The sequence below is a fragment of the Heptranchias perlo genome, chromosome 18 (assembly GCF_035084215.1).
Source record: "Heptranchias perlo isolate sHepPer1 chromosome 18, sHepPer1.hap1, whole genome shotgun sequence".
Lineage (NCBI taxonomy): Eukaryota > Metazoa > Chordata > Chondrichthyes > Hexanchiformes > Hexanchidae > Heptranchias > Heptranchias perlo.
The window spans coordinates 163,339-451,696 of NC_090342.1; the positions used below are offsets into that span (position 1 = coordinate 163,339).

The 288,358-nt window shown below is 45.5% G+C and overlaps 2 protein-coding genes across 10 annotated transcripts in view; one reads left to right on the plus strand and one right to left on the minus strand.

Moving 5' to 3' along the window:
• Positions 1 to 9,464: 9,464 nt before the first annotated feature.
• On the plus strand, positions 9,465 to 214,484 carry cracr2aa (calcium release activated channel regulator 2Aa). Of its 5 annotated transcripts, none has more exons than XM_067999165.1 (18): positions 9,465 to 9,852; positions 43,876 to 44,182; positions 70,530 to 70,641; positions 76,010 to 76,175; positions 81,911 to 82,057; positions 100,474 to 100,564; positions 100,708 to 100,809; positions 106,361 to 106,548; positions 119,967 to 120,038; positions 120,739 to 120,793; positions 127,010 to 127,101; positions 144,659 to 144,995; positions 154,817 to 154,949; positions 161,725 to 161,806; positions 168,481 to 168,595; positions 199,352 to 199,453; positions 200,072 to 200,148; positions 212,176 to 214,484. In XM_067999165.1, exons 2-18 carry the CDS (start codon positions 43,964 to 43,966, stop codon positions 212,264 to 212,266), a joined length of 2,181 nt encoding a protein of 726 aa, XP_067855266.1. In that variant the 5' UTR covers positions 9,465 to 9,852; positions 43,876 to 43,963; the 3' UTR covers positions 212,267 to 214,484. The 5 variants fall into 5 exon arrangements, 4 of the variants coding, with proteins under 4 accessions (XP_067855266.1, XP_067855268.1, XP_067855269.1 ...); XM_067999167.1 differs by having other exon boundaries at positions 100,708 to 100,803; XM_067999166.1 differs by lacking the exon at positions 9,465 to 9,852 and adding an exon at positions 10,329 to 10,492.
• Positions 214,485 to 217,624: 3,140 nt separating this feature from the next.
• LOC137334481 (protein arginine N-methyltransferase 8-like) overlaps positions 217,625 to 288,358 on the minus strand; it is a 161,963-nt gene continuing 91,229 nt past the window's right edge. For all 5 annotated transcript variants that reach the window (XM_067999170.1, XM_067999172.1, XM_067999173.1 and 2 more), the window contains exons 2-10: positions 279,426 to 279,632; positions 261,597 to 261,752; positions 258,954 to 259,017; positions 258,375 to 258,517; positions 257,507 to 257,594; positions 248,897 to 249,012; positions 247,894 to 248,044; positions 227,419 to 227,540; positions 217,625 to 218,975 (exon numbers count right to left, since the gene is read on the minus strand). In XM_067999170.1, coding sequence (XP_067855271.1) covers positions 218,892 to 218,975; positions 227,419 to 227,540; positions 247,894 to 248,044; positions 248,897 to 249,012; positions 257,507 to 257,594; positions 258,375 to 258,517; positions 258,954 to 259,017; positions 261,597 to 261,752; positions 279,426 to 279,632 — 1,131 coding nt within the window. In that variant the 3' untranslated portion in view covers positions 217,625 to 218,891. The remainder of the gene's footprint in view (positions 218,976 to 227,418; positions 227,541 to 247,893; positions 248,045 to 248,896; positions 249,013 to 257,506; positions 257,595 to 258,374; positions 258,518 to 258,953; positions 259,018 to 261,596; positions 261,753 to 279,425; positions 279,633 to 288,358) is intronic.

Sequence of the window (288,358 nt, forward strand, 5' to 3'; positions counted from 1 at the left end):
TATTTGAGGGGTTGCGAATGCAACTGAACACTGTGCAATCATCAGCGAACATCCCCATTTCTGACCTTATGATGGTGGGAAGGTCATTGATGAAGCAGCTGAAGATGGTTGGGCCTTGGACACTGCCCTGAGGAACTCCTGCAGTAATGTCCTGGGGCTGAGATGATTGGTCTCCAACAACCACTACCATCTTCCTTTGTGCTAGTTATGACTCCAGCCACTGGAGAGTTTTCCCCCTGATTCCCATTGACTTCAATTTTATTAGGGCTCCTTGGTGCCACACTCGGTCAAATGCTGCCTTGATGTCAAGGGCAGTCACTCTCACCTCACCTCTGGAATTCAGCTCTTTTGTCCATGTTCCCGTCCTTGGTCACCCAGCAGCCATGTCTCCGTAATCGCAACTATATCATAACTGTTAATATCTATCTGCGCTGTTAATTCATCTAGCTTATTGCAAATGCTCCGCGCATTAAGACACAACGCCTTTAGACTTGTCTTTTTAAGATTGCAAGTCATCTTATATTATTTTGCACTATGGCCCTATTTGTTTTTTGCCCTTGTTTTCCCTGCCTTCCACTATTGCTTCTATGAGCTCAAGTTTATGGAAGGTGGAAGATGGGAGGCCAGCCAGGAGACCATTGGAATAGTCCAGTCTGGAGGTAACAAAGGCATAAGTAAGCATAGGGCAACATCTAGCCAATAGAGATCACAACATAATAAGGTTTAAGATAAAGATTGAGAAGGACATTAGTAAGACAAAGACCAAAGTAATAAATTGAAAAAAAGCTGATTTTCAGAGGATGAGAATGGAACTAGGAAAATAAACTGGAAAAATTTACTGATAAACAAAGAAATAGAACAACAGCGGGAAACATTTAAAATGGTGATGAATAGAATCCAGGAGAAATATGTACCACTGAAAAGAACAAACTAGCCATAAGAATGTAGGAAATAGGAGCAGGAGTAGACCATACGGCCCCTTGAGCCTGTTCTGCCATTCAATCAGATCACGGCTAATGTTCAACCTTAATTCCACTCTCCTGCCCAATCCCCATATCCCTTGATTCCCCTGGAGTCCAAAAATCTATCTATCTCAGCCTTGAATATAAGAACATATGCCTGTAATGATGCAGTATGGATGAATAAAGAAATAAGGGCAAAATTGAAACTAATGTATAGGCATACACTAAATACATAGACAACAAAGGAGAGGGTGACAAAAGGGAATATGAAAAGGTTAGGAAAGTTACTACTTACAGTAAGGTTGGTCAAGCATGACCTTCCCTTCTGAAATCCATGCTGACTGTTCTTTATTATATTTTCAATTTCTAGATGTTTTCCTGTTACATCTTTGAGTACGGATTCCATTATCTTTCCCACCACCGACGTTAAGCTAACTGGTCTATATTTCCCTGGACTTGTTCTATATATATTCATAAATATACGAATCATCTTAGCTGCCTGGCAGTCCTCTGACCTTGGGAAAGACGTTTTAAAAAAAACTAGGAAGGCAAAGAGAAACTATGAAATTACATTATCAAGGAATATAAAAGCAAATAGACAAGTATTCTACAGACACACAAATAACAAAAGAAAAATCAGGATAGGGATAGGGCCACAAGGGATACACATGATAAACTCACAGGCAATGACAGCGAACTGGCAGAAATATTAAATAATTACTTTGCCTCAGTATTTATCAGGGAGACTAACATGGTGGGCAGGACATTAGAAGAAGAGATCAAAAAAGATATAAAGATAGAAAGGGGGAGATATTGATAAACTGATAAAACTTAGAGAGGATAAAACCCCAGGTCCGGATGGATTGCATCCGCGCATATTAAAAGAAGTTAGGGAAGAGATAGCAGAGGCACTGTTACATATATGTAAAAATTCATTACAAAAGGGAATAGTGCCAGAGGACTGGCAGACAGTTAAGGTGATTCCTATATTTATGAAGGAAGATAGAACAAGTCCAGGGAACTATAGACCAATTAGCTTAATGTTGGTGGTCGGAAAGATAATGGAATCCATACTCAGAGATGTAATAGAAAAACATCTAGAAACCAAAAATATAATAAAGAATAGTCAGCATAGATTTCAGAAGGCGAGGTCATACTTGACCAACCTTACTGAATTTTTTGAAGAAGTAACAGAAAGGGTAGTCATGGGTAATGCAGTAGATGTAATCTATTTGGATTTTCAAAAGGCCTTCGATAAGGTGCCGCATAGTGACTCATGACTAAGGTCAGAGCATGTGGAGTCAGGGGACAGGTAGCAGAATGGATAGCAAGCTAGCTGCAAAACAGAAAACAGAGAGTAGGGGTTAAAGATAATTACTCTGACTGATAAAAGGTGGGAAGTGTTCCACAGGGATCGGTGCTGGGACCAATGTTGTTCACCATTTACAGCAACGATTTGGACTTGGGAATCGGAAGTACAATTTCAAAATTTACAGGTGACACCAAATTGGGGGGTGTAGTTAATATTGAGGAGAACTGTGAGAAAATACAGGAAGACATTAATAAACCTGCAGAACGGGTGTGTAATTTGCAAATGAATTTCAACATAGATAAGTTGAGAAGACTGTTAAAAAAGCATATGGGATCCTGGGCTTTATTAATAGAGACATAGGGGGTGATTTTAACCCCCAAGAACGGGCGGGTGGGAGTTGAAAATAGTTATTTTTTTCGGTCGCAACTACAAAATTTTCGGACTTTGCATTCCCAGTGGGAAGCCTGTACTTTTACGCGCCGACGTTAAACCCGGAAATAAAGCCGGGTTGCGGTCGCGACCCAAAAAACAACTATTTTCAACTCCCACCCGCCCCCCAACCCATCCGTTCTTGGGGGTTAAACTCACCCCCATAAGAGTACAAAAGCAAGGAAGTTATGCCAAACCTTTATAAAACACTGGTTAGGCCTCAGCTGGAGTATTGTGTTCAATTCTGGGCACTGCACTTTAGGAAGGATGTCAAGGACTTTGAGAGGGTGCAGAAGAGATTTACTCAAATGGTGCCAGGACTCCAGGTAGGTGAAGAGACTGGAGAAGCTGGGATTTCTCTCCTTAGAGCAGAGAAGGTTAAAGGGAGATTTGATAGAGATGTTCAAGATCATGAACGGTTTTGACATTGTAAATGAGGAGAAAGTGTTTCCAGTGGCAGAAGGGTCGGTAACCAGAGGACTCAGATTTAAGGTGATCGGCAAAAGAGCCAGAGGTGTCACGAGGAAACATTTTTTTTACACAGCGAGTTGTAATGATCTGGAAAGCACTGCCTGAAAGGGTGGTGGAAGCAGATTCAACAGTAACTTTCAAAAGGGAATTGGATAAATATTTGAAGGAAAAAAATTTGCAGGGCTATGGGGAAAGAGCAGGGGAATGGGACTAACTGGATTGGTCTTTCAAAGGGGCATGATGGGCCGAATTGCTGCTTCTTGTGCTGGACCGACTATGCTAAGTGTGAGGTATTACATTTTGGTTGGAAAAATAAGGGGGCCATATGCTACATAAGAAAAAGGAGCAGGAGAAGGCCACAGGGCCCCTTGAGCCTGCTCCACCATTCAGTACGATCATGGCTGACCTTTGACCTCAACTCCACTTTCCCACCCCATCCCCCCATCCCCCCATCTCCCTTTGATCCCTTAGAATTCAAAAATCTATCAATCCAGTCTTGAATATACTCAACGACTGAGCATCCACAGTCTCTGGGGTAGAGAATTCCAAATATTAACAATCTTTTGAGTGAAGAAATTCCTCCTTATCGCAGTCCTAAATGTCTGACCCCTTATTGGATGGGATAAACTTAGTGAGAGAGGAAGTATTAAGGGGATTAGGATCTTTGAAAGTGGATAAATCACCAGGGCTGGATGAAATGTATCCCAGGCTGTTAAAAGAAGCAAGGGAGGAAATAGCGGAGGCTCTGACCATCATTTTCCAATCCTCACTGGCTACAGGCGTGGTGCCAGAGGATTGGAGGACTGCTAACGTTGTACCATTGTTTAAAAAGGGAGCGAGGGATAGACCGAGTAATTACAGGCCAGTCAGTCTAACCTCAGGTGGGCAAATTATTGGAATCAATTCTGAGGGACAGCATAAACCGGCTCTTAGAAAGACACGGACAGTCAGCACGGATTTGTTAAGGAAAGGTCATGTCTGACGAATTTGATTGAATTTTTTGAGGAGGTAACAAGGAGGGTCGATGAGGGTAGTGCATTTGATGTAGTCTACATGGATTTTAGCAAGGCTTTTGACAAGGTCCCATATGGCAGACTGGTCAAAAAAGTACAAGCCATGGGATGCAAAGGAGAGTGGCAAGTTGGATCCAAAATTGGCTCAGTGGCAAAAAGCAAAGGGTAATGGCGGACGGGTGTTTTTGTGTCTGGAAGGCTGCTTCCAGTGGGGTTCCGCAGGGCTCAGAACTAGGTCCCTTGCTTTTTGTGAAATACACTAATGATTTGGACTTAAACGTAAGGGGCACGATTAAGAAGTTTGCAGACGATACAAAAATTGGCCGTGTGGTTGATAGTGAGGAGGAAAGCTGTAGACTGCAGGAAGATATCAATGGACTGGTCAGGTAGGCAGAAAAGTGGCAAATGGAGTTCAATCCGGAGAGGTAATGCATTTGGGGAGGGCAAACAAGGCAAGGGAGTACACAATAAATGGGAGGATACTGAAAGGTGTAGAGGAAGTGAGGGACCTTGGAGTGCATGTCCAAAGATCCCTGAAGGTAGCAGGACAGGTAGATAAGGTGGTTAAGAAGGCATATGGAATACTTTCCTTTATTAGCCGAGGCATAGAATATAAGAGCAGGGAGGTTATGCTGGAACTGTATAAAATACTGGTTAGGCCACAGCTTGAGTACTGTGTACAGTTCTGGTCACCACATTACAGGAAGGATGTAATTGCACTAGAGAGGGTACAGAGGAGATTTACGAGGATGTTGCCAGGAAATGGAGAATTTTAGCTATGAGAAAGATTGGATGGGCTGGGATTGTTCTCTTGGGAACAGAGGAAGCTGAGGAGAGATTTAATTGAGGTGCACAAAGTTATGAGGGGCCTAGACAGAGTGGATAGGAAGGATCTATTTCCCTTTAGTAGAGAGGTCAATAACCAGGGGGCATAGATTAAAAGTGATTGGTAGAAGGATTAGAGGGGAGCTGAGGGAGAATTTTTTCACTCAGAGGGTAGTAGCGGTCTGGAACTCACTGCCTGAGAGGGTGGTAGAGGCAGAAACCCTCAACTCATTTAAAAAGTACCTGGATGTGCACCTGAAATGCCGAAACCTACAGGGCTACGGACCAAGTGCTGGAAAGTGGGATTAGGCTGGGTGGATCATTTTCGGCTGGCACGGACACGATGGGCCAAATGGCCTCCTTCTGCGTCATAAATTTTCTATGATTTCTGTGATTCTTATCCTGAGATTATGTCCCTCGTTCTAGACTCTCCAGCCAAGGGAAACATCCTCTCAGCATCTACCCTGTCAAGTCCTCTTAGAATCTTATATGTTTCAATGAGATCACCTCTCATTCTTCTAAACACCAGAGCGTATCGGCCCATTCTACTCAATCTTTCCTCACAGGACAACCCTCTCATCCCAGAATCAATCTAGTGAACCTTTGTTGCACCGCCTCTAAGGCAAGTATATCCTTCCTTAGGTAAAGAGACCAAATCTGTACACAGTACTCCAGGTGAGGTCTCTCCAAAGCCCTGTACAATTGCAGCAAGACTTCCTTACTCTTCTACTCCAACCCCCTTGCAATAAAGGCCAACATACCATTTGCCTTCCTAATTGCTTGCTGCACCTGCATGTTAACTTTTTGTTTCTTGTACAAGGACACCCAAATCCCTCTGAACACCTACATTTAATAGTTTCACACCATTTAAAAAATATTCCATTTTTCTATTTTTTCTACTGTTGTGGGAAAATCACCACTCGGAGTCAGACTTAAAGATTCAACATGCAGTTTATTGGACAAAGTACTTTGGGAGAAGAACTGGACACTCCGCAGTGTACGCAGCCACCTTCTCAACTTCAAAATGGTTGTTGTGCTTTTTTATACCTTTCAAGTACAGACTTTCAGCAGCTATTACATTATTAGTCTTGATTAGTTTACACATTAGCCAATTAGGCCCCCACAGCAACAATTGACCTCCAAATCACATTAAAACAACTGTTATCACCTTCAGACAGTATGGGCTTTGTCTATTCAGTCTGGTTCTGTAGTTTTTATCAGCTCGTTGTGAAATGTCTTTTGTATTCCCAGACTGTAAGTCAGTTTTCTGAATATACAAACTCAGCATTTTAAATGTCTTTCCCACAGTCACAGAATCCATTTTGTTTAGTAGAGTCCATTTTGTTTAGTAGTCATATGTTATGTTTAAGCTTTTACTTAGGGTTAGTCTGGTCTGCACAAAGCGCATTTCAGTGTGGTCTCGGGGCAATGACCGCAGCCATGCACACAATAGTCACTTCATCTTTGCCTTTAACCCAACATCTTAAATTTTACCCTAACACCTACCAAAGTGATTATCCTCACATTTCCCCACAATATACTCCATCTGCCACCTTCTTGCCCACTCATTTAACCTGTCGCTATCCCTTTGAAGACCCTTTGCATCCTCCTCAAAGCTTACTTTTCCATCTAGCTTTGTATTGTCAGCAAACTTAGATACAATATACAATATAATAAGAGTCTAAATGGGGTAAAGGAGCAGAGGGATCTGGGCGTACAGATACACAAATCACTAAAAGTAGCCGCACAGGTTAATAGGGCCATTAAAAAAAGGCAAACCAAGCAGTGGGGTTCATTTCTAGAGGGATAGAATTAAAAAGCAGAGGAGTTATGTTAAATTTGTATAGAACCTTGGTTAGACCATACTTGGAGTACTGTGAATAGTTCTGGTCTCCAGATTATAAAAAGGATATAGGTGCACTGGAGAAGGTGCAAGAAAGATTTACAAGGATGATACCAGAACTAAGCGGTTATACCTATCAGGAAAGGCTGAACAGGCTGGGGCTCTTTTCTCTGGAAAAGAGAAGACCGAGGGCTGACCTGATAGAGGTCTTTAAGATTATGATAGGGTTCGATAGGGTAGACGTGGAGAAGATATTTCCATTTGCAGGGGAGACCTGAATTAGGGGCCATAAATATAAGATAGTCACTAATAAATCCAATAGGGAATTCAGGAGTACCTTCTTTACACAGAGTGTGGTGAGAATGTAGAACTCACTACCACAATGAGTAGTTGAGGCGACTACCATAGATGCATTTAGGGGAAAGCTAGATAAACATGAGGGAGAAAGGAATAGAAGGATATGCTGATAGGGTGAGGTGAAGTAGGGAGGGAGGAGGCTTGAGTGGAGCATAAACACGGGCATGGACCTGTTGGGCCGAATGGCCTGTTTCTGTGCTATACTTTCAATGTAATTCTATGCCAGTTGATGCACAATGTAGTATTCTGCTGCTAATCTGAAGATGTGTTTATGTGGTCTATCCGTTTTTTCATTCTTGGGTTGTGGGTGTTGTTGTCAAGGCCAGCATTTATTGCCCATCCCAAGTTGCCTTAGATGGTGGTGAGCAGCCTTCTTGAACCGCTGCAGTCCGTGTGGTGACGGTTCTCCCACAGTGTTGTTAGGGAGTTTCAGGATTTTGAGGTGATGCTGTTTTTGTTAGACAAGGGTATTAAGGATTATGGAACCAATGCGGAGAAATGGAGTTAAGATGTAGATCAGCCATGATCTAATTGAATGGCAGAACAAGTTTGAGGGGCTGAACGGCCTCCTCCTGTTCCTACATTCCTATTTTAAAATTGTTTCACAATTGTAACAAAGTGTGATGTCTGCACTATACGATAAGATTAGTGAACCTGCCCTCTGTGGCTCACAGTAAGTCTGAGGCTTTGTTATAGGCACTTTATACCAAGTAAAATAGACTGTTGGCATGTCTCCCTTTAAGGTAAGAAGGTAAACATTTACCTGAGGAAGGAGGAAGCCTCCGAAAGCTTGTGAATTTAAAATAAAATTGCTGGACTATAACTTGGTGTTGTAAAATTGTTTACAATAAGGTAAGGTGTAGTTGCTATGGAGACTAGGGGTTCATCACATGGGGAGAATAACCCAATCGGATGAAGTAGAATAAAATTTGTGAAAGTTGGAACAAATTTGACTGATGAAGTGCTACAAGAAGCAAGTTAACAGATTGTAAGATACCAGGAGACTGCGATCAGAGAATCAGAGAACATTTACAGCACAGGATGAGGCTATTCGGCCCATCGTGTCCGCGCCGGCCGAAAATAAGCCACTCAGCCTAATCCCACTTTCCAGCACTTGGTCCAATATCCGATAATGTATCCAAATATCCGAGCGGATTGTAACATTCCAACGGGTTGTAATATCCGAGCGGATTGTAACATACCAACGGGTTGTAATATCCGAGCGGATTGTAACATACCAACGGGTTGTAATATCCGAGCGGATTGTAACATACCAACGGGTTGTAATATCCGAGCGGATTGTAACATACCAACGGGTTGTAATATCCGAGCGGATTGTAACATACCAACGGGTTGTAATATCCGAGCGGATTGTAACATACCAACGGGTTGTAATATCCGAGCGGATTGTAACATACCAACGGGTTGTAATATCCGAGCGGATTGTAACATACCAACGGGTTGTAATATCCGAGCGGATTGTAACATACCAACGGGTTGTAATATCCGAGCGGATTGTAACATACCAACGGGTTGTAATATCCGAGCGGATTGTAACATACCAACGGGTTGTAATATCCGAGCGGATTGTAACATACCAACGGGTTGTAATATCCGAGCGGATTGTAACATACCAACGGGTTGTAATATCCGAGCGGATTGTAACATACCAACGGGTTGTAATATCCGAGCGGATTGTAACATACCAACGGGTTGTAATATCCGAGCGGATTGTAACATACCAACGGGTTGTAATATCCGAGCGGATTGTAACATACCAACGGGTTGTAATATCCGAGCGGATTGTAACATACCAACGGGTTGTAATATCCGAGCGGATTGTAACATACCAACGGGTTGTAATATCCGAGCGGATTGTAACATACCAACGGGTTGTAATATCCGAGCGGATTGTAACATTCCAACGGGTTGTAATATCCGAGCGGATTGTAACATACCAACGGGTTGTAATATCCGAGCGGATTGTAACATACCATTGCTGAGGGTGAGCCGAAGGTTTTATAGGAACCGGGTGTTAAGTCAGGAGCACAGGGAGGGCCCCGGACCCCCGCCCCCGGGAGCCCGGCCCAGACCCCCCCCCCCCCCCCCCCGGGAGCCCGGCCCAGACCCCCCCCCGCCCCCGGGAGCCCGGCCCAGACCCCCCCCCCCCCCCGGGAGCCCGGCCCAGACCCCCCCCCCCCCCCCCGGGAGCCCGGCCCAGACCCCCCCCCGCCCCCGGGAGCCCTCCTCAGACCCCCGGGAGCCCGGCCCAGACCCCGGGCCAACTGTTCACTGTTCCGGATTCCCGAGCGGGAACTCGGTTAATATTAAAACCTGAGACGGTGGAACATCCGGTGAACCGGCCCGTCAAACCTCAACAGCCCGCGGGAGGCCCCGAGTGAAAGGCGGGGCTGGGCACCGACTCCCGGGTCCCTCAATCCGCCTCAGCCGGCGGGGCCACGAAACAAGATCCTGAAGCTCAGCCCGCGATCGGGTCTCTGTCTCCCCGGGAGCCGGGGGCCGGGGTTCGGGAGCCGGGGGCCGGGAGTCGGGGTTCGGGTCTCTGTCTCCCCGGGAGCCGGGGTTCGGGGGCCGGGAGTCGGGTCTCTGTCTCCCCGCGGATTTCTCCGCCTTTTTGGGGTAAATGAGAATTATTTGAACATTTTGTTGGGTGATTTCCTGCGGCCGGAAGTTTCAGGGAACATCCCGCGGACGGAGAGTTTCTACACCTGAACCCGAGCAGGAAGTTCCGAGCGGCTGTGGGATCGGACTGTGCGGGGAGGCGGACCGTGGGATCGGACCGTGCGGGGAGGCGGACCGTGGGATCGGACTGTGCGGGGAGGCGGACCGTGGGATCGGACTGTGCGGGGAGGCGGACCGTGGGATCGGACCGTGCGGGGAGGCGGACCGTGGGATCGGACCGTGCGGGGAGGCGGACCGTGGGATCGGACCGTGCGGGGAGGCGGACCGTGGGATCGGACCGTGCGGGGAGGCGGACCGTGGGATCGGACTGTGCGGGGAGGCGGACCGTGGGATCGGACTGTGCGGGGAGGCGGACCGTGGGATCGGACCGTGCGGGGAGGCGGACCGTGGGATCGGACCGTGGGATCGGACTGTGCGGGGAGGCGGACCGTGGGATCGGACTGTGCGGGGAGGCGGACCGTGGGATCGGACCGTGGGATCGGACTGTGCGGGGAGGCGGACCGTGGGATCGGACTGTGCGGGTTCTAGTTTCTGGAGACTCGGAGCGAGCGGTTCGTCACTTTTTCCCGTGGTGGGGGTAAGTTTGATCGTAAAGTTTGATCGTAAGTAAGATCGATAACAGCGCGTTGCATGAGTTCGCGGGGAAAGAGTTACTTTTTCCTAAAAGTTCGTAATTAAGAAAAAAACAATGAAGGGGGCGGACACGGTCTGTGTGTAAAGGAATTAAGTTAAATTGTTGAAGTATAAAGACCGAAGCCCACACGATCTTGTCTTGGCTACAAAATTGTTCATAAACAAGTTTGTTCATATCTTTATTGGAAAGAAATTTCAGTGTTTGGCTAGTTTAATGTTGAACTGCATCAATCAAATGGAAAGTATTAACATTTGGACAAAGGTGTATCTATTAATACACTGAACATATTTATGTCCCTTGCCCTTTTTACAAAACCTTACTTTCTGTTGTCACATTTTTGTCTTTGGAGACCAGTTGGGTAAAACTGACTTAAGCCACGACTTATGAACTGACAGCTTTATTAACCAGTAAATGGATAAGTGAACAGAAGCATGGCACAAGATAGAGTTACAATTGTCATGATTTAACTATCTCTCCTCAAAAGGTAGAAACATAAACTGTTGCACTAAAAAATGTAAACTGAACTGGACACAGAATTCCCTTGATGTGGCAATTTGTTGCTGCTCATTTATGGAGTTTCTCTAACCTAATCTCTCTGATGACTTAAGATGAATGTAACATTTGAACAAGAAAGCTGAGATACTTTTCAAAAAATCACCAGGACAAACTGAATTTCAATGGTATCTCATCGTTTGTATTCCAGAATTGATGTGCAAGTTGTGCCCTACTTTGGTACGATTCATCCAAGACATCCAGAGGTTGGGTTTCTAATGTCCCTAGCACAGACTTGTTAAAGGCAAATCATCTCAGACAAACTTGATTGAAATGGCCCTTATCAAAGTCACAAATGACATCCTATGTGACTGTGACAATAGCAAACTATCCTACTTATCCTTCTCAACCTGTCCATTCTTATCTATCCAGTCCAAGCCAGAGAATCACCTGCAATGGCTTCTCTTCCCACTCCCATACTGTTAGCTCTGGAGACCCCCAAGGGTCTATCCTTGGCCCCTCCTATTTCTTATCTACATGCTGCCCCTCTGTGACATCATCCGAAAACACGTCAGATTCCACATGTACGCTGACGACACTCAGCTCGACCTCACAACCACCTCCCTCGACCCCTCCACTGTCTCTCATTTGTCACATTACTTGTCTGACATCCAGTTCTGGATGAGCAAAAATTACCTCCAACTAAATATTGGGAAGACCGAAGCCATTGTCTTCGGTCCCCGCCGCAAACTCCGTCCCCTCGCCACCGACTCCATCCCTCTCCCTGGCCACCGTCTGAGGCTGAACCAGACTGTTCGCAACCTTGGCGTCCTATTTGACCCTGAGCTGAGTTTCCGACCCCATATCCTCCCCATCACCAAGACTGTCCACTTCCACCTCCTGAACATCGCCCGTCTCCGCCCCTGCCTCAGCTCATCTGCTGCTGAAACCCTCATCCATGCCGTTTGTTACCTCCAGACATAGACTATTTCAATGCTCTCCTGGCCGGCCTCCCACCTCCTACCCTCCATAAATTTGAGCTCGTTCAAAACTCTTCTGCCTGTATCCTAACTCGCACCAAGTCTCGTTGTCCTGTCATCCCTGTGCTCGAGGCGTTGCCGGACCGGGAGCCAATGTAGGTCAGTGACCACAGGGGTGATGGGTGAACGGGACTTGGTTAGGATACGGGCAGCAGAGTAAACTAAATGGTACAATTTTAAAGGGGATGCAGGAACAGAGACACCTGGGGGTTCACGTACTCAAATCTTTGAAGGTGGCAGGACAAGTTGAAAAAAGCAGATGGGAGTCTGGGCTTTATAAACAATTACTGGTTAGGCCTCAGCTGGAGTATTGTGTCCAATTTTAGGTACCACACTTTAGGAAGGATGTTAAGGCCTTGGAGAGGATGAAGAGGAGATTCACTAGAATTGTTCCAGGGATGAGGGACTTCAGTTATGCGGCGAGACTGGAGAAGCTGGGGCTGTTCTTCTTAGAGTAGAGAAGGTTAAGAGGAGATTTGATAGAGGTGTTCAAAATCATGAAGGGTTTTGATAGAGTAAATAAGGAGAAACTGTTTCCAGTGGCAGAAGGGTCGGTAATTAGAGGACACAGATTTAAGATAATTGGCAAAAGAACCAGAGGCAGATGAGGAGAAATTTTTACGCAGTGAGTTGTTATGATCTGGAATGCACTGCCGGAAAGGGCAGTGGAAGCAGATTCAATAATAACTTTCAAAAGAAAACTGAATAAATACTTGAAGGGAAAAAATTTGCAGGGCGATGGGGAAAGAGCATGAGAATGGGACTCATTGGATAGCTCTTACAAAGAGCTGGCACAGGCACGATGAGCCGAATGACGACCTCCTGTGCTGTGATTCTAAGGTATATGAGGTATGTCCAGGCTCTGCCCAGCTTCCTGTAGTGATCTTCCCTGTTTTATGACTGGGGACGGAGTTTGCGGCGGGGACCGAAGACAATGGCTTCGGTCTTCCCAATATTTAGTTGGAGGTACTTTTTGCTCATCCAGAACTGGATGTCAGACAAGTAATGTGACAAATGAGAGACAGTGGAGGGGTCGAGGGAGGTGGTTGTGAGGTAGAGCTGAATATTGATGGAAACCTTGCTTTGCTTCCAGACTTAAATCATACCATATTTTACCTTTTCATGGTTTCATGTTATAATAACTCATTTCTGTTTGTAAATCAAACTTTTGTCTTGTTTTCTGTATGTATTTCTTTGAAAACATTTACATTTTTTTAAATGTAGTTTGATAAAATCAAACATTATAGGTAATGAAGTATGCTGTCTGGTTTGCTTCTTTGTGTAGTTTTAACGCTAATCTCTTCATCTTAACAATATTTAAATTATTGCACCCCTTACTAACAGAAAGAAAAAAAAGATTTTTCCTTTATAAAATGCTTTATCACTTCACTCAGGACATGACACAATGCTTCAAATAGAATGAATTGCTTTCGAGATCAGTCACCATTGTTATTTAGGAGAGCAGGGTAACCATTCTACCCACAGCAATGTCTTACAAACAGTGATAAGAGATAATGCAGATAAATGAAGGTGAACCCCATGACCTGTTAGCTGCACACAGTTGATTGGCTGCACGTAGCTATGGATCTCCAAAGGCCACCGCACACCTCTGCTTATAGTTGATTGTGGTTCTTTTATTCGCTTTGCTCACTTCTCTATAGTTTCCTGCACTGCGTTCCTGCTGCTGTGGTTTACAATCTGCTGTCCCCTTCAATCTTTATTCTTCTACTAGTTCTTTGTCTCTATTCCTGACAACTGCATCAGGTTTTAACAGGGACCCTCATTTAGCACCTGTGTCACTACCTCTAAAGACACTGACCCATTCAGATGCAGACCTAGATGCTGCATTCTGAGACAAATGGAACTTATTAAAGCAAAGAAATAGGAAGTATAATCAAATAGAATATAAAAAAGTTAAGGAATTGGTTAGAAAAACTAAAATAGAAAATGAAATTAAGATTGTGGAAGTATAAAGCACATTGTGAAAGGCTTTTATAAATATATTTTTGGAGCAACCGGGGTGAGGGAAACAGTAGGACCTGAAAAGTCCCATGGACGACACAGCATCAAGTGACCGATATTCTAAACTACTTCTGCGTGTGAATGTGTGTGTTCACAGAGGAAACCATGAGCCCCCTTTCCAATACAGAGATGGGAATTCTGGGGAGGGCAAGGGTGTGTTAAGAATGTTAGAAATTACAATTCAGAAGGTAACCAACAGGTTGAGAGCACTCAAAGAGGATAAAGAATGCAGCCCAGATGGACGGCATACGAGCATGCGTAAGGAAATGGCGAATGACATCAGTCACAAACTATCAGGCATTTTTAGGAATTCATTAGAAACGAAAATAGCACTGAAGAATTAGAGAAGGACAAACATTCATAAAAAGGGGTTTAAAGATAACTCTGGAAACTACATCCAGTGGATTTGACATCTGTAGTAAACGTTGGGAAGCACCTAGAGGAATAGATACATTTAAGGGGCAGTGAGATAAGTACATGAGGGAGAGAGGAATAGAAGGATGTGCAGATCGGGTTAGATGAAATAAGGTGGGAGGGGGCCCGTGTGGAGCATAAATACCAGCATAGACCAGTTGGGCCAAATGGCCTGTTTCTGTACTGTAACATTCCATATGATTCATAGAATCTTTTGCCAATTACCAGAAATCTATGTCCTCTGGTTACCAACCCTTCTGCCACTGGAAAAAGTTTCTCCTTATTTACCCTATCAAAGCCCTTCATGGTTTTGAACACCTCTATCAAATCTCTTCCTTACGCATGCTCGTATGCCGTCCATCTGGGCTGCATTCTTTATCCTCTTTTAGTGCTCTCAACCTGTTGTTTACCTTCTGAATTGTAGTTTCTAACATTCTCTGTCTTTCTCTTCCTTTCGGATGTTTCTCTCTCTCTCTCTCTCTCTCTCTGTCTTTTGTTCTGGCCGTTTGTGTATTCGGTGGTCCTGTAGGTAACATCACTCTGTCTGAACACTTTGATTGCCTTGACAACGGGCAGTTGGAAAGATTATCTGTAATCACCAGGTATTGTTCTCTGACTATAAATGCGGCAACCTTCCATGGAATCCGAATCCCACACTCACCTGACGAAGGAGAAAGCCTCTGAAAGCTTGTGATTTTCAAATAAAACAGTTGGACTATAACCTGGTGTTGTCAGATTCCTTACATTTGTCAACCCTAGTCCATCACCGGCATCTCCACATCAAATCTCTTCTTAACGTTCTTTGCTCTAAGGAGAACAACCCCAACATCACCAGTCTCTTCATGCAACTGAAGTCCCTCATCCCTGGTAAATCGAGTAAATCTCTTCTGCACCCTCTCTAAGGCCTTGACATCCTTCCGAAAGTGTGGTGCCCAGAATTGAACACAATACTCCAGCTGAGGCCTGACCAGTGTTTTAGCATAACTTCCTTGCTTTTGTACTCTGTGCCTCTATTAGTAAAGCCCAGGATCCCATATGCTTTTTTAACAGCCTTCTCAACTTGTCCTGCCACCTTCAAAGATTTGTTTACATACACCCCCTCCTCCCCACTGTCTATCTCTGTTCCTACACCCCCTTTAAAATTGTACCATTTAGTTTATATTGACTCTCCTCATTCTTTCTATCAAAATGTTTCACTTCGTACTTTTCTGTGTTAAATTTCATCTGCCATGTGTCTGCCCAGTTCACCAATCTGTCTATGTCCTCCTGAAGTCTGTTACTATCCTCCTCACTATTTACTACATTTCTGGGTTTCATGTCATCTGCAGACTTTGAAATTATGTCCTGTACATCCAAGTTCCAACTCATTAATATATATAAAAAAGAGCAGTGGTCCTAATACTGACCCCTGGGGAACACCACAGTATACTTCCCTCCCTTCTGAAAAATTACCGTTCACCACTATTCTCTCCTTTCTGTCCCTTAGCCAATTTTGTATCCATGCTGGCACTGATCCTTTAATCCCATGGGCTTCAATTTTGCAAACAAGTCTATTATGTGGTACTTCATCAATTCTTTGTAATTCTATGTAATATGGATTAATTAGGGGGAATTACCATGGCTTTTTAGAAAGGAGGCCAGATCTAGAAAATATATTTGGCTTCTTTGAGAAGATAATGAACCTAGTGGATAAAAGGAACTGAGTGGATGTTATATTTTTTGATTTTCACAAAGTGTTTGACAGTTTCATACTGGAAATTGGCCAGCAAGGTCATAAAAGGTCAGAGGCCACTGGGAGAGGGACGTTTCTGGGGTGGATCAGAAATTCGTTCAATCAGAGGAAGCAAAGAGTAGTTATACATGGAGCTGCTACAAATGGGAGGAAAATGGTTAGTGGGATGTCTTGGGTCCATGCTGGAGCCTGATGTACAATGCTTGTTTACATTGTACATCGTTTAGAAGTGGTGGCAGAAACACTGCTGTTAAAGGTTGCTAACAATACAAAACTGGTGGTACAGCTGCAAATAACTGGGAAGAAGCAAACCAAATATAGAGGGAATCAAGATTAATTGGGCTGACAAGTGGCAGATATAATTAAACGTAGACAACTTGCACTTACAGTGACTTTAATGCAATCATTGTCCTGAGACAATTTACATAGGAAAGCACGAATATTGAGAGGGAGTAGAATAGGTTAGGGGATTTGACCAAAAACACGGTCGAACAGAGAGGTTTTCAGGAGACTTTAAAGGTGGGCAATGTAAAGAGTTTTAGGGAGGGATTTCCGGAGAGTAGGGTGAGATGACTGAAGGCTCATCCTGACAGCAGAAGGAGGAGGGATGTTCAGGAAGCAGAGGACTGGAGTTTGGGCTGTAGGGTTGGGAGGCTGCAGAGGTAAGGACAGGTGAGGACACGGAGGGGTTTGTAGACAAGAATGGGGAATTTGAATTTGAATTTGAATGGGGCTAAAGGCTGACAAATCCCCAGGGCCTGATAATCTACATCCCAGAGTATTAAAGGAAGTGGCCCTGGAAATAGTGGATGCATTGGTGATCATCTTCCAAAATTCTATAGACTCTGGAACAGTTCCTACAGATTGGAGGGTGGCAAATGTAACCCCACTATTTAAAAAAGGAGAGAGAAAAAACAGGGAATTACAGACCAGTTAGCCTAACATCAGTAGTGGGGAAAATGCTAGAGTCTATTATAAAAGATGTGATAACAGAACACTTGGAGGGCATTAACGGGATTGGACAAAGTCAGCATGGGTTTATGAAAGGGAAATCATGCTTTGATAAGGTCCCACACAAGAGGTTAGTGTGCAAAATTAAAGCACATGGGATTGGGGAGAATATACTGGCATAGATTGAGAACTGGTTGACAGACAGGAAACAGAGAGTAGGAATAAACGGGTCTTTTTCCAGGTGGCAGGCAGCGACTAGTGGGGTACCGCAGGGATCAGTGCTTGGGCCCCAGCTATTCACAATATATATCAATGATTTGGATGAGGGAACTAAATGTAACATTTCCAAGTTTGCAGACGACACAAAGCTGGGGTGGAATGTGAGCTGTGAGGTGGTTGCAAAGAGGCTCCAATGTGATTTAGACAAGTTGGATGAGTGGGCAAGAACAAGGCAGATGCAGTATAATGTGGATAAATGTGAGGTTATCCACTTTGGTTGTAAAAACAGAAAGGCAGATTATTATCTGAATGGTGAGAGATTGGGAAAAGGGGAGGTGCAACGAGACCTGGGTGTCCTTGTACACCAGTTGTTGAAAGCGAGCATTCAGGTGCAGCAAGCAGTTAGGAAGGCAAATGGTATGTTGGCCTTCATTGCAAGAGGATTTGAGTACAGGAGCAGGGATGTCTTACTGCAGTTATACAGGGCCTTGGTGAGACCACATCTGGAGTATTGTGTGCAGTTTTGGTGTCCTTATCTGAGGAAGGATGTCCTTGCCATGGAGGGAGTGCAACGAAGGTTTACCAGACTGATTCCTGGGATGGCAGGACTGATGTATGAGGAGAGATTGGGTGGACTAGGCCTATATTCACTAGAGTTTAGAAGAATGAAAGGTGATCTCATCGAAACATATAAAATTCTAACAGGACTAGACAGACTAGATGCAGCGAGGATGTTCCCGATGGCTGGGGAGTCCAGAACCAGAGGTCACAGTCTCAGGATACGGGGTATGCCATTTAGAACTGAGATGAGGAGAAATTTTTTCACTGAGGGTGGTGAACCTTTTTTTTTTATTCGTTCATGGGATGTGGGCGTCGCTGGCGAGGCCGGCATTTATTGCCCATCCCTAATTGCCCTTGAGAAGATGGTGGTGAGCCGCCTTCTTGAACCGCTGCAGTCCGTATGGTGAAGGTTCTCCCACAGTGCTGTTAGGAAGGGAGTTCCAGGATTTTGACCCAGCGACGATGAAGGAACAGTGATATATTTCCAAGTCGGGATGGTGTGTGACTTGGAGGGGAACGTGCAGGTGGTGTTGTTCCCATGTGCCTGCTGCTCTTGTCCTTCTAGGTGGTAGAGGTCGCTGGTTTGGGAGGTGCTGTCGAAGAAGCCTTGGCGAGTTGCTGCAGTGCATCCTGTGGATGGTACACACTGCAGCCACAGTGCGCCGGTGGTGAAGGGAGTGAATGTTTAGGGTGGTGGATGGGGTGCCGATCAAGCGGGCTGCTTTATCTTGGATGGTGTCGAGCTTTTTGAGTGTTGTTGGAGCTGCACTCATCCAAGCAAGTGGAGAATATTCCATCACACTCCTGACTTGTGCCTTGTCGATGGTGGAAAGGCTTTGTGGAGTCAGGAGGTGAGTCACTCACTGCAGAATACCCAGCCTCTGACCTGCTCTCGTAGCCACAGTATTTATATGGCTGGTCCAGTTATGTTTCTGGTCAATGGTGACCCCCAGGATGTTGATGGTGGGGGATTCGGCGATGGTAATGCCGTTGAATGTCATGGGGAGGTGGTTAGACTCTCTCTTGTTGGAGATGGTCATTGCCTGGCACTTATCTGGCGCGAATGTTACTTGCCACTTATGAGCCCAAGCCTGGATGTTGTCCAGGTCTTGCTGCATGCGGGCTCGGACTGCTTCGTTATTTGAGGGGTTGCGAATGGAACTGAACACTGTGCAGTCATCAGCGAACATCCCCATTTGTGACCTTATGATGGAGGGAAGGTCATTGATGAAGCAGCTGAAGATGGTTGGGCCTAGGACACTGTGGAACCTGTGGAATTCTCTACCACAGAAGGCAGTGGAGGCCAAGTCATTAGATGTATTCAAGAAGGAGATAGATATATTTCTTAATGCTAAAGGGATCAAGGGACATGGGGAAAAACAGGAATAGGGTACTGAGTTAGAGGATCAGCCATGATTATTTTGAATGGTGGAGCAGGCCCGAAGGGCTGAATGGCCTACTCTTACTCCTATTTTCTATGTTTCTATATTTCAGTGCGTTGTGGGTCCTGGAGTGCTGGAGTTTCGCAGAAAGTTTTTGTAGGATGGAGCTTGGGAGGGGATTGGTGAATTTGAGTCTTAAGGTGACAAAAGCGTAGGTAAGGGTTAGTTGGTGTTCGTGGTGAGGGTGAGTGGAGGTTGGCAGTGATCTGGAGATGGGAGTAAGTGACCTGGGTAATGGAGCTCAGTTCAGGGTGAAATAGGACACCCGGGTTATGCAACCTCTAGTTCAGCCTGAGTGAGCCGCTGGGGAGGGAGATGGAGTGGAGAACAAGGGGCTTTTGGCAGGAGTCAAATAAGATGACTCTTGTATGCTTTTTTTAACTGCTTTCTCAACCTGCCCTGCCACCTTCAACAATTTGTGCACACATACCCCCAAATCTCTCTGTTCCTGCAAGCCTTTTAGAATTGTGCACTTTTGTTTATATTGCCCCTCCTCGTTCTTCCTACCAAAATGTATCATTTTGCATTTTTCTGCGTTAAATTTCATCTGCTACGTGTCCGCCCATTCTACCAGCCTGTCTATATCCTCTTGAAGTCTGTCACTATCCTCCTCACTGTTCACTACACTTTTAAGTTTTGTGTCGTCTGATTTTGAAATTTGCCTTGTATGCCCAAGTCCAAGTCGTTAATATATATCAAGAAAAGCAGTGGTCCCAGCACCGACCCCTGGGGAACAACACTATATGTGTTCCTTCAATCCGAAAAACAACCATTCACCACTACTCTCTGTTTCCTGCTACTTAGCCAGTTTTGTATCCATGCTGTCATTACCCCCTTTATTTTATGGGCTTGAACCTTGATGACAAGCCTATTATATGGCTCTTTATCAAATGCCTTTTGAAAGCTCATATACACCACATCAACCGCATTGCCCTCATCAAAAAACTCAATCAAGTTAGTTGAACACGATTTGCCTTTAACAAATCTGTGCTGGCTTTCCTTAATTAATTCTCAATTGTCCAAGTGACTGCTAATTTTGTCTTGGATTATCGTTTCTAAAAGCTTCCCCACCACCGAGGTTAAACTGACTGGCCTATAGTTGCTGAGTTTATCCTTACACCCTTTTTTGTACAAGGGTGTAACATTTGCAATTCTCCAGTCCTCTGGCACCACCCCTGTATCTAAGGATGATTGGAAGATTATGGCCAGTACCTCCGCAATTTCCACCCTTACTTTCCTCTGCAACCTTGGATGCAACTGGACCGGGTGACTTATCTACTTTAAGTACAGCCAGCCTTTCTAGTACCTCCTCTTTATCAATTTTTAGCCCATCCAGTATCTCAATTACCTCTTCCTCTACTTTGGCAGCATCTTCTTGGTAAAGACAGATGCAAAGTGCTCATTTAGTACCTCAGCCATGCCCTCTGCTTCCATGAGTAGATCTTTTTGGTCCCTAATCGGCCCCACTCATCCTCTTACTACCCGTTTACTGTTTACAGCCTATAGAAGACTTTTGGATTCCCTTTTATCTTGGCCGTCAGTCTATTCTCATACTCTCTTTTTGCCCCTCTTATTTCCTTTTTCACTTCCCCTCTGAACTTTCTGTATTTAGCCTGGTTCTCACTTGTGTTATCAACCAGACATCTGTCGTACTCCCCTTTTTTCTGCTTCATCTTACTCTCTACCTCTTTTGTCATCCAGGGAGTTCTGGCTTTAGTTGCTCTCCTTTCTCCCTCGTGTGAACGTACCTAGACTGTACCCAAACCATCTCCTCCTTAAAGGCCGCCCATTGTTCAATTACAATTTTGCCTGCTAATCTTTGATTCTATTTTACCCGGGCCAGATCTGTTCTCATCCCACTGAAATTGGTCCTCCTCCAATTGAGTATTTTTACTTTAGAGTGGTCTTTGTCCTTTTCCATAGCTTTTCTAAACCTTATGATACTATGATTGCTGTTCCCTAAATGTTCTCCCACTGAAACTTGCTTCACTTGGACTGCCTCATTCCCCAGAACCAAATCTAACAATGACTCCTTCCTCGTTTGGCCGGAAACGTACTGGTCAAGAAAGTTCTCCTGAACGGTCTTAAAAATTCCTCCCCCTCTTTGCCCCTCATATTATTACTATCCCAGTCTATATTAGGATAGTTGAAATCCCCTGTTATCACTACTCTATGGTTTTTGCACCTCTGTAATTTCCCAGTTAATTTGCTCCTCTATATCCTTCCCACTAGTTGGTGGCCTATAGAATACACCCAGTAGTGTAATGGCACCTCTATTGTTTCTTAACTATAACCAAATAGATTCTGTCCTTGAATCCTCTAGGACATCCTCTCTCTCCAGCATTGCAATATTGTCCTTAATCAATACTACCACCACCCCTCCCTTCTTTCCTTCTCTACCTTTCCTGAACACCTTGTACCCAAGAATATTTCGTACCCAATCCTGCCCTTTTTTGAGCCAGGTCTCCGTTATCGCCATGACATCATATTCCCATGTGACTAATTGCGCCTACAGCTCACCAACCTTGTTTAATACACTTCGTGCGTTTACACACATGCACTGTAAATCTACCTTAGATCTTCTCTCTTAGTCTGATCCCACCTAATACCATACTATTTCTTACTCTAGTGCTATTTTTCTCCCCCGATCCTTTGTGCACCTTGTTTCTCCTTTCCAATGGTACATCCTGGTGCCCATCCCCCTGTCAAATTAGTTTAAACTCCCCCCCCCCCCCCCCCCCCCTCCCCCTCCACCGCCCAACAGTACTAGCGAACCTTCCTGCAAGGACATTGGTCCCAGCTCAGTTGAGGTGCAACCCGTCCGGCCTGTGCAGGTTCCACCTTCCCCAGAACTGGTCCCAATTCCCCAGGAATCTAAAGCCCTCCCTCCTGCAGCATCTCTCCAGCCACGCATTCATCTGCTCTATCCTCCTATTTTTATTCTCGCTAGCGTGAGGCACCGGGAGTAATCCGGAGATTACTACCTTTTGAGGTCCTGTTTATTAATCTCTTTCCTAACTCCTTAAAATCTGCCTGCAGGACCTCATCCCTCTTTCTACCTATGTCATTGGTACTGATATGGACCACGACCTCTGGCTGTTTACCCTCCCCCTCCAGGATGTTCTGCAGCCGCTCAGTGACATCCTTCACCCTGGCACCAGGGCGCAACATATCATCCTGGAATCGCGTCTGCGGCCGCAGAAATGCCTGTCTGCTCCCCTAATTATAGAATCCCCTATCACTATTGCTCTCTTGATCTTTCTGCTCCCCCCCTGTACAGCTGAGCCACCCATCGTGATGTGGACTTGGCTCTGGATGTACTCCCCAGGGGAACCCTTTCCCTCACAGGTATTCAAATACTGGTTAGAGAGCGAGATGCCCGCAGGGGACTCCTGCACTGCCAGCCTAGTCCTCCTTGTCTGTCTGGCGGTCACCCAGTCCCCCTCTGCCTGCACTCTCTTAAACTGCGGGGTGACCACCTCTTGAAATGTGCTATCCATGTAGCTCTCAGCCTCGTGGATGCACTGCAGTGATGCCAGCTGTTGCTCAAGCTCCAAAACCCGGAGCTCGAGCTCCTCCAGCTGATGATACTTCCTGCACCAGTGGTTGTCCAGGACAAGGGAAGTGCATTCTATGGTCCATCTAGTTCGTCCTCTACTATCCTGGGAGTCACATGATACAATGTTAATAGAGTTGTTGACCAATCACAGCAATCAATCTCTATCAATTAGTCGCCAACAGACCCAGACATGAGGCGAAGAAACCTCCAGTGGTGGAGAACTTTGGGAACCCTAGGTCCAAAGTCACCTGTTCCTCACAAGCATGTTACACTTACCACACGTCAAGTCTCAAATTACTCAAATACTGGGTCCCCAACTCTTTACAATCTATATTAACGATTTGGAGGAGGGGACCGAGTGCAACATATCAAAATTTGCAGATGATACAAAGATGGGAGGGAAAGTAGAGAGTGAGGAGGACATAAAAAACCTGCAAGGGGATATAGACAGGCTGGGTGAGTGGGCGGAGATTTGGCAGATGCAATATAATATTGGAAAATGTGAGGTTATGCACTTTGGCAGGAAAAATCAGAGAGCAAGTTATTTTCTTAATGGCGAGAGACTGGAAAGTACTGCAGTACAAAGGGATCTGGGGGTCCTAGTGCAAGAAAATCAAAAAGTTGGTATGCAGGTGCAGCAGGTGATCAAGAAAGCCAACGGAATGTTGGCTTTTATTGCTAGGGGGATAGAATATAAAAACAAGGAGGTATTGCTGCAGTTATATAAGGTATTGGTGAGACCGCACCTGGAATACTGCATACAGTTTTGGTCTCCATACTTAAGAAAAGACATACTTGCTCTCGAGGCAGTACAAAGAAGGTTCACTCGGTTAATCCCGGGGATGAGGGGGCGGACATATGAGGAGAGGTTGAGTAGATTGGGACTCTACTCATTGGAGTTCAGAAGAATGAGAGGCGATCTTATTGAAACATATAAGATTGTGAAGGGTCTTGATCGGGTGGATGCAGTAAGGATGTTCCCAAAGATGGGTGAAACTAGAACTAGGGGGCATAATCTTAGAATAAGGGGCTGCTCTTTCAAAACTGAGATGAGGAGAAACTTCTTCACTCAGAGGGTGGTCGGTCTGTGGAATTTGCTGCCCCAGGAAGCTGTGGAAGCTACATCATTAGATAAATTTAAAACAGAAATAGACAGTTTCCTAGAAGTAAAGGGAATTAGGGGTTATGGGGAGCGGGCAGGAAATTGGACATGAAGCTGAGTTCGGATCGGTCAATGCCCTGTGGGTGGCGGAGAGGGCCCAGGGGCTATGTGGCCGGGTCCTGCTCCGACTTCTTGTGTTCTTTAGATTTGTGGTTGGGATCAGATCAGCCATGATCTTATTGAATGGCGGAGCAGGCTCGAGGGGCCAATTGGCCTACTCCTGCTCCAATTTCTTATGTTCTTATACCAAAATATTATTTGCTGAAAGAAATCTATCTAATTTGAATGAATTAACACTAACTGCTTCCACCGTCTCCCCGGGGAGCCTGTTCCACAGATTGACCTCTCGCTTACTGGAAATGTTGTTTACGCAGATTAGTTTTAATTTACTCTCCTTCAAGCGCAGGCCGTGTCCTCTGGTTCTACTGTTCTGGACAAGATGAAATAGCTTGTCATGATCGACATTATCTAGTTCCTATAGGATCCTAAAAGCAGCAATTATATCACCTCTCTGGACTTTAGAAGAATGAGAGGTGATTGCATTGAAACGTATAAAATTCTTAGCGGGCTTGACAGGGTGGATGCTGAGAGGCTGTTTCCTCTGGCTGGAGAGTCTAGAACTAGAAGTCATAGACTCAAGATAAGGGGTCGGCCATTTAGGACCGAGATGAGGAAAAATTTCTTCACTCACTTCAATCTTTGGAATTCTCCACCCCAGAGGGCTGTAGATGCTCAGTCATTGAGTATATTTAAGACTGAGATCGATGGATACTTGGACACCAAGGGAATCAAGGCATATGGGATAGGGGGGAAAGTGGAGTTGAGGTAGAAGATCAGCCATGATCTTATTGAATGGCAGAGCAGGCTCGAGGGGCTGTATGGCCTATTCCTGCTCCTATTTCTTACGTTCTCAGCCTCCTCTTTTCTAGTCAGAACATGGCCAATGTGTATAATCGCTCCTCATAATCCAATCCCTCCATGCCCTCAATTTGTATGGTTTCTCTTCTGTATCCTTTCAATAGCTGCAATATCCTTTTTGTACTGTGGTGACCAGAACTGTACACAGTATTCTAAGTGTGGTCGCACCAATGATATATAAAGTAGCTGAATTACCTCACTATTTTGGCTCAATATTGACCTTTAAATACATCCCAACATCTGATTTGCTTTACTTACTGCCACCGAGCATTGTTGTGGTAGTTTCAATTTGTTGTCAATCTGGACCCCCAGATCTTTTTCATTTTCCGTACACAAAATGGAAGTGGGCTAATTGTTATGTTTTTGGGTTTTTACACAAGATATGCTACTTGGTTCAGCGTCAGTCACCATTCCTGTAAGCAAGCCAAAGTGAATCTTTATATGCCCAGTATCCAGGTAAATGTAGTGAGACCCATGGATCAAACACAGAACTATTTCCACTGTATTTCAGTTTACAAGAGAATATCATGTGCTGTCATGTGATTTGTTTGTTGTCAGTTAACAGATGAATATACATTGTATCATCGTAGGGACTGCACAGGAGGAGGCCATTTGGCCCATCATGCATGTGCCGGCTCTTTGAAAGAGCTATCCAATTAGTCCCATTCCCCTGCTCTTTCCCCATATTTTCCCTTTGAGAATTTATCTAATTCCCCTTTGAAAGTTATTATTGAATCTGCTTCCACCGCCCTTTCGGGCAGTGCATTCCAGATCATATAAACTCGCTGCATAAAACAGTGTTTCCTCATGTCGCCTCTGGCTCTTTTGCTGCTCACCTTAAATCTCTGTCCTCTGGTTACAGATCCTTCTGCCACTGGAAACAGTTTCTCCTTATTTACTCTATCAGATTTTGAACGCCTCTATCAAATCTCCCCTTAACATTCTCTGTTTAAGAACAACTCCAGCTTCTTCAGTCTCTCCACATAAATGAAGTCGCTGGTACCATTCTAGTAAATCTCCTCTGCACCCTCTCTAAGGCCGTGACATCTTTCCTAAAGTGTGGGACCCAGAATTGAACACAATACTCCAGCTGAGGCCTAACCAGTATTTTATAAAGGTTTAGTATAACTTCCTTGCTTTTGTACTCTATGCCTCTATTAATAAAGCCCAGTATCCCATATGCTTTATTAACAGCCTTCTCAACTTGTCCTGCCACCTTTGAAGGTTTATGTACATACATCCCCAGGCCTCTCTGTTCCTACACCCCCTTTAAAATTGCACCATTTAGTTTATATTGCCTCGCCTCATTCTTCCTACCAAAATGTATCACTTCCTACTTCTCTGTGTTAAATTTCATCTGCCACGTGTCTGCCCATTTCACCAGTCTGTCTCTGTCCTCCTGAAGTCTGTTACTATCCTGCACATTGTTTAATACATTTCTGAGTTTCGTGTCATCTGCAAACTTTGAAATTATGCCCAGCATACCCAAGTCCAGGTCATTAATATATATCAAAAAGAGCAGTGGTCCTAATACTGACCCCTGGGGAACACCACAATATACTTCCCTCCAGTCTGAAAAACAACCATTCATCACTACTCTCTGTCTTCTGTCCCTTAGCTAATTTTGTATCCACGCTGCCACTGTCCCTTTAATCCCATGGGCTTTAATTTTGCTAACAAGTCTATTATGTGGTACTTTATCAAATGCCTTTTGAAAGTCCATATAGACAACATCAACCGCACTCCCCTCATCAACCCTCTCCGTTACTTCATCAAAGAACTCAATCAAGTTCATGAAACACGATTTTCCTTTAATAAGTCCATGCTGACTTTCATTTATTGGCCGATAATTTCCCAAGTGGCAATTAATTTTCTTCTGGATTATTGTCTCTAAAAGTTTCCCCACCACCGACGTTAGGCTGACTGGCCTGTAATTACCGGGTTTATCCCTCTTTTGTTTTTTGAACAGGGGTGTAACATTTGCAATTCTCCAGTCCTTTGGCACCGTCCCCGTATCTAAGGATGATTGGAAGATTGAGGCCAGAACCTCTGCAATTTCTACCCTCACTTCCCTCAGTAACCGAGGATGCCTCCCATCTGAATTGGGTGACTTTTCTACTTTGAGTACTGCCAATCTTTTAAGTACCTCCTCTTTATCTAATGTTATCCTATCCAATATCGCTACTACCTCCCCTTTTACTGCTACAGTGGCAGCATCCTCTTCTCTAGTGAAGACAGATCCAAAGTATTTATTTAGCACCTCAGCCATGCCCTCTGCCTCCACAAGAAGATCTTTTTTGTCCCTAACCAGTCCCACCCTTCCTTTGACTACGCTTTTACTATTTATATTCTTATAAAAGACTTTTGGGTTCCCTTTTATGTTAGCCGCTAATCTATTCTTATAATCTCTCTTTGCTCCTCTTATTCCCTTTTTTAGATCTTCTCTGTACTTTTTGTATTCAGTCTGGTTCTCTACAGTATTATGAACCTTACATTCAGCATAAGCCTCCTTGTGTTTCATTTTAAAACAATTTTAAATAACTGTTAGCTAACATGGCAGGACAGCTGGGGCCCATTGCATACACATCCTGTGCCATGTGGGAACTCCAGAACACTTTGTGTGTTCTGGAAAACCACATGTGCAGGAAGTGCCGTCAACTGCTCGAGCTCGAGCTCAAAGTTTCTGAGCTTGAGGGGGCGGCTGGCGTCATCACAGTGCATACGGGAAGCTGAGAGTTTCGTGGACAGCACCTTTCAGGAGGTGGTCACCCCGCAGCTACAGAGAGTTCAGGCGGAGAGGGAGTAGGTGACCAGACAGACTAGGAGGAACAGGCAGGCAGTGCAGGTTTCTCCTGGGAGTGTGGCACTCACAAACTGGTATTCAGTGTTGAATAACAGTGAGGGTGATGCTACCTCAGGGGAGTGCAGACAGAAGCCAATCCATGGCACCGTGGGAGACGCAGCTGCATAGAGGGGCACAAGAAAGTGTAGGAATGCAGTTGTTATAGGGGATTCGATAGTCAGGAGGATAGACAGGCGTTTGTGCAACCGCAGACGTGAGTCTCGTATGGTGTGTTGTGCCCATGTTGGAACCAATGACATAGGTAGGAAAAGGTCCTATAGGCAGAATTTCAGGAACTAGGAAAAAGATTAAAGAACAGGATCTCAAAGGTGGTAATCTCTCGATTATGCCCAGTGCCACATGCTAGTGAGTACAGAAACAAGAAGATAGTGCAGGTGAATGTGCGACTGGGAAAGTGGTGCAGGAGGGAGGGCTTCAGATTCCTGGGGCATTGGGACCAGTTCTTGGGCAGGAGGGACCAAGCTGGACGGGTTACACCGAAACGGGGCTGGGATCAATGTCCTCCTGAGGAGGTTGACTGGTGCTGTGGGGGAGGGTTTAACCTAATTTGGCAGGGAGAGAGGCACCAAGACGCAGCAGCAGAGAGGAGATACAAGGAGTATAGGAAACTAGGAGGAACAAACAACAACAGAACAAGGAGTAGTGTTGAAACTATGGGAATTAGATGGAGGAGAAAAGCAAAATAGACTAGCATGGTGTTGGAATGCATGTGTGTGAATGCGAGGAGTGTTACAAATAAGGTTGACGAGCTACAGGCACAAGTTGCCACATGGGGTTAAGATATGGTGGTTATAACAGAAACATGGCTTAAACATGGGCAGGAATGGGAACTAAATATTCCTGGCTGCAATGTATTCAGGAGGGATAGGGAAAGAAAAAAGACAGGAGGAGGGATGGGATGGCAGTATTGATCAAGGATAATATTACAGTTCTGCAGAGGGACGATATACTGGAGAGTTCAAAGACTGAATCTATTTGATTAGAGCTAAGGAACAGAAAAGGAGCTGTTTCATTGCCGGGTGTTCACTATAGACTCCCAAATAGTGAGAAGCAGATAGAGGAGCAAATCTGTAGGCAAATTTCAGAGAAATGTAAAAATAATAGAGCAGTAATAGTAGGGGACTTCAATTACCCGAATATAGATTGGGGGAAAAAACATGTAAAGGGCAAGGAGGGTGAAGAATTCCTAAAATGTGTACAGGAGAACTTTTTAATCAGTATGTTTCTAGCCCAACGAGGAAGGAAGCAATGCTGGATCTAGTTCTGGGGAATAAAGTAGGGCAAGTGGAGTGTGTTTCAGTGGGGGAGCATTTTGGTAATAGTGATCATAATATAATTAGGCTTAAATTAGTTATGGAAAGGGACAAAGAAAAATCAAAGGTGAAAACACCCAACTGGAAGAGGGCCAATTTCAGTGATATTGGCTTTGGTCTCCTTACCTAAGGAAGGATATATTTGCCTTAGAGGGGGTGCAGCAAAGGTTCATTAGATTGATTCCTGGGATAAGAAGGTTGTCCTCTGAGGAGAGATTGAATAGAATGGGCCTATATTCTCGGGAGTTTAGAAGAATGAGAGGTGATCTCATTGAAACGTATAAAACTCTTAGAGGGCTTGACAGGGTAGATGCTGAGAGGCTGCTTCCCCTGGCTGGAGAGTCTAGAACTAGGGGGCATTGTCTCAAGATAATGGGTCGGCCATTTAGGACCGAGATGAGGAAAAATGTCTTCACTCAGAGGATTGTGAATCTTTGGAATTCTCTACCCCAGAGGGCTGTGGATGCTCAGTTGTGGAGAATATTCAAGACTGAGATCGATAGATTTTTGGACATCAAGTGAATCAAGGGATATGGGGATAGGGCAGGAAAGTGGAGCTGAGGTAGAAGATCAACCATGATCTTATTGAATGGCGGAGCAGGCTCAAGGGGCCGTATGACCTACCCCTCCTATTTCTTAAGTTCTTATGATTTGAGAAGGGATCTAGCATAGGTGGAATGGAATCAAACATTGGGCAAGAAAAGAGTAAATGAGTAAAGGCAGGCCTTCAAGGTGGAGATAGTTCAGGTACAAACCATAAGGAGGAAAGATGGGGCATCCAAAATTAGAGCTCCCTGGATGACAAAGGAAATAGAGGTTAAAATAAAACAGAGAAAGGAGGTTTACGACAAATGTCAGGCACAGAATACAATTGAAAACCAGGCAGAATACAGAGAACGCAGGGAGGAATTGGCAAAGGATATAAGAAGGGCAAAGAGAGAGTATGAGAAAAGATTAGCAGGTAATATAAAAGGAAACCCAAAAATCTTTTATGAACTATAAAACGTAAACGGATAGTTAAAGGAATGGTGGGGCCGATTAGGGACAAAAAAGGTAATCTTGTGGAGGCAGAGGGCATGACTGAGGTACATGAATGCGGACTTTGCATCTGTCATCACAAAAGAAGAGGATGAAGATAATATTGCAGTAGAGTAGGAGGGAGTAGAGATATTGGATAGGATACAAATAGATAGAAAGAAGCTGCTACATAGGTTGGCATTACTCAAAGTTAATAAATCAGCGGACCTGATGGGATGCATCCTAGGTTGCTGAATGAAGCTAAACTGGAGATAGCAGAAGCTCTGACCACAATCTTTCATTCCTCCTTAGATATGGGAATGGTGCCAAAGGACTGGAGGATTGCAAATTGTACATCCCTGTTCAAAAAAGGGGAGAGGGATAAACCTGGTGGTGAATGAATGTTTTTCTGACTAGGCAGAAGTATGCAGTGGGGTCCCCCAGGAGTTGCTATTAGGACCATTGCTTTTCTTGTTGTATATAAATGACCTATACTTGGGTCTAGGGAGTACAATTTAGAAGTTTGAGAATGATACAAAACTTGGCAATGTAGTAAATAGTGAGCAGGATAGTAGCAGACTTCAGGAAGACATAGACAGACTGGTGAAATGAGCAGACACATGGCAGATGCAATTTAATGGGGGTAAGTGTGAAATGAGAGAGGCAGTATAATCATTGAAGGTGGGAGGGCAAGTTGATAAGGCAGTTAAGAAAGCATATGGGATACTGGCTTTGTAAATAGGGGCATTGAATACAAAAACAAGGAAGTTACTACACACTTAGGGTACGGTAGCATAGTGGCTTTGTTACTGGACGAGTAATCCAGTCATGAGTTCAAATCCCGCCATGGCAGCTGGGGAATTTAAATTCAATTAATTAAATAAAATCTGGAATTAAAAAATACTAGTATCAGTAATGGTGGCCATGAAACTACCGGATTGTCGTAAAAACCCATCTGGTTCACTAATGTCCTTTAGGGAAGGAAACCTGCCATCCTTACCCCGTCTGGCCTACATGTGACTCCAGACCCACAGCAATGTGGTTGATTCTTAATCGCCCTCTGAAATGGCCTAGCAAGCCACTCAGTTGTAAAATCTAGCTACGAAAAGCCATAATAAGAATAAAACTGGACAGACCACCCGGCATCGGACCACTAGGCACCAGAAACGACAAAGGCAAACCAAGCCCAGTCGACCCTGCAGAGTCCTTCTCACGAACATCTGGGGACTTGTGCCAAAATTGGGAGAGCTGTCAAGCAACAGCCTGACATAGCCATACTCACAGAATCATAACTTTCAGCCAATGTCCCAAACTCTTCCATCACCATCCCTGGGTATGTCCTGTCCCACCGGCAGGACAGACCTACAGAGGTGGCGGTACAGTGATATACAGTGAGGTGGGAGTGGCCCTGGGAATCATCAACATTGATTCCGGACCCCATGAAATCTCATGGCATCAGGTCAAACATGGACAAGGAAACCTCTTGCTGATTACCACCTACCGCCCTCCCTCAGCTGATGAATCGGTCCTCCTCCATGTTGAACACCACTTGGAGGAAGCACTGAGGGTAGCAAGGGCACAGAATGTACTCTGGGTGGGGGACTTCAAAGTCTATCACCAAGAGTGACTCGGTAGCACCACTACTGACCGAGCTGGCCGAGACCTGAAGGACATAGCTGCCAGACTGGGCCTGCGGCAGGTGGTGAGCGAACCAACATGAGGTAAAAATCTACTTGACCTCGTCTTTACCAATCCACCTGTCGCAGATGCATCTGTCCATGGCAGTATTGTTAGGAGTGACCACTCCTTGTCCCATCCTGTCTTCACACTGAGGACACCATCCAACGTGTTATGTGGCACTACCATCGTGCTAAATGGGATAGATTCAGAACAGATCTGGCAGCTCAAAACTGGGTGCTGAGGCGTTGTGGGCCATCAGCAGCAGCAGAATTGCATTCCAGCACAATCTGTAACCTCATGGCCTGGCATATTCCTCACTCTACCATTACCAACAAGCCAGGGGATCAACCCTGGTTCAATGAGGAGTGTAGAAGAGCATGCCAGGAGCAGCACCAGGCGTACCTAAACATGAGGTGCCAACCTGGTGAAGCTACAACTCAGGACTACATGCATGCTAAACAGCGGAAGGAACATGCTATAGACAAAGCTAAGCGATTCCACAACAACGGATCAGACCAAAGCTCTGCAGTCCTGCCACATCCAGTCATGAATGGTGGTGGACAATTAAACAACTAACGGGAGGAGGAGGCTCTGCAAACATCCCCATTCTCAATGATGGCAGAGTCCAGCACGTGAGTGCAAAAGACAAGGCTGAAGAGTTTGCAACCATCTTCAGCCAAAAGTGCCGAGTGGATGATCCATCTCGGCCTGCTCCCGATATCCCCACCATCACAGAAGCCAGTCTTCAGCCAATTCGATTCACTCCATGTGATACCAAGAAGTGGCTGAGTGCACTGGATACAGCAAAGGCGATGGGCCCCGACAATATCCTGGCTATAGTGCTGAAGTCTTGTGCTCCAGAACTAACCACGCCTCTATCCAAACTGTTCCAGTACAGCTACAACACTGGCATCTACCCGACAATGTGGAAAATTGCCCAGGTATGTCCTATCCTCAAAAAGCAGGACAAATCCAATCCGGCCAATTACCGCCCCATCAGTCTACTCTCCATCATCAGCAGAGTGATGGAAGGTGTCGTCGACAGTGCTATCAAGCGGCACTTATTCACCAATAACCTGCTCACCGACGCTCAGTTTGGGTTCCGCCAGGACCACTCGGCTCCAGACCTCATTACAGCCTTGGTCCAAACATGGACAAAAGAGCTGAATTCCAGAGGTGAGGTGAGAGTGACTGCCCTTGACATCATGGCAGCATTTGACCGAGTGTGGCACCAAGGAGCCCTAGTAAAATTGAAGTCAATGGTATTCAGGGGATAATTCTTCAGTGGCTGGAGTCATACCTGGCACAAAAGAAGATGGTAGTGGTTGTTGGAGGCCAATCATCTCAGCCCCAGGACATTGCTGCAGGAGTTCCTCAGGGCAGTGTCCTAGGCCCAACCATCTTCAGCTGCTTCATCAATGACCTTCCCTCCATCATAAGGTCAGAAATGGGGATGTTCGCTGATGATTGCACAGTGTTCAGTTCCATTCACAACCCCTCAGATAATGAAGCAGTCTGTGTCCACATGCAGCACGACCTGGACAATATCCAGGCTTGGGCTGATAAGTGGCAAGTAACATTCGCGCCAGACAAGTGCCAGGAAATGACCATCTCCAACAAGAGAGAGTCTATCCACCTCCCTTTGACATTCAACAGCATTACCATCGCCAAAAATCCCACCATCTTGGGGGTCACCATTGACTAGAAACTTAACTGGACCAGCCACATAAATACTGTGGCTACAAGAGCAGGTCAGAGGCTGGGTATTCTGCGGCGAGTGACTCACCTCCTGACTCCCCAAAGCCTTTCCACCATCTACAAGGCACAAGTCAGGAGTGTGATGGAATACTCTCCACTTGCCTGGATGAGTGCAGCTCCAACAACACTGAAGAAGCTTGACACCATCCAGGACAAAGCAGCCTGCTTGATTGGCACCCCATCCACCACCCTAAACAGTCACTCCCTTCACCACCGGTGCACCGTGGCTGCAGTGTGTACCATCCACAGGATGCACTGCAGCAACTCGCCAAGGCTTCTTCGACAGCACCTCCCAAACCCGCGACCTCTACCACCTAGAAGGACAAGGGCAGTAGACACATGGGAACAATACCACCTGCAAGTTCCCCTCCAAGTCACACATCATCCGGACTTGGAAATATATCGCTGTTCCTTCATTGTCACTGAATCAAAATCCTGGAACTCCCTACCTAACAGCACTGTGGGAGAACCTTCATCACATGTAATGCAGCGGTTCAAGAAGGCAGATCACCACCACCTTCTCAAGGGCAAATAGGGATGGGCAATAAATGCTGTCCTCATCAGCGACGCCCACATCCCATGAATGAATTAAAAAAAAGTTATGCTAAACCTTTATAAATCACTGGTTAGGCCTCAGCTTGAGTATTGTGTACAATTCTGGGCACCACACTTTAGGAAGGATGTGAAGGCCTTGGAGAGGGTACAGAGGTACAGCGATGAGGGACTTTAGTTATGTGGAGAGATTGGGGTAGCTGGGATTGTTCTCCTTAGAGCAGAGAGGGTTAAGCGGAGATCTAATCGAGGAATTCAAAATTTTGAGGGGTTTTGATAGAGCAAGTGAGGGGAAACTGTTTCCTCTGGCAAGTGGGTTGGTAACCGGAGGGGAGAGATTTAAAATAATTGGCAAAAGAACTAGAGAGCAAATGAGATTTTTTCACAGAAGGCTGTTAAAATCTGGAACATACTACCTGAAAGGGTGGTGGAATCAGATGCCATAGGAACTTTCAAAAGGCAATTGGACACGTACTTGAAGAGGACTAATTTGCAGTATTATGGGGAGAAAGCTGAAGTGTGGGACTAAATTGGACAGCTCTTTCAAAGAGCCGGCACAGGCACGATGGGCCGAATGGTCTCCTGTGCAGTAAGATTCTGTCATTCTATCCATATACACACCCTTATCTACCATGTTAGTGACCTCAAAAAAAAATTCAAGTAGGTTAGTTTGACATGACTTACCAGTTACAAATCCATGATGGCTCTCTCTGATCAGTTCATATTTGTCCAACTCCTTTTAGAGACCAAAATTAGGTGCTTTACAGCAAAGGCACACTTGTTTCTGTTGATCTCTCTTTTAAGCAAGAAATAATTTCACTTCAGTGGGAATGAATTTTGTTAAATTATCTGGATGTTTCTTAGTATAGGAGTTGCAGAATGGAGAACATCTGAACTTATTGTTGAGCAAAGGTCAGTGTTGACTGTTGAAATTCATGAGTGTGCTATGAAGGTGACAAGACATTGGTGTTCCAATGGAATGTGCACTTAGGCTACTTGATGTAGGTTAAACCTGCAACTCCCAATGAGCTGAATCCCAATGTTGGTAGTGCCATTTAGGAGCTGCAGAGTGTAAGGGGAAAAGCAACCTTGGACCTGGTCCTGTGTAATGAGCCAGGATTAATTAATAATGTCCTAGTTAAGGATCCCCTTGGAATGAGTGACCATAACATGGTTACATTCCATATCCAATTAGAGGGTGAGAAGGTTGGTTTTCAAACAAGCGTACTGAGCTTGAATAAAGGAGACTATGATGGTATGAGAGTGGAATTGATTAAAGTGGACTGGGAAAATAGATTAAAGGGTAAGACGGTACATGAGCAGTGGTGTTAATTCAAGGAGTTATTTTACAACTTTCAAAAAAAAAATATTCCACTGAGGGAAAAAAGGGTGTAAAAGAAATGACAGCCATCCGTGGCTAAGTAAAGAAATTAAGGACAGTATCCGACTAAAAACAAGGACATATAAGGTAGCCAAGCTTAGTGGGAGGATAGAAGATTGGGAAGTCTTCAAAAGACAGCAAAAAGTAACGAAAGGATTGATTAAGAAAGGGAAGATAGATTATGAAAATAAATTAGCAAAAAATATAAAAACAGATAGCAAGAGTTTCTACAGTTATATAAAAAGAAAAAGGGTGGCTAAGGCAAACGTAGAGGATGAGACCGGGAAATTAATGGTGGGAAACATGGAAATGGCAAAAATGCTGAACAAATATTTTGTTTCACTCTTTACGGTAGAGGACACTAAGAATATCCCAACACTGGACAAACAGGGGGCTCGAGGGGGGGAGGAGCTAAATACGATTAAAATCACTAAGGAATTGGTACTCAGTAAATTAATGGGACTCAAGGCGGATAAATCCCCTGGACCTGATGGCTTACATCCTAGGGTCTTGAGGGAAGTGGCAGTAGGGATTGTGGATGCTTTGGTAATAATTTTCCAAAATTCTCTGGACTCGGCAAAGGTCCCGGCAGATTGGAAAACTGCTAATGTAACACCGTTATTTAAAAAGGGTAGTAGGCAGAAGGCTGGAAATTATCGACCAGTTAGCCTAACATCTGTGGTGGGTAAAATTTTGGAATCTATTATCAAGGAGACAGTAGCGGAACATTTGGATAAACATAATTTAATAGGACAAAGTCAGCATGGCTTTACGAAGGGGAAGTCATGTCTGACAAATTTGCTTGAGTCCTTTGAGGACATAACGTACAGGGTGGATAAAGGGGAACCAGTGGACGTAGTGTATTTAGACTTCCAGAAGGCATTCGACAAGGTGCCACATAAAAGATTATTGCTCAAGATAAAGAATCACTGGATTGGGGGTAATATTCTGGCATGGGTGGAGGATTGGTTATCAAACAGGAAGCAGAGAGTTGGGATAAATGGTTCATTCTCGGACTGGCAACCAGTAGCCAGTGGTGTTCCGCAGGGGTCGGTGCTGGGTCCCCAACTCTTTACAATCTATATTAACGATTTGGAGGAGGGGACCGAGTGTAACATATCAAAGTTTGCAGATGATACAAAGATGGGAGGGAAAGTGGAGAGTGAGGAGGACATAAAAAACCTACAGGGGGATACAGACAGGCTGGGTGAGTGGGTGGAGATTTGGCAGATGCAATACAATATTGGAAAATGTGAGGTTATGCACTTTGGCAGGAAAAATCAGAGAGCAAGTTATTATCTTAAAGGCGAGAAACTGGAAAGTACTGCAGTACAAAGGGATCTGGGGGTCCTAGTGCAAGAAGATCAAAAAGTTAGTATGCAGGTGCAGCAGGTGATCAAGAAGGCCAACGGAATGTTGGCTTTTATTGCTCGGGGGATAGAATATAAAAACAGGGAGGTATTGCTGCAGTTATATAAGGTATTGGTGAGAATGCACCTGGAATACTGCATACAGTTTTGGTGTCCATACTTAAGAAAAGACATCCTTGCTCTCGAGGCAGTACAAAGAAGGTTCACTCGGTTAATCCCGGGGCTGAGGGGGCGGACATATGAGGAGAGGTTGAGTGGATTGGGACTCTACTCATTGGAGTTCAGAAGAATGAGAGGCGATCTTATTGAAACATATAAGATTGTGAAGGGGCTTGATCGGGTGGATGCAGTTAGGATGTTCCCAAGGATGGGTGAAACTAGAACTAAGGGGCATAACCTTAGAATAAGGGGCTGCTCTTTCAAAACTGAGATGAGGAGAAACTTCTTCACTCAGAGGGTAGTAGGTCTGTGGAATTTGCTGCCCCAGGAAGCTGTGGAAGCTACATCATTAAATAAATTTAAAACGGAAATCGACAGTTTCCTGGAAGTAAAGTGAATTAGGGGTTACGGGGAGCGGGCAGGAAATTGGACATGAATTTAGATTTGAGGTTAGGATCAGATCAGCCATGATCTTATTGAATGGCGGAGCAGGCTCGAGGGGCCGATTGGCCTACTCCTGCTCCTATTTCTTATGTTCTTATGTAATGTAGGCGCTACCTCACAGGAACAGAATGCTTTCTAGGCCATTGTTGCATGCCTCCTAGCAGCTGCTCAAGAGTTGCAAGGACAGAGGACTGACCAGGTCATTTTCCTATGCTTTCAGGTTGGTAATGATGACTTGGTACCGAATTCCCCCTTCTGTTCAAGTCAACATCAAAGAGGCATCATCTCACCCGTGCACCATCACCTCTGGAGCCCTCCAAGGATCAATCCTTGAGCCCCATCTCTACATGTTATCCCTTAATAATATGGAGATCTGGGGACAGCTTCCACATCCAGCTTGAACTCTCCACCTCCACTGTCTCCATACTGGCTGTTTGCTTGTTCAACATCAAATCTTGGATAAGCCTTAACTTCCTGCTTTAAGAATCACCTTAAAAAGCACCTTTTCGAAATCACCTTTTTGACCACCATTCCTAATCTCACCTTCTTAGACTCCATCCTTTTTCCTCATCCCCCTATCATTTTTGTACGTTAAAGGTGCTATATAAATGTAAGTTTTAAAACAGATTACAAATCTACTGTGGGAGGCTATTATGCAAATAAGCATGAATGAGGTTTTGGGGAAGAAATAGCTCATGCCAACACTGTAGTGGAAGCCATACTCTTTCAGTTTTAGTAAGGTCTAGAATATTCTACTGCTTTGCTTTAGTGATTTATTTATTGCTTTAGGAAATTTGCAGTATTGCAGGACTGAAGTAAACATCAGAAACTAGGCTCTAAGTGCAGAGAGATCTGCTAGTCAGGTTAAGAAGACAGTAAAATGTATTGCCTTGGTGACAGTGCACCCTTTACAATAATCCAATTGTAAACTATTTGTATTGTGCAAATGTTTACTGTATTAGTAAGAATTGGGTGGGATTATAATAAATTTATGAATAAACCATCAGGAGACTATTATTTCAACAGTGGAACAGCCATAATATATAGAGAACAAACAGGGTGGAGTTTCTCTTCCATGGCATTTACTAAATGTCAGACCAAAGAGAACAATAATGGAATAAAAAAATATGATCTTTCACCATAAGGGCCAAGGATGTAATTAACTTGAAAACTGACACAGGTAACGTGTGTAACCGTATCTGATTCCTATTTCCAATCTTGTGTGAATGTAAAGGGCACCATATGTGTCTAAAACTGGTGGTCTTTTCTGTTTCTTGGATTTCATAAGCATAGTAGAGTGTGTACAACATTTGTACTATATCCATAGGCTCATGAAATGTTACAGCACAGAAGGAGACCATTTGGCCCATTGCGCCTGTGCCGGCTCTCTGAAAAAGCTATCCCCTTAATCCCATTCCCAAGTCCTTTTAATTTTTTTCACCAAATATTTATCGTCTTCCCTTTTAGAAACTATTATAGATTCTATTTTCTCCACTGTAGGGCATTCCTTGTCCTAACAGCCCTCTAAATTTTCCCTAATCTCTATTGTTACTCTTTTGGTGATGATCTTTAATGTATGCCTCCAGTTACCAATGCACCAACCAGTAGAAATCATTTCTTCTGATTTACCTCTTCAAAACTTCTCAGAATGTTGAACACCTCCATCAGATCTCCTCATTCTTTTTTGTTCTAATAAAGAGGCCCAGTTTCTCTAGTCTCTCTTCATAACAAAGCCAACCTATTCCTGATATCATCTGCACCCTCTCCATGGTCTTACCATCCTTCCTAAGGTAAGGGCCCAAAACAGGTTGCAGTAATCTAACAGAGATCTAACCAATGATTTATACAGGTTTAGTATTACTTCTTTGCTTTTGTACTCCATACCTCTATTTATAAAACTTAGGATCCTATATGCTTTGTTTTTACAACTTTACCAAATTGTCTTTCTACTTTTAAGGATTTGAGTGCCTAGCTCCTAAAGTCTCTCTGCTTCTCTACTCTTTTTAAAAGTTTTACCATTTAGTGTCTGTGTTCTCTCCTTACACTTCCTCCCAAGATGTATCACCTCGCATTTCTCTGCATTAAATTTCATCTGACGTCTATCTGCCCAACCACCAACCTGAAGTCTCTTACAACCCTCTTCACACTTACCTAATGCTTCCTATTTTTGTGTTATTTGCCAAATTTTGATATTGTTTCCCTGATACATAATCAGAACCCAGTGACCTTTCCACTGTGAGTCCCATCAGTTTTTTTCAGCACTGTTTCCTTATCTATCGTTACCCGTATCTATCGTTACCCGTATCTATCGTTACCCGTATCTAATTGCTCCACCTCCCTCTTCTATCCTTTCATTCCCACTACCATGCTCTTCTGTGAAAACCAAGGCAAAGTACTCATTTAGCATCTCCATTCCTTCATTCGCTAAGATATGGTAAGTGGCAAGTAAAATTTGTGCCACACAAGTGCCAGGCACTGCCTATCTCCAACAAGAGAGAACCTAACCACCTCCCCTTGACATTCAGTGGAATTACCATCACCGAATCCCCCACCATCTAGACGTAGAGGAGATGTTTCCACTTGCGGGTGAGACCAGAACTATAGGCCATAACTATAAGATAGTCACTAATAAATCCAATAGGGAATTCAGGAGAAACTTCTTTACCCAGAGAGTGGTAAGAATATGGAACTCGCTACAACAAGGAGTAGTTGAGGCATTAGCATAGATCCATTTAAGGGAAAGCTGGATCAACACATGAGGGAGAAAGGAATAGAAGGATATGCTGATAGGGTTAGATGAAGTAGGGAGGGAGGAGGCTCGTGTGGAGCATAAACACCCGGCATGGACCTGTTGGGCTGAATGGCCTGTTTCTGTGCTGTGCATTCTATCTAATTCTATGTAACCATCAACATCCTGGGGGGCACCCTTGATCAGAAATTCAACTGCACCAGCCACTACTAGAGCAGGACAGAGACTGGGTATTCTGCGATGAGTGGTTCATCTCCTGACTCCCCAAAGCATCTGCACCAGCTACAAGGCACAAGTCAGGCGTGTGATGGAATACTCTCCACTTGTCTGGATGAGTGAAGCTACAACAACACTCGGGAAGCTCGACACTATCAAGGACAAAGCAGTCAGCTTGATCGGCAGCCCATCCACCACCTTAGACATAAGCTCCCTCCACCATGTCTAGATCCACCTGTCCATTGGACACACTGTAAGTCGCCACGGCTTCTTCGGCAGCACCTCCCAAACCCACGACCTCCACCACCTAGAAGTTCAAGAACACTAGAGGACACTAAGAATATCCCAACACTGGACAAACAGGGGGCTCTGGGGGGGAGGAGCTAAATACGATTAAAATCACTAAGGAATTGGTACTCAGTAAATTAATGGGACTCAAGGCGGATAAATCCCCTGGACCTGATGGCTTACATCCTAGGGTCTTGAAGGAAGTGGCAGTAGGGATTGTGGATGCTTTGGTAATAATTTTCCAAAATTCTCTGGACTCGGCAAAGGTCCTGGCAGATTGGAAAACTGCTAATGTAACACCGTTATTTAATAAGGGTAGTAGGCAGAAGGCTGGAAATTATAGACCAGTTAGCCTAACATCTGTGGTGGGTAAAATTTTTGAGTCTATTATTGAGGAGACAGTAGCGGAACATTTGGATAAACATAATTTAATAGGACAAAGTCAGCATGGCTTTACGAAGGGGAAGTCATGTCTGACAAATTTGCTTGAGTTCTTTGAGGACATAACGTACAGGGTGGATAAAGGGGAACCAGTGGACGTAGTGTATTTAGACTTCCAGAAGGCATTTGACAAGGTGCCACATAAAAGATTATTGCTCAAGATAAAGAATCACTGGATTGGGGGTAATATTCTGGCATGGGTGGAGGATTGGTTATCAAACAGGAAGCAGAGAGTTGGGATAAATGGTTCATTTTCGGACTGGCAACCAGTAGCCAGTGGTGTTCCGCAGGGGTCGGTGCTGGGTCCCCAACTCTTTACAATCTATATTAACGATTTGGAGGAGGGGACTGAGTGTAACATATCAAAGTTTGCAGATGATACAAAGATGGGAGGGAAAGTAGAGAGTGAGGAGGACATGAAAAACCTACAAGGGGATATAGACAGTCTGGGTGAGTGGGTGGAGATTTGGCAGATGCAATACAATATTGGAAAATGTGAGGTTATGCACTTTGGCAGGAAAAATCAGAGAGCAAGTTATTATCTTAATGGCGAGAAACTGGAAGGTACTGCAGTACAAAGGGATCTGGGGGTCCTAGTGCAAGAAGATCAAAAAGTTAGTATGCAGGTGCAGCAGGTGATCAAGAAGGCCAACGGAATGTTGGCTTTTATTGCTCGGGGGATAGAATATAAAAACAGGGAGGTATTGCTGCAGTTATATAAGGTATTGGTGAGACCGCACCTGGAATACTGCATAGTTTTGGTGTCCAAACTTAAGAAAAGACATACTTGCTCTCGAGGCAGTACAAAGAAGGTTCACTCGGTTAATCCCGGGGATGAGGGGTGGACATATGAGGAGAGGTTGAGTAGATTGGGACTCTACTCATTGGAGTTCAGAAGAATGAGAGGCGATCTTATTGAAACATATAAGATTGTGAAGGGGCTTGATCGGGTGGATGCGGTAAGGATGTTCCCAAGGATGGGTGAAACTAGAACTAAGGGGCATAATCTTAGAATAAGGGGCTGCTCTTTCAAAACTGAGATGAGGAGAAACTTCTTCACTCAGAGGGTAGTAGGTCTGTGGAATTTGCTGCCCCAGGAAGCTGTGGAAGCTACATCATTAAATAAATTTAAAACGGAAATCAACAGTTTCCTAGAAGTAAAGTGAATTAGGGGTTACGGGGAGCGGGCAGGAAATTGGACATGAATTTAGATTTGAGGTTAGGATCAGATCAGCCATGATCTTATTGAATGGCGGAGCAGGCTCAAGGGGCCGATTGGCCTACTCCTGCTCCTATTTCTTATGTTCTAACATCAGGTGCATCAGAACACCACCACCTCCAAGTCATTCACCATCCCGGCTTGGACATATATCGGCCATTCTGTTGTCATCACGGTCAAAATCCTGGAATTCCCTACCTTGCAGTATTGTGGGAGCACCTTCACCACACGGACTGCAGCGGTTCCAGAAGAAGGTCCACCACCACCTTCTCAAGGGCAGCTCGGGGCAGGCAATAATTGCCGGCCTTGCCAGCGATGCCCACATTCCAACAATGAATTTTTAAAAATGTATCCAGTGACATGCAAAAAGAAAGATAGAACTTGCATTTATATAGTGACCTCAGGATGTCCCAAAGTGCTTTATGGCCAATGAAGTACTATTGAAGTGTTGTCACTGTTGTAATGTGGAAAACGTGGCAGCCAATTTGCGCACAGCAAGATCCCACAAATAGCAATGCGATAATGACCAGATAATCTGTTTTTAATGATGTTGGTTGAGGGATAAATATTGGCCAGGACACTGGGGAGAACTCCCCTGCTCTTCTTCAAAATAGTTCAGCGGGACCTTATACTTCCACCTGAGAGGGCAGATGGGGCCTTGGTTTAAGGTTTCATCCAAAAGACAGCGCCTACGACAGCACTCCCTCAGTACTGCGCTGAAGTAGCAGCCTCGATTTTGTGCTCAAGTCTCTGGAGTGGGGCTTGAACCCATGACCTTCTGACTCTGAGGCGAGAGCGCTGCCCACTGAGCCACGGCTGACAGCAGTTATGTAAAAAGTCTCTGATCTCAACATTCATTGGTGCTTATTTTTTTCTCAATAAGAATAGCATTTGTCTTTTACAGATGAGCCACTTGGTAAAGGCCAGAACTCCAAATAACAAACACTGTTCCCGTCATATTAAATCGGAATGACTGGTCTGGTTTAGGCCTAATGGGTTTATTGGTGAAGCATCCTTTTGTCATGTTGAGTATATAAAATGTTTTTGTTGTTAAATCCCCTCCATTGTCTGTTTTTCCGCTTTTAATGAGTTAGAAAATGAAATTGTTTGTGATTAATAAGATAAGCAAATATTTCTGGAACAGTTGTTGAACTTTAGCATATTTCTATCAACTTTCAATTGTGGAGCTAAATCTTGTGCTTCTCATTGTTTGGTACTGCAATTGTTCAATTAATTTATTGATCAATTTGTATTTCAGTTTGTTGCACTAATTCAACATTTAATTTTCTATTTTAGTTTGTACAAAAGTGCAGTTTATTAATTAAATAAAGCAAGTGTTTCGAAAAAGTTTTTTCCTTTTTCAGGTACCAGAGGTGAATTAAAGAGGCTGTTACTTACAGAGAGTAACAATAGCAAGAGCCTGACCCAGCCTTAAGGTTTTGGAACTGAATCATGGCGGCTCTAGAAAAAGTGGCTTTGGCGGATACAATAAATGAAACCCAAACGGAAGATGACGATAGTTTATCAGGACTGCGGGATTTAGAGACTGTTGACTGGAAAAGGACTGAGATCCATTGTTCGGGACACCTGGCTATGATGGAAAAAGCTCAGGAATTCTTCCAGATCTGTGACCGAGAAGTTAAGGGCTTTATTAACCGAAGAGATATGCAGGTGAGATTTGAGAGTGAGAATTCACACACACTAATGGAATGTGTTTTGATCATTGCTTCTGAAAGTTAACTGATTCTTCAGCCAGCTTTAAATATTAAAAAATGGTTCAAAACAAACATCTATGTATTTCTGCTCCTTACTAATGTCATTTAAGTGGAGTGGAGTCTTTCTCTGTCAGAGGAATAGCAGACCCCTAGAGAACCAACATAAATGGCTTTTCTAGTTGCTTCTTCCCTTATACTTGCCTTAGAGGCGGTGCAACGAAGATTCACTAGATTGATTCTTGGGATGAGAGGGTTGTCCTATGAGGAGAGATTGAGTGGAATGGGCCTATACTGGCTGGAGTTTAGAAGAATGAGAGGTGATCTCACAAAATGTATAAAATTCTTAGAGAGCTTGACAGGGTAGATGCAGAGAGGCTGTTTCCCCTGGCTGTAGAGTCTAGAACTAGGGTTCATGGACTCAAGATAAGGGGCTGGACATTTAGGACCGAGATGAGGAAAAATTTCTTCATTCAGAGGGTTGTGAATATTTGGAATTTCTTCCCCAGAGGGCTGTGGATGGTCAATCGTTGAGTACATTCAAAACTGATAGCGACAGATTTTTGGACATCAAGGGATGCGGGGATTGGGTGGGAAAGTGGAGTTGAGGTAGAAGATCAGCTATGATCTTATTGAATGGTGGAGCAAGCTCAAGGGGCCATTTGGCCTACTCCTGCTCCTATTTCTTGTGTTCTTATGTTACTCTTAATATCCTTGCCTAACAAAAATCTATCAATCTCAGTTTTGAAATTTTCAATTGACCCCCAGCCTCAACAGCTTTTTGGAGGAGAGAGTTCCAGATTTCCACTAACTTTTGTGTGAAGAAGTGCATCCTGACATCACCCCTGAATGGCCTAGGTCAATAATAAGATTATGCCCTCTTGTTCTGGACTCCCCCAGCAGAGGAAATAGTTTCTCTCTATCTACCCCACCAAATCCTTCAATCATCTTAAACACCTGCTGAATTTGTCTAAGGTTAGAGTTTGTGGATTCTCGGGTCTCTGTTGTGTAGTGGGGGACTGCTGTTCAGCAAGGGCCCTTGAGTATACCTTTTAATTGAAGTGAAATTGGTGGGATTCAGTTAATTTGAATTAATTAGTTAAAGGGTAAGTCATGTCAGGACAGCCCAGCCCCGTGTTATGCTCTTCCTGCTCTATGTGGGAAATCAGGGACCCTTCCGGTGTCCCTGACGACCATGTGTGCGGGAAATGTATCCAGCTGCAGCTACTGACAAACCGCATTGCGGCACTGGAGCTGCGGATGGATTCATTAAGGAGCATTCGCGATGCTGAGAACGTCGTGGACAGCACGTTTAGTGAGATGGTCACACCGCAGGTAAAGGTTGTACAGGCAGGAAGTAATTGGGTGACCACCAGGCAGAGTAAGAGGAGCAGGCAGGCAGTGCAGGGGTCCCCTGTGGCCGTCCCCCTCTCAAACAAATATACCGCTTTGGATATTGTTGAGGGGGATGACTTATCAGGGGAAGGAAGCAGCAGCCAACTTCCTGGCACCAGGGGTAGCTCTGCTGCACAGGCTGGGAGGAAAAAGAGTGGAAGAGCTATAGTGGTAGGGGATTCTATCGTAAGGGGAACAGACAGGCGTTTCTGTGGCCGTAAACGTGACTCCAGGATGGTTTGTTGCCTCCCTGGTGCCAGGGTCATGGATGTCACTGAGCGGCTACAGGGCATTCTCAAGGGGGAGGGTGAGCAGGCAGAGGTCGTGGTCCACATTGGGACCAACGACATAGGTAGGAAGGGAGATGAGGTCCTGCATCAAGAATTTAGGGAGCTAGGTAGCAGATTAAAAAGCAGGACCTCAAAGGTTGTAATCTCTGGATTACTCCCAGTGCCACGGGCTAGTGAGTATAGAAATAGGAGGATAGAACAGATGAATGCGTGGCTAAAGAGTTGGTGCAGGAGGGAGGGTTTCAGTTTCCTGGATCACTGGGCCTGCTTCTGGGGAAGGTGGGACTTGTACAAGTCGGACGGGTTGCACCTGAACCAGAGCGGGACAAATATCCTTGCGGGGAGGTTTGCTAGCACTGTTGGTGGGGGTTTAAACTAACTTGGCAGGGGGATGGGATACAGAGTGGAGCTACAATAGGGGGTGATGTGCAGCCAAATATAGAGAAAAAAACAAGTCAGCTTGGAAGACAGGGCAAATATGTGAGGGCAAGGCTGGATGGCATCTATTTTAATGCAAGGAGTCTTGCGAATAAGGTGGATGAACTGAAGGTGTTGATAAACACATGGGAGTATGATATTGTTGCTGTCACAGAGACATGGTTGAGGGAGGGGCAAGACTGGCAGCTCAATATTCCAGGGTACAGAATCTTCAGGCGAGACAGAGTGGGAGGTATAAGAGGAGGGGGGGTCGCAATATTAATTAAAGAATCAATTCCTGCCATAAGGAGGGATGATATATTAGCAGGTTCCTCTAATGAGGCCATATGGGTGGAGCTTAAAAACAAAAAGGGGGCAAGCACTTTGATGGGAGTGTACTATAGGCCCCCAAACAGTCAGGGGGAGATAGAGGAACAGATATGTAGGCAAATCTCAGAAAATTGTGCAAATAATAGGGTAATAATAGTGGGGGATTTCAACTTCCCCAATATTAACTGGGATACTCAGAGTGTAAAAGGCTTAGAGGGTACAAAATTCTTAACGTGCATCCAGGAGAGCTTTTTGAGCCAGCATGTAGAAAGTCCTACAAGAGAGGGGGCGGTACTGGACCTAATTCTAGGGAATGTGGCCGGCCAAGTGGAAGAAGTGCTAGTAGGTGAGCACTTTGGTGACAGTGACCATAATTCGGTGAGATTTAAGGTGGTCATGGAAAAGGATAGGGAGGGGCCGGAAATAAAGGTTCCAAATTGGGGGAAGACCGATTTTAATAGGATAAGGCAGGATCTGGCCAAAATGGACTGGGATCAGCTGCTTGTAGGAAAATCCGCATCGGAGCAATGGGAGTCTTTCAGAAGGGAGATTGAGACCATACAATGGCAACATGTTCCCGTAAAGGTCAAGGGTGGTTCCAAGAACTCCAGGGAACCTTGGATGTCAGGGGATATACGAGAATGGATTAGGAAAAAAAGGAGGGCTTTTGGCAGATACAAAAGGCTAAAGATGGAGGAAGCCCTAGAGGAGTACAAAAAGTGCAGGGGGATACTTAAAAAAGAAATTAGGAGATCAAGGAGGGGCCATGAAATAACACTGGCGAGCAAAATAAAGGAAAATCCTAAGATGTTTTATAAGTATATTAAGGGTAAGAGGATGACTAGGGAAAAAATAGGGCCCATCAGGGACAAAAATGGCAATCTGTGTGTGGAGCCGGAAGATGTAGGAGGGGTTCTAAATGAATTTTTTGCATCTGTTTTCACTATGGAGAAGGACGATGTAGACATAGAAATACGGCAGGGGGACTGTGATATACTCGAACATATTAACATCGAGCGGGAGGAGGTATTGGCGGTTTTAGCAGGCCTAAAAATAGATAAATCCCCAGGCCCGGACGAAATGTATCCCAGGCTACTGTGTGAGGCAAAGGAGGAGATTGCGGGGGCTCTAACACAAATATTCAGAACCTCTCTGGCCACAGGGGATGTGCCAGAGGACTGGAGAACCGCTAATGTAGTACCATTATTCAAGAAGGGGAGTAGGGAAAAACCGGGGAACTACAGGCCAGTGAGCCTAACATCAGTGGTAGGAAAATTATTGGAAAAAATTCTGAAGGACAAAATTAGTCTCCACTTGGAGAAGCAAGGATTAATCAGGGATAGTCAACATGGCTTTGTCAAGGGAAGATCATGTCTGACTAATTTGATTGAATTTTTTGAGGGGGTGACTAGGCGTGTGGATGAGGGTAACGCAGTGGATGTGGTATACATGGATTTCAGTAAGGCCTTCGATAAAGTCCCCCACAGGAGACTGGTCAAGAAGGTACGAGCCCATGGAATCCAGGGTGCCTTGGCACTTTGGATACAAAACTGGCTTAGTGGCAGAAGGCAGAGGGTGATGGTCGAAGGTTGTTTTTGTGACTGGAAGCCTGTGGCCAGTGGGGTACCACAGGGATCGGTGCTGGGTCCCTTGCTGTTTGTGGTCTACATTAATGACTTGGATATGAATGTAAAAGGTATGATCAGTAAGTTCGCTGATGATACAAAAATTGGTAGGGTGGTAAATAGCGAGGAGGATAGCCTCAGTCTGCAGGACGATATAGATGGGTTGGTCAGATGGGCGGAACAGTGGCAAATGGAATTTAACCCGGAAAAGTGTGAGGTGATGCACTTTGGAGGGACTAACAAGGCAAGGGAATACACAATGAATGGGAGGACCCTAGGCAAGACAGAGGGTCAGAGGGATCTTGGTGTGCAAGTTCACAGATCCCTGAAGGCGGCGGAACAGGTAGATAAGGTGGTAAAGAAGGCATATGGGATACTTGCCTTTATTAGCCGAGGCATAGAATATAAGAGCAAGGAGGTTATGATGGAGCTGTATAAAACACTGGTTAGGCCACAGCTGGAGTACTGTGTGCAGTTCTGGTCGCCACACTACAGGAAGGATGTGATCGCTTTGGAGAGGGTGCAGAAGAGATTCACCAGGATGTTACCAGGGCTGGAGCGCTTCAGCTATGAAGAGAGACTGGGAAGATTGGGTTTGTTTTCCTTGGAGCAGAGGAGGCTGAGGGGGGACATGATTGAGGTGTACAAAATTATGAGGGGCACAGATAGCATGGATACTAAGGAGCTTTTTCCCTTCGTTGAGGGTTCTATAACAAGGGGACATAGATTCAAGGTAAAAGGCGGGAGGTTTAGAGGGGATTTGAGAAAGAACTTTTTCACCCAGAGGGTGGTTGGAGTCTGGAACTCACTGCCTGAAAGGGTTGTGGAGGCAGGAACCCTCACAACATTCAAGAAGCATTTGGATGAGCACTTGAAATGCCATAGCATACAAGGCTACGGACCAAATGCTGGAATATGGGATTAGAGTAGACAGGGCTTGATGGCCGGCGCGGACACGATGGGCCGAAGGGCCTCTATCCGTGCTGTATAACTCTATGACTCTCTATGACTCTATGACCTCAATTAGATCACCCCTTAATCTTCTATAATCAAGGGAATACAAGCCTAGTCCATGCAACGTCCTCATAATTTAACCTTTTTAGCCCCATTATCATTCTGGTGAATCTGTGCTGCACCCCCTCCAAGGCCAATATGTCCTTCCTGAGGTACGGTGCCCAGAACTGAACACAGTCTCCAGATGGAGTCTAACCAAAGCTTTGTACAACTGTAGCAAAACTTCCTCCCCTTTATATTCCAACCCCGTTGAGATAAAGGCCAACATTCCATTAGCCTTTTAAATTATTTGTTGTGCTTGTAAGAACATAAGAAATAGGAGTAAGAGTAGGCCATACAGCCCCTCGAGCCTGCTCTGCCATTCACTAAGATCATGGGATCATCGCTGATCTTCTACCTCAACTCCACTTTCTTGCCTTATCCCCATAACCCTTGATTCCCTTAGTGTCCAAATAGCCATCGATCTCAGTCTTGAATATACTCAATGACTGAGCATCCACAGCCCTCTTGGGTAGAGAATTCCAAAGATTCACAACCCTCCGAGTGAAGAAATGTTTCCTCATCTCTGTCCTAAATGCCCTTATCTTAAGACCATGACCCCTAGTTCTAGACTCTCCAGCCAGGGGAAACAGCCTCTCAGCATCTACCCTATAAAGCCTTCTTAGAATTTTATATGTTTCAGTGAGATCACCTCTCGTTCTTTTAAAATGTTCACTAGCTTTTAGCGATTTCTGTACATGGACCTCTAAATCTCTCTGCTCCTCCACAGTACCCAGCTTCTCACCATTTAGAAAATGTTCTGATCTATCTTTCTTAGGTCCAAAGTAGATGACCTTGCGCTTCCCCACATTGAACTCCATCTGTCACAGTTTTGCCCACTCACCTAATCTATCAATGTCCCTTTGCAACTTTTTGCTCTCATCTACACTATTTACTGTGCCACCTAACTTAGTGCCGTCAGCAAACTTAGATATAGGGCTCTCTTTTTTTTAATTCATTCTCAGGATGTAGGTGTCGCTGGCAAGGCCAGTATTTATTGCCCATCCATAATTGCCCCTGAAAAGGTGGTGGTGAGCTGCCTTCTTGAACCGCTGCAGTCTGTGTGGTGAAGGTACTCACTCCTGCTGTGCTATTAGGTAGGAAGTTCCAGGATTTTGACTCAGCGACGATGAAGGAATGGTGATATATTTCCAAGTCAGGATGGTGAGTGACTTGGAGGGGAATGTGCAGGTGGTGGTGTTTCCCATGTGCCTGCTGCCCTTGTCCTTCTAGGTGGTAGAGGTCGCGGGTTTGGAAGGTGCTGTTGAAGAAGCCTTGGTGAGTTGCTGCAGTGCATCTTGTAGATAGTACACACTGCAGCCATGGTGCGCCGGTGGTGGAGGGAGTGAATGTTTAGGTGGTGGTTGGGGTGCCAATCAAGTGGGCTGTTTTGTCCTGGATGGTGTCGAGCTTCTTGAGTGTCGTTGGAGCTGCACTTCTTTCATCTAAATTATTAATAAATGTAGTGAAAAGCTGTGGCCCCAGTACAGATCTCTGGGGGACACCACTAGTCACGTCCTTCAATTGGAGTACATACCCATTATCCCTATTCTCTGTCTCCTCCCTCCTAACCTATTCCGTACCCATATCAAAAGGTTGCCTCCAATTCCATGTACTTTCATTTTTCCTAATAGTATCCTATGTGGAATCTTATTGGATGCCTTCTGTAAGTCCATATATACATCCATAGACACTCCCTTATCTAGCATGTTAGTGATCTCCTCAAAAAATTCAGCTAGGTTCATTAGGCATGACTTACCCTTTACAAATCCATGCTGGCGCTCTCTGATCAGTTCATATCTGTGCAAGGGCTCAGTCACTCTGTCCTTAATAACAATTTCTAGTAACTTCCCCACAACAGACATTAGACTAATAGGTCTATAATTTCCTGGTTTCTCTCTCCCACCCTTCTTAAATAGTGAAGTGACATTGGCAATTTTCCAATCCAAGGGGAATCAAGAGAGTTTTGGAAGATCATGACTAGATCATCTGCAATTTCCTCACCTACTTCTTTTAATACCCTGGGGTGGAAACCAACAGATCCTGGAGATTTGTCAATCTTCAGTCCCATTGTTTTCTCCATTAGCATTTTTTAAACTTATATTAAATCTAGTAAGTTCCTCCCTTTGATTAATTTTTAGTTTTCCTCATATCTCTGGTACTTTATCCTCTTCCTCTATTGTGAGGACTGATACAGAAACAAGGTAATTATTTAGCAAGTCTGCCATTTCCTTATATTCAATTACAATATCACCTGTGTCTGTCTTCCACGGGCCCACATTACCCTTAGCCACCCTGTCTCTCTTAATATACTTGTCAAAACTTTTAGTGTTGTCCTTGATATCCCTCGCAAGTTTTTTCTCGTATTCCCTTTTTGCAACCCGTACTACTTTCTTTGTATCCCTTTGCTGTTCTATATATCGCTCCCAGTCTGTGGGATCTCCACTGTTCTTTGCATTTGTATAAGCCCTTCCCTTTAGTTTTACACTATCTCTCACCTCTTTTGTTGACCAAGGTTGTTTAATTACACAAGTAGAGCTCTTGCCCTTAAGGGGTATGTGCAGGTCTTGTATTGTACCAAATACTTCTTTGAACACCTCCCAATGTTCATCTATAGTTTTATCCGTTAATAGTTCGGCCCAGTTTACTGAGGTCAATTTCTGCCTCATCCCTTCAAAGTCAGCCTCACCTAAAATTAAAACCTTGGTTCATGACTCACCCTTCTCGCTCTCAAATCTAATATCGAATTCAGTCATGTTATGGATACGGTTAGCTAGGTGATCCCATACTGTTAGACTATTGACTAATTCTGGCTCATTACTCATCATTTATCTAGGTTCAAGAATATTTTGTTCTAGAAAACTGTCTTAAATACACTCAAAAAAAAAATCACTGCCTTTGGGACTTGAGCTGTTCTGCTTTCCCCAGTCTATGTGAAAATTAAAGTCTCCCATTATAACCACACTGCTTTCGCGACAAACTTCCCTGAGCTCCGTGTTTATTTATCCTGTTACTTTATCACTGCTATCAGGAGGTCTGTAAACAACTCCCAACAAAGTCTTGCATCCTCAATTCTACCCAGAACGTTTCCACTATCTGCTCATCCTTGCGTATAGCCCCTCTTTCTCATTGGCTATATTCAACTGCACATGTGTCAAATCACCCTTTGAAAACTAGTATAGAAAAAAAATGATTTCTTCTAAACACCAGCTGCATTTTATAGGTTTTGTGTCGGAATTAAACAAACATTGTAAAGGAGGAAACAGAAAGTTCATCACCAAGTCAGATGACAAATTGGAAGTATTTTATGGCCTGTTTTGTTTGTTTAAATACAGTGGAGTGCAATGATGCTATTAAGTCCTTTGCATCTATCAGGATAGACAGCTGTTTGAGTTCATTATATAAATTAGCTGTAAGCCATATTGTCAAATGTAGAAGCTGTGATGAATAAAGTCTCAAAATATTTAAAATGCAGCTTCATATTTGCTTAGCATCTGAATGGATGCAAGCCCACTTGTTTTTAGGCCAATAAGCCCACTACTGGGGCAAAAATGCTGTGCAGAAATTTGCATCAAGTGTGTTTTGGGCACAGTGTGTCCTCTGTGCTTATTTTATAGATTGACCAGTGAATGTTCCAGTGTCAGTGTTTACAATGCTTTGTACAGGTAGGAATATTCTGGATGTACAGTGATGTTATTGTATGGACTAGAATGTTTGATATGCTGGGGGATTGTATTTAAGTGATGTAGTGGGGATGGGTGGGAAGAAAGAAATTATTGAAATGGGCGGAACTGGTTTGAATTAAATGGGTAGTGAATGGGGGAAAAGGGGGTCAGTGTGAAATAAAGAGAGATGAAGTAACAGAAAGGGTTGAACTCTGGTTACTGATCCACTTGCCAGAGGAAACAATTTCTCCCTACTTAGAATCATAGAATAGTTACAGCACAGAAGAAGGCCATTTGGCCCATCGAGCCCGTGCTGGCTCTTTGTAAGTGCAGTCCAGTTAGTCCCATTCCCCTGCTCTTTCCTTGTAGCCCTGCAAATTTTTTCCCTTCAAGTATTTATCCAATTCCTTTTTGAAAGCCACGATTGAATTTGCTTCCACCACCCTTTCAGGCAGCACATTCCAGATCATAACTACTCGCTGCGTAAAAACGTTTTTCCTTATATTGCCTTTTGTTCTTTTGTCAATCACCTTAAATCTGTGTCATCTGGCTCTCGACCCTTCCATCAATGGGAACAGTTTCTCTTTATTTACTTTATCTAAACCTTCATGATTTTGAACACTTCTATCAAATCTCCTCTTAACCTTCTCAGCTCTAAGGAGAACAACCCCAACTTCTCCAGTCTATCCATGTAACTGAAGTTCCTCATCCCTGGAACCATTCTAGTAGATCTTTTCTGCACCCTCTCTAAGGCCTTCACATCCTTCCTAAAGTGCGGTGCCCAGAATTAGACACAATACTCCAGGACTCGCTCTATCAAAACCCCTCATAATTTTGAATACCTCTATTAGGTCTCCCCTTAACCTTCTTTGCTCTAAGGAGAACAATCCCAGCTTCTCCAGTCTCTCCACATAACTGAAGTCCCTCATCCCTGGTATCATCCTGGTAAACCTTCTCTGTACCATTTCCAAGGCCTTGACATCCTTCCTAAAGTGTGATGCCCAGAATTGTAGACAATACTCCAGCTGAGGCCTAACCAGTGATTTGTAAAGGTTTAGCATGACTTCCTTGTTATTGTATTCAATGCCCCTATTTACAAAGCAAAGTATCCCAAATGCTTTCTTAACTGCCTTATCAACTTACCCTGTCACCTTCAAAGATTTGTGAATGTGCACCCCCAGGTCCCTCTGCTCTTGCACCCCCCCCCCCTCAAAATAGTACCATTTAGTTTATACTATCTCTCCATGTTGTTCCTCCCAAAGTGCATCACTCCACACATATGCACATTAACTTGCATCTGCCATGTGTCTGTCCATTTCACCAGTCTGTCTATGTCCTCCTGAAATCTGCTACTATCCTGCTCACTATTGACTATGTTGCCAAGTTTTGTATCATCCACAAACTTCAAAATTGTACTCCTTATACCCAAGTCCAGGTCATTTATATATAACAAGAAAAGCAATGGTCCTAATGCCGACCCCTGGGGGACCCCACTGCATACTTCTCTCCAGTCAGAAAAACATCCGTTCTCCATTACTCTCTGCCTCTTATCCCACAGCCAATTACATACCCAAGTTACCACTGTCTCCTTAATCCCATGTGCTTCTATTTTCCAAATAAGTCTGTTGTGTGGTACTTTATCAAATGCCTTTTAAAAGTCCAAATATACAACGTCTACTGCACGACCTTCATCAACCCTCTCTGTTACTTCATAAAAGAACCCAATCAGTTAGACTTGATTTGCCTTTAACAAATCTATGCTGGCTGTCCCTTATTAACCCATGCTTTTAGGAACATAGGAACAGGAGTAGGCCATTCAGCCCCTCGTGCCTGCTCCGCCATTTGATAAGATCATGGCTGATCTGTGATCTAACTCCATATACCCGCCTTTGGCCCATATCCCTTAATACCTTTGGTTGCCAAAAAGCTATCTATCTCAGATCTAAATTTAGCAATTGTGCTAGTATCAATTGCCGTTTGCGGAAGAGAGTTCCAAACTCACCCCTTAACCTTCGAAACTCCAGAGAATACAGCCCCAATTTGTGTAATCTCTCCTCGTAACTTAACCCTTGAAGTCCGGGTATCATTCTAGTAAACCTACGCTGCACTCCCTCCAAGGCCAATATGTCCTTCCGAAGGTGCGGTGCCCAGAACTGCTCACAGTACTCCAGGTGCGGTCTAACCAGGGTTTTGTATAGCTGCAGCATAACTTCTGCCCCCTTGTACTCCAGTCCTCCAGATATAAAGGCCAGCATTCCATTAGCCTTATTGATGATTTTCTGCACCTGTTCAAAACACTTCAATGATTTATGTACCCGAACCCCTAGGTCCCTTTGGACATCCACTGTTTTTACCTTTTTACCATTTAGAAAGTACCCTGTTCTATCCTTTTTTGATCCAAAGTGGATGACCTCACATTTGTCTACATTGAATTCCATTTGCCACAGTTTTGCCCATTCACCTAATCAATCAATATCGCTTTGTAATTTTATGTTTTCATCTACACTGCTTACAATGCCACCAATCTTTGTGTCATCGGCAAACTTAGATATGAGACTTTCTATGCCTTCATCTAAGTCGTTAATAAATATTGTGAATAATTGAGGCCCCAAGACAGATCCCTGCGTGACTCCACTGGTCACATCCTGCCAATGTGAGAACCTACCCATTATCCCTACTCTCTGTCGCCTTTCACTCAGCCAACTTCCTAACCAAGTCCGTACTTTTCCCTCGATTCCAAGGGCTTCTATCTTAGCCAACAGTCTCTTATGTGGGACCTTATCAAATGCCTTCTGGAAGTCCATATAAATAACATCCATTGACATTCCCCTGACCACTACTTTAGTCACCTCTTCAAAAAATTCAATCAGGTTTGTCAGGCACGACCTACCTTTCACAAATCTCTCTGATTAACTGAAAATTTTCGAGGTGTTCAGTCACCCGATCCTTAATTATAGACTCCAGCATTTTCCCCACAACAGATGTTAGGCTAACTGGTCTATAATTCCCCGGTTTCCCTCTCTCTCCTTTCTTAAAAGGCGGAGTGACATGTGCAATTTTCCAATCGAGGGGGACAGTTCCTGAATCTAGAGAACTTTGAAAGATTATAGTTAGGGCATCTGCAATGTGCTCACCTACTTCCTTTAAAACCCTGGGATGGAAACCATCTGGTCCTGGGGATTTGTCACTCTTCAGTGCTATTATTTTCTTCATTACTGTTGCTTTACTTATGTTAATTTTATCGAGTCCCTGTCCCCGATTCAATATTAATTTTCTTGGGATTTCCGGCATGCTATCCTCTTTTTCGACTATAAATACTGACGCAAAGTAATTGTTCAACATGTCCGCCATTTCCCCATTGTCAATGACAATATCCCCACTTTCAGTTTTTAAGGGGCCAACACTGCTCCTGACCACCCTCTTTTTCCTAATATAACTATAAAAGTTCTTCGTATTGGTTTTGATATCCCTTGCAAGTTTCTTTTCATACTCTCTTTTTGTAGCTCTTACTATGTGTTTTGTGACCCTTTGTTGATCTTTGTGTCTTTCCCATTCGCCAGGATCTGTGCCATTTTTTGCCTTGTTGTATGCCCTTTCCTTATGTCTTATCCTGTGCCTTACCTCTTTAGTTGTCCATGGCTGTTTTTATTGGCAAGTAGAGTTCCTGCCCCTCAGGGGTATAAACCGATTCTGTATCACGTTAAATGTTTCTTTAAACATTTCCCACAGATCATCAGTCGTTTTACCCATTAACAGATTTGCCCAGTTTACTGTGGACAGTCTCTGTCTCATCCCATTGAAGTCGGCCTTGCCCAAGTCTAGAATCTTAGCAGCTGATTCACTTTTTTCCCTTTCAAACACTACATTGAACTCGATCATGTTATGATCACTATTGGACAGATCTTCACCTGCAGTTAAGCCGTTAACTAAATCTGGTTCATTACTCATTACTAAATCTAGTATGGCTTGCCCCCTTGTTGCCTCTAGGACATACTGCTGTAGAAAACTATCCCGGGCACACTCAAGAAATTCACTACCTTTCTGACAGTTGCTAGTCTGCTTTCCCCAATCTATGTGAAGGTTAAAGTCCCCCATTAAGACCACTATGCCTTTCATACATGCTTGTCTAATCTCTGCATTTATACAATCTAGCACTTCAGAGCTGCTGCCAGGGCTCCTATACACAACTCCCACTATAGTCTTAGATCCTTTCCTATTTCTCAATTCAACCCATAAGGTCTCTGTTGGCTGCTTACCTCTCGTTATATCCCCCTTTATCATTGAAGTGATTTCATCTCTAATCATTAAGGCTACTCCTCCCCCTCTTCCATTTTCCCTGTCTCTCCTGCAGACCTTATAACCTGGTATATTTAGTTCTCAATCCTGACCATCCTGCAGCCATGTCTCAGTAATAGCTATCATGTCATACCCTCCAATTTGAATTTGAACCTGTAGTTCATTTAATTTATTCCTTATACTCCGTGCATTTGTATATAGAACTCTTAGTTGGGCCACACACCCTCGCCTGACCTTCATCTTTGATGCTGGGTTAATCGCCTTACGCCTTCTAGTTTTCACTTTATCTGTGGTGTCTAAAATATACTTTCTTTCTGCTGCTCTACGCTTTTCCCTTTCACTTGTTCTTGAACAACTGTTTGTACTATTTGTATTGTAAATTTCCCCTGGGTCTTCCCCTCTCTTGCTGCTCTCAACTTTACTCCCTTCTGACTCCCCGCTCAGGTTCCCATCCCCCTGTCACTCTAGTTTAAACCTTCCCCAACAGCACTAGCCAACACCCCCGCGAGGACATTGGTCCCGGTCCTGCTCGGGTGTAACCCGTCCCGCTTGTACAGGTCCCACCTTCCCCAGAACCGGTCCCAATGTCCCAGGAATCTAAATCCCTCCCTCCTACACCATCCCTGCAGCCACGCGTTCATCCTGTCTATTCTCCTGTTCCTATACTCACTAGCACGTGGCACTGGTAGTAATCCTGAGATCACTACCTTTGAAGTCCTGCTTTTTAATTTATCTCCTAACTCCTTAAATTCACCTTGCAGGACCTCATCCCTTTTTTTACCTGTGTCGTTGGTACCGATGTGGACCACGACTACTGGCTGTTCACCCTCCCCCTCCAGAATGCCCTGCAGCCGCTCCGCAACATCCTTGACCCTAGCACCAGGGAGGCAACATACCATCCTGGAGTCACGTTTGCGACCACAGAAACACCTATCAGTTCCCCTTACAATTGAATCCCCTATCACTATAGCCCTGCCACTCTTTTTCCTCCCCTCCTGTGCAGCAGAGCCACCCGTAGTGCCATGAACTTGGCTCTTGCTGCTTTCCCCTGATAAGCCATCTCCCCCAACAGTATCCAAAGCGGTATATCTGTTTGAGAGGGAGATGGCCCCAGGAGACTCCTGCTCTACCTGCCTAGACCTTCTACTCTGCCTGGCGGTCACCCATTTCGTTTATGCCTGCGTAATCTTTACCTGCGGTGTGACCACCTCACTGAACGTTCTATCCACGATAGTCTCAGCATCGCGGATGCTCCACAGTGAATCCACCCGCAGCTCCAGCTCCAAAATGCGGTTAGCCAGTAGCTGCAGCTGGATACACTTCCTGCACACATGGTCACCAGGGACACTGGTAGTGTCCATGACTTCCCACATAGTGCAGGAGGAGCATATCACGGGTGCGAGCTCTGCTGCCATGACTTGCCCTAGATTTACACTGCGTTCACCTCTCAGACTCTCCTCCCGCTCTCGGTCTCTCCTTTTATACTGTGCTCACCTCTCGGACTCTCCTGCCTCACCTGTGACGTCGCACAGTAATTTTCTCTTGTTGCAGGTCTGCTGCTACTTTTATTCCCTACTCTCAGTCTTCTGCTGCTCAGGTCTGCCGCCACTCTGCAGAAAAAGTTAGGAAAAGCAAGGCAAAGCAGCACGTCCTTCCCCCACTTCACCGAACTCCCACACTCACCAAACTCTCAGCTGCTTCACCCTGTGCCTGCTGCACTCCGTGTTTCTAAGTGAGAATTAATTTTGTCCTTGACAATGGTAGTACATTTCCCACCATTGACATTGGACTGATTGGCCTTCAGTTACCAGGTTTTGAACAGGGGTGTAACATTTGCAATCCTCCAGTCCTCTGGCACCATTCCCATATTCAAGGAGGATTGAAAGATAATGGTCAGAGCTTCTGTTATCTCCACCCTTGCTTCCCTCAGCAACCTAGGATGCATCCCATCTGGACTTGTTAACTTTGAGTGATGCCAACCTATTTAGCAGCTCCTTTCTATCTAGTTTTATCCTATCCAATATCTCTGTTCCCTCCTCCTCTTCTGAGACATTAACTTCATCCTCATTTTTTGTGAAGACAGATGCAAAGTCCTCATTCAGTACCTCAGTCATGCCCTCTGCTTCCACAAGAAGATGTCCTTCTTTGTCCCGAATCAGCCCCACCTTTCCTTTAACTATGCTTTTACTTCTTATATGTTCATAAAAGATTTTTGGGTTTGCTTTTATGTTAACTGCTAATCCTTTCTCTTATTAGCTGTTTGCCCTTCTTATATCCTTTTTCAATTTCCCCTGCACTCTGTATTCTGCCTGGTTTTTGAATACATTCCATACTTGACATTTGTCATAAACCTCCTTTTTATGTTTTACTTTAACCTCTATTCCCTTTGTCATCCAGGGAGCTCTAACTTTGAATGTCCCATGTTTTCTCCTTATGGGAATATGTTTGGTTTGTACCTTAACCGCCTCCGCCTTGAAGGCCTGCCAGTGCTCATTTGCTGTTTTCTTGGCCAGTCTTTGTTTCCAGTCCACCTGTGCCAGATCCTTTCTCAAATCACTGAAATTGGCTCTCTTCCAGTTGGGTATTTTCATGTTTGATTTTTCTTTGTCCCTTTCCGTAACTACTTTAAACCTAATTATATTATGATCACTATTACCCAGATGTTCTCCCACTGAAACACACTCCACTTGTCCTCCTTCATTCCCCATAACTAGATCCAGCACTGCTTCCTTCCTCGTTGGTTCACAAACATACTGATTAAGAAAGTTCTCCTGTACACATTTTAGGAATTCTTCGCCTTCCTTGACCTTCACACTGTTTATTTCCAAGTCTATATTCGGGTCCCCTACTATTACTGTTCTATTATTTTTATATTTCTCTGAAATTTGCCTACAGATTTGCTCCTCTATCTGCTGCTCACTATTTGGGGGTTTATAGTAAACACCCGGCAATGTAACAGCTCCTTTTCTGTTCCTTAACTCTAATCAAATAGATTCATAGAAAGGTTACAGTACGGAAAAAGGCCATTTGGCAAATCGAGTCCACACCCTCTCTAAGCAACAGCAATCCAGCTAGTCCCATTTCCCCTCCCTATTCCCGTAGCCCTGCAAACTTTTTCCTTTCAAGTACTTATCCAGTTCCCTTTTGAAGGCCATGATTGAATCTGCCTCCACCACCCCCTCGGGCAGTGCATTCCAGATCCTAACCACTCGCTGTGTAAAAAAAAGTTTTTCCTCATGTTACCTTTGGTTCTTTTGCCAATCACCTTAAATCTATGTCCTCTGGTTCTTGACCCTTCCGCCAATGGGAACAGTTTCTCTCTATCTACTCTGTCTAGACCCTTCATGATTTTGACTACCTCTATCAAATCTCCTCTCAACCTTCTCTGTTCCAAGGAGAACAACCCCAGCTTCTCCAGTCCATCCACGTAACTAAAGTCCCTCATCCCTGGAACCATTCTAGTAAATCTCCTCTGCACCCTCTCTAAGGCCTTCACATCTTTCTTAAAGTGCGGTGCCCAGAACTGGACACAATACTCCAGTTGTGGCCAAACCAGTGTTTAATAAAGGTTCATTATGACTTCCTTGCTTTTGTACTCTATGCCTCTATTTATAAAGCCCAGGATCCCGTATGCTTTTTTAATCGCTTTCTCAACCTGCCCTACTGCCTTCAATGATTTGTGCACATATACCCCCAAATCTCTCTTGTCCTGTATCCCTTTTAGAATTATGCCCTCTAGTTTACATTGCCTCGCCTCGTTCTTCCTACTGAAATGTATCACTTCGCATTTTTCTGCGTTAAATTTTATCTTCCACTTGTCCGCCCATTCCACCAGCCTGTCTATATCCTCTTGAAGTCTATCACTATCCTCCTCACTGTTCACTACCCTTCCAAGTTTCGTGACATCTGCAAATTTTGAAATTGTGCCCTGTACACCCAAGTCCAAGTCATTAATATATATCAAGAAAAGCAGTGGTCCCAGCACTGACCCCTGGGGAACACCACTGTACATCTCCCTCCAGTCCGAAAAACAACCGTTCACCACTACTCTCAGTTTCCTGTCACTTTGCCAATTCTGTATCCATGTTGCTACTGCCCCCTTTATTCCATGGGCCGCAATCTTGATTGCAAGCCTACAATGCAGCACTTTATCAAACGCCTTTTGAAAGTCCATATACACCACATCAACTGCATTGCCCTCATCTACCTGCTCTGTTACCTGATCAAAAAACTCTATCAGGTTAGTTAAACACGATTTGCCTTTAACAAATCCGTGCTGGCTTTCCCTAATCAATCCACACTTGTCCAAGTGACTTTTAATTCTGTCCCGGATTATCGTTTCTAAAAGATTCCCCACCACCGAGGTTAAACTGACTGGCCTTTGGTTGCTGGGTTTATCCTTAAACCCTTTTTTGAACAAGGATGTAACATTTGCAATTCTCCAGTCCTCTGGTACCACCCCCCTATCTAAGGATGTTTGGAAGATTATGGCCAGTACCTCCACAATTTCCACCCTTACTTCCCTTAGCAACCTAGGATGGGTGACTTATCTACTTTAAGTACAGCTAGCCTTTCTAGTACCTCTTTATCAATTTTTAGCCCATCCAATATCTCAGCTATAACTTCCTTTACTGAGACTCTAGCAGCATCTTCTTCCTTGGTAAAGATAGATGCAAAATACTCATTTACTACCTCAGCCATGCCCTCTGCTTCCATCAGTAGATCTCCTTTATGGTCCCTAATCGGCCCCACCCCTCCTCTTACTACCCCTTTACTATTTATATGCCTGTAGAAGACTTTTGGATTCCCTTTTATGTTGGCCTCCAGTCTATTCTCATACTCTCTCTTTGCCCCTCTTATTTCCTTTTTCACTTCCCCTCTGAACTTTCTATATTCCGCCTGGTTCTCACTTGTGTTGTCAACCCAACATCTGTCATACGCCCCTTTTTTCCGCTTCATCTTCCTTTCTATCTTTTTTGTCATCCAGGGAGCTCTGGCTTTAGTTTCCCTCCCTTTCTCCCACGTGGAAATGTACCTAGACTTTACCCCAACCATCTCCTCTTTAAAGGCCGCCCACTGTTTTGCCTGCTAATCTTTGATTCCATTTTACCCGGGCCAGATCTGTTCTCATCCCACTGAAATTGGCCCTCCTCCAATTGAGTATTTTTACTTTAGAGTGGTCCCTGTTCTTTTCCATAGCTATTCTAAACCTTATGACACTATGATTGCTGCTCCCTGAATGCTTCCCCACTGACACTTACTCCACTTCGCCTGCCTCATTCCCTAGAACCAAGTCTAGCAATGCCTCCTTCCTCGTTGGGCCGGAAACGTACTGGTCAGTGTGGTCAGTCTTTGAACCCTCTAGTATATCGACCCTCTGTAGAACAGTAATATTATTCTTGATCAATACTGCCACCCTCCCTCCTTTCCTTTTTCCTTCTCTATCCATCCTGAATACATTGTAGCCAGGAATGTTTAGTTCCCATTCCTGCCCATTTTTAAGCCAGGTCTATGTTATAGCCACTATGTCATGACCCCATGTGGCAACTTGTGCCTGTAGCTCGTCAACCTTATTTGTAACACTCCTCACGTTAACACACATGCATTCCAACACCATGCTAGTCTGCTTTGCTTTTTTCCTCCATCTATTTCCTGTTCTTTCTACACTATTCTTTGTTCTGTTGCTGTTTGTCCCTCCTAGTCTTCTATGCACCTTGTCTCTCCTCTCTGTTACCACGCCCTGGTTCCCCTCCCCCTGCCAAATCGGTTTCGGGCGTGAACTCTCCAGGACGTTGTTCCTGCTCCTGATTCTGGGATGATTCTCCAGGACGTTGTTCCCGCTCCTGATTCTGGGATGATTCTCCAGGACGTTGTTCCTGCTCCTGATTCTGGGATGATTCTCCAGGACGTTGTTCCTGCTCCTGATTCTGGGATGATCTCTCCAGGACGTTGTTCCCGCTCCTGATTCTGGGATGATTCTCCAGGATGTTGTTCCTGCTCCTGATTCTGGAATGATCTCTCCAGGACGTTGTTCCCGCTCCTGATTCTGGGATGATCTCTCCAGGACGTTGTTCCCGCTCCTGATTCTGGGATGATCTCTCCAGGACGTTGTTTCTCACAACGGTCTACAACTCCAAACAATTTGGAGGTTTCCTTGACCTTTGAGGATATTTTGGAGAAGGACGGATGGTGGGAGTGAGCTGGGACCAATAACAGAAGCAGTCGATGGGAACATCTTGGGTTCATTTCAACACTGTTGGGTTCACAACTTTCTTCAGAGGCCGTCCTGGAGTGATCATTGGGAACGGACTGCTTCATTATCTGAGGGTTTGCGAATGGAACTGAACACTGCAATCATCAGCGAACAGCCCCACTTCTGACCTTATGATGGAGGGAAGGTCATTGATGAAGCAGCTGAAAATGGTTGGGCCTAGGACACTGCCCTGAGGAACTCCTGATTGGCCTCCAACAACCACATCCATCTTCCTTTGTGCTAGGTATGACTCCAGCGAATTGAGAGTTTTCTCCCTGATTCCCATTGACTTCAATTTTACTTGGGCTCCTTGATGCCACACTCGGTCAAATGCTGCCTTGATGTCAAGGGCAGTCCCTCTCACCTCACCTTGACATTCAATGGCATAACCATCGGCGAATCCCCTACCATCAACATCCTGGGGGTCACCATTGACCAGAAACTTAACTGGACCAGCAACATAAGTACTGTGGCTACAACAGCAGGTCAGAGACACTAGGCATTCTGCAGCAAGTGACTCACCTCCTGACTCCCCAAAGCCTTTCCACCATCCAAGGCACAAGTCAGGAGTGTGATGGGATACTCCCCACTTGCCTGGATGAATGCAGCTCCAACAACACTCAGGAAGCTCAACACCATCCAGGACAAAGCAGCCCACTTGATTGGCACCCCATCCACCAACTTAAACATTTATAGATAGGTTTTTGGCAATCAAAGGTATTAAGGGATATGGGCCAAAGGCGGGTATATGGAGTTCGATCACAGATCAGCCATGATCTTATCAAATGGCGGAGCAGGCACGAGATGCTGAATGGCCTACTCCTGTTCCTATGTTCCTATGTACATCCTCCACTACTGGCGTGCCGTGGCTGCAGTGTGTACAATCTACAAGATGCATTGCAGCAACTCGCTAAGGCTTCTTTGACAGCACCTCTCAAACCCGCTACCACCTGGAAGGACAAGGGCAGCAGGCGCATGGGAACAACACCACCTGCACGTTCCCCTCCAAGTCACTCACCATCCCGATTTGGAAATATATCGCCGTTCCTTCATCGTCGCTGTGTCAAAATCTTGGAACTCTCTAACCTAACAGCACTGTGGGAGAACCTTCATCACACAGACTGCAGCGGTTCAAGAAGGCGGCTCACCACCACCTTCTCAAGGGCAGTTATGGATGAGCAATAAATGCCGGCCTTGCCAGCGTTGCCCACGTCCCATGAACAAATAAAACATTTTTAAAAGTTAGAAACGTTTGTAATGAAATAAGTTGGGGCTACAGATAGCTTTTTAAAATCTCATGTATGCTGTGTGATTTAAAGGGACAGTAATCAGACCACAAACAACAACAACTTGCATTTGTCTCGTGCCTTTAATCTAAAAAAAATTCCCAACAAGATGTAACTATTTTGTGTGTGTCACACAGACTTTGTATCCTTAGCTGTCCAACTAAATGTCTGGGTAAATGTAGCCATGATGTGGAGATGCCGGTGATGGACTGGGGTTGACAATTGTAAACAATTTTACAACGCCAAGTTATAGCCCAACAATTTTATTTGAAAATCACAAGCTTTCGGAGGCTTCCTCCTTCCTCAGGTGAATGTCAAGAAATCCTCGAACCTTTCGCATTTATAAATCACAGAACAATACCTGGTGATTACAGATAATCTTTCCAACTGCCCGTTGCCAAGGCAATCAAAGTTTTCAGACAGAGAGGTATTACCTACAGTACCACCGAATATACAAACAACCAAAAAAAAAGAAACAAAAAAAAAAGAGAGAGAGAGGCAGAAACATCCGGAATGAAGAGAAAGACAGCAAATGACCCGTTATATTAAAAACAGATAACTTTTGTTCGCTGGTGGCCAACGTTGTCTACCTCATACGTTGCAGGATAGGATGTCCCAGAGCATGGTACATTGGCAAGACCATGCAGACACTGCGACAACGGATGAACGGACACCGCGCAACAATCGCCAGACAGGAGGGTTCCCTCCCAGTCGGGGAACACTTCAGCAGTCAAGGACATTCAGCCACCGACCTTCGGGTAAGCGTACTCCAAGGCGGCCTTCGAGACACACGACAACGCAAAATCGTCGAGCAGAAATTGATAGCCAAGTTCCGCACCCATGAGGACGGCCTCAACCGGGATCTTGGGTTCATGTCACGCTACACGTAACCCCACCAGCGAACAAAAGTTATCTGTTTTTAATATAACAGGTCATTTGCTGTCTTTCTCTTCCTTCCGGATGTTTCTATGTTTCTGCCTCTCTTTTTTGTTTTTTTTTGGTTGTTTGTATATTCGGTGGTACTGTAGGTAACACTTCTCTGTCTGAACACTTTGATTGCCTTGGCAACGGGCAGTTGGAAAGATTATCTGTAATCACCAGGTATTGTTCTGTGATTTATAAATGCGAAAGGTTCGAGGATTTCTTGACATTCATCTGAGGAAGGAGGAAGCCTCCGAAAGCTTGTGATTTTCAAATAAAATTGTTGGACTATAACTTGGCGTTGTAAAATTGTTTACAATGGGTAAACGTAGTGAGACTCGGGCAGAACAGAAAACCCCAACTGTCTTAGTCTAAACCAGACTGTTTGTCCCCTTGGCGTCCTATTTGACCCTGAGCTGAGCTTTCAATCCCATATCCTCTCCATCACAAAACCACCTACTTCCACCTCCTTAACATCGCCCATCTCCACCCCCGCCTCAGCCCATCTACTGCTGAAACCCTCATCCGTGCTTTTGTTTCCTCCAGACTCGACTATTCAAATGCTCTCTTGACTGGCCTCCCATCTTCCACCCTCCGTAAACTTAAACTCATCCAAAACTCTGCTGCCCATATCCTAACTTGCACCGAGTCCCATTCACCCATCACCCCTGTGCTCGCTGACCTACATTTGCACCCAGTTCCTGAATGCTTCAAATTAAAAATTCTAATCCTTGTGTTCAAATCTCTTCATTGTCCTGCCCCTCCCTATCTCTGTAACCACGTCTTTTCACCGTATTTATTAATGACTTGGATGAAGGAATAGAGAGTTATATATCCAAGTTTGCAGATGATACTAAGTCAGGAGGGACATAAACAGATTAAGTGAATGGGCAAAACTGTGGCAAAAGGAGTTCAATGTGGGCCAGTGCAAGGTCATCCACTTTGGATTCAAGAAAGATAAATTGGGAATATTTTCTAAATGGTGAGAAACTAGGAATTGTAGAGGAGCCAAGAGATTTGGGAGTATAAGCATACAAATCGTTAAAAGCCAGTAGGCAGGTACAAAAACCAATCAAGGAGGTTAATGGAATGTTGGCCTTTATCTCAAGGGGACTGGAATACAAAGGGGAGGAAGTTATTCTTCAGTTTTACAGAGCCTTGGTCAGACCCTATCTGGAGACTGCGTTCGGTTTTGGGCACCGCACCTCATGAAGGATATATCGGTTTTGGAGGGGGTGCAATGCAGATACACAAGAATGATACTGGAGCTTAGAGGGTTAAATTATGAGAACAGGTAGCATAGACTAGGTTTGTATTCCCTTGAGTATAGAAGATTAAGGGGCAATCTAATTGAGGTGTTTAGGATGATTAAAGGATTTGATAGGGTAGATAGAGAGAAACTATTTCATCTGGTGGGGGAGTCTAGAACAAGAGGACATAACTTTAAAATTAGAATCATAGAAATTTACGGCACAGAGGAGGCCATTCGCCCATCGTGTCTATGCCAGACGAAAAAGAGCTATCATTGCCTAATCCTACTTTCCAGTTGTAAACAATTTTACAACACCAAGTTATAGTCCAGCAATTTTATTTTAAATTCACAAGCTTTCGGAGACTTCCTCCTTCCTCAGGTAAGGGAGACTTCCTCCTTCCTCCTTCCTCAGGAAGGAGGAAGTCTCCGAAAGCTTGTGAATTTAAAATAAAATTGCTGGACTATAACTTGGTGTTGTAAAATTGTTTACAATTGTCAACCCCAGTCCATCACCGGCATCTCCACATCATGACTACTTTCCAGGACTTGGTCCGTAGCCCTGTAGGTGATGACACTTCATGTGCATATCCAAGTACATTTTAAATATAATGAGGGTTTCTGCCTCTCCCACCCTTTCAGGCAGTGAGTTCCAGACTCCCACCATGCTCTGGGTGAAAAAATTTCTCCTCAGCTCCCCTCTAATCCTTCTACCAATTACTTAAAATCTATGCCCCCTAATTATTGAACTCTCTGCTAAAGGAAATAGGTCCTTCCTATCCACTCTATCTAGGCCCCTCATAATTTTATACACCTCAATTAAATCTCCCCTCAGCCTCCTCTGTTCCAAAGAAAACAACCCCAGCCTGTCCAATCTTTCCTCATAGCTAAAATTCTCCAGTCCTGGCAACATCCTCGTAAATCTGCTCTGTACCTTCTCTAGTGCAATCACATCTTTCCTGTAATGTGGTGACCAGAACGGTATGCAGTACTCAAGCTGTGGCCTAACCAGTGTTTTATACAGTTTTATCATAACCTCCCTGCTCTTATAGTCTATGCCTCGGCTAATAAAAGAAAGTATCCCGTATGCCTTGGATACTGAAAGTATCCAGTATCTACCTGTCCTGCTACCTTCAAGGACATGCACTCCAAGGTCCCTCATTTCCTCTACACCTCTCAGTATCCTCCCATTTATTGTATATTCCCTTGCCTTGTTTGCCCTCCCCAAATGCATTACCTCACACTTCTCCGGATTGAATTCCATTTGCCACTTTTCTGCCCACCTGACCTGTCCATTAAAATCTTCCTGCGGTCAACAGCTTTCCTCCTCACTTAACCACACGGCCAATTTTTGTATCATCTGCAAACTTCTTAATCATGCCCCCTACATTTAAGTCTAAATCATCAATATATACCAAAGAAAGCAAGGGACCTGGTACTGAGCCCTGCGGAACCCCACTGGAAACAGCCTTCCAGTCACAAAAACACCCGTTGACCATTACCCTTTGCTTCCTGCCACTGAGCCAATTTTGGATCCACTTGCCACTTTCCCTTGGATCCCATGGACTTTTACTTATCTGACCAGTCTGCCATGTGGGACCTTGTTAAAAGCCTTGTTAAAATCCATGTAGACTACATCAAACACGCTACCCTCATCGACCCTTCTTGTTACCTCCTCAAAAAATTCAATCAAGTTAGTCGGACATGACCTTCCCTTAACAAACCTATGCTGCCTGTCCTTGATTAATCCGTGCCTTTCTAAATGACGATTAATGCTGTCCCTCAGAATTGTTTCCAATAATTTGCTCACCACTGAGGTTAGACTGACTGGCCTGTAATTACTTGGTCTATCCCTTTCTCCCTTTTTAAACAACGGTATAGCGTTAGCAGTCCTCCAGTTCTCTGCCACCATGCCTGTATGTGGAGATGCCGGTGATGGACTGGGGTGGACAAATGTAAGGAGTCTTACAACACCAGGTTATAGTCCAACAGCTTTATTTGAAATCACAAGCTTTCGGAGCTTTTCTCCTTCGTCAGGTGAGTGCATGTCACGCTACATGTAACCCCACCAGCGAAAAAAAAGTTATCTGTTTTTAATGCAACTGGTCATTCTCTCTCTCTGCCTTTCGGGTGTCTCTCTTTCTCTGTCTTTGTGTTCTGACCGCTTGTGTATTCAATAGTCTTGGATGTAATGTTTCTCTGTCTGAACACCATCCACTCCTTTAATTGCTGTGACTATCTCTCTGACTATATATGCTGTGCCTTTACGGAACCCTGCACTCACCTGACGAAGGAGGAAAGCTCCGAAAGCTTGTGATTTCAAATAAAGCTGTTGGACTATAACCATGCCTGTAGCCAGAGAGGATTGGAAAATGATGGTCAGAGCCTCCGCTATTTCCTCCCTTGCTTCTTTTAACAGTCTGGGATAATTTCATTCGGGCCTGGCGATTTATCTTCTTTCAAAGATGCTAAACCCCTTAATACTTCCTCTCTCACTGTTTATCCCATCCAATATTTCACACTCCTCCTCCTTAACTACAATCTCTGCATTGTCACCCTCTTTTGTGATGACAGACACAAAGTATTCATTAAGAACCATACCCACATCTTCCGCCTCCACACACAGGTTACCTTTTTGGTCTCTAATAGGCCCTACTCTTTCCTTCGTTATCCTCTTGTGCTTTATGTATTTATGAAACATCTTTGGGTTTTCCTTGATTTTACTTGCCAGTATTTTTTTGTGTCCTCTCTTTGCTTTCCTAATTTCCTTTTTACTCTCCTAGAACAAGGATATTCAGGAGCATAATCAGGAAACATTTGTTCACACAATGGATAGTAGAAATTTGGAACTCACTCCCCAAAAGGCTGTGGATGCTGGGGGTTAGTTGAAGCTTTCAAGACTGAGATTGATAGACTTTTGTTCGGTAAGGGTATCAAGGGATATGGAGCAAAGGCGGGTAAATGAAGTTGAGGTGCCAGGATCTAATTGAGTGGCCGAACAAGCACGAGGGGCTGAATGGCCTCCTCGAGTTCCTATGATCGCCCTTACTGAAATCCTATCTTTCCACTGCTGTCATTGTGTCTTGAATCAGTATTGCTACTCCTCCTTTCCCAATTTCCCTGTCCTTCCTCAAAATCCTGTAGCCTGGAATATTTAGCTCCCAATCATAATTAGCCTATAGCCAGGTCTCTGTAATGGCCACTACATCATACCCTTTAAGCTCAATTTGTGCTCCAAACCCATTTGTTTTATTTCTTATGCTACGTGCGTTTTTGTACAGAACTTTTTATCTGCGTAACTATCCACACCCAGCTCACATGCCCTGATGGTGTATTCCCTGCACTTTTTGACCTATTACACTTTTTGTTGCTGATCTCTGTATATTGCTGTACCGGCAATGTGCTAACAGTGTGATATAATATCTGGTGTCAATCTGTGTTTGCAGTGGTTACCAGAGCAAGTAAGTTATTATTGCAACAAAGAATTGGCTGCGATATATTTCTGAGAAAAGTTTGTTTTTTCCAGCGGCTTCAGGCTGAGCTGCCTCTCTGTTCGGACGAGCTACAGAGTGTCTTTGATTCTCTGGATACAGATGGCAATGGGTATCTTACCTTGGAGGAATTTATCACAGGATTTAGTGAGTTCACAAAATTAACTTTAACTTTCAATTTATTAAACAATTATACTGTCACTATTTAGAGGTAAGAATTAATATAAAGATGGATTTTTAAACATACAATTTTCAGCTGAATGAAGATTAAAGACAATGTAAAAGCACACGGGTTTAAAAAAAAACCACACAGGCTATTCTGGGAACCGATGGTTTTTATTTTCTATCGCAATCCAATCAGGATGTGTGCTAAGCCAATTAAAACTGAGCTACCATTGGAATTATAGACTAGATCAAACTAGGAAGTAAATGTTTCTAATGTATCATAGTATCGTAGTAGGTACAGCACAGGAGAAGGCCATTCGGCCCACCGTGCCTGTGCCGGCTCTTTGTTAGAGCTATCCAATTAGTCCCATTCCCCTGCTCATTCCCTATAGCCCTGTAAATTTTTTCCCTTCAAGTATTTATCTAATTCCTTTTTGAAAGTCACTATTGAATCTGCTTCCACCGCCCTTTCAGGAAGTGCATTCCAGATCATAAAAACTCGCTGCGTAAAAAAAAATATTTCCTCATGTTGCCTCTGGCTCTTTTGCTGCTCACTTTAAATCTGTGTCCTCTGGTTACCGACCCTTCTGCCACTAGAAACAGTTTCTCCTTATTTACTCTATCAAAGTCCTTCGTGATTTTGAGCACCTCTATAAAACCCCCCTTAACCTTCTCTGTTCTAAGGAGAACAACCCCAGCTTCTCCAGTGTCCCCACATAACTGAAGTCCCTCATCCCTGGCACCATTCGAGTAAACCTCCTCTGCACCCTCTCTAAGGCCTTGACATCCTTCGTAAAGTGTGGTGCCCAGAATTGAACACGATACTCTAGCTGAGGTCTAACCAGTGTTTTAAAAATATTTAGCATAACTTCCTTGCTTTTGTACTCTATGCCTCTATTAATAAAGCCAAGAATCCCATATGCTTATTAACAGCCTTCTCAACTTGTCCTGCCATCTTCAAAGATTTGTGTCAGTGCACCCTAAGGTCTCTCTGTTCCTGCAACCCCTTTAAAATTGTACGATTTAGTTTATATTGCCCCTCCTCGTTCTTCCTACCAAAATGTATCACTCCCCACTTCTCTGTGTTAAATTTCATCTGCTCTGTGTTTGCCCATTTCACCAGTCTGTCTATGTCCTCCTGAATTGTTTACCACATTTCTGAGTTTCATGTCATCTGTAAACTTTGAAATTATACCTTCTATATCCAAGTCCAGGTCATTAATATATATCAAAAAGAGCAGCGGTCCTAATACTGACCCCTGGGGAACACCACTGTATACTTCCCTCCGGTCTGAAAAACAACCGTTCACCACTACTCTCTGCTTTCTGTTCCCTAGCTTATTTTGTATCCACGTTACCAAAGTTCCTTTAATCCCATGGGCTTTAATTTTGCCAACAAGTCTATTATGTGGTACTTTATCAAATGCCTTTTGAAAGTCCATATACACATCAATCGCACTACCTTCATCAATCCTCTCCGTTACTTCATCAAAGAACTCAGTCAAGTTCATCAAACACGATTTTCCTTTAACAAATCCGTGCTGACTTTTATTTATTGGCCGATATTTTTTCCAAGTGGCAATTCTTTTGTCTCTAAAAGTTTCCCCACCACTGACATTAGGCTGACTGGCCTGTAATTGCCGAGTTTATCCCTCTCCCCTTTTTTGAACAGGGGTGTGACATTTGCAATCCTCCAGGCCTCTGGCACCATCCCCATATCTAAAGAGGATTGGAAGATTGGAAAGGGTGATATAGTTGAAGGGTCAAAGACAGAATCTATTTGGTTAGAATTAAGGAACAATAGAGGTACCATTACACTACTGGGTGTATTCTGTAGGCCACCAAATAGTGGAAAGGAGATAGAGGAGCAAATCTGCAGGCAAATTACAGAAAGATGCAAGAACTATAGAGTAGTGATAATGGGGGACTTCAATTATCCCAATATAGACTGGGACAGTAACAGTGTAAAGGGCAAACTTTCACCGTTATTTCCCTCAGTAACCTAGGATGCATCCCATCTGGACCAGGTGACTTTTCTACTTTGAGTACTGCCAATCTTTTAAGTACCTCCTCTTTATCTATTTTATCCTCTCCAATATTGCTCCTCCCTCCTCCTTTACTGCTACGCTGGGAGCATCCTCTTTTTTCATTTAGTACCTTACCCATTCCCTCTGCCTCCACAAGAAGATCTCCTTTTTTGTACCTAATCGGTCCCACCCTTCTTTTGACTACCCTTTTACTATTTATATGATTATACAAGACTTTTGGGTTCTCTTTTATGTTAACTGCTAATCTATTCTCATACTCTCTCTTTGCCCCTCTTATTCCCTTCTTTAGATCTCCTCTGTACTTTCTGTATTCAGCCTGGTTCTCTACTGTATTATGAATCTTACTTTTGTCATAAGCCTCCTTTTCTGTTTCATTTTAATCTCTACATCTTTAATCATCCAGGGAGCTCTAGCTTTGGGTGCCCTTCCATTCCCCCTTGTAGGAATGTGTCGACTCTGTACCTGAACCAACTCCTCCTGGAAGGCCCTCCATTGTTCAGTTATTGTTTTGCCGACCAATTTTTGATTCCAATTCACCTCGGCCAGATCCCTTTTTAACTCAATGAAATTTGCCCTCCTCCAGTTAAGTATTTTCTCATTTGATTGTTCCTTATCCTTTTTCATAACTATTCTAAACCTAATGATATTATGATCACTGTTCCCCAAATGCTCCCCCACTGAAACATGCTCCACCTGCCCCATTTCATTCCCCACAACTAGATCCAGCACTGCTTCCTTTCTCTGTAGGCTGGAAACACACTGTTCCAGAAAGTACTCTTGTACACTTTTCAGGAATTCCTCCCCCTCTTTGCGCTTTACACTGTTACTATCCCAGTCTATATTGGGATAATTGAAATTCCTCATTATCACTACTTTATAGTTCTTGCATCTTTCTGTAATTTGCCTGCAAATTTGCTCCTCTATCTCCTTCCCAGTATTTGGTGGCCTAAAATATACACCCAGTAGTGTAATAGCTCCTCTATTTTTCCTTAATTCTAACCAAATAGATTCAGTCAACTACATCATCACTTTCAAGTGCCATGATAGTTTCTTTGATCAATACTGCCACCTCCCTCCTTTCTTTCCTTCCCTATCTTTCCTGAATACCTTGTAGCCAGGAATATTGGGGGTGATTTTAAACCCCAAGAACGGGCAGGTGGGAGTTGAAAATAGTTGTTTTTTTGGGTCGCAACTGCAAAATTTTCGGACTTTGCGTTCCCAGTGGGAAGCCTGTACCTGGAAATAAAGCCGGGTTGTTGTTGCGACCCAAAAAACAACTATTTTCAACTCCCACCCGTCCCCAACTCATCCATTCTTGAGGTTTAAAATCACCCCCCCTTAATTACCCAATCCTCCCCTTCTTTGAGCCAGCTCTCTGTTATTGCCACTATATCATAGTCCCATGTGGCGACTTATGCCTTCAGCTCACCAACCTTATTTATCACGCTACGTGCATTTACACATATGCATTCCAACTCATCTTTGACTGCCTTGCATGTCTGTTCCCTCCTATTTCTGAACTACTCTTTACTCTAGTGTTATTTGTCTTTCCCAGTCCTCTGTGCACCTTGTTTCTCCACTCTAATGTTTCACCCTGGTGCCCATTCCCCAGCCAAATTAGTTTAAACTCTCCCCCACAGCACTAGTTAACATCCCACAAGGGCATTGGTCCCAGCCCTGTTGAGGTGCAACCCATCCATCTTGAACAGATCCCTCCTGCCCTAGAACTGGTCCCAATGCCCCAGGAATCTGAAGCCCTCCCTCCTGCACCATTGCTCCAGCCACACATTAACCTGTCTTATCCGACTATTCCTATACTCACTGGCATGTGGCACTGGGAGTAATTCAGAGATTACTACTTTTGAGGTCCTGCTTTTTAACTTCTTCCTGAGCTCCTGAAACTCTGACTGCAGGACCTCGTCCCTTTCCCTTCCTATGTCATTGATTCCCACATGAACCACGACTTCTGGCTGTTCACCTTCCCTCTCAAAATGTTCTGCACCCTCTCAGTGATGTCCTTCACCCTGGAACCAGGGAGGCAACACACTCTACGGGACGCATGTCTGAGGTTGCAGAAACGCCCGTCTATCCCCCGACTATTGAATCCCCTATAACAACTGCATTTCTTTTGCCCCCCGCCCCCCTCGTGCAGCCGAATCTCCCACGGTGCGGTGGATTTGCTCCTGACTACACTCCCCGTGGTGTCAACACCCTCACTGCTATTCAACACTGAATACCGGTTTGTGAGTGCCACACTCTCAGGGGACTCTTGCACTGCCTGCCTGTTCCTCCTGGTCTGTCTGGTGGTCACCCACTCTCTCTCCACCTGAAATCTCTGTAGCTGCGGGGTGACCACCTCCTGAAACTCTGAGCTCGAGCAGTCGGCGGCACTTCCTGCATGTGTGATTTTCCAGGACACACGAAATTGTCTGGAGCTCCCACGTGGCACAGGATGTTCATGGGACGGGCCGCAGCTGTCCCGCCATGTTAGCTAACAGTTATTTAAACTTTTTTTAGCTTTAAGGCAATTTATTGTTTATCTAACATTAAAACACTAACCACTAAAAAACACTAACCAACCAGTAAGAACACAAACCGTTAAGAACAATAATCACTAAAACCATTAATCACTGAACTAAATACTTACTGACTTACCCTTGGTGCTCCTCCTTGTCTTGTGACGTCACTTTTTGAATTTTTCTTGATTTTTGATTCCCGTGCGGCTCCTTTTACGCACAACCACTTCTCCCGCGCTTTACGCACAACCACTTCTCCCGCGCTTAATGCACAACCACTTCTCCCGCGCTTTACGCACAACCACTTCTCCCGCGCTTTATGCACAACCACTTCTCCCGCGCTTTACGCACAACCACTTCTCCCGCGCTTAATGCACAACCACTTCTCCCGCGCTTTACGCACAACCACTTCTCCCGCGCTTAATGCACAACCACTTCTCCCGCGCTTTACGCACAACCACTTCTCCCGCGCTTAATGCACAACCACTTCTCCCGCGCTTAATGCACAACCACTTCTCCCGCGCTTTACGCACAACCACTTCTCCCGCGCTTAATGCACAACCACTTCTCCCGCGCTTAATGCACAACCACTTCTCCCGCGCTTTACGCACAACCACTTCTCCCGCGCTTTACGCACAACCACTTCTCCCGCGCTTTATGCTCCGCTCAGCCACTTCTCCTGAGCTTTGTCAATCCCTCTGATAGGTCCCAGTGTGTTTGTCAATCTCTCTGATAGGTCCCAGAGTGTTTCCTGATTCAGAACTTCTGGACATTTTTGGTATTCAGGTCTGTTCCTGTTTGGGGAAAAGGTTATTGTAGACAAGGTAAATAAAGACCAGCATCAGAATCAATGGGACCAACGGTTGGTAACAGTTGAAGATGATGATGATGATGAGGAGCACCACTTCTGTATGCTGATGGACAACCTGGGAGCAAGGAACCTCTTTAAGGAGTAAGTGAAACATGACAGCTCAATTCAGTAGAGATGAAACTCATATTTTCATGGAACTATTCTTCACTGTATCTGATTTCCAAAATGCACAATTCAACAAAATATTTATAACCTTTTTGTATTTGTATGGCTGGAATATATTTTTAAAGAAGCATTTTTTGAGCCAGTCCGTGGTTGTGATTTCCTGAACTCAGGAAGTTTCTCTCTTATGATGAACATTTTAAATTGATGACCTCTCATCAGCGACACTCCTAAGAAATTGAAAATGATAAATAATTGTATCACCATATCTTTCAAAAGTATTTAATTTCTGTGCCAAATTACCTCAAATTCCCCAAATCCTCTGGTCTGAACAATAGAAGATTAGCAGTCAGGGCAGTAATTCTTATCGTAATGAGTATCCATTTAGTCCTCCACTGGTTCCCCTTTATTTACCCTGCTAGTTACAACCTCAAAAAACTCTAATAGATTTGTCAAACACGATTTCCCTTTCATAAAACCGTGTTGACTCTGCCTAATCATATTATGATTTTCTAAGTGTTCTGTTACTACATCCTAATAATAGATTCTAGCAATTTCCCTACTGCTTACGTCAGGCTAACTGGTCTATGGTTCTCTGTTTTCTCTCTCCCTCCTTTCTTGAATAGCAGAATTACATTTGCTATCTTCCAATCCACGGGGACCTTTCTAGAATTTAGGGAATTCTGGAAGATCGAAACCAATGCATCCACTATCTTTGCAGCCAACTCTTAAAATCCTAGGATGTAGACCATCAGGTCCAAGGGAATTGTGAGCTTTTTTAGTCCCATTTTTCTAATACTTTTTCTTTACTAATCTTAATTACTTTACATTCCTCCCTCTCATTATACCCTTGGTTCCCCACTATTTCCGGTATGTTTTTTGGGTCTTCTACTGTGAATACATATATAAAATATTTATTTAACGTCTCTGCCATTTCCTTATTCCCCATTATAATTTCTCTTGTCTCTGCCTCCAAGGGACCCATGTTTACTTTTGCTACTCGCTTCCTTTTTATATACTTGTAGAAGCTCTTAGAATCATAGAATCATAGAAAGTTACAGCACGGAAGGAGGCCATTCAGCCCATCGAGTCCTTGCCGGCTCTATGCACGAGCAATCCAGCGAGTCCCATTCCCCTGCCCTATCCCCGTAGCCCTGCACATTTATTCGTTTCAAGTACTTATCCAGTTCCCTTTTGAAGGGCATGATTGAATCTGCCTCCACCACCCCCTCGGGCAGTGCATTCCAGATCCTAACCACTCACTGTTTAAAAAAGATTTTCCTCATATCACCTTTGGTTCTTTTGCCAATCACCTTAAATCTATGTTTACAATCTGTTTTTATATTTCTTGCTAGTTTACTCTCATATTCAATTTTCTCCCTCTTTATCAATTTCTTGGCCATCCTTTGCTGATTTCTAAAACCCTCCCAATCCTCAGGCTTACTAGTCTTTTTGGCAACATTATAGGCCTCTTCTTTTAATCAAATACTTTCCTTAACTTTTTTGGTTATCCACGGAGGGATCACTTTTCCCGTGGAGTTTTTATTCCTCAATGGAATGTATATTTGATATAAATTATGTAATATTTCTTAAATGTTTGCCATTGCTTATCTACCGTCATTTCTCTTAATCTAATTTCCCAATCTACCGTAGCCAACTCGCCCCTCACACCTATGTAATTGGCTTTGTTTAAGTTTAAGACTAGTTTCCAGATTAAGTACGTCACTCTCGAACTCAGTGTGAGATTCTGTCATATTATGATCACTCTGCCCCAGAGGATCCCTTACTATGAGATTACAAATTGACCCTGTCTCATTATACAAGACAAGATCTAAAATAGCCTGTTCTCTGGCTGGTTCCACGACATATCGTTCTAGGAAACTGTCTCGAATATTCCGTGAACTTGTCCTCCAAACTGCTTTTACCAATTTGATTTTCCCAGTCTCTATGATAATTAAAGTTCCCCACGATTATTGCATTAACTTTGTTACAAGCTCTTCTTATTTCTTGATTAATACTCTGTCCAGCAGTATAACTACTATTAGGGGGCCTATAAACTACTCCCAGTGTTTCCCGCCCCTTGTTATTTCTTATCTCCACCCAGACTGATTCTACTTCCTGATCTTCTGAGCCGAGATCCTTTCTCACCCCTGTCCTTATCTCATCCTTTATTATCAGGGCTACACCCCCTCTTTTTCATTTGTCTGTCTTTTCAAAACGTCAAATACCCTGGAATATTTAGTTCCCATCCTTGGTCACCTTGCAACCATGTCTTAGTAATGGCTACTAGATCAAACTGATTTATCTCTTTTTGTGCCATTAATTCATCTATCTTGTTCCGAATGCTTTGTGCATTCAGATAAAGCGCCTTTAGTTTTAACTTTTTACTGTTTTTCCCTGATTTGACCTTATTCACTGATGCACTATTACCATAAAACTCTCTGTGCCTTCCTGACACACTCTGCTAATCTTTATCCAAATCGCTATACTGCTCTATGGCCTTGACTTTTCTCTGTAGATTTATAAATTTACCCTCACCTGAACCTTTCCCCCCCCACCTCCCTTTTTTAGTTTAAAGCCCTATCTACCACCCGAGTTATTCAATTCATCAGGACACTGGTCTCAGCCCAATTTAAGTGGAGCCCATCCCAATGGAACAGCTCCCTCTTTTCCCAGTACTGGTGCCAGTACCCTATGAATTGAAACCCCTGAACCCCTGTCTCCCACACCACTCTTTGAACCATACATTTAACTCTCTGATCTATTTGACCCTCTGGCAGTAATCCAGAGATTATTACCTTTGAGGCTCTGCTGATTAATTTGGACCCTAGTTCCTCAAACTCCCTCAGTAGAACCTCCTTGCTAGTTCTACCTATGTCGTTGGTTCCTACTTGGACCACGACAAGTAGATCTTCCCCCTCATGCTCCAAGTTCTTCTCCAGCTGCGAGGAGATATCCTTAACCCTGGCACCGGGCAGGCAACGCAGCCTTTGGAACTCCCGGTTGTAGCTGCAGAGAACAGTGTCTATCCCCCTGACTATACTATCCCCTACCACTGCCACATTCCTTTTTACTCCCCCACTTGAATAGCCTCCTGTACCACAGTGCCGTGGTCAATTTGTCCATCCTCCCTGCAGTCTTTGATCTCATCCACACAGTTAGCAAGTACCTCATACCTGTTGGACAAGGTCAAAGGCTGAGGCTCCTCCATCACTGTATGCTGGGTCCCCATACCTGCCTGACTCGCAGTCACATCCTCCTGTCCGTAACCAAATCTAAACTATTTCTTAACCTAAGGGGTCTGACTGCCTCCTGGATCAAAGTATCCAGGTAACTCTCCCCTTCCCTGATGCATCGCAATGTCTGCAGCTTGGAATCCAGCTCAACAACTCTGAGCCGCAGTTCCTCGAGTTGCAGACACTTCCTGCAGATGTGGTTGCGGGGATCTCGCTGGTCTCCACAAACTCCCACATGCTGCAGTTATGACACCACCTGCCCTGCCATCCCGATGTAACCTTGTTTTATATATTTAATCAACCAAAGTTTTATGTAATTAATTGACTTAGTTTATTTTTAGTTTTTTTTTAAAACTAATTAATTTATCTACTTTAAACTAGTTTCCCACTCTTTTTAACTGTTTAGTTTTAAGGCTTTTTAACTAACACTAACAGACTAACCAATAAAAACTCTAACCGCCACTAAAGACACTAACCACCAAACACAATAACCCCTAAAAACATTACCAATAAACTAAATACTTAAACTGACTTATCCTCGGCACTCCTCTGTGACATCACATTTTGTCTTTTTCTTGATTTTTTTGATTTTACCGCTCGGGTCCACTCTCCCCGCCCCTTTATTCACCCCCGGGTCCACTCTCCCCGCCCCTTTATTCACCCCCGGGTCCACTCTCCCCTCTCCTTTATTCACCCCCGGGTCCACTCTCCCCTCTCCTTTATTCACCCCCGGGTCCACTCTCCCCTCTCCTTTATTCACCCCCGGGTCCACTCTCCCCTCTCCTTTATTCACCCCCGGGTCCACTCTCCCCTCTCCTTTATTCACCCCCGGGTCCACTCTCCCCTCTCCTTTATTCACCCCCGGGTCCACTCTCCCCTCTCCTTTATTCACCCCCGGGTCCACTCTCCCCTCTCCTTTATTCATCCCCGGGTCCACTCTCCCCTCTCCTTTATTCACCCCCAGGTCCACTCTCCCCTCTCCTTTATTCACCCCCGGGTCCACTCTCCCCTCTCCTTTATTCACCCCCGGGTCCACTCCACCCTCTCCTTTATTCACCCCCGGGTCCACTCTCCCCTCTCCTTTATTCACCCCCGGGTCCACTCTCCCCGCCCCTTTATTCACCCCCGGGTCCACTCTCCCCTCTCCTTTATTCACCCCTCGGGTCCACTCTCCCCGCCCCTTTATTCACCCCCGGGTCCACTCTCCCCGCCCCTTTATTCACCCCCGGGTCCACTCTCCCCTCTCCTTTATTCACCCCCGGGTCCACTCTCCCCTCTCCTTTATTCACCCCCGGGTCCACTCTCCCCTCTCCTTTATTCACCCCCGGGTCCACTCTCCCCTCTCCTTTATTCACCCCCGGGTCCACTCTCCCCTCTCCTTTATTCACCCTCGGGTCCACTCTCCCCTCTCCTTTATTCACCCCCGGGTCCACTCTCCCCTCTCCTTTATTCACCCCCGGGTCCACTCTCCCCTCTCCTTTATTCACCCCCGGGTCCACTCTCCCCTCTCCTTTATTCACCCCCGGGTCCACTCTCCCCTCTCCTTTATTCACCCCCGGGTCCACTCTCCCCTCTCCTTTATTCACCCCCGGGTCCACTCTCCCCTCTCCTTTATTCACCGCTCGGGTCCACTCTCCCCTCTCCTTTATTCACCCTGTTTAGTTTGGGATTGATACAGGGATATGGGGTGAATGCGGGCCAGTGGGATTAGGTTGGGAATGATAAAGGGCTATAGGGAGAGTGCAGAGCAGTGGGATTAGTTTGGGATTGATACAGGGCTATCGGGAGAGAGCAGGGCAGTGGGATTAGTTTGGGATTGATACAGGGCTATCGGGAGAGAGCAGGGCAGTGGGATTAGTTTGGGATTGATACAGGGCTATCGGGAGAGAGCAGGGCAGTGGGATTATTTTGGGATTGATACAGGGCTATCGGGAGAGAGCTCTGTCTCAGTGGCATCCAACTTTTTCTCACCCAAATTTCTAGATACATATGGAAAATATGGCCTTTAACAAACTAATTTTGCCCTCTGTTTCATACGTGTGCTCAATTTGATGATTCTTGTTGCATATTATAATATGTTTAAAAATCTTAAATCTGCTCATTCTATTATTAATTCCTGTGTCCACGTTTATAATGGAAGCTGCTTATGTAAACTTGTCACGCTGTAATTACACTCTCCCACCAGTGGTAGTGCTGTAGCTGCTCAGTCTATGCGGCAGAGATACTCGTACACCCCAACCTGGTCTGATTCACAAATTGCTGTAAGTTTTGCTATTTAACTTTAATGATAAAAATCAATGTAGGTTATATAAAATAAGAACAGAATGTATGACTTTCAGATGGGGTCTTAATTAAACCTGTACACCTTGGTCCAAGTATTCCCTGCCCTCTAACCCCACTTCACCTGAACGCCCCTTGCGCACGGCCACAGGAGGTCAGCTAGTGTGGATGTATTGAATAAAATTGCTTCTTTTTCAGTCAAAGGGAAATCAGAAACCTTTGGGCACAACTCAGAAAAGACGAGCCACATTTACTTACTAATTTTGAAGATTTCCTGGCAAAGATTTCCTTACAGATTCAAGAGGTGAACGAGGAAAAGAAAATAATGGAGTTTGCTCTAAAAAGGTTTGTTTGAATTATAACAAACAATCTGCTGATGGCAAGTTACTTAAAGTCTGAATGAGAAAAGGATGAAAATATTATATCTGTTCATACAGTATCTGAAATTTTCATCCCTATCACCAATTAAAAATACCTCTAGCTATAAATTGCGTGATTTTATTAGTTATAAAATGATAATATTTTGATTACAGAAATATAGTGATCCAATAAGATTCACCTCAAGTGGGGTATGGTAGCATAGTGGTTATGTTACTGGGCTAGTAATCCAGAGGCCTGGACTAAAAATCCAGAGTCATGAGTTCAAATCCCGCCACGGCAGCTGGCGAATTTAAATTCAATTAATTAATTAAAAATTCAATTAATTAAATTTAAAAAATCTGGAATTAAAATACTAGTATCAGTAATGATGGCCATGAAACTACCGGATTGTCGTAAAAACCCATCTGGTTCACTAATGTCCTTTCGGGAAGAAGCCTGCCGCCCTTACCCGGTCTGGCCGATATGTGACTCCAGACCCACAGCAATGTGGTTGATTCTTAATTGCCCTCTGAAATGGCCTAGCAAGCCACTCAGTTGTAAAATCTCGCTACGAAAAGTCATAATAAGAATAAAACCGGACGGACCACCCGGCATCGGACCACGAGGCACCGGACACGACAACGGCAAAACACCAAGCCCAGTCGACCCTGCAAGGTCCTCCTTACTAACATCTGGGGACTTGCGCCAAAAATTGGGAGAGCCTGACATAGCCATACTCACAGAATCATAACTTTCAGCCAATGTCCCAAACTCTTCCATCACCATCCCTGGGTATGTCCTGTCCCACCGGCAGGACAGACCTACAGAGGTGGCGGTACAGTGATATACAGTCAGGAGGGAGTGGCCCTGGGAGTCCTCAACATTGACTCTGGACCCCATGAAATCTCATGGCATCAGGTCAAACATGGGCAAGGCAACCTCCTGCTGATTACCACCTACCGTCCTCCCTCAGCTGATGAATCAGTCCTCCTCCATGTTGAGCACCACTTGGAGGAAGCACTGAGGGTAGCAAGGGCACAAAATGTACTCTGGGTGGGGGACTTCAATGTCTATCACCAAGAGTGGCTCGGTAGCTGGCCGAGTCCTGAAGGACATAGCTGCTAGACTGGGCCTGCGGCAGGTGGTGAGCGAACCAACACGAGGGAAAAACTTACTTGACCTCGTCCTCACCAATCTACCTGTCGCAAATGCATCTGTCCATGACAGTATTGGTAGGAGTGACCACCGCACAGTCCTCGTGGAGATGAAGTCCCGTCTTCGCACTGAGGACACCATCCAACGTGTCGCGTGGCACTACCACCGTGCTAAATGGGATAGATTCAGAATGGATCTAGCAGCTCAAAACTGGGCATCCATGAGGCACTGTGGGCCATCAGCAGCAGCAGAATTGTATTCCAGCACAATCTGTAACCTCATGGCCCGGCATATTCCTCACTCTACCATTACCAACAAGCCAGGGGATCAACCCTGGTTCAATGAGGAGTGTAGAAGAGCATGCCAGGAGCAGCACCAGGCGTACCTAAAAATGAGGTGCCAACCTGGTGAAGCTACAACTCAGGACTACATGCATGCTAAACAGCGGAAGCAACATGCTATAGACAGAGCTAAGCGATTCCACAACCAACGGATCAGATCAAAGCTCTGCAGTCCTGCCACATCCAGTCATGAATGGTGGTGGACAATTAAACAACTAACGGGAGGAGGAGGCTCTGCAAACATCCCCATTCTCAATGATGGCGGAGTCCAGCACGTGAGTGCAAAAGACAAGGCTGAAGCGTTTGCAACCATCTTCAGCCAGAAGTGCCAACTCAGCCTCCTCCCGATATCCCCACCATCGCAGAAGCCAGTCTTCAGCCAATTCGATTCACTCCACGTGATATCAAGAAACGGCTGAGTGCACTGGATACAGCAAAGGCTATGGGCCCCGACAACATCCCAGCTGTAGTGCTGAAGACTTGTGCTCCAGAACTAGCTGCGCCTCTAGCCAAACTGTTCCAGTACAGCTACAACACTGGCATCCACCCGACAATGTGGAAAATTGCCCAGGTATGTACTGTCCATAAAAAGCAGGACAAATCCAATCCGGCCAATTACCGCCCCATCAGTCTACTCTCAATCATCAGCAAAGTGATGGAAGGTGTCGTCGACAGTGCTATCAAGCGGCACTTACTCACCAATAACCTGCTCACCGATGCTCAATTTGGGTTCCGCCAGGACCACTCGGCTCCAGACCTCATTACAGCCTTGGTCCAAACATGGACAAAAGAGCTGAATTCCAGAGGTGAGGTGAGAGTGACTGCCCTTGACATCAAGGCAGCATTTGACCGAGTGTGGCACCAAGGAGCCCTAGTAAAATTGAAGTCAATGGGAATCAGGGGGAAAACTCTCCAGTGGCTGGAGTCATACCTGGCACAAAGGAAGATGGTAGTGGTTGTTGGAGACCAATCATCTCAGCCCCAGGGCATTGCTGCAGGAGTTCCTCAGGGCAGTGTCCTAGGCCCAACCATCTTCAGCTGCTTCATCAATGACCTTCCCTCCATCATAAGGTCAGAAATGGGGATGTTCGCTGATGACTGCACAGTGTTCAGTTCCATTCGCAACCCCTCAGATAATGAAGCAGTCCGAGCCTGCATGCAGCAAGACCTGGACAACATCCAGGCTTGGGCTGATAAGTGGCAAGTAACATTCGTGCCAGATAAGTGCCAGGCAATGACCATCTCCAACAAGAGAGAGTCTAACCACCTCCCCTTGACATTCAACGGCATTACCATCGCCGAATCCCCCACCATCAACATCCTGGGGGTCACCATTGACCAGAAACTTAACTTAACTGGACCAGCCATATAAATACTGTGGCTACGAGAGCAGGTCAGAGGCTGGGTATTCTGCGGCGAGTGACTCACCTCCTGACTCCCCAAAGCCTTTCCACCATCTACAAGGCACAAGTCAGGAGTGTGATGGAATACTCTCCACTTGCCTGGATGAGTGCAGCTCCAACAACACTCAAGAAGCTCGACACCATCCAAGATAAAGCAGCCCGCTTGATTGGCACCCCATCCACCACCCTAAACATTCACTCCCTTCACCACCGGCGCACTGTGGCTGCAGTGTGTACCATCCACAGGATGCACTGCAGCAACTCGCCAAGGCTTCTTCGACAGCACCTCCCAAACCCGCGACCTCTACCACCTAGAAGGACAAGAGCAGCAGGCGCATGGGAACAACACCACCTGCACATTCCCCTCCAAGTCACACACCATCCCGACTTGGAAATATATCGCCGTTCCTTCATTGTCGCTGGGTCAAAATCCTGGAACTCCCTTCCTAACAGCACTGTGGGAGAACCTTCACCACACGGACTGCAACGGTTCAAGAAGGCGGCTCACCACCACCTTCTCAAGGGCAATTAGGGATGGGCAATAAATGCCGGCCTTGCCAGCGACGCCCACATCCCGTGAACGAATAAAAAAAAAAATGTGTTGAATTGGAACACAGGTCCTGATTGGCCTAGATTGGTATATGTGATGCATGGCAATGTAACAAAGATGAATTCCTCAAAGATGTCTCTTGCCCACAATAGATTCCAAGTTAAGGTGGTCTGGTTTGTAATCCAGATATTTGTGCTCAGGGCTATCGACAGCCCATCTATAAAAATACCTTGGCCTTGAAATTCGGCTGCACAGAACCCGTTTTTCAGGCGCTAACTAACCCCCCAATATGTCTGTCAGGAAGAGTGTGCACATTTCCGACCTGCCATATTGATTAAGTAGGTTGCGCTGGTTTCAGGAGCAGTCGCCGGGAATTTTTAAAATGGGGGAATAATTATTGAAATTGGTGGTTCAGTGGCAGAATTCCTGCCTGCTCCGCCGGAGACCTGGGTTGGATTACTGGCCAATGCAGGACACTTTGTGGGGAAATGGGATGAACTGGATTGCTCTTACGAAGAGCCGACATGGGCTCGATGGGCCGAATGGTGGCCTACTGTGCTGTACCATTCTATATGATTCCATGATTCTAGAGTCCTACTTTTCTTGTAGGACCCGTTTTCCATTCTCGATTGTCCCAGCATTTCACGCACCCCCTACTGAACTCGCTCAGCATAGCATGGCGCTAACCAGTAGGAAGGCCCTTCACCAGCGCTAGTTAAAGGGATCATGCAGGACTTACAGGTTAGTTGCTGGTTTCTTATTTCAGGCTCCTGGTTAATTTCTGGGTGTTTCTTAATGTGTTTTATCACTCTGGAAAGTTTACTTTGCGTATTGTACATCTCACAAACATGAACGGTCTGGTAGAAAGCAGGAATAGCTGGGCCAAGAGGGAAGAGGAGGGCACTGCACAGGAGGGCAGACCCACAGCGATGGGAACACTTCTTCTACATTAACTTCATTCAGGAGCAATGTATGAGGTGCCTTTGCTTCACCATTGAGCTATGTCACCTGCAGCAGCCACAACTCAAGCCTCACACCAGGGCCTGGGCTGCACTGCCTGTGGCTGTCAAGGTCACCGTGACCCTGAACTTTTATGCCACTGGCTCTTTCCAGGCTACAAGTGAACATCAGTGATATCTCCCAGTTCGCAGTCGACCGCTATATGAGGGAGGTGACCGAGGCTCCCTACACCAGAAGGAACACCTACGTTATCTTCCCCATGGACAGGGCGAAGAAGGACGAGAGAACACTGGGCTTCACCCACATGGCAGGCTTTGCCTGGGTGCAGGGTGCAATAGACTGCGCCCACAATGCCTTACGTGCTCCCCATCACCAGCCGGCATCTTTATGAATAGAAAGGGATTCCACACTCTGTGATTGCAACCATGGGCAGTGCATCATGCAGGCCTGTGCCCGATTTCCTGGCAGCAATCATGACTCTTTTATCCTGCGTCAGTCCTCAATGTCGCTTTTGTTCCAACCAGGCTGGCAGGTTACAGGTTGGCTACTGGGCAGCAAGGGGCAGGGTTTTCCCCTCCAGACATGGCTCACGACTGTTGTCAGGTACTCGGGCACAGCTGCAGAGCAGGCCTGCGATGAGAGCCATGCTGCCACAAAGAACATCATCGAGCAGACTATTGGCTTCCGCTGCCTGGACCACTTGGGGGCAGCTTTGCAACACATCCCGAGTGGGTATCCCGTTTTGTGGTCATCTGCTGCATGCTCCACAACTTCATCATCGTGAGGAACCAGCCTTTACTACAACCACCAGCAAGAGGAGGAGGGAGAGGGGGAGGAGAGGAAGAGCAGAAGCAGCATTGACCACCAGTGCACCCTCCTACCCGAGCTCAGAGAGTAGCTCATTGAGGAACGCTTAACCTGAACCTTCCCCCCCGCCCCCCACCACCATCTGACCGTCCCCAATACACCCACAATCCTCACCACCATCAGATTGCCTTTCTTCAGTCTGGACTTATGGATCTTGCTCTCACTTCACCACGAATATAAACACCAACACCAAATCCAGAGCATAAAGCAAATTTATCCAACAACTCAATTCCACCTGTATCTGATGGTTAACAAATAATTATGAATCACCCTTGTGCAAGCCCTTAATGCCTGTCTTCTGTGCTGCTTTCCCTGTCTGAGAGCTCCTAGGAGGTGTTTCCCGAGTGAGTACAGCTTGGGAGGTGGGAGGCTGCTGAACTTCCGTTGAGGACACTTTGTGGCCGTGGTGGGTGATCTCGAGTAGCTCTGGGCCTCGAGGGCCCGGCTGGAGATTGCAGCCTCTCGGCCCGAGTCTGGGGCGGCTGGCTGTGTGGCACTGACATGGGCACTGGCGGAGTGGGTGTGGGGGGAGAAGGCATGCTGTCATCCTGAGAAAGGTCAGCAGGTGCCTCTCCCATGGAGCCAAGGCCACTCTCCTGTGTCTGGGCCTCAGCACTGCTGGGGCTCTGCTGGAGAACAGAGTGCAGGAGTGAGGTGACGCTTTGGAAGTCCCCCGTCAACACTGGCCCCCAAAACCAAGAGGGCAACAGTATGAGCTTCCATGGCAGCAGTGTGAGCTGTCAGCAACGGCTCCATCATAGTGGGCACCACTGTCGTGCTCACAGATCTGACCACTCGCTCTGTGTTGGACAGAATGATCTCCATGCTCTGCGTGAAGCCTGGACACAAGTTGACTGGACTCCTCCATGCTCTGAGCTATTGCACACGAGCTCGCTGGCAGGCTGTCCAGTGCAGCTAGCAGTTCCTGGTAAATGTCCATCAGCCTTCTTCAGTAGCCTGGGCCAGAAGTCAGCATCTGAATCTTTTACAGCAGAACTAGTGTGTGATCTCAGTAGTATGTGGTGTACCTGGCAGTGCTGATGCAGTCATCGTTAGGGGAGTATACCTAGTAGTGTGGATTTAAACATCGTTAGTTTAGTATACCTAGTAGTGTGGATTTAAACATTGTTAGTTTAGTATACCTAGTAGTGTGGATTTAAACATCATTAGTTTAGTATACCTAGTAGTGTGGATTTAAACATCATTAGTTTAGTATACCTAGTAGTGTGGATTTAAACATCGTTAGTTTAGTATACCTAGTAGTGTGGATTTAAACATTGTTAGTTTAGTATACCTAGTAGTGTGGATTTAAACATCATTAGTTTAGTATACCTAGTAGTGTGGATTTAAACATCGTTAGTTTAGTATACCTAGTAGTGTGGATTTAAACATTGTTAGTTTAGTATACCTAGTAGTGTGGATTTAAACATCGTTAGTTTAGTATACCTAGTAGTGTGGATTTAAACATCGTTAGTTTAGTATACCTAGTAGTGTGGATTTAAACATCGTTAGTTTAGTATACCTAGTAGTGTGGATTTAAACATCATTAGTTTAGTATACCTAGGAGTAGAATCGTAGAATTATAGAAGTTTACAACATGGAAACAGGCCCTTCGGCCCAACATGTCCATGTCGCCCAGTTTATACCACTAAGCTAGTCCCAATTGCCTGCACTTGGCCCATATCCCTCTATACCCATCTTACCCATGTAACTGTCCAAATGCTTTTTAAAAGACAAAATTGTACCCGGCTCTACTACTGCCTCTGGCAGCTCGTTCCAGACACTCACCACCCTTTGAGTGAAAAAATTGCCCCTCTGGACCCTTTTGTATCTCTCCCCTCTCACCTTAAATCTATGCCCCCTCGTTATAGACTCCCCTACCTTTGGGAAAACATTTTGACTATCTACCTTATCTCTGCCCCTCATTATTTATAGACTTCTATAAGATCACCCCTTAACCTCCTACTCTCCAGGGAAAAAAGTCTCAGTCCATCCAACCTCTCCCTATAAGTCAAACCATCAAGTCCCGGTAGCATCCTAGTAAATCTTTTCTGCACTCTTTCTAGTTTAATAATATCCTTTCTATAATAGGGTGACCAGAACTGTACACAGTATTCCAAGTGTGGCCTTACTAATGTCTTGTACAACTTCAACAAGACATCCCAATTCCTGTATTCAGTGTTCTGACCAATGAAACCAAGCATGCTGAATGCCTTCTTCACCACCCTATCCACCTGTGACTCCACTTTCAAGGAGCTATGAACCTGTACTCCTAGATCTCTTTGCTATAACTCTCCCCAACGCCCTACCATTAACGGAGTAGGTCCTGGCCCGATTCGACCTATCAAAATGCATCACCTCACATTTATCTAAATTAAACTCCATCTGCCATTCATCGGCCCACTGGCCCAATTTATCAAGATCCCGTTGCAATCCTAGATAACCTTCTTCACTGTCCACAATGCCACCAATCTTGGTGTCATCTGCAAACTTACTAACCATGCCTCCTAAATTCTCATCCAAATCATTAATATAAATAACAAATAACAGCGGACCCAGCACCGATCCCTGAGGCACACCGCTGGTCACAGGCATCCAGTTTGAAAAACAACCCTCTACAACCACCCTCTGTCTTCTGTCGTCCATCCAATTTTGTATCCAATTGACTATCTCACCTTCGATCCCATGAGATTTAACCTTATGTAACAACCTACCATGCGGTCTTGTCAAAGGCTTTGCTGAAGTCCATGTAGACCACGTCTACTGCACAGCCCTCATCTATCTTCTTGGTTACCCCTTCAAAAAACTCAATCAAATTCGTGAGACATGATTTTCCACTCACAAAACCATGCTGACTGTTCCTAATCAGTCCCTGCCTCTCCAAATGCCTGTAGATCCTGTCTCTCAGAATACCCTCTAACAACTTACCCACTACAGATGTCAGGCTCACCGGTCTGTAGTTCCCAGGCTTTTCCCTGCCGCCCTTCTTAAACAAAGGCACAACATTTGCTACCCTCCAATCTTCAGGCACCTCACCTGTAGCCATGGATGATTCAAATATCTCTGCTAGGGGATCCGCAATTTCCTCCCTAACCTCCCATAACGTCCTGGGATATATTTCATCAGGTCCCGGAGATTTATCTACCTTGATGCGCGTTAAGACTTCCAGCACCTCCCTCTCTGTAATATGTACACTCCTCAAGACATCACTGTTTACTTCCCCAAGTTCCCTAACATCCATGCCTTTCTCAACCGTAAATACCGATGTGACATATTCATTTAGGATCTCACCCATCTCTTGTGGTTCCGCACATAGATGACCTTGTTGATCCTTAAGAGGCCCTACTCTCTCCCTAGTTACTCTTTTGCCCTTTATGTATTTGTAGAAGCTCTTTGGATTCTCCTTTGCCTTATCTGCCAAAGCAATCTCATGTCCCCTTTTTGCCCTCCTGATTTCTCTCTAAACTCTACTCCGGCAATCTCTATACTCTTCAAGGGATCCACTTGATCCCAGCTGCCTATGCATGTCATATGCCTCCTTCTTTTTGACTAGGGCCTCAATCTCCCGAGTCATCCAAGGTTCCCTACTTCTACCAGCCTTGCCCTTCACTTTATAAGGAATGTGCTTGCCTTGAACCCTGGTTAACACACTTTTGAAAGCCTCCCACTTACCAGACGTCCCTTTGCCTGCCAACAGACTCTCCCAATCAACTTCTGAAAGTTCCTGTCTAATACCATCAAAATTGGCCTTTTCCCAATTTGGAATTTTAACTTTTGGGCCAGACCTATCATTCTCCATAGCTATCTTAAAACTAATGGAATTATGATCACTGGTCCCAAAGTGATCCCTCACTAACACTTCTGACACCTGCCCTTCCTTATTTCCCAAGAGGAGTCAAGTTTTGGCCCCTCTCTAGTCGGGCCATCCACATATTGAATGAGAAATTCCTCCTGAATACACTCAACAAATTTCTCTCCATCCAAGCCCCTCATGCTATGGCTGTCCCAGTCAATGTTGGGAAAGTTAAAGTCCCCTACTATTACCACCCTATTTTTCTTGCAGCTGTCTGTAATCTCCTTACATATTTGCTCCTCAATTTCCCATTGACTATTTTGGGGTCTGTAGTACAATCCTATCAAAGTGATCTCTCCCTTCTTATTTTTCAGTTCTACCCATATGGACTCAGTGGGCGAACCCTCGGATATATCCCCTCTCACTCCTGCCGTGATGTTCTCCCTAATCAAGAACGCAACTCCCCCTCCTCTCTTACCTCCTGCTCTATCTTTCCTATAGCATCTGTACCCTGGAACATTGAGCTGCCAGTCCTGCCCCTCCCTTAGCCATGTTTCAGTAATAGCTATAACATCCCAGTCCCATGTACCCATCCATGCCCTGAGTTCATCTGCCTTGCCCACCAGACTTCTTGCATTGAAATAAATGCAGTTTAATCTAGACTTACCTTGGTCATTTGCCCTGCTTTCTCAGACCATCTGTCCGGTCATGTTTTGTACACTCTCCCTTACTGCCTTTTGTTTCTGTCACCACTTTACTTCCCACTGACTTCCTGCATCGGTTCCCATCCCCCTGCCACATTAGTTTAAACCCTCCCCAACAGCACTAGCAAACACTCCCCCTAAGACATTGGTTCCAGTCCTGCCCAGATGCAGACCGTCTAATTTGTACTGGTCCCACCTCCCCCAGAACCGGTTCCAATGTCCCAGGAATTTGAATCCCTCCCTCTTGCACCATCTCTCAAGCCACGTATTCATCCTAGCTATCCTGTCATTCCTACTCTGACTAGCCCGTGGCACTGGTAGCAATCCTGAGATTACTACCTTTGAGGTCCTACTTTTTAGTTTAACTCCTAACTCCCTAAATTCAGCTTGTAGGACCTCATCCCGTTTTTTATCTATATCGTTGGTACCTATATGCACCACGACAACTGGCTGTTCACCCTCCCCCTCCAGAATGTCCTGCAGCCACTCCGAGACATCCCTGACCCTTGCACCAGGGAGGCAACATACCATCCTGGAGTCTCGGTTGCGTCCGCAGAAACGCCTGTCTGTTCCCCTTACAATCGAGTCCCCTATCACTATAGCTCTGCCACTCTTTTTCCTGCCCACCTGTGCAGCAGAGCCAGCCACGGTGCCATGAACCTGGCCGCTGTCACCTTCCCCTGGTGAGCCATCTCCCCCAACAGCATCCAAAACGGTATACCTGTTTGAGAGGGGGATGGCCACAGGGGACCCCTGCACTACCTGCCTGCACCTCTTACTCTGCCTGGTGGTCACCCATTCACTTCCTGCCTGTACACCCTTTACCTGCGGTGTGACCAACTCGCTAAACGTGCTATCCACGGGTTTCTCTGCATCGCGGATGCTCCACAGTGAATCCACCCGCAGCTCCAGCTCCGAGTTACGATCGGTCAGTAGCTGCAGTTGGACACACTTCCTGCACACATGGTCGGCAGGGACACTGGTAGTGTCCATGACTTCCCACATCTTGCAGGAGGGGCATATCACGGGTGCGAGGTCTGCTGCCATGACTTGCCTTAGCTTAGTTACCCCTTTTAAATTACGTTGAAATTAGAAAATGTTAACTATACCAGGGACCTAGGTTCACTAAAAAAAACACTACCTGCCCACAGTTCTAAGAAAAAGAAATACTCACCACCAACCACCCACCTGCTTTCCCTGTGACGTCACTCTTTGATTTTTTTGATCAGAACCCGGTTGGTCCGCTCTCGCTCTGCGCTGTTTTTATCCCCGCTCTCGCTCTGCGCTGTTTTTATCCCCGCTCTCGCTCTGCGCTGTTTTTATCCCCGCTCCGCTCTCGCTGTTTCCCGCCGCTCTGGTCCGCTCTCGCTCTGCGCTGTTTTTATCCCCGCTCCGCTCTCGCTGTTTCCCGCCGCTCTCGCTCTCGCTGTTTTTATCCCCGCTCCGCTCTCGCTGTTTCCCGCCGCTCTAGTGGTGTGGATTTAAACATCGCTAGGGGAGTATACCTAGTAGTGTGGATTTAAACATTGTTAGTTTAGTATACCTGGCAGTGGTCTCACCCCCCCGGTGAGCTGGCGCCTGTGGAGTCCTATCCTCCGGCCCCAGTTCCTGTGCACTTATGCCCGGTGATTCATGACATGAAGATCCCTCCTCTAGCCGAAGCTCAAAAGTAGGCGAGGTGCCCTGCCCCTGCAAACTCCGCTCCACGCGCACCGCGCACCCCGCACCCCGCTCCCTGCTCGCCTGATTCCGGGGGGCGGTCACATCTCTAGCCCCTCGTATTACAAACTGTAACATGCAAGATGTTGTAAACAATTTTACAACACCAAGTTATAGTCCAACAAATTTATTTTAAATTCCACAAGCTTTCGGAGGCTTCCCCCTTCCTCAGGTGAATGGTGTGGAAATGAAATTTTCGAATCCTTCGCATTTGAAAATCACAGAACAATGCCTGGTGATTACTGCCCGTTGCCAAGGCAATCACAGAGAGCAGACAGAAAGGTGTCACCTAAAAGGCCACCGAATATACAAACCCCCCAAAAAAAAGGAGAGAGAGAGAGAAGGAAGACAGTCAATGACCCGTTATATTAAAAACAGATAACATTTGTTCGCTGGTGGGGTTACGTGTAGTGTGACATGAACCCAAGATCCCGGTTGAGGCCGTCCTCATGGGTGCGGAACTTGGCTATCAATTTCTGCTCGACGATTTTGCGTTGTCGTGTGTCTCGAAGGCCGCCTTGGAGTATGCTTACCCGAAGGTCGGTGGCTGAATGTCCATGACTGCTGAAGTGTTCCCCGACAGGGAGAGAACCCTCCTGTTTGGCGATTGTTGCGCGGTGTCCGTTCATCCGTTGTCGCAGCGTCTGCATGGTTTCGCCAATGTACCATGCTCCGGGGCATCCTTTCCTGCAACGTATGAGGTAGACAACGTTGGCCGAGTCACAGGAGTATGAACCGTGCACCTGGTGGGTGGTGTCCTCTCGTGTGATGGTGGTATCTGTGTCGATGATCTGGCATGTCTTGCAGAGGTTACCGTGGCAGGGTTGTGTGGTGTCGTGGACGCTGTTTTCCTGAAAACTGGGTAATTTGCTGCGAACGATGGTTTGTTTGAGGTTGGGTGGCTGTTTGAAGGCGAGTAGTGGAGGTGTGGGGATGGCCATAGCGAGGTGTTCGTCATCATTGATGACATGTTGAAGGCTGCGGAGAACATGGCGTAGACTATTGCAAAGAAGCATACCGACAACTGGACAACCAGGAACACTACAGACGGTTACCCACAGACCCGACCAAAGAACACACCCATCAGCTCAACAAACTGATCAAGACCTTCGATCTAGACCTTCAAAACATCCTACGCACTCTCATCCCACGTACTCCCCGCGTGGGAGACTTCCACTGCCTCCCAAAGATACACAAAGCCAACACACCCGGACGTCCTATCGTATCAGGCAACGGAACCCTGTGTGAGAACCTCTCTGGATACGTCGAGGGCATCCTGAAACCCATCGTACAGGGAACCCCCAGCTTCTGTCGCGACACTACAGACTTCCTACAAAAACTCAGTACCCACGGACCTGTTGAACCAGGAACACTTCTCACCACGATGGACGTCTCGGCACTCTACACCAGTATCCCCCACGATGACGGCATCGCTGCGACAGCATCAATACTCAACACCAACAACAACCAATCTCCAGACGCCATCCTACAACTCATCCGCTTCATCCTTGATCACAATGTCTTCACCTTCAATAACCAGTTCTTTACCCAAACACACGGAACAGCCATGGGGACCAAATTCGCACCCCAATACGCCAACATTTTCATGCACAAGTTCGAGCAGGACTTCTTCACTGCACAGGACCTCCAACCAACACTATACACCAGATACATCGACGACATTTTCTTTCTATGGACCCACGGTGAGGAATCACTAAAGAGACTACACGATAACATCAACAAGTTCCATCCCACCATCAAGCTCACCATGGACTACTCCTCAGAATCAGTTTCTTTCTTGGACACACGAATCTCCATCAAAGATGGGCACCTCAGCACCTCACTCTACCGCAAGCCCACGGACAACCTCACGATGCTCCACTTTTCCAGCTTCCACCCTAACCACGTCAAAGAGGCCATCCCCTATGGACAGGCCCTGCGAATACACAGGGTCTGCTCAGACGTGGAGGAACGCGATGGACACCTACAGACGCTGAAAGACGCCCTAGTAAGAACGGGATATGATGCTCGACTCATCGATCGACAGTTCCGACGGGCCACAGCGAAAAATCGCGTAGACCTCCTCAGAAGACTAACACGGGACGCAATCAACAGAGTACCCTTCGTCGTCCAGTACTTCCCCGGAGCGGAGAAACTACGCCATGTTCTCCGCAGCCTTCAACATGTCATCAATGATGACGAACACCTCGCTATGGCCATCCCCACACCTCCACTACTCGCCTTTAAACAGCCACCCAACCTCAAACAAACCATCGTTCGCACCAAATTACCCAGCTTTCAGGAGAACAACGTCCACGACACCACACAACCGTGCCACGGAAACCTCTGCAAGACATGCCAGATCATCGACACAGATACCACCATCACACGAGAGGACACCACCCACCAGGTGCACGGTTCATACTCCTGTGACTCGGCCAACGTTGTCTACCTCATACGTTGCAGGAAAGGATGCCCCAGAGCATGGTACATTGGCGAGACCATGCAGACGCTGCGACAACGGATGAACGGACACCGCGCAACAATCGCCAAACAGGAGGGTTCTCTCCCTGTCGGGGAACACTTCAGCAGTCATGGACATTCAGCCACCGACCTTCGGGTAAGCATACTCCAAGGCGGCCTTCGAGACACACGACAACGCAAAATCATCGAGCAGAAATTGATAGCCAAGTTCCGCACCCATGAGGACGGCCTCAACCGGGATCTTGGGTTCATGTCACACTACACGTAACCCCACCAGCGAACAAATGTTATCTGTTTTTAATATAACGGGTCATTGACTGTCTTCCTTCTCTCTCTCTCTCCTTTTTTTGGGGGGGTTTGTATATTCGGTGGCCTTTTAGGTGACACCTTTCTGTCTGCTCACTGTGATTGCCTTGGCAACGGGCAGTAATCACCAGGCATTGTTCTGTGATTTTCAAATGCGAAGGATTCGAAAATTTCATTTCCACACCGTTCACCTGAGGAAGGAGGAAGCCTCCGAAAGCTTGTGGAATTTAAAATAAATTTGTTGGACTATAACTTGGTGTTGTAAAATTGTTTACAATTGTCAACCCCAGTCCATCACCGGCATCTCCACATCATGCAAAATGTTGGCATTCCTCTCCTTTCTGTCAGTTTGTACCTCATTATAATCTGCTGTCACCTTGTCTCACTGTCCGCCACTTACTATTCACTGCCAGACATTATCTACAAGAACCTTTAGCAAGGTCACACTAACGTTTCTTAAAGCAATAAAGCAGCAGCGTTGGGAGGACACAGAGCTCCAGTCTCTTGTGCTGCTCGGCATTCCATTTGATCACACTGTGCAATAAGAGGTTCAAGATAATAACTGGTTGTTTGAGTTAAGAGTAGTTTAAAAGGAAATTGGATAAGTATTTGAAAAAGAATAATGGGATTTGAGAATGTTGTTCAATTTGCTTCAGCTCAATCACTGCTTGTTCTTTAATTTCTCTCATTCTTGTACTTATCCCTCAGTCACAGTGAGAGTTCAAGGTAATAACAGGCTGTTTTAGTTGATTTGTATTTAGAACATAAGAACATAAGAAATTGGAGCAGGAGTAGGCCAATCGGCCCCTCGAGCCTGCTCCGCCATTCAATAAGATCATGGCTGATCTGATCCCAACCACAAATCTAAAGAACACAAGAAGTCGGAGCAGGACCCGGCCACATAGCCCCTGGGCCCTCTCCGCCACCCACAGGGCATTGACCGATCCGAACTCAGCTTCATGTCCAATTTCCTGCCCGCTCCCCATAACCCCTAATTCCCTTTACTTCTAGGAAACTGTCTATTTCTGTTTTAAATTTATCTAATGATGTAGCTTCCACAGCTTCCTGGGGCAGCAAATTCCACAGACCGACCACCCTCTGAGTGAAGAAGTTTCTCCTCATCTCAGTTTTGAAAGAGCAGCCCCTTATTCTAAGATTATGCCCCCTAGTTCTAGTTTCACCCATCTTTGGGAACATCCTTACTGCATCCACCCGATCAAGACCCTTCACAATCTTATATGTTTCAATAAGATCGCCTCTCATTCTTCTGAACTCCAATGAGTAGAGTCCCAATCTACTCAACCTCTCCTCATATGTCCGCCCCCTCATCCCCGGGATTAACCGAGTGAACCTTCTTTGTACTGCCTCGAGAGCAAGTATGTCTTTTCTTAAGTATGGAGACCAAAACTGTATGCAGTATTCCAGGTGCGGTCTCACCAATACCTTATATAACTGCAGCAATACCTCCTTGTTTTTATATTCTATCCCCCTAGCAATAAAAGCCAACATTCCGTTGGCTTTCTTGATCACCTGCTGCACCTGCATACCAACTTTTTGATTTTCTTGCACTAGGACCCCCAGATCCCTTTGTACTGCAGTACTTTCCAGTCTCTCGCCATTAAGAAAATAACTTGCTCTCTGATTTTTCCTGCCAAAGTGCATAACCTCACATTTTCCAATATTATATTGCATCTGCCAAATCTCCGCCCACTCACCCAGCCTGTCTGTATCCCCCTGTAGGTTTTTTATGTCCTCCTCACTCTCTACTTTCCCTCCCATCTTTGTATCATCTGCAAATTTTGATATGTTGCACTCGGTCCCCTCCTCCAAATCGTTAATATAGATTGTAAAGAGTTGGGGACCCAGCACCGACCCCTGTGGAACACCACTGGTTACTGGTTGCCAGTCCGAAAATGAACCATTTATCCCAACTCTCTGCTTCCTGTTCGATAACCAATCCTCCACCCATGCCAGAATATTACCCCCAATCCCGTGATTTTTTATCTTAAGTAATAATCTTTTATGTGGCACCTTGTCGAATGCCTTCTGGAAGTCTAAATACACTATGTCCACTGGTTCCCCTTTATCCACCCTATACGTTATATCCTCGAAGAACTCAAGCAAATTTGTCAGACATGACTTCCCCTTCATAAAGCCATGCTGACTTTGTCCTATTAAATTATGCTTATCTAAATGTTCCGTTACTGTCTCCTTAATAATAGACTCCAAAATTTTACCCACCACAGATGTTAAGCTAACTGGCCTATAATTTCCAGCCTTCTGCCTACTACCCTTTTTAAATAACGGTGTTACATTAGCAGTTTTCCAATCTGCCGGGACCTCTCCTGAGTCCAGGGAATTTTGGAAAACTATCACCAAAGCATCCACAATCCCTACTGCCACTTCCCTCAAGACCCTAGGATGGAAGCCATCAGGTCCAGGGGATTTATCCGCCTTGAGTCCCATTATTTTACTGAGTACCATCTCCTGAGTGATTTTAATCGTATTTAGCTCCCCCCCCCCGAGAGTCCCCTGTTTGTCCAGTGTTGGGATATTCTTAGTGTCCTCTACTGTAAAGACTGAAACAAAATATTTGTTCAGTATTTTTGCCTTCTCCATGTTTCCCACCATTAATTTCCCGGTCTCATCCTCTAAGGGACCTATGTTTGCCTTAGCCACCCTTTTTCTTTTTATATAACTATAGAAACTCTTGCTATCTGTTTTTATATTTTTTGCTAATTTCTTTTCATAATCTAACTTCCCTTTCTTAATCAATCCTTTAGTTACTTTTTGCTGTCTTTTGAAGAATTCCCAATCTTCTATCCTCCCACTAAGTTTGGCTACCTTATATGTCCTTGTTTTTAGTCGGATACTATCCTTGATTTCTTTACTTAGCCACGGATGGCTGTCATTTCTTTTACACCCTTTTTTCCTCAGTGGAATATATTTATTTTGAAAGTTGTAAAATAACTCCCTAAATGAACACCACTGCTCATGTACCGTCTTACCCTTTAATCTATTTTCCCAGTCCACTTTAATCAATTCCGCTCTCATACCATCATAGTCTCCTTTATTCAAGCTCAGTACGCTTGTTTGAGAATCAACCTTCTCACCCTCTAATTGGATATGGAATTCAACCATGTTGTGGTCGCTCGTTCCAAGGGGATCCTTAACTAGGACATTATTAATTAATCCTGACTCATTACACAGGACCAGGTCCAAGGTTGCCTGCCCCCTTGTAGGATCAGTTACATACTGCTCAAGAAATCCATCCCTGATGCACTCAATGAACTCGTCCTCAAGGCTGCTCTGCCCAATTTGATTTGTCCAGTTAATATGATAATTAAAATCCCCCATAATTATGGCTGTTCCCTTATTACATGCCCCGACTATCTCCTGATTAATACTTCTTCCAGCAGAGTTGCAACTATTAGGAGGCCTATATACTACGCCCACTAATGTTTTTTTTCCCTTATTATTCCTTATCTCCACCCAAACTGTTTCATTATCTTGATGCTTTGTCCCAATATCATTTCTCTGTATTACAGTGATTCCTTCCTTTATTAACATAGCCACCCCACCTCCCCTTCCTTCCTGCCTGTCCTTCCTGATTGTTAAATACCCTGGCATATTTAATTCCCAGTCGTTGTCACCCTGCAGCCATGTTTCTGTAATGGCCACAAGATCATACCCATACGTAGTTATTTGTGCCGTTAACTCGTCCATTTTATTACGAATGCTACGTGCATTCAGATAAAGAACTTTCAAATCTGTTTTGTGACGCTTAGTTCCTGCTTTTTCCTTTTTTAACACTTTACCTATTACTCCATACCTTCTGTCCCTTCCTGTTACGCTTTCCTCTCTCTCCCTGCTCAGGTTCCCAACCCCCTGCCACTTTAGTTTAAACCCTCCCCAACAGCACTAGCAAACACTCCTCCTAGGACAGCAGTCCCGGCCCTGCCCAGGTGCAGACCGTCCGGTTTGTACTGGTCCCACCTCCCCCAGAACCGTTTCCAGTGTCCCAGGAATTTGAATCCCTCCCCCTTGCACCATTCCTCTAGCCACGTATTCATTTGAATTTGGAATGATGAACTCAGTAAATCTGTTGATTGTTTCCAGAAAGTCAGCAGAATATGGTGAAGAAATAAAACATCTCTACGAGGAAATGGAGCAACAGATCAAGAGGGAAACGGAGAGAGTGCTTCACAAAGTAAGCACGTGAAATAAAACACTGAAATGTGCTGAAATAAGTGAAATCTATTGATTTGTCTGTATTTATTTCTAAAATGTATTATAGATACTTAACATTAATAGATTTTATACATGTTGTTTATTTCATTTTCTTTTGGTCAGGATTCAGAAAAGTTCAACTCCCAAAGCCAAGAACTTGAAAATATGCTGAGAGTTAAAGAGCAAGAACTGGAGCAACTTACTCAGAAACAGAGAAGGGTAACGGTATTTTCAGAAATAATTAAAATCTCATGCTTCTTACGCTTCACTTCAAATTTGACACTAGTTTTCCCCAATTGTCTCTAGGTGCATCCACGTTAACCCAGATGGTGAAGGCATTTACTTTGCTTATTTCATTAGCATTGCAAGTTTTAACAAACAATTTGGTAAATAATATCAGGGAATCTATGCAAAGTTTAAAGTTTATACATCAGAGGAACAGGAACCAAAAGAAAGGTGTGAAGCTGGGGATAAAATTACCTAGAATTACATTACATAGAATGTACAGCACGAAAACAGGCCATTCGGCCTGACAAGTCTATGCCGGTGTTTATGCTCCACACGAGCCTCCTCTCTCCCTCCCTCCTTCATCTCACCCTATCCACATATCCTTTTATTCCTTTCTCCCTCATGCGTTTATTTAGCTTCCCCTTAAATGCATCTATGCGAGTCACCTCAACTACTTGTGGTATCAAGTTCCACATTCTAACCGCTCTCTGGGTAAAGAAGTTTCTCCTGAATTCCCTTTTGGATTTATTAGTGACTATCTTATATTTATGGCCCCCTAGTTTTCGTCTCCCCTGCAAGTGGAAATATCTTCTCCACGTCTACCCTATCAAACCCTTTCATAATCTTAAACACCTCTATCAGGTCACCCCTCAGTCTTCTCTTTTCTAGAGAAAAGAGCCCCAGCCTGTTCAATCTTTCCTGATAGGTATAACCTCTCATTTCTGGTATCATCCTTGTAATTCTTTTTTGCACCTTCTCCAGTGCCTGTATATTCTATTTATAATATGGAGACCAGAACTGTTCACAGTGCTCCAAGTGTGGTCTAACCAAGCTTCGATACAAATTTAACATAACTTCTCTGCTTTTCAATTCTATCTCTCTAGAAATGCACCCCAGTGCTTGGTTTGCTTTTTTTATGGCCTCATTAACCTGTGTCGCTACTTTTAGTGATTTGTGCATCTGTGCCCCCAGATCCCTCTGCTCCTCTACCCCGTTTAGACTCTGACTTTCTAAGCATCAACTTTTTAAAACCTGCATCTTGAAAGATTTCACTGTAATTGAAAACAACTTTCACTAACTTGTCAATAACAGCATCAAACTGATGGGCTGGCTTCAGTGATTGGCCGATAATCACAACCCAAGTCGTTTTCCTGTTTACTTTCTGCTAATTGTTAGAAGCACTAAACTTTCCTTGGAGAAATGAGAGGTTCTTCTGCCTGAACCCGTGACTCTGACCCTACCCCCCCGCCTGAACCCGTGACCCTGACCCTACCGCCCTGCCTGAACCCGTGACCCTGACCCTACCCCCCCGCCTGAACCCGTGACCCTGACCCTACCCCCCCGCCTGAACCCGTGACACTGACCCTACCCCCCCGCCGGAACCCGTGACCCTGACCCTACCCCCCTGCCTGAACCCGTGACCCTGACCCTACCCCCCCGCCTGAACCCGTGACCCTGACCCTACCCCCCGCCTGAACCCGTGACCCTGACCCTACCCCCCCGCCTGAACCCGTGACCCTGACCCTACCGCCCTGCCTGAACCCGTGACCCTGACCCTACCCCCCCGCCTGAACCCGTGACCCTGACCCTACCGCCCCGCCTGAACCCGTGACCCTGACCCTACCCCCCCGCCTGAACCCGTGACCCTGACCCTACCCCCCGCCTGAACCCGTGACCCTGACCCTACCCCCCCGCCTGAACCCGTGACCCTGACCCTACCCCCCCGCCTGAACCCGTGACCCTGACCCTACCCCCCCGCCTGAACCCGTGACCCTGACCCTACCCCCCCGCCTGAACCCGTGACCCTGACCCTACCGTCCCGCCTGAACCCGTGACCCTGACCCTACCGTCCCGCCTGAACCCGTGACCCTGACCCTACCGTCCCGCCTGAACCCGTGACCCTGACCCTACCGTCCCGCCTGAACCCGTGACCCTGACCCTACCGTCCCGCCTGAACCCGTGACCCTGACCCTACCCCCCCCCCGTCTGAACCCGTGACCCTGACCCTACCGTCCCGCCTGAACCCGTGACCCTGACCCTACCCCCCCCGCCTGAACCCGTGACTCTGACCCTACCGTCCCGCCTGAACCCGTGACCCTGACCCTACCCCCCCCTGCCTGAACCCGTGGCCCTGACCCTACCGTCCCGCCTGAACCAGTGACCCTGACCCTACCGTCCCGCCTGAACCCGTGACCCTGACCCTACCGTCCCGCCTGAACCCGTGACCCTGACCCTTCCGTCCCGCCTGAACCCGTGACCCTGACCCTACCGTCCCGCCTGAACCCGTGACCCTGACCCTACCCCCCCGCCTGAACCCGTGACCCTGACCCTACCCCCCCGCCTTAACCCGTGACCCTGACCCTACCGTCCCGCCTGAACCCGTGACCCTGACCCTACCGTCCCGCCTGAACCCGTGACCCTGACCCTACCGTCCCGCCTGAACCCGTGACCCTGACCCTACCCCCCCGCCTGAACCCGTGACCCTGACCCTACCGTCCCGCCTGAACCCGTGACCCTGACCCTACCCCCCGCCTGAACCCGTGACCCTGACCCTACCCCCCTTCTGAACCCGTGACCCTGACCCTACCCCCCTGCCTGAACCCGTGACCCTGACCCTACCCCCCGCCTGAACCCGTGACCCTGACCCTACCGTCCCGCCTGAACCCGTGACCCTGACCCTACCGTCCCGCCTGAACCCGTGACCCTGACCCTACCGTCCCGCCTGAACCCGTGACCCTGACCCTACCGTCCCGCCTGAACCCGTGACCCTGACCCTTCCCCCACCTGAACCCATGACCCTCGCCCCCTCCCACACCTGAACCTGTAACCCTCGCCCTTTCCCATTTGAAGCCGTGACCCCTCCCCCACCTGAACCCATGATCCTGACCCCGCCTCCCCGCTGGAACCCGTGATCCTTGCCCCTCCCTCATCTGAATCCATGACTCTGACCCCACCCCCCATCTGAACCCTGACCATGACCCCACCCTCCCGTCTGAACCTGTGACCCTTGCCCCTCCCATGGGCCTTCAGTAATGCTGGACGACAGGGAGGCACAGGCATCCCATGAACCCATCGTCGCTACGGCACAAACATCAGGATTTTTAAATACATGTTTTTTAAAATTTTATTTTGTTTAATACTTTGTTTTGGACACCAGAAATTTAAGACACGGAGGGAAAAGGCAGTGGATAAAATTTTCCTCAAAATGCATTTTGAGTGATTATTGGGGAAATGATAATATTAGTAGAGTCTCTAATTAATTAGTGACTGAAGCCAGTTAACAGGAAAATTGATTGGAAAAAGTTGACAAAAAATGTGTGACAAAAGCACATGACAATGGGAAGCAAGCAGAGATAAAAGATTTTTAATATCTATGTGTAATATATTAAAAATCTTATATTTGTGTGCATTGTTTTCAATTTTTTCCAGTGGTATTTCCTTTGTCCTGTGACCTAGGTGAACTTATCCAGCTGTAGTTAAAGCACCCCCAGTGGAGGCACCACAGCAGTACTGTTGGTGGGAGGGTGTAATTACAATGTGACAAGTTTACATTATAAATATGGATATAGAAATTTATAACGGAAATATATAAAAATAAGTGCAGAATATATGACTTTAAAATGGAGACTAAATTAGATTTGTGCCTCCCTTCACCTGAATATTATACTTTGTCTTCATGCCTCGTGTGTAATGCACTTCCTGTCTACAAAACCTGACTTCCTGTTGTCACTCTTTTGTGTCAACTTTTTACCATTAGTCATTCACCACATTTATATTGGCCCAGATTTTGTTGTCAAAATAACAGTGATGCTAATGGCGTTCACCGTTATTTATGTGTAAATGCTACAGCAACTTCAGGCAAGGGGCAGATGCACATTTAAATGTGGAAATCCAGAAGTTGCTGTCCGAGATGCACTGCTCTGCCGTTAGCTTTGCGAAAATGGCAGCTCACTATTTGCCTCATCATTGAAATGCATTGAATGGCGTGAAGTTGCTGCATTTGCGCGGTAGATACGAACTAAACTCGCCACAGAAAGTTAAGTTTTGTCCATTCCAGTCTAAGTACCCTTTTAAGGACATGATAACTGTTAATTACTGCCAATCAATCTCTCTGGCACTGAAAATTAACTATTACAAGTGTGGAGCCTCATTCCTTCAGGTTTTAATTGTTGGAGATTTAAAAAATTTACAATTGAAAATTAATTTTTTTTTTACTTTCCCTTTCTCTCTCTCCCTCTCTTAATCCAATTTTTCTTTCCTTCTCTTTCTCTTTCTGTACCTGATTTGACATTGAATTCACCATCTCTAATTTATACTTCCTTCTCAGTCCTTGCACTGTTGATTTCACGATACGTCAATCTGATTGGTAGAGGAGATATCCAATTGCTTGCCCTGTTCACTCCGGTCCCAGATGCCCTGTTTCCCTCACTGTGACGTTACCAGCTTGCTCTTTCAGCAACTTCCCACGCAAAACATTTAAAAATCTAAATGTGCAAGGGCAAGTCTAACTAATGGCAGACTCCGTTAGATGCAAAACCTGGCCCATTGTATTTTACACACCACGTCACGCCTCGCCACGTCACGCCTCGCCACGTCACGCCTCGCCACGTCACGCCTCGCCACGTCACTCCTCACCACGTCACGCCTCAACACGTCACGCCTCGCCTCGCCACGTCACGCCTCACCACGTCACGCCTCGCCACGTCACGCCTCGCCACGTCACGCCTCGCCACGCCACGCCTCGCCACGTCACGCCTCGCCACGTCTCGCCAATGCCACACCACATCTTGCCTCGCCACGTCACGCCTCGCCACGTCACGCCTCGCCACGTCTCGCCAATGCCACGTCACATCTCGCCACGTCACGCCTCGCCACGTCATGTCACACCATGTCACACCTCGCCACGTCTCGCCAATGCCACACCACGTCACGCCTCGCCACGTCACGCCTCGCCACGTCACGCCACGCCACGTCACACCTCGCCACGTCACGCCACGCCACGTCACGTCACGCCACGTCACACCTCGCCACGTCACACCTCGCCACGTCACACCTCGCCTCGCCTCGCCACGTCACGCCTCGCCACGTCACGTCACACCACGTCACGCCTCGCCACGTCACGTCACGCCACGTCACACCTCGCCACGTCTCGCCAATGCCACACCACGTCACGCCTCGTCACGCCAACGCCACACCACGTCACATCATGTCAATAGGAGTTGCTAGAAAATGTGTACATTCCAAATGAGTGCCTGAGTCCCTTTATTTATAGCAATGTATGTACATATAGATTGTTCATAGATAGGTATTTAAGCTTAGAGTTTATTGACAAATCATAAAGTCATAAAGTCAAGTTATGGACAAATTAATTAAGAGTTGACTTCATATGTTCTGTAAGCAAAGTTTTATTTTGTGCTCTGGATATGGGTGACATTTATCATCCATCCTAAAGCTAAGAGGTGGGCATTAACACGGGGTTAGTGCCTCACCGTCCAGAGCAAATCGCCAGCTCAATTTCATTGTCTATCTTCTTGTGGACCCATGTCAGTTGGAGAAACGGTGTCGAGAGCTGCAGAGTGAGAAGCAAGAGACAAGGATAGAGAATCAGAAACTAAAACAGATCAACAAGGAGTTGGAGAAAGATCTGCAGAAGGCGAGTGATGATCTGCTGTTTGCTGAGCATCATGTACAGTTGCTGCAGGAAGAAACCTCCCAACTGCATGGTGAAAGAGAAATGTGAGTCTCAGTATCAACGACCATGTGATATGTCTTTGATAAAATGAGAGAGGCTTTGAACCTTGAAACCTTTTAGAAAATACATAATAGAGCTAATTGTGCAATGTATAATTAGAATTCTGAATATTGACATTTGATTACTAGATCACTTTTCAGTTTGTAGTGAACAACATTTTTCATTTTGAGTTATCCTAATTATCTTATTCTGTAGAATCTAAATTGTGTTGATCTGATACCTTTCAATTCCAGAAGGGTCTCATGCAGCAGCCAATATTACCTTTTAAAAGAATGTATACTTCAGTGATATGGTAAGGTCAAAGATCGAACAGCTATTTTTAGATCAGCAGGAAATAAAGGGACAGTTTGGCAAGTGCCCTGCGTTTATTCCACTCCTCCCTACGGCAGTATTGCCGCGTCACTCTCAGATTCAGTTTCATGCACCCTAAGTCCTAAGTTTAATTTCAAGCTGCATCAAATGTCCCACCAAGCAAAGACTGCAGATACAGTTGTGAAAATGTTTAATGCTGATTGATATAGACTTTTATTCCATTCTTACTTGATAAACCTGATAGAGTTCTTTGAGGGGGTGACAGATATGGGGATGGGGGGAAATGCAATGGATGTGGTTTACAGGGACTTTCATAAAGCCTTTGACAAGGTACCACACAGGAGACTATTGGAGAAGATTAAGGGGTATAGAATTAGGGGAATGGTAGCAAGTTGGATTTAAAAACTGGTTAGAAGAGAGGAAACAGGGAGTAGGAGTTAAGGGCAGTTTCTCGGAGTGGGAGTGATGTCCCATAGAGTTCTGTTCTGGGACTGATTCTGTTTACCGTGTTCATCAATGATTTGGATGTAGGGTTAGAGGGAGCGGAGTAAATATTTTTGAGGACCAGAGAAAGCTGCGAGGGGAATATTGATAATGATAATATTGATAAGCTGTGAGGGGGATATTGATAATCTGGGGATGGGCAAAAAGTGGCAGATGGAATTCAATGTCAGTAAGTGGGAGGTAATACAGTTTGGGGAAAATAATAAAAGTATTGGGGAAGTACAGAGGAATTTGGGGATTCAGGTTCATGACATTAAAAGCAGCTTCTCAAGTGGATAAGACGAAAGAAAGCGAATGGATTGCTGGGTTTTATGGCAAAAGGTATAGAACATAACAGTCGTGAAGTAATGGTGAATCGATATAAAACCTTATCAAGACCGCAGTTGGAGGATTGAAACATAGAAACATAGAAAATAGGAGCAAGAGTAGGCCATTCGGCCCTTCGGGCCTGCTCCGCCATTCAAAATGATCATGGCTGATCCTCTAACTCAGTACCCTGTTCCCGCTTTTTCCCCATATCCCTTGATCCCTTCAGCATTAAGAAATATATCTATCTCCTGCTTGAATACATCTAATGACTTGGCCTCCACTGCCTTCTGTGATAGAGAATTCCACAGGTTCACCACCCTCTGAGTGAAGAAATTTCTCCTCATCTCGGTTTCAAATGGCATACCCCGTATCCTGAGACTGTGACCCCTGGTTCTGGAGTCCCCAGCTATCGGGAACATCCTCCCCGCATCTAGTCTGTCAAATCCTGTTGGAATTTTATATGTTTCGATGAGATCACCTCTCATTCTTCTAAACTCTAGTGAATATAGGCCTAGTCCACCCAATCTCTCCTCATACGTCAGTCCTGCCATCCCAGGAATCAGTCTGGTAAACCTTCGTTGCACTCCCTCCATGGCAAGGGCATCCTTCCTCAGATAAGGAGACCAAAACTGCACACAGTACTCCAGATGTGGTCTCACCAAAGCCCTATATAACTGCAGTAAGACATCCCTGCTCCTGTACTCAAATCCTCTTGCAATGAAGGCCAACATACCATTCGCCTCCCTAACTGCTTGCTGCACCTGAGTGCTCGCTTTCAGCGACTGGTGTACAAAGACACCCAGATCTCGTTGCACCCCTCCCCTTTTCCCAATCTATCACCATTCAGATAATAATCTGTCTTTCTGTTTTTACAACCAAAGTGGAGAACCTCACATTTATCCACGTTATACTGCATCTGCCATGTTCTTGCCCACTCACCCAACTTATCTAAATCACATTGGAGCCTCTTTGCATCCTCCTCACATTCTACCCCAGCTTTGTGTCGTCTGCAAACTTGGAAATGTTACATTTAGTTCCCTCATCCAAATCATTGATATATATTGTGAATAGCTGGGGCCCAAGTACTGATCCCTGCGGTACCCCACTAGTCACTGCCTGCCACCTGGAAAAAGACCCGTTTATTCCTACTCTCTGTTTCCTGTCTGTCAACCAATTCTCAATCCATGCCAGTATATTCCCCCCAATCCCATGTGCTTTAATTTTGCACACTAACCTCTTGTGTGGGACCTTATCAAAAGCCTTCTGAAAATCCAAATACACCACATCCACTGGTTCTCCCCTATCTATTCGACTAGTTGCATCCTCAAAAAACTCCAGTAGATTTGTTAAGCATGATATCCCTTTCATAAACTCATGCTGACTTTGTCCAACCCTATTAATGCCTCCAAGTGTTCTGTGATCACATCTTTTATAATAGACTCTAGCATTTTCCCTACTACTGATGTTAGGCTAACTGGTCTGTAATTCCCTGTTTTTTCTCTCCCTCCTTTTTTAAATAGTGGGGTTACATTTGCCACCCTCCAATCTGTAAGAACTGTTCCAGAGTCTACAGAATTTTGGAAGAGAATTTAGGAGGCATGGTTAGTAAGTTTGCAGATGACACCAAGATTGGTGGCATTGTGGACAGTGAAGAAGGTTATCTAGGATTGCAACGGGATCTTGATAAATTGGGCCAGTGGGCCGATGAATGGCAGATGGAGTTTAATTTAGATAAATGTGAGGTGATGCATTTTGGTAGATCGAATCGGGCCAGGACCTACTCCGTTAATGGTAGGGCGTTGGGGAGAGTTATAGAACAAAGAGATCTAGGAGTACGGGTTCATAGCTCCTTGAAAGTGGAGTCACAGGTGGATAGGGTGGTGAAGAAGGCATTCAGCATGCTTGGTTTCATTGGTCAGAACATTGAATACAGGAGTTGGGATGTCTTGTTGAAGTTGTACAAGACATTAGTAAGGCCACACTTGGAATACTGTGTACAGTTCTGGTCACCCTATTATAGAAAGGATATTATTAAACTAGAAAGAGTGCAGAAAAGATTTACTAGGATGCTACCGGGACTTGATGGTTTGACTTATAGGGAGAGGTTGGATAGACTGAGACTTTTTTCCCTGGAGAGTAGGAGGTTTAGGGGTGATCTTATAGAAGTCTATAAAATAATGAGGGGCAGAGATAAGGTCGATAGTCAAAATCTTTTCCCAAAGGTAGGGGAGTCTATAACGAGGGGGCATAGATTTAAGGTGAGAGGGGAGAGATACAAAAGGGTCCAGAGGGGCAATTTTTTCACTCAAAGGGTGGTGAGTGTCTGGAACGAGCTTCCAGAGGCAGTAGTAGAGGCGGGTACAATTTTGTCTTTTAAAAAGCATTTGGACAGTTACATGGGTAAGATGGGTATAGAGGGATATGGGCCAAGTGCAGGCAATTGGGACTAGCTTAGTGGTAGAAACTGGGTGACATGGACATGTTGGGCCGAAGGGCCTGTTTCCATGTTGTAACTTCTATGATTCTAAGATGCCCACCAATGCATCCACTAGTTCCAGGGCCACTTCCTTTAGTACTCTGGGATGTAGATTATCAGGCCCTGGGGATTTGTCAGCCTTTAGCCCCATTAATTTCCCTAGCACTATTTTTTTTTACTGATACTGGTTTCCTTCAGTTCCTCCCTCTCACTGGACCCTTGCTTCCCTAACATTTCCAGGAGGTTATTTATGTCCTCCTCTGTGAAGACAGAACCAAAGTATGTGTTTAATTGTTCTGCCATTTCTTTTTTCCCCATTATACATTCCCCTATTTCTGACTGTAAGGGACCTACATTTGTCTTCACTAATCTTTTTCTCTTGACATATTTATAGAAGCTTTTACAGTCAGTTTTTATGTTGCCTGCTAGTTTACTCCCATACTCTATTTTTCCCTCTTAATCAATCTCTTTGTCCTCCTTTGCTGAATTCTGAACTGCTCCCAATCCTCAGGCTTGCCGCTTTTTCTGGCAATTTTATATGCCTCCTCTTTGGATCCAATACTATCCCTAATTTCTTTTGTAAGCCACGGTTGAACCACCTTTGCTGTTTTATTCTTGCGCCAGACAGGAATGAATAATTGTTGTAATTCCTGCTCACGTTCTTTAAATATTAGCCATTGCCTATCCACCGTCATCCCTTTTAGTAAAGTTCCCCAATCTATCATAGCCAACTCGCACCTCATACTTTCGTAATTTCCTTTATTTAGATTAAGGACCCTAGTTTTGGATTCAACAACTTCACTCTCCATTTTAATGAGGAATTCGATCATGTTATGGTCGCTCTTCCCGAAGGGACCCCGCACAACAAGATTGTTAATTAATCCTTTCTCGTTGCACAATACCCAGTCTAGGATCGCCTGTTCTCTAATTGGTTCCTCAACGTATTGGTCTAGAAAACCATCACATCAACACTGCAGGAATTCCTCCCCCACAGTATTATTGCTAATGTGGTTTGACCAATCTACCTTTAGATTAAAGTCACCCATGATTGGCAGGATGTGACTAGTGGAGTCCTGCAGGGATCTGTCTTGGGGCCTCAATTGTTCACAATATTTATTAACAACTTAGATGAAGGCATAGTAAGTCTCCTATCTAAGTTTGCCGATGCCACAAAGATTGGTGGCATTGTAAGCAGTGTAGATGAAAACATAAAATTACAAAGCGATATTGATAGATTAGGTGAATGGGCAAAACTGTGGCAAATGGAATTCAATGTAGACAAATGTGAGGTCATCCACTTTGGATCAAAAAAGGATAGAACAGGGTACTTTCTAAATGGTAAAAAGTTAAAAACAGTGGTTGTCCAAAGGGACCGAGGGGTTCAGGTACATAGATCATTGAAGTGTCATGAACAGGTGCAGAAAATAAACAATAAGGCTAATGGAATGCTGGCCTTTATATCTAGAGGACTGGAGTACAAGGGGGCAGAAGTTATGCTGCAGCTATACAAAACCCTGGTTAGACCGCACCTGTAGTACTGTGAGCAGTTCTGGGCACCGCACCTTGGGAAGGACATATTGGCCTTGGAGGGAGTGCAGCGTAGGTTTGCTAGAATGATACCCGGACTTGAAGGGTTAAGTTACGAGGAGAGATTACACAAATTGGGGTTGTATTCTCTGGAGTTTAGAAGGTTAAGGGGTGATCTGATCGAAGTTTATTAGATATTAAGGGGAACAGATAGGGTGGATAGAGACAAACTATTTCCACTGGTTGGGGATTTTAGGAGTAGGGGGCACAGTCTAAAAATTAGAGCCAGACCTTTCAGGAGTGAGATTAGAAAACATTTCTACACACAAAGGGTGGTAGAAGTTTGGAACTCTCTTCCGTAAACGGCAGTTGATACTAGCTCAATTGCTAAATTTAAATGTGAGATAGATAGCTTTTTGGCAACCAAAGGTATTAAGGGATATGGGCCAAAGGCAGGTATATGGAGTTAGATCCCAGATCAGCCATGATCTTATCAAATGTGGAGCAGGTACGAGGGGCTGAATGGCCTACTCCTGTTCCTATGTTCCTATGATTATAGCTGTACCCTTCTTGCATGCATCTCTAATTTCCTGTTTAATGCCCTCCCCTACATCTCCACTACTGTTTAGGGGCCTATAGATAACCCCCACCAACGTTTTCTGCCTCTTGGTGTCTCATAGCTCCACCCATGCAGATTCCACATCGTGATTTTCCGAGCCAATATCCTTCCTCACTATTGCATTGATTTCCTCCTTTACTAACAATGCTACCCCACCTCCTTTCCCTTTTTGCCTGTCCTTCCTAAATATTGAATACCTCTGGATGTTCAGTTCCAATCCTTGGTCACCTGCAGCCATGTCTCCGTAATCGCAACTATATCATAACCGTTAATATCTATCCGTGGTGTTAATTCATCTACCTTATTGCGAATGCTCTGCACATTTAGGCACAATGCCTTTAGACTTGTCTTTTTAAGATTGCTAGTCATCGTAGTTTTATTTTGCACGATGGCCCTATTTGTTTTTTGCCCTTGTTTTCTCTGCCTTCCACTATTGCTTCTTCCCTTTCTGTCTTTTCTTTCTATCCTTGTTTCCCCCTCCTCTGTCTCCCTGCTCAGGTTCCCATCCCCCTGTCATTCTAGTTTAAACCTTCCCCAACAGCACTAGCAAATACCCCCGCGAGGACATTGGTCCCGGTCCTGCTCGGCTGTAACCCGTCCCGCTTGTACAGGTCCCACCTTCCCCAGAACCGGTCCCAGTGACCCTGAGAGCAGTTTTGGGCTCCACACTATAGGAGGCAATAGAGTTGGTACAGCATTTCATTCACTGGGATGCTGCCTGATATGAGGAAATACAAATGCAAAGAAAGACTTGAAAAATTGGGACTTTTTAATAGTACAGAGGAGATTACAGGGTGATTTGATCGAGGTGTTTAAAATTATGAAGGGTTGGAACAGAGTAAATAGAAAGTGACTGTTTCCATAATTAATGGGCCTAGAACGAGGGGACGAAGATATAAGATTAAATGGAAGAGATTTAGGAGAGAGGGTAGGAGAAACATTTTTTACACCGATCTTTTATTGGCGTTGGCTGGCTCCTGACAGTATTTTGAAGCATGGGGGAAGGAGAAAATGGCAGCTGCTGGACTGTAGCATAACCGGTGCCAGCTGAAATTCTCCCCTTTTGCCTCGTGCAAGTGAGTGCCGGCAGTAAGTGATGTGCCCGTTGAATCTTCAAATCACCACTTGGAGGAAGCACTGAAGGTAACAAGGGCACACCAAGAGTGGCTCGGTAGCACCACTACTGACTGAGCTGGCCGATTCCTGAAAGTTATAGCTGCCAGACTGGGCCTGCGGCAGGTGGTGAGCGAACCAACACGAAGGAAAAACCAACTTGACCTCGTCCTTACCAATCTACCTGTCGCAGATGTATCTGTCCATGACAGTATTGGTAAAATTGACGTTCCCCTCCAAGTCACACACCATCCCGACTTGGAAATATATCGCCGTTCCTTCATTGTCGCTGGGTCAAAATCCTGGAACTCCCTTCCTAACAGCACTGTGGGAGAACCGTCACCACACGGACTGCAGCGGTTCAAGAAGGCGGCTCACCACCACCTTCTCGAGGGCAATTAGGGATGGGCAATAAATGCCGGCCTTGCCAGCGACGCCCACATCCCGTGAACGAATAAAAAAAAAGACCACCGCACAGTCCTTGTGGAGATGAAGTCCCATCTTCACACTGAGGACACCATCCAATGTGATGTGTGGCACTACCACCATGCTAAATGGGATAGATTCAGAACAGATCTGGCAGCTCAAAACCGGGCATCCATGAGGCGCTGTGGGCCATCAGCAGCAGCAGATTTGTATTCCAGCACAATCTGTAACCTCATGGCCCGGCATATTCCTCACTCTACGTTTACCAACAAGCCAGGGAATCAACCCTGGTTCAATGAGGAGTGTAGAAGAGCATGCCAGGAGCAGCACCAGGCGTACCTAAAAATGAGGTGCCAACCTGGTGAAGCTACAACTCAGGACTACATGCATGCTAAACAGCGGAAGCAACATGCTATAAACAGAGCTAAGCGATTCCACAACCAACGGATCAGATCCAAGCTCTGCAGTCCTGCCACATCCAGTCATGAATGGTGGTGGACAATTAAACAACTAACGGGAGGAGGAGGCTCTGCAAACATCCCCATCCTCAATGATGGCAGAGTCCAACATGAGTGCAAAAGACAAGGCTGAAACGTTTGCAACTATCTTCAGCCAGAAGTGCCGAGTGGATGATCCATCTCGGCCTCCTCCCGATATCCCCACCACAGAAGCCAGTCTTCAGCCAATTCGATTCACTCCACGTGATGTCAAGAAACGGCTGAGTGCACTGGATACAGCAAAGGCTATGGGCCCCGACAACATCCCGGTTGTAGTGCTGAAGACTTGTGCTCCAGAACTAGCTGCGCCTCTAGCCAAACTGTTCCAGTACAGCTACAACACTGGCATCAACCCAACAATGTGGAAAATTGCCCAGGTATGTCCTGTCCATAAAAAGCAGGACAAATCCAATCCGGCCAATTACCGCCCCATCAGTCTACTCTCAATCATCAGCAAAGTGATGGAAGGTGCCGTCGACAGTGCTATCAAGTGGCACTTATTCACCAATAACCTGCTCACCGATGCTCAGTTTGGGTTCCGCCAGGACCACTCGGCTCCAGACCTCATTACAGCCTTGGTCCAAACATGGACAAAAGAGCTGAATTCCAGAGGTGAGGTGAGAGTGACTGCCCTTGACATCAAGGTAGCATTTGACCAAGGAGCCCTAGTAAAATTGAAGTCAATGGGAATCAGGGGGAAAACTCTCCAGTGGCTGGAGTCATATCTAGCACAAAGGAAGATGGTAGTGGTTGTTGGATGCCAATCATATCAGCCCCAGGACATTGCTGCAGGAGTTCTTCAGGGCAGTGTCCTACGCCCAACCATCTTCAGCTGCTTCATCAATGACCTTCCCTCCATCATAAGGTCAAAAATGGGTATGTTCGCTGATGATTGTACAGTGTTCAGTTCCATTCGCAACCCCTCAGATAATGAAGCAGTCCAAGCCTGCATGCAGCAAGACCTGGACAACATCCAGGCTGGGGCTAATAAGTGGCAAGTAACATTCATAGGAACATAAGAACATAGGAACAGGAGTAGGCCATTCAGCCCCTCGTGCCTGCTCCGCCATTTGATAAGATCATGGCTGATCTGTGATCTAACTCCATATACCTGCCTTTGGCCCATATCCCTTAATACCTTTGGTTGCCAAAAAGCTATCTATCTCACATTTAAATTTAGCAATTGAGCTAGTATCAATTGCCGTTTGCGGAAGAGTGTTCCAAACTTCTACCACCCTTTGTGTGTAGAAATGTTTTCTAATCTCGCTCCTGAAAGGTCTGGCTCTAATTTTTAGACTCTGCCCCCTACTCCTAGAATCCCCAACCAGCGGAAATAGTTTCTCTCTATCCACCCTATCTGTTCCCCTTAATACCTTATAAACTTTGATCAGATCACCCCTTAACCTTCTAAACTCCAGAGAATACAACCCCAATTTGTGTAATCTCTCCTCGTAACTTAACCCTTGAAATCCGGGTATCATTCTAGTAAACCTACGCTGCACTCTCTCCAAGGCCAATATGTCCTTCCCAAGGTGCGGTGCCCAGAACTGCTCACAGTACTCCAGGTGCGGTCTAACCAGGGTTTTGTACAGCTACAGCATAACTTCTGCCCCCTTGTACTCCAGTCCTCTAGATATAAAGGCCAGCATGCCATTAGCCTTCTTGATTATTTTCTGCACCTGTTCATGACACTTCGATGATTTATGTACCTAACCCCTCGGTCCCTTTGGACGTCCACTGTTTTTAACTTTTTACCATTTAGAAAGTACCCTGTTCTATCCTTTTTTGATCCAAAGTGGATGACCTCACATTTGTCTACATTGAATTCCATTTGCCACAGTTTTGCCCATTCACCTAATCTATCAATATCGCTTTGTAATTTTATGTTTTCATCTACACTGCTTACAATGCCACCAATCTATCTTAGCTAACAGTCTCTTATGTGGGACCTTATCAGATACCTTCTGGAAGTCCATATAAATAACATCCATTGACATTCCCCTGTCCACTACTTTAGTCACCTCTTCAAAAAATTCAATCAGGTTTGTCAGGCACGACCTACCTTTCACAAATCCATGCTGGCTCTCACTGATTAACTGAAAATTCTCGAGGTGTTCAGTCACCCTATCCTTAATTATAGATTGTAAACAATTTTACAACACCAAGTTATAGTCCAGCAATTTTATTTTAAATTCACAAGCTTTCGGAGGCTTCCTCCTTCGTCATGTCTTCATCTACACTGCTTACAATGCCACCAATCTATCTTAGCTAACAGTCTCTTATGTGGGACCTTATCAGATACCTTCTGGAAGTCCATATAAATAACATCCATTGACATTCCCCTGTCCACTACTTTAGTCACCTCTTCAAAAAATTCAATCAGGTTTGTCAGGCACGACCTACCTTTCACAAATCCATGCTGGCTCTCACTGATTTTCGTCCTTCGTCATTTACCTGACGAAGGAGGAAGCCTCCGAAAGCTTGTGAATTTAAAATAAAATTGCTGGACTATAACTTGGTGTTGTAAAATTGTTTACAATTGTCAACCCCAGTCCATCACCGGCATCTCCACATCTTAATTATAGACTCCAGCATTTTCCCCACAACAGATGTTCGGCTAACTGGTCTATAATTCCCCGGTTTCCCCCTCTCTCCTTTCTTAAAAAGCGGAGTGACATGTGCAATTTTCCAATCTAAAGGGACAGTTCCTGAATCTGGAGAACTTTGAAAGATTATAGTTAGGGCATCTGCGATGTACTCACCTACTTCCTTTAAAACCCTGGGATGGAAATCATCTGGTCCTGTGGATTTGTCACTCTTTAGTGCTATTATTTTCTTCATTACTGTTGCTTTACTTATGTTAATTTTTTCGAGTCCCTGTCCCCGATTCAATATAAGTTTTCTTGGGATTTCCGGCATGCTATCCTCTTTTTCGACTGTAAATACTGACGCAAAGTAATTGTTCAACATGTCCGCCATTTCCCCATTGTCAATGACAATATCCCCACTTTCAGTTTTTAAGGGGCCAACACTACTCCTGACCACCCTCTTTTTCCTAATATAACTAGAAAAGTTTTTCGTATTGGTTTTGATATCCCTTGCAAGTTTCTTTTCATACTCTCTTTTAGCTCTAACTATCTGTTTTGTGACCCTTTGTTGATCTTTGTTTCTTTCCCATTCGCCAGGATCTGTGCCATTTTTTGCCTTTTTGTAGGCCCTTTCCTTATGTCTTATCCTGTGCCTTACCTCTTTAGTTGTCCATGGCTGTTTTTTTTGGCAAGTAGAGTTCTTGCCCCTCAGGGGTATAAACCGATTCTGTATCACGTTAAACGTTTCTTTAAACATTTCTCACTGATCATCAGTCGTTTTACCCATTAACAGATTTGCCCAGTTTACTGCGGACAGTCTCTGACTCATCCCATTGAAGTCGGCCTTGCCCAAGTCTAGCATCTTAGCAGCTGATTCACTTTTTTCCCTTTCAAACACTACATTGAACTCGATCATATTATGATCGCTATTGGATAGATGTTCACACACAGTTAAGCCGTTAACTAAATCTGGTTCATTACTCATTACTAAATCTAGTATGGCTTGCCCCCTTGTTGCCTCGAGGACATACTGCTGTAAAAATCTATCCCGGACACACTCAAGAAATTCACTACCTTTGTGACAGTTGCTCGTCTGCTTTTCCCAATCTATGTGAAGGTTAAAGTCCCCCATTAAGACCACCATGCCTTTCTTACACGCTTGTCTAATCTCTGCATTTATACAATCTAGCACTTCAGAGCTGCTGCTAGGGCTCCTATACACAACTCCCACTATAGTCTTAGATCCTTTCCTATTTCTCAATTCAACCCATAAGGTCTCTGTTGGCTGCTTACCTCTCGTTATATCCCCCTTTATCATTGAAGTGATTTCATCTCTAATCACTAAGGCTACTGCTCCCCCTCTTCCATGTTCCCTGTCTCTCCTGTAGACCTTATAACCCGGTATATTTAGTTCCCAATCCTGACCATCCTGCAGCCATGTCTCAGTAATAGCTATCATGTCATACCCTCCAATTTGAATTTGAACCTGTAGTTCATTTAATTTATTCCTTATACTCCGTGCATTTGTATATAGAACTCTTAGTTGGGCCACACACCCTAGCCTGACCTTCAGCTTTGATGCTGGGTTAATCGCCTTACGCCTTCTAGTTTTCACTTTATCTGTCGTGCCTAAAGTACACTCTCTTTCCGCTGCTCTACGCTTTTCCCTTTCACTTATTCTTGAACAACTGTTTGTACTATTTGTATTGTAAATTTCCCCTTGGTCTTCCCCTCTCTTGCTGCTCTCAACTTTACTCCCTCGCGCCAGACAAGTGCCAGGCAATGACCATCTCCATCAAGAGAGAGTCTAACCACCTACCTTTGACATTCAACGGCATTACCATCGCCGAATCTCCCACCATTAACATCCTGGGGGTCACCATTGACCAGAACCATATAAATACTGTGGCTACAAGAGCAGGTCAGAGGCTGGGTATTCTGCGGCGAGTAACTCACCTCCTGACTCCCCAAAGCCTTTCTGTAAGGCAGAAGTCAGGAGTGTGATGGAATACTCTCCACTTGCCTGGATGAATGCAGCTCCAACAACACTCAAGAAGCTTGACACCATCCAGGACAAAGCAGCCCACTTGATTGTCACCCCATCCACCACCCTAAACATTCACTCCCTCTGCCATCAGCGCACAGCGGCTGCAGTGTGTACCATCCACAGGATCCACTGCAGCAACTCACCAAGGCTTCTTTGACAGCACCTCCCAAACCCACAACCCCTACCACCTAGGAGGAAAAGGGCAGCAGGTACATGGGAACAACACCACCTGCACGTTCCCCTCCAAGTCACACACCATCCCGAATTGGAAATATATCGCCGTTCCTTAATTGTCGCTGGGACAAAATCTTGGAACTCCCTTCCTAACAGCACTGTGGGAGAACCTTCACCACACGGACTGCAGCGGCTCAAGAAGGCAGCTCACCACCACCTTCTCAAGGGCAATTAGGGATGGGCAATAAATGCCGGCCTCGCCAGCGATGCCCACATCCTATGAACGAATTTTTAAAAAAATCACCCCCTTCACTGCCATAGCAACGCAAGTGCCTCGAACACAAGGGTGTCCCTCAGGTGTTAATGATCTGATGATATATTCCTGGCATTAAGCTGAATCATGTAAATACGCCTGTCCAGTTTCAACCTCCACTTGTCACCCCAGAAAATGTTGGAACTGGCCAGGAGGCTGGGAACTGGTGAATGTCTCACTGGGACAGTTCCCACTACCCCACAGTGGCAGTAAAAATATGGAAATTTGGGGCTTAGTGTTGTATTTGTGCTTGTGCAGTGCTTGAAGTTTACATAACAGGGTATAAGCAGGATGCTGGTTGGAAGCCCTTCTTATGTTGGTTTGTGATGGTGTGCCGTATCAGATTTTGATATCGTGCTCTGACCAATAAATAACAAAATTATACAACTAAAAGTAAATTGCTGGAATTTTAAATTTGAGAAGAAAAAACTAATGAGAAGAAGTAATTTAATTTTTGAAACTTGATAATTATATATTTGATTATGTATTTCCCTCAGGGAGCTGTATCGAGTGACCGAGGGACTGGAGAGGGAGAAGGTGGGTCTTTGTAAACAGCTCGATCTCCTCAGGTAAGAGTGTAAAATCGATAACGGTTCCGTCGTTGAATCCAGATGATAAATTGCCACCACTTGTGGTTTATAAAGTCTCGAGACTCCTAGAGAGAGAACGATAATCAAGGGCAAAATAGCAGGACCACTTGTAATTTGGCCACAAAATATTTGTGATGTGAGCAAACCGCAATCTTCATCACCACAGGATTTATATCTTTTTAAATAATGTTTTGATCTCAGACATTGCTGGAGGTGTGTCCTCACCAGGATGGGATCTCTTGAGGGTGGGAAGTAAAGTTATTTTAGTCATTTGGCCTGGGCAGGATTGAGGAACAGGCTTCGATCAAAGCAATGTCCAAATAACACCTGATGGCACTGTCGAATCGTGCAAACTTTCAGTCAAATCATGTAAACTTTCACTAGAATTGTGTAAATTCTCACTAGAATCGTGTAAACTTTCAGTCAAATTGTGTAATTTAGATAATGAGCAGATTTGAGACATGCACAAGATGTCACCAAACATCCTAATACCTCAAATTAGCAGGTTGTTTTGTTACAAAGAATGATTTGGAATCACATTGTATTTGAATGTATAATTGTTGATTATGCAGTTAAATGTAACACTCTCTGCAGTGCAAATTAAGGATTTTTTGTTTGATTCATGTTCATAGCTTTGAGTAGCATTTTATTTATTGAATTGCTTTTAAATATACTGCAGAGAAATGAACAAACATCTTCGAGATGAACGAAATATGACCTTGTCTGGTTTTCAGGTGGGTTCTTTTCTCATGTCCTTGTCTTACGGACAGAACGAACATTGGGTTAGTCTTTTCAAATAAATTCCTGCAGTGATGCTGTAATTGTCTTGAAAATAGCGAATGTTTTGTGACTGTGAAAAGACTGTCCTGGACAACCACAAGTGCAGGAAGCGTCAGCTGGAGGAGCTCGAGCTCTGGATTTCGGAGGTGGTCACCCCGCAGTTCAAGAGAGTGCAGACAGAGAGGGACTGGGTGACCCCCAGACAGACAAGGAGGAACAGGCAGGTAGTGCAGGAGTCCCCGAGTGCCTCTCACTCTCTAACTGCTATTCATACTGGTGAGCGCAGCCAGAGCCAAGTCTACCATGGATGGCTCAGCTATACGGGGGGGGAGGAGAAAGGTCAGGACAGCAATAGTGATTGGGGGTTCTATAGTTAGGGAAGCAGACAGGCGTTTCTGCGGCCGCAGACTTGATTCCAGGATGGTGTGTTGCCTCCCTGGTGCCAGGATCAAGGATGTCACTGAGCAGCTGCAGAACATTGTGGGGAGGGGAGGGTGAACAGCCAGAGGTCTTGGTCCATATCGGTACCAACAACATAGGTAGAAAGACGGATGAGGTCCTGCAGGCAGATTTTAAGGAGTTAAGAAAGAGATTAAGAAGTAGGATGTCAAAGGTAGTAATCTCCGGATTACTCCCGGTGCCACGCGCTAGCGAGTACAGAGATAGGAGGATAGAGCAGATGAATGCGTTGCTGGAGAGATGGTGCAGGAGGGAGGGCTTTAGATTCCTGGGGCATTAGGACCAGTTCTGGGGAAGGTGGGACCTGTACAGGCCGGACGGGTTGCACCTCAAAGGAGCTGGGACCAATGTCCTCGTGGGGAGGTTCGCTATTGCTGTGGGGGGGAGGGGGGTTTAAACTAATTTGGCAGGGGGATGGGCACCAGGATGTAGCAATGGAAAGGGGAAACAAGGGGTACAAAGGATCGGGGGAGAAAGATAGCACTGGAGCAAGTAATAGTACAGTATTAGGTGGGATCAGACTAGGAGAGAGTACAAGAAAGTCTAAGATTGGTTTGCAGTGCATGTGTGTAAACACACGAAGTGTGGTAAACAAGGTTGGTGAGCTGCAGATGCAAACAGCCACATGGGAATATGATGTCGTGGCGATAACGGAGACCTGGCTCAAAAAGGGCAGGATTGGGTACTAAATATTCCTGGATACAAGGTGTTCAGGAAAGATAGGGAAGGAAAGAAAGGAGATGGGGGCGGGGGGCGTGGCAGTATTGATTAAGGAGAATATTGCAGTGCTGGAGAGAGAGGATGTCCTGGAGGGGTCAAGTTTAGAATCTATTTGTTTAGAGTTAAGAAATAAAAGAGGTGCCGTTACACTACTGGGTGTAATATAGGCCTCCAACTAGTGGGAAGGATATAGAGGAGCAAATTTGCAGGAAAATTACAGAGAGATGCACAAGCCATAGAGTAATGAAAACTGGGGACTTCAACTATCCTAATATAGCCTGGAATAACAATAATAATATAAGGGGCACAGAGGGGGAGGAATATTTTTAATGTGTTCAGGGTAACTTTTTTGACCAATACGTTTCTGGCCCAACGAGGAAGGAGGCATTGCTGGACTTGGTTCTAGGGAATGAGGCGGGGCAAGTGGAGCAAGTGTCAGTGGAGGAGCATTTAGGGAGCAGCGATCATTGTATCATACGGTTTAGAATAGCTATGGAAAAGGACACGGACCACTCTAAACTGAAAATATTCAATTGGAGGAGGGCCAATTTCACTGGGATGAGAACAGAATCGGTTTATACCCCTGAGGGGCAAGAACTCTACTTGCCAAAAAAACCTGCCATGGACAACTAAAGAGGTAAGGGACAGTATAAGACATAAGGAAAGGGCAAACAAAAAGGCAAAAAGTGGCACAGATCATGGCGAATGGGAAAGATACAAAGATCAACAAAGGGTCACAAAACAGATAGTAAGAGCTACAAAAAGAGAGTATGAAAAGAAACTTGCAAGGGATATCAAAACCAATATGAAGAACTTCAATAGTTACATTAGGAAAAAGAGGGTGGTCAGGAGCAGTGTTGGCCCCTTAAAAACTGAAAGTGGGGATATTGTCATTGACAATGGGGAAATGGCGGACATGTTGAACGATTACTTTGCGTCAGTATTTACAGTCGAAAAAGAGGATAGCATGCCGGAAATCCCAAGAAAACTTATATTGAATCGGGGACAGGGACTCGAAAAAATTAACATAAGTAAAGCAACAGTAATGAAGAAAATAATAGCACTAAAGAGTGACAAATTCCCAGGACCAGATGGTTTCCATCCCAGGGTTGTATAGGAAGTAGGTGAGCACATTGCAGATGCCCTAACTATAATCTTTGAAAGTTCTCTAGATTCAGGAATTGTCCCTCTGGATTGGAAAATTGCACATGTCACTCCGCCTTTTAAGAAAGGAGAGAGAGGGAAACCGGGGAATTATAGACCAGTTAGCCTAACATCTGTTGTGGGGAAAATGCTGGAGTCTATAATTAAGGATAGGGTGATTGAACACCTCGAGAATTTTCAGTTAATTAGAGAGAGCCAGCATGGATTTGTGAAAGGTAGGTCGTGCCTGACAAACCTGATTGAATTTTTTGAAGAGGTGACTAAAGTAGTGGACAGGGGAATGTCAATGGATGTTATTTATATGGACTTCCAGAAGGCATTTGATAAGGTCCCACATAAGAGAATGTTAGCTGAGATAGAAGCCCATGGAATCGAGGGAAAAGTACGGACTTGGTCACGAAGTTGGCTGAATGAAAGGCGACAGAGAGTAGGGATACTCACATTGGCAGGATGTGACTAGTGGAGTCCTGCAGGGATCTGTCTTGGGGCCTCAATTATTCGCAATATTTATTAACGACTTAGAAGGCATAGAAAGTCTCCTATCTAAGTTTGCCGATGACACAAAGATTGGTGGCATTGTAAACAGTGTAGATGAAAACATAAAATTACAAAGGGATATTGATAGATTAGGTGAATGGGCAAAACTGTGGCAAATGGAATTCAATGTAGACAAATGTGAGGTCATCCACTTTGGATAAAAAAAAGGATAGAACAGGGTACTTTCTAAATGGTAAAAAGTTAAAAACAGTGGATGTCCAAAGGAACTTAGGGGTTCAGGTACATAGATCATTGAAGTGTCATGAACAGGTGCAGAAAATAATCAAGAAGGCTAATGGAATGCTGGCCTTTATATCTAGAGGACTAGAGTACAAGGGGGCAGAAGTTATGCTGCAGCTATACAAAACCCTGGTTAGACCGCACCTGGAGTACTGTGAACAGTTCTGGGCACCGCACCTTGGGAAGGACATATTGGCCTTGGAGGGAGTGCAGCGTAGGTTTACTAGAATGATACCTGGACTTCAAGGGTTAAGTTACGAGGAGAGATTACACAAATTGGGATTGTATTCTCTGGAGTTTCGTAGGTTAAGGGGTGATCTGATCGAAGTTTATAAGATATTAAGGGGAACGGATAGGGTGGATAGAGAGAAACTATTTCCGCTGGTTGGGGATTCTAGGAGTAGGGGGCACAGTCTAATACTTAGAGCCAGACCTTTCAGGAGCGAGATTAGAAAACATTTCTACACACAAAGGGTGGTAGAAGTTTGGAACTCTCTTCCGCAAACGGCAATTGATATTAGCTCAATTGCTAAATTTAAATGTGAGATAGATAGCTTTTTGGCAATCAAAGGTATTAAGGGATATGGGCCAAAGGCAGGTATATGGAGTTAGATCGCAGATCAGCCATGATCTTATCAAATGGCGGAGCAGGTACGAGGGGCTGAATGGCCTACTCCTGTTCCTATGTTCCTATGGAATCAAAGATCGGCAGGCAAAACTGTAATTGAACAATGGGCGGCCTTTAAGGAGGAGATGCTTTGGGTACAGTCTAGGCATATTCCCACGAGGGGAAAGGTAGGGCAACTAAAGCTAGAGCTCCATGGATGACAAAAGAGATAGTGAGTAAGATGAAACAAAAAAAAGTATGACAGATGTCAGGTTGATAAAACAAGTGAGAACCAGGCAGAATATAGAAAGTTCAGAGGGGAAGTGAAAAAGGAAATAAGAGGGGCAAAGAGCGAGTATGAGAATAGATTAGCAGCCAACATAAAAGGGAATCCAAAAGTCATGAAAACAGTAAATGGGTAGTAAGAGGAGGGTTGGGGCCGATTAGGGACCAAAGAGATTTACTCGTGGAGGCAGAGGGGATGTCCAAGGTACTAAATAAGTACTTTGCATCTGTCGTTACCAAGGAAGATGTTGCTGGAGTCTCAGTAAAGGAAGATACACTTGAGATACTGGATGGGCTAAAAATTGATAAAGAGGAGGTACTAGGAAGGCTGGCTGTACTTCAAGTAGATAAGTCACCCGGTCTGGATGGGATGCATCCTCGGTTGCTGAGGGAAGTAAGGATGGAAATTGCGGAGTTACTGGCCATAATCTTCCAAACATCCTTAGATACAGGGGAAGTGCCAGAGGACTGGAGAATTGCAAATGTTAAACCCTTGGTCAAAAAAAGGGTGTAAGGATAAACCAGCAATTATAAGCCAGTCAGTTTAACCTCAGTGGAGGGGAAACTTTTAGAAACAATAATCCGGGACAGAATTAACAGTCACTTGAACGAGGGTGGATTGATTAGGGAAAGCCAGCAGGGATTTGTTAAAGGCAAATCGTGTTTAACTAACCTGATAGAATTTTTTTGATGAGGTAACAGAGAGGGTCGATGAGGGCAATGCAGTTGATGTGGTGTATATGGACTTTCAAAAGGCATTTGATAAAGTGCCGCACGGTAGGCTTATCATCAAGATTGCGGCCCATGGAATAAAGGGGGCAGTAGCAGCATGGATACAGAATTGGCTAAGGGACAGGAAACAGAGAGTAGTGGTGAACGGTTGTTTTTCAGACTGGAGGGAGGTATACAGTGGTGTTCTCCAGGGGTCGGTGCTGGGATCACTGCTTTTCTCGATATCATAGAATCATAGAATCATAGAAGTTACAACATGGAAACAGGCCCTTCGGCCCAACATGTCCATGTCGCCCAGTTTATACCACTAAGCTAGTCCCAATTGCCTGCACTTGGCCCATATCCCTCGATACCCATCTTCCCCATGTAACTGTCCAAATGCTTTTTAAAAGACAAAATTGTACCCGCCTCTACTACTGCCTCTGGCAGCTCGTTCCAGACACTCACCACCCTTTGAGTGAAAAAATTGCCCCTCTGGATCCTTTTGTATCTCTCCCCTCTCACCTTAAATCTGTGCCCCCTCGTTATAGACTCCCCTACCTTTGGGAAAAGATTTTGACTATCGACCTTATCTATGCCCCTCATTATTTTATAGACTTCTATAAGATCACCCCTTAACCTCCTACTCTCCAGGGAATAAAGTCCCAGTCTGTCTAACCTCTCCCTGTAAGTCAAACCATCAAGTCCCGGTAGCATCCTAGTAAATCTTTTCTGCACTCTTTCTAGTTTAATAATATCCTTTCTATAATAGGGTGACCAGAACTGTACACAGTACTCCAAGTGTGGCCTCACCAATGCCCTGTACAACTTCAACAAGACATCCCAACTCCTGCATTCAATGTTCTGACCAATGAAACCAAGCATGCTGAATGCCTTCTTCACCACCCTATCCACCTGTGACTCCACTTTCAAGGAGCTATATATTAATGACTTGGACTAGGGAGCTGGGATTGATCCCCTTGGATCAGAGACGGTTATGAGGAGATTTGATAGAAGTATTCAAAATCATGAAGGGTCCAGACAGAGAAGATGGAGAGCAACTGTTCCCATTGGTGGAAGGGTCAAGAACCAGAGGACATAGATATAAGGTGATTGGCAAAAGAACCAAAGGTGACATGAGGAAAAACTTCTTCACACTGCGAATGGTTAGGATCTGGAATGCACTGCCCGAGGGGGTGGTGGAGGCAAATTCAATCACGGCCTTCAAAAGGGAACTGGATAAGTACTTGAAAGAAAAAAATTTGCAGGGCTACAGGGGAAAGGGCGGGGGAGTGGGACTAGCTGAATGGCTCATGCATGCAGCTGGTGCGGACTCGATGGGCCAAATGGCCTCCTTCCATGCTGTAACCTTTCTATTTCATGGGAATCACACATGCACCTATGATAAAGAAATTATAAAATTATTTACATCTTCATTATTTCACAGAAACCTTCCATCCCTGGAGCTTCCGCCTCATGGAAGCAAAGATCTGCCACTGTCATTGACAATTATACAGAGACCAGACTGTTGTCTGACAGGTGAGTTCCTGGGGACAGTGATACGCAATAGGCTCTCTGTCCTGTTCATCATTTCAGCAGCTCCAGGATGATCAACTCACGATGATTCACGGAAGTGTGAGGGTATATCTATCAAAAATGTTAAATACTCAAACAAAACTAAAAGTTGCATTCTGCTTGTTTAACGATACTGGGGTAGATCTTTAATGAAGATGTGTCCACCTGCAGCTACTGACTAATCGTATTTCGGAGCTGGAGCTGCGGGTGGATTCACTGTGGAGCATCCGTGATGCTGAGATTATCGTGGATAGAACGTTCTGTGAGGTGGTCACACCACAGGTAAAGATTACGCAGGAAGAAAAGAAATGGGTGACCGCCAGGAAGAGTAGAAGGTCGAGGCAAGTAGAGCAGGAGTCCCCTGGGGCCATCTCCCTCTCAAACAGATATTCCGCTTTGGATACTGTTGGGGGAGATGGCTTATCAGGGGAATGCAGCAAGAGCCAAGTTCAGGGCACCACGGGTGGCTCTGCTGCACAGGAGGGGAGAAAGAAGAGTGGCAGGTCTATAGTGATAGGGGATTCAATTGTAAGGGGAACAGATAGGCGTTTCTGCGGCCGCAAACGTGACTCCAGGATGGTATGTTGTCTCCCTGGTGCTAGGGTCAAGGATGTCACGGAGCGGCTGCAGGGCATTCTGGAGGGGGAGGGTGAACAGCCAGTAGTCGTGGTCCATATCGGTACCAACGACATAGGTAAAAAAAGGGATGAGGTCCTGCAAGGTGAATTTAAGGAGTTAGGAGATAAATTAAAAAGCAGGATCTCAAAGGTAGTGATCTCAGGATTACTACCGGTGCCACGTGCTAGTGAGTATAGGAACAGGAGAATAGACAGGATGAATGCGTGGCTGCAGGGATGGTGTAGGAGGGAGGGATTTAGATTCTTGGGACATTGGGACCGATTCTGGGGAAGGTGGGACCTGTACAAGTGAGATGGGTTACACCTGAGCAGGACCGGGACCGATGTCCTCGCGGGGGTGTTTGCTAGTGCTGTTGGGGATGGTTTAAACTAGAATGGCAGGGGGATGGGAACCTGAGCAGGGAGAGAGAGGAGGGGGAAACAAGGATAGAAAGAAAAGACAAAAAGGGAAGAAGCAATAGTGGAAGGCAGAGAAAACTAGGGCGAAAAACAAATAGGGCCATCGTGCAAAATAAAACTAAGATGACTAGCAATCTTAAAAAGACAAGTCTAAAGGCATTGTGTCTTAATGCGTGGAGCATTCGCAATAAGGTAGATGAATTAACAGCACAGATAGATATTAACGGTTATGATATAGTTGCGATTACGGAGACATGGCTGCAGGGTGACCAAAGATGGGAACTGAACATCCAGAGGTATTCAATATTTAGGAAGGACAGGCAAAAAGGGAAAGGAGGTGGGGTAGCGTTGTTAGTAAAGGAGGAAATCAATGCAACAGTGAGGAAGGATATTGGCTCGGAAAATCACGATGTGGAATCTGTATGGGTGGAGCTAAGAAACACCAAGGGGCAGAAAACGTTGGTAGGGGTTGTCTATAGGCCCCCTAACAGTAGTGGAGATGTAGGGAGGGCATTAAACAGAATATTAGAGACACATGCAAGAAGGGTACAACTATAATCATGGGTGATTTAATCTACATATAGATTGGTCAAACCAAATTAGCAATAATACTGTGGGGGAGGAATTCCTGGAATGTGTACGTGATGGTTTTCTAGACCAATACATTGAGGAACCAATTAGAGAACAGACGATCCTAGACTGGGTATTGGGCAATGAGAAAGGATTAATTAACAATCTTGTTGTGTGGGGTCCCTTAGGGAAGAGCGAGCATAACATGATCGAATTCCTCATTAAGATGGAGAGTGAAGCAGTTGAATCCAAAACTAGGCTCCTGAATCTAAATAAAGTAAATTATGAAAGTATGAGGTGCGAGTTGCCTATGATAGATTGGGGAACTTTACTAAAAGGGATGACAGTGGATAGGCAGTGGCTAATATTTAAAGAATGTGTGCGGGAATTACAACAATTATTCATTCCTGTCTGGCGCAAAAATAAAACCGGAAAGGTGGCTCAACCGTGGCTTACAAAAGAAATTAGGGATAGTATTGGATCCAAAGAGGAGACATATAAAATTGCCAGAAAAAGCGGCAAGCCTGAGGATTGGGAGCAGTTCAGAATTCAGCAAAGGAGGACAAAGAGATTGATTAAGAGGGAAAAATAGAGTATGAGAGTAAACTAGCAGGCAACATAAAAACTGACTGTAAAAGCTTCTATAAATATGTCAAGAGAAAAAGATTAGTGAAGACAAATGTCGGTCCCTTACAGTCAGAAATGGGGGAAATTATAATGGGGAACAAAGAAATGGCAGAACAATTAAACACATACTTTGGTTCTGTCCTCACAAAGGAGGACACAAATAACCTGCCAGAAATGTTAGGGAAGCAAGGGTCTAGTGAGAGGGAGGAACTGAAGGAAACTAGTATTCGTAAAAAAAAAATAGTGCTAGGGAAATTAATGGGGCTAAAGGCTGACAAATCTCCAGGGCCTGATAATCTACATCCCAGAGTACTAAAGGAAATAGTAGATGCACTGGTGATCATCTTCTAAAATTCTATAGTCTCTGGAACAGTTCCTACAGATTGGAGGGTGGTAAATGTAACCCCACTATTTAAAAACGGAGGGGGAGAAAAAACAGGGAATTACAGATCAGTTAGCCTAACATCAGTAGTGGGGAAAATGCTAGAATCTATTATAAAAGATGTGATAACAGAACGCTTGGAGGGCATTAACGGGATTGGACAAAGTCAGCATGGGTTTATGAAAGGGAAATCATGCTTAACAAATCTACTGGCGTTTTTTGAGGATGTAACTAGTGGAATAGATAGGGGAGAACCAGTGGGTGTGGTGTATTTGGATTTTTAGAAGGCTTTTGATAAGGTCCCACACAAGAGGTTAGTGTGCAAAATTAAAGCACATAGGATTGGGGGGAATATACTGGCATGGATTGAGAATTGGTTAACAGACAGGAAACAGAGAGTAAGAATAAGTGGGATACCGCAGGGATCAGTGCTTGGGCCCCAGCTATTCGCAATATATATCAGAAAGGCAGATTATTATCTGAATGGTGATAGATTGGGAAAAGGGGAGGTGCAATGAGACCTGGGTGTACTTGTACACCAGTCGCTGAAAGTGAGCATTCAGGTGCAGCAAGCAATTAGGAAGGCGAATGGTATGTTGGCATTCATTGCAAGAGGATTTGAGCACAGGAGCAGGGATGTCTTACTGCAGTTTTACGGGGCCTTGGTGAGACCACATCTGGAGTATTGTGTGCAGTTTTGGTCTCCTTATCTGAGGAAGGATGTCCTTGCCATGGAGGGAGTGCAACGAAGGTTTACCAGACTGATTCCTGGGATGGCAGGACTGACGTATGAGGAGAGATTGGGTGGACTAGGCCTATATTGACTAGAGTTTAGAAGAATGAGAGGTGATCTCATCGAAACATATAAAATTCTAACAGGACTAGACAGACGAGATGCAGGGAGGATGTTCCCGATGGCTGGGGAGTCCAGAACCAGGGGTCACAGTCTCAGGATACGGGGTATGCCATTTAGAACCGAGATGAGGAGAAATTTCTTCAGTCAGAGGGTGGTGAACCTGTGGAATTCTCTACCACAGAAGGCAGTGGAAGCCAAGTCATTAGATGTATTTAAGAGGGAGATAGATATATTTCTTAATGCTGAAGGGATCAAGGAATATGGGGAAAAAGTGGGAACAGGGTACTGAGTTAGACGATCAGCCATGATCATTTTGAATGGTGGAGCAGGCCCGACGGGCAGAATGGCCTACTTTTGCTACTATTTTCTATGCTATGAAAGTTTTATCAGGGAGCTTTGTCGATGCAGTGTTTTAGACACTTGGGGATAGGAATTGGACCTGGTTGCACCTGTTTCACAGTCTCGGAACCAATGTCCTAAACCCCAAAGATGCCTGAAAAATATCCAACTCAAAATTAGCGGCCGTCTAAAACAAACTTTAAGTCACTTACTTAATATTTTTATGAGGGGCCCAGCGCCTGCTTTCAGTTATAGAATCATAGAATCGCAATGGTCTCCATTCCAGCTTCTCCAGTCTATCCACATAACTAAAGTCCCTCGTTCCTGGAATCATTCCAGTAAATCTCTTCTGCACCCTCTCTAAGGCCTTCACATTTTTCCTAAAGTGCGGTGCCCAGAACTGGACACAATACTCCAGTTGTGGCCGAACCAGTGTTTTATAAAGGTTCATTAGGACTTCCATACTTTTGTATTCTATGCCTCTATTTATAAATTGTAAACAATTTTACAACACCAAGCTATAGTCCAACGATTTTATTTGAAATCTATTTATAAAGCCCAGGATCCCGTATGCTTTTTTAACCGCTTTCTCAACCTGCCCTGCCACCTTCAACGATTTGTGCATATATACCCCCAGATCCCTCTGTTCCTGCACCCCTTTTAGAGTTGTGCCCTCTAGTTTATATTGCCTCTCCTTGTTCTTCCCACCAAAATGTATCACTTCGCGTTTTTCTGCGTTAAATTTCATCTGCCATGTGTCCGCCCATGCCACCAGCATGTCTATATCCACTTGAAGTCTATCACTATCCTCCTCACTCTTTACTACCCTTCTAAGTTTTGTGTCATCTGCAAATTTTGAAATTGTGCCCTGTACACCCAAGTCCAAGTCATTAATATATATCGAGAAAAGCAGTGGTCCCAGCACTGACCCCTGGGGAACACCACTGTACACCTCCCTCCAGTCCGAAAAACAACTGTTCACCATCACTTTGTTTTCTGTCCCTTAGCCAATTCTATATCCATGCTGCTACTGCCCCCTTTATTCCATGGGCCGCAATCTTGATGATAAGCCGACCGTGCGGCACTTTATCAAACGCCTTTTGAAAGTCCATATACACCACATCAACTGCGTTGCTGTCGTCTACCCTCTCTGTTACCTCATCAAAAAACTCTATCAGGTTAGTTAAACTCAATTTGCCTTTAACAAATCCCTGCTGGCTTTCCCTAATCAATCCACCCTTGTCCAAGTGACTGTTAATTCTGTCCCGGATTATTGTTTCTAAAAGTTTCCCCATTACAGAGGTTAAACTGACTGGCCTGTAATTGTTGAGTTTATCCTCCAGAGCCTTTTTTGAACAAGGATGTAACATTTGCAATTTTCCAGTCCTCTGGCACCAACTCCGTATCTAAGGCTGTCTGGAAGATTATGGCCAGTACCTCCGCAATTTCCACCCTTACTTCCCTCAGCAGCCTCGGGTGCAGCCCATCCGGACCGGGTGACTTATCAACTTTAAGTACAGCCAGCCTTTCTAGTATTTCTTCTTTATCAATTTTTAGCCCATCCAGTATGTCAACTATATCTTCCTTCACTGAGACTTACAGATATTGGGCAGCGACAAGTGAAGCAGGTGTGGGGCTTTGAGTCTCATGCAGGATTCTTCAGCCATCAAATGGCGGTCATTTTTTTTAAGTAACATTTTTTGAAAACCTTCCTGTGGAGCCAAGAGTAGAAGGAATGACCCCACCTGACCCCACCAAAACCCCCCATATCCCGACTCCGCAATCTGCGCTCTTTCCCCCCCCCCCCCCACCCGGCTCCGCGGTCCGCGCTTCCCCCCCCCCACCCGGCTCCACAGTCCGCGCTCTCCCCCCGGCTCCGCGGTCCGCGCTTCCCCCCCCATCCCGACTCCGCAATCTGCGCTCTTCACCCCCCCACCCGGCTCCACAGTCCGCGCTTTCCCCCCCCCCCCCTCACCCCGGCTCCACGGAGCTTGAAGGTACGTCTCCGGAGGGGGTACGGGGGACAATCAAGGATAGGCTCATAGAATCTTACAGCTCAGAAAGAGGCCATTTTGCCCGTCCTGCCTGTGCTGGCACTTTGAAAGAGCTGTCCAATTTGGACCCACACCCCAGATTTTTCCCCATAACCTTGCAAGTTATTCCTCTTCAAGTAAATGTCCAACTGCCTTTTGAAAGTTCTCATGGAATCTGCTTCCACCACCCTTTCAGGTGGTGCGTTCCAGATCTTAACAACCCTCTGTGTGTAAAAAATTCTCCTCATTTCCCCTCTAGTTCTTTTGCCAATTATTTCAAACCTGTGACCTCCAGTTACCGACCCATTTGCCAGAGGAAACGGTTTCTCCATATGGAAACAGAGAGGGTAGATGAGGGCAGTGCGGTTGATGTGGTGTATATGGACTTTCAAAAAGAGTTTGATAAAGTGCCGCACGGTAGGCTTATCATCAAGATTGCGGCCCATGGAATAAAGGGGGCAGTAGCAACATGGATATAGAATTGGCTAAGTGACAGGAAACAGAGAGTAGTGGTGAATGGTTTTTTTTGGACTGGAGGAAGGTGTACAGTGGTGTTCCCCAGGGGTCGGTGCTGGGACCACTGCTTTCCTTGATATATATTAATGACTTGGACTTGGGTGTACAGGGCACAATTTCAAAATTTGCAGATGACACAAAACTTGGAAGTGTAGTGAACAGTGAGGAGGATAGTGATAGACTTCAAGAGGATATAGACAGGCTGTAGAATGGGCAGACACATGGCAGATGAAATTTAACGCAGAAAAATGCGAGGTGATACATTTCAGTAGGAAGAACGAGGCGAGGCAATATAAACTGGAGGGCACAACTCTAAAAGGGGTACAGGAACAAAGAGATCTGGGGCAGATGTGCACAAATCATTGAAGGTGGCAGAGCAGGTTGAGAAAGCGGTTAAAAAAGCATACGGGATCCTGGGCTTTAAAAATAGAGGCACAGAGTACAAAAGTATGGAAGTCCTGATGAACCTTTATAAAACACTGGTTCGGCCACAACTGGAGTATTGTGTCCAGTTTTGGGCACCGCACTTTAGGAAAAATGTGAAGGCCTTAGAGAGAGTGCAGAAGAGATTTACTAGAATGATTCCAGGGATGAGGGGTTTTATTTACATGGATAGACTGGAGAAGCTGAGGTTGTTCTCCTTGGAACAGAGACTCTTCCATGATAGAGGTATTCAAAATCATGAAGGGTCTAGACAGAGTAGATAGAGAGAAACTGTTCCCATTGACAGAAGGGTCAAGAACCAGAAGACATAGAATCATAGAATCATAGAAGTTACAACATGGAAACAGGCCCTTCGGCCCAACATGTCCATGTCGCCCAGTTTATCCCACTAAGCTAGTCCCAATTGCCTGCACTTGGCCCATATCCCTCGATACCCATCTTACCCATGTAACTGTCCAAATGCTTTTTAAAAGACAAAATTGTACCCGCCTCTACTACTGCCTCTGGCAGCTCGTTCCAGACACTCACCACCCTTTGAGTGAGTGTCTGGAATAGATTTAAGGTGATTGGCAAAGGAACCAAAGGTGACATGAGGCAAAACATTTTTACACAGCGAGTGGTTTATGATCTGGAATACACTGCCCGAGGGGATGGTGGAGGCAGATTCAATCATGGCCTTCAAAAGGGAACTGGATAAGTACTTGAAAGGAAAAAAATTGCAGGACTCTGGGGATAGGGCAGGGGAGTGGGGCTAGCTGGATTGCTCGTGCACAGAGCTGATGCGGATTCGATGGGCCAAATGGCCTCCCTCCGTGCTATAACCTTTCTATGATTCTATGATTTGCTCTATCAAAACCCCTCATAATTTTGAATATCTCTGTTAGGTCTCCCCTTAACCTTCTCTGCTCAAAGGAGAACAATCCCAGCTTCTCCAATCTCTCCACATAACTGAAGCCCCTCATCCCTGGTATCATCCTGGTAAACTTTCTCTGTACCCTTCCAAGGCCTTGACATCCTTCCTAAAGTGCGGTGCCCAGAATTGAACACAATACTCCAGCTGAGGCCTAACCAGTGATTTGTAAAGGTTTAGCATGACTTCCTTGATTTGCATTCAGTGCCCCTATTTACAAATCCAAGTATCCTGTATGCTTTCTTAACTGCCTTAACAACTTACCCTGCTATCTTCAAAGATTTGTGAATATGCACCCCCACGTCCCTCTGGTCTTGCACCCCCCCCTCAAAATAGTACCATTTAGTTTATACTGTCTCTTCATGTTTTTCCTTCCAAAGTGCATCACACAGCAAAGGCTATGGGCCCCGACAACATCCCAGCTGTAGTGCTGAAGACTTGTGCTCCAGAACTAGCTGCGCCTCTAGCCAAGCTGTTCCAGTACAGCTACAACACTGGCATCTACCCGACAATGTGGAAAATTGCCCAGGTATGTCCTGTCCACAAAAAGCAGGACAAATCCAATCCGGCCAATTACCGCCCCATCAGTCTACTCTCAATCATCAGCAAAGTGATGGAAGGTGTCGTCGACAGTGCTATCAAGTGGCACTTACTCACCAATAACCTGCTCACCGATGCTCAGTTTGGGTTCCGCCAGGACCACTCTGCTCCAGACCTCATTACAGCCTTGGTCCAAACATGGACAAAAGAGCTGAATTCCAGAGGTGAGGTGAGAGTGACTGCCCTTGACATCAAGGCAGCATTTGACCGAGTGTGGCACCAAGGAGCCCTAGTAAAATTGAAGTCAATGGGAATCAGGGGGAAAACTCTCCAGTGGCTGGAGTCATACCTGGCACAAAGGAAGATGGTAGTGGTTGTTGGAGGCCAATCATCTCAGCCCCAGGGCATTGCTGCAGGAGTTCCTCAGGGCAGTGTCCTTGGCCCAACCATCTTCAGCTGCTTCATCAATGACCTTCCCTCCATCATAAGGTCAGAAATGGGGATGTTCGCTGATGACTGCACAGTGTTCAGTTCCATTCGCAACCCCTCAGATAATGAAGCAGTCCGAGCCTGCATGCAGCAAGACCTGGACAACATCCAGGCTTGGGCTCATAAGTGGCAAGTAACATTCGCGCCAGATAAGTGCCAGGCAATGACCATCTCCAACAAGAGAGAGTCTAACCACCTCCCCTTGACATTCAACGGCATTACCATCGCCGAATCCCCCACCATCAACATCCTGGGGGTCACCATTGACCAGAAACTTAACTGGACCAGCCATATAAATACTGTGGCTACGAGAGCAGGTCAGAGGCTGGGTATTCTGCGGCGAGTGACTCACCTCCTGACTCCCCAAAGCCTTTCCACCATCTACAAAGCACAAGTCAGGAGTGTGATGGAATACTCTCCACTTGCCTGGATGAATGCAGCTCCAACAACACTCAAGAAGCTCGACACCATCCAAGATAAAGCAGCCCGCTTGATTGGCACCCCATCCACCACCCTAAACATTCACTCCCTTCACCACCGGCGCACTGTGGCTGCAGTGTGCACCATCCACAGGATGCACTGCAGCAACTCGCCAAGGCTTCTTCGACAGCACCTCCCAAACCCGCGACCTCTACCACCTAGAAGGACAAGAGCAGCAGGCGCATGAGAACAACACCACCTGCACGTTCCCCTCCAAGTCACACACCATCCTGACTTGGAAATATATCGCCATTCCTTCATCGTCGCTGGGTCAAAATCCTGGAACACGGACTGCAGCGGTTCAAGAAGGCGGCTCACCACCACCTTCTCGAGGGCAATTAGGGATGGGCAATAAATGCCGGCCTTGCCAGCGACGCCCACATCCCGTGAACGAATAAATAAAAAAAAAAATTTAAAAAAAACTTCACACTTATGCACATTAAATTGCATCTGCCATGTGACTGCCCATTTCACCAGTCTGTCTATGTCCTCCTGAAATCTGCTACTATCCTGCTCACTATTTACTATGTTACCAAGTTTTGTATCCTCCGCAAACTTCAAAATTGTACTCCCTCTACCAAGTCCAGGTCATTTATATATAACAAAAAAAGCAATGGTCCTAATGCCGACCCCTGGGGGACCACTCTGCATACTTCTCTCCAGTCAGAAAAACTTGATTGTGGAGTCAGGGGAAGACCGTGGGCAGTGTGGACTCTGGGCAGTGTGGATATGTGATGGTGGTGCAGGAACACAAGCTGGCTTCAGGGTAGGGCTGAGCAGATTGTTGTGGCAGAGTGCGGGGGAATATGTCACCCTGACTTGAGATGGGAATGTTTGATGCTGGTTTCGGGGCCAGAAATAGGAAGAATTCAAACTCCCAGCAGCAACATTGTCAGCGGGAAGGCCCTGTGCTTTGAGCAGACTCCGTTATTGGTTACGAGCAAATGTGTTTATCCATATGTGCGGTGTTCTGTATGTCTCGAGGCTCCACTACAAGGACTTGTGGAATTGGATTTATATTGCACATCTGGAAATATGTTTCTCTGAAATTATGCAGAAATAGTGTAGAGGTAACAGATTTAATGTAGAAAAATCACCCAAATTTCTTATCAGACAAAAATGGAAGCTGAAACAAAGAGATGTTAGGAGGTGTAGCCAAAAGCTCAGTCAAAGAGGTAAGTTTTAAGGAGGGTCTTAAAGGAGAAGAGGGAGGTGGATAGGTTAAGGGGGGGAACTCAGTGTGTGGGACCTGGATCGCTGAAGGTGTGGCAGCTAATGGCGGGGCGAAGGGAAGGGGAATACACAACAGGCCAGTCAGAGGAATGGAGAGATGCATTAGTACTGACTGACCCATGTTCAACTGCTGTTCACATGGACCCATCTCCACTTCGGCTTTCAAAGTTCCAGTAGACTATTTGCCACCACCACCAAGATCTGCACCTACTAGAAAGAGTGCAGAAAAGATTTACTAGGATGCTACCGGGACTTGATGGTTTGACTTATAGGGAGAGGTTAGACAGACTGGGACTTTTTTCCCTGGAGAGTAGGAGGTTAAGGGGTGATCTTATAGAAGTCTATAAAATAATGAGGGGCATAGATAAGGTCGATAGTCAAAATCTTTTCCCAAAGGTAGGGGAGTCTATAACGAGGGGGCATAGATTTAAGGTGAGAGGGGAGAGATACAAAAGGGTCCAGAGGGGCAATTTTTTCACTCAAAGGGTGGTGAGTGTCTGGAACGAGCTGCCAGAGGCAGTAGTAGAGGCGGGTACAATTTTGTCTTTTAAAAAGCATTTGGACAGTTACATGGGTAAGATGGGTATAGAGGGATATGGGCCAAGTGCAGGCAATTGGGACTAGCTTAGTGGGATAAACTGGGCGACATGGACATGTTGGGCCGAAGGGCCTGTTTCCATGTTGTAAACTTCTATGATTCTATGATTCTATACGAAGCCATGGAGGGATTTGAACACGAGGATAAGAATTTTAAATTTGAGACGTTGCTGGACCGGGAACCAATGTAGGTCAGTGAGCACAGGGGGTGATGGGTGAACAGGACATGGTGCGAGTTAGGATACAGGCAGCAGAGTTTTGGATGAGTTGAAGTTTATGGAGGGTGGAAGGTGAGAGGCCGGCCAGGAGAGCATTGGAATAGTCGGGTCTGGAGGTCACAAAAGCACGGATAGGAATTTCAGCAGCAGATGAGCTGAGGCAGGGGTATGGCATATTGATGGTAGTGATCATAATTGAGTTAGATTTAGCGTAGTTATGGAAAAGGACAAAGATAGACCAGGAATAAAAGTTCTCAATGGGGAAAGGCCAAATTTACTAAGCTGAGATGTGATTTAGTAAAATGGACTGGAAACGGTCACTTGAAGGTAAATCAGTGTCAGAGCAGTGGGAGGCATTCAAGGGGGAGATAGTGAGGGTTCAGGGCAAATATGTTCCCACAAAGAAAAAGGGTGGGACTCCCAAATCTAGAGCCCTGTGGAAGACGAGGAGCATACAGGGTAGAATAAGGCAAAAAAGGGAAGCTTATGTCAGATACCGAGAGCTCAATTCTACAGAAAGCCTAGAGGAGTATAGAAAGTACAGGGGTGAAATTAAAAAAGGAAATTAGGAAAGCAAAGAAAGGGCATGAAAAAATATTGGCAAGTAAAATCAAGGAAAACTCAAAGATGTTTTATAAACGCGTAAAGAGCAAGAGGATAACTAAGGAAAGATTAGGGCCTATTACAGACCAAAAAGGTAACCTATGTGTGGAGGCGGATGATGTTGGTAAGGTTCTTAATGAATACTTTGCATCTGTCTTCACAAAAGAGCCATGATGTGGAGATGCAGGTGATGGACTGGGGTGGACCACATAAGAGTCACTCACCTGACGAAGGAGGAAGCCTCCGAAAGCTTGTGATTTCAAATAAAGCTGTTGGACTATAACCTGGTGTTGTAAGACTCCTTACATTCACAAAAGAGGGGGACGATGCATACATTGTAGTTAAGGAGGAGGAGTGTGAAATATTGGATGGGATAAACATAGTGAGAGAGGAAGTATTAAGAGGTTTAGCATCTTTGGAAGTAGATGAATCACCAGGCCCGGATGAAATGTATCCCAGGCTGTTAAGTGAAGCCAGGGAGGAAATAGCAGAGGCTCTAACCATCATTTTCCAATCCTCACTGGATACAGATGTGGTACCGGAGGATTGGAGGACTGCTAACATTGTACCATTGTTTAAAAAGGGAGAACGGGATAGACCGAGTAATTACAGGCCGGTCAGCTTAACCTCGGTGTTGGGCAAATTATTGGAAGAAATTCTGAGGGGCGCAGTATTAATCGTCATTTAGAAAGGCACGGGTTAATCAAGGACAGTCAGCTTGGATTTGTTAAGGGAAGGTCATGTCTGACTAACTTGATTGAATTTTTTGAGGAGGTAACAAGGAGGGTTGATGAGGGGAGTGCATTTGATGTAGGCCACATGGATTTTAACAAGGCTTTTGACAAGGTTCCACATGGCAGACTGGTCGGAAAAGTAAAAGCCCATGGGATCCAAGGGAAAGTGGCAAGTTGGATCCAAAATTGGCTCAGTGGCAGGAAGCAAAGGGTAATGGTTGACAGGTGTTTTTGTGACTGGAAGGCTGTTTCCAGTAGGGTTCCACAGGGCTCAGTACTAGGTCCGTTGCTTTTTGTGGTATATATTAATGACTTAGACTTAAATGTAGAGGGCATGATGAAGAAGTTTGCAGATGATACAAAAATTGGCCGTGTGGTTGATAGTGAGGAGGAAAGCTGTAGGCTGCAGGAAGATATCAATGGACTGGTCAGGTGGGCAGAAAAGTGGCAAATGGAATTCAATCTAGAAAAGTGTGAGGTAATGCATTTGGGGAGAGCAAACAAGGCAAGGGAGTACACAATAAATGGGGAGGATACTGAGAAGTGTAGAGCAACAGAGGGACCTTGGAGTGCATGTCCACAGATCCCTGAAGGTAGCAGGACAGGTAGATAAGGTGGTTAAGAAGGCATGCGGAATACTTTCCTTTATTAACCGAGGCATAGAATATAAGAGCAGGGTGGTTATGCTGGAACTGTATAAAACACTAGTTAGGCCACAGCTAGAGTACTGCGTACAGTTGTGGTCACCACATTACAAGAAAGAGAGGGTACAGAGGAGATTTACAAGGATGTTGCCAGGACTGGAGAATTTTAGCTATGAGGAAAGATTGGATAGGCTGAGTTGATTTTTGTGGAACAGAGGAGGCTGAGGGGAAATTCAATTGAGGTGTATAAAATTATGAGGGGCCTAGATGGAGTAGATAGGAAGGACCTATTTCCCTTAGCAGAGAGGTCAAAAACCAGACGGCATAGATTTAAAGTAATTGGTAGAAGCATTAGAGGGGAGTTGAAAAAGGTTTTCACCCAGAGGGTGGTGGGGGTCTAGAACTCTCTGCCTGAAAGGGTGGTAGAGGCAGAAACCCTCAACTCATTCAGAAAGTGCTTGGATGTGTACTTGAAGTGCCGCAACCTACAAAGCTACGGACCAAGAGCTGGAAAGTGGGATTAGGCTGGATGGATCTATTTCGGCCGGCACAGACACGATGGGCCGAATGGCCTCCTGTGCCATAAATTTCTATGATTCTATGAGACGGGCAATGTTACAGAGGTGGAAGTAGGCGGTCTTGGTGATGGAGAGGGTATGGGGTCGGTAGCTCATCTCAGGGTCAAATGGGACATTGTGATTGCGACCATTCTGGTTCAACCTAAGACAATAGCCAAGGAGAGGGATGGAATCGGAGGTGAGGCTGTGAAGTTTGTGGCAGGGGCCAAAGATGATTGTTTAACCAGAGGAAATTGTAGCTGAACCAAAGTTTGATATTGGACAAGCAGTGTGACAACACAGAGACGGTGAAGGGGTCGAGAGGCCTAGATAGAGTGGATAGAAAGGACCTATTTTCCTTGGTTGAGGGGTCAATAACCAGGGGGACGTAGATTTAAAGTAATTGGTAGAAGGATTAGAGGGGAGCTGAAGAAAAACTTTTTCACCCAGAGGGTGGTAGGGGTCTGGAATTCACTGCCTGAAAGGGTGGTAGAGGCATTGCGTTTAAAAGGTGCTTGGATGTGTACCTGAAGTGCCGTAACCTACAAGGCTACGGACCAAAAGCTGGAAAGTGGGATTTGGCTGGATGACTCTTTTTCAGCCGGCACAGACACAATGGGCCGAATGGCCTCCTTCTGCGCTATAAAATTCTATGATTCTGTAATAGAGGTAGTGGTGAGGTGGAGCTGGGTGTTGTCAGCGTACATGTGAAACCTGACCCCAGGTCACAAATAACTTCCCAGAAATGCTAGGGAACCAAGGGACTAGTGAGAAGGAGGAATTAAAGGAAATTAGTATTAGTTTTTTAAAAAATAGTGCTGGAGAAATTAATGGGAATGGAAGCCAATAAATCCCCAGGGCCTGATAATCTGCATCCCAGAGTACTAAAAGAGGTAGCCATGGAAATAGTGGATGCATTAGTTGTCATCTTCCAAAATTCTATAGATTATGGAACAGTTCCTGCAGATTGGACGGTGGCAAATGTAACCCCACTATTTAAAAAAGGAGGGAGAGAGAAAACAGGGAACTATAGACCGGTTAGTCTAACATCAGTAGTAGGGAAAATGCTAGAGTCTATTATAAAGGATGTGATAACAGGACACTTAGAAAATATCAACGGGATTAGACAAAGTCAACATGGATTTATGAAAGGGAAATCATGTTTGACAAACCTACTGGAGTTTTTTGTGGATGTAACTGGTAGAATAAGTAAGGGTGAACCAGTGGATGTGGTTTATTTAGATTTTCAGAAGGCCTTTGATAAAGCCCCACATAAGAGATTATTGTGCAAAATTAAAGCACATGGGATTGGTGGTAATATATTAGCATGGATTGAAAATTGGATAACAGACAGGAAACAGAAAGTAGGAATAAATGGGTCTTTTTCGGGGTGGCAGGCAGTGACTAGTGGGGTACCGCAGGGATCAGTGCTTGGGCCCCAGCTATTCACAATATATATCAATGATTTGGATGAGGGAACCAAATGTAATATTTCCAAGTTTGCAGATGACACAAAGCTGGGGTGGAATGTGAGCTGTGAGGAGGATGCAAAGAGGCTCCAATGTGATTTAGACAAGGTGGGTGGGTGGGCAAGAACATGGCAGATGCAGTATTACATGGATAAATGTGAGGTTATCCACTTTGGTTGTAAAAACAGAAAGGCAGATTATTATCTGAATGGTGATAGATTGGGAAAAGGGGAGGTGCAACGAGACCTGGGTGTCCTTGTACACCAGTCGCTGAAAGCGAGCATTGAGGTGCAGCAAGCAGTTAGGAAGGCAAATGGTATGTTAGAAAAGATACAGCACAGAAGGGGGCCATTCGGCCCATCGTGTCCGCGCCGGCTCGAAGAACAACCAGGTGCTCATTCTAATCCCACCTTCCAGCACCCGGTCCGTAGCCCTGCAGCTTTCAGCACTTTAGCTGCAGGTCCAGGTACCTGGCAATTCCATTTCATTTTGCATGTTTATTTCCCATGTTGGCCTTCATTGCAAAAGGATTTGAGCACAGGAGCAGGGATGTCTTACTGCAGTTGTACAGGGCCTTGGTGAGACCACATCTGGAGTATTGTGTGCCGTTTTGGTCTCCTTATCTGAGGAAGGATGTCCTTGCCATGGAGGGAGTGCAATGAAGGTTTACCAGACTGATTCCTGGGATGGCAGGACTGACGTATGAGGAGAGATTGGGTTGACTCAGCCTGTATTCACTCGAGTTTAGAAGAATGAGAGGTGACCTCATCAAAACATATAAAAGTCTAACAGGACTAGACAGACTAGATGCAGGGAGGATGTTCCTGATGGCTGGGGAATCCATAACCAGGGGTCACAGTCTCAGGATACGGGGTATGCCATTTGGAACCAAGATGAGGAGAAATTTCTTCACTCAGAGGGTGGTGAACCTGTGGAATTCTCTACCACAGAAGGCAGTGGAGGCCAAGTCATTCGATGTATTCAAGAAGGAGATAGATATATTTCTTAATGCTGAAGGGATCAAGGGACATGGGGAAAAAACGGGAACAGGGTACTGGGTTAGACGATCAGCCATGATCATTTTGAATGGCGGAGCAGGCCCAAAGGGCCGAATGGCCTACTCTTGCTCCTATTTCCTATGTCTATGTTTCTATGTTTACCAGACTGATTCCTGGGATGGCAGGACTGTCGTATGAAGAGAGATTGGGTCGACTCGGCCTGTATTCACTCCAGTTTAGAAGAATGAAAGGGGATCTCATTGAAACATATAAAATTCTGACAGGGCTAGACAGACTGGACGCAGGGAGGATGTTTCCCCTGGTTGAGGGGTCCAGAATGAGGGGTCACAGTCTCAGGTACGGGGTAGGACATTTAGGACTGAGATGAGGACAAATGTCTTCACTCAGAGGATGGTGAACCTGTGGAATTCTCTACCACAGGAGGCTGTGGAGGCCAAATCACTGAATATATTTAAGAAGGAGCTAGATAGATTTCTGGACACAAAAGGCATCAAGGGGGATGGGGTGAGAGCGGGAATATGGTATTGATATAGAGGATCGGCCATGATCATATTGAATGGCGGAGCAGGCTCAAAGGGCTGAATGGCCTACTCCTGCTCCTAGTTTCTATGTTTCTATGTCTTTGGATGATATTTCTGAGGGGCAGCATGCGGATGAGAAATTGGAGGGGCCAAGGATAGATCCTTGAGGGACTCCAGAGGTAACTGTGCGGGAGCAGGAAGAGAAGCCATTGCAGATGATTCTCTGGCTACAACTGGATAGATAAGAATAGAACCAGGCGAGCACAGTCACACCCGGCTGGACGACAGAGGAGGATGTTGTGGTCAACCATGTCAGAGGCTGCAGACAGGTCGAGAAAGATGAGGGGGGATAGTTTATCACAGTCACGGTCACACAGGATGTCATTTGTGACTTTGATAGGGGCCGTTTCAGTACTGTGGCAGAGGCAGAAACCTGATTGAAGGGATTCAAAACATGGAGTTGCAGGAAAGATGGGCACGGATTTAGGAGGCGACAACACGTTCAGGGACTTTTGAGAGGAAAGGGAGGTTGGAGATGGAATGTGCTCTCCACCGTCCTCTCTGCCCCCCACCTCCCCGGTCCCCTGTACCTCTGCTATTGGAGAGGAGCACTGAACCATGCATAAACCTGTGCTTCTTACTAATTGGGAACAGGAGGGAAATTATTTTATATTTTGGCACATGATTCTATTAACTTTTTCAGGAAAGATGATGACTATGAGGCGCCCAGCAATTCAAAGCCATTCTCAGAGAATTTGGGACATGCAAATGGGCATAATCATGTCAGAAAAGAAACAGATAAGGAATCTGTAGCCAAAGTAAGACAAAGGCAATACTTGCAGAGAATTATTTCAATTGAAGAGGACCCTCTACCACAGTTCCTCGAAATGCATTCCACGACTCACTTAAATAATTGGATTGAGGTAGAAGAGGAGATGGAAACAGAGGAGGAGTTGGTGCCGGAAAGGAGGAGACAAGAAGCAGAAAAGGTTCCTTCATCTCCAAGGAGAAGGCCAGTCGGTAAAGAAGCTTTGACACAAGTAAGTCGAATCACAAATTGAACACAGCAACCACCAGTGAACTGGAAAGTGGCATTAAGATTTTGCTCAAAACCTGAATATAAAATCACACTTTTAGGACAGTGCAAAAGGCCATTTGGTCCATCGCCCTGTGCTGGCTTGGGAAGGGTCATTGACTTTGGCCCATTCCCCTGCACTTTTTCCATATTCTGTTAAATTTTTCTTTTTCAAATATTTCTAAACTTACCATGGAAAACTCCTTCAAGGAGTTTATTTTTAAATTTATTTTTGATTTGTTCAGGGATGTGGGAGATGCTGATAAAGATCAGCCCAAGTTACAGAGCCTGTGTACAAGTTTTCTAGAATTGCCCCTTTTCAGAGTCTCTCAGAATTACGACCAGATTTTCAGACACTGCAGGAAACAGAATGTATCCTCATTCAGACCTGCTCTGCTTTTTCTGTTTCTTTTAATGCAATTTCATGGCAAAGTATAAGTCACATTAAAAATTGAAAAACTTCCCCGATTGCAGATTGTTAAACTTTGCTGTGCCTGATGAGCACGAATGATGGTTAAAAGAGTTGAAACTTTAATTTTCATACTTAAAGCAGGACTGTCTAGTGTGAGTTCGGTACTTCCTTTGGACCCCGATTGGTTATGCTGATTTACGCCCATTTTTTTACAATTGGGCGTATTCTAGTGAGATTGGTAGAAAATTACAGAGGTTGGGCGCATTTCCGGGTCTAACTTCTGGGATGTGCCCACAGAGGAAATTCAAAGCCGTGCACATGCGTAACATGCGCACGCACATGCATACTCACACGCATAACGTGCGCACGCACATGCATACACGCACGCATAACGTGCGCACCCACATGCATACTCACACGCATAACGTGCGCACGCACATGCATACTCACACACATAACGTGCGCACGCACATGCATACTCACACGCATAACGTGCGCACCCACATGCATACTCACACGCATAACGTGCGCACGCACATGCATACACGCACGCACATGCATACTCACACGCATAACGTACGCACACACATGCATACACACACGCACATGCATACACGCACATGCATACTCACACGCATAACGTGCGCACACACATGCATACACGCACGCACATGCATACACGCACATGCATACTCACGCATAACGTGCGCACGCACATGCATACACGCACGCACATGCATACTCACGCATAACGTGCGCACCCACGTGCATGCACGCACATGCATAATGTGCGCACGCACATGCATAAACACGCGTAACGTGCTGACAGACATGCATACACACACTCATAACGTGTGCATGCACTTGCATATGCGTGCGTAACGTGTAAAGCGCGCGTGTGCACACGTAAGCACGTGGGAGTGCACACTCACACATATTCATTAAATTATCTTAACTGCATGTTCATTACCCTCTCACATGTTTTAGTGATTTCTTAATTGTTTCAGGGACTTTGTAGCAGAATTTTCACAATCCAATATTTCCTGGCCCAGATTCTGAATTTGATTTTTTAGTGTTGTCTTTGACTCCAGTTGCCAATAACCCGCCTCTGTTGACTTTTGCGTCTTTGATTTTCCATTGCTTTTGCCTTAACCTTCTTTGCTTTTCCCACACTGCTTTGTTGACTGTTCTTTCTGTTTATCTATGTCCTTGGCTTAGTCTTTTAAATCCTGCTCTGTGTCCTGTATTTAACTTGCTCCATTAACAGTACAGTGACGATAAGGAGTTCAGAAACACCTCTAGGCGTTTTAACTTTCTTTAAAGGAATTTCTTACTTTCAATTAAAATTTCAGCAGTTTAAAACCTTGCTGTAGATTCATTCTCAATACCTGCCCTTTCCAGTCTCCACAGTCTTCCACTGTCATTCACAGGGGTCACAATATCGGGGTGCAAGTCAGTTAAAATCATAGGATGGTTACAGCACAGAAGGAGGCCATTTGGCCCATCGAGCCCATGCCGGCTCTTTGTAAGAGCATTCCAGTTAGTCCCATTCCCCCGCACTTTCCCCGTTGCCCTGCAAATTTTTTCCCTTCAAGTATTTATCCAGTTTCCTTTTGAAAGCCACGATTGAATCTGCCTCCACCACCGTTTCAGGCAGCATATTCCAGATTATAACAACTCGCTGCGTAAAAAGGTTTCTCCTCGTGTCGCCTCTGGTTCTTTTCCCATCACCTTAAATCTGTCTCCTCTGGTTCGTGAACCTTCCACCAATGGGAACAGTTTCTCTTTATTTACTTTATCTAAACCCTTCATGATTTTGAACACTTCTATCAAATCTCCTCTCAACCTTCTCTGCTTTAAGGAGAACAATCCCAACTTCTCCAGTCTATCCACGTAACTGAAGTTCAAAAAAGGATGTAAAGATAAACCCAGCAACAATAGGCCAGTCAGTTTAACCTCGGTGGTGGGGAAACTTTTGGAAATGATAATCCGGGACAGAATTAACTGTCACTTGGACGAGTGTGGATTGATTAGGGAAAGCCAGCATGGATTTGTTAAAGGCAAATCGTGTTTAACCAACTTGATAGAGTTTTTTGATGAGGTAAGAGAGAGGGTAGATGAGGGCATACAGTAGATGTGGTGTATATGGATTTTCAAAAAGCGTTTGATAAAGTGCCACATGGTAGGTTTGCTATTAAGATTGCGACTCATGGAATAAAGGGGGCAGTAGCAACATGGATACAGAATTGGTTAAATGACAGGAAACAGAGAGTAGTGGTGAACAGTTTTTCGGACTGGAGGGAGGTGTACAGTGATGTTCCCCAGGGATTGGTGCTGGGACCACTGCTTTTCTTGATAAATGTTAATGACTTGGTCTTGGGTGTACAGGGCACAATTTCAAAATTTGCGGATGACAAAAAACTTGGAAGGGTAGTGAACAGTGAGGAGGATAGTGATAGACTTCAAGAGGATATAGACAGGCTGGTGGCATGGGTGGACACGTGGCAGATGAAGTTTAACAGGGAAAAATGCGAGGTGATGCATTTCGGTAGGAAAAATGAGGAGAGGCAATATAAACTAGAGGGCATAATTCTAAAAAGGGTGGAGGAACAGAGAGATCTGGGGGTGTATGTACACAAATCTTTGGAGGTGGCAGGGCAGATTGAGAAAGCGGTTAAAAAAGCATACGGGGTCCTGGGCTTTATAAATAGAGGCATAGAGTAAAAAAGCAAGGAAGTCATGATGAACTTTTATAAAACACTGGTTCGGCCACAACTGGAGTAATGTGTCCAGTTCTGGGCACCGCACTTTAGGAAGGATGTGAAGGCCTTAGAGAGGGTGCAGAGGAGATTTACTAGAATGATTCCAGGGATGAGGGACTTTAGTTACATGGATGGACTGGAGAAACTGGGGTTGCTCTCCTTGGAACAGAGAAGGTTGAGAGGAGATTTGATAGAGGTATTCAAAATCATGAAGGGTCCAGACAGAGTGGATAGAGAGAAACTGTTCCCATTGGCGGAAGGGTCAAGAACCAGAGGGCATAGATTTAAGGTGATTGGCAAAAGAACCAAAGGTGATATGAGGAAAAACTTTTTTACACAGCGAGTGGTTAGGATCTGGAATGCACTGCCCGAGGGGGTGGTGGAGGCAGATTCAATCATGGCCTTCAAAAGGGAACTAGATAAGTACTTGAAACGAAAAAATGTGCACGGCTATGGGGATAGGGTGGGGGAGCAAACATAGAAACATGGAAAATAGGCGCAAGAGTAGGCCATTCGGCCTTTCGGGCCTACTCCGCCATTCAAAATGATCATGGCTGATCGTCTAACTCAGTACCCTGTTCCCGCTTTTTCCCCATATCCCTTAATCCCTTTAGCATTAAGAAATATATCTATCTCCTTCTTGAATACATCTAATGACTTGGCCTCCACTGCCTTCTGTGGTAGAGAATTCCACAGGTTCACCACCCTCTGAGTGAAGAAATTTCTCCTCATCTTGGTTCTAAATGGCATACCCCGTATCCTGAGACTGTGACCCCTGGTTCTGGACTCCCCAGCCATCGGGAACATTCTTCCTGCATCTAGTCTGTCTAGTTCCGTTAGAATTTTATATGTTTTGATGAGATCACCTCTCATTCTTCTAAATTCAAGTGAATATAGGCCTTGTCGACCCAATCTCTCCTCATACGTCAGTCCTGCCATTCCAGGAATCAGTCTGGTAAACCTTCGTTGCACTCCATCCACGGCAAGGACATCCTTCCTCAGATAAGGAGACCAAAACTGCACACAATACTCCAGATGTGGTCCCACCAAGGCCCTGTATAACTGCAGTAAGACATCCCTGCTCCTGTACTCAAATCCTCTTGCAATGAAGGCCAACATACCATTCGCCTTCCTAACTGCTTGCCGCACCTGAATGCTCGCTTTCAGCGACTGGTGTACAAGGACACCCAGGTCTCGTTGCACCTCCCCTTTTCGCAATCTATCACCATTCAGATAATAATCTGCCTTTCTGTTTTTACAACCAAAGTGGATAACCTCACATTTATCCACGTTATACTGCATCTGCCATGTTCTTGCCCACTCACCCAACTTGTCTAAATCACATTGGAGCCTCTTTGCATCCACCTCACAGCTCACATTCCACCCCAGCTTTGTGTCGTCTGCAAACTTGGAAATGTTACATTCAGTTCCCTCATCCAAATCATTGATATATATTGTGAATAGCTGGGGCCCAAGCACTGATCCCTGCGGTACCCCACTAGTCGCTGCCTGCCATTCAGAAAAAGACCCATTTATTCCTACTCTCTGTTTCCTCTCTGTCAACCAATTCTCAATCCATGCCAGTATATTCCCCCCAATCCCATGTGCTTCAATTTTGCACACTAACTTCTTGGGTGGGACCTTATCAAAAGCCTTCTAAAAATCCAAATACACCACATCCATTGGTTCTCCCCCTTCTATTCTACTAGTTACATCCTCAAAAAAACTCCAGTAGATTTGTTAAGCATGATTTCCCTTTCATAAACCCATGCTGACTTTGTCCAATCCCGTTAATGCCCTCCAAGTGTTCCGTTATCACATCTTTTATAATAGATTCTAGCATTTTCCCCATGACTGATGTTCGGCTAACTGGTCTGTAATTCCCTGTTTTTTCTCTCCCTCCTTTTTTAAATAGTGGGGTTACATTTGCCACCCTCCAGTCTGTAGGAACTGTTCCAGAGTCTATAGAATTTTGGAAGATGCTCACCAAAGCATCCACTATTTCCAGGGCCACTTCCTTTAGTACTCTGGGATGTAGATTATCAGGCCCTGGGGATTTGTCAGCCTTTAGCCCCATTAATTTCCCGAGCACTTTTTTTTTACTGATACTAGTTTCCTTCAGTTCCACCCTCTCACTAGACTCTTGGTTCCCTAACATTTCTGGGAGGTTATTTGTGTCCTCCTTTGTGAAGACAGAACCAAAGTATGTGTTTAATTGTTCTGCCATTTCTTTGTTCCCCATTATAATTTCCCCCATTTCTGACTGTAAAGGACCTACATTTGTCTTCACTAATCTTTTTCTCTTGACATATTTATAGAAGCTTTTACAGTCAGTTTTTATGTTCCCTGCTAGTTTACTCTCATACTCTATTTTTCCCCTCTTAATCAATCTCTTTGTCCTCCTTTGCTGAATTCTGAACTGCTCCCAATCCTCAGGCTTGCTGCTTTTTCTGGCAATTTTATATGTCTCCTCTTTGAACATAAGAACGTAAGAAATAGGAGCAGGAGTAGGCCAATCGGCCCCTCGAGCCTGCTCCGCCATTCAATAAGATCATGGCTGATCTGATCCTAACCTCAAATCTAAATTCATGTCCAATTTCCTGCCCGTTCCCCGTAACCCCTAATTCACTTTAATGATGTAGCTTCCACAGCTTCCTGGGGCAGCAAATTCCACATACCTACTACCCTCTGAGTGAAGAAGTTTCTCCTCATCTCAGTTTTGAAAGAGCAGCCCCTTATTCTAAGATTATGCCCCCTAGTTCTAGTTTCACCCATCCTTGGGAACATCCTTACCGCATCCACCCGATCAAGTCCCTTTGGATCTAATACTATCCCTAATTTCTTTTGTAAGCCACGGTTGAGCCACCTTTCCTGTTTTATTTTTGCGCCAGACAGGAATGAATAATTGTTGTAATTCCCGCACACATTCTTTAAATATTAGCTATTGCCTATCCACTGTCACCCCTTTTAGTAAAGTTCCCCAATCTATCATAGCCAACTCGCACCTCATACTTTTGTAATTTCCTTTATTTAGATTCAGGACCCTAGTTTCGGATTCGACTACTTCACTCTCCATCTTAATGAGGAATTCTATCATGTTATGCTCGCTCTTCCCTAAGGGACCCCGCACAACAAGATTGTTAATTAATCCTTTCTCAGTCTAGGATTGCCTGTTCTCTAGTTGGTTCCTCAACGTATTGGTCTGGAAAACCATCACGTACACACTCCAGGAATTCCTCCCCCACAGTATTATTGCTAATTTGGTTTGACCAATCTATATGTAGATTAAAGTCACCCATGATTATAGTTGTACCCTTCTTGCATGTGTCTCTAATTTCCTGTTTAATGCCCTCCCCTACATCTCCACTACTGTTTGGGGGCCTATAGACAACCCCCACCAACGTTTTCTGCCCCTTGGTGTTTCTTAGCTCCACCCATACAGATTCCACATTGTGATTTTCCGAGCCAATATCCTTCCTCACTATTGCATTGATTTCCTCCTTTATTAACAACGCTACCCCACCTCCTTTCCCTTTTTGCCTGTCATTCCTAAATATTGAATACCCCTGGATGTTCAGTTCCCATCCTTGGTCACCCTGCAGCCATGTCTCCGTAATTGCAACTATATCATAACCGTTAATATCTATCTGCGCTGTTAATTCATCTACCTTGAAAGGTGTGAAAGGAGAGTGGGACTAGCTGGATTGCTTATGCATAGTGCCGGCGCAGACTCGATGGGCCAAATGGCCTCCTTCCGTGCTGTAACCTGTGATTCTATGAAGTCCCTCATCCCTGGACCCATTCTAGTAAATCTCTTCTGCACCCTCTCTAAGGCCTTCACATCCTTCCTAAAGTGCAGTGCCCAGAATTGGACACAATTCTCCAGTTGTGGCCGAACCAGTGTTTTATAAAGGTTCAACATAACTTCCTTGCTTTTGTACTCTATGCCTCTATTGATAAAGCCCAGGATCATGTATGCTTTTTTAACCGCTTTCTCAACCTGTTCTGCCACTTCAACGATTTGTGTACATATACCCCCAGGTCTATCTGTTCCTGCACCCCCTTTAGAATTGTACCCTTTAGTTTATATTGCCGCTCCTCGTTCTTCCTGCCAAAATGTATAACTTCACACTTCTCTGCGTTAAATTTCATCTGCCATGTGTCCGCCCATTCCACCAGCCTGTCTATGTCCTCCTGAAGTCTATCACTATCCTCCTCACTGTTTATTACATTTCCAAGTTTTGTGTCATCTGCAAATTTTGAAATTGTGCCCTGTACATTCAAGTCTTAAGTCATCAGTATATATCAAAAAAAGCAGTGGTCCTGGTACTGACCACTGGAGAACACCACTGAACCTTCCCCCAGTCCAAAAAACAACCATTCACCACTACTCTCTGTTTCCTGTCACTTAGCCAATTTTATATCCATGCTGCCGCTACCCCTTTATTCCATGGGCTTCAATTTTGGAAGTCCATGTACATAACATCAACCACATTGCCCTCATCAACCCTCTCTGTTACCTCGTCAAAAAACTCAATCAAGTTAGTTAAACGCAATTTGCCTTTAACAAATCCGTGCTGACTTTCCTTTATTAATCTACATTTGTCCAAGTGACTATTAATTTTGTCCCAGATTATCGTTTCTGAAAGCTTCCCCACCACCGAGGTTAAACTGACTGGCCTGTAGTTGCCAGGTTTGTACAGAGGCTTTAGCTGCTGCTGCCGGGTGAAAGAATCGGAACCAGGCCTTAAGGCCAAGCTCCAAGTTTCTGACATTGTACCAAAGATCAGCGTCTAGGCCCTGAGTTTGGTGGGATGGCAAATCGTGGCTTGTACTGGTCAGGGATCGAGGACACACAACTTCACACCACAAAACCCAGTGAATGATTCAAGAGTCAATTTCAACCTTGAATAAGAATAATAAATAAAGTGGGGAGATGTGGCTGCCCATAGTTTGATGATCTTAAGGACAGAATCCGTTAGGAGCCAAATGAAGAACCAGTTTTGAAGGTTATCAAAGTTTTAAGTTTCTAGCCATTGATCAGCAGCACCTTGTACAGTAAAACCCCAAATAACAGCAATGCAATGGTCCGTCCCACAGTGAGGGGCAGTAGGAGCAATGGTCCCTCCCACAGTGAGGGGCAGTAGGAGCAATGGTCCTTCCCACAGTGAGGGGCAGTAGGAGCAATGGTCCCTGCCCACAGTGAGGGGCAGTAGGAGTAATGGTCCTTCCAACAGTGAGGCAGTAGGAGCAATGGTCCCTCCCACAGTGAGGGGCAGTAGGAGCAATAGTCCCTGCCCACAGTGAGGGGCAGTAGGAGCAATGGTCCTTCCAACAGTGAGGCAGTAGGAGCAATGGTCCCTCCCACAGTGAGGGGCAGTAGGAGCAATAGTCCCTGCCCACAGTGAGGGGCAGTAGGAGCAATGGTCCCTGCCCACAGTGAGGGGCAGTAGGAGTAATGGTCCTTCCCACAGTGAGGGGCAGAAGGAACAATGGTCCCTCCCACAGTGAGGGGCAGTAGGAGTAATGGTCCTTCCCACAGTGAGGGGCAGTAGGAGTAATGGTCCTTCCCACAGTGAGGGGCAGTAGGAGCAATGGTCCTTCCCACAGTGAGGGGCAGAAGGAACAATGGTCCCTCCCACAGTGAGGGGCAGTAGGAGTAATGGTCCTTCCCACAGTGAGGGACAGTAGGAGCAATGGTCCCTGCCTACAGTGAGGGGCAGTAGGAGCAATGGTCCCTGCCCACAGTGAGGGGCAGTAGGAGCAATGGTCCCTGCCCACAGTGAGGGGCAGTAGGAGCAATGGTCCTTCCCACAGTGAGGGGCAGTTGGAGCAATGGTCCCTCCCACAGTGAGGGGCAGTAGGAGCAATGGTCCCTGCCCACAGTGAGGGGCAGTAGGAGCAATGGTCCCTGCCCACAGTGAGGGGCAGTAGGAGCAATGGTCCCTGCCCACAGTGAGGGGCAGTAGGAGCAATGGTCCCTGCCCACAGTGAGGGGCAGTAGGAGTAATGGTCCTTCCCACAGTGAGGGGCAGTTGGAGCAGTGGTCCCTCCCACAGTGAGGGGCAGTAGGAGCAATGGTCCTTCCCACAGTGAGGGGCAGTAGGAGCAATGGTCCCTGCCCACAGTGAGGGGCAGTAGGAGCAATGGTCTCTCCCACAGTGAGGGGCAGTAGGAGCAATGATCCCTGCCCACAGTGAGGGGCAGTAGGAGCAATGGTCCCTGCCCACAGTGAGGGGCAGTAGGAGCAATGGTCCCTGCCCACAGTGAGGGGCAGTAGGAGCAATGGTCCCTGCCCACAGTGAGGGGCAGTAGGAGCAACGGTCCCTGCCCACAGTGAGGGGCAGTAGGAGCAACGGTCCCTGCCCACAGTGAGGGGCAGTAGGAGCAATGGTCCCTGCCCACAGTGAGGGGCAGTAGGAGCAATGGTCCCTGCCCACAGTGAGGGGCAGTAGGAGCAACGGTCCCTGCCCACAGTGAGGGGCAGTAGGCTCTATATGTGGCCTCACCAGTGTTTTGTATAATACACCTGCTTAAAGCTGAATTTTGAAGCGTGGAATTGATTCACTTTTCAAAGAACTTTAAATGAAACGAATGATCTATTCTTCGCAGGACAAAGAATCGAGTGCCAGCCCTGATCGTTTATTCAAAATCATTTTTGTCGGCAATTCCAGTGTGGGGAAAAGCTGCGTTTTACGCAGATTCTGTGGTGATAGTTTTCACCCTGGAATTTCTGCCACTGTCGGTATGTGAAGTGATGTCACCTTTCATTATGTCCCTCGTGATGTGATATGGATTTTTTTGTACTATCGCTAAATTTATGAAGCTAATATCAGTTCCAGGTGGGAACGTTCTTCATCTTTGAACATTTAATTCAAATTGGAAGCAGTGGAGAGAGCTGGAAAAGTGCTGGTAACAGAAATTATAGGGTTGAAATTGCATTCTGCTTCTTAGTAACTCGTTCCGACATATTTCCTCTATCTGCTCATTAACCCAAAAGGTTTGTTAAAATGGTGGAATCCATATGAACTCTCTGTTGCTAATATCAGACAGCACAATTTTCAATTAACAATTAATTTTTAAAAATTAACAATTTATTTTTACTTGCAAGTCTGTTGATGGCTGATTTCAGTGGTATTTTCAAATGAATATAAACTTTTCCATAATGTTATGGGACCCCCCCGAGTTCTAGACTCTCCAGCCAGGGGAAACAGCCTCTCGGCATCTACCCTGTCAAGCCCCCTCAGAATCTTATATATTTCAATGAGATCACCTCTCATTCTTCTAAACTCCAGAGAATATGGGCCCATTCTACTCAATCTCTCCTCATAGGACAATCCTCTCATCCCAGGAATCAATCTAGTGAACCATTGCTATAACAGAAACCTGGCTTAAAGAGGGGGATAATTGGCAGCTCAATATCCCTGGATATAGAGTTTTCAGGCAGGATAGAGTGGGTGATAAAAAAGGAGGGGGGTAGCATTATTGGTTAAAGAATCAATTACAGTTGTGGGAAGGGATGATCTGCTAAATGGATCATCAATCGAGGCCATATGGGTTGAGCTAAGAAATAAAAAAGGGGCAGTCACACTACTAGGAGTGAACTATAAACCCCCGAATAACGAAAGGGAGATAGAAGAACAAATATGTAGGCAAATTTCTGAGTGTAAAAATAAGAGGGCAATAATAGTAGGGGACTTCAACTACCCTAACATCAACTGGGATTCAAACAGTGTGAGGGGCACAGAGGGCGCAAAATTCTTGATCGGTGTCCAGGAGAACTTTTTTAGCCAGTACGTGACAAACCCAACAAGAGGGGATGCAATTCTAGATGTAGTCCTGGGAAATGAAGATGGGCAAGTGGGTGAAGTGACAGTGGGTGACCATATTGGGGATAGTGACCACAATTCAGTTAGTTTTAGCATTATTATGGAAAAGGCCAGAGTTAAATCAGGAGTAAACGTTTTAAATTGGGGGAAGGCAAATTTTACAGAACTAAGGGGTGATTTGGCAGAAGTGGACTGGACACAACTACTTGAGGCGAAATCAGTGGCAAGCCAGTGGGAGGCACTAAAAAGTGAAATTCTACGGGTACAATGCAGACACGTCCCCTCAAAGATAAAGGGTGGCACTGCCAAATTTAGAGCCCCCTGGTTGTCTAGAAGTATACGGGGCAAGATAAAGCAGAAAAAGAAAGCTTATGACTGTCACAGAAAACTAAATACTGCAGAAAGCCTAGAGGAGTATAGAAAGTACAGGGATGATGTAAAAAAGGAAATAAGGAAAGCAAAGAGAGGGCATAAAAAAATATTAGCTAGTAAGATTAAAGAAAACCCAAAGATGCTTTATCAGTACATTAAGAACAAGAGGACAGCTAAGGAAAAGGTGGGACCTATCAGGGATGATAAGGGTAACTTGTGTGTAGAAGCAGAGGATGTGGGGAGGGTTTTAAATGAATATTTTGTCTCCGTATTCACAAAGGAAAGGGATGATCCGGACGTAGTAGTTAAAGAGGAGAGGTGTGAAATATTGGATAAGGTAAACATAACGAGAGAGGAAGTACTAGAGGGACTGGAAAGTTGATAAGTCACCAGGGCCGGATGGATTGTTTCCCAGGCTATTGAAGGAAGCCAGGGAGGAAATAGCGGATGCTCTGAGGATCATTTTCCAATCCTCACTAGATACAGGGGAGGTACCGGAGGACTGGAAGACTGCAAACGTAGTACCATTGTTTAAAAAGGGTACGAGGGAAAGGCTGAACAATTATAGGCCGGTCAGTCTTACCTCGGTGGTGGGCAAACTATTAGAATCAATACTGAGAGATAGGATCAACTGTCACTTGGAAAGGCATGGTTTAATCAGGGATAGTCAGCATGGATTTGATCAGGGAAGGTCATACCTTACAAATCTGATTGAATTCTTTGAGGAAGTGACAAGGAGGATTGATGAGGGTATTGCAGTGGATGTTGTCTGCATGGATTTTAGTCAGGCATTTGACAAGGTCCCACATGGCAGACTGATCATAAAGGTAAAAGCCCGTGGGATACAGGGAAATGTGGTGAATTGGATCCAAAATTGACTCAGTAACAGGAAACAAAGGGTAAAAGTCGATGGATGTCTTTGCGAATGGAAATCCGTTTCCAGTGGTGTGCCACAGGGCTCAGTGTTGAGTCCCTTGCTGTTTGTGGTATATATTAATGATTTGGACTTGAATGTAGGGGGCATGATTGGCAAATTTGCAGACGACACAAAAATTGGCATTGTAGTTGATAGTGAAGAGGATAGCTGTAGACTCCAAGAAGATATCAATGGGTTGGTGGAGTGGGCGGAAAAATGGCAAATGGAGTTTAACCCAGAGAAGTGTGAGGTAATGCACTTAGGGAGGGCAAACAGTAAAAGGGAATATGCAGTAAACGGGAATATATTGAGAGGGGTAGAGGAAGTGAGAGACCTTGGAGTGCATGTGCACAGGTCCCTGAAGGTGGCAGTACAGGTAGATAAGGTTGTGAAGAAGGCATACGGAATGCTCTCCGTTATTAGCCGAGGTATAGAATACAAAAGCAGGGATGTAATGATGGAACTGTATAAAACACTGGTAAGGCCACAGCTGGAGTATTGTGCGCAGTTCTGGTCACCACATTACAGGAAGGACGTAATTTCTGTGGAAAGAGTGCAGAGAAGATTTACAAGAATGTTGCCAGGGCTTGAAAATTGCAGCTACGAGGAGAGATTGGATAGGCTGGGGTTGTTTTCCTTGGAGCAGAGGGGGCTGAGGGGAGACTTGATTGAGGTGTACAAAATTATGAGGGGCCTAGATAGAGTAGACAGGAAGTACCTGTTTCCCCTAGCGGAGAGTTCAAGAACTAGAGGACATAGATTTAAGCTGATTGGTGGAAGGATTAGAGGGGGCATGAGGGAAAACTTTTTTACCCAGAGGGTGGTGGGTGTATGGAATTCGCTGCCCGAATTGGTGGTGGAGGCAGGGACCCTCAACTCTTTTTAAAAAGTACCTGGACCTGCACCTAAAGTGCTGTCAGCTGCAGGGCTACGGACCGGGTGCTGGAAGGTGGGATTGGAATGGGCACCTGGTTGTTCTTCGAGCCGGCGTGGACACGATGGGCCAAATGGCCCCCTTCTGTGCTGTATCTTTTCTATGGTCTAACCTTGGTTGCACCGTCTCTAAGCAAGTATATTCTTCCTTGGATAAGGTGACCAAGACTGTACACAGTACTCCAGGTGAGGTCTCACCAAAGCCCTGTACAATTGTATTAAGATGTCCTTACTCTTGTACTCCAACCCCCTTGCAATAAAGGCCAGCATGATATTTGCCTTCCTAATTGCCTGCTGTACCTGCATGCTAACTTTGTGTTTCTTGTACGAGGACACCCAAATCTCTCTGAACACCAACATTTAATAGTTTCTCACCATTTAAAAAATATTCTGTTTTTCTATTCTTCCTACCAAAGTGAATAACCTCACATTTCCCCACATTATACTCCATCTGCCACCTTCTTGCCCACTCACTTAACCTGTCTATATCCCTTTGCAGACTCTTTGTGTCCTCCTCACAACTTACTTTCCCACCTAGCTTTGTATCGCCAGCAAACTTGGATACAATACACTCGGTCCCTTCATCTAAGTCATGAATATAGATTGTAAATAGCTGAGGCCCAAGCACTGATCCCTGCGGCACCCCACTAGTTACAGCCTGACAACCTGAAAATGACCTGTTTATTGCTATTCTCTGTTTTCTGTCCATTAACCAATCCTCTCTGGAGTTTAGAAGAATGAGAGGTGATCTCATTGAAACATATAAGATTCTGAGGGGAATTGACAGGGTCGATGCTGAGAGGTTGTTTCCCCTGGCTGGAGAGTCTAGAACTGGAGGGCTTGGTCGCAGGATATGGGGTCAGCCATTTAAGACTGAGATGAGGAGGAATTTCTTCACTCAGAGGGTTGTGAGTCTTTGAAATTCTCTACCCCGGAGGGCTGTGGATGCTCAGTCGTTGAGTATATTCAAGGCTGAGATCGATAGATTTTTGGACTGTAGGGGAATCGAGATATGGGAATCGAGCAGGAAAGCGGAGTTGAGGTCAAAGATCAGCCATGATCTGATTGAATGGTGGAGCAGGCTCGTGGGGCCGAATGGCTTACTCCACCTTATCGAATGCCTTTTGAAAATCCAAATATCCGGCATTCACTGGTTTTCCTTTATCTACCCTGCTACTTACACCCTCATAAACTCTAATAAATTTGTCAAACACGATTTCCCTTTCAGAACTAGAATAACCAGGCCTAGGCCCAGCAGGGTAATTATTACTAGTCATAGAATCATAGAAAGGTTACAGCACGGAAGGAGGCCATTCGGCCCATCGAGTCTGTGCCGGCTCTATGCAAGAGCAATCCAGCTAGTCCCACTCCCCTGCTCTTTCCCCGTAGCCCTGCAAATTTTTTCCCTTCAAGTACTTATTCAATTTCCTTTTGACGGCCATGATTGAATCTGCCTCCATCACCCCCTCAGGCAGCGCATTCCAGATCCCAACCACTCGTTGTGTAAAAAAGTTTTTCCTCATGTCACCTTTGGTTTTTTTGCCAATCACCTTAAATCTATGTCCTCTGGTTCTTGTCCCTTCCGCCAATGGAAATAATTTCTCTCTATCTACTCTGTCTAGACCCTTCATGATTTTGAACACCTCTATCAAATCTCCTCACAACCGTCTCTGTTCCAAGGAGAACGACCCCAGCTTCTCCAGTCTATCCACGTAACTGAAGTCCCTCATCCCTGGAATCATTCTAGTAAATCTCTTCTGCACCCTCTCTAAGGCCTTCACATCCTTCCTAAAGTGCGGTGCCTAGAACGGGACACAATACTCCAGTTGTGGCCGAACCAGTGTTTTATAAAGGGTCACCATAACTTCCTTGCTTTTGTACTCTATGCCTCTATTTATAAATGATGTGGAGATGCCGGTGATGGACTGGGGTTGACAATTGTAAACAATTTTACAACACCAAGTTATAGTCCAGCAATTTTATTTGAAATTCACAAGCTTTCGGAGGCTTCCTCCTTCCTCAGGTGAATGTTTCTATTTATAAAGCCCAGGATCCTGTATGCTTTTTTAACTGCTTTCTCAATCTGCCCTGCTACCTTCAACGATTTGTGCACCAATACCCCCAGATCTCAATGGTCCTGCATGCCTTTTAGAATTGTGCCCTTTAGTTTACATTGCCTCTCCTTGTTCTTCCTATAGCAGACTTTTGGATTCCCTTTTATATTAGCCGCCAGTCTATTCTCATACTCTCTCTTTGCCCCTCTTATTTCCTTTTTCACTTCCCCTCTGAACTTTCTATATTCAGCCCAGTTCTCACTTGTGTGTCAATCTGTCATCTGTCATATGCCCCTTTTTTTCTGCTTCATCTTACTCTCTATCTTTTTTGTCATCCAGGGAGCTCTGGCTTTAGTTGCCCTCCTTTCCCCCTCATGGGAATGTACCCAGACTGTACCCGAACCATCTCCTCTTTAAAGGCTGCCCATTGTCGATATTAAGCCACTTTCATTGTCTTTAACCCTGTGGGATATGTCTGTTTTTGAATTCTGTCCTGTGATGAGACAATTCGTCGTCAGTCCACGGCCTTGAAAACTCCCTTAACAGCAGCATTTATATAGTGCCATTGCTGGGGCCTGAAGGAGCAGGAGCACTAGTCTGGCGGGTGAGATGGGATTTGGTCTCCCTGCACCCCCTCCCATTTCACCTGTTAGCAATTCCACCAGGAGTGGGGGTGATCGTGTAATATATCCCCCCATATATTAATATGCAAATGAGAGAAATCTGTCTCATATTTCCTGTCCACTGCACCCTAGCAACAGCTGTGTGTCCCTTGGCCCAGCACTGCTAAGGGTCTCAAGTGGGATTTAAAATTTAAATGTCCTGTTTTGGCGATACAGTTGATTGCAAAACAGTCGATTCTGTTTGTCCTCCTTTAGCATAACAAACTTTTCTAATATCCAGAGATGGTGATAAATATCAGACTGTGTGAGTATGACTGGTCTGTGGGGCATCTCTCCAGCTTGGACACCAGGCCCCAGGTATTAGTGAGGAGACCTGAGCTGGATTGCTGGAGTCTTGCTTCAGATTCAATGCCTGGGTTGTTTCTGATCAGCTGATCTGATATTTCTCTTGCTTTTGAGTTCTATCAAGATTACTTCAGTTGGTCACCTCTCAGGGCATTAAGGTCAACCAGGTATTGTGGGACTGGAGTCACGTGTAGGCGACACTACAGGTGGGAGACTTGAGGCCACTCTTCCCTCACAGAGTATCTGCTTCACCTCCCTGGAGCCGTCTTTGCCTCAACCATTCTCTGCAGATGAGTTTGAGGTTGAAGGTCAGGTTGATGTTTGGAGAAAATTGCTTCTAAATAGTAAATTCACTTTAACAAATTATATAAATTATACGCAGTGTGCAAACACCTGTATAATATATAATTTATAAATGCTTCTATATAAAAATTGTTTTTATTTCCAGGTATAGATTATCACGTGAAAACAATAAATGTTGATAACAGTCTGCTGGCTCTTCAACTTTGGGACACTGCGGGACAGGAACGGTGGGTTAATGGTGATTTAAACCTGGTTTCTGTTGCAGTAGAGCCTTATTGTGGGTATTTTCTAAGGGAGGTACATAGTCTGCATGACTGTAGGCCAGAATAAGTTGCTTAGAATTGTCATCTGCTAAATTTCATTTTGTACGGTGACTGACAATCTTATTCAAGAAAAATATTTTTAGTACATAGAATAATAGAATGTTGTTTAACTGTTATCAGGATATGGGGTCTTTGGAAAGGCTGCATTTATTGTCCATCAGTATGTGCCCTGAGAAGGTGGTCAGATTCCTTCCATAGACAATGAGTAACCTGAGAGGTTACTTCAAAGATACGAAAGGACTGGAGTCACATGTAGAACAGACTGGGTAAGGGCGGGACTGGAGTCACATGTAGAACAGACTGGGTAAGGGTGGGACTGGAGTCACATGTAGAACAGACTGGGTAAGGGCGGGACTGGAGTCACATGTAGAACAGACTGGGTAAGGGTGGGACTGGAGTCACATGTAGAACAGACTGGGTAAGGGCGTGACTGGAGTCACATGTAGAACAGACTGGGTAAGGGCGGGACTGGAGTCACATGTAGAACAGACTGGGTAAGGGTGGGACTGGAGTCACATGTAGAACAGACTGGGTAAGGGTGGGACTGGAGTCACATGTAGAACAGACTGGGTAAGGGTGTCAGGTTCCTCGCTGGAGGATACTAATGAACCAGTTGGTTTTCATAGTCATTTTTGTAGTGTTAGTCTCCAACTAACAGATTTATTGAATTGAGTTGTGTAGCTTGCCATCGTAGGATTCGAACTTCCAACCTCTGGATTACTAGGCTGGTATCCAACTCCCAACCTCTAGATTACTAGGCTGGTATCCAACTCCCAACCTCTGGATTACTAGGCCTGTATCCAACTGCCAACCTCTGGGTTACTAGGCTGGTATCCAACTCCCAACCTCTGGATTACTAGGCCGGTACCCAGCTCCCAACCTCTGGATTACTAGGCCGGTACCCATCTCCCAACTTCTGGATTACTAGGTCGGTACCCAGCTCCCAACCTCTGGATTACTAGGCCGGTACCCATCTCCCAACCTCTGGATTGCTAGGCCTGTACCATATTAAATGCCACAGCACAGAAACAGGCCATTTTTGTAAAAACTCCCTTATAACGCAATATCATCAAATTACCTACACAGGCGAATCTTTAAATTACATTTCATTGAGTTACATCGAGTCTACAGCACAGAATTTTTTTTTTATTCGTTCATGGGATGTGGGCGTCGCTGGCGAGGCCGGCATTTATTGCCCATCCGTAATTGCCCTTGAGAAGGTGGTGGTGAGCCGCCTTCTTGAACCGCTGCAGTCCGTGTGGTGAAGGGTCTCCCACAGTACTGTTAGGAAGGGAGTTCCAGGATTTTGACCCAGCGACGATGAAGGAACGGCGATATATTTCCAAGTCGGGATGGTGTGTGAATTGGAGGGGAACGTGCAGGTGGTGTTGTTCCCATATGCCTGCTGCTCTTGTCCTTTTAGGTAGTAGAGGTCGCGGGTTTGGGAGGTGCTGTCGAAGAAGCCTTGGCGAGTTGCTGCAGTGCATCCTGTGGATGGTGCACACTGCAGCCACAGTGCGCCGGTGGTGAAGGGAGTGAATGTTTAGGGTGGGGGATGGGCCAATTAAGCGGGCTGCTTTGTCCTGGATGGTGTCAAGCTTCTTGAGTGTTGTTGGAGCTGCACTCATCCAGGCAAGTGGAGAGTATTCCATCACACTCCTGACTTGTGCCTTGTAGATGGTTGAAAGGCTTTGGGGAGTCAGGAGGTGAGTCACTCGCCGCAGAATACCCAGCCTCTGACCTGCTCTTGTAGCCACAGTATTTATATGGCTGGTCCAGTTAAGTTTCTGGTCAATGGTGACCCCCAGGATGTTGATGGTGGGGGATTCGGCGATGGTAATGCCATTGAATGTCAAGGGGAGGTGGTTAGACTCTCTCTTGTTGGAGATGGTCATTGCCTGGTGCGAATGTTATTTGCCATTTATCACCCCAAGCCTGGGTGTTCTCCTGGTCTTGCTGCATGTGTGATGTGGAGATGCCGGTGATGGACTGGGGTGGACAAATGTAAGGAGTCTTACAACACCAGGTTATAGTCCAACAAATAAAGCTGTTGGACTATAACCTGGTGTTGTAAGACTCCTTACATTTGCTGCATGTGGGCACGGACTGCTTCATTATCTGAGGGGTTGCGAATGGAACTGAACACTGTGCAGTCATCAGTGAACATCCCCATTTCTGACCTTATGATGGAGGGAAGGTCATTGATGAAGCAGCTGAAGATTGTTGGACCAAGGACACTGTCCTGAGGAACACCTGCAGCAATGTCCTGGGGCTGAGATGATTGGCCTCCAACAACCACTACCATCTTCCTTTGTGCTAGGTATGACTCCAGCCACTGGAGAGTTTTCCCCCTGATTCCCATTGACTTCAATTTTACTAGGGCTCCTTGGTGCCACACTCGGTTAGATGTTGCCTTGATGTCAAGGGCAGTCACTCTCACCTCACCTCTGGATTTCAGCTCTTTTGTCCATGTTTGGACCAAGGCTGTAATGAGGTCCGGAGCCGAGTGGTCCTGGCGGAACCCAAACTGAGCATCGGTGAGCAGGTTATTGGTGAGTAAGTGCCGCTTGATAGCACTGTCGACGACACCTTCCATCACTTTGCTGATGATTGAGAGTAGACTGATGGGGCGGTAATTGGCCGGATTGGATTTGTCCTGCTTTTTGTGGCCAGGACATACCTGGGCAATTTTCCACATTGTCGGGTAGATGCCAGTGTTGTAGCTGTACTGGAACAGCTTGGCTAGAGGTGCAGCTAGTTCTGGAGCACAAGTCTTCAGCACTACAGCCGGGATGTTTTCGGGGCCCACAGCCTTTGCTGTATCCAGTGCACTCAGCCATTTCTTGATATCACGTGGAGTGAATCGAATTGGCTGAAGACTGGCTTCTGTGATGCTGGGGATATAGGGAGGAGGCCGAGATGGATCACCCACTTGGCACTTCTGGCTGAAGATGGTTGCAAACACTTCAGCCTTGTATTTTGCACTCACGTACTGGACTCTGTCATCATTGAGGATGGGGACGTTTACAGAGCCTCCTCCTCCCGTTAGTTGTTTAATTGTCCACCACCATTCACAACTGGATGTGGCAGGACTGCAGAGCTTTGATCTGATCCGTTGGTTGTGGAATCGCTTAGCATGTTGCTTCCGCTGTTTAGCATGCATGTAGTCCTGAGTTGTAGCTTCACCAGGTTGGCACCTCATTTTTAGGTACGCCTGGTGCTGCTCCTGGCATGCTCTTCTACACTCCTCATTGAACCAGGGTTGATCCCCTGGCTTGTTGGTAATGGTAGAGTGAGGAATATGCTGGGCCATGAGGTTACAGATTGTGCTGGAATACAATTCTGCTGCTGCTGATGGCCCACAGCGCCTCATGGATGCCCAGTTTTGAGCTGCCAGATCTGATCTGAATCTATCCCATTTATCACGGTGATAGTGACACACAACACGTTGGATGGTGGCCTCAGTGCGAAGACGGGACTTCATCTCCACGAGGACTGTGCGGTGGTCACTCCTACCAATATTGTCACAGACAGATGCATTTGCGAAAGGTAGATTGGTGAGGACGAGGTCAAGTAAGTTTTTCCCTCGTGTTAGTTCGCTCACCACCTGCCGCAGGCCCAGTCTGGCAGCTGTGTCCTTCAGGACTCGGCCAGCTCGGACAGTAGTGGTGCTACCGAGCCACTCTTGGTGATGGACATTGAAGTCCCCCACCCAGAGTACATTCTGTGCCCTTGCTACCCTCAGTGCTTCCTCCAAGTGGTGTTCAACATGGAGGAGGACTGATTCATCAGCTGAGGGAGGGCGGTAGGTGGTAATCAGCAGGAGGTTTCCTTGCCCATGTTTGACCTGATGCAATGAGATTTCATGGGGTCCAGAGTCAATGTTAAGGACTCCCAGGGCCACTCCCTCCTGACTGTATATCACTGTACCGCCACCTCTGGTGGGTCTGTCCTGCCGGTGGGACAGGACATAGCCAGGGATGGTGATGGAAGAGTCTGGGATGTTGGCTGAAAGGTATGATTCTGTGAATATGGCTATGTCAGGCTGTTGCTCGACTAGTTTGTAGGACAGCTCTCCCAATTTTGGCACAAGTCCCCAGATGTTGGACATAGGCCATTCGGCCCAACTGGTCTTTGCCAGCGTTTATGCTGCGTTTGAGCCTCCTCCCTCCCTACTTCATCTAACCCTATCATCATATCCTTCTATTCTTTTCTCCCTCATGTGCTTATCTAGCTTCCCTTTAAATGCATCTATGCTATTCGCCTCAACTACTTGTCGTAGCGAGTTCCATATTCTTACCATTCTTTGTGTAAAGAAGTTTCTTCTGAATTCCGACATTTAGTTCTGGTCTCCCCCTCAAGTGGAAACATTTTCTCTAAGCCGACCCTATCAAACCTTTTTGTTATCTTAAAGACCTCTATCAGGCCTCAGCTTTCTCGTTTCTAGAGAAAAGAGTCCCAGCCTGTTCAGCCTTTCCTGATAGGCGTATCCTTTCAGTTCTGGTATCATCCTTGTGAATCTTTTTTGCACCTTCTCCAATGCCTCTATATTCTTTTTATAATATGGAGACCAGAACTGTTCACAGTATTCCAAGTGTGTTCTATCTAAGGTTCGATACAAGTTTTACATAACTTTTCTGCTTTTCAATTCTTTCCCTCTAGAAATTAACCCTAATGCTTGCTTTACCTTTTTTATTGCTTTATTAACCTGTGTTGCTACTTTTACTAATTTGTGTGTCTGTACCCCGAGATCCCTCTGCTCCTCTACCCCATTTAGACTCTTATTATCCAATCAGTATGTGGCCTCCTTATTTTTGCGACCAAAATGCACCACCTCACACTTATCTATATTGAAATTTATTTGCCAATTACACACATGGGAAATTTTGTTTCCCTTGGTGTGAGGACGGAACAATTCTTGGCCTTTTAGATATATGTCTAGACTTTGTAGATGAGCTTCCGACCCCATATCCTCTCCATCACCGAGACCGCCCACTTCTACCTCCGTAACATTGCCCGTCTCTGCCCCTGCCTTAGCTCATCTGCTGCTGAATCTCTCATCCATGGCACTGTTACCTCCAGACTTGACTATTCCAATGCTCTCCTGGCTGGCCTCCCGTGTACCACCCTCCGTAAACTTCAGCTCAACCAAAACTCTGCTGCCCACATCCTAACTCGCACCAAGTCCCGTTCACCCATCACCCCGTGCTCGCTGACCTACATTGGCTCCTGGTCCAGCAACACCTTATTGTTAAAATTCTCATCCTCATGTTCAAATTCCTCCATAGCCTCACCCCTCTCTATCTCTGTAACCACCTCCAGCCCAAGAGCCCTCCGAGATCTCTGCGCTCCTCCAATTCTGGCCTCTTGCGCATCCCCAATTTTCATCGATCCACCATTGATGGCCATGCCTTCAGCTGCCAAAGCTCTGGAATTCCCTCTTTAAACCTCTTCCCCTCTCTACCACTCTCTCTTCTTTTAAGATGCTTCTTAAAACCTACCTCTTTGACCAAGCTTTTGGTCACCTGTCCTAATATCTTCTTATGTGGCTCGGTGTCAAATTTTGTTTAATAACACTCCTGTGAAGCGCCTTGGGATGTTTTACCATGTTAGAGGCGCTATATAAATGTAAGTTGTTGTTGTAGATTTGAAAGTCATGATGTGGAAGCCATGATGATCTTTTATAAAACACTGGTTCGGCCACAACTGGAGTATTGTGACCAGTTCTGGGCACTGTACTTTAGGAAAGATGTGAAGGCCTTAGAGAGGGTGTAGAAGAGATTTACTAGAATGATTCCAGGGATGAGAGACTTTAGTTACGTGGATAGACTGGAGAAGCTGGGGTTGTTCTCCTTGGAACAGAGAAGGTTGCAAGGAGATTTGATAGAGGTATTCAAAATCATGAAGGGTCTAGACAGAGTAGATAGAGAGAAACTGTTCTCATTGACAGATGGGTCAAGAACCAGAGAACATAGATTTAAGATGATTGCTAAAAGAACCAAAGGTGACATGAGGAAAAACTTTTTTACACAGCGAGTGGTTAGGATCTGGAATGCACTGCCTGAGGGGGTGGTGGAGGCAGATTCAATCATGGCCTTCAAAAGGGAACTGGATAAGTACTTGAGGGGAAAAAATTTGCAAGGCTACAGGGATAGGATGGGGGAGTGGGACTAGCTGGATTGCTCTTGCATAGAGCCGGCACGGACTCGATGGACCGAATAGCCTCCTTCCGTGCTGTAACCTTTCTATGATTCTATATGTGTCTGGGACTTGAAGATATTTGGCGTTGTGATACTAACTCCTTAGGAACAGGGAATTACCTACATGATTCCAGATCTATTGGAGAAGGGCGCGTTACTGCACTAATATCCATCAGTGTTTTAATTTTGACATGTGGGAATGTTTTTTGCTTTCAATTTAAGTATATTTTGTGAACTTAAAAAATGACAAAACAGCAAATTTGATGTTTATGAAGATTATTTTATTAAATAAACTTTACTAATCTATCTAGTTGGGAGTGTTTATTGTTAAACTCTTCAATGCTATGACTTGTTTAATGTGGTGTTTTAACGTTGCAGGTTTCGCAGTATTACAATGCAGTTCTTCCGTAAGGCCGACGGTGTTGTTCTGATCTACGACATCACAGCTGCAGTGTCCTTTCGTGCTGTCCGACAGTGGCTGGAAAGTGTCCAGGTTCCGTGACTAGTCTCTTATACTTTGTGACGACACAGATTCTGCTTAAAATGTTCTGGATCATGGTGTCAAATTTAGCTTCATTTTGTAATTATTTTATTCTTCCCTCCTTAGTGTCATTTCAGCAAAGTCACCATTACTGGAGGCAAACAGACTCCTGCTTTAGTTTTAAGATAAAGTGTTGTCTGAATCACAAAGGTCACAGCCCTTCCTTAGGGGTCAGTGCCTGTGACAGATTCTTCCAGTCAGTAAATAAGGAGAAACTGTATACACTGGCAGAAGGGTCGGTGACCAGAGGACACAGATTTAAGGTGATCGGCAAAAGAGCCAGAGGCGCCATGAGGAGAATTTTTTTTACGCAACGAGTTGTTCTGATCTGGAATGCACTGCCTGAAAGGGCGGTGGAAGCAGATTTAGTAATAACTTTCAAAAGGGAATTGGATAAATACTTCAAGGGAAAAAATTTACAGGGCTATGGGGAAAGAGCAGGGAAATGGGACTAATTGGATAGCTCTTTCAAAGAGCCGGCACCAGCACAATGGGCCCCACTTGTGCTGCACCTACTATGATACTTGTTCCAGGATTGAGTCACAGGCATGATGGGCCGAATGGCCTCCTGTGCTGTATCATTCTATGATTCTGAGAGAGTGCGCTCATTACACAAAATCTCTTTTGCACCCTCTCCAAGGCCTTGACATCCTTCCTAAAGTGTGGTGCCCAGAATTGAACACAATACTCCAGCTGAGACCTAACCAGTGTTTTATAAAGGTTTATCACAACTTCCTTGCTTTTGTACTCTGTGCCTCTATTAATAAAGCCCAGGATCCCCCATGCTTTTTTAACCACCTTCTCAACTTGTCCTGTCACCTTCAAAGATTTGTGTATGTGCACCCCTAGGTTTCTCTGTTCCTGAACCCCCTTTAAAATTGTACCATTTTGTTTATATTGCCTCTCATCATTCTTCCTACCAAAATGTATCACTTCTCACTTCTCTGCGTTAAGGTTCATCTTCCCTGTGTCTGCCCATTTCACCAGTCTGTCTCTGTCCTCCTGAAGTCTGTTACTATCCTCCACATTGTTTAATACATTCCTGAGTTTCATGTCATTTGTAAACTTTGAAATTATACCTTCTATATCCAAGCCCAGGTCATCAAGATATATCAAAAAGAGCAGTGGTCCTAATACTGACCCCTGGGGAACACCACTGTATACTTCCCTCCAGTCTCAAAAACAACCGCTCACCACTACTCTCTGCTTTCTGTCCCTTAGCCAATTTTGTATCCACACTGCCACTGTCCCTTTAATCCCATGGGTTTTAATTTTGCTAACAAGTCTATCATGTGGTACTTTATCAAATGCCTTTTGAAAATCCATATATACAACATCAGCTGCACTACCCTCATCAACCCTCTATCGATCTCAGCCTTGAATATACTCAACAACTGAGCATCCACAGCCCTCTGAATGAAGCAATTCCTCTTCATCTCAGTCTTAAATGGCCGACCCCTTATCCTGCAACTATGATTCCTAGTTCTGGACTCTCCAGCCAGGGGAAACAATCTCTCAGCATTTACCCTGTCAAGCCCCCTCAGAATCTTGTATGTTTCAATGAGATCACCTCTCATTCTTCTAAACTCCAGAGAGTATAGGCCCATTCTACTCAACCTCTCCTCATAGCACAACCCCCTCATCCCAGGAATTAATCTAGTGAACCTTTGTTGCACCACCTCTAAGGCAAGTATATCCTTTCATAGATAAGGAGACCAGAACTGTATACAATACTCCAGGTGAGGTCTCTCCAAAGCCCTGTACAATTGTAGTAAGACTTCCTTACTCTTGTACTCCAACCCCCTTACAATAAAGGCCCACATGCCATTTGCTTTCCTAATTGCTTGCTGTACCTGCATGCTAACTTTTTGTGTTTCTTGTACGAGGACACCCAAATCTCTCTGAACACCAACATTCAATAGTTTCTCACCATTAAAAAAAATTCTGTTTTTCTATTTTTCCTACCAAAATGAATAACCTCACGTTTCCCCACATTATACTCCATCTGCCACCTTCTTGCCCACTCATTTAACCTGTGTCCCTTTGCAGACTCTTTGTGTCCTCCTCACAGCTTACCTTCCCACCTAGTTTTGCATCGTCCGCAAACTTGGATACATTACACTCGGTCCCTTCATCTAAGTCATTAATATAGATTGTAAATAGCTGAGACACTTGTGGCACTCCACTAGTTACAGGCTGCCAACATGAAAATGATCCGTTTATCCCTACTCTCTGTTTTCTGTCCGTTAACCAATCCTCTATCCATGCTAATATGTTGTCCCCAACCCCATGAGCTCTTACCTTGTGTAACAACCTTTTATGTGGCACCTTATCGAATGCCTTTTGAAAATCTAATTATACTACATCCATTGGTTCCCCTTTATCTACCCTGCTAGTTTCATCCTCAAAAAACTCTAATAGATTTGTCAAACATGATTTCCCTTTTATAAAACCATGTTGATTCTGCCTAATCGTATTTTGATTTTCTAAGTGCCCTTTTACCACTTCCTTAATAATGGATTCCAGCATTTTCCCAATGACTAATAGCACTAAAGAGTGACAAATCCCCAGGACCAGATGGTTTCCATCCCAGGGTTTTAAAGGAAGTAGGTGAGCACATTGCAGATGCCCTAACTATAATCTTTCAAAGTTCTCTAGATTCAGGAACTGTCCCTCTGGATTGGAAAATTGCACATCTCACTCCGCTTTTTAAGAAAGGAGAGAGAGGGAAACCAGGGAATTATAGACCAGTTAGCCTAACACCTGTTGTGGAGAAAATGCTGGAGTCCATAATTAAGGATAGGGTGACTGAACACCTCGAGAATTTTCAGTTAATCAGAGAGAGCCAGCATGGATTTGTGAAAGGTAGGTCGTGCCTGACAAACCTGATTGAATTTCTTGAAGAGGTGACTAAAGTAGTGGACAGGGGAATGTTAATGGATGTTATTTATATGGACTTCCGGAAGGCATTTGATAAGGTCCCACATAAGAGATCTAGGAGTACAGGTTCATAGCTCCTTGAAAGTGGAGTCACAGGTGGATAGGGTGGTGAAGAAGGCATTCGGCATGCTTGGTTTCATTGGTCAGAACATTGAATACAGGAGTTGGGATGTCTTGTTGAAGTTGTACAAGACATTAATAAGGCCACACTTGGAATACTGTGTACAGTTCTGGTCACCCTATTATAGAAAGGATATTATTAAACTAGAAAGAGTGCAGAAAAGATTTACTAGGATGCTACCGGGACTTGATGGTTTGACTTATAGGGAGAGGTTAGATAGACTGGGACTTTTTTCCCTGGAGAGTAGGAGGTTAAGGGGTGATCTTATAGAAGTCTATAAAATAATGAGGGGCATAGATAAGGTAGATAGTCAAAATCTTTTCCCAAAGGTAGGGGAGTCTATAACGAGGGGACATAGATTTAAGGTGAGAGGGGGGAGATACAAAAGGGTCCAGAGGGGCAATTTTTTCACTCAAAGAGTGGTGAGTGTCTGGAATGAGCTGCCAGAGGCAGTAGTAGAGGCGGGTACAATTTTGTCTTTTAAAAAGCATTTGGACAGTTACATGGGTAAGATGGGTATAGAGGGATATGGGCCAAGTGCAGGCAATTGGGACTAGCTTAGTGGTATAAACTGGGCGACATGGACATGTTGGGCCGAAGGGCCTGTTTCCATGTTGTAACTTCTAAGAGACTGTTAGCAAAGTTAGAAGCCCATGGAATCGAGGGAAAAGTACGGACTTGGTTAGGAAATTGGCTGAGCGAAAGGCGACAGAGAGTACTCACATTGGCAAGATGTGACTAGTGGAGTCTTGCAGGGATCTGTCTTGGGACCTCAATTATTCACTATTTATTAACAACTTAGATGAAGGCATAGAAAGTCTCATATCTAAGTTTGCCGATGACACAAAGATTGGTGGCATTGTAAACAGTGTAGATGAAAACATAAAATTACAAAGCGATATTGATAGATTAGGTGAATGGGCAAAACTGTGGCAAATGGAATTTAATGTAGACAAATGTGAGGTCATCCACTTTGGATCAAAAAAGGATAGAACAGGGTACTTTCTAAATGGTAAAAAGTTAAAAACAGTGGACGTCCAAAGGGACCGAGGGGTTCAGGTACATAAATCATTGAAGTATCATGAACAGGTGCAGAAAATAATCAATAAGGCTAATGGAATGTTGGCCTTTATATCTAGAGGACCAGAGTACAAGGGGGCAGAAGTTATGCTGCAGCTATACAAAACCCTGGTTAGACTGCACCTGGAGTACTGTGAGCAGTTCTGGGCACCGCACCTTCGGAAGGACATAATTGGCTTTGGAGGGAGTGCAGCGTAGGTTTACTAGAATGATACCCGGACTTGAAGGGTTAAGTTACGAGGAGAGATTACACAAATTGAGGTTGTATTTTCTGGAGTTTCGAAGGTTAAGGGGTGATCTGGTTGAAGTTTATAAGATATTAAGGGGAACAGATAGGGTGGATAGAGAGAAACTATTTCCGCTGGTTGGGGATTCTAGGAGTAGGGGGCACAGTCTAAAAATTAGAGCCAGACCTTTCAGGAGCGAGATTAGAAAACATTTCTACACACAAAGGGTGGTGGAAGTTTGGAACTCTCTTCCGCAAACGGCAATTGATACTAGCTCAATTGCTAAATTTAAATGTGAGATAGATAGCTTTTTGGCAATCAAAGGTATTAAGGGATATGGGCCAAAGGCGGGTATATGGAGCTAGATCACAGATCAGCCATGATCTTATCAAATGGCAGAGCAGGCACGAGTGGCTGAATGGCCTACTCCTGTTCCTATGTTCCTATGACTGAATGTCAGGCTAACTGGTCTGTAGTTCCCTGTTTTCTCTCCCTTCTCTCTTGAATAGCGGGGTTACATTTGCTATCTTCCAATCCGCTGGGACCGTTCTAGTATTTTGGACGATCATAACCAAAGCATCCACCAGCTCTGCAGCCACCTCTTTTAGAACCCTTGGATGTAGGCCATCAGGTACAGGGGATTTATCGGCTTTTAGTCCCATTAGTTTCTCCAGTACTTTTTCTCTACTGATATTAATTACTTTATGTTCTTCACTCTCATTAGACCCTTGGTTCCCCACTATTTCTGGTCTGCTTTTTGTGTCATCTACTGTGAAGACAGATACAAAATATTTGTTTAACGTCTCTGCCTTTTCCTTATCCCCCATTATAATATCTCCTGTCTCAGCCTTTAAGGTACCAACATTTACTTTTGCTATTTTCTTCCTTTTTACATACTTGTCGAAGCTCTTACAATCCGTTTTTATATTTCTTGCTAGTTTACTTTCATATTCTATATTCTCCCTTTTTATCAATTTTTTGGGCATCCTTTGCTGGTTTCTAAAACTCTCCCAATCCTCAGGCTTACTATTCTTCGCAACATTATAAGCCTCTTCTTTTAATCTAATACTATCCTTAACTTCTTTAGTTAGCCACGGATGAATCACTTTTCCCGTGGAGTTTTTATTTCTCAATGGAATGTATATTTGTTGAGAATATTAAAATATTTGTGTAAATGTTTGTGTTTGCTTATCTACCGTCATACCTTTTAATCTAATTTCCCAGCTTGCCCCTCATACCTATGTAATTGGCTTTATTTAAGTTTAAGACTCTAGTTTCAGACTTAACTACATCACTCTCAAACTCAATATGAAATTCTATCATATTATGATCACTCTTCCCCAGAGGATCCTTTACTGTGAGATTACTAATTAACCCTGTCTCATTACACAATACACAATCTAAAATAGCCTGTTCTTTGGTTGGTTCCATGACATATTGTTCTCGGAAACTGTCTCGAATGCATTCCATGAACTTATCCTCCAGACTGCCTTTGCCAATTTGATTTATCCAGTCTACATGAAGATTAAAGTCCCCCACGTTTATTGCATTACCTTTATTACAAGCTCCTATTATTTTTTGATTAATACTCTTTCCAATGGAATTGCTACTGGTTAGGGGGCCTATAAACTACTCCCACCAGAGTTTTCTGCTCCTATTATTTCTTATCTCCACCCATACTGATTCTACTTCCTGATCTTCTGAGCCAAGATCCTTTCTCACTACTGTCCTTATGTCATCCTTTATTATCAGCGCTACCCACCCCCCTCGCCTCCCCCTTCCATTCTGCTTGTTTTTTAGAAATGTCTAGTACCCTGGAATATTTAGTTCGCAACCTTGTTCACCTTGCAACCATATCTCTGTAATGGCTATTAGATCCAACCCATTTATCTCTCTTTGTGCCATTAATTCATCTATCTCGTTACGAATGCTTCGTGCATTCTGATAAAGAGCATTTAATTTTAACTTTTTACCATTTTTCCCTGCTTTAACCTTATTCGCTGATGCATTATTACCATTAAACTCTCTGTCCCTTCCTGTCATACTCTGCTTATCTTTACAAATCTGCAAATCACTACACTGCTCTGTTGCCTTGACTTTTCTTTTTAGATTTATAAATTTCCCCTCACCTGACCCCTCCCCCCATCCCTTTTTAGTTTAAAGCCCTATCTACAACCCTAGTTATTCGATTCGCCAGGACACTGGTCCCAGCCGGTTTAAGTGGAACCCGTCCCAACGGAACAGCTCCCTCTTTTAGGTTTCCTTTTACGCTAGCCGCTAATCTATTCTCATACTCTCTCTTTGTCCCTCTTATTCCCTTTTTTCGATCTTCTCTGTACTTTCTGTATTCAGCCTGGTTCTCTACTGTATTATGAACCTTACATTCATCATAAGCCTCCTTTTTCTGTTTCATTTTAATCTCCACATCTTTAGTCATCCAGGGAGCTCTAGCATTGGATGGCCTTCTATTCCCCCTCGTAGGAATGTGTCTACTCTGTACCCGAACCATCTCCTCCTTGAAGGCCTCCCATTGTTCAGTTACTGTTTTGCCTACCAATTTTTGATTTCAATCCACCTGAGCCAGATCGCTTTTTAAGTCACTGAAATTAGCCCTCCTCCAGTTAAGTATTTTCACATTTTATTGTTCCTTGACCTTTTCAATAACTATTCTAAACCTAATAATATTATGATCACTGTTCCTCAAATGCTCCCCCACTGAAACATGCTCCACTTACACCAATTCATTCCGCAGAACTAGATCCAGCACTGCTTCCTGGATCTGCGGAATTCCAGTCTATGGAATTTGCTGCCCCAGGAAGCTGTGGAAGCTACATCATTAAATAAATTTAAAACAGAAATAGACAGTTTCCTAGAAGTAAAGGGAATTAGGGGTTACGGGGAGCAGGCAGGAAATTGGATATGAATTTAGATTTGAGGTTAGGATCAGATCAGCCATGATTTTATTGAATGGCGGAGCAGGCTCGAGGGGCCGATAGGCCTACTCCTGCTCCTATTTCTTATGTTCCTTCCTGGTTGGGCTGGAAACACACTGTGCCAGAAAGTTCTCTTGTACACATTTCAGGAATTCCTCCCCCCCTTTGCCCTTTACACTGTTACTATCCCAGTCTATATTGGGATAATTGAAGTTCCCCTTATCACCACTCTATATTTCTTGCATCTTTCTGTAATTTGCCTGCAAATTTGCTCCTCTATCTCTTTCCCAGTATTTGGTGGCCTAAAATATACACCCAGTAGTGTAATAGCTCCTGTATTGTTCCTTAATTCTAACCAAATCGATTCTGTCTTTGACCCCTCAACTACATCATCCCTTTCCGGTGCTATAATAGTTTCTTTGATCAATACTGCCATCCCCCCTCCTCCTTTCTTCCCTTCCCTATCTTTCCTGAATACCTTGTATCCAGGAATATCAAGTACCCAATCCTCCCCTTCTTTGAGCCAGCTCTCTGTTATTGCCTCTATATCATAGTCCCATTTGGCGACTTGAGCCTTCAGCTCACCAACCTTATTTACCACACTCCGTGCATTTACACACATGCACTCTAAACTCATCTCAGATTGCCTCACATTTGCTCCCTATCTGATCCCACCTATTTCTGAACTATCCTTTACTCTCATGCTATTTTTCCCTCCCAGTCCTCTGTGTACTTTGTTTCTCCTCTCTAATGTTTCACCCTGGTGCCCATCCCCCTGCCAAACTAGTTTAAACCCTCCCCCACAGCACTAGTTAACCTCCCTGCGAGGACATTGGTCCCAGTTCTGTTGAGTACAACCCGTCCATTATAGGAACATAGGAGCAGGAGTAGGCCATTTAGCCCCTCAAGCCTCTTCCGCCATTCAATGAGATCATGGGTGATCTGTGACCTAACATTAGCCCCATATCCCTTAATACCTTTAGTTAACAATAATCTATCAATCTCGGATATAAAATTAACAATTGAGCTAGCATCAACTGCGGAAGAGAGTTCCAAACTTTTACCGCCCTTTGCGTGTAGAAATGTTTCCTAACTTCACTCCTGAAAGTCCTGGCTCTAATTTTTAGGCCATGACCCCTAGTTCTAGACTCCCCAACCAGCATAAATAGTTTCTCTCTATCTACACTATCAGTTCCCCTTAATTTCTTGAAAACTTCAATCAAATCACCCCTTAATCTTCTAGATTCCAGGGAATACAACTCTAGTTTGTGTAATCTTTCCTCACAGACCGGTGAGCCTGACATCTGTAGTGGGTAAGTTGTTAGAGGGTATTCTGAGGGACAGGATCTACAGGCATTTGGAGAGGCAGGGACTAATTAGGAACAGTCAGCATGGTTTTGTGAGAGGAAAATCATGTCTCACGAATTTGATTGAGTTTTTTGAAGGGGCAACCAAGAAGATAGATGAGGGCTGTGCAGTAGACGTGGTCTACATGGACTTCAGCAAAGCCTTTGACAAGGTACCGCATGGTAGGTTGTTACATAAGGTTAAATCTCATGGGATCCAAGGTGAGGTAGCCAATTGGATGCAAAATTGGCTTGACGACAGAAGACAGAGGGTGGTTGTAGAGGGTTTTTCAAACTGGATGCCTGTGTCCAGCGGTGTGCCTCAGGGATCGGTGCTGGGTCCGCTGTTATTTGTTATTTATATTAATGATTTGGATGAGAATTTAGGAGGCATGGTTAGTAAGTTTGCAGATGACACCAAGATTGGTGGCATTGTGGACAGTGAAGAATGTTATCTAGGATTGCAACGGGATCTTGATAAATTGGGCCAGTGGGCCGATGAATGGCAGATGGAGTTTAATTTAGATAAATGTGAGGTGATGCATTTTGGTAGCTCGAATCGGGCCAGGACCTACTCCGTTAATGGTAGGGCGTTGGGGAGAGTTATAGAACAAAGAGATCTAGGAGTGCAGGTTCATAGCTCCTTGAAAGTGGAGTCACCGGTGGATAGGGTGGTGAAGAAGGCATTCGGCATGCTTGGTTTCATTGGTCAGAACATTGAATGCAGGAGTTGGGATGTCTTGTTGAAGTTGTACAGGGCATTGGTGAGGCCACACTTGGAATACTGTGTACAGTTCTGGTCACCCTATTATAGAAAGGATATTATTAAACTAGAAAGAGTGCAGAAAAGATTTACTAGGATGCTACCGGGACTTGATGGTTTGACTTATAGGGAGAGGTTAAACAGACTGGGACTTTTTTCCCTGGAGAGTAGGAGGTTAAGGGGTGATCTTATAGAAGTCTATAAAATAATGGGGGGCATAGATAAGGTAGATAGTCAAAATCTTTTCCCAAAGGTAGGGGAGTCTATAACGAGGGGACATAGATTTAAGGTGAGAGGGGAGAGATACAAAAGGGTCCAGAGGGGCAATTTTTTCACTCAAAGGGTGGTGAGTGTCTGGGACGAGCTGCCAGAGGCAGTAGTCGAGGCGGGTACAATTTTGTCTTTTAAAAAGCATTTGGACAGTTACATGGGTAAGATGGGTATAGAGGGATATGGGCCAAGTGCAGGAAATTGGGACTAGCTTAGTGGTATAAACTGGACGACATGGACATGTTGGGCCGAAGGGCCTGTTTCCATGTTGTAACTTCTATGATTCTATGATAATTTAACCCTTGGACTCCAGGTATCATTCTAGCAAATCTACATTGCACTCCCTCCAAGGCCAGTATATCCTTCCTAAGGTGCAGTATCCAGAACTGAACTGTACTTCAGGGTGGTATAACCAGGGCTTTGTATAGCTGTAGCATAACTTCTACCCCCTTGTATTCTAGTCCTCTAGATATAAAGGCCAGCATTTCCTTAGCCTTTTTGATTATTTTCTGTACCTGTCCATGACATTTTAATGATCTATGTACATGGACCCCATGGTCTCTTTGGACCTCCACTGTTTCGAGCTTTTCACCATTTCGAAAGTACTCTGTTCTATCCTTTTTAGGTCCAAAGTGGATGACCTCACACTTGCCTACATTGAAATCCATTTGCCACAGTTTTGCCCATTCACTTAATCTATTAATATCTCTCTGTAATTTTATGCTTCCATCTACGCTGCTTACAGTGCTGCCTATCTTTGTGTCATCAGCAAACTTAGAATCATAGAAAATTTACAGCGTAGAAGGAGGCCATTCGGACCATCGTGTCAGTGCCTGCCGAAAATGAGCCACCCAGCCTAATCCCACTTTCCAGCTCTTGGTCCGTAGCCCTGTAGGTTACAGCACTTCAGGTGCACATCCAGGTACTTTTTAAATGAGTTGAGAGTTTCTGCCTCTCCCACCCTCTCAGACAGTGAATTCCAGATCTCCACCACCCTCTGGGTGAAAACATTTTTCCTCACCTCCTCTCTAATCCTTCTACCATTTACTTCAAATCAGTGCCCCTGGTTATTGACCTCTCTGCTAAGGGAAATAGGTCCTATCTAGGATCCTCATAATTTTATACACCTCAATTAAATCACCCTTCAGCTCCTCTGTTGCAAAGAGAACAACCCCAGCCTATCCAATCTTTCCTCATAGCTTAAATTCTCCAGTCCTGGCAACATCCTCATAAATCTCCTCTGTACCCTCTCGAGTGCAATTATATCCTTCCTGTAATGTGGTGACCAGAACTGTACACAGTACTCAAGCTGTGGCCTAACTAGTGTTTTATACAGTTCCAGCATAACCGACCTGCTCTTATATTCTATGCCTCGGCTAATAAAGGAAAGTATTCCATATGCCTTCTTAATCATCTTATCTACCTCCTGCTACCTTAAGGGATCTATGGACATGCACTCCAAGGTCCCTCACTTCCTCTACACCTCTCAGTATCCTCCCATTTATTGTGTATTCCCTTGCCTTGTTTGCCCTCCCCAAATGCATTACCTCACACTTCTCCGCATTGAATTCCATTTGCCACTTTTCTGCCCATCTGACCAGTCCATTGATATCTTCCTGCAGTCTACAGCTTTCCTCCTCACTATCAACCACACGGCCAATTTTTGTATCATCTGCAATAAAGGATGAAATTGGTATAATAGTGAGAAATGATCTTGGCTCAGAAGATCAAGATATCGAATCAATTTGGGTGGAGGTAAGAAATAGCAAGGGAAAGAAATCACTGGTGGGAGTAGTATATAGGCCCCCTTAAAACAGTAGCTACACTGTAGGGCAAAATATAAATGAGGAAATAAGGGGGGCTTACAAAACAGGTAATGCAATAATCATGGGCGATTTTAACTTTCACACAGATTGGACAAATCAAATTGGCAAAAATAGCCCTGAGGAGGAGATCATAGAGTGTATTAGGGACTGTTTCTTAGACCAATATGTCGGGGAACCAACCAGGCAACAGGTCATTTTGGATCTGGTAATGGATAACGAAACAGGATTAATTAATGATCTCAAAGTAAAGGATCCCGTGGGAAGCAGTGATCATAACATGATAGAATTTCACATCCAGTTTGAGAGCGAGGATCTTGGGTCTCAAACTACTTTATTAAACTTAAATAAGGGCAATTATAAAGGAATGAGGGCGGAATTGTCTAAAGTGGACTGGGTAAAACAGATTAGATGGTATGATGGTGGATAACATAGGAACACAGGAACAGGAGTAGGCCATTCAGCCCCTCATGCTTGCTTCGCCATTTGATAAGATCATGGCTGATCTGTGATCTAACTCCATATACCCGCCTTTGGCCCATATCCCTTAATACCTTTGATTGCCAAAAAGCTATCTATCTCAGATTTAAATTTAGCAATCGAGCTAGTATCAATTGCCGTTTGCGGAAGAGAGTTCCAAACTTCTACCACCCTTTGTGTGTAGAAATGTTTTCTAATCTCGCTCCTGAAAGGTCTGGCTTTAATTTTTAGACTGTGCCCCCTACTCCTAGAATCCCCAACCAGCGGAAATAGTTTCTCTCTATCCACCCTATCTATCCCTTAATATCTTATAAACTTCGATCAGATCACCCCTTAACCTTCGAAACTCCAGAGAATACAATCCCAATTTGTGTAATCTCTCCTCGTAACTTAACCCTTGAAGTCCGGGTATCATTCTAGTAAACCTACGCTGCACTCCCTCCAAGGCCAATATGTCCTTCCGAAGGTGCGGTGCCCAGAACTGCTCACAGTACTCCAGGTGCGGTCCAACCAGGGCTTTGTATAGCTGCAGCATAACTTCTGCCCCCTTGTACTCTAGTCCTCTAGATATAAAGGCCAGCATTCCATTAGCCTTCTTGATTATTTTCTGCACCTGTTCATGACACTTCAATGAACTATGTACCTGAACCCCTAAGTCCCGTTGGACATCCACTGTTTTTAACTTCTTATCATTTAGAAAGTACCCTGTTCTATCCTTTTTTGATCCAAAGTGGATGACCTCACATTTGTCTACATTAAATTCCATTTGCCACAGTTTTGCCCATTCACCTAATCTATCAATATCGCTTTGTAATTTTATGTTTTCATCTACACTGTTTACAATGCCACCAATCTTTGTGTCATCGGCAAACTTAGATAGGAGACTTTCTATGCCTTCTAAGTCGTTAATAAATATTGTGAATAATTGAGGCCCAAAGACAGATCCCTGCGGGACTCCACTAGTCACATCCTGCCAATGTGAGTACCTACCCATTATCCCTACTCTCTGTCGCCTTTCGCTCAGCCAACTTCCTTACCAAGTCCGTACTTTTCCCTCGATTCCATGGGCTTCTAACTTAGCCAACAGTCTCTTATGTGGGACCTTATCAAATGCCTTCTGGAAGTCCATATAAAGAACATCCATTGACATTCCCCTGTCCACTACTTTAGTCACCTCTTCAAGAAATTCAATCAGGTTTGTCAGGCACGACCTACCTTTCACAAATCCATGCTGGCTCTCTCTGATTAACTGAAAATTCTCGAGGTGTTCAGTCACCCTATCCTTAATTATGGACTCCAGCATTTTCCCCACAACAGATGTTAGGCTAACTGGTCTATAATTCCCCGGTGTCCCTCTCTCTCCTTTCTCAAAAAGCGGAGTGACATGTGTAATTTTCCAATCTGGAGGGACAGTTCCTGAATCGAGAGAACTTTGAAATATTATAGTTAGGGCATCCACAATGTGCTCACCCGACTTCCTTTAAAACCCTGGGATGGAAACCATCTGGTCCTGGGGATTTGTCACTCTTTAGTGCTATTATTTTCTTCATTACTGTTGCTTTACTTATGTTAATTTTATCGAGTCCCTGTTCCCGATTCAATATAAGTTTTCTTGGGATTTCCGGCATGCTATCCTCTTTTTCAACTGTAAATACTGACGCAAAGTAATCGTTCAACATGTCCGCCATTTCCCCATTGTCAATGACAATATCCCCACTTTCAGTTTTTAAGGGGCCAACACTGCTCCTGACCACCCTCTTTTTCCAAATATAACTATAAAAGTTCTTCGTATTGGTTTTGATATCCCTTGCGAGTTTCTTTTCATACTCTCTTTTTGTAGCTCTTACTATCTGTTTTGTGACCCTTTGTTGATCTTTGTATCTTTCCCATTCGCCAGGATCTGTGCCATTTTTTGCCTTGTTGTATGCCCTTTCCTTATGTCTTATACTGTGCCTTACCTCTTCAGTTGTCCGTAGCTTTTTTTTTTGGCAAGTAGAGTTCCTGCCCCTCAGGGGTATAAACCGATTCTGTATCACGTTAAATGTTTCTTTAAACATTTCCCACTGATCATCAGTCGTTTTACCCATTAACAGATTTGCCCAGTTTACTGTGGACAGTCTCTGTCTCATCCCATTGAAGTCGGCCTTACCCAAGTCTAGAATCTTAGCAGCTGACTCACTTTTTTCCCTTTCAAACACTACATTGAACTCGATCATATTATGATCACTATTGGATAGATGTTCACGTACAGTTAAGCCGTTAACTAAATCTGGTTCATTACTCATTACTAAATCTAGTATGGCTTGCCCCCTTGTTGCCTCTGGGACATACTGCTGTAGAAAACTATCCCGGACACACTCAAGAAATTCACTACCTTTCTGACAGTTGCTAGTCTGCTTTCCCCAATCTATGTGAAGGTTAAAGTCCCCCATTAAGACCACTATGCCTTTCTTACACACTTGTCTAATCTCTGCATTTATACAATCTAGCACTTCAGAGCTGCTGCCAGGGCTCCGATACACAACTCCCACTATAGTCTTAGATCCTTTCCTATTTCTCAATTCAACCCATAAGGTCTCTGTTGGCTGCTTACCTCTCGTTATATCCCCCTTTATCATTGAAGTGATTTCATCTCTAATCATTAAGGCTACTCCTCCGCCTCTTCCATTTTCCCTATCTCTCCTGTAGACCTTATAACCCGGTATATTTAGTTCCCTATCCTGACCATCCTGCAGCCATGTCTCAGTAATAGCTATCATGTCATACCCTCCAATTTGAATTTGAACCTGTAGTTCATTTAATTTATTCCTTATGCTCCATGCATTTGTTTACAGAACTCTTAGTTGGGCCACACACCCTAGCCTGACCTTCAGCTTTGATGCTGGGTTAATCGCCTTACGCCTTCTAGTTTTCACTATATCTGTATTGCCTAAAGTACACTTTCTTTCTGCTGCTCTACGCTTTTCCCTTTCACTTGTTCTTGAACTGTTTGTACTATTTGTATTGTAAATTTCCCTGGGCCTTCCCCTCTCTTGCTGCTCTCAACTTTATTCCCTTCTGACTCCCCGCTCAGGTTCCCATCCCCTGCCACTCTAGTTTAAACCTTCCCCAACAGCACTAGCAAACACCCCTGCGAGGACATTGGTCCCGGTCCTGCTCGGGTGTAACCCGTCCCGCTTGTACAGGTCCCACCTTCCCCAATGTCCCAGGAATTTAAATCCCTCCCTCCTACACCATCCCTGCAGCCATGCATTCATCCGGTCTATTCTCCTGTTCCTATACTCACTAGCACGTGGCACTGGCAGTAATCCTGAGATCACTACCTTTGAAGTCCTGCTTTTTAATTTATCTCCTAACTCCTTAAATTCACCTTGCAGGATCTCATCCCTTTTTTTACCTGTGTCGTTGGTACCAATATGGACCACGACTACTGGCTGTTCACCCTCCCCCTCCAGAATGCCCTGCAGCTGCTCTACGACATCCTTGACCCTAGCACCAGGGAGGCAACATACCATCCTGGAGTCACGTTTGCAGCCGCAGAAACACCTAGCTGTTCTCCTTACAATTGAATCCCCTATCACTATAGCCCTGCCACTCTTCTTCCTCCCCTCCTGTGCAGCAGAGTCACCCGTGGTGCCCTGAACCTGGCTCTTGCTGCTTTCCCCTGATAAGCCATCTCCCCCAACAGTATCCAAAGCAGAATATCTGTTTGAGAGGGAGATGGCCCCAGGGGACTCCTGCTCTACCTGCTTAGACCTTTTACTCTGCCTGGCAGTCACCCATTTCGTTTATGCCTGCGTAATCTTTACCTGCAGTGTGACCACCTCACTGAACGTGCTATCCATGATAGTCTCAGAATCGCGGATGCTCCACAGTGAATCCACCCGCAGCTCCAGCTCCGAAATGCGGTTAGCCAGTAGCTGCAGCTGGACACACTTCCTGCACACATGGTCACCAGGGACACTGGTAGTGTCCATGACTTCCCACATAGTGCAGGAGGAGCATATCACGGGTGCGAGCTGTGCTGCCATGACTTGCCTTGGACTCTCAGACTCTCCTCCCGCTCTCGGTCTCTCCTTTTATACTGTGCTCACCTCTCGGACTCTCCTGCCTCACCTGTGACGTCGCACAGTAGTTTTCTCTTGTTGCAGGTCTGCTGCTGCTTTTATTCCCCACTCTCAGTCTTCTGCTGCTCAGGTCCACTGCCACTCTGGGGAAAAAGTTAGGAAAAGCGAGGCAAAGCAGCACCTCCTTCCCCGAACTCCCACACTCACCAAACTCTCAGCAGGTCACTCTGTGTTGGCCGCACTCTGTGGCAAACATTTAAAAAGATATTTTATGAATCTCAACAAAAATATATCCCTGTGAGGAGGGAAGACTCCACAAAAAGGGTGAACCGACCATGGCTAACTAAGGAAGTAAAGGATGGTATCAGGTTAAAAGAAAAAGCATACAACATGGCAAAGATTACTGGTAAGCCCGGAGATTGGGAAAACTTTAAAAACCAGCAAAGGATGATTAAAAGAATAATAAAGAGGGAGAAAATAAATTATGAGAGTAAACTAGCAAGAAATATAAAAAGTGACAGTAAAAGCTTCTACAAGTATATAAAAAGGAAGAGGGTAGCTAAAGTAAACACTGGTCTCTTAGAGGATGAGACTGGGGAAATAATAATGGAAAACAAGGAAATGGCAGAGGAATTGAACAGATATTTTGTATCTGTCTTCACAGTAGAAGACACTGATAATATACCAATAATAGTAGAAAATCAAGGGGCAAAGGGGAGGGAGGAACTAAAAACAATCACTATCACTAGAGAAAAAGTACTAGGTAAACTAATGGGTCTAAAGGCTGACAAGTCCCCTGGACCTGATGGCTTGCATCCGAGGGTCTTAAAGGAAGTGGCTACAGAGATAGTGGATGCATTGGTTGTAATCTTCCAGAATTCACTAGATTCTGGAAAGGTCCCAGCGGATTGGTAAACCACAAACGTAACACCGCTATTCAAGAAGGGAATGAGACAGAAAGCAGGTAACTATAGACCAGTTAGCCTAACATCTGTCATTGGGAAAATGCTAGAATCCATTATTAAGGAAGTAGTAGCAGGACATTTGGAGACTCATAATACAATCAAGGAGAGTCAACATGGTTTTATGAAGGGGAAATCATGTCTGATAAATTTATTAGAGTTCTTTGAGGAAGTAACGGGCAGGGTGGATAAAGGGGAACCAATGGATGCAGTATATTTGGATTTCCAAAAGGCATTCGATAAGGTGCCACATAAAAGATTACTGCACAAGATAAGAGCTCATGGTATTGGGGGTAATATATTGGCATGGATAGAGGATTGGCTAACTAACAGAAAACAAAGAGTCGGGATAAAAGGGTCATTTTCAAAATGGCAATCTGTAACTAGTGGGGTGCTGCAGGGCTCAGTGCTGGGGCCTCAACTATTTACAATATATATCAATGACTTGGATGAAGGAACAGAGTGTCTTGTGGTCAAATTTGCTGATGATACAAAGATAGGTGGAAAAGCAAGTTGTGATGAGGACACAAAGTGTCTGCAAAGGGATATTGACAGGTTAAGCGAATGGGCAAAAATTTGGCAGGTGGAATATAATGTGGGAAAATGTGAAGTCATCCACTTTGGGAGGAAAATTTAAAAAAACAAAATATTATTTGAATGGAGAAATACTACAAAATGCTGCGGTACAGGGGGATCTGGGTGTCTTCGTACATGAAACACAAAAAGTCAACATGCAGGTGCAGCAGGTAATCCGGAAGGCAAACGGAATATTGGCCTTTATTTCTCGGGGGATGGAGTATAAAAGCAGGGAAGTCATGCTACAACTGTACAGGGTGCTGATGAGACCACACCTGGAGTACTGCGTACAGTTCTGGTGCCCTTATTTAAGGAAGGACATACTTGCATTGGAGGCAGTTCAGAGAAGGTTCACTAGGTTGATTCTGGGTATGGAAGGGTTGTCTTATGAGGAAAGATTGAACAGGTTGGGTCTCTACTCATTGGAGTTTAGAAGAATGAGAGGAGATCTTATTTAAACATACAAGATTTTGAGGGGACTCGATAGGGTAGATGCTGAGAGGATGTTACCCCTCATGGGGGAATCTAAAACTAGGGGGCATATTCTCAGAATAAGGGGTCGCCCGTTTAAGACGGAAATGAGGAGGAATTTCTTCTCCCAGAAGGTCGTGAATCTTTGGAATTCTTTACCCCAAAAAGCTGTGGAGGCTGAGTCATTGAATACATTCAAGGCTGAGTTAGACAAATTTTTGATCAGCAAGGGAGTCAAAGGATATGGGGAAAGGGCGGGAAAGTGGAGTTGAGGTAAAAATCAGATCAGCCATGATCTCATTGAATGGCAGAGCAGGCTCGAGGGGCTGAATGGCCTACTCCTGCTCCTATCTCTTATGGTCTTATGGTCTTAAACTTCTTAATCATGCCCCCTACATTTATGTCCATATCATTAATATATATCACAAAAAGCAAGGGACCGAGTACTGAGCTCTGTGGAACCCCACTGGAAACAGCCTTCCAGACACAAAAACACCCGTCGACCATTACCCTTTGCTTCCTGCCATTGAGCCAATTTTGGATCCAATTTGCCACTTTCCCTTGGATCCCATGGGCTTGTACTTTTTTGACCAGTCTGCCATATGGGACCTTGTCAAAAGCCTTGCTAAAATCCATGTAGACTGCATCAAACGCACTACCCTCATCGACCCTCCTTGTTACCTCCTCAAAAAATTCAATGAAGTTGGTCAGACATGACCTTCCTTTAACAAATCCATGCTGACTGTCCTTGATTAGTCTGTGCCTTTCTAAGTGACAGATTATCCCCCCTCAGAATTGATTCCAATAATTTGCCCACCACAAGGTTAAACTGATTGGCCTGTAATTACTCGGTCTATCCCTCACTCCCTTTTTAAACAATGGTACAACGTTAGCCGTCCTTCAATCCTCCAGCACCACGCCTGTAGCCAGTGAGGATTAGAAAATGATGGTCAGAGCCTCTGCTATTTCCTCCCTTGCTTCTCTTAACAGGCTGAGATACATTTCATCCGGTTCTGGCGATTTATTTACTTTCAAAGATGCTAATTCCCTTAATACTTCCTCTCTCACTGAGTTTATCCCATCCAATATTTCACAGCCCTCTCCCTTAACTACAATCCCTGCATCGTCCCCCCTCTTTTGTGAAGACAGTCGCAAAGTATTCATTAAGAACCATCCCAACATCTTCCGCCTCCACACATAGGTTACCTTTTTGGTCTCTAATAGGCCCTACTCTTTCCTTCATTATCCTCATGCTCTTAATGTATTTATAAAACATCTTTGGGTTTTCCTTGATTTTACTTGCCAGTGTTTTTTCATGCCCTCACTTTGCTTTCCTAATTTCCTTTTTAATTTCACCCCTGCACTTTGTATACTCCTCTAGGCTTTCTGTATTATTGAGTTCTTGGTGGCTGACATAAGCTTTCCTTTTCTGCCTTATCTTACCCTGTATGCTCCTTGACATCCGGGGGGCTCTAGATTTGGCAGCCCCACTCTTTTTCTTTGTGGCAACATGTTTACCCTGAACCCCTTGAATCTTCCCCTTGAATGCCTCCCACTGCTCTGACACTGATTTACCTTCAAGTAGCTGTTTCCAGTTCACTTTTGCTAAATCACTTCTTAGCTTAGTAAAATTGGCCTTTCCCCAATTGAGAACTTTTACTCCTGTTCCATCTTTGTCCTTCTCCATAACTTTGCTAAAACTAACTGAATTATGATTTATGATCACTACCACCAAAATGCTCTCCCACTGATACTTCTTCCACCTGCCCAGCCTCATTTCCTAAAACTAAATCCAGAACTGCCCCCTCTCTTGTTGGGCTTGCTACGTACTGGCTAAAAAAGTTCTCCTGAATGCAATTTAAGAATTTTGCACCCTCTATACCCTTCACACTGCTTGTGTCCCAGTTAATATTCGGGTAGTTGAAATCCCCTATTTTTACTGCCCTAATGTTTCTGCACTTTTCAGAAATTTGCCTACATATTTGCTCTTCTATCTCCCTCTGACTGTTTGGGGGTCTATAGTACACTCCCAGTAGTGTGACTGCCCCTTTTTCGTTCCTTAATTCAACATATACGGCCTTATTTGATGGTCCTTCTAACATATCATTCCTCCTCCCAGCTGTAATTGTTCCTTTAACTAAAATTGCCACCCCCTTCTTTTTTATCCCTTTCTCTATCTCGTCTGAAAACCCTGTAACCAGGAACGTTGAGGAACTTGGATATGTGGCTCTCTATCTTGTCATCTAAATCATTAATAAATACAGTGAATAGTTAAGGCCCCAACTCAGATCCTTGTGGGACACCACCAGTCACATCCTGCCAATTTGAGTGCCTGCCCATTATCCCTACTGCCTGTTTCCTGCTGGTCAGCCAATTTCCTAACCAGGTCAATAATATGAACAGATTCTACCTGCCCCAGGAATCTGAAGCTCTCCTTCCTGCACCATTGGTCCAGCCACACATTAACCTGTTTTATCCTATATTCCAATACTCACTGGCATGTGGCACTGGGAGTAATCCAGAGATTACCTCCTTTAGGGTCCTGCTTTTTAACTTCTTCCTGAGCTCCTGAAACTCTGACTGCAGGACCTCGACCCTTTTCCTTTCTATGTCATTGGTTCCCACATGGACCACGACTTCTGGCTGTTCCTCTTCCCTCTCAGTGATCACTGCACATAGCTCCACGAGAGAGTGTGATCACTGCACAAAGGCCCATGAGAGAGTGTGATCACTGCACAAAGGCCCACGAGAGAGTGTGATCACTGCACAAAGGCCCACGAGAGAGTGTGATCACTGCACAAAACTCCACGAGAGAGTGTGATCACTGCACAAAACTCCACGAGAGATTGTGATCACTGCACAAAGGCCCATGAGAGAGTGTGATCACTGCACAAAGGCCCATGAGAGATTGTGATCACTGCACAAAACTCCACGAGAGAGTGTGATCACTGCACAAAACTCCACGAGAGATTGTGATCACTGCACAAAACTCCACGAGAGATTGTGATCACTGCACAAAACTCCACGAGAGATTGTGATCACTGCACAAAACTCCACGAGAGAGTGTGATCACTGCACAAAGGCCCACGAGAGTGTGTGCTCACTACACAAAGCCTCACGAGAGATTGTGATCACTGCACAAAGCCCCACGAGAGAGTGTGATCACTGCACAAAACTCCACGAGAGATTGTGATCACTGCACAAAACTCCACGAGAGATTGTGATCACTGCACAAAACTCCACGAGAGAGTGTGATCACTGCACAAAGCCCCACGAGAGAGTGTGATCACTGCACAAAGCTCCACGAGGGAGTGTGATCACTGCACAAAGCTCCACGAGAGAGTGTGATCACTGCACAAAACTCCACGAGAGAGTGTGATCACTGCACAAAACTCCACGAGAGATTGTGATCACTGCACAAAGCCCCACAAGAGAGTGTGATCACTGCACAAAGCTCCACGAGAGAGTGTGATCACTGCACAAAGGCCCACAAGAGAGTGTGATCACTGCACAAAGGCCCACGAGAGAGTGTGATCACTGCACAAAGGCCCACGAGAGAGTGTGATCACTGCACAAAACCCCACGAGAGAGTGTGATCACTGCACAAAACCCCACGAGAGAGTGTGATCACTGCACAAAGCTCCACGAGAGAGTGTGATCACTGCACAAAGCCCCACGAGAGAGTGTGATCATTGCACAAAGCTCCACGAGAGAGTGTGCTCACTACACAAAGCTCCACGAGAGAGTGTGCTCACTACACAAAGCCCCACGAGAGAGTGTGATCACTGCACAAAGGCCCACGAGAGTGTGATCACTGCACAAAGCCCCACGAGAGAGTGATCGTTGCACAAAGCCCCACGAGAGTGTGTTCACTACACAAAGCCCCACGAGAGAGTGTGATCACTGCACAAAGCTCCACGAGAGAGTGTGATCACTACACAAAGCCCCACGAGAGAGTGTGATCACTGCACAAAGCTCCACGAGAGAGTGATCGTTACACAAAGCCCCACGAGAGTGTGTTCACTACACAAAGCCCCACGAGAGAGTGATCGTTGCACAAAGCCCCACGAGAGAGTATGCTCCCTGCTGCTGATGCTGAGCCCAAAGTGATGGTGTATGAAAGAAAGAACTTGCATTTATACACCACCTTTCACAACCTCAGGACGTTCCAAACCGCATTACAGCCAATGAAGCACTTCTGAAGTGTAGTCACTGTATAAAATCCATTCTTACTAGCATTTTTCTCCACTTTTTAAAAATTATTTCTTTTCACCATTTTCCAACTGGAAAATAATTGCACTCTTTGGATAGAGAGAGACTGGCTACAATGGTACAGAGAAGGGTATTCAGTTATTGGATGGGTACAGAGAAGGGTATTTAGATATTGGATGGGTACAGAGAAGGGTATTCAGTTATTGAACAGGTACAGAGAAAGGTATTCAGATATTGGACAGTGCATGTAACAAGGGCAATACAGTAATCATGGTGGACTTTAATCTACATATAGATTGGGCAAACCAAATTAGCACTAATACTGTGGAGGACACATTCCTGGAATGTGTACGAGAGAGATTTCTAGATCAGTATATTGAGGATCCAACTAGGGAACAGGCTACTTTAGATCTCATATTGTGCAATGAGAAAGGGTTAATTAATAATCTTGTTGTAAAGGAGCTCTTAGGGAAGAGTGAGCATAATATGATCGAATTTTTCATTAAGTTTGAAAGTGATGTAGTTCAATCAGAAACTAGGGTCTTAATCTAAACAAAGGAAACTACGAAAGTACGAGGCACAAGTTGGCTGTGGTTGATTTGGGGAACTACATTAAAAGGTGTGATGGTAGACAGGCAATGGCTGGCATTTAAAGAATTAATACATAATTTGCAACAAATATATATTCCTTTAAGGCACAAAAACCTAACAGGAAAAGTGGTCCAACTGTGGCTAACAAGAGAAATTAAAGATAGTATTAAATCAAAGAAAGAGACAAATAAAGTTACCAGAAAAAGCAGTAAACCTGAGGATTGGGAGCATTTTAGAATTCAGCAAAGGAGGACCAAGAAATTGATAAAGAGGGAAAATAGAATATGAGAGTAAACTAGCGAGAAACATAAAAATGGACTGTAAAAGTTTCTATAGGTATGTAAAAAGGAAAAGACTGGTGAAGGCAAATGTGGGTCCCTTACAGACAGAGACGGGAGAATTTATAATGGTGAATAAGGAAATGGCAGAGAAATTAAACAAATACTTTGTGCCTGTCTTCACAGAAGAAGACACAAAAAACCTCCCAGAAATACTAGAGAACCAAGGGCCTGGCGAGAATGAGGAACTGAAAGAAATTAGTATTAGTGAAAAAATAGTACAGAGAAATTAATGGGACTGAAAGTCGATAAATCCCAAGGACCTGATGATCTACATCCCAGGGTTTTGAAAGAGGTGTCTATAGAGATAGTGGATGCATTGATTGTCATCTTCCAAAATTCTATAGATTCTGGAATGGTTCCTGCAGATTGGAGGGTAGCAAATGTAACCCCACTATTTAAGAAAGGAGGGAGAGAGAAATCAGGGAACTACAGACCAGTTAGCCTAACATCAGTATTAGGGAAAATTCTAGAATCTGTTATAAAGAATGTGATAACAGGACACTTAGAAAATAATAATAGGATTTGGTCGAGTCAACATGGATTTATAAATGGGAAATCATGTTTGACAAACCTATTGGAGTTCTTTGAGGATGTAACTAGTAGAATAGATAAGGGGGAACCAGTGGACGTGGAAAGCTTTCGATAAGATCCCACAGGAGGTTGGTGAACAAAGTTAGAGCACATGGAATTGGGGGTAATATACTGGCATGGATTGAGAATTGGTTAACAGACAGAAAACAGAGAGTAGGAATAAACGGGTCTTTTTCAGGTTGGCAGACTGAGACTAGTGGGGTACCGCAGGGATCGGTGCTTGGGCCCCAGCTAGTCACAATCTATATCAATGATTTGAATGAGGGGACCAAATGTAATATTTCCAAGTTTGCTGATGACACAAAACTAGGTGGGAATGTGAGTTGTGAGGAGGATGCAAAGAGGCCTCATGGGGATATAGACAGGCTAAGTGAGTGAGCAAGAACATGGCAGATGGAATATAATGTGGAAAAACGTGAAGTTATCCACTTTGGTAAGAAAAACAGAAATGCAGAGTATTTTTTAAATGGTGAGAGATTGGGAAATGTTGATTTTCAAAGGGACCTGGGTGTCCTTGTACACGAGTCACTGAAAGCTAACATGCAGGTGCAGCAAGCAATTAGGAAGGCAGATGGTATGTTGGCCTTTATTGCAAGAGGATTTGAGTACAGGAGTAAAGATGTCTTACTGCAATTATATAGGGCCTTGGTGAGACCGCACCTGGAGTATTGTGTACAATTTTGGTCCCCTTACCTAAGAAAGGATATACTTGCCATAGAGGGAGTGCAACAAAGGTTCACCAGACTGATACCTGGGATGGCGGGATTGTCGTACGAGGAGAGATTGAGTAGACTAGGCCTGTATTCTCTAGAGTTTAGAAGAATGAGAGGTGATCTCATTGAAACATACAAAATTCTTACAGGGCTCGACAGGGTAGATGCAGGGAGGATGTTTCCTCTGGCTGGGGAGTCTAGAACCAGGGGTCACAGTCTCAGAATAAGGGGTCGGCCATTTAGGACTGAGATGAGGAGAAATTTCTTCACTCAGAGGGTGGTGAATATTTGGACTTCTGTACCCCAGAGGGCTGTGGAGGCTCAGTCATTGAGTACATTCAAAACAGAGATCGATAGATTTCTAGGTATTAAAGGCATCAAGGGATATGGGGATGGTGCAGGAAAAGGGTGTTGAGGTAGAAGATCAGCCATGATCTTGTTGAATGGCGGAGCAGACTCGAGGGGCCGGAGGGCCTACTCCAGCTCCTATTTCTTATGTTCTTATGGGCACAGAGAAGGGTATTCAGTTATTGGACGGGTACAGAGAAGGGTATTCCGTTATTGGACGGGTACAGAGAAGGGTATTCAGTTATTGGACGGGTACAGAGAAAGGTATTCAGTTATTGGACGGGTACAGAGAAAGGTATTCAGTTATTGGACGGGTACAGAGAAGGGTGTTCAGTTATTGGACGGGTACAGAGAAAGGTATTCAGTTATTGGACGGGTACAGAGAAGGGCATTCAGTTATTGGACGGGTACAGAGAAGGGTATTCAGTTATTGGACGGGTACAGAGAAGGGCATTCAGTTATTGGACGGGTACAGAGAAGGGTATTCAGTTATTGGACGGGTACAGAGAAGGGTATTCAGTTATTGGACGGGTACAGAGAAAGGCTACACGGTGGATCCCAGAGCTTAAGGGAATGGCGTGTGAGGTACGATCGATGACCCTGGGTCTTTACGCTCTTGGGAGGGGATATGATAGAAGTGTCGAAAATTATGAAAGGTTTGTACAAATTGTATCCAAGTAAGATTTTCTGTTGTGTACAGAATTTAAGCACAAGGGGTCATATTTATAAATTGAGAACAAAAAAGCAAATAGGAAATGCCGAAGGAACGTTTTTACTAAAGTGTGGTGAATATGCGGTTCAGATTATCGGCACAGGTGGTGAACAAGAAACTTTAACAGGAAGAAGGAACTGGACAGGGGACTGAGGATTATTAGAAATGCACCAAGGGAATACTGTGGATAGGTGGGCTAGATGGGCCGAAGGGAATACTGTGGATAGGTGGGCTCGATGGGCCGAAGGGAATACTGTGGATAGGTGGGCTCGATGGGCCGAAGGGAATACTTTGGATAGGTGGGCTAGATGGGCCGAAGGTCACTGGATCGGGGCACAGAGGGTTCTGGTATCTGGATCCATTCAGCAGTACTCAGTCTCTGAAAGCAGATGCTGGGAGCTGTATTAATTTCCGGACCCGTTGTGTTTAGTGCGATGTGCAGTCTAAAAGACAAGCTGCCAGAAGTTGGGGGAGAAGGAGGAAGAGGCAGGGAGGCAACAAGGTAGACAGGCCCTGTCTGCCATGATTAGATGATTAATGATCAGATGATTAATGAGCGATACCAGTAATCTCAACGACACCTCCCCATTCACCAACGGTCCCACACTCCTTACCTTTCCTCTCCCACATGACCATCAAATCGTCCTCCTTATGATAACACATTGCTTCCTCCCTCAGCTCATCGCAGAAATAAAAACCAACACCAAATACGAATTCATAACCACATTTATAGATTTACACATTAAATAATTCAAACCAACTGATAACATTCACCCTTGTGCATTCCCTGAGTGCCTGCCGCTCGTGTGCCTTTACCTATCCTAGCGCTCCTACGAGGTGCATCCCCAGTGGCTGGAGCACGGGTGGTGGGAGGCTGCTGACCTTCAATTGAGGAGCGTGCAGATGACCTTGGAGGAGGACCTCAAGCAGTTCTAGGCCGAGAGGGCCCGGCTTCAGACTGCACCATCTCGGTCTGGGCTGCAGCAGTCTGGCCTGATTGGCTGACAGGCAAAAGCAAGGGCACTGGTGGAATGGCTGGGGTAGGATCAGGAATGCTGTTATCCTGAGCGAGGATAGCAGGTTTGTCTTCTATCGCACCACTGCCACTCTCCCAGGGTGGCGCCTCAGCAATCCTGGTGATCTGTTGGAGAACAGATTGCTGGAGTGCTGTGACGCCCTGGAAGCCCCGTTCCACAGTGGAACCCAGAGCCACGATAGAAGCAGTCTGAGCTTCCAAAGCAGCAGTCAGACCTCGGATGGCAGATGTTTGTGCTGCAATGGAAGCTGTGACATTGGTCATCAGACGCTGCATGATGGTGGGTTCCACTGGTGTGCTGATGGAGGTGACCACCTGTTCCATGTGGGAAGGGATGGACTCCAAGCTCTGTGCAAAGCCCTGTGTCAAGGAGCTGGACTCCTCCATGCCCCTTGACATTGTGCACAGGCTTTCCAGTGCACCAAGCATTTGGCAGTGTACGCCTATCAGCCGCCTTCTGTAGCCTGGCCCATCGACGTCCTCATCTGACTCCTCTGCAGCAGAACTAGTGAGCGACGTCGCCCTCTGGTGAGTTGGCTCCTGTGGTATCCGTTCCCCCCGCCCCGGCTCCTGCGCACTTGTGCTGGGTGTCTCACCACATGCAGATCCCTCCTCTATCCTAGCCTCTAAAGTATGTACAGTGTCAGTCTCTGAGCTGTGGTCTGCGAGTGTAAGATCGCGTGAAGGTGTGTCTGCATCATCACTGTCATCTTCCTCTGCCTTCTCTGACTCGGCTGGTTCTAGTTCTTGGGTATTTGAAATTACAAAGAGACACGGGTTGAGTTGTGGTGAGGGGAGAGGAGAAAGTAAGATGTGTGTGCCTACCACCATCTACAGCACGTGAGTCAGAAAAGATTGTGAGCTGAGGGAGAAGTGGGAAGTGAGAAGGAGGATCTGGTATGCAGACCCTCATCATCGATACCTCCATCACCACCAATGGCCACGGCCTCAGCGATGGCCTGTCCATTGATGGACAGCACTGTCTCCTCCGGGGGGGGTGAGGACGTGAAGGCGAGCTTGTCCTTCCCCAGGTCTTTCCTGCTGCCTAGTGTTGTGCGCAACCTTCTCCTGCAAGAAAGAGGGAAGTGTGTTAGTGAGTATCCTGCAAGATGTCTGGGTGATGTGGCTGTCATGGTTAAATAACTGCCAGTGTGTGTGACCTGTGAGTTGTGGCTGTGCGGTTTGCAAGAATGGTAATGTGCAAGGGTGAGATGCAGCATGTGATTCAAAGGGTTACGTACTGATTGAAAGAGTTCACTGGTAGGTGGGTGATGAGGGGTGTAGCGCGTGGAGCAGTGGATGAGGCTAGTGGTGCAGTTGGTAGGAGATGCCACTTGACAGTTGAACTCACTCACCTTGACCACTCGTGTCAGATCATTGAACTTCTTCCTGCATTGCATCCATGTGCGTGGTGCGATGCTCCTAGCATTGACCTTGTCCGCCACTGCTTCCCACTGCCTCTTCAGCGCGTGTCTGGAGGGCCTCTTGCCCCCCCTTCGGATGTAGGATGCCCCTCCGTGCCTCCATCTCTTCCACCAAGGCCTCTAGTGCACTGTCTGAGAACCTTGATGCATGCTCTCTTGCAGGCCCAGCCATTCTTCAATATGTTCCAGCACTTTCCAAAAGACATGCACCTCCCCTTTAAGCGATGCAGGCCGCCTTTAAGTGGTGCTCGCCACTCCTGATATCGGGGCCCCCTGCTAGTGCGTGCAGCCAATCAACAGCATAGGTAGCGCTAGCTATATGCAGCTATCATTCAAATCATCAGGGAGCACGAATGTTCCGTGCTGCCTGCATCGCAACCAACAGGCGCGGGTTAATTGCGCACCGCGATCCCAGTGCCCGTTTTCGGGGGTTATCCAATATAACCCTCCATTCCTTTAGTGTGAAATGCAGTCTTGTTGTGAACATGTTGGGGGAAAAAATTGGATAGGGCCTATTATTGGGCGGGGGTAGCGAGATCAGCTGTGACCCCGCGCCCAATAGCCCCTGCGCAGGCAGGACGAGACTTTTGTGAGGCCTGAGGACTTACCTTCGAGCAGCGTTCCGAATCAGCATTGACACGAGGATTCAATGCAATTCACGCTTTCCACCATCACGGGGCGCCCCAATCTCTTAAAGGCAAACTGTCGCTTAAAAATCTCTTAAAGGTAGCTGGTACCTGTTGTTTGCTGAAAATAGCAGTCTGCTGTTTGCACGGAGATCAGACATCGCACACACAAAACACAGATGCAGCTCCCGTCCCTGTGTTTACAAACTGATGAGTTATGTTAAAACATTGAATAAAGGTTGTGCACTACGAAATCCCACATCTTCCAATCTGCATGTCAGATCTCACCGATCTGAGTTTGTACCAGGCCTGCGAGAGTGCATGCACCAAGGTTCTCTGCTGATGCACTAGAGGCCTTGTTGCAAGAGGTGGACAGAAGGAGGGATATCCAAATCTGCAGGGGGGAGGGATGCAAGAGGCCCTCCAGACATATACCCAAAAGGCAACGGGAGGCAGTGGGGGACAAAGTCAATGCCAGGCGCACAGCATCATGGACATGGATTCAGTGCAGGAAGAAGTTCGATGCTTTGACATGATGTGAGTGAGGTCGACTGTCAAGTGACGTCTCCTACCAACTGCACCACTAACCACATCCATTACCCCACGCACTACCCCCCATCACCCACATACCAACAAACTCTTTCCATCAGTACTCAACTCTTCCAATCAGATGCTTCCTCTCACCCTTATACATTACCACTGTTGCAAGCCGCCCAGCCACAACTCACAGGCCACACACACTGGCAGCTATTCAACCATAACAGGCATATCACCCAGACACAGGTCCCGCTTTCTTGTAGGAGAAGGTGGCGCATATCAGGAGGCAGCAAGTGGCAGTGGCATTTAGCGCCTCGATCCTGCTCCACCATTCAATGAGATCATGGTGGATCTGTGACCTAACTCCATACACCCGCCTTAGTCCCTTAATACCCTTAGTTCACAGAAATCGATCAATCTCAGATTTAGAATTCACAATTGAGCTAGCATCAACTGCCATTTGCAGAAGAGCGTTCCAAACTTCTCCCACCCTTTGCGTGTAGAAGCATTTCCTAACTTCACTCCTGCACGTCCTGGCTCTAAATGTTAGGCTATGTCCCCGCGTCCTGGTATTCAAGTATAGGAGACCTCCAATAACTGTTACAAATATCTCGGCAGCCAGAAGTAATAATCCAGCCACTAACCTGTAAATCCTGCATGATCCCTTTAAATAGCACTGGTAGTGGTCCTCCAGACTCTCTAAGACACGTTCAGGTGGTCGGTATTAAGACTGTGTGTTGAGTTGAGAGTTAAGTCCCAAAATGGTGTGTATCACTTTAAATCAGCATTGCACACAGATTGTATCCATTTTCTCCTTACTTTACATGCTTCTGGCGTTCGGTATTTGTGCCTGTGCTAACTTCTTTACCAAGGTGGTGACAAGACGCCATCTTGGGTGTTGGAGAGGCCGTGTAGCGCCAAAACAACGGGCGCTACACAATCCAATTTAGCGCCCGTTGTGTTTGGTGTGATGTGCAGCCTTGTTGTGAACATGTTGTGTTTGGTGTGATGTGCAGCCTTGTTGTGAACATGTGTTTGGTGTGATGTGCAGCCTTGTTGTGAACATGTGTTTGGTGTGATGTGCAGCCTTGTTGTGAACATGTTGTGTTTGGTGTGATGTGCAGCCCTGTTGTGAACATGTTGTGTTTGGTGTGATGTGCAGCCTTGTTGTGAACATGTTGTGTTTGGTGTGATGTGCAGCCTTGTTGTGAACATGTTGTGTTTGGTGTGATGTGCAGCCTTGTTGTGAACATGTTGTGTTTGGTGTGATGTGCAGCCTTGTTGTGAACATGTTGTGTTTGGTGTGATGTGCAGCCTTGTTGTGAACATGTTGTGTTTGGTGTGATGTGCAGCCTTGTTGTGAACATGTTGTGTTTGGTGTGATGTGCAGCCTTGTTGTGAACATGTTGTGTTTGGTGTGATGTGCAGCCTTGTTGTGAACATGTTGTGTTTGGTGTGATGTGCAGCCTTGTTGTGAACATGTTGTGTTTGGTGTGATGTGCAGCCTTGTGTTCACAGGATGGAGCTGGTGCTGAGGTTGTGATTCTCCTCTTGGCCAATAAAACTGATCTGGAAAGTGAGCGTCAGGTTTCTAGTGAAGAGGGGCAGCGATTGGCCAAGGTTTGTACTCCAAGATTTAACAGGATCTGAGTAGTTTGTTATATTAATAACACTTTAAAACATCTATAATTTAAAGGTTTCAAAATATTTTTGCCTGAACAATGGGGCGGAATCCAGACATTTACAATAAGTCTGGGAGAAGCGACTGTGCAGGAACCGAGTGGAGTCCAGACATTTACAGTAAGTCTGGGAGAAGTGACTGTGCAGGAACCGAGCCTGAGCAGGAACCGAGTGGCTCAATGACCAGTTCCCAAAATGAAGGAACAGCAGTGAAACTCTGGGATCTCTGCAGCCTTCACTTGAATAGACTGTTGTGTGAAGAATTTGTTTAAATCCTCTGCTGTTTGCTGATTTCCACCCTTGATATCTCGATTCCTGTTTAAGGACTTTCTGGACTTTGACTTTCTGTCTGCTTCTTACTCAGATGGAAAGTTACTTTCTTTTATTCTTGCTTCTGTCTATTAAATGCTTTTCCGTTAATCTCATCCAATCCTCATGTTAATTATCCTCAGCTATTTTTGGACAACTTTCCTTTGTGAATATTGAATTCTTCACTTATTTACTTATCGATACAAAAATCTAAAGCGGATTCATTAAACTTTTTCCCTCTTTTGACAGGAATGTAATTTGATTTTCTATGAGTGCAGTGCTTGCTCTGGGATCAATATAACAGAATCCATGGTGCATTTGGCTAGGTGAGTAACAGAAGATGATAGAAGTCTGAAAGAGTGATTTGTAATCATTGATTTGTATATTTTAATGGATTCACCACATTTTTAATATTTTTTTCACAACACCGTGACATTGTCTATTGAGATCATAAAACTAAACTTTGGTTCATGACTAACACTCTATTCCCACATCAGTCTGAGTGCAGAGTGTCACGGAGTGAGTGGGTAATGAACTTCATGGACATTAAAAACTGTCCGAGTGTTAACGTTTGACGTGAGTGCTAAAGTTGCACACTTTATAAAAACTAAATAAGTCATTCTAGCTTGTAATTATTTAAAAATATAATGTTCCAGATTTGCCGATTGGCTTTTTTTTAACCAAGGTAACTGATTTTGTTTTGCGTGAGTTGGTGCTGGTACTAAAATCACACGGATCAGAAAGTGTAGGCTTAGAAGCCAATGATTTTTAAGACTTGCTTACATCGAGTCTACAACACAGAAACAGGCCATTCGGCCCAACTGGTCTATGCCGGTATTTATGTTCCAAAAGAGCCTCCTCCCTCCCTACTTCATCTAACCCTATCAGCATATCCTTCTATTCCTTTCTCCTACGTATGTTTATCGAGCTTCCCCATAAATGCATCAATGTTATTCGCCTCAACTACTCCTTGTGGGAGCGAGTTCCACATTCTCACCACTCTCTGGGTAAAGTTTCTCCTGAATTCCCTATTGGATTTATTAGTGACTATCTTATATTTATGGCCCCGAGTTTTCGTCTCCCCCAAGTGGAAACATTTTCTATATGTCTCATGGAGGCAGAGGGGATGGCCGAGGTACTAAATGAGTACTTTGCACCCCCAGGTCTCTCTGTTCCTGCACCTGCTTTAAAATTGTACCATTTAGTTTATATTGCCCCTCCTCGTTCTTCCTACCGAAATCTATCACTTTGCATTTTTCTGCGTTAAATTTCATCTGCCACGTGTCCGCCCGTGCCACCAGCCTGTCTATATCCTCTTGAAGTCTATCACTATCCTCCTCACCATTTACTACCCTTCCAAGTTTTGTGCCATCTGCAAATTATTAGAATGATTTCAGGCTGACTGACCTTTAAACAATGGTACAACGTTAGCAGTCCTCCAATCCTCCAGCCCTTCTCTTTCCTTAGTTATCCTCTTGCTCTTTGTATATTTATAAAACTTGTATGAGTTTTCCTTAATTTTACTTGCCAGTATTTTTTCATGCCCTCTCTTTGCTTTCCTAATTTTCTTTTTAATTTCACCCCTGCACTTTCTATACTCCTCTAGGCTTTCTGCAGCATTGAGTTCTCGGTGTCTGACAGAAGCTTCCCTTTTTTGCCTTATCTTACCCTGTAAGCTCCTTGTCATCCAGGGGGCTCTAGATTTGACAGTCCCACCCTTTTTCTTTGTGGGAACATGTTTACTCTGAACCCCTTGAATCTCCCCCTTGAACACCTCTCACTGCTCTGACACTGATTTACCTTCAAGTAGCTGTTTCCAGTCCACTTTTGCTAAATCACTTCTTAGCTTAGTAAAATTGGCCTATCCCCAATTGAGAACTTTTACTCCTGTTCTATCTTTGCCCTTTTCCATAACTATACTAAATTGAACTGAATTATGATCACTACCAGCGAAATGCTCTCCCACTGATACTCCTTCCACCTGCCCAGCTTCATTCCCTAAAACTAAATCCAGAACTGCCCCCCCTCTTTTTGGGCTTGCTACGCACTGGCTAAAAATGTTCTTAAATGCAATTTAAGAATTCTGCGCTCTCTATACCCTTTATGCTGATTGCATCCCGGTTAATATTCGGGTAGTTGAAATCCCCGACTATTACTGCCCTATTGTTTTTGCACTTCTCAGAAATTTGCCTACATATGGGGCCCGATTTTACCAGGGCTGCGGGTTCTCGGCGGATGGGCAAGCGGGCGCATTGGTAACGCGCCCGGTGAAATTAGTGGGTTTCCCGCGCGATCGTAGCAGGCAAACCACTAATTGGATTCACTTACCTGCTCCTCCGGGTTCCCCGCTGCTGATCTGCGCGTCGGGCGGGCTGCACATGCGCTGTAAGATCTGTCAGCTGGAGGCGCTCTATTTAAAGGGGCAGTCCTCCACTGACAGATGCTGCAACCAATAGCAAAAATTACAGCATGGAGCAGCCCAGGGGGAAGGCTGCTCCCAGTTTAATGATGCCTCACTCCAGGTATCAATACATGGGGTGAGGAGGAGGGGGAGGACAGAGATCTTCCACCCGGCGGGCGGGAGGAAGCGGCCTGCCTCTGCCACCAGGAAGGCCTGGCTCGAGGTGGCAGAGGGGGTCACCTGCACCACCAACATATCGCCCACCTGCACACAGTGCAGGAGGCGGTCCAATGACCTCAGTAGGTCAGCCACAGTGAGTACACGTAGTCTTTCCCCTACACTCCGTCTGCCACATCACTGCCCCCACCCCACATCTCCTTCGGCACCGCCAACTCTACTCTGTCACATCACCCCTCATACCCACTCAAACCCCATCCTCATCTTACCTGCACTTACTCACCTCGCCAGTACTCATCCCGTCACTACCACTCAACCCAATCCTCATACAATCTCATGGCTCTATCCCATACTCACCCTCTCGTGCATCTCTCTCACGGCCAGCCTCACTCAACCTGCCACCACCTGTGCTGCAGCCACAGGGCATGCATCACATATGTGCAGTAGGCAGCGTAAGGCAAACGTGTCGTGAGCATGAAGGGGATGCACAAGGGTGTTTGAGGGTTTGTCATGGTTGTTACTTATGTTGAATTTCAGAACAACTCACATCACACCTTATATTGGCACCACTACTGCCACGTCTTCACGAATCCTGTCCGGTTTGTGCAATAATGCCCGCTCCTGGGTATCACTATGAGGACCCACCACTGATGCCACCCATTGTGTCACTGCAGAGTGGGTGTAGGTGTATTTGCAGGGCTCTTCTGCGCAGACGACTGAGAGACATCGGCGATGTCCCCGGTTGCACCCTTGAAGGCTGTGGAGGAGAAGTTCGGGAGGGCAGTGGTGACTTTGACAGCGACAGGTAGGAAGATGGTGCACGGGCCAACCGGGAGCAGCTCGGCATGAAAGAGGCTGCAGATGTCCACGGCTACATGTCGAGTGACTCTGAGCCTCCGTGTGCACTGCTGCTCAGAGAGGTCCAGGAGGCTGAGCCTCGGTCTGTGGACCCTGTGGCGAGGGTAGTGCCCTCTGCGACGCATCTCTCTCTGCGGTTGCCCTCCCTCCTGCTGTACAGGTGGATGTGTCACAGCACTCTGTTGTGGAGCTCCACGTGTCAGAGGCGGACGGCGTGGATGGCGAGGCTGGTGAGGCTGGTCATGCTGTTCGTTCTCCGAGGATGTCAAGGCAGCCCCCATCTGGCAGCTGTAGGTCTGAGGGGTTGTGCACGGTAGAAAAGTGTGTCCTCGCACAGGGGTTGCGGTTCCACGCCGGTGAATCTTCTTGCTTGGAGGAGGGTGGTGGAGGGCAGGCGTTGCCCGATGTGACGGAGTGTCCTCCTGCGTTGGTGAAGGGTCTCTCCCTCCCCCCCCCCCCACCTGTGGAATGCACCTTGGCAGCTGCCACAGGCTGCTGGCTGCAACACGTCCGTTTGGAGTGAGAGTGTTTCCCCCAGTATGGGAAACAGTCTCAGTTCAAGGTAAAATCCCACACTTCCTAATAAAACAGCTCAATCAGGTCAGTTAATGACCTGAAATAGCTAAATAAATATTGTCAAGTGGAACCCCGCTGGCTTTAATTGCCTGCGGGATTCCCACCAGCGGGGGCTGCGCGCGCACGCCGGTGCGTCAGCGGGGAACCCGGAAGTGGGCGGGATCGAGGCGGGATCCGGTCGGGGTCCTCCATTTCGCGATTTTCGAGGCGCACCCGAGAGCAGGTGCTAAAATCGGGCCCATGGTGTCTGTAATACACTCCCAGCAGTATGACTGCCCCTTTTTTGTTCTTTAGCTCAACCCTTATGGCCTCATTTGATGATCCTTCTAACACATCCCTCCTCACAATTATATTTGTTTCATTAACCAATATTACCACCCCCCTCCTTTTTTATCCCTCTCTCTATCTCGTCTGAAAATCCTGTAACCAGGAATGTTGAGCTGCCATTCCTGCCCCTGTTTAAGCCATGTTTCTGTAATGGTTAAGATATTGTACTGCCACGTGTCTATCTGTGTCCTCAGCTCAACTGCCTTATTCATAGACTCCTTGCATTGAGGTCTATTCCATTAAGCACTGCCAAACTCCTTTATTATCTAGTTTCTAACCTTTGTTTCCTCTGCCTTCCAAACTCACTTACTAATTTTCTGCCTTCCATTTCCAGCTCTGCTTCTCTCCCTGCTGAATCTACGCTCAGGTTCCCATTCCCCTCCTAAGCTAGTTTAAACCCTCCCCCACAGCACTAGCAAACCTCCCCGCGAGGATATTGGTCCCGGCCCTGTTGAGGTGCAACCCATCCGGCTTGTGCAGGTCCCACCTCCCCCAGAACCGGTCCCAATGTCCCAGGAATTTAAAGCCCTCCCTCCTGAACCATCTCTCCAATCATGCAGTCATCTTCTCTATCCTCCTATTTCTATATTTGCTAGCGCGTGGCACCGGGATTAATCCGGAGATTACCACCTTTGTGGTCCTGCTTATTAATCTCATTCCTAACGCCTTAAAATCTGCCTGCAGGACCTCATCCCTCTTTCTACCTATGTCATTGGTACCGATATGGACCACGGCCTCTGGCTGTTCACCCTCCCCCTCCAGAATGTTCTGCAGCCGCTCAGTAACATCCTTGACTCTAGCACCAGGGAGGCAACATACCATCCTGGAATCTTGTCTGCGGCCACAGAAACGCCTGTCAGTTCCCCTAACTATAGAATCCCCGATCACTATTGCTCTCCTGACCTTTCCCCTCCTCCCCTGTACAGCTGAGCTGAGGACTTGGCTCTGGCTGCACTCCCCCGAGGAATCCTCTCCCCCATCAGTATTCAGAAATTTCTGTTACTTCTTCAAAGAATTCAGTAAATTTGGTCAAACATGACTTTCCCTTCTGAAATCCACGCTGACTATTCTTTATTATATTTTTGTTTTCTAGATGTTTTTCTGTTATATCTTTGAGTAAAGATTCCAATATCTTTCCTACCACCAATGTTAAGTTAATTAGCCTATAGTTCCCTGGACTTGTTTTATCTCCCTTCATGAATATAGGAATCACCTTAGCTGTCCGCCAGTCCTCTGGCACTAGTCCCTTTTCTGGTGAATTTATTTATATATATATATATAAATGTATGTAATAGTGCTTCTGCTGTCTCTTCCCTAAGTTAGAATCATAGAAAGGTTACAGCACGGAAGGAGGCCATACGGCCCATCGAGTCTGTACCGGCTCTATGCAAGAGCAATCCAGCTAGTCCCACTCCCTGCCCTATCCCTGTAGCCCTGCAAATGTTTTCCTTTCAAGTATTTATCCAGTTCCCTTTTGAAGGCCATGATTGAATCTGCCTCCACCACCCCCTCGGGCAGTGCATTCCAGATCATAACCACTCGCTGTGTAAAAAAGTTTTTTCTCATATCTACTTTGGTTCTTTTCCCAATCACCTTAAATCTATGCCCTCTGGTTAGAACCATCGAACCATCAAAAAGATACTGCACAGAAGGGGGCCATTCGGCCCATCGTGTCTGCGTCGGCTGGAAGGTGGGATTAGATACCCATTCTAATCCCATCTTCCAGCACCCGGTCCGTAGCCCTGCAGCTGACAGCACTTTAGGTGCAGGTCCAGGTACTTTTTAAAAGAGTTGAGGGTCCCTGCCTCTACCACCAATTCGGGCAGCGAATTCCATACGCCCACCACCCTCTGGGTAAAAAAGTTTTTCCTCATGTCCCCTCTAATCCTTCCGCCAATCAGCTTAAATCTATGTCCTCTAGTTCTTGAATTCTCCGCTAGGGGAAACAGGTACTTCCTGTCTACTCTATCTGGGCCCCTCATAATTTTGTACACCTCAATCAAGTCTCCCCTCAGCCTCCTCTGCTCCAAGGAAAACAACCCCAGCCCATCCAATCTCTCCTCATAGCTGCAATTTCCAAGACCTGGCAACATTCTTGTAAATCTTCTCTGCACTCTTTCCACAGAAATTACGTCCTTCCTGTAATGTGGTGACCAGAACTGCGCACAATACTCCAGCTGTGGCCTTACCAGTGTTTTATATAGTTCCATCATTACATCCCTGCTTTTGTATTCTATACCTCGGCTAATAACGGAGAGCATTCCGTATGCCTTCTTCACAACCTTATCTACCTGTACTGCCACCTTCAGGGACCTGTGCACATGCACTCCAAAGTCTCTCACTTCCTCTACCCCTCTCAATATATTCCCGTTTACTGTGTATTCCCTTTTACTGTTTGCCCTCCCTAAGTGCATTACCTCACACTTCTCCGGGTTGAACTCCATTTGCCACTTTTCCGCCCACTCCACCAACCCATTGATATCTTCTTGGAGTCTACAGCTATCCTCTTCACTATCAACTACACGGCCAATTTTTGTGTCGTCTGCAAATTTGCCAATCATGCCCCCTACATTCAAGTCCAAATCATTAATATATACCACAAACAGCAAGGGACCCAACACTGAGCCCTGTGGCACACCACTGGAAACGGATTTCCATTCGCAAAGACATCCATCGACTTTTACCCTTTGTTTCCTGTTACTGAGCCAATTTTGGATCTAATTCACCACATTCCCCTGTATCCCATGGGCTTTTACCTTTCTGACCAGTTTGCCATGTGGGACCTTGTCAAATGCCTTACTAAAATCCATGTGGACAACATCCACTGCACTACCCTCATCAATCCTCCTTGTCTCTTCCTCAAAGAATTTAATCAGATTTGTAAGGCATGACCTTCCCTGAACAAATCCACGCCGACTATCCCTGATTAAACGGAAGGGTCCTTGACCCTTCTGCCAATGGGAACAGTTTCTCTCTATCTTCTCTGTCTGGACCCTTCAGGATTTTGAATATCTCTGTCAAATTTCCTCTCAACCTTCTCTGTTCCAAGGAGAACAATCCCAACTTCTCCAGTCTATCCACGTAACTAAAGTCCCTCCTCCCTGGAATCATTCTAGTAAAACTCTTCTGCACCCTCTCTAAGGCCGTCACATTTTTCCTAAAGTACGGTGCCCAGAACTCTCTCAATACTCCAGTTGTGACCGAACCAATGTTTTATAAAGGTTCATCATGACTTCCATATTTTTCTACTCTATGCCTCTATTTATAAAGCCCAGGATCCTGTATGCTTTTTTAACCACTTTCTCAACCTGCCCTGCTCCCATCAATGATTTGTGTACATATACCGCCAGATCTTTCTGTTCCTGTACCCCTTTTAGAGTTGTGCCCTCTAATTTATATCGCCTCTCCTCGTTCTTCCTACCTATCACTTTGCATTTTTCTGCGTTAAATTTCATCTGCCATGTGTCCGCCCATTCCACCAGCCTGTCTATATCCTCTTGAAGTCTATCACTATCCTCCTCACTGTTTACTACCCTTCCAAGTTTTGTATCATCTGCACATTTTGGAATTGTACCCTGTACACCCAAGTCCAAGTCATTAATATATATCAAGAAAAGCAGTGGTCCCAGCACTGATCCCTGGGGAACACCACTGTACACCTCCCTCCAGACCAAAAAACAACCGTTCACCACTACTCTCTTTCCTGTCCCTTAGCCAATTCTGTATCCATGTTGCTACTGCCTCCTTTATTCCATGGGCCGCAATCTTGATGATGAGCCTACCGTGCGGAACTTTATCAAGCGCCTTTTGAAAGTCCATATACACCACATCAACTGCATTGCCCTCATCTATCCTCTCTGTTACCTCATCAAAAAACTCTATCAGGTTAGAAATGGGGGAAATTATAATGGGGAACAAAGAAATGGCCGAACAATTAAACACATACTTTGGTTCTGTCTTCACAAAGGAGGACACAAATAACCTCCTGGAAATGTTAGGGAACCAAGGGTCTTGTGAGAGGGAGGAACTGAAGGAAAACAGTATTAGTAAAAAAAATAGTGCTCGGGAAATTAATGGGGCTAAAGGCTGACAAATCCCCAGAGTCTGATAATCTACATCCCAGAGTATTAAAGGAAGTGGCCCTGGAAATAGTGGATGCATTGGTGATCATCTTCCAAAATTCTATAGACTCTGGAACAGTTCCTACAGATTGGAGGGTGGCAAATGTAACCCCACGATTTAAAAAAGGAGGGAGAGAAAAAACAGGGAATTACAGACCAGTTAGCCTAACATCAGTAGTGGGGGAAATGCTAGAGTCTATTATAAAGGATGTGATAACAGAACATTTGGAAGGCATTAACAGGATTGGACAAAGTCAGCATGGGTTTATGAAAGGGAAATCATGCTTAACAAATCTACTGGAGTTTTTTGAGGATGTAACTAGTAGAATAGATAGGGGAGAACCAGTGGATGTGGTGTATTTGGATTTTCAGAAGGCTTTTGATAAGGTCCCACACAAGAGGTTAGTGTGCAAAATTAAAGCAAATGGGATTGGGGGGAATATACTGGCATAGATTTAGAATTGGTTGACAGACAGGAAACGGAGAGTAGGAATAAACGGGTCTTTTTCCGGGTGGCAGGCAGTGACTAGTGGGGTACCGCAGGGATCAGTGCTTGGGCCCCAGCTATTCACAATATATATCAATGATTTGGATGAGGGAACTGAATGTAACATTTCCAAGTTTGCAGACACAAAGCTGGGGTGGAATGTGAGCTGTGATGAGGATGCAAAGAGGCTCCAATGTGATTTAGACAAGTTGGGTGAGTGGGCAAGAACATGGCAGATGCAGTATGACGTGGATAAATGTGAGGTTATCCACTTTGGTTGTAAAAACAGAAAGACAGATTATTATCTGAATGGTGATAGGTTGGGAAAAGGGGAGGTGCAATGAGACCTGGGTGTCCTTGTACACCAGTCGCTGAAAGCGAGCATTCAGGTGCAACAAGCAGTTAGGAAGGCGAATGGTATGTTGGCCTTCATTGCAAGAGGATTTGAGTACAGGAGCAGGGGTGTCTTACTGCAGTTGTACAGGGCCTCGGTGAGACCATATCTGGAGTATTGTGTGCAGTTTTGGTCTCCTTATCTGAGGAAGGATGTCCTTGCCATGGAGGGAGTGCAACGAAGGTTTACCAGACTGATTCCTGGGATGGCAGGGCTGACGTATGAGGAGAGATTGGGTCGACTAGGCCTATATTCACTAGAGTTTAGAAGAATGAGAGGTGATCTCATCGAGACATATAAAATTCTAACAGGACGAGACAGACTTGATGCAGGGAGGATGTTCCCGATGGCTGGGGAGTCCAGAACCAGGTGTCACAGTCTCAGGATACGGGGTATGCCATTTAGAACCGAGATGAGGAGAAATTTCTTCACTCAGAGGGTGGTGAACCTGTGGAATTCTCTATCACAGAAGGCAGTGGAGGCCAAGTCATTAGATGTATTCAAGAAGGAGATAGATATATTTCTTAATGCTAAAGGGATCAAGGGATATGGGAAAAAAGCAGGAACAGGGTACTGAGTTAGACGATCAGCCATGATCATTTTGAATGGTGGAGCAGGCCCGAAGGGCCGAATGGCCTACTCTTGCTCCTATTTTCTATGATTCAATGAAACACAATTTGCCTTCAACAAATCCATGTTGGTTTTCCCTAATCAATCCACCCTCGTCCAAGTGACTGTTAATTCTCTCAGGGATTATCGTTTCTGAATGTTTCCCCACCACTGAGGTTAAACTGTCTGGCCTGTGGTTGCTGGGTTTATCCTTACACCCTTTTTTGAACAAGAGTGTAACATTTGCAATTCTCCAGACCTCTGGCACCACCCCCGTATCTAAGGATGTTTGGAAGATTATGGCCAGTACCTCTGCAATTTCCACCCTTACTTCCCTCAGCAACCTAGGATGCAGCCCATCTGGACCAGGTGACTTATCTACTTTAAGAACAGCTAGCCTTTCTAGTACCTCTTCTTTATCAATTTTTGGCCCATCCAGTATCTCAGCTATATCTTCCTTTACTGAGACTCTGGCAGCAGTTAGGGTACGGGCAGCAGAGTTTTGGATGAGCTCAAGTTTATGGAGGCTGAAAGATGGGAGGCCGGCCAGGAGAGCATTGGAATAGTCGAGTCTGGAGGTAACAAAGGCACGGCTGAGGGTTTCAGCAGCAGATGAGCTGAGGCAGAGGCGGAGACGGGCGATGTTACGGAGGTAGAAGTAGGCAGTCTTGGTGATGGAGCGGATATTGAAGCTCCTGTCAGGGTCAAATAGGACGTCACTGTTCGAACAGTCTGGTTCAGCCTCTCACAGTCTCCAGGGAGGGGAATGGAGTCAGTGGCTCGGGAACTGAGTTTGCGGCGGGGACCAAAGACAACGGCTTCGGTCTTCCCAATATTTTGTTGGAGGAAATTTTTGCTCATCTCGTACTGGATGTCAGACAAGCAGTGTGACAAATGAGAGACGGGATTGTTAATTTACACTGCGAGAGAGATGAGCTTGTAGCTGTTGTCTCCGTGCCAGGAACTAAAGTTCTAGACGCATAGACTTTATTAGAAGGAATGATACTCGCAGACATCACACATGATGACACGAAGGCTGCGGGAGACCGCACTTACAGTAGCTGCGCCCCATCGCTGGGAGATTGGCCTGGGGCTTCCCTGACGTCCCTCACAGCTAAAAGACCACAACATCATTCCTCCTTGAAGGCCACTCTTGGTTTACACTAACTTACATCAGCACATCCTTCCAGAGAGTGGATCTCATAACAAACGCTCACAAGCACAGAATAAGAACATAAGAACATAAGAACATAAGAAATTGGAGCAGGAGTAGGCCAATCGGCCCCTCGAGCCTGCTCCGCCATTCAATAAGATCATGGCTGATCTGATCCCAACCACAAATCTAAAGAACACAAGAAGTCGGAGCAGGACCCGGCCACATAGCCCCTGGGCCCTCTCCGCCACCCACAGGGCATTGACCGATCCGAACTCAGCTTCCTCCAACAAAATATTGGGAAGACCGAAGCCGTTGTCTTTGGTCCCCGCCGCAAACTCAGTTCCCGAGCCACTGACTCCATTCCCCTCCCTGGAGACTGTGAGAGGCTGAACCAGACTGTTCGAACAGTGACGTCCTATTTGACCCTGACAGGAGCTTCAATATCCGCTCCATCACCAAGACTGCCTACTTCTACCTCCGTAACATCGCCCGTCTCCGCCTCTGCCTCAGCTCATCTGCTGCTGAAACCCTCAGCCGTGCCTTTGTTACCTCCAGACTCCAGACCAAACAGATAGTTTATCCATTAGATGGTTAGAATGACACCTGGATTCTTATATGACAACAGCTTTACAAAGGCCCCATGATGATTCAAGCTCTTCTTGTGACATTCAACAAAAATCACTTGTTACAGCAGATTCTACAAAAACTGTCTTTTAACCTCAAAAATGGAGTCTTGAACATAAAACCTTTGCTGCTAATATTCCTAACCAGGAAGATTGAGAAATTGTGGCCAGAACCTCTGCTGTCTCCTCAGGGCCCAGTGACCAGTGACTCTCTCTGTTCTTTTATTGTTGTTTCTGGGTGTCAACTGATGATATTTTATATCGTCCAATAGTTAGAAGCTTTGTAATTAATTAGTTTGCAGGTCATTAACTCTGTTTTTCCCCTCACCCCTTTAGTTCATCCCAATATGAAACTTGCTTACCTTCCAGTTCACACACGACCCATTAACCACCTCTGCTCCGATCCCAGATGCTGACGGACTTGCTTTGTGTTTCCAACATTTTCTGTTTTGCAATAAATGGCCACTTGTATGAAACAGTAATCACAAGGCATGACGGGATAGTGTTCTAATATAACATTCCTTGTTTATATTTTCCAAATTTGAAAAGGGGGTGGGGGAAATTTTTGGAACATTCAGCTCACTTTTTATTGTGACTAAACATTTATTTAATATGTTTGTTTAGACTTCTAAAGGAACTTGAAGATAAGGAAAAGGAGAAGATTGTTGAGCTGGGGGAAGAATCTGCCCAACAGAAAACTTGCTGTGCAAGATAACAAAGAGAGAATTTATTTCTTATCACCAGAGGAGCTTTGGTATCACCTGAGAGGAGCAGGGGCTGGGTCACACTGTATCTCATTGTATCTTCTGAAGTGTTCATCTCTGTTGTAAGAAATTGTAGAGAACGTATGAATGAATGACACAACTGAACTTCAGTCATTTTTACCAGTTTTTATCTGTTAAATTCTTCAACTAATGTGATTCTGTTTAAAAAGTGTGAAGTTTGGCCACGATTGGAGATTCTTTGCTTTTGAATTTCCTTGTAACAAATTAAGCAACAAGTACAGTGTTTAACGGTCAGTTACAGAGAGGACACAGTGGGAGCTTTTAAATTAGGCGATTTGTTGCACAAATGAAGCATCTTGATAAACTTTGAATGACGGAGTGGTTAGGATCTGGAATGCACTGCCAGGAGGGGTGGTGGAGGCAGATTCAATCGTGGCTTTCAAAAGGGAACTGGATAAGTACTTGAAAGGAAAAAACTTGCAGGGCTACGGGGATAGGGTGGGGGAGTAGGACCAGCTGGATTGCTCTTGCATAGAGCCGGCACGGACTTGATGGGCCAAATGTCCTCCTTCCTTGCTGTAACCATTCTATGATTCTATGACCTGATCATTCGTGTTTCGCTGGGTAGAATTTTGTTCTCCATAAATCTCTGTAGTAAGTTCTGTTTGTGTTATACATCTTGGAGAATAGCAAAGATTGTTTTTTAAATGCTATGCAGCTTTTTTGAAAAAAGAACTGGTGTTCTTGATGTGAATATGGAAGAATAAACATGATCTCTGAGGACATAACAACCAATACAATCATCAGCAAGACACAAGGAAGATAGCTCTTTGCAAATAAACCTTCAAATGATCCATTAGAGCTTTTGACAGATTTTTCCAAAGGAACTTTTGATGTGATTAAGAAAATTTACCTTATTTAAAGTAACTCTCAGATTCTGTGCAGGTTGGAATCAACACCAAAAATTATTTAGATTGATTAGAATTCTTATTAGTTGCGGAATTAACTGGATCACTTTACATTTCAGTTATGGAACAGCCTTCCTCTTAACACTTTTACAGTTAGTATTTTGGTTGTTTTTTGTGGGTTTTATAGAAGGGAGCTCAATTTTATTTCTGCAATCTGCTGGAATTGGTATGTTTATAGTACCAATCTACTTCAGCTCTTTGATTTTCCATCTTGCTTGTATAGACACTAGTGTCACTGGGGTACTTGTGGATCATGATGGAAAGACCAGGGCACAGAGGTGATTATATTCAATTAACACAGTCAATAAATACAGTCTGAAACTTTTTAAACAATTTTTCCTGACATACTATCCTGTCCGAACCAATCGTGATTTACTGTCATGTACAGTGTTTTATATTATTAAAATAACATTTAAATCTTGTCATAGGGTCTCTGTGTGCCCCTTTTCAGCTAATCTGTGCTTTGTGCCAAAATTAAAATAACCTTTTACAGCACAGGATGTTGGCTGCAGATTAATAACACAGGTTTGTCAGGAATCCATTGTGTACAGAATATAACTTTTGCTGTTTAGTAAGTTCTGTGCCACTAAAGGATTATTCATTTTTGTTTTTGTTTTTTGAGAGGAAAGAAGAGAGAGAACGGTCTGAATCATGAAACTTTTTGTATCCTTATTTACAAAGCGTATGGACGTGAGTGGCCTTGGTCCTACTAAATTGTCAATATTTCAGTAAACAATTCGCTTTATAGGTTGCGATTCAAAACAAATATCTGGGAGTTTGGTGGAGGCATATTTTTTTAAAAATCAGTGCACTACAAGTAAATCAAAAGCAAATGAATTGTAAAGTTCTAATGGTGAAAGTACAGTACGATTGGCAGCAGATGTTATACTGGAAAAGGGGACAGAGAGTTCATTAAAGAAAGTGACGATAAAAAGTCCCTCAACAGGACCTGGTGATACCTCCATACAGCTTTTTAGATCATTCAGCATCAAATCATTGGTACTGCAGTCTAGTTCAAATCATGTTTTTAGACTGATAACCTTATCAAGGCCTTGTTTGGGATCAGTGAGTGAAACAGATTCCAGGTCAATGGTCCATCACCAACACCCTGAGCTGGGGAGAGGCTTTTATAGATTTGCTTCTGCTACAATGATCTTTGTTAAAAGCCTTGAATACAATGCTGTGCTAGTATTTGTATCACTTGATTTTTCACCATCGTACAACTTAAATAAAACTGAACTGCTGACTTTGTGTATATTTAAATTTTATTTCTGTAGGAAGATAAGTGGGCAGGGTTAAAGAACTAGTTAAAACCGACAGGTTATTGTATACCAACCCCATGAAAAGGTTAGACTCTTGTAGGGTATTTGATGAGTGCAGCTGAATACGCAGTTTCCACAGAAAATGCAACTTCCAGCTCAATATAAATGGGCTTGTTGTCTTGGCATAACAGCTCTCCAGGTATCCTGCAGGGAAGTGTTGACCTAGACTTTGCTTCTTGCCTTATCAATAGTATTAAGAGTTTTTGTTTTGGTAACAGAGGGCAGAGATGGAGGAATATTATTAGAGGAATGAAGGAGAAGGTAGAGAAATCTTTTTCTCTCCCCTTCGCCCTTCTCACTTCCCCACATTGTTTCCGTTATTCCCTCCACATCCCTGAACCCTAACCCTAAACCCACCCCTGAACTCTAACCCCACTCCCCTACCCTAACCCCACCCCTGAACTCTAAACCCACCCCTGAACTCTAACCCACTCCCCTACCCTAACCCCACCCCTGAACTCTAAACCCACCCCTGAACTCTAACCCACTCCCCTACCCTAACCCCACCCCAAAACTTGACCTGAATAATTCAAATTGATCTCTCATCCTTCCACGGAAATCCCCCTCCCTCCAATCACAGGTCTTATCTGCTCCCTGAAGGACTCCAATGACCCTCAGCCTACAGACCCAGGTATTGATCACCTTTTGTGACTAATTGTTCCCTAATATCACCACTGCTGCAGCTGATGAGAGGTGAGTTTTGGCTCCACAGTTTCTCCCTCCACTGATCATCTCTGCGCACAAGACACCTGTTTACTCACCAGTCTATTTTTGAGAAATTCATAATTACAAAAGTGTTTCTATATTTGTTTTTAGTAACACTTTTTAGAGCTGTAGATGTCAGCCATGGCTCAGTGGTAAAAATCCTCGCCTCTGAGTCAGAAGGTTGTGGGTTCAAACCCCATTCTCCCCGGTGTCCTGGCCAATATTTATCTCTCAACCAACATCACTAAAACAGATTATTTGGTCATTACCTCATTGCTGTTTGTGGGATCTTGCTCTGCGCAAATTGGCTGCCACATTTCTCTGAGTGCTTTGGGATATCCTGAGATCATGAAAGTTGCAAGTTTTTTCTTCATGTGTGTATATATATATATATGTATGTGTCTGTGTATATATGTGTTTGTGTATGTATGTGTCTACATACACTTACATATACAAACACCCCTATATGCAAATGCTACCCCCCCACACTTCACATGGAGACCCACATGTACACACACACTCATTCATCTCCAGTGCTGAATTCTGGAGGTGTCGTCTTTTGGATGAAAGATTAATCCGAGGCCCCATTTCCTCGTTCAGGTGGATGTAAAATATCTGATTTCAGTATTTGAGGATGAGCAGGGTGCCCCAGCCAACAATTTTTCCTCAACCAGTGCCAAAAATGATTATCTGCTGAATAATTTCATTTGTTATTTGTGGGATCTTGCAGTGTACAAATTAGCTGCTTCAGTTAGTGCTGCACTTATGCTGGTTGCAATTATTTCAATTGATTTGATGCCACTGGGGGTCTGTGCTGCATTCTCACAGGTTGTGGCAGCTGGATTCAGGTGGGAGGAGACTAACTCTCAGTCCTTGTGACCAGGGAGTAAGGAATCAGGCAGGGACCCCAAGAGAACAGAAAAAAAAGACATAAGACATGCAGATATAGAATGTCTTTCACAACCTCAGTACATCCCAAAGCACTTCACGGCCAATGAAGTACTTTGGAAGTGTAGTCACAGTTATAATGCTGCAAGATCCCACAAACAGCAATGCGATAATGACCAGATCATCTATTTTACTGATGTTGGTTGAGGGATAGATATTGGCCAGGACAAGGGGGAGAACTCCCCTGCTCTTCTTTGAATAGTGGCCCTGGGATCTTTTACATCCACCTGAGAGGGGCAGACGGGGCCTCGGTTTAATGTCTCATCCGAAAGACGGATATGAAGATGCGCATGTGCGCACGCACACATATACACGCATACACACATATACACGCATACACATACACGCATACACACACACACATATACACGCATACACACACACACATATATACACACATACACACACACAGACACATATACACGCATACACACACACAGAGACACACACATATACACGCATACACACACAGAGACACATATACACGCATACACACACACATATACACGCATACACACACACAGACACACACACGCATACACACAGACACACACATATACACGCATACACACACACACATACACAGAGACACACACACACATGTACATAGAGACACATACACACACACATATACACAGAGACACACACACGTATACACACATTTTATATCTATGAAGGGCTGGAAATTAGGCCTGGAGCCAGATATAGGGCGTAGGTGTCTCAGGTCAGTGGAGAAGACGAGGGTGTGACCGGAGCAGGAATTCTCAGAGCTGAGAGTTTCCGCATCACTGGTTCTCACAGTGACTCCCTGTGATTAGCAGTGGAATGCCTGGTCTGCTGATTGGTGGTAGTGGGCCTCACCTGGAGTACAGGCCCGATTGAGGCTGGACCTCCAAAGAAATATTTCAATATTGGTTTAAATTATTTAAATTTAGCATTTTACAAAGAGAGACTGGAGCTCACATCACAGTTCTTTGTGATGGGGGAAATACCTCTCCTAAACCACCCCCACCCCGACAAACAGCAGGTTACGCCACAAATTGCTGCCTGGGGGGGTGTGGGGATGGGAGGGGAGGAAATGCTGACACCCACCATCCTCATCCTCAAACGTTGGTGAGGTCAGAGGTGAAAAACCAGGGTGAGTGATCTGGTACTTATACCAGGACACACCCACACGACCCTCCCCAATGGATTTTTGGCCACAATATGTGTATGTGCATGACGTGTGTATGTATGTGTGCCGTGCCATTTGTGTACTTGTGCCATGTTTGTGTGTATGTGCCGTATGTATTTGTGCCGTGCGTGTATATGTGTATTTGCACCGTGCATGTGTGTATTTGCGGTGTGCGTGAATACAGTTGTCAGATACAATGTCAATAAAGAACAATGATAAGACTATTTGCAGTTCAATTGATAAATAAATGAATTTATTGCATTTTAAAATGCATATAATTACACTTTTAACAAAATTTGTCTGAAGAAAAATTAAATTACAAATGCCTTGACTGATGTGCTAGTAAAAGAACACACATTAAAGAGCAATATTACCACCCAATTGTTTGGCAAATACTTCATTTCAGGTACATGACGTTACAGGATCAGAACACACACATTTCTGTCATCCCAAATTCAATATTCAGTCACACAGCAACACAAGCTACAATTTCTTACTATTTTTCACCAGTTTCTATAAAGCAACACTTGTAACGTCACTTGTCTTCATTCACACAAATGTGATCATTAAAAGCAAATTAAATTCTATTTTTGCATGTTGCAATTAATCAGTTACTGAAGAATTTACATTCTTCATATGAATTATACATAGGAACCTGAAGAACTTCTTAGCAAAATTTGCAGGGCTACGGGGATAGGGCGGAGGAGTGGGACTAGCTGGATTGCTCTTTCATAGAACTGGCACGGACTTGATGGGCCGAATGGCCTCCTTCCGTGCTGTAACCTTTCTATGATTCTAAATGCTTAAGGTACCATTTTGTCCTTTAAAATCCAAAATAAGCTGGCATTGAGATTTAAAATAATTCTAATCAACTGCTCGAACACAATGCATCAGCTAGATGATGAGGTGAATATCACTGTAACCAAGTGGTTATTGGTTATTAAACTGATCGTTCTCCTCCAGATAACATCGCTCTCCAGCAGAATTTTTTGTCATATGAAATGTAATTAGTGAAAATTCCCACATTGCAGAGTTTCATTTCTCATATATTGCACAGGACACTGAGAGTCTTCTATTGCTAACCTTGACTGAAAATTTTAGCAAAAATAATTTCAGCACTTCTTACAACCAAGTGAGAAACCAAACAGCCGTTGATATCCGACTGAAGATTAGGTGTATCCTTAAATTCATTCTGAGAATATTTCTGCTTCAAGTAAAAGGCTCTTAAAACAAATAACAGCTTTCATTTAAATGCTATAGCTTTGATTTGCAGTTACTGGAACACTGTGTCACTGTCACTGACTGAATAATACCAGTTAAATGAGAAGCACTGGTATCAAACCTAATGGCAGAAATGACAGTTTTATTCCTGTAGCAGTATATTCTTGTGTTGGAGGTTTGTTGTTAGCTGCAAGGCTTCACATCTTAATATTCATAATCCGAGAATCACTTGAAATGTGATGGCAAGATCCGGGAAGCAATTGTTTTAATGGAGCACTTAACGCATTTTGTAATCATGAGATAGAGATGCTTCACACAATTGGCCTCTGAAATCCAGCTGTATTGTGAAATCTAGATCACGCTGCAATAAAAGCAAATTAAGATTCTTTATCTCGAACCATGAAAATGACCATTATTATTACAGATTCACAAACTGGATTCATTTTCTCCATCCGAAATTTCTCAAACCAGAAAATATTGGAACTATGCAGCAGGTGTCTCACTGCCTGTGAGGAGAGCACAGGTCAATGTTCACCTCCAGTCCTTCAGATGCTGACAGATCAGCTCTGTATTGCTGTCATTTTTGGATTCAGTTCAGCTTTGCCGTTTTGTTTCATCTCTACAATATTTTCTTGTGTTTGTGGCTCAATGTATCATAGTATCATAGTAGGTACAGCACAAGAAGGTCCATTCGGTCCATCGTGCCTGTGCCGGTTCTTTCCCCACTCCCCGGTTCTTTCCCCATTGCCCTGCTCTTTCCCCACTCCCCTATTCTTTCCCCACTCCCCTGCTCTCTCCCCACTGCCCTGCTCTCTCCCCACTGCCCTGCTCTCTCCCCACTGCCCTGCTCTCTCCCCACTGCCCTGCTCTCTCCCCACTGCCCTGCTCTTTCCCCACTCCCCTGTTCTTTCCCCACTCCCCTGTTCTTTCCCCACTCCCCTGCTCTCTCCCCACTCCCCTGCTCTCTCCCCACTCCCCTGCTCTCTCCCCACTCCCCTGCTCTCTCCCCACTCCCCTGCTCTCTCCCCACTCCCCTGCTCTCTCCCCACTCCCCTGCTCTCTCCCCATTCCACTGCTCTTCCCCCATTGTCCTGCTCTTTCCCCATAACCTTGCTCTTTCCCCATAGCCCTGGTCTTTCTACATTCACCTCTTTCCCCATTCCCCTGCTCATTCCCCGTTCCCTCGGTCTTTCCCCCATCCCCTGCACTCTCCCCGTTGCCCTGCTCTTTCCCCATGTCTCCCTGCACTCTCCCCGTTGCCCTGCTCTTTCCCCATGTCTCCCTGCACTCTCCCCGTTGCCCTGCTCTTTCCCCGTGTCCTCTGCTCTTTCCACCATCCCCTGCACTCTCCCCGTTGCCCTGCTCTTTCCCCATGTCTTCCTGCACTCTCCCCGTTCCCTTGACCTTTCCCCATTGCCCTGCTCTTTCCCCATGTCCCCCTGCTCTTTCCCCCATCCCCTGCACTCTCCCCGTTGCCCTGCTCTTTCCCCGTGTCCTCTGCTCTTTCCCCATTGACCTGCTCAAAATTCCATGGTTGTTTTTTCGTGAGTTAATCTCTGCGCCCCCTCATATGTCAAAGCTATCTGGTCCACGATGACTCACATGTGGCTTGTGCCTGGCCCAGGTATATGTCAGCTTTTGAATTTTCAGCTGAAACCTAATTAACCGCACCCCCATCAAAATATTTTAAAATTGGTGTTTATTATTGAACAGCAAAAAAATTACAAAATGTTGTTTACGTTTAATGATTTTACTTTCAGTAACGTCAGATTCTTAATCCTTCTCAGTGATCGAGACATTTCTTGCATGTGCTTGTTATTTATTAATGAATGGCTGCCACTCAGTATGACTGGACTGATCAAAACGGCTGAGTGAAGTCAGCAAAGTTTGAATACTTCATCAGTTTTTAGTTTCCATTTTGACAATACAAAGAGCTGCAAAAAGGCTTCCAGGGTCAAATAGTCGACTCCAGCTCCTATTCCTTATGTCCTTATTACCTCTATCCCTACTTTCTTTCTCCTACCTCCCAACCAATTACCAACCCACATCACAAGGCTAGCTCCAATTCCACGTGCTCCCATGTTTGCTAGTAATCTCTTGTATGGAACCTTATCAAATTCCTTCTGGAAGTCACTATAGACAATATCCGTAGACACTCCCCTATCCACCATGCTAGTGACCGCCTCAAAAAAAATTAACGAGATTAATCTACCCGTCACCAATCCATGCTGACTCTCTTTGATTAACTGATACTCCAAGTGCTCAGTCATTCTATGCCTTCCTAACAGCACACGGACTGCAGCGGTTCAAGAAGGCGGCTCACCACCACCTTCTCAAGGGCAATTAGGGATGGGCAATAAATGCCGGCCTCGCCAGCGACGCCCACATCCCGTGAACGAATAAAAAAAAAAGATAGATTCCAGTAACTTCCTCATAACTGATGTTAAACTAACAGGTCTGTAGTTTCCTGGTTTCTCTTACCCTCTCTTAAATAATGAAGTGACATTTGCAGTTTTCCAATCCTAAAGTGCAATTACTGAATCTAGAGAGCTTTGGAAAATTATGACTAATACATCTGCAATTCCCTCATCTACTTCTTTTAATACCCTGGGTGGAAACCATCAGTTTGTGGAGATTTGTATATCTTAAGTCCCATTATTTTCCCCATTAACATTTTTTTAATGTAAATTAAATCCAATAGGGTCCTCCCCTTGACTTGCTTTTAGGTTCCCTTGTACTGCTGGTATTTTGTTCTCTTCCTCTAACTTAGCCTTCACACAAGAAATTATTACTGACTTGGATGAAGGAACAGAGAGTTTTATATCCAAGTTCCTCTAACGATGTTAGGAGGCACAGTACACCGTGTGGATGGGAGCAGGAAGTTACAAATGGACAAAGTCAGACGAAGTGAATGGGCAAAACTGTGGCAGATGGAATTCAATGTGGCGAAGTGTGATGTCATAGAATCATACAGCACAGGAGGCCATTTGGCCCATCATGCCTGTGCTGGCTCTTAGAAAGAGCTATCCAATTAGTCCCACTCCCCTGCTCTTTCCATCTAGAATCATAGAAAGTTATGGCACAGAAGGAGGCCATTCGGCCCATCGTGTCTGAGCCAGCTGAAAAAGAGCAATCCAGCGTAATCCAACTTTTCAGCATTTAGTCCGTAGCCCTGCAGGTTACGGCATTTCAAGTGCACATCCAAGTGCTCTTTAAACGAGTTGAGGGTTTCTGCCTCTACCACCCTTTCAGGCAGTGAGTTCTGGACCCTCACCACCCACTGGGTGAAAAAATTTCTCTTCAGCTCCCGTCTAATTCTTCCACCAATTACTTTAAATCTATGCCCCCTCTGCTAAGGGAAATAGGTCCTCCCTATCCACTCTATCTAGTCCCGTCACAATTTTATATACCTCAATTAAATCTCCCCTCAGCCTCATTTGTTCCAAAGAAAAAGCCCTACAATTTTTTCTTTTTCAAGAGGTCATCTGGATCAGAGAAAGACAAATCAGAATATTTTCTTAATGGCGAGAGATTAGAAACTGGAGGAACGAAGGGATTTTGGTTTCCATGGACAAAAATCACTAAAAGCAAGTGCACAGGTACAAAATGTAATCAGAAAGGCTAATGAAATGTTGGCCTTTATCTCAAGGAGGCTGCAATACAAAAGGGAAGAAGTTATGCTTCAGTTGTACAGAATCTTGGTCAGACCCCACCTGGAGTTCAATTTTGAGCATCGAACCTCAGGAAAATATATTGGCCTTGGAAGGGGTACAGCGCAGAGTCATCGGAATAATACCGGGACTTCAAGGGTTAAATTATGAGACCAGGTTCATAAGCTTGCAATTCATGAGTTTAGAAGGTTTATCATCAATTGTGGGGAAGTTACTGGAATCCATCGTCAGAAATCGAATCGAGGTAATTAAAATGATTAAGGGATTCGAGGGGAATCCAGAACAAGGGGGCACAACCTTAAGATTAGAGCTAGGCCATTTCGAAGCGAAATCAGGAAGCACTTTTTCACACAAAGGGGAGTGGAAATCTGGAACTCTCGCCCCCAAAAGGCTGTGGATGCTGGGGGTCAATTGAAATTTTCAATTCTGAGATTGATAGATTTTTGTTGGGTATCGAGGGATAGGGAGCAAATGGAGTTGAGATACAGGTTAGCAATGATCTAACTGAATGGTGGAACAGGCTGGAGATGATGAATGGCCTACCCCTGTTCCTCTATTCCTAAGCTCCATTTTTCATATGTTTGGGGAAAAGGATAAGATTTGTAGATCATTCAATATTAATATTTTTGCAGAAGTATATAAAATTTAATGTGAACTGAACAGAACTAGGCCACTCAAATGTATTGCAAAAGTCAAAGAGAAGATATGACCACAGACTATCATCACTGGTGAGTTTAGGGGGCAAGAGTAGGCTCTCTCCAACCAATAGAATTTGTATCTGGTGTTCACATAAACACAGAATTGCAGCCTGTTCCATGGAATCAGGGATCTCGCCCAGTAGAACGCTGTGCCAATGCTCTCTCTTCTACTCTAATCCCATCTCCCTGTCCTTATCATGTATCCTTCTACAGTACTTAGCCAAGTTAGACCGCACAGTTATCACCTTCCAATGTTACTTGCACTGACACTCGGGCAGACCAAAAGCCCTGAGCGATGCGCCAACTGATTACCTTCTTGTTGGTGGAGAGGATCATGATCGAAATGGATGTAAAAAGAACTAGTTTTATCTCAACATTGAAAGGTTTGTAAAATAAAATTTTGGCTTGCAAAGAAAATATTGAAAATAAGAGGATTCCAGTCCCCAATGAAATAGGCAGGATTACATCATTCAAATGTGTTTTAAAAGAACATTAGAATGTTCTTATTCCTTGGACACTCCCTGTTAAAGGTGGGCAGTAAATGGGCAGCAGATGGCCAAAGTCCATTACACCACATCTTTTCCCGACCACCATCTGCAGGGATTTGTTTACACGCCTGCAGAGCTCAGGTGTATTAAACCTGGCAGTTCATAAAAGTGTGAAAATGTGACATAAAATTGTATGATGTGATGTCTTATTATTGAAAAATATTTCTCAGGAAATGGGGCCGAGCAATGCTAAGCCCAAAGATCTGTGGCCCACTGGTGCAGTCCCACCAACACTCCTATCAATCTGGAGAAGTGTGAGGTAATGCATTTGGGGAGGGCAAACAAGAAAAGGGAATACACAATAAATGGGAGGATACTGAGAGGTGTAGAGGAAGTGAGGGACCTTGGAGTGCATGTCCACAGATCCCTGAAGGTAGCAGGACAGGTAGATAAGGTGGTTAAAAAGGCATACGGGATACTTTCCTTTATTAGCTGAGGCACAGAATATAAGAGCAGGGAGGTTATGCTGGAACTGTATAAAACATTGGTTAGGCCACAGCTTGAGTACTGTGTACAGTTGTGGTCACCACATTACAGGAAAGGTGTGATTGCACTAGAGAGGGTGCAGAGGAGATTTACGAGGACTGGAGAATTTTAGCTATATGAAAAGATGGGATAGGCTGGGGTTGTTTTCTTTGGAACAAGGAGGCGGAGGGGAGATTTAATTGTGGTGTATAAAATTATCACGGGACTAGATAGAGTGGATTGGGAGGACTTATTTCCCTTAGCAGAGGGGTCAGTGACCAGGAGGCATAGATTTAAAGTAATTAGTAGAAGGATTAGAGGGGAGCTGAGGAGAAATTTTTCACCCAGAGGGTGGTGGGGGTCTGGAACTCACTGCCTGAAAGGGTGGGAGAGGCAGAAACCCCCAATCATTTAAAAAGTACTTGGATATGTACCTGAAGTGCCGTAACCTACAGGGCTACAGACCAAGTGCTGGAAAGTGGAATTAAGCTGGATAACTCTTTTTGGGCCAGCATCGACACGATGGGCAAAATGGCCTCCTTCTAGGAACATAGGAACAGGAGTAGGCCATTCAGCCCCTCATGCCTGCTCCACCATTTGATAAGATCATGGCTGATCTGTGATCTAACTCCATATACCTGCCCTTTGCCCATATCCCTTAATACCTTTGGTTGCCAAAAAGCTATCGATCTCACATTTAAATTTAGCAATTGAGCTAGTATCAATTGCCGTTTGCGGAAGAGAGTTCCAAACTTCTACCACCCTTTGTGTGTAGAAATGTTTTCTAATCTCACTCCTGAAAGGTCTGGCTCTAATTTTTAGACTGTGCCCCCTACTCCTGGAATCCCCATGTGCCGTAACTTTCTATGATTCTATGAACGCTGGTGGGAGTGTGGGGGCTAAGCCGTGAATTAGGCCAGAAGCCTGATACTCCAGCCCTGACCTGATGGAATTTCTGTACAGGATGATAAGTCATACTTATTATTTGTGTCTAATGTTCAGTTGGAATTCATTGCCACTTTCATGGATGTTCGGGTTTGACAAATAATCCTTTCTGCTACCTAAAGTGGATGATTGTAGTCAGATTATTGAAGCATTTCTCTGAAAGTAATTTCGTCTCCAGTGAATGCGATTAAGCAGCTTCTTCCATCATTTGTCATAATAAATAAAGGGAAATTGTTGCAGCTTTCAGGTTTCTGGGATTTGCTTGGTATCAACAAAATTCACTTTCTCGTTGCAAATGGAGAGAATTGAGTTACAGGAAAAACTGAAGTTAACAAGCTGATTTCTGCAGCACTTCCTTTCATTATTAGTGTTTCCTCAAATTAACAATCAGTGTTCGAAAGGTGAAGGGAAATCCAGGAATTTGTTACATATCACGGTCAATGTTAGATAACCAAAAATTACCGCTGTAGGGGAAACAGCTTTGGGAAAAGGCAGTGGCCCATTCTTGTCTCCGTTCTGCTTCATAATTGGTCGTAGACTCCATGTAAAGGGGACACATTCCAACAACAGATGTATTGGGTAGGATGCTGAAATAGGTGGAAACCAATTAAATATTGAAATGTGGCAGTGAGGACCTGCAGCAATTGCCTGACATTCGTTCATGCAATGCACTTGGTGTTATCTATGTGCATTTGAATTAGGTGACCTGGGTTGCTAGGGACTGGAAAATGTATTTAAAGGGTGTCCTAATATAAAGGTGAGTCTGTTCAGGCCACATCTGGACTGTTTTTTTCTTGTTTTTTTCTCTGTTGCCATTTACATTTCCATGAACCTTTGTCCCACAATGCACCATTTCTACCCAACAGTCAGTTTCCCAAGTGGGAATCCCTCATCCCACTCTTTTGGGGGAAGAAGAGAAGGACCAAAGTGGGCATACCAGACTCGTCAAGCTACATCAGAGGCGCTCTGTGCCAACCCCCAGTATTGGCACACCAGCATCTGCAGACAGAGGTGCACAGACCTCACTTTGGCACATGATCAGTGTGCAGACTTGATGGCACAGATACACTATCTGAATACCTGACTAAGAAGCATAATGTTGGATGCTTCTTCAGAAGGATCAATCACAAGAAGTCATATTTTGTTAGGATGGTCAAGGTGACCAAAACCCATGCAACACCCATTAAGATGTCACCAACCAAATCTGTAGGCATTGTTACACCTATCTGGCAAGGACCTATCTTCAGAGTCTGGGCCAGTAGACAGCTAGAAGCAGACAGCTGTGCCATTTGCTGGAAGGATACTTGCAGCTAACACGTAGCATAGAATTGGCTCACCTAGTGACAGTAATGACAGTGAGGGCTCAGATCTCAGTGTGGGCTGCTCCATCACATGCCTGCAAGACTCATGCCTCCATCTTAAGTTTCCTTTGCCTTCAACTTTTGTCTGTAAATTCTTAGTCCTCTCCCTCTTCAGCCTTGCATCCAATCAGTTGCGATTTTTGGTCCTCTATTCTGTAGCTTCTCTTTAACTATCTGCATCTCTTTAAATTTCACCTATACATAAACTTCAGATCCCATAACTAGGTCACATCCCTGCACTTGGAGCTGTGAATAACTTTAAGGATGAATTGCCCCCGGGAATTGAATGCTATTCGCACATTACCATTCTGGCTGGATTTACACCAGTTCTTAACCTTTTAGGACTGAATTATGTCCGGAAACAAAAATTGGCCTCTCCAGAATTTGGGAAGGAGAGAAGCAGCATTAGGAAAGGAAGCTTAGGAGGTTGTAGAAGGACAGTAACTGCATTGGGCAGAAGATAAGTACAATTCTGGAGGGAAGCATCGAAGTCTGTGAGAAAAATAGCTGCAAGGTTGTGAAGAAAGACAAAAGAGATTTTGGTAAAGACAGAGGAAGGCATTTGGAAAGGAAATGACAAAGGCCTTGAGAAAGAGCAACACTGGGACAGAATGATGAGCCTCACAAGGCAAAATGGCAGGGCTCCTGGGGACAGACTGCAATAGTCTGCAGAGAGTGAAGACAGTCAGAGAACAAAAGCACTGATGGCAGGGCTGCATGTAAGAGTTAATGCGTCAGTTCAATTTATTTTTAATGTTTTCACTTTGCTTTTATATTCAGATAAAAAAGATTAAAAAGCAAGAGTCAGGTCCATAGTGGTTTCTCCTTATTGTTCTCAGGATGTCTGATCATGACATGGACTGCAGCGGATCAAGAAGGCAGCTCATCACCACCTTCTCGAGGGCAACTTATTGTCCACCCCTATTTGAGGGCATTAGGAATCAACCATCTAATGGAGTCATGAGTAGCGGGTTCCCTCCCTTGAATAACAATAATAAACCAGTACATTATCCCACCGCAGCATCAACCACCAGAACTAATACTAAAATTGACTTTAAATTACATTGAAAAGGGATTATTTTTCCATTGGGACTGAAGTGCTTAGATTTGACTTACATTGTTTTTTGCATTGGGTTTCATTGCTATGGTCCCATAAATCTCCTCTCCCCGTTTCACTGTCAGGTTGTCTTCTAAGTAAAACACTGTCTGTTTCCAGTGTGTGTACGGTGCATCAGGAGCTACAGGAAAATGGCAAGAAGATAGCAATCTTAAAAAAAAGTCTCCAAAATGTTTTATTTGGTTAAATCCTCTGAGCATCCACTAATCTAGGAAATATACACAATCAACTGCTTACAGCACATTTATTCAAATAAGGCCAGAAAGAGAAATGCAAGATGTATTTTGTAATCTCCTGTGAGGTTGTATTAGTGAGAAGGACCAGCATCTGTCCAGGGATTGCCTGTCAATTTCAGGCGGTGTTTATATTTTATTAATTGATCAGTCTCGGTAAAATTAGTCTAATAATCAACACATAAATGCAAGTCATTCTTCCTTTTAAGATTTTTACTTATAAAACATCTGATTAACAGTGACTGTGTGGAAGATTTTAATCGCAATCTTCACTGCATCCTGCACCAAGACTGTCTAAGCTGGTCTGTGACTCCATCAAGCTTCATTGTGTCTCACTCATCTCTTCCAAAACCATAATGAAGGACAAGGACAACCTTAGATGCCTCTACTCCATAATTAACCATGTCCTTAAATTCTGTCCTCCAATACCAAATGCAAGGATTTCTCTGTTTCTAAGACTGTCCATCCTGCAGTTGCCTCTGCTGCTTCCTCCTCTTCCCCTCACCCTCTGTCCCAGACCTCCCCCACCTCTAATCATTTGTCACTTTGCAGTTTCTCCCCATCTCTCCCCTCCCCTCTCCAAACTCGTCCATTAGACCCTTCTTCAACTCCTTTGACACCCATCTCTGATCACTCAACTACCACTTCTGACATTATTTAAGGTTCCCCTTTCACAGTAATCACTCAAAAAACCCACAATCGAACTATTGGTCCTCTCTAATTATTGCCCCATGCCTAAGGTACTCTCTCCTGAAACTCCATGTTCAGATCCATCTAGTCCAATTTCTGCCCATATAACAGTACTAAGAACACCCTGGTCAAAGCCATGAATGCTATCCCCTGTGACGGTGAGCATTATCTCCCCATGTCCTCCCCGATCTTTCTATACTCTTTGACATGGTTGATCATTCTGTCCTCCTCAACTGCCTCTCCTCCCTTATCCAGCTCCGTGGGACTGCCCTTGCTTGGTTCCCTTCCCACTAATCTGATGCAATGGCTTCTCTGCCCTTCCCTGCATTGTCATCTCCAGAGCCTTCCATTTCCTGATCAATATGCTGTCCAAGGTGACATCATGTTCTCCTTAGAACAGAGAAGGTTAAGGAGAGATTTGGTGTTCAAAATTCTGAGGGGTTTTGATAGAGTAAATATGGAGAAACTGTTTCTACTGGCAGAAGCATAGCATGGGATCAGCGATAAAAGGAGGAGCAAGAGAGAGGAGAGAGAGAGCGGAGCACAGGATCAGCGATAAAAGGAGGAGCAAGAGAGAGGAGAGAGAGAGCGGAGCACGGGATCAGCGATAAAAGGAGGGAGAGAGCGGAGCACGGGATCAGCGAAAAAAGGAGGGAGAGAGCGGAGCACGGGATCAACGATAAAAGGAGGGAGAGAGCGGAGCACGGGATCAGCGAAAAAAGGAGGGAGAGAGCGGAGCATGGGATCAACGATAAAAGGAGGAGCAAGAGAGAGGAGAGAGAGAGCGGAGCACGGGATCAACGATAAAAGGAGGAGCAAGAGAGAGGAGAGAGAGAGCGGAGCACGGGATCAGCGATAAAAGGAGGAGGGAGAGAGAGGAGAGAGAGAGCGGAGCACGGGATCAGCGATAAAAGGAGGAGGGAGAGAGAGGAGAGAGAGCGGAGCACGGGATCAGCGATAAAAGGAGGAGGGAGAGAGGAGAGAGAGAGCGGAGCACGGGATCAGCGATAAAAGGAGGAGGGAGAGAGAGGAGAGAGAGCGGAGCACGGGATCAGCGATAAAAGGAGGAGGGAGAGAGGAGAGAGAGAGCGAAGCGCGGGAACGGCGATAAAAGGAGGAGGGGCGAGGAGAGTGCAGAGCCCCAGCGGGGAGAGAGGAGAGCACCGAACGCAGGATTGGCAATGAAAGGAGATGGAGAGAGTAACATAGAAAATAGGAGCAAGAGTAGGCCATTCGGCCCTTCGGGCCTGCTCCACCATTCAAAATGATCATGGCTGATCCTCTAACTCAGTACCCTGTTCCTGCTTTTTTCCCATATCCCTTGATCCCTTTAGCATTAAGAAATATATCTATCTCCCTCTTGAATACATCTAATGACTTGGCCTCCACTGCCTTTTGTGGTAGAGAATTCCACAGGTTCACCACCCTCTGAGTGAAGAAATTTCTCCTCATCTCGGTTCTAAATGTCCTACCCCGTATCCTGAGACTGTGACCCCTGGTTCTGGACTCCCCAGCCATCGGGAACATCCTCCCTGCATCTAGTCTGTCAAGTCCTGTTAGAATTTTATATGTTTCGATGAGATCACCTCTCATTCTTCTAAACTCTAGTGAATATAGGCCTAGTCGACCCAATCTCTCCTCATACGTCAGTCCTGCCATCCCAGGAATCAGTCTGAGTAGAGTGCGGAGCGCCAGCGGGGAGAGAGGAGAGCGCGGAGCGCGGGATTGGTGATGAAAGGAGGAGGACAGAGGAGAGAGGAGTGCGGAGCGTGGGATTAGTGATTTTTCTTAAGTTTAGTTAATAATCTAATAAATAGAAACATGGCAGGGCACCTCAGACCTGTCAAATGCACGGCCTGTGCCATGTGGGAACTCCAGGATGCTTCTAGTGTCCTGGACAACCACAGGTGCAGGAAGTATCATCAGCTGGAGTAGCTCGAGCTCGGGTTTCAGAGCTTGAGCAGCAGCTGGCGTCACTGCAGTGCATCCGCGAGGCTGAGAGCTACATGGATAACATGTTTCAGGAGGTGGTCACCCCGCGGCTTAAGAGAGTTCAGGCAGAGAGGGACTGGGTGACCGCCAGACAGACAAGGAAGACCAGGCAGGTAGTGCAGGAGTCCCCTGAGGGCATCTCACTCTCTAACCAGTTCTGAATACTGGTGAGGATGGTGGTTCCTTCGGGGAGTGCAGCCAGAGCCAAGGCCACAGCACCATGGATGGCTCAGCAGTACAGGGGTGGAGGAGAAAGGTCAGGAGAGCGATAGTGATCGGGGATTCTATAGTTAGGGGAACAGACAGGCGTTTCTGTGGCCGCAGACGTGATTCCAGGATGGTATGTTGCCTCCCTGGTGCCAGGGTCAAGGATGTCACTGAGCGGCTGCAGAACATTCTGGAGGGGGAGGGTGAACAGCCAGCGGTCGTGGTCCATATCGGTACCAACAACATAGGTAGAAAGAGGCACGAGGTCCTGCAGGAAGAGTTTAAGGAGTTAGGAAAGAGATTAATAAGCAGGACCTCAAAGGTAGTAATCTCCGGATTACTCCCAGTGCCACGCGCTAGCGAGACTAGAAATAGGAGAAATGTAAGGAATCTTACAACACCAGGTTATAGTCCAACAGTTTTATTTTAAAATCACAAGCTTTCAGAGATTATCCCCTTCGTCACGTGAATAAGTGAAAGGTTCTCAAATCGCATATCTTATATTAGGCTGGGACACCATCACACCAATCAAAAGGTGTCGTTGTTGTTCAAACAGGCCAGTCACGGAGAACAGCACGTCCCAGTACACTGGATATACATTGTGTCAATTACACAGACAGAGAGAAAGAGACCCAAATGGCAGAGAGAGAGAGAGAATATTAAAAACAGATAACTTTTTTTTCCCCCTTGCAGGTGGGGTTACGTGTAGCGTGACATGAACCCAAGATCCCGGTTGAGGCCGTCCTCATGGGTGCGGAACTTGGCTATCAACTTCTGCTCGACGATTTTGCGTTGTCTTGTTTCTCGAAGGCCGCCTTGGAAAACGCTTACCCAAAGATCGGTGGCTGAATGTCCCTGACTGCTAAAGTGTTCCCCGACTGGGAGGGAACCCTCCTGTCTGGCGATTGTTGCGCGGTGTCCGTTCGTCCGTTGTTGCAGTGTCTGCATGGTCTCGCCAATGTACCATGCTTCGGGGCATCCTTTCCTGCAACGTATGAGGTAGACAACGTTGGCCGAGTCACAGGAGTATGAACCATGTACCTGGTGGGTGGTGTCCTCTCGTGTGATGGTGGTATCCGTGTCGATGATCTGGCATGTCTTGCAGAGGTTGCCGTGGCAGGGTTGTGTGGTGTCGTGGACGCTGTTCTCCTGAAAGCTGGGTAATTTGCTACGAACGATGGTCTGTTTGAGGTTGGGTGGCTGTTTGAAGGCGAGTAGTGGAGGTGTGGGGATGGCCATAGCGAGGTGTTTGTCGTCATCGATGACATGTTGAAGGCTGCGGAGAACATGGTGTAGTTTCTCCGCTCCAGGGAAGTACTGGACGACGAAGGGCACTCTGTTGGTTGCGTCCCGTGTTTGTCTTCTGAGGAGATCTATGCAGCCTTCAACATGTCATCGATGACGACGAACACCTCGCTAAGGCCATCCCCACACCTCCACTACTCGCCTTCAAACAGCCACCCAACCTCAAACAGACCATCGTTCGCAGCAAATTACCCAGCTTTCAGGAGAACAGCGTCCACGACACCACACAACCCTGCCACGGCAACCTCTGCAAGACATGCCAGATCATCGACACAGATACCACCATCACACGAGAGGACACCACCCACCAGGTACATGGTTCATACTCCTGTGACTCGGCCAACGTTGTCTACCTCATACGTTGCAGGAAAGGATGCCCCGGAGCATGGAACATTGGCGAGACCATGCAGACGCTGCGACAACGGATGAACGGACACCGCGCAACAATCGCCAGACAGGAGGGTTCCCTCCCAGTGGGGGAACACTTTAGCAGTCAAGGACATTCAGCCACCGATCTTCGGGTGAGCGTTCTCCAAGGCGGCCTTCGAGACACACGACAACGCAAAATCGTTGAGCAGAAGTTGATAGCCAAGTTCCGCACCCTTGAGGACGGCCTCAACCGGGATCTTGGGTTCATGTCACGCTACACGTAACCCCACCAGCAAAAGGGAAAAAAAGTTATCGGTTTTTAATATTCTCTCTCTCTCTCTGCCATTTGGGTCTCTTTCTCTCTGTCTGTGTAATTGACACAACGTATATTCAGTGTACTGGGACGTACTGTTCTCCGTGACTGGCCTGTTTGAACAACAACGACACCTTTTGATTGGTGTGATGCTGTCCCAGCCTAATATAATATATGCAATTTGAGAACCTTTCACTCATTCACGTGACGAAGGGGATAATCTCCGAAAGCTTGTGATTTTAAAATAAAATTGTTGGACTATAACCTGGTGTTGTAAGATTCCTTACATTTGTCCACCCCAGTCCATCACCGGCATCTCCACATCATAGAAATAGGAGGACAGAGCAGATGAATGCGCGGCTGGAGAGATGGTGCAGGAGGGAGGGCTTTAAATTCCTGGGGCACTGGGACCAGTTCTGGGGGAGGTGGGACCTGTACAGGCCGGACGGGTTGCACCTCAACAGGACCGGGACCAATGTCCTCGCGGGGAGGTTCGCTAGTGCAGGGGGATGGGCACCAGGATGTAGCATCGGAAAGGGGAAACAAGGGGTACAAAGGATTGGGAGAGAAAGATAGCACTAGAATAAGCAATAGTACAGTATTAGTGGGATCAGACTAAGAGAGAGTACAAGAAAGTCTAAGACTGGTTTGCAGTGCATGTGTGTAAACCCACGAAGCGCGGTAAACAAGGTCGGTGAGCTGCAGGCGCAAATAGCCACATGGGAATATGATGTCATGGCGATAACGGAGACCTGGCTCAAAAAGGGCAGGATTGGGTACTAAATATTCCTGGATACAAGGTGTTCAGGAAAGATAGGGAAGGAAAGAGAGGAGAGGAGTGGCAGTATTGATTAAGGAGAATATTGCAGTGCTGGAGAGAGAGGATGTCCTGGAGGGGTCAAGGACAGAATCTTGGTTAGAGTTAAGAAGCAATAGAGGTGCCATTACACTACTGGGGGCACAAAGATGTGCAAAAATCAGAATGGGGGACTTCAATTATCCTAATATAGACTAGGAATGTAATAGCGTAAGGGGCAAAGAGGGGGAGGAATTTATGAAATGTGTTCAGGAGAACTTTCTTGACCAGTACGTTTCCGGCCCAACGAGGAAGGAGACATTGCTGGACTTGGTTCTGGGGAACGAGGCGGGCCAAGTAGAGCAAGTGTCAGTGGGGGAACATTTAGGGAACAGCGATCATAATATCATAAGGTTTAGAATAGCTATGGAAAAGGACAAGGATCACACTAAAGGAAAAATACTCAATTGGAGGATGGCCAATTTCAATGGGATGAGAACAGATCTGGCCCGGGTAAACTGGAATCAAAGATTGGCAGGCAAAACTGTAATTGAACAATGGGCGGCCTTTAAGGAGGAGATGGTTCGGGTACAGTCTAGGGACATTCCCACGAGGGGGAAAGGAGGGCAACTAAAACCAGAGCTCCCTGGATGACAAAAGAGGTGGAGAGTAAGGTGAAGCAGAAAAAAGGGGCGTATGACAGATGTCAGGTTGATAATGCAAGTGAGAACCAGGCTGTATGTAAAAAATTCCGAGGGAGGCGAGAAAAGAAATTAGGCAATGAGAGCGTATGAGAATAGACTGGCGGCCAACATAAACAGGAATCCAAAAGTCTTCTATGGGCATGTAAATAGTAAACGGGTAGTAAGAGGAAGGGTGGGACTGATTAGGGACCAAAAAGGAGATCTACTCATGGAGGCAGAGGGCACGGCTGAGGTACTAAATGAGTACTTTGCATCTGTCTTTACCAAGGAAGAAGATGCTGCCAAAGTCACAGTAAGTGAAGAGATAGTTGAGATACTGGATGGGCTAAAAATTAATAAAGAGATGGGAAGACCCTAGACAAGACAGAGGGTCAGAGGGATCTTGGTGTGCAAGTTCACAGATCCCTGAAGGCGGCAGAACAGGTAGATAAGGTGATAAAGAAGGCATATGGGATACTTGCCTTTATTAGCTGAGGCATAGAATATAAGAGCAAGGAGGTTATGATGGAGCTGTATAAAACATTGGTTAGGCCACAGCTGGAGTACTGTGTGCAGTTCTGGTCGCCGCACTACAGGAAGGATGTGATCGCTTTGGAAAGGGTGCAGAGGAGATTCACCAGGATGTTACCAGCTATGAAGAGAGACTGGGAAGTTTGGGTTTGTTTTCCTTGGAGCAGAGGAGGCTGAGGGGGGACATGATTGAGGTGTACAAAATTATGAGGGGCATAGATAGGATGGATACTAAGGAGCTTTTTCCCTTCGTTGAGGGTTCTATAACAAGGGGGCATAGATTCAAGGTAAAAGGCGGGAGGTTTAGAGGGGATTTGAGAAAGAACTTTTTCACCCAGAGGGTGGTTGGAGTCTGGAACTCATTGCCTGAGAGGGTTGTGGAGGCAGGAACCCTCACAACATTCAAGAAGCATTTGGATGAGCACTTGAAATGCCATAGCATACAAGGCTACGGACCAAATGCTGGAATATGGGATTAGATTAGACTGGGCTTGATGGCCGGCGCGGACACAATGGGCCGAAGGGCCTCTATCCGTGCTGTATAACTCTATGACTCTATGAGATATTAGAAAGGCTGGCTGTACTTAAAAGAGATAAGTCACCCGGTCCAGATGGGATACATCCTCGGTCGCTGAGGGAAGTAAGGGTGGAAATTGTGGAGGTACTGGCCATAATCTTCCAAACATCCTTAGATACGAGAGTGGTGCCAGAGGACTGGAGAATTGCAAATGTTACACCCTTGTTCAAAAAAGGGTGTAAGGATAAACCCAGCAACTACAGGCCAGTCAATTTAACCTCGGTGGTGGGGAAACTTTTAGAAACGATAATCCGGGACAAAATTAACAGTCACTTAGACAAGTGTGGTTTAATAAAGGAAAGCCAGCACGGATTTGTTAAAGGCAAATCGTGTTTAACCAACTTGATTGAGTTTTTTGATGAGGGCAATGCGGTTGATGTGGTGTATATGAACTTCCAATAGGCATTTGATAAAGTGACGCATAATTGGCTTGTTATCAAAGTTGAAGCCCATGGAATAAAAGGGGGCAGTGGCAGCATGGATACAAAATTGGCTAAGTAATAGGAAACAGAGAGTAATGGTGAACGATTGCTTCTCAGACTGGAGGGAGGTGTACAGTGGTGTTCCCCAGGGGTCAGTGCTGGGACCACTGCTTTTTTTGATATATATTTATGACGTGGACTTGGGAGTACAGGGCACAATTTCAAAATTTGCAGGTGACACGAAACTTGGAAGGAGTGAGTAGCATAGTAGCATAGACTTCAAGAGGATACAGACAGGCTGGTGGAATGGGCGGACATGTGGCAGATGAAATTCAACGCAGAAAAGTGTGAAGTGATATATTTCGGAAGATAGAATAAGGAGAGGCAATATAAACAATTCTAAAAGGTTTGCAGGAACAGAGAGGCCTGGGGATATATGTGCACAAATCGTTGAAGGTGGCAGGGCAGTTGAGAAAGTGGTTAAGAAAGCATACGGGATCCTGGGCTTTATAAATAGAGGCATAGAGTACAAAAGCAAGGGAGTTATGATGAACCTTTATAAAACACTGGTTCGGCCACAACTGGAGTATTGTGTCCGGTTCTGGGCACCGCACTTTAGGAAAGATGTGAAGGCCTTAGAGAGGGTGCAGAAGAGATTTACTAGAATGATTCCAGGGATGAGGGACTTCAGTTATGTGCATAGACTGGAGAAACTGGGGTTGTTCTCCTTGGAACAGAGAAGGTTTACAGGAGATTTGATCGAGGTGTTCAAAATCATGAAGGGTCTAGACAGAGTAGATAGAGAGAAACTGTTTCCACTGGTGGAAGGGTCAAGGACCAGAGGACATAGATTTAAGGTGATTGGCAAAAGAACCAAAGGCAACATGAGAAAAAACTTTTTTACACTGTGAGTGGTTGTGATCTGGAATGCACTGCCCGAGGGGGTGGTGGAGGCAGATTCAATCGTGGCCTTCAAAAGGGAATTGGATAAATACTTGAAGGGAAGAAATTTGCAGGGCTACGGGGATAAGGCGGGGAAGCTGGACTAGTTGGATTGCTTTTGCAGAGAGCCAGCACAGACGCGACGGGCCGAATGGCCTCCTTCCTTACTGCAGGAATACGTGATTCTATGATTGTAAGTGTCGGTAACCAGAGGACACAGATTTAAGGTGATTGGCAAAGGAAGAAGAGGGTAAATGAGGAAACATATCTTTACGCTGCGAGTTGTAATGATTTGGAATGTGCTGCCATTTAATAGTAACTTTGAAAAGGGAATTGGATAAACACTTGAAGGGGAAAAATTTGCAGGGCTATGGAGAAAGAGCAGGGGAACGGGACTAATGGATTGTTCTTTCAAAGAGCTGACACAGACACAATGGGCCGAATGGCCTCCTCCTGTTCTTTATCATTTCTATGATCATTCACGTACATGTGGTCAGCTTCCATATGTACACTGACGGCACCCTTTCCACCACTGATCCTGCCCCACGATTACCTCTGTGGTGTTACACATCAAGTCACAGATGAGTCTGGACTTCCCTCAGCTGAACATTGGGAACACCAAATCCAATACACTCAGTGCCCATTGCAAACTCTCTTCCTTTGCCACTGATTCTATTCCTTTCCCTTCCCACTCACTCAGGCTGAACCATGGCATTCTGTGTAGCTGTGAGCTGAACTTCAAATCCCACATTCTCCCCAGCAGTAATACAGCTAATTTGCATCTCTGCAAGTCTCCATCCAAACTCTCTCTGCCACTCCAAACCCCGATCTGTGCTTTTGTTACCTTCAATATCAATTACTCCAATGATCTTGTTAACCTTCTTTCATCCATGCTTTTTGAATCCAACTTGTCCAAATACTTAGCCACACTAAACCCTGCCCCTCCATCACTCCAGTCCCCACGGACCCTGCTCGTCCATCACTACAGTCCCCACGGACCCTGCTCGTCCATCACTACAGTCCCCACGGACCCTGCTCGTCCATCACTACAGTCTCCACGGACCCTGCTCGTCCATCACTACAGTCCCCATGGACCCTGCTCGTCCATCACTACAGTCCCCATGGACCCTGCTCGTCCATCACTACAGTCCCCACGGACCCTGCTCGTCCATCACTACAGTCCCCACGGACCCTGCTCGTCCATCACTACAGTCCCCACGGACCCTGCTCGTCCATCACTACAGACTCCACGGACCCTGCTCGTCCATCACTACAGTCCCCACGGACCCTGCTCGTCCATCACTACAGTCCCCACGGACCCTGCTCGTCCATCACTACAGACTCCACGGACCCTGCTCGTCCATCACTACAGTCCCCATGGACCCTGCTCGTCCATCACTACAGACTCCACGGACCCTGCTCGTCCATCACTACAGTCCCCACGGACCCTGCTCGTCCATCACTACAGACTCCATGGACCCTGCTCGTCCATCACTACAGACTCCATGGACCCTGCTCGTCCATCACTACAGTCTCCATGGACCCTGCTCGTCCATCACTAGTCTCCATGGACCCTGCTCGTCCATCACTCCAGTCTCCATGGACCCTGCCCCTCCATCACTCCCAGTCCCCGTGGATCCTGCCCCTCCATCACTCCAGTCCCCGTGGACCCTGCCCCTCCGTCACTCCAGTCCCCATGGACCCTGCCCCTCCATCACTCCCAGTCCCCATGGACCCTGCCCCTCTATCACTCCAGTCCCCATGGACCCTGCCCCTCTATCACTCCAGTCCCCATGGGCCCTGCTCGTCCATCACTACAGTCCCCATGGACCCTGCTCATCCATCACTACAGTCCCCATGGACCCTGCCCCTCTATCACTCCAGTCCCCATGGACCCTGCTCGTCCATCACTACAGTCCCCATGGACCCTGCTCGTCCATCACTACAGTCCCCATGGACCCTGCTCGTCCATCACTCCAATCCCCATGGGCCTTGCTCGTCCATCACTACAGTCTCAATGGACCAACATTGGATTCCTGCCCCCAAAGTCTGGTGTTCACCTTCAAGTCCCTCCGTTGTCTCTCTCCATTCTTTGATTATCCCTCAAATGCTCTCCCCTGCCCGAGCTCTCCATTCCTCTCACCATTCCACTGTAGAGTACCTTGGGTTGTTTTGTACATTAAAGGCACTATTATAAATGTAAATTGTTGTCATTAACATTCAACGCAACTCAAGGATAAAATATGGAATCTGTAAAGTTTTAGATCGTTGAGTGATGAGAGATCAGTTTATATTTCTTTAGTGTAGAGCCAAGCCTAGCTAGTATGCTGCTGATTGGCTACTACCGCAGGCCACGACTGGAGGTCGTCAGGCTGAGCTAAGGTCACTGGAGGAAGTGAGAAGCTCCTGACAGAAGTCTGCTGATCTTTTATTGAAGATTTCTGAAGGAAACATTTAAAACATTTTTTTTTCCACCTGCACTTTCTTTTGACAGCTTCTCAGAGGTTGGGAGCATCAAACGATTTTCAGACCCCCCCATGCCCCCACTATCTAACGTCAGGGTACTCAGACAGAGGCACGGGACGCCCTATGGGCACCTATTCTAGATGGCACCTGAGGGCCAGGGTCACGGTAGATGTTTGGCTCCTAATGCTGCACAGAAGGGTCATGGGAGTGAGGTGGCCCGCGTCCCATGGAGCTGCTGATTCCTGGATCTCTGGCAGATGCTCCTGGGCCATCCGGTCTCACTTCCCGTGTTCCACTGACATGGTGCTCTGAGGAGACGGGATGGAGACCTGGCATGCACTGCTGTCCTAAGGGACGGCAGGATCATAAAGCCGTAGTCCTCATCATCCTCTCCACCACCTTCATCCTCCTCCTGTGTCTATCTCTGCTGTGGTGGATCTGCAGGAATGGAGTATCATCCTTTTGGGATTAAAGAAAGAAGAAACTTTTTTTTATATTCGTTCATGGGATGTGGGCGTCGCTGGCGAGGCCGGCATTTATTGCCCATCCCTAATTGCCCTTGAGAAGGTGGTGGTGAGCCGCCTTCTTGAACCGCTGCAGTCCGTGTGGTGAAGGGTCTCCCACAGTGCTGTTAGGAAGGGAGTTCCAGGATTTTGACCCAGCGACGATGAAGGAACGGCGATATATTTCCAAGTCGGGATGGTGTGTGACTTGGAGGGGAACGTGCAGGTGGTGTTGTTCCCATGTGCCTGCTGCTCTTGTCCTTCTAGGTGGTAGAGGTCGCGGGTTTGTGATGTGCTGTCGAAGAAGCCTTGGCGAGTTGCTGCAGTGCATCCTGTGGATGGTGCACACTGCAGCCACAATGCGCCGGTGGTGAAGGGAGTGAATGTTTAGGGTGGTGGATGGGGTGGCAATCAAGCGGGCTGCTTTGTCCTGGATGGTGTCGAGCTTCTTAAGTGTTGCTGGAGCTGCACTCATCCAGGCAAGTGGAGAGTATTCCATCACACTCCTGACTTGTGCCTTGTAGATGGTGGAAAGGCTTTGGGGAGTCAGGAGGTGAGTCACTCGCCGCAGAATACCCAGCCTCTGACCTGCTCTTGTAGCCACAGTATTTATATAGTTGGTCCAGTTAAGTTTCTGGTCAATGGTGACTCCCAGGATGTTGATGGTGGGGGATTCGGTGATGGTAATGCCGTTGAATGTCAAGGGGAGGTGGTTAGACCCTCTCTTGTTGTAGATGGTCATTGCCTGGCACTTGTCTGGCACGAATGTTACTTGCCACTTATCAGCCCAAGCCTGGATGTTGTCCAGGTCTTGCTGCATGCGGGCTTGGACTGAAGGGTTGCGAATGGAACTGAACACTGTGCAATCATCAGCGACCATCCCCATTTCTGACCTTATGATGGAGGGTAGGTTATTGATGAAGCAGCTGAAGATGGTTGGGCCTAGGACACTGACCTGAGGAACTCCTGCAGCAATGTCCTGGGGCCTCCAACAACCACTACCATCTTCCTTTGTGCTAGGTATGACTCCAGCCACTGGAGAGTTTTCCCCCTGATTCCCATTGACTTCAATTTTACTAGGGCTCCTTGGTGCCACACTCGGTCAAATGCTCCTTGATGTCAAGGGCAGTCACTTTCACCTCACCTCTGGAATTCAGCTCTTTTGTCCATGTTTGGACCAAGGCTGTAATGAGGTCTGGAGCCGAGTGGTCCTGGCGGAACCCAAACTGAGCATCGGTGAGCAGGTTATTGGTGAGTAAGTGCCACTTGATAGCACTGTCGACGACACTTTCCATCACTTTGCTGATGATTGAGAGTAGACGGGGGTTGGGGGTGGGGGGTGGGGGGAGGGAGTTGGGAGTCAGTGTCAGTCCTGGGGCGGAGGGAGTTGGGAGTCAGTGTCAGTCCTGGGGGGGAGGGAGTTGGGAGTCAGTGTCAGTCCTGGGGGGGACGGAGTTGGGAGTCAGTGTCAGTCCTGGTGGGGAGGGAGTTGGGAGTCAGTGTCAGTCCTGGGGGGGGAGGGAGTTGGGAGTCAGTGTCAGTCCTGGGGGGGAGGGAGTTGGGAGTCAGTGTCAGTCCTGGAGGCGGAGGGAGTTGGGTGTCAGTGTCAGTCCTGGGGCGGAGGGAGTTGGGAGTCAGTGTCAGTCCTGGTGGGGGAGGGAGTTGGGAGTCAGTGTCAGTCCGGTGGGGGGAGGTAGTTGGGAATCAGTGTCAGTCCTGGGGGGGGAGGGAGTTGGGAGTCAGTGTCAGTCCTGGGGCGGAGGGAGTAGGGAGTCAGTATCAGTCCTGGGGCGGAGGGAGTTGGGAGTCAGTGTCAGTCCTGGGGGGGGAGGGAGTTGGGAGTCAGTGTCAGTCCTGGGGGCGGAGGGAGTTGGGAGTCAGTGTCAGTCCTGGGGGGGGGGAGGGAGTTGGAAGTCAGTGTCAGTCCTGGGGCGGAGGGAGTTGGGAGTCAGTGTCAGTCCTGGGGCGGAGGGAGTTGGGAGTCAGTGTCAGTCCTGGGGCGGAGGGAGTTGGGAGTCAGTGTCAGTCTTGGCGGGGGGGGGGGGGTGGTGGGGAGAAGAGTTGCCACTCAGGGCCTATGCCCCTCCCTCCAGGTTTGGATTATGGGTGTCTTAGTGGCCCCACAATCAGGTATCTGCACCTCCTGCCTTCAGGAGGACTCAGAGATCTGAACGGGCTAAGCTGTGAGTTCTTTCTGTCTTGGTGCCAGGACCTTCTGCCTTCTGGGCACAGATGGCACTTGAATATTCCTAGCTGTGGCTAAATGTAATAAAAATATTGGGAAGACACGCAGTGAAGTAATTTCAGACAGAGATGAAGCAACCAAGCAGTGTTTCTGCCTTGCCTTCTTGTCCCCAGTGTTCTGCTGAATAGTTTGATTAGAACGATACACTGAACATTGCTGCTGGTTCGGCTGCTTGGTTCGGTTTTACACCAATCTTGCACCAATGGATATGCAATTAAGCATTCTCAGGAAAATTCTGTGCTTCTCCCCCGAGAGGCCGGCAGCATGTGTACCACTTTTTTTTCAGGGTGTAATAGCAGTGTAAATCACATTGAGGAATTTCTGGGCCAATGAGTAAAAACTAATTAGAAGGGAGGAAACAGGGAGTCAGAGTTAAGGACAGTTTTTCAGATTCGGTGGAAGTGGGTAGTGGTGTCACACAGGGTTCTGTTCACTGATCAATGATGGGATATAGGGCTCGAGAGAGTGGTGTCCAAGTTTGCAGGTGACACTAAAATAGGAGGCACAGTAAATAATTCTGAGCATCAGGGGAAGCTGCGAGGGGGTATTGATAAGCTGGGGCAATGGGAAGAAAGTGGTGGATGGAATTCAATGTCAGTGTGAGGTAGTACATTTTGGGGAAAAAAGTAAGTACACTTTTAGAGAAGGCTGGGTGATGTGGAGGAGTCAGGAATTTGTGGATTCAGGCTATACAGGGTACGGTAGCATAGTGGTTATGTTACTGGACTATTAATCCAGAATCATGAGTTCAAAGCCTGCCACGGCAGCTGGGGAATTTAAATTTAATTAAAAATTCAATTAATTAAATTTTTTTAAAAGTCTGGAATTAAAATACTAGTATCAGTAATGGTGGCCATGAAACTACCGGATTATCATAAAAACCCATCTGGTTCACTAATGCCCTTTAGGGAAGGAAGCCTGCCGTCCTTACCCGGTCTGGCCTCTATGTGACTCCAGACCCAAAGCAATGTGGTTGTTTCTTAATTGCCCTCTGAAATGGTCAAGCAAGACACTCAGTTGTAAAATCTCGCTACGAAAGGTCACAATAAGAATAAAACCGGACGGACCACTAGGCACCGGACCACTAGGCACCAGACATGACAAAGGCAAACCAAGCCCAGTCGACCCTGCAAGGTCCTCCTCACGAACATCTGGGGACTTGTGCCAAAATTGGGAGAGCTGTCCCACAGACTAGTCAAGCAACAGCCTGACATAGCCATACTCACAGAATCATATCTTTCAGCCAACGTCCCAGACTCTTCCATCACCATCCCTGGGTATGTCCTGTCCCACCGGCAGGACAGACCCACCAGAGGTGGCGGTACAGTGATATACAGTCAGGAGGGAGTGGCCCTGGGAGTCCTCAACATTAACTCTGGACCCCATGAAATCTCATGGCATCAGGTCAAACATGGGCAAGGAAACCTCCTGCTGATTACCACCTGCCGTCCTCCCTCAGCTGATGAATCAGTCCTCCTCCATGTTGAGCACCACTTGGAGGAAGCACTGAGGGTAGCAAGGGCACAAAATGTTCTCTGGGTGGGAGACTTCAATGTAGATCACAAAGGGTGGCTCGGTAACACCACTACTGGCCGAGTTCTGAAGGACATAGCTGCCAGACTGGACCTGTGGCAGGTGGTGAGCGAACCAACACAAGGGAAAAACTTACTTGACCTCGTCCTCACCAATCTACCTGTCGCAAATGCATCTGTCCGTGACAGTATTGGTAGGAGTGACCACCGCACAGTCCTCTTGGAGATGAAGTCCCGTCTTCGCACTGAGGACATCATCCCACGTGTTGTGTGGCACTATCACCGTGCTAAATGGGATAGATTCAGAACAGATCTAGCAGCACAAAACATGGCATCCATGAGGCACTGTGGGCCATCAGCAGCAGCAGAATTGTATTCCACCACAATCTGTAACCTCGTGGCCTGGCATATTCCTCACTCAACCATTACCAACAAACCAGGTTCAATGAGGAGTGAAGAAGAGCATGCCAGGAGCAGCACCAGGCGTACCTAAAAATGAGGTGCCAACCTGGTGAAGCTACAACTCAGGACTACATGCATGCTAAACAGAGGAAGCAACATGCCATAGACACAGCTAAGCGATTCCACAACCAACGAATCAGATCAAAGCTCTGCAGTCCTGCCACATCCAGTCGTGAATGGTGGTGGACAATTAAACAACTAACGGGAGGAGGAGGCTCTGTAAACATCCCCATCCTCAATGATGGCAGAGTCCAGTACGTGAGTGCAAAAGAAAAGGCTGAAGCGTTTGCAACCATCTTCAGCCAGAAGTGCCGAGTGGATGATCCATCTCGGCCTCCTCCCGATATCCCCACCATCACAGAAGCCAGTCTTCAGCCAATTCGATTCACTCCACGTGATATCAAGAAACGGCTGAGTGCACTGGATACAGCAAAGGCTATGGGCCCCGACAACATCCCAGCTGTAGTGCTGAAGACTTGTGCTCCAGAACTAGCTGCACATCTAGCCAAGCTGTTCAAGTGCAGCTACAACACTGGCATCTACCCGACAATGTGGAAAATTGCCCAGGTATGTCCTGTCCACAAAAAGCAGGACAAATCCAATCCGGCCAATTACCGCCCCATCAGTCTACTCTCAATTATCAGCAAAGTGATGGAAGGTGTCGTCGACAGTGCTATCAAGCGGCACTTACTCACCAATAACCTGCTCACCAATGCTCAGTTTGGGTTCCGCCAGGACCACTCGGCTCCAGACCTCATTACAGCCTTGGTCCAAACATGGACAAAAGAGCTGAATTCCAGAGGTGTGGTGAGAGTGACTGCCCTTGACATCAAGGCAGCATTTGACAGAGTGTGGCACCAAGGAGCCCTAGTAAAATTGAAGTCAATGGGAATCAGGGGCAAAACTCTCCAGTGGCTGGAGTCATACCTCGCACAAAGGAAGATGGTAGTGGTTGTTGGAGGCCAATCATCTCAGCCCCAGGACATTGCTGCAGGAGTTCCTCAGGGCAGTGTCCTAGACCCAACCATCCTCAGCTGCTTCATCAATGATCTTCCCTCTATCATAAGGTCGGAAATGGGGATGTTCGCTGATGATTGCACAGTGTTCAGTTCCATTCGCAACCCCTCAAATAATGAACCAGTCCGAGCCCGCATGCAGCAAGACCTGGACAACATCCAGGCTTGGGCTGATAAGTGGCAAGTAACATTCGTGCCAGACAAGTGCCAGGCAATGACCATCTCCAACAAGAGAGAGTCTAACCACCTCCCCCTTGACATTCAACGGCATTACCATCGCCGAATCCCCCACCATCAACATCCTGGGGGTCACCATTGACCAGAAACTTAACTGGACCAGCCATATAAATACTGTGGCTGCAAGAGCAGGTCAGAAGCTGGGTATTCTGCAACGAGTGATTCACCTCCTGACTCCCCAAAGCCTTTCCACCATCTACAAGGCACAAGTCAGGAGTGTGATGGAATACTCTCCACTTGCCTGGATGAGTGCAGCTCCAACAACACTCAAGAAGCTCGACACCATCCAGGACACAGCTGCCCGCTTGATTGGCACCCCATCCATCACCCTAAACATTCACTCCCTTCACCACCAGCGCACCGTGGCTGCAGTGTGTACCATCCACAGGATGCACTGCAGCAACTCGCCAAGGCTTCTTCGACAGCACCTCCCAAACCCGCGACCTCTACCACCTAGAAGGACAAGAGCAGCAGGCACATGGGAACAACACCACCTGCACGTTCCCCTCCAAGTCACACCATCCCGACTTGGAAATATATCGCCGTTCCTTCATCGTCGCTGGATCAAAATCCTGGAACTCCCTTCCTAACAGCACTGTGGGAGAACCTTCACCACACGGACTGCAGCGGTTCAAGGCGGCGGCTCACCACCACCTTCTCAAGGGCAATTAGGGATGGGCAATAAATGCTGGCCTCGCCAGCGATGCCCACATCCCATGAACGAATAATAAAAAAAAAGGCCTGAAACTGCAGGTGATTGCCTTTCTGGCACAGCTTGCGGGCCCCCAGGAGCAGGAGTGCTTCCCCGAGGCCCAACAAGCCTACCTGCAGCGACCCTCACAATGATCGCGACCCCTCTCCCAATGATCGTGAAACCCCCCCAACTATCGTAACCTCCCCCAACGATCGCAAACCCCCCCTTTGATGACTTACACCCTGGTTCTGACGCCCAATCACCCCCCCCAACGACTCCCGATTCCCCCCGTGACTGGCCCACTATGACCCCCATGCCCATCCATGCCTCAGTGCCCCCATGCCCTCTGGTACCCCCATGCCCCCAGTGGCCAAATGCCCACCCATGCCCCCTGCCCCTAATGGCCCCATGCCCACCAGTGGTCCCATGTTCACCCATGCCGCTGCCTGCCCCCATGCCCCCCTCCCCCCAATCTATAAAATTTAGGACTTACCTTTTCTCCTCTGCTCCCGTCCGACTGATGCCAGCTTGTCAATCTGGCCGGCCTGTCGGACGGCAAATCGACAAAAAAAAACATCCTTACGTCAAAATTATAAGGACATCAGGGAAACCTGTACTTCCGGGTTTCCTGTCCACGATTGGACCCCACCTCCCCCTTCCTGGCTCCAGGTCAAAACCCTGGCCCTGATATCCATCAGCGTAAAAATGGCGGCAGGAGCGTGTGTGGCAATTTGGGGTCGGGTTCTAGGGATTTCATGTTTTAAACCCCCACTCCACCGACCCTCTCCTGCCAGTCACTGGGAGGTTAATATCGAGGCCAATGGCTTTGGTCTTATCAGTGTTTAGCTGGATGTCGGAGAAGTAGTGTGACAGCACAGAGGCCATGGTGGGGTTGAGGGAGGTGGTGGTGAGGTATAGCTGGTTGACGTGGTAGGGCCAGAAACCTGAACAGAGAGGTTCAAAGATGAAGGCAACATGTGCGAGAACTTTGGAGAGGAAAGGGCGATGGACTGGAGCGCTAGTTTGCAAGGACAGCGGGGTCGAGGGTGGGTTTTTTGAGGGGGGGGAGGGGGGGGAGTAATTCTTGAACCTGCGCTATCCTGGAAAGTTCTGGCATTGATGATAGTCTCAGACTCGTAAACCTGTTTGGGGTTTTGTATCAAACTCTTTTTTTGTTTTATTATCACATCAAAGCGGCAGCAAACCAGCAGAAAATGTGGTCACCTTGGCACCTGACAAACAGTGATTTTATCCCTTTGATTTTCAAAGTCAGACTTTATGTCAAAAGGCCGAGTACAACTCAGGGCAGGAATATGGAGATCTGCTGATGGGGATCTTAGCTGGAATTCGGTCCAGCTCCGTATTTATTACATTCTGATTCAGTGCTGTAAAAGGAAGATAAACGATTTGAGCACCTATGTGGCAGGGGGATTGGATGACAGTTTCTGAAAAGGACAGAGAACTTTAAATTAGATTCACATCATGAATCCCATCAGGTCAAATGGAGTCAATGCAGCCACTGGAAATCCTTTTTGACAGGCCAAAGCAAGAATTTAAATATTTTTACAATTTTCTGTACTGTAGGAAGAGCGCCATCACACACAGGGTAAAAGCAAAGGAGGAGGTGGCAGACTTGTCCAAACTAACCCACGCTCCCAGCTAGACTGCACTCCTCCAAACTCTGACTCATTCTCCCTCTACCTTTAATCTGAGTTCCCAATGTGCTCCCCTCTTCCCCTGGCCCTTGCTCCTCCGCTGCCAACCCCTGCCCCTCCACCTCTCACCTGTGTTCCCTTTAAAACACAGCCCGTTCTAGGAGTACAGGTCAGTGCACCTAACCATATAACAATGTATGAGGAACATTAAGGCCCCACCTCACTCTTTAATTGTTTTTCTTTTATTCCTCTCGTGACTCTTTGCTTTCTTTCCACAGCTTTTATTCTACAACAATCCTGTAACTGCTAACGGAGCTCTGATTACTTGTGCTCTAGTTTAGCAAGGGTGCTTTGAGCAGCGCTGCAAAGTGAACATCGCTGCACAATTCATCTCAAAATCCATTTCCCACACTCCTGACTCAATGATTTACTGCAAAGGATTCCTCAAAACTTAAACAAAAAAGCCCATTTTGTTTTAAACAGATAATTTACAGAAAAATCATTAAATATATAACACAAAATTACAGTTTACCTGAATGTTGTGTGGATTCTAGATTCCAAAGCCCTTTGATTAAAGTAAAATATAATAGTTGGTGACAATTACCTGTAGAAAATCCGGTTTTCTTGTGACACTTTGTAAATTCAATGTTAAAATATGTGACCAAAGCATGAATGTATTCATTCCGCTGAACTTGAAGACAGAATGCAGAAATAAATGACAGGTCTTCAGACTTCACATTGTAGATATCCACCTCCTGGATGGACAAACGTTCCAATTACTTCTCAAAATACTTCACCAACATCACTCACATTCCTTCAAAAATTGAAACCAAGCACTTTATTGACATTTAGGCCCCCAATTACTGGGGGGGCGTGTTCAGGACGGGGTCGGGGAGTGGGGGAGCGGGGAGGGAAACCCCCACTGGTAGCTCAGCATGAGTTCGGGCCTTATTTCAATATTCCAGCACTATCTCCCTCCTGAAACCGGCAGCACTGATGTCAGGGCTGACGGACGAGAGTAGGAATCGGGAGTGGGAAACGGGGTGGGCATGGGAATCGAGGCATGGGAAACGGGAGTGGGAGTGGGAAATGGGAGTGGGAAATGGGAGCGGGAATCAGGAGTGGAAACATTCCTCAGAATAAGGCTGGACACTGGTACACAGATGGAAAGGCAACTCTTAAAAGATACGCAGGACCCTAATTTGAATAAATTAACTGAGCTTTAAATGTTCCAGCGTGCGCTCCTGTTGTCAGCGTATCTACCTTATCCAATATGGCAGGGAGCGGACTTTCAGCCAGAAATGTGCGTGAGCCTCCTGCCCGCCATATTGGGAGCTTATTAGGCCGGCCAGTGCCCGAAAAACAGGCACTGAATTTCTAGGCCCATGGGTCTTCACTCTTCTATTTTCTCTCTGCTGTTGGGAGTTGATTTTTTTTATATAAGACCAGGAAATCTTCACCAAGTTTGTTCTTCTATTTCCTACCTAGATGTCAAGAGGGAAGAATCCAGCAACTGTAAGGTAATATAGGTTCAAAATCAAATAGATTGCATTAAAATCATTCATTGTCATAACCCAACTGATTATTACAAAAGAGGCTCACCACACCTTGATGAGACAAGCATTGGTCACAACTTGTTTAGGGTCCACAATGTCTACTAGAGGTTCCTTTATGGCAACATTTCTGATACACGTCATGTCAAAACCATAAACGTTTTCCCACCCTAAACAAAATGAGACGTAGAAAATCAATGTAAATTGCACACATTATTACAAAGTAAAGGGAGAAAACACCAACGTACGATGTATTGCGGTGTTATTGCCGGACGGTGTTATAAGAGCATAAGAAATAGGAGCAGGAGTAGGCCATCCGGCCCCTCGAGCCTGCTCCGCCATTCAACAAGATCATGGCTGATCTCCTACCTCAACGCCATTTGCCTGCACCATCCCCATATTCCTTGATCCCTTTAATATCTAGAAATGTGAGGGAGCACGGAGTAGCAGCTATCGATGGAGTCTGGTTTCGACAGAGTCTATAATTGGGAATTTGGTGAGTGAGGGGATTCGGTGCAGTAAGGGGTGAGCTGCATTTGATTAGAGAGCGGAGAGGGGCGTGCCGAGAGCGGGGGAGGGGCGTGCCGAGAGCGGGGGAGGGGCGGGCCGAGGGCGGCGGGGGAGGGGCGGGCCGAGGGCGGCGGGGGAGGGGCGGGCCGAGGGCGGCGGGGGAGGGGCGGGCCGAGGGCGGCGGGGGAGGGGCGGGCCGAGGGCGGCGGGGGAGGGGCGGGCCGAGGGCGGCGGAGGAGGGGCGGGCCGAGGGTGGCGGGGGGGGGGGGGGGCGGGCCGAGGGCGGCGGGGGGGGGGGGGGCGGGCCGAGGGCGGCGGGGGGGGGGGGGGGGGGGCGGGCCGAGGGCGGCGGGGGAGGGGCGGGCCGAGGGCGGCGGGGGAGGGGCGGGCCGAGGGGGGGGGGCGGGCCGAGGGGGGGGGGCCGAGGGCAGCGGGGGGGGGGCGGGCCGGGGGCGGGCCGAGGGCGGCGGGGGAGGGGCGGGCCGAGGGCGGGTCACAGCAACAACAAAACCAAACTGCAGTGTGACACCACAGGTAAGGCAGGTCGGTGGTTGGTGGTGAGAATCTCTTCTGTTTTCTTCTTTCTTCGGACTGTGGGCTCAGTAACTTATAGCATAAAACTAAATTTAAAAAAAAAACTAAACTTAATTTAATAAATTAAACAAGGCCAGTACTTGGTTCAACCTAAAAATAATCTGATTGGCATTGTAGTAATCAATTAAATAAATAAAATAGTAATGACAGGGCAGGAGATGTGTTGCAGCTGCAATATGTGGGAGCTACTGGACAGTTTTGTCCAGGGCGACCACATCTGCGGGAAGTGTCTGCAGCTCGAGGAACTTTGGCTCCGAGTTGAGGGGCTGGAGTCCGAGCTGCAGACATTGTGAAGCATCAGGGAGGGAGAAAGTTACCTGGACACTTTGATTCAGGAGGCAGTCACACCCCTTAGACTAAATACTGTAGAATTGGCATGTGGTCAGGGACAGGAGGGTGTGACTGCGAGTGAGGCAGGTACGGGGATCCAGGAGGGAGCATTGCAGGAGCCTCAGCCTCTGCACTTGTCCAATAGATACGAGGTTCTTGCAGCCCTTGTGGACGAGTGCAGAGACTGCAGGGAGGATGAGCAAACTGGCCACGGCACCGTGGTTCAGGGGGCCATTCAAGTGGGGAGAGTAAAAAGGAATGTGGTTGTAGTCGGCGACAGTATAGTTAGAGGGATAGACACTGTTCTCTGCAGCCAAGAGCGAGAGTCCCGAAGGCTGTGCTGCCTACCCCGTGCCAGGGTTAAGGACATCTCCTCAGGGCTGGAGAGAAACTTGGAGTGAGAGGGGGAGCATCCAGTTGTCGTGTTCCATGTAGGTACCAACGACATAGGTAGAATAAGAAAGAGGTTCTGCTGAGGGAGTTTGAGCAGCTTGGGACTAAATTAAAAAGCAGAACCACAAAGGTGATAATCTCCGGATTATTACCTGAGCCACGAGCAAATTGGCACAGGGTAAATCAGATCAGAGAGATGAATGTGTGGCTCAAAGATTGGTGTGGGAGAAGTGGGTTTCGATTCATGGGGCACTGGCACCAGTACTGGGGAAAGAGGGAGCTGTTCCGTTGGGACGGGCTTCACCTGAACCATGCTGGGACCAGTGTTCTGGCAAACCGAATAACTAGGGCAGTAGAAAAGACTTTAAACTAAATAGAGGGTGGAAGGACTCAGGTGGGGCGAAGTTTAGATTGATAAAGAGAAAAGACAAGGAAATGGTACAGGAAAGTGATGGGAGTAATGATAAACACAGTGTGTCAGGAAGGGACAGAGTGTACAAACATAAGAGTGCACCAGCAAATGGGGCCGGGGTAGGAAAGAATGATAAAAAGACAAAATTAAAGGTTCTTTATCTGAATGCGCGCAGCATTCGTAATAAGATAGATGAATTGACGGCACAAATAGAAACAAATGAGTATGATCTCGTGGCCATTACAGAGACGTGGTTGCAAGGTGACCAAAGTTGGGAGCTAAATATTCAGGGTTATTTAACATTTCGGAAGGTTAGGAAAAAAGGTAAAGGTGGTGGGGGAGCTCTGTTAATAAAGGATGAAATTGGTATAATAGTGAGAAATGATCTTGGCTCAGAAGATCAAGATGTCAAATCAATTTGGGTGGAGGTAAGAAATAGCAAGGGAAAGAAATCACTGGTGGGAGTAGTATATAGGCCCCCTAACAGTAGCTACACTGTCGGGCAAAATATTAATCAGGAAATAAGGGGGGCTTGTAAAAAAGGTAATGCAATAATCATAGGCGATTTTAACTTTCACATAGATTGGACAAATCAAATTGGCAAAAATAGCCCTGAGGAGGAGTTCATAGAGTGTATTAGGGACTGTTTCTTAGACCAATATGTCAGGGAACCAACCAGGGAACAGGCCATTTTGGATCTGGTAATGAGTAATGAAACAGGATTAATTAATGATCTCAAAGTAAAGGATCCCTTGGGAAACAGTGATCATAACATGATAGAATTTCACAAGCAGTTTGAGAGCGAGGATCTTGTGTCTGAAACTACTGTATTAAACTTAAATAAGGGCAATTATAAAGGAATGAGGGCGGAATTGGCTAAAGTGGACTGGGTAAACAGATTAGATGGTATGATGGTGGATAAGCAGTGCTAAACATTTAAGAAGATATTTTATGACTCTCAACAAAAATATATCCGTTAGGAGGAAAGACTCCACAAAAAGGGTGAACCAACCATGGCTAACTAAGGAAGTCAAGGATGGTATCAGGTTAAAAGAAAAAGCATACAACATGGCAAAGATTACTGGTAAGCCCGAAGATTGGGAAAACTTTAAAAACCAGCAAAGGATGATTAAAAGAATAATAAAGAGGAGAAAATAAATTATGAGAGTAAACTAGCAAGAAATATAAAAACTGACAGTAAAAGCTTCTACAAGTATATAAAAAGGAAGTGGGTAGCTAAAGTAAACATTGGTCTCTTAGAGGATGAGACTGGGGAAATAACAATGGAAAACAAGGAAATGGCAGAGGAATTGAACAGATATTTTGTATCTGTCTTCACAGTAGAAGACACTAATAATATACCAATAATAGTAGAAAATCAAGGGGCAAAGGGGAGGGAGGAACTAAAAACAATCACTAGAGAAAAAGTACTAGGTAAACTAATGGGTCTAAAGGCTGATGGTTTGCATCCGAGGGTCTTAAAGGACGTGGCTACAGAGATAGTGGATGCATTGGTTGTAATTTTCCAGAATTCACTAGATTCTGGAAAGGTCCCAGAGGATTGGAAAACCGCAAACGTAACACCCCTATTCAAGAAGGGAGTGAGACAGAAAGCAGGTTACTATAGACCAGTTAGTCTAATATCTGTCATTGGGAAAATGGTAGAATCCATTATTAAGGAAGTAGTAGCAGGACATTTGGAGACTCATAATACAATCAAGGAGAGTCAACATGGTTTTATGAAGGGGAAATCATGTCTGACAAATTTTTTTAGAGTTCTTTGAGGAAGTAACGGGCAGGGTGGATAAAGGGGAAACAATGGATGCAGTATATTTGGATTTCCAAAAGGCATTCGATAAGGTGCCACATAAAAGATTACTGCACAAGATAAGAGCTCATGGTGTTGGGGGTAATATACTGGCATGGATAGAGGATTGGCTAACTAACAGAAAACAAAGAGTCGGGATAAAAGGGTCATTTTCAAAATGGCAGTCTGTAACTAGTGGGGTGCCGCAGGGCTCAGTGCTGGGGCCTCAACTATTTACAATATATATCAATGACTTGGATGAAGGAACAGAGTGTCTTGTGGTCAAATTTGCTGATGATACAAAGATAGGTGGAAAAGCAAGTTGTGATGAGGACACAAAGTGTCTGCAAAGGGATATTGACAGGTTAAGCGAATGGGCAAAAATTTAGCAGATGGAATATAATGTGGGAAAATGTGAAGTCATCCACTTTGGGAGGAAAATTAAAAAAACAAAATATTATTTGAATGGAGAAATACTACAAAATGCTGCGGTACAGGGGGATCTGGATGTCCTCGTACATGAAACACAAAAGGTCACATACAGGTGCAGCAGGTAATCCGGAAGGCAAATGGAATATTGGCCTTTATTTCTAGGGGGAATGGAGTATAAAAGCAGGGAAGTCATGCTACAACTGTACAGGGTGTTGGTGAGACCGCACCTGGTGCCCTTATTTAAGGAAGGACATTCTTGCATTGGAGGCAGTTCAGAGAAGGTTCACTAGGTTGATTCCGGGTATGGAAGGGTTGTCTTATGAGGAAAGATTGAACAGGTTGGGTCTCTACTCATTGGAGTTTAGAAGAATGAGAGGAGATCTTATTGAAACATACAAGATTCTGAGGGGACTCGATAGGGTAGATGCTGAGAGGATGTTACCCCTCATGGGGGAATCTAAAACTAGGGGGCATATTCTCAGAATAAGGGGTCGCCCGTTTAAGACGGAAATGAGGAGGAATTTCTTCTCCCAGAAGGTCGTGAATCTTTGGAATTCTTTACCCCAAAAAGCTGTGGAGGCCGAGTCATTGAATACATTCAAGGCTGAGTTAGACAAATTTTTGATCAGCAAGGGAGTCAAAGGATATGGGGAAAAGGCGGGAAAGTGGAGTTGAGGTAAAAATCAGATCAGCCATGATTTCATTAAATGGCGGAGCAGGCTCGTTGGGCCGAATGGCCTACTCCTGCTCCTATCTCTTATGGTCTTATGGTAAATCTATTGATCTCTGTTTTGAATGTACTCAATGACTGAACCTCCACAGCCCTCCTGGTGAGAGAATTCCAAAGATTCACTACTGTCTGAGTGAAGAAATTTCTCCTCATCTAAGTACTAAATGGGCTACCCCTTATTCTGAGACTGTGACCCCTGGTTCTAGACTCCCCAGCCAGGGGAAACATTCTCCCTGCATCTACCCTGTCGAGCCATGTAAGAATTTTGTATGTTTCAATGAGATCACCTCTCAATCTTCTAAACTCTAGAGAATACAGGCCTAGTCTACTCAATCTCTCCTCATACGACAATCCCGCCATCCCAGGTATCAGTCTGGTGAACCTTCGTTGCACTCCCTCTATGGCAAGTATATCCTTTCTTAGATAATGAGACCAAAATTGTACACAATACTCCAGGTGCGGTCTCACCAAGGCCCTATATAATTGCTGTAAGACATCTTTACTCCTGTACTCAAATCCTCTTGCAATAAAGGCCAACATACCATCTGCCTTCCTAATTGCTTGCTGCACCTGCATGTTAGCTTTCAGTGACTCATGTACAAGGGCACCTAGGTCCCTTTGAACATCAACATTTCCCAATCTCTCACCATTTAAAAAATACTCTGCATTTCTGTTTTTCTTACCAAAGTGGATAACTTCACATTTTTCCACATTATATTCCATCTGCCATGTTCTTGCCCACTCACTTAGCCTGTCTATATCTCCTTGAAGCCTCTGCATCCTCCTCACAACTCACATTCCCACCTAGTTTTGTGTCATCAGCAAACTTGGAAATATTACATTTGGTCCCCTCATCCAAATCATTGATATAGATTGTGAATAGCTGGGGCCCAAGCACCGATCCCTGCGGTACCCCACTAGTCTCAGTCTGCCAACCTGAAAAAGACCCGTTTATTCCTACTCTCTGTTTTCTGTCCGTTAACCAATTCTCAATCCATGCCAGTATATTACCCCCAATTCCATGTGCTCTAACTTTGTTCACCAATCTCCTGTAGGACCTTATCAAAAGCCTTCTGAAAATCCAAATATAGTATATCCACTAGTTCTCCCTTATCTATTCTACTAGTTACATCCTCAAAGAACTCCAATAGGTTTGTCAAACATGATTTCCCTTTCATGAATCCATGTTGACTCTGCCAAGTCCTATTATTATTTTCTAAGTGTCCTGTTATCACAACCTTTATAATAGATTCTAGAATTTTCCCTAATACTGATGTTAGGCTAACCGGTCTGTAGTTCCCTGATTTCTCTCTCCCTCCTTTCTTAAATAGTGGGGTTACATTTGCCACCCTCCAATCTGCAGGAAGCATTCCAGAATCTATAGAATTTTGGAAGATGACAATCAATGCATCCACTATCTCTATAGACACTTCTTTCAAAATCCTGGGATGTAGATCATCAGGTCCTTGGGATTTATCGACTTTTAGTCCCATTAATTTCTCTAGTAATATTTTTTTAAATGCTAATTTCTTTCAGTTCCTCATTCTCGCCAGACCCTTGGTTCTCTAGTATTTCTGGGAGGTTTTTTGTGTCTTCTTCTGTGAAGACAGGCACAAAGTATTTGTTTAATTTCTCTGCCATTTCCTTATTCCCCATTATAAATTCTCCCGTCTCTGTCTGTAAGGGACCCACATTTGCCTTCGCCAGTCTTTTCCTTTTTACATACCTATAGAAGCTTTTACAGTCCATTTTTATGTTTCTCGCTAGTTTACTCTCATATTCTATTTTCCCTCTTTATCAATTTCTTGGTCCTCCTTTGCTGAATTCTAAAATGCTCCCAATCCTCAGGTTTACTGCTTTTTCTGGCAACTTTATTTGTCTCTTTCTTTGATTTAATACTATCTTTAATTTCTCTTGTTAGCCACAGTTGGACCACTTTTCCTGTTAGGTTTTTGTGCCTTAAAGGAATATATATTTGTTGCAAATTATGTATTAATTCTTTAAATGCCAGCCATTGCCTGTCTACCATCACACCTTTTAATGTAGTTCCCCAAATCAACCACAGCCAACTTGTGCCTCGTACTTTCGTAGTTTCCTTTGTTTAGATTTAAGACCCAAGTTTCAGATTGAACTACATCACTTTCAAACTTAATGAAGAATTCTATCATATTATGGTCACTCTTCCCTAAGGGCTCCTTTACAACAAGATTATTAATTAACCCTTTCTCATTGCACAAACTAGGTCTAAAATAGCATGTTCCTTAGTTGGTTCCTCAACATACTGATCTAGAAAACCATCTCGTACACATTCCAGGTATGTGTCCTCCACAGTATTAGTGCTAATTTGGTTTGCACAATCTATGTGTAGATTAAAGTCCCCCATGATTCCTGTATTACCCTTGTTGCATGCTCTTCTAATTTCCTGCTTTATACCGTGCCCTACATTACCACTACTGTTTGGTGGCCTATAAACAACTCCCACCAATGTTTTCTGCCCCTTGCTATTTCTTAGCTCCACCCAAACTGATTCTACATCTTGATCTTCTGAGCCAAGATCCTTTCTCACTATTGTACTGATCTCATCCTTTAATAACAGCCCAACCCCACCTCCTTTTCCTTTTTGCCTGTCCTTCCTAAATGTGCTTGAATATTCATTTCCAAGCCTTGGTCACCCTGCACCCAAGTCTCCATAATGGCAATTGGATCACACCCATTTACTTCTATTTGTGCCGTCAATTCATCTACCTTGTTGCGAATGCTGCGTGCATTCAGATAAAGCGCCTTTAATTTTGCCTTTTTAACATTTTTTCCTATTTTGACCTTATTTGCTGCTGACCTTTGTTTCCGCTGCCTTCCAATTTCACTTACTACTTTTGTGCTTCCCACTTCCAGCTTTTTACTGTCCCTTCTAAATCTCCTCTCACGTTCCCATCATTGCTGAATGGTGTTATTGCCGGACGGTGTTATTGCTCTCACTGCTGTTTGTGCGACCTTGCTGTGTGCAAATTGGCTGCCAGATTTCCCTACATTAGAATTGTAACTACACTTCAAAAGTACTTCACTGGCTGTGAAGCACTTTACGATGTCCCGAGGAGTGAAAGGCGCTGCGAGAATGCAAGTTCTTTCTTTCTTCTTTCATAGGATGGCAGGTTCCTGGTTCAATCCTTTCTCATTCCAGAGTTCCCAAAGTCAGCTGTGTTACTGGGAAAGGTGCCAAGCAGAGGCCAGGTGGGAAGGAGAGTGATTCCCAGTGGGCCACTCTCCTCACTTCCCAGGGCCAGGTGTCTCCGCATAGGTGGGAAGGAGAGTGATTCCCAGTGGGCCAGCTCAGAATATTAGCCAGTGCTGAAACCATATTGACTATGGGAGGCCCAGGTTCATGCCCTCAAAACTACAGTAAATTATATAATGAAAGACAGAAAGCTGTGAATGTGCAACATTCAGACATGATCTTACAGTGTATTTTGAAGTCCTTGTACTGCCGATCTTCGATGGCTACAATGTACAGTGTGGCTCGATCTGGGAACATCAGCCCTCCAGGTTTCTGTTGGTGAATTTTGGGGAAATGGGTCTCGTAATCTATTCACCTGATAAAGATATCACATTTTGAACTGCACATACAAACCAGAATCAGACCCACACCCTTCACAGCATTTACTGTTCTCTGCCCAACTGTCACATACGAACATACGAATTAAGAGCAGGAGTAGGCCATTCGGCCCCTCGAGCCTACTCTGCCATTTGATAAGATCATGGCTGATCTGATTGTGACCTCAACCCTACTTTCCCATCTACGTACTATAACCTTTGACTCCCTTGTTAATCAGGAATCTATCTAACTCAGCCTTAAAAATAAATATTCAGTGACCCTGCCTCCACCGCTCTCTGGGGAAGGGAGTTCCACAGACTCACGACCATCAGAAAAAAATTCTCCTCATCTGCATCTTAAATGAGAGACCCCTTATTTTTAAACTGTGGCCCCTAGTTCTAGTCTCTCCCACAAGGGGAAACATTCTCTCAGCATCTACCCCTTCAAGTCCCCTCAGGATCTAATATGTTTCAATAAGATCACCTCTCATTCTTCTAAACTCCAGTGTATACAGGCCCAACTTGTCCAACCTTTCCTCATAAGAAAACCCCTCATCCCAGGTCACATCAGCTTTTATTTCCTAATAGATCCTGCAGTCCATAGCAATGACAACTGATAATACTCCCAGTCTGAATTACTCAACAGAGGAGCTTTTAATATAGTAAGAGAATTGGAGCTTGTTCACTCAGAAACTCAGTAATCCTATTCAGGGAATTTAAGATGTAGTGCACCTACCAGCCACTTATCCCGGGCGAAGATAACAGTATTAAGCATCGATTCATAGAAGAGGCTGTACCCCATCCATTCACTGATTATGATGTCCACTTTATCCACAGGCAGTTCAACTTCCTCTACTTTGCCGTTAAATATTGTGATTACTGTGAAACAGTCCATACAAATCTCTGACTAATTGTAAAAGGCGTCAATAGATAGATTTAGCCATAATATACAATGCATTTCTTCCGAGTCCCTATGGTGATTATAATACAAGAATATGGACACCAAAAAGTTACTAATAACTAAACATAATTCTAATTACAAATCAGCTTGTCACAACATAATTATCCTTTTTTAAGCCAAAATTCTCTTTCAACTTTCTATTTTTGAACTTAAAATTGACAATTTCTGTGTGCAAAATATTTAATGATGAATAAGTACAGTATTTACAATATTTAACAGGGGAGTAAAAATCTCCAATTAATCTTCTGATCAAGGTGAAAAAATTCTAAATTATTTCCAGGTCATTTCAACAAAGCAATTCATTAACGTGCAAATTATTTTTTAAATTCACAATGCATTTGTTAAGTTTCTTACCATTGTCCAAGTAATTTGCTTTGATGATCTTCTCTGAATAATCGGAGATACTGGAACACTCAATCTGAAGCATTAAAAAACTGAACATAAGGGCCTTTGGGCACTGAAATATCCCTTTGGTTTGTACTTATTTTAGCACAGGTAATTTCCCCTGTGCCTTTAAAAAAAACTCACTCACACCCACAGCAACATTTCAGACACAAGTTGTTTAAAGTCTGTGATTGTTAATCTGCCATTAAGGAGCGTGAGTCGGTCAGGGGTACACCGATATCCTCAATTCAGTTCAGACTGCCTGAGGTTGTATGTATTAGACATGTAGAAGAGGGGAAGTGAAGAGACAGGAATAGGGGTAAAAAGACAGAAGTAGTCCGGTCAAATCTCAACGTGCTAACTTGATACTCATTCATTGTATTTGTGATACAGTCTTTCTGATCAGATTTTTTAAAGTAGTTTCTTTTACAATTCTTCTCTTTCTTTGTTTTCAAAGAACATTTTAGTGCCTGTAAGCAGATTTTGTTTGATTCACTATTTGGGGGAGAAGACCCCTTTTGAAAATTATTTTATTATCCATTCTATTCCATATTCAAATGTCAACAAGCAAACTTGCTCCCTCTGCAACTCTTCAGCTAAATTCTTCTAAAGTATTAACATTTCCACAAGGTATTAGAATTGATACTGCAAGACACACATAGTAAATGTTATAACTATGTAGATATGATGGAGGCGTTTACAATTATGAAAAGTTTTGATAAAGTTAATTGGGAAAAACTATTTCCACCAGTCAGTGAGGCAATAACTAGAGGGAATCAATTTAAGATCATCAAAAAAAAGCATGATGTGGAGATGCCGGTGATGGACTGGGGTTGACAATTGTAAACAATTTTACAACACCAAGTTATAGTCCAGCAATTTTATTTTAAATTCACAAGCTTTCGGAGGCTTCCTCCTTCCTCAGGTGAACGCATATCGTTCACCTGACGAAGGAGGAAGCCTCCGAAAGCTTGTGAATTTAAAATAAAATTGCTGGACTATAACTTGGTGTTGTAAAATTGTTTACAAAAAAAAGAAGGGAGGGGCTCAGAGGATTTTTTTTCACACAGAGTGTTGTTAGGACATGAAATGCCCGACCAGAAACAATGGAGGAAGCAGAAACTCCCTATACAGGGGGATAGCTCTTTCGGAGAGCGAGTACAAATATGATGGGCCAAATAGCCTCCTCCTATGATGTAAGATTTGCTGACTCTATGATTCGAGGTGCATATTACTTATCTCTAAAGTACTTAAAAGGCCAATTTGTTTTGTCACTGACTGGGTAGCTAAACAAGATTACAACCTGAGCCGCTAACAGTTTGTAAATGCGGGGCATATGTAAACGCAGGGTGTTTATAAACGCGGGGTGTATGCAAATAAGTGGTGTTTGTAAACGCAGGATGTTTATAAACGCAGGGTGTATGTAAACGCAGGGTGTTTATAAATGCGGGGCGTTTGTAAACGCAGGGTGTCAAACACAGGATGTTTGTAAATGTGGGGTGTATTAAACGTAGGGCTTAAGTAAACGTGGGTCGTTCATAAATGCGGGTGTGTATAAATGCGGGGTGTGTGTAAATGCGGGGTGTGTATAAACGTGGGACGTGTGTATAAATGTGGAGTGTGTATAAACGCGGGACGTGTGTAGGGTGTTTGCGATCTTGGGATCAAGGCCCAGTGATATTTGGAGCCAGGGTATATGTAAACAAATGGGAAGACTAATTTTATTTTATTACAGCAGGGTAAACGTGTCGTACTGTCCTTCATGTACTGATGCCCGATTGTTCAGTTCGTAGTCACACACTACATCTGTGGACTGATACCACCCAAGTGTACAGACTAAGTTGTTTCCATTTAATCTCAATGCTTTAAAATGTGTAAATGAAGAGGAAGTGCTGTGATGTGATGCTTCATCACGCAGCCAAAGAGGCAGGAAGTGGGATAACCCCTGTAATTCTAAACACACTGAGGGTCATGTGACTTTGGGTGAGTGTAAAACGGGCAATATCAGATCAGATCCCAATTTTCATTTCTATCGATATTGCCCAAAGTCAAAATTACCCCCAGTGAGTTCCAACCTTCACTCAGCCATGAGAACCAAGACCTCGGATAAGGGAAAGGAAAATCAAGACATTAATAGTTTAAACGAGGTGAATGAAAGAAGTGGGAGTGCTGTGAAACAGTAGAAACTTTTCCCCTTAACTTTCTCCCCTTCTCTATTGAAGGAAACTATCATACTGAGGTACAATTCCACTGGTGCCAGCAACCCTTTCAGAGCTCACCAAGCAGCATTCTTGATTTGCGAGGCTACACAGTGAGTGTCAGCAGATTATTCGTCTGTGAAGAATCACAGCCGGGCTGATTCTGCCCTCACAGGATGCCGACATGTGCAGCTTGCAGCAGAGATCATGGGATCGCAATCAGGAGTGCAAACCTTCGCCTGATTTCTCCAATTGCTTCTCTTGCCACTATCCTGGTTGAGATCAGCTAATAGCATAGACAGGGATCAAAGAAAGATGTTCCTGTTCCATACCAAGCAGGGCATTTACACAATGGAGCAGCTTTGCATTATAAAACTTAATTACCAACAGATGCAAGAAAAACCAAAGCACGTACCCCAAACACTTTCTTGGCTCCTGCCCTGGCTGCAAACATCGCCAAAATTCCAGTTCCACTTCCCACATCCAGCACAGTTTTATCCTTAAACACATGTTTGTTGTGATACACTGAATTCCTGTATGTTAGTGTTCGAATTTCATCTTTTAACATTTCCTATGATTGAAACATATAAATAACCAATTACTTTTGCTTTTCTGTCACATTATGATGAAGCTCTAACTAAAACAGAGCCAGTGAACAAGGGAGAGGAATTATCGTGATTGGAGCAAAATCCAGCTTTCTATTTCTCAATATGAAACAACTGAGGATCAATTAAACAACGGGGATAAGGAAGTGCAGACAGGTTTCATTGTAGATATAGCTGTCAGGTAGAACACACACACGTACACAATGAGAGCTGGTGACTGCCATAGGATCGGAGTGTGACTATTAATCATTCATCGAAGACTATTTAACTGTAAGTGAAAAAAAATGACTCGAAACTCGTATCGATCTACAGTGTCAGATTAAAATGGTAAAATCTGGAATGGATCAGAAATCGATTGAAAGGTAGAAAGAAATGGGTGTTTATTAGGGGAGAGATGGTGGGAGGGGGGAGCAGTGGGTGTTTATTAGGGGAGAGATGGTGGGAGGGGAGCAGTGGGTGTTTATTATGGGAGTGATGGTGGGAGGGGGGAGCAGTGGGTGTTTATTATGGGAGTGATGGTGGGAGGGGGGAGCAGTGGGTGTTTATGAGGGGAGTGATGGTGGGAGGGGGAGCAGTGGGTGTTTATGAGGGGAGAGATGGTGGGAGGGGGGAGCAGTGGGTGTTTATGAGGGGAGTGATGGTGGGAGGGGGGAGCAGTGGGTGTTTATGAGGGGAGTGATGGTGGGAGGGGGGAGCAGTGGGTGTTTATTATGGGAGTGATGGTGGGAGGGGGGAGCAGTGGGTGTTTATGAGGGGAGTGATGGTGGGAGGGGGGAGCAGTGGGTGTTTATGAGGGGAGTGATGGTGGGAGGGGGAGCAGTGGGTGTTTATGAGGGGAGTGATGGTGGGAGGGGGGAGCAGTGGGTGTTTATGAGGGGAGTGATGGTGGGAGGGGGGAAGCAGTGGGTGTTTATGAGGGGAGTGATGGTGGGGAGGGGAGCAGTGGGTGTTTATTATGGGAGAATGGTGGGGAGGGAGCAGTGGGTGTTTATTATGGGAATGATGGTGGGAGGGGAGCAGTGGGTGTTTATGAGGGGAGTGATGGTGGGAGGGGGAAGTGGATGTTTATTATGGGAGAGATGGTGTGGGGAGCAGTGGGTGTTTATTATGGGAGTGATGGTGGGAGGGGGGAAGCAGTGGGTGTTTATGAGGGGAGTGATGGTGGGAGGGGGGAGCAGTGGGTGTTTATGAGGGGAGTGATGGTGGTGGGGGGAGCAGTGGGTGTTTATTAGGGGAGTGATGGTGGGAGGGGGGAGCAGTGGGTGTTTATGAGGGGAGTGATGGTGGGGGGGGGGAGCAGTGGGTGTTTATGAGGGGAGTGATGGTGGGAGGGGGAGCAGTGGGTGGTTATTATGGGAGAGACGGTGTGCGGATATACACAGTGTGCTGAGAGTTCGGTCAGTGTGGGAGTTTGGTGAAGTGGGGGAAGGAGGTGCTGCTTTTCCAAACTTTTCCTGCAGAGCGGTAGTGGACCTGAGAGTAGAAGACTGAGATTGTGGAATAAAAGCAGCAGCAGACCTGCACCAAGAGACCACTACTGTGCGACATCACAGGGACTTAACTCCTGGACCTAAGATAAATAAGAAGCAAAAAGTAATCCAAGTGGGATGTCACCAAGGAAGAGGTAAGTGATTGGCTGGTGAGTATTTTCCTGCTGAATTTGTCTAAGGTTAGAGTTTGTGGATTCTCGGGTCTCTGTTGTGTAGTGGGGGACTGCTGTTCAGCAAGGGCCCTTGAGTATACCTTTTAATTGAAGTGAAATTGGTGGGATTCATTTAATTTGAATTAATTAGTTAAAGGGTAAGTCATGTCAGGACAGCCCAGCCCCGTGTTATGCTCTTCCTGCTCTATGTGGGAAATCAGGGACCCTTCCGGTGTCCCTGACGACCATGTGTGCGGGAAATGCATCCAGCTGCAGCTACTGACAAACCGCATTGCGGCACTGGAGCTGCGGATGGATTCATTAAGGAGCATTCGCGATGCTGAAAACGTCGTGGATAGCACGTTTAGTGAGATGGTCACACCGCAGGTAAAGGTTGTACAGGCAGGAAGTAATTGGGTGACCACCAGGCAGAGTAAGAGGAGCAGGCAGGCAGTGCAGGGGTCCCCTGTGGCCATCCCCCTCTCAAACAAATATACCGCTTTGGATATTGTTGAGGGGGATGACTTATCAGGGGAAGGCAGCAGCAGCCAACTTCCTGGCACCAGGGGTAGCTCTGCTGCACAGGCTGGGAGGAAAAAGAGTGGAAGAGCTATAGTGGTAGGGGATTCTATCGTAAGGGGAACAGACAGGCGTTTCTGTGGCCGTAAACGTGACTCCAGGATGGTTTGTTGCCTCCCTGGTGCCAGGGTCATGGATGTCACTGAGCGGCTACAGGGCATTCTCAAGGGGGAGGGGGAGCAGGTAGAGGTCGTGGTCCACATTGGGACCAACGACATAGGTAGGAAGGGAGATGAGGTCCTGCATCAAGAATTTAGGGAGCTAGGTAGCAGATTAAAGAGCAGGACCTCAAAGGTTGTAATCTCTGGATTACTCCCAGTGCCACAGGCTAGTGAGTATAGAAATAGGAGGATAGAACAGATGAATGCGTGGCTAAAGAGTTGGTGCAGGAGGGAGGGTTTCAGTTTCCTGGATCACTGGGCCTGCTTCTGGGGAAGGTGGGACTTGTACAAGTCGGACGGGTTGCATCTGAATCAGAGCGGGACAAATATCCTTGCGGGGAGGTTTGCTAGCACTGTTGGGGGGGGTTTAAACTAACTTGGCAGGGGGATGGGATACAGAGTGGAGCTACAATAGGGGGTGATGTGCAGCCAAATATAGAGAAAAAAACAAGTCAGCTTGGAAGACAGGGCAAATATGTGAGGGCAAGGCTGGATGGCATCTATTTTAATGCAAGGAGTCTTGCGAATAAGGTGGATGAACTGAAGGTGTTGATAAACACATGGGAGTATGATATTGTTGCTGTCACAGAGACATGGTTGAGGGAGGGGCAAAACTGGCAGCTCAATATTCCAGGGTACAGAATCTTCAGGCAAGACAGAGGGGGAGGTATAAGAGGAGGGGGGGTCGCAATATTAATTAAAGAATCAATTACTGCCATAAGGAGGGATGATATATTAGCAGGTTCCTCTAATGAGGCCATATGGGTGGAGCTTAAAAACAAAAAGGGGGCAAGCACTTTGATGGGAGTGTACTATAGGCCCCCAAACAGTCAGGGGGAGATAGAGGAACAGATATGTAGGCAAATCTCAGAAAATTGTGCAAATAATAGGGTAATAATAGTGGGGGATTTCAACTTCCCCAATATTAACTGGGATACTCAGAGTGTAAAAGGCTTAGAGGGTACAAAATTCTTAACGTGCATCCAGGAGAGCTTTTTGAGCCAGCATGTAGAAAGTCCTACAAGAGAGGGGGCGGTACTGGACCTAATTCTAGGGAATGTGGCCGGCCAAGTGGAAGAAGTGCTAGTAGGTGAGCACTTTGGTGACAGTGACCATAATTCGGTGAGATTTAAGGTGGTCATGGAAAAGGATAGGGAGGGGCCGGAAATAAAGGTTCTAAATTGGGGGAAGACCGATTTTAATAGGATAAGGCAGGATCTGGCCAAAATGGACTGGGATCAGCTGCTTGTAGGAAAATCCGCATCGGAGCAATGGGAGTCTTTCAGAAGGGAGATTGAGACCATACAATGGCAACATGTTCCCGTAAAGGTCGAGGGTGGTTCCAAGAACTCCAGGGAACCTTGGATGTCAGGGGATATACGAGAATGGATTAGGAAAAAAAGGAGGGCTTTTGGCAGATACAAAAGGCTAAAGACGGAGGAAGCCCTAGAGGAGTACAAAAAGTGCAGGGGGATACTTAAAAAATAAATTAGGAGATCAAGGAGGGGCCATGAAATAACACTGGCGAGCAAAATAAAGGAAAATCGATGTTTTATAAGTATATTAAGGGTAAGAGGATGACTAGGGAAAAAATAGGGCCCATTAGGGACAAAAATGGCAATCTGTGTGTGGAGCCGGCAGATGTAGGAGGGGTTCTAAATGAATTTTTTGCATCTGTTTTCACTATGGAGAAGGACGATGTAGAGATAGAAATACGGCAGGGGGACTGTGATATACTCGAACATATTAACATCGAGCGGGAGGAGGTATTGGCGGTTTTAGCAGGCCTAAAAATGGATAAATCCCCAGGCCCGGATGAAATGTATCCCAGGCTACTGTGTGAGGCAAAGGAGGAGATTGCCGGGGCTCTAACACATATATTCAGAACCTCTCTCGCCACAGGGGATGTGCCAGAGGACTGGAGAACCGCTAATGTAGTACCATTATTCAAGAAGGGGAGTAGGGAAAAACCGGGGAACTACAGGCCAGTGAGCCTAACATCAGTGGTAGGAAAATTATTGGAAAAAATTCTGAAGGACAAAATTAGTCTCCACTTGGAGAAGCAAGGATTAATCAGGGATAGTCAACATGGCTTTGTCAAGGGAAGATCATGTCTGACTAATTTGACTGAATTTTTTGAGGGGGTGACTAGGCGTGTGGATGAGGGTAACGCAGTGGATGTGGTATACATGGATTTCAGTAAGGCCTTCGATAAAGTCCCCCACAGGAGACTGGTCAAGAAGGTACGAGCCCATGGAATCCAGGGTGCCTTGGCACTTTGGATACAAAACTGGCTTAGTGGCAGAAGGCAGAGGGTGATGGTCGAAGGTTGTTTTTGTGACTGGAAGCCTGTGGCCAGTGGGGTACCACAGGGATCGGTGCTGGGTCCCTTGCTGTTTGTGGTCTACATTAATGACTTGGATATGAATGTAAAAGGTATGATCAGTAAGTTCGCTGATGATACAAAAATTGGTAGGGTGGTAAATAGCGAGGAGGATAGCCTCAGTCTGCAGGACGATATAGATGGGTTGGTCAGATGGGCGGAACAGTGGCAAATGGAATTTAACCCGGAAAAGTGCGAGGTGATGCACTTTGGAGGGACTAACAAGGCAAGGGAATACACAATGAATGGGAGGACCCTAGGCAAGACAGAGGGTCAGAGGGATCTTGGTGTGCAAGTTCACAGATCCCTGAAGGCGGCGGAACAGGTAGATAAGGTGGTAAAGAAGGCATATGGGATACTTGCCTTTATTAGCCGAGGCATAGAATACAAGAGCAAGGAGGTCATGATGGAGCTGTATAAAACACTGGTTAGGCCACAGCTGGAGTACTGTGTGCAGTTCTGGTCGCCACACTACAGGAAGGATGTGATCGCTTTGGAGAGGGTGCAGAGGAGATTCACCAGGATGTTACCAGGGCTGGAGCGCTTCAGCTATGAAGAGAGACTGGGAAGATTGGGTTTGTTTTCCTTGGAGCAGAGGAGGCTGAGGGGGGACATGATTTAGGTGTACAAAATTATGAGGGGCACAGATAGGATGGATACTAAGGAGCTTTTTCCCTTTGTTGAGGTTTCTATAACAAGGGGACATAGATTCAAGGTAAAAGGCGGGAGGTTTAGAGGGGATTTGAGAAAGAACTTTTTCACCCAGAGGGTGGTTGGAGTCTGGAACTCACTGCCTGAAAGGGTTGTGGAGGCAGGAACCCTCACAACATTCAAGAAGCATTTGGATGAGCACTTGAAATGCCATAGCATACAAGGCTACGGACCAAATGCTGGAATATGGGATTAGAGTGGACAGGGCTTGATGGCCGGCGTGGACACGATGGGCCGAAGGGCCTCTATCCGTGCTGTATAACTCTATGACTCTATGGTGGGGGGGGAGGAGTGGGTGTTTATTATGGGAGTGATGGTGGGGAGGAGCAGTGGGTGTTTATGAGGAGAGTGATGGTGGGAGGGGGAGCAGTGGGTGGTTATTATGGGAGAGATGGTCGGGGGGGAGCAGTGGGTGTTTATTAAAGGAGTGATGGTGGGGGGAGCAGTGGGTGTTTATTATGGGAGTGATGGTGGGAGGGGGCAGTGGGTGTTTATTATGGGAGTGATGGTGGGAGGGGGCAGTGGGTGTTTATTGGGGGAGTGATGGTGGGAGGGGGCAGTGGGTGTTTATTAGGGGAGTGATGGTGGAGGGGGGAGCAGTGGGTGTTTAGGAGGGGAGTGATGGTGAGAGGGGACAGTGGGTGTTTATTATGGGAGTGATGGTGGGGAGGGAGCAGTGGGTGTTTATTGGGGGAGTGATGGTGGGAGGGGACAGTGGGTGTTTATTAAAGGAGTGATGGTAGGAGGGGACAGTGGGTGTTTATTAAAGGAGTGATGGTGGGGAGGGGGAGCAGTGGGTGTTTATTATGGGAGTAATGGTGGGGGAGCAGTGGGTGTTTATTAATGGAGTGATGGTGGGAGGGGGCAGTGGGTGTTTATTATGGGAGTGATGGTGGAGGGGGAGCAGTGGGTGTTTATTATGGGAGTGATGGCTGGGGGGAGCAGTGGGTGTTTATTATGGGAGTGATGGTGGGAGGGGGCAGTGGGTGTTTATTATGGGAGTGATGGTGGAGGGGGAGCAGTGGGTGTTTATTAAAGGAGTGATGGTGGGAGGGGGCAGTGGGTGTTTATTAAAGGAGTGATGGTGGGAGGGGGCAGTGGGTGTTTATTAAAGGAGTGATGGTGGGAGGGGGCAGTGGGTGTTTATTAAAGGAGTGATGGTGGGAGGGGGCAGTGGGGGGAGAGCAGTGGGTGTTTATTATGGGAGTGATGGCGGGGGGAGCAGCGGGTGTTTATTATGGGAGTGATGGTGGGAGGGGAGCAGTGGGTGTTTATTATGGGAGTGATGGTGGGAGGGAGCAGTTGGTGTTTATTAAAGGAGTGATGGTGGGAGGGAGCAGTGGGTGTTTATTAAAGGAGTGATGGTGGGAGGGGGCAGTGGGTGTTTATTAAAGGAGTGATGGTGGGAGGGGGCAGTGGGTGTTTATTAAAGGAGTGATGGTGGGAGGGGGCAGTGGGTGTTTATTAAAGGAGTGATGGTGGGAGGGGGCAGTGGGTGTTTATTAAAGGAGTGATGGTGGGAGGGGGCAGTGGGTATTTATTCGGGGAGTGATGGAGGGGGTGGGTGATAAGGTGCTGAAATGGAACATTCCAGAATTCAGTTTTGGCACCCTGACTGTCTCTAATTATTACATTATTACTTGGATCGTGATATTTAATGGAAAACAGTGGAATTCAGACAGTATCAAACCCAGAGCGATGGCTGATTGTGAGGAGTGAGCACAGGGATTAGAAGATGAGTTCGACACAATATATGAACAATTGCAGGTGAGGTTTGATATGTGTCTGTGTGAAGTGCCGATAGTGCAGAAACCCGGTGATGGAAGTGCTTCATCAATGGTGTTGTAACAGCTCAGGGTTCATTTGAAAGCGATCTGAAATTGTTGAACGTGTCGAACTGAACAGCGATCGGCAAAGCAAACGTTGAAGTTTATCGGTCAAATAGCAGAGAGCGAATTGGGTAAGTCACGTTTAAACTGTAGGGTGCTTTGTTGGACCACCCCTTGGGGCCAGTAACGGATACTCCACCAACAGTGCTGGTACCTGCACTCAAATGTGCCAACCTCACCCCATACTGCAAGATCAGCTCATTGGCATAAGGTAGTGATGGTCTGAGCAGGTGGTGGGCACCAGAGCCAGAAAGTCGGAGCTGCAAGACAAAGGGGTAGAACTTATGTTACAGTTATATGAAGGTCTGGTCAGACCCCAACTGGAGACACTGCATTCAGTTCTGGGCATCGCACCTCAAGAAGGATACATTGGCCTTGGGAGGGGGGGCAACGCAGATTCACCAGAATGATACCTGGTCTATAAGGGTTAAATTATGAGGACAGGTTGCATAGACTCGGCTTTTATTCCCTCGAATATAGAAGATTAAGGGGTGATCTAATTGAGGTGTTTAAGATGATTAAAGGATTCGATAGGGTAGATAGAGAGAAACTATTTCCTCTGGTGGGGGGAGTCCAGAACAAGGGGGCAGAACCTTAAAATTACAGCTAGGCTGTTCAGGAGTGATGTCAGTTATGTGGAGAGACTGGAGAAGCTGGGGTTGTTCTCCTTAGAACAGAGAAGGTTAAGGGGAGATTTGATAGAGGTGTTCAAAATCATGAATGGTGTTGACAGAATAAATAAGGAGAAACTGTTTCCAGTGGCAGAAGGGTGGCTTTAGAGGCGGTTCAGAGAAGGTTCACTCGACTGATTCCTGGGATGAGGGGGTTATCTTATGAGGAAAGGTTGGACAAGTTGGGCCTGTATACAGAGTTTAGAAGAATGAAAGGGTAGATGCTGAGAGGATGTTTCCCCTTGTGGGAGAGACTAGAACTAGGGGCCACAGTTTAAAAATAAGGGATCTCCCATTTAAGATGCAGATGAGGAGAATTTTTTTCTCTCAGAGGGTCGTGAGTCTGTGGAACTCCCTTCCCCAGAGAGCGGTGGAGGCAGGGTCACTGAATATTTTTAAGGCTGAGTTAGATAGATTCCTGATTAACAAGGGAGTCAAAGGTTATAGTAGGTAGACGGGAAAGTAGGGTTGAGGTCACAATCAGATCAGCCATGATCTTATCAAAATGGCACAGCAGGCTCGAGGGGCCGAATGGCTCCTAATTCGTATGTTCGTAAGGGTCGATAACCAGAAGACACAGATTTAAAGTGATCGGCAAAAGAGCCAGAGGCGACACGAGGAAACATTTTTTTATGCAGAAAGTTGTAATGATCTGGACTGCACTGCCTGAAAAGGGTGGTGGGAGCAGATTCAATACTAATTTTCAAAAGGGAATTGGATAAATACTTGAAGGGAAAAAATTTACAGGGCAATGGGGAAAGAGCAGGGGAATGGACTAAATGGATAGCTCTTTCAAAGAGCCGGCACAGGCATGATGGGCCGAATGGCCTCCTTCTGTGTTGTATCATTATATTCTATGATTCTATGTACCATTTTGTTCAGCTGTTGCAATATAGCCTGAACATGTGTACAAGATTTGATTCTGTGCACTGCTGTCGGCACCCTTGAGGAATGACTTTCTTCAGCATTTTTTCATTCACCTTGAAATGAAATAGCAAATTTAGCAAAGTATATGTAACTGAACCAGCGCAGCTTCCCACACAGAGTCTTCCCTCATTGTTCCAGGGCTATCTATACATGTGGATCAAGAGGGGTAAAGGGCTGCAATTCCACAGAGAAACAGAGAGCTTAGGGTAACAATGAGATTTAAAGTGAGGTATATGATAAATACAGGGGATAAACATGTACTACACCCCTGCAGGCCAGGTTCAGTCCCTTGCCTGTGCTAATGTAGCTAATCCCAGCTGCGGCAGCAATGAGAACGCACAATTGGGCTCAGTGCTTTGAGCTGGGGAGGAGAAAAAAAATGAGGCAATGTTCTCAGGCCCGATCACTATTCAGTCCGGTGTGACCCTGGAGAAAAGGTAACTCAAAATGACAGCAGAAGAAGCATTATTAATTTATGCTTTATATGTTTTCAAGTTAGGCATTGGGACCACACTCATTAATCACCTATTTTAACAAGAGAAATTGTGTGCTGAACATGAACACTGTGTAAATGCCATGATCACAGTCAGGAAATCCTGTGAAAAACTAAAAGACTGCTGCCATGGGGCGAGATTTTCAGTGACCTGTTGGCCAGTTGCACGAGGCAGCAGAAGGCTGTTGGCATCATGGACTTGCAGGCCAGCATTGAGGATCGATGGGGAAGGGATAAAATCGGGGGGGGGCACTACGTTACCTTTCACAACTGCTGGGTCTCTCCCTGGACAGTTACCATTCTGGTGATTAACAATCAGCTTCCTACCAAATCCCTGATACTGAACCTACTCCTTGAAAATAAGCTAAAGATTTGATAGCAATCACACAATCAGAATTCTGACCATGCTGCGAGCTCTCAGTCTGCATATGGAAGGAATGATGGGAGGCTGGCCCACTCCACGAAAGGAGTTGAAATAGCTAAGGATGAAATTGAAAGAGACCCAGTAGACTCAACATGTTCAACCAATGCAGAACAGCAATCAACAAAGCCCATAGAATATTGAACTACACAGCTAGTGAAGGATCAACAAGGTCATCTATGTGCGGAACCACAAGAGATGGGTGAGATCCTGAATGAATATTTCACATCGGTATTTACGGTTGAGAAAGGCATGGATGTTAGGGAACTTGGGGAAATAAATAGTGATATCTTGAGGAGTGTACATATTACAGAGAGGGAGGTGCTGGAAGTCTTAACGCGCATCAAGGTAGATAAATCTCCGGGACCTGATGAAATGTATCCCAGGACGTTATGGGAGGTTAGGGAGGAAATTGCGGGTCCCCTAGCAGAGATATTTGAATCATCGACAGCTACAGGTGAGGTGCCTGAAGATTGGAGGGTAGCGAATGTTGTGCCTTTGTTTAAGAAGGGCGGCAGGGAAAAGCCTGGGAACTACAGACCGGTGAGCCTGACATCTGTAGTGGGTAAGTTGTTAGAGGGTATTCTGAGGGACAGGATCTACAGGCATTTGGAGAGGCAGGGACTGATTAGGAACAGTCAGCATGGTTTTGTGAGAGGAAAATCATGTCTCACGAATTTGATTGAGTTTTTTGAAGGGGTAACCAAGAAGATAGATGAGGGCTGTGCAGTAGACGTGGTCTACATGGACTTCAGCAAAGCCTTTGACAAGGTACCGCATGGTAGGTTGTTACATAAGGTTAAATCTCATGGGATCCAAGGTGAGGTAGCCAATTGGATACAAAATTGGCTTGACGACAGAAGACAGAGGGTGATTGTAGAGGGTTTTTCAAACTGTAGGCCTGTGTCCAGCGGTGTGCCTCAGGGATCGGTGCTGGGTCCGCTGTTATTTGTTATTTATATTAATGATTTGGATGAGAATTTAGGAGGCATGGTTAGTAAGTTTGCAGATGACACCAAGATTGGTGGCATTGTGGACAGTGAAGAAGGTTATCTAGGATTGCAACGGAACCTTGATAAATTGGGCCAGTGGGCCGATGAATGGCAGATGGAGTTTAATTTAGATAAATGTGAGGTGATGCATTTTGGTAGATCAAATCGGGCCAGGACCTACTCCGTTAATGGTAGGGCGTTGGGGAGAGTTATAGAACAAAGAGATCTCGGAGTACAGGTTCATAGCTCCTTGAAAGTGGAGTCACAGGTGGATAGGGTGGTGAAGAAGGCATTCGGCATGCTTGGTTTCATTGGTCAGAACATTGAATACAGGAGTTGGGATGTCTTGTTGAAGTTGTACAGGACATTAGTAAGGCCACACTTGGAACACTATGTACAGTTCTGGTCACCCTATTATAAAAAGGATATTATTAAACTAGAAAGAGTGCAGAAAAGATTTACTAGGATGCTACCGGGACTTGATGGTTTGACTTATAGGGAGAGGTTAGATAGACTGGGACTTTTTTCCCTGGAGAGTAGGAGGTTAAGGGGTGATCTTATAGAAGTCTATAAAATAATGAGGGGCATAGATAAGGTAGATAGTCAAAATCTTTTCCCAAAGGTAGGGGAGTCTATAACGAGGGGGCATAGATTTAAGGTGAGAGGGCAGAGATACAAAAGGGTCCAGAGGGGCAATTTTGTCACTCAAAGGGTGGTGGGTGTCTGGAACGAGCTGCCAGAGGCAGTAGTAGAGGCGGGTACAATTTTGTCTTTTAAAAAGCATTTGGACAGTTACATGGGTAAGATGGGTATACAGGGATATGGGCCAAGTGCAGGCAATTGGGACTAGCTTAGTGGGATAAACTGGGCGACATGGACATGTTGGGCCGAAGGGCCTGTTTCCATGTTGTAACTTCTATGATTCTATGAAGGTCCCAATCCCAATCAAAGAGTATTGTGTTCTGGTCAGACTACACCTTGAGTACTGTGTTCAGTCTGATTACCAAGAGACTGGAGGCAATGCAGAAAAGAGCCACAAGTATCAGAGATCTGAGTGTTAGTCAGGTTCAACTTGTTATTTTGGTAAAACCAGAATTGCTTTTGAGCTCTGTTACCATCAGCTTATCCTGTCCTATACTCTGACTGTATAAATTTGTTCCTCCAACTAAATATTGGGAAGACTGAAGCCATTGCCTTCGGTCCCCGCCGCAAACTCCGTTTCCCAGCCACCGACTCCATCCCTCTCGCTGGCCACTGAGGCTGAAGCAGACCGTTCGCAACCTTGGCATCCTATCTGACCCTGAGATGAACTTCCGACCCCATATCCGCTCCAACACCAAGATTGTCTACTTCCACCTCTGTAACATCGCTTGTCTCTGCCCCGCCTCAGTTCATCTGCTGCTGAAACCCTCATCCATGCCTTTGTTACCTCTAGACTCGACTATTCCAATGCTCTCCTGGCCGGCCTCCCACCCTCCATAAACTTGAGCTCATCCAAAACTCTGCTGCCCCGTATCCTAACTTGCACCAAGTCCCGTTCTCCCATCACCCTGTGCTCGCTGACCTACATTGGCTCCCGGTCCGGGAACGCCTCGATTTTAAAATTCTCATCCTTGTTTTCAAATCCCTCCATGGCCTCGCCCCTCCCTATCTCTGTAACCTCCTCCAGCCCTACAACCCTCTGAGTTCTCTGCAGCCCACTAAATCGTACCTCTTGCGCATCCCCGATTTTAATCGCTCCACCATTGGCGGCCGTGCCTTCAGCTACCTAGGCTCTAAGCTCTGGAATTCCCTCCCTAAACCTCTCCGACTCTCTACCTTTCTCTTCTCCCTTTAAGATGCTCCTTAAAACCTAGCTCTTTGATCAAGTTTTTGGTCACCTGTCCTAATATCTCCTTATGTGGCTTGGTGTCAAATTTTGTTTGATAATCGCTCCTGTGAAGCAGTTTAAAACGTTTTACTACATTAAAGGCGCTGTATAAATGCAAGTTGTTGTTATTATTGACTGTCATTAGGGCTGGTATGAGTGAGGTTACCTTCTGTTCAACTTCAGGCCTAACATTTGCACAATACAAATTAGAGTTAAGTATGCAAGGAATAAGAACATAAGAACAAAAGAAATAGGAGCAGGAGTGGGCCATACGGCCCCTCGAGCCTGCTCCGCCATTCAATCAGATCATGGCTGATCTTCGACCTCAACTCCACTTTCCCGCCCGATCCCCATATCCCTTGATTCCCTTAGTGTCCAAATATCCATCGATCTCAGTTTTGAATATACTCAACGACTCAGCATCCACAGCCCTCTGGAGTAGAGAATTCCAGAGATTCACAGCCCTCTGAATGAAGAAATTTTTCCTCATCTCGGTCCTAAATGGTCGACTCCTTACCTTGAGACAACCCAGCCCATAGATGTAAAGAACTTACTTCTTTCCAGGATCACGTATTGTTAGGTTTGTTTAGAATAGGTTGGTAAGAATTGGTTTTCTGCTCTCCATTAGTAGTGTGTCCCTTCTTTCCAAATAAGCCCCAGGTATATTTTAGTGTGGAGAGAGTCAACGTTTTGCTCAGAACTTCATGTGTACTATTCAATGAGCCACTTTGCTCAGTTAATTGGGTCCAAATGCAGAGATGAGTGGAGCTGGGAGCAGTGTGTATGCACAGATTGGCTGGAATGGCATTTGGAACTACATTACCCATTATCAACCGAACTCTTGCACCACCATCATGCGTAATGCATTCTCTGATTACTCTGCATGCATAGTATTTAGATCATACATAATGCAGAACATTTAGAAAATAGCTCAAATTAGTCACAAGCAGAACCCTTAATGATGGCAATAAAGTTCCCGCAGAGCAATTTGCAGAGTACGATTTAACCTTGGGCTTCAGGTGACGGCCATGAATGACCAAGCTTTGCTGCCACTGTTGTGACATCATCCAAATGCTGTGATTAGATTATTGTTTGATGATCAATTGGACCTGATCATTGTTCCCAATTTAAGTCATGTGTTTAAATATGACTGCACAGTGTTTAAAGAGGCACAGCCTTCACATAACTGTTATCACCTGTTTTTGCTTTGCACCATCATCCCTTTTGTCATTTAATCACTCCTGTCCTCCACCCTATCACAGACCTCCCCGTTTTGTTCTTTTCCTGGCTCTGTATTTGCTTAAAAGCTGTTCATCTCTTAACATCTTTCAGTTCTGATGAACGGTCATTGACCTGAAACGTTAACTGTTTCTCTCTCCACAGATGGGCTCAGGTAGAAAAAGTAGTATAAATGTGCACAAATCGTTGAAGGTGGCAGGGCAGGTTGAGAATGCGGTTAAGAAAGCATAAAGTACCGTGGGCTTTATAAATAGAGGCATAGAGTACAAAAGTAAGGAGGTTATGATGAACCTTTATAAAACACTGGTTTGGCCACAACTGGAGTATTGTGTCCAGTTCTGGGCACCGCACTTTAGGAGGGATGTGAAGGCCTTAGTGAGGGTGCAGAAAAGATTTACTAGAATGATTCTTTTTTTATTATTCGTTCATGGGATGTGGGTGTCGCTGGTAAGGCCAGCATTTACTGCCCATCCCTAATTGCCCTTGAGAAGGTGGTGGTGAGCCACCTTCTTGAACTGCTGCAGTCCATGTGGTAAAGGTTCTCCCACAGTGCTGTTAGGTAGGGAGTTCCAGGATTTTGACACAGCGACGATGAAGGAATGGCGATATATTTCCAAGTCGGGATGGTGTGAGACTTGGAGGGGAATGTGCAGGTGCTGTTGTTCCCAAGTGTCTGCTGCCCTTGTCCTTCCAGGTGGTAGAGATCGTGGGTTTGGGAGGTGCTGTTGAAGAAGCCTTGGCGAGTTGCTGCAGTGCATCCTGTAGATGGTACACACTGCAGCCACAGTGCGCCGGTGGTGAAGGGAGTGAATGTTTAGGGTGGTGGATGGGGTGCCAATCAAGCGGGCTGCTTTGTCCTGGATGGTGCCGAGCTTCTTGAATGTTGTTGGAGTCACACACCATCCCGACTTGGAAATATATCGCCGTTCCTTCATCGTCGCTGTGTCAAAATCCTGGAACTCCCTACCTAACAACACTGTGGGAGAACCTTCACCACACGGACTGCGTCCAGGCAAGTGGAGAGTATTCCATCACACTCCTGACTTGTGCCTTGTAGATGGTGGAAAGGCTTTGGGGAGTCAGAAGGTGAGTCACTCGCTGCAGAATGCCCAGCCTCTGACCTGCTCTTGTAGCCACAGTATTTATATGGCTGGTCCAGTTAAGTTTCTGGTCAATGGTGACCCCCAAGATGTTGATGGTGGGGGATTCGGCGATGGTAATGCCATTGAATGTCAAGAGGAGGTGGTTAGACTCTCTCTTGTTTGAGATGGTCATTGCCTGGCACTTGTCTGGCGCGAATGTTACTTGCCACTTATCAGCCCAAGCCTGGATGTTGTCCAGGTCTTGCTGCATGCAGGTTCGGACTGCTTCATTATCTGAGGGGTCGTGAATGGAACTGAACATTGTGTAATCATCAGCGAACATCCCCATTTCTGACCTTATGATGGAGGGAAGGTCATTGATGAAGCAGCTGGAGATGGTTGGGCCAAGGACACTGCCCTGAGGAACTCCTGCAGCAATGTCCTGGGGCTGAGATGACTGGCCTCCAACAACCACTACCATCCTCTTTTGTGGTAGGTATGATTCCAGCTACTGGAGAGTTTTCCCCCTGATTCCCATTGACTTCAACTTTACTAGGGCTCCTTGGTGCCACACTCTGTCAAATGCTGCCTTGATGTCAAGGGCAGTCACTCTCACCACACCTCTGGAATTCAGCTCTTTTGTCCATGTTTGGACCAAGGCTGTAATGAGGTCTGGAGCCGAGTGGTCCTGGCGGAACCCAAACTGAGCATCGGTGAGCAGGTTATTGGTGAGTAAGTGCCGCTTGATAGCACTGTCGACAACACCTTCCATTACTTTGCTGATGATTGAGTGTAGACTGGTGGGGCGGTAATTGACTGGATTGGATTTGTCCTGCTTTTTGTGGACAGGACATACCTGGGCAATTTTCCACATTATTGGGTAGATGCCAGTGTTGTAGCTGTACTGGAACAGCTTGGCTAGAGGCATGGCTAGTTCTGGAGCACAAGTCTTCAGCACTACAGCCGGGATGTTGTCGGGGCCCATAGCCTTTGCTGTATCCAGTGCACTCAGCCATTTCTTGATATCACGTGGAGTGAATCGAATTGGCTCGAGATTGGCTTCTGTGATGGTGGGGATATCGGGAGGAGGCTGAGATGGATCATCCACTCGATACTTCTGGCTGAAGATGGTTGCAAATGCTTCAGCCTTGTCTTTTACACTAATGTGCTGGACTCTGCCATCATTGAGGATGGGGATGTTCACAGAGCCTCCTCCTCCCGTTAGTTGTTTAATTGTCCACCACCATTCATGACTGGATGTGGCAGGGCTGCAGAGCTTTGATCTGATCTGTTGGTTGTGGAATCACTTAGCTCTGTCTATAGTATGTTGCTTCCACTGTTTAGCATGCATTTAGTCCTGTGTTGTAGCTTCACCTCATTTTTAGGTACGCCTGGTGCTGCTCCTGGCATGTTCTTCTACACTTCTGATTGAACCAAGGTGATTCCCTGGCTTGTTGGTAATGGTAGAGTGAGGAATATGCCGGGCCATGAGGTTACAGATTGTGGTGGAATACAATTCTGCTGCTGCTGATGGCCCACAGCGCCTCATGGATGCCCAGTTTTGAGTTGCTAGATCTGTTCTGAATCTATCCCATTTAGCACCATGGTAGTGCAAGGGATGAGGGACTTCAGTTGCATGGATAGACTGGAGAAGCTGGGGTTTTTCTCCTTAGAGCAGAGACGATTGAGAGGAGATTTGATAGAGGTATTCAAAATCATGTAGGGCTTAGACAGAATAGATAGAGAGAAACTGTTCCCATTGGCGGAAGGGTCATGAACCAGAGGACACAGATTTAAGGTAATAGGCAAAAGAACCAAAGGTGACATGAGGAAAAGCTTTTTTTTTTTTACACAGCATTGCCTGAAACGGCGATGGAGGCAGATTCAATCATGGCTTTCAAAAGGGAATTGGATAAGTACTTGAAGGAAAAAAATTTGCAGGGTTACGGGGATAGGGTGGGGGGATGGGACTAGCTGGATTGCTCTTGCAGAGAGCCAGTGCGGGCTCGACAGGCCGAATGGCCTCCTTTTATGATTCTATGATTCTAAGTTGCATTATCACAGCTGCCCTCATCCCCTGATGCTTTCAACATTCTCTACCAGAGATCAAAGGCTGATTTTAAACTGTGTTTAACAATTGTAAACAATTTTACAACACCAAGTTATAGTCCAGCAATTTTATTTTAAATTCACAAGCTTTCGGAGACTTCCTCCTTCCTCAGGTAAATGTTTCAGGAGCTCCTGAAACATTTACCTGAGGAAGGAGGAAGTCTCCGAAAGCTTGTGAATTTAAAATAAAATTGCTGGACTATAACTTGGTGTTGTAAAATTGTTTACAATTGTCAACCCCAGTCCATCACCGGCATCTCCACATCGTGTTTAACAATGGTTAACAATTACATGTCTGAGTGGATAATTAGATCTGCCATTCCACCAAATTAAAAATAATTGCTGTCACTACAGTATGAAGCAAATGGCATAAATTATGTGCTTGAAATTGAATAGTGGATGACCGAAGTGAACTTTTACACAGTGATCATCGTAATCGGGCACTGTTACATGAAAATATGAATCATTACCTCATGGATGCCAAAATGAGCATAAGAATCAAAGTAGTAATCTTTCGAAGTCATTTCATCTGGAGTCAAAAATGTTAGTATTTTGCCTCTCCCCAGGCAGCTGGGCTGTCTTGGTGTCGGTGTTCGTGTCTGCTGCATAGTTCGGATGGACTGAGCTGGCTGTGTGGGGGGCAATGCTTCAACAGGCTCGGATCGATCAACGGGCATCTGTTTTAAGAAAATAACAAACAGTTCCATAAACAGTTATTCAAATTGCAGGCCGATCAACAGTTTGAGTCATCACAAAGGCAAATGAAATTCTGGATCTTATACATTGAGGCAAATAAATGATGGAGAATTTGTACAAGACACAGATCAGGCCACAGTTAGAATATTGAGTGCAGTTCTGGGCTCCCTGTTATTAGAAGGATATTGGAGGCAACCCTATAGGCTTGGATACAGAATTGGTCAGGAGACAGAGTGTAGGGAAAATGGGTATGGACTCAACTTGGCAGGATGTGACCAGAGGGATCTGTTCTGGGGCCTCAGCTTTTCACTATATTTATAAATGACTTGGATGAACAAATAGAGAGCCGTGTATCTAGGTTTGCTGACGACACTAAGTAAATAGTGTGGATGGGAACAGAAAGTTGCAAAGGGACATTGATAGAGTGAGTGGGCAAAACTGTGGCAGATGAAGCTCCCCTCTCCCTCGCCCCCGCGGAGAGCGCCCCTCTCCCTCGCCCCCGCGGAGAGCGCCCCTCTCCCTCGCCCCCGCGGAGAGCGCCCCTCTCCCTCGCCCCCGCGGAGAGCGCCCCTCTCCCTCGCCCTTCTAGCCCTTCAACCGGAGCTCTCTACCCTAGTCCCATATCCTTTTACGTTCTTCCTTTTGAAGTCATAGAATCATAGAATGGTCGCGGCACAGAAGGAGGCCATTCAACCCATCGAGCCTGCGCCAACTTTCTGAAAGAGCAATCCAGCTAGTCCCACTTCCCAGCTCTTTCCTAGTAGCCCTGCAAATCTTTCTCCTTCATGTACCTATCTAATTCCTTTTTGAAAGCCACAATTGACCCTGCTTACACCGCCCTTTCAGGCCGTGCATTCCAGATCAGAACCACTTGCTGCGTAAAAAAGGTTTTCCTCATGTTGCCTTTGATCCTTTTCCCATCACCTTAAACCTGTGTCCTCTGATTCGTGACCCCTCCACCAATGGGAACAGTTTCTCTTTATTTACTCTTTCTAGACCCTTCATGATTTTGAACACTTCTATCAAATCTCCTCTCAACTTTCTCTGCTCTAAGGAGAATAATCCGAGCTTCTCCAGTCTATCCACGTAACTGAAATCCCTCATCCGAGAACCATTCTAGTAAATCTTTCCTGCATCCTCTCTAAGGCCTTCACATCCTTCCTAAAGTGCGGTGCCCAAAATTGTACACAATACTCCAATTGTGGCCAAACCAGTTTTTTTTTTATAAAGGTTCATCATAACTTCCTTGCTTTTACACTCCATGCCTCTATTTATAAAGCCCAGGATCCCGAATGCTTTCTTACCCATTTTCTCAACCTGTCCTGCCACCTTCAACTACCTGTGTACATATAGCCCCAGGTTCTTGCACCCCCTTTAGTGTATATTGCCTCTCCTTGTTCTTTCTACGAAAATGTATCACTTCGCACTTCTCTGCGTTAAATTTCATCTGCCAAGTGTCTGTCCATTCCACCAGCCTGTCTATATTCTCTTGAAGTCTATCACTATCCTCCTCACTGTTTACTACACTTCCAAGTTTTGTGTCATCTGCAAATTTAGAAAGTGTGCCCTGTACACCCAAGTCCAAGTCATTAATATATATCAAGAAAAGCAGCGGTCCCAGTACTGGCCCCTGGGGAACATCTCCCTCCAGTCTGAAAAACAGCCGTTTACCACTACTCTCTGTTTCCTGTCATTTAGCCAATTTTGTACCTATGCTGCCACTGCCCCTTTTATTCCATGGGCTTCAATTTTATTGACAAGCCTATTATGTGGCACTTTATCAAACGCCTTTTGGAAGTCCATATACACATCAACTACATTGCCCTTAACAAAGGATTGGGAGAGACAGATAGCTTACTTGATTTCTTACTCGAGTAAGAAATAATGCGGTATTAGGTGGGATCAGTCTAAGAGAGAGTGCAAGAAATGTACTCTGGGTGGGGGACTTCAATGTCCATCACCAAGAGTGGCTCGGTAGCACCACTACTGACCGAGCTGGCCGAGTCCTGAAGGACATAGCTGGCAGACTGGGCCTGCGACAGGTGGTGAGCGAACCAACATGAGGGAAAAACTTACTTGACCTCGTCCTCACCAATCTACCTGTCGCAAATGCATCTGTCCATGACAATATTGGTAGGAGTGACCACCGCACAGTCCTCGTGGAGATGAAGTCCCGTCTTCGCACTGAGGACACCATCCAACGTGTTGTGAGGCACTACCACCATGCTAAATGGGATAGATTCAGAATGGATCTAGCAGCTCAAAACTGGGCATCCATGAGGCGCTGTGGGCCATCAGCAGCAGCAGAATTGTATTCCAGCACAATCTGTAACCTCATGGCCCGGCATATTCCTCACTCTACCATTACCAACAAGCCAGGGGATCAACCCTGGTTCAATGAGGAGTGTAGAAGAGCATGCCAGGAGCAGCACCAGGCGTACCTAAAAATGAGGTGCCAACCTGGTGAAGCTACAACTCAGGACTACATGCATGCTAAACAGCGGAAGCAACATGCTATAGACAGAGCTAAGCGATTCCACAACCAACGGATCAGATCAAAGCTCTGCAGTCCTGCCACATCCAGTCGTGAATGGTGGTGGACAATTAAACAACTAACGGGAGGAGGAGGCTCTGCAAACATCCTCATTCTCAATGATGGCGGAGTCCAGCACGTGAGTGCAAAAGACAAGGCTGAAGCGTTTGCAACCATCTTCAGCCAGAAGTGCTGAGTGGATGATCCAACTCAGCCTCCTCCCGATATCCCCACCATCGCAGAAGCCAGTCTTCAGCCAATTCGATTCACTCCACGTGATATCAAGAAACGGCTGAGTGCACTGGATACAGCAAAGGCTATGGGCCCCGACAACATCCCAGCTGTAGTGCTGAAGACTTGTGCTCCAGAACTAGCTGCGCCTCTAGCCAAGCTGTTCCAGTACAGCTACAACACTGGCATCTACCCAATAATGTGGAAAATTGCCCAGGTATGTCCTGTCCACAAAAAGCAGGACAAATCCAATCCGGCCAATTACCGCCCCATCAGCCTACTCTCAATCATCAGCAAAGTGATGGAAGGTGTCGTCGACAGTGCTATCAAGCGGCACTTACTCACCAATAACCTGCTCACCGATGCTCAGTTTGGGTTCCGCCAGGACCACTCGGCTCCAGACCTCATTACAGCCTTGGTCCAAACATGGACAAAAGAGCTGAATTCCAGAGGTGAGGTGAGAGTGACTGCCCTTGACATCAAGGCAGCATTTGACCGAGTGTGGCACCAAGGAGCCCTAGTAAAATTGAAGTCAATGGGAATCAGGGGGAAAACTCTCCAGTGGCTGGAGTCATACCTGGCACAAAGGAAGATGGTAGTGGTTGTTGGAGGCCAATCATCTCAGCCCCAGGGCATTGCTGCAGGAGTTCCTCAGGGCAGTGTCCTTGGCCCAACCATCTTCAGCTGCTTCATCAATGACCTTCCCTCCATCATAAGGTCACAAATGGGGATGTTCGCTGATGACTGCACAGTGTTCAGTTCCATTCGCAACCCCTCAGATAATGAAGCAGTCCGAGCCCGCATGCAGCAAGACCTGGACAACATCCAGGCTTGGGCTGATAAGTGACAAGTAACATTCGCGCCAGATAAGTGCCAGGCAATGACCATCTCCAACAAGAGAGAGTCTAACCATCTCCCCTTGACATTCAACAGCATTACCATTGCCGAATCCCCCACCATCAACATCTTGGGGGTCACCATTGACCAGAAACTTAACTGGACCAGCCATATAAATACTGTGGCTACGAGAGCAGGTCAGAGGCTGGGTATTCTGCGGCGAGTGACTCACCTCCTGACTCCCCAAAGCCTTTCCACCATCTACAAGGCACAAGTCAGGAGTGTGATGGAATACTCTCCACTTGCCTGGATGAGTGCAGCTCCAACAACACTCAAGAAGCTCAACACCATCCAAGATAAAGCAGCCCGCTTGATTGGCACCCCATCCACCACCCTAAACATTCACTCCCTTCACCACCGGCACACTGTGGCTGCAGTGTGCACCATCCACAGGAAGCACTGCAGCAACTCGCCAAGGCTTCTTCGACAGCACCTCCCAAACCCGCGACCTATACCACCTAGAAGGACAAGGGCAGCAGGCACATGGGAACAACACCACCTGCACGTTCCCCTCCAAGTCACACACCATCCCGACTTGGAAATATATCGCCGTTCCTTCATTGTCGCTGGGTCAAAATCCTGGAACTCCCTTCCTAACAGCACTGTGGGAGAACCGTCACCACACGGACTGCAGCGGTTCAAGAAGGCGGCTCACCACCACCTTCTCAAGGGCAATTAGGGATGGGCAATAAATGATGGCCTCACCAGCGACGCCCACATCCCGTGAACGAATAAAAAAAAAGAAAGTCTAAGATGGGTGCACAGTGCATATCTGTAAACGCACGAAGGTGGTAAACAAGGTTGGTGAGCTGCAGATGCAAATAGCCACATGGGAATATGATGTTGTGGCAATAACAGAGACCTGGCTCAAAAAAAGGGCAGGATTGGGTACTAAATATTCCTGGATACAAGATGTTCAGGAAAGATAGAGCAGGAAAGAAGAGGGGGGGGGGTGGTGGCAGTATTGATTAAGGAGAATATTGCAGTGCTGGAGAGAGAGGATGTCCTGGAGGAGTCAAGGACAGAATCTATTTGGTTAGAGTTAAGAAACAATAGAGGTGCCATTACACAACTGGGTGTATTCTATAGGCCACCAACTGGTGGGAAGAATATAGAGGAGCAAATTTGCAGGGAAATTACAGAGAGGTGCAAAAGCCCTAGAGTAGTGATAACTGGAGACTTCAACGATCCTAATATAGACTGGGAGCGTAAGAATATAAGGGGCAAAGAGGGGGAGGAATTTTTGAAGTGTGTTCAGGAGAACTTTCTTGACCAGTACGTTTCCGGCCCAACAAAAAAGGAGGCATTGCTGGATTTGCTTTTGGGGAATGAGGCAGGTCAAATGTCAGTGGGGGAACATTTAGGGAACAACAATCATAGTATCATAAAGTTTGGAATAGCTATGGAAAAGGACATGGATCGCTCTAAAGTAAAAATACTCAATTGGAGGATGGCCAGTTTCAATGGGATGAGAACAGATCTGGCCCGGGTAAATCAGAATCAAAGATTGGCAGGCAAAACTGTAATTGAACAATGGGTGGCCTTTAAAGAGGAGATGGTTCAGGTACAGTCTAGGTACATTCCCACAAGGGAGAAAGGAGGGAAACTAAAGCCAGAGCTCCCTGGATGACAAAAAAGATAGAGTAAGATGAAGCAGAAAAAAGGGGCATATGACAGATGTCAGGTTGATAACACAAGTGAGAACCAGGCTAAATAGCGAAAGTTCAGAGGGGAAGTGAAAAAGGAAATAAAAGGGGCAAAGAGAGAGTGTGAGAATAGACTGACGGGAACATAAAAGGGAATCCAAAAGTCTTCTATAGGCTGTAAACAGTAAACGGGTAGTTAGAGGAGGGGTGGGGCTGATTAGGGACCAAAAAGGAGATCCACTCATGAAGGCAGAGGGCATGGCTGAGGTACTGAATGAGTACTTTGCATCTGTCTTTACCAAGGAAGAAGATGCTGCTAGAGTCTCAGTAAAGGAAGAGGTAGTTGAGATACTGGATGGGCTAAAAATTGATAAAGAGGAGGTACTAGAAAAGCTGACTGTACTTAAAGTAGATAAGTCACCCAGTCCGGATGGGATGCATCCTAGGTTGCTGAGGGAAGTACGGGTGGAAATTGTGGAGGTACTGGCTAAAATCTTCCAAACATCCTTAGATACGGGGGTGGTGCCAGAGGACTGGAGAATTGCAAATGTTACACCCTTGTTCAAAAAAGGGTGTACGGATAAACCCAGCAACTACAGGCCAGTCAGTTTAACCTCAGTGGTGGGGAAACTTTTAGAAACGATAATGCAGGACAGAATTAACAGTCACTTGGATGAGAGTGGATTGATTTGGGAAAGCCAGCACGGATTTGTTAAAGGCAAATCTCGTTTAACTAACCTGATAGAGTTTTTTGATGAGGTAACAGAGCAGGTGGATGAGGGCAATGCGATTGATGTGCTGTGTATGGACTTTCAAAAGGCGTTTGATAAAGTGCTGCATTATAGGCTTGTCATCAAGATTGAAGCCCATGGAATAAAAGGGGCAGTAGCAGCATGGATACAGAATTGGCTAAGTACAGGAAACAGAGAGTAGGGGTGAACGGTTGTTTTTCGGACCGGAGGGAGGTGTACAGTGATGTTCCCCAGGGGTCGGTGCTGGGACCACTGCTTTTCTTGATATATATTAATGACTTGGACTTGGGTGTACAGGGCACAATTTCAAAATTTACAGATGACACAAAACATGGAAGTGTAGTGAACAGTGAGGAGGATAGTGATAGACTTCAAGAGGACATAGACAGGCTGGTGGAATGGGCAGACGCGTGGCAGATGAAATTCAATGCAGAAAAATGCAAGGTGATACATTTCAGTAGGAAGAATGAGGAGAGGGTTATAAACTAGAGGGCACAATTATAAAAGGGGTACAGGAACAGAGAGATCTGGGGGTATATGTACACAAATCATTGAAGGTGGCAGGGCAGGTTGAGAAAGCGGTTAAAAAAGCATACGGGATCCTGGGCTTTACAAATAGAGGCATAGAGTACAAAAGTATGGAAGTCATGATGAACCTTTATAAAACACTGGTTTGGCTGCAACTGGAGTATTGTGACCAGATCTGGTCAACACACTTTAGGAAAGATGTGAAGGCCTTAGACAGAGTGCTGAACAGATTTACTAAAATGATTCCAGGAATGAGGGACTTTAGTTACGTGGATAGACTGGAGAAGCTGGGGTTGTTCTCCTTGGAACAGAGAAGGTTGAGAGGAGATTTGATAGAGGTATTCAAAATCATGAAGGGTCTAGACAGAGTAGATAGAGAGAAACTGTTCCCATTGGTGGAAGGGTCAAGAACCAGAAGACACAGATTTAAGGTGATTGGCAAAAGAATCAAAGGTGACATGAGGAAAAACTTTTTTACACAGCGAGTGGTTAGGATCTGGAATGCGCTGCCCGAGGGGGCGGTTGAGGCAGATTCAATCGTGGCCTTCAAAAGGGAACTGGATAAGTACTTGAAAGGAAAAAATTTGCAGGCCTATGGGGAAAGGGCGGGGGAGTGGGATTAGTTGGATTGTTCTTGCATAGAGCCGGCACGGACTTGATGGGCCATAGAATCATAGAAAATAGGAGCAAGAGTAGGCCATTCGGCCCTTCGGGCCTGCTCCGCCATTCAAAATGATCATGGCTGATCGTCTAACTCAGTACCCTGTTCCTGCTTTTTCCCCATATCCCTTGATCCCTTTAGCATTAAGAAATATATCTATCTCCCTCTTGAATATATTTAATGACTTAACCTCCACTGCCTTCAGTGGTAGAGAATTCCACAGGTTCACCACCCTCTGAGTGAAGAAATTTCTCCTCATCTCGGTTCTAAATGGCATACCCCGTATCCTGAGACTGTGACTCCTGGTTCTGGACTCCCCAGCCATCGGGAACATCCTCCCTGCATCTAGTCTGTCTAGTCCTGTTAGAAGTTTATATGTTTCGATGAGATCACCTCTCATTCTTCTAAACTCTAGTGAATATAGGCCTAGTCGATCCAATCTCTCTTCATACGTCAGTCCTGCCATCCCAGGAATCAGTCTGGTAAACCTTCGTTGCACTCTCTCCATGGCAAGGACATCCTTCCTCAGATAAGGAGACCAAAACTACACACAATACTCCAGATGTGGTCTCATCAAGGTCCTGTATAACTGCAGTAAGACATCCCTGTTCCTGTACTCAAATCCTCTTGCAATGAAGGCCAACATACCATTCGCCTTCCTAACTGCTTGCTGCACCTCAATGCTCGCTTTCAGCGACTGGTGTACAAGGACACCCAGGTCTCGTTGCACCTCCCCTTTTCCCAATCTATCACCATTCAGATAATAATCTGCCTTTCTGTTTTTACAACCAAAGTGGATAACCTCACATTTATCCACGTTATACTGCATCTGGCATGTTCTTGCCCACTCACCCAACTTGTCTAAATCACATTGGAGCCTCTTTGCATCCTCCTCACAGCTCACATTCCACCCCAGCTTTGTGTAGCTGGGTGTGTTTGACTGTACCTGTGCTGTTGGTTGAGGCTGATGCAGTCGTGCTGGGATCACCTACTTCAGACTAGAATTGGGAAGATCAGGAAATTGTACAACCCTAACCTGTTATTTTCTCGAAGCCCCAAAGCAGAAAATTTACATTTCATACGGGTAATCCATTAAAGCAATTAATGTTCAATTTACCTTGAGGAAAAAGATTTAAGAACATAAGAAATAGGAGCAGGAGTAGGCCATACGGCCCCTCGAGCCTGCTCCGCCATTCAATCAGATCATGGCTGATCTTCGACCTCAACTCCATTTTCCCGCCCGATCCCCATATCCCTTGATTCCCCTCACAGTCCAAAAATCTATCGATCTCAGTCTTGAATATACTCAATGACTCAGTGTCCACAGCCCTCTGGGGGAGAGAATTCCAAAGATTCACAACCTTCAGTGAAGAAATTCCTCCTCATCTCAGTCCTAAATGGCCGACCCCTTATCCTGAGACTATGCCCCCTAGTTCTAGACTCTCCAGCCACGGGAAAC

What these genes read in the sequence shown, in the direction of transcription:
- cracr2aa (XM_067999165.1), top strand. Translation starts at nt 43,964, where the DNA reads ATGGCGGCTCTAGAAAAAGTGGCTTTGGCGGATACAATAAATGAAACC. An exon ending in CGGAGAGAGTGCTTCACAAA is followed by an intron (nt 100,565 to 100,707) that starts GTAAGCACGTGA and finishes TCTTTTGGTCAG; the next exon opens with GATTCAGAAAAGTTCAACTC. An exon ending in GACACTGCGGGACAGGAACG is followed by an intron (nt 161,807 to 168,480) that starts GTGGGTTAATGG and finishes TTAACGTTGCAG; the next exon opens with GTTTCGCAGTATTACAATGC.